The sequence below is a fragment of the Leucoraja erinacea genome, chromosome 22 (assembly GCF_028641065.1).
Source record: "Leucoraja erinacea ecotype New England chromosome 22, Leri_hhj_1, whole genome shotgun sequence".
NCBI classification, from domain to species: domain Eukaryota; kingdom Metazoa; phylum Chordata; class Chondrichthyes; order Rajiformes; family Rajidae; genus Leucoraja; species Leucoraja erinaceus.
In genome coordinates, this window is record NC_073398.1 from 2,410,322 (window position 1) to 2,698,679 (window position 288,358).

Below are 288,358 nucleotides of genomic sequence, written 5' to 3' on the forward strand. Positions count from 1 at the left end.
GACAAAACGAAAAAAAACAACACAAAAAAAGTAAAAACAAACGGACTGCAGGCGAGCCGCAGCCGTTCACCAGCGCCGCCACTTCCGGATCTATCTCTCTATCTAACTCTCTTTTAAATTCATCCAGCGAATTGGCCTCTACTGCCTTCTGTGGCAGAGAATTCCACAAATTCACAACACTCTGGGTGAAAATGTTTTTTCTCATCTCAGTTTTAAATGGCCTCCCCTATATTCTTAGTCTGTAGCCTCTGGTTCTGGACTCCCCCAACATTGGGAAAATGTTTCCTGCATCTAGCTTGTCCAGTCCTTTTATAATGTTATACGTTTCTATAAGATTCCCTCTCATCCTTCCAAATTCCAGTGAATACAAGCCCAGTCTTTCCAATCTTTCCTCAATTGACAGTCCCGCCATCCCGGGGATTAAACTTGTGAACCTATGCTGCACTGCCTCAATAGCAAAGATGTCCTTCCGCAAGTTAGGAGACCAAAACGGCACACAATACTCCAGATGTGGTCTCACCAGGGCCCTGTACAACTGCACAAGGACCTATTAACTCAAATACTCTCGTTATGAAGGCCAACATGTCATTAACCTTCTTCACTGCCTGCTGTACCTGCATGTTTACTTTCAGTGATGGGTACAAGGCCACCCAGGTCTCGTTGCACATCCTTTATTCTTAATCTGACCTCATTGAGATAATAATCTGCCTCCTTTTTCTTGCCGCCAAAGTGGGTAACCTCACATTTATCTACATTATACTGCATTTAACATGCATCTGCCCACTCACCCAACCGGTCCAAGTCACCCTGTAACCTACTAGTACCCTCTTTACACTGCCACCCAGCATTGTGTCATCTGCAAATTTGCTAATATTACTTTTAACACCATCATCTAAATCATTAATATATATTGTAAATAGTTGCGGCCCCAGCACCGAGCCTTGTGGCACTCCACTCATCACCACCTGCCATTCTGACAGGGACCCGTTTATTCCTACTCTTTGTTTTCTGTCTGCCAACCAATTCTCTATCCATGTTAATACCCTACCCCCCAATACCACGTGCTCTAATTTTGCCCATTAATCTCCTGTGTGGGACCTAACCAAGGGCTTTCTGAAAATCCAGATACACTACATCCACTGGCTCTCCTTCATCCATTTTACTTGTCACATCCTCAAAAAATTCCAGAAGATTAGTCAAGCAGGATTTCCCCTTCATAAATCCATGCTGTCTTGGACCAATCCTTTTACTGCTATCCAAATGCGCTGTTATTACTTCTTTAATAATTGACTCCAGCATCTTCCCCACCACCGATGTCAGGATAACTGGTCTATAATTCCACGTTTCCTCTCTCGCTCCTTTCATGAAAAGTGGGATAACATTAGCTACCCTCCAATCCACCGGAACTGATCCTGAATCGAAAGAACATTGGAGAATAGTCACCAATGCATCCACGATTTCTAGAGCCACATCCTTGAGTACCCTGGGATGCAGACCATCAGTCCCTGGGGATTTATCAGCCTTCAGTCCCATCAGTCCACCCAACACCATTTCCTGACTAATGAGAATTTCCTTCAGCTTCTCCGTCACCCTAGGTCCTCTGTCCCCTAGTACATCTGGGAGATTGTTTGTGTCTTCCTTAGAATCAGGACCAGAATTGTAGGGTTCTGTTGCCATGGTTCCCCTCAGGAATGATGCAGGGTTTGTTGTTGAGTGTTACTTTGGCCAGCTCCCCTCTCATGCCTTCATAGTCCCCTTTGTTCAACTGCAACACTGAAACTTCTGAATTAACCTTCTGCCTCTCAAATTGCAGATTAAAACATCATATTATGGTCACTGCCTCCTTTACCTTGAGTTCCCTTATTAAATCTGGTTCATTAGACAATACTAAATCCAGAATTGACTTCTCTCTGGTAGACTCCAGTACAAGCTGGTCGAGATCCCTCTGCTCTACAACACTCCCCAGAGGTCTACCATTCACTGTGTAGATCCTGCTCTTGTTAGACGTCCGAAAATGCAACACCTCATACTTCTCTGTATTAAATTCCATCAACCATTCCTCAGCCCACCTGGCCAATCGATCCAGATCCTGCTGCAATCGTTCACAACCATCTTCACTGTCTGCAAAATCACCCACTTTTGTATCATCAGCAAATTTGCTAATCTTGCCCTGTATGTTCTCATCCATATCATTGATATAGATGACAAACAGTAACAGGCCCAGTACCGAATCCTGAGGCCCACCACTGGTCACAGGCCTCCAGTCCGAGAAGCAACCTTCCACCATCACCCTCTGCTTCCTTCCATGGAGCCAATTTGCTATCCATTCAGCTATCTCTCCTTGGAGCCCATGGAATCTAACCTTACAGAGCAGCCTATCATGCGGAATCTTGTCGAAAATCTTACTGAAATCAGAGGGTGAGGCAGCATCTATGGAGAGAAGGAATGGGCGAAGATTCGAGTTACAACTTTTTTTCACACTAGTGTGTGTAAGATGGTGCTAGTGTGCGGTGATCGCTGGTCGGCGCGGATACAGTGGGTCGAAGGGCCTGTTTCCGCGCTGTATCGTAAAGCTAAACTGAAATGAGCGAATTCCCACATCGCCTGACAGAACCATGCAACATTATTGGGGAAAGGAACCTTGCATCGGAACAGTGGAACTGTGCATGATATGGTGCAGGAAGCCCGTATCAGTCCCCAGGAAATATGCATCGACTGCCAGGGGAACTCTACAAGAATCAGCTAAGGAGATCTGGAACACTTGGCAGTGGAACATGCACAACGTTACCTGCACTGGATGGCAGTGCAAGCTTCCAACACCCTGAAAGCTATGGAGCATTTACCTCACAAACTAATTGTGCACCAATTAGCAAAGGATACTTGCATTACCCTGGCCACATGCAACTAGGAGGAACAGCCCGTCACAGTTCACTTGGGTAGCTTACAATCCAGTGGTATGAATATTGATTTCTCTAATTTCAAGTAGCCCTTGCATTGCCTATCTCACCACCCCTCCCCCACCCTGGTCAGCCTGCTAGTTTCACTGTTTGTATCCCTTCGTTATCACCTCTTCCGCAGTCAACAATGGACCATTGTGTGCTCCACCTTTCTTTTGAGCCATTGGGGTGCCAGCTCTGATTTGTTCTGCACCTATATCATACCTCTAGTTTTCCTCTCCCCTGAATGTCAGTCTGAAGAAGAGTCTCGACCGAAAACATCACCTTTCCTTTGGTCCAATGACGCTGCCTGACCCGTTGATTTACACCAGCATTTTGTGTTTATCGTTGGTGGAAAAGAAACCTGGCGTCACCTCGTGGCAGAAATCTTGCAGCATTAGATACAGAAACCTAGTGTCCACTGGCAGAGGGCCCTGGCAGGGCTCCCAGTGCCACTGGCCAGTGAAACTGTGCATCATTTAGCAAAGGAATTGTGCAACACTCCACAGAGGAACTATGCAACATTCAGTAGAAGAATCGCATATCACGCGATGCAGGGAACATCTGGATTAAACAAATCCTCTGCGCAATTAAACAGAGGACCACTGCATCACTTAGTCTTTAGAGATACAGCGTGGAAACAGACCCTTCAGCCCACCGAGTCCATGCCACCCTGCGATCCCTGTACACCTGCACTATCCCACACACTAGCGATAATCTACAATTTTTTAACCGAAGCTCATTAGCCTACAATCTTTACGTCTTTGGAATGTGGGAGAAAACCGGAGCACCGGAGAAAACCCCCGCCGGTCGCGGGGAGAACGTACATACTCCTTACAGACGAGCACCCGTAGTCAGGATCAAACCCGGGTCTCTGGCGCTGTAAGGCTGCAAATCTCCTGCTGCACCACCATGCATGTTATGTGATACAGGCTATTGCTGAGTGAGTGGTGCAGTCTCTTCTGGAGTCATGCATGCTACTTCTGTGGGTAATGCAGGTGATGCACCTCTAATGGATGCTGGGTCCATCCGTCAACTGGTGCATGCACGCAAGGGATGGTTGCATGAGTGATGCATATTTCTTCTTGTCTGTCGCAGAGCTCTGCTGCAATGAGATGCAAAGTTCTCGCGGCGGCAGGCAGTGGATAGGGCAGTTTGGTGAACGTTTGTAACTGTCAGCGAAATGATTTTACCGTGTTGTATGTATTTTGCTGTACCTAGGTACACGTGACAATAAAGTATCATTGAATCATTGAACGATGCATGTTTCCTCCTGTGAGTGTTATATGGTTCCCTGCCTAATAATTCACACTTCAATTGTATCCTCTGTCAATTTATGTAGGATTCATCCAGAGAGTTGGGTAATTCCTCTATGAAGTGATACGCTTTCCTTCCTCCTTGAGTCATAGAAACATAGCATAGACAATAGGTGCAGGAGTAGGCCATTCGGTCCTTCGAGCCAGCACCACCATTCAATGTGACCATGGCTGATCATCCACAATCAGTACCCCGTTCCTGCCTTCTCCCCATACAACCTTGATTCCGCTAGCCCTTAGAACTCTATCTAACTCTTTGAATGCATCCAATGAATCAACCTCCAGTGCCGTCTGAGGCAGAGAATTCCACAAATTCACAATTCTCTGTGTGGAAAAGTTTTTCCTCATCTCAGTTCTAAATTGCCTACCCCTTATTCTTAAACTGTGGCTTCTGGTTCTGGACTCCCCCAACATCGGGAACATGCTTCCAGCACCTAGCGTGTTCAATCCCTTGATAATTGTATATGTTTCTATAAGATCCTCTCTCATCCTTCTAAATTCCATTGAATACAATCTCAGTCGCTCCATTCTTTCAACATATGACAGTCCCGCCATCCCGGGAATTAATCTCGTGAACCTACGCTGCACTCCCTCAATAGCAAGAATGTCCTTCCTCAAATTAGGAGACCAAAACTGCACACAATATTCCAGGTGTAGTCTCACCAGGGACCTGTACAACTGCAGAAGGACCTCTTTGCTCCTATACTCAACTTCTCTCATAATGAAGGCCAACATGCCATTAGCTTTCTTCACTGCCTGTTGTACCTGCATGCTTACGTTCAATGACTGATGAATAAGGACACCCAGGTCTCGTTGTACTTCCCCTTTTCCCAACCTGACACCATTCAGATAATAATCGGCCTTCCTGTTCTTGCCACCAAAGTGGATAACCTCACATTTTTCCACATTATACTGCATCTGCCCAACCTGTCCAAGTCACCCTGCATCCTCATAGCATCCTCCTCACAGTTCACACTGCCACCAGCTTTGTGTCATCTGCAAATTTGTTAATGTTACTTTGAATTCCTTCATCTAAATCATTAATGTATATTGTAAATAGCTGCGGTCCCAGCACCGATCCTTGCGGTACCCCACTAGTCACTGCCTGCCATTCTGATAGGGACCTGTTAATCCCTACTCTTTGTTTCCTGTCTGCCAACCAATTTTCGATCCATGTCAATATCCTACCCCCAATACCATGTGCTCTAATTTTGCCCACTATTCTCTTATTTGGGACCTTATCAAATGCTTTCTGAAAGTCCAGGTACACTACAACCACTGGCTCTCCTTTGTCATTTTCCTAGTTACATCCTCAAAAAATTCCAGAAGATTAGTTAAGCACGATTTCCCCTTCGTAAATCCATGCTGACTCGGACCGTTCCTGTTACTGCTATTCAAATGCGCCACTGTTACATCTATAATAATCAACTCCAGCATCTTCCCCACCACCAATGTCAGGCTAACTGGTCTGTAATTCCCTGCTTTCTCTCCCTCTTTTCTTAAAACATGGGATAACATTAGCTACCCTCCATATAACCATATAACCATATAACAATTACAGCACGGAAACAGGCCATCTCGGCCCTACAAGTCCGTGCCGAACAAATGTTTTTTCCCCTTAGTCCCACCTGCCTGCACTCATACCATAACCCTCCATTCCCTTCTCATCCATATGCCTATCCAATTTATTTTTAAATGATACCAATGAACCTGCCTCCACCACTTCCACTGGAAGCTCATTCCACACCGCTACCACTCTCTGAGTAAAGAAGTTCCCCCTCATATTACCCCTAAACTTCTGTCCCTTAATTCTGAAATCATGTCCTCTTGTTTGAATCTTCCCTATTCTCAAAGGGAAAAGCTTGTCCATATCAACTCTGTCTATCCCTCTCATCATTTTAAAGACCTCTATCAGGTCCCCCCTTAACCTTCTGCGCTCCAGAGAATAAAGACCTAACTTATTCAACCTATCTCTGTAACTTAGTTGTTGAAACCCAGGCAACATTCTAGTAAAAATCCACAGGAACTGATCCTGAATCTATAGAACATTGGAAAATGATCACCAATGCGTCCACAATTTCTAGAACCACCTCCTTGTGTATCCTGGGATGCAGACCATCCGTCCCTGGGAATTTATCAGCCTTCAGTCCCATCAGTCCACCCAACACTATTTCCTGACTAATGAGAATTTACTTCAGTTCCTCCATCACCCTAGGTCCTCTGTCCCCTAGTACATCTGGGAGATTGTTTGCGATTTCCTTAGAATCAGGACCAGAATTGTAGGGTTCTGTTGTCATGGTTCCCCTCAGGAATGATGCAGGGTTTGTTGTCGAGTGTTACACAACTCCTGTGGAACATATAACCATATAACCACATAACAATTACAGCACGGAAACAGGCCATCTCGGCCCTACAAGTCCGTGCCGAACAAGTCCTCTTGTTTGAATCTTCCCTATTCTTAAAGGGAAAAGCTTGTCCACATCAACTCTGTCTATCCCTCTCATCATTTTAAAGACCTCTATCAAGTCCCCCCTTAACCTTCTGCGCTCCAGAGAATAAAGACCTAACTTATTCAACCTATCTCTGTAACTTAGTTGTTGAAACCCAGGCAACATTCTAGTAAATCTCCTCTGTACTCTCTCTATTTTGTTGACATCCTTCCTATAATTGGGCGACCAAAATTGTACACCATACTCCAGATTTGGTCTCACGAATGCCTTGTACAATTTTAACATTACATCCCAGCTTCTATATAACATAGAACAGGTCAGCACAGGAAAAGGGTCAATGTCCCAAAGTCTGTGCCGAACATGATGCCAGTTTAAGCTAATCTCTTCCACCAGCATATGGAGCCACATGCCTCAATTTGCTGCATATTTAATTTAGTTCAGAGATATAGTACAGAAACAGGCCCTTTGGCCCACTGTGTCTGCGCCGACAAGCGATCCTCGCATATTATTATTTTTTTTAAATGTTTATTTTATTAGAAGCAATTGTACAAAAATAAAGCAATCGGCATAACAATTATACAATTTTCGTACAGCTTTATTTTTAACAATTTATAAATTGATAAATGAATCGGGGGAAAAACAAGTAAAATGAAAAGAATGAAGAAAAAGAAGAAAGAAAAAAAGAGAAAGACCCCTGAAGTGAGAGAGAAAAAAAGAGAAAAGGAAAAAAAAGTGATATGTCCCACTATCCTTCCCTTCCCCCCCTCCGCTCACCCATCCCAAGCATCGGTTTTAAATTTGTGTTCAACCGTTCTATTGTTGAAGAAATTCAGTGAAAGGAGACCAAGTTTTGGAGAATTGGTCTAATTTATCAAGTCAAGTCAAGTTTATTCGTCACATACACATACGAGATGTGCAGTGAAATTAAAAGTGGCAATGCTCGTGGACTTTGTGCAAAAAGACAAACAGACAAACAAACAAACAACCAAACAAACTACAAACAGAATGGAACAGAATCACATATTCTTTTACATATTAAATATTGTGGGCGGAAGGAAAAAGGGAAAAAACAGCATTTAAAAAAAAATAATAATAAGCAGTAGTGTGGTACAGTAGAGTTAGTTCCTGGTGAGATAGGAGTTTACACTCCTAATGGCCTCTAGGAAGAAACTCCTTGTCAACCTCTCCGTTCTCACAGCATGGCAACGGAGGCATTTGCCTGAACGTAGCAGCTGGAGCAGTTCGTTGCAGAGGTGGAAGGGGTCTCCCATGATCTTATTGGCTCTGGAGTTGCACCTCCTGATGTATAGTTCCTGCAGAGGGGGCTGGTGAAGTTATCATATGAGCCAAAACAAGCCTTATTTTATCTAAATGTAGTGTCTTGGTCATTTCTGCGATCCACATCTTCACTGTGGGGACTGTTATCTTTTTCCAGAATTTGAGTATAAGTTTTTTCACGGTTATTAAACCGTAAGTCTCCGCATATTAAAACTATCCTACAAACACTAAGGACAATTTTTACATTTACCAAGCCAATTTACCTACAAACCAGTAGGTCTCTGGAGTGTGGGGTGTAATCGAAGATTTCAGAGAAAACCCACGCAGTCACGGGGAGAATAGATGGCACCTGTAGTTGGGATCAAACCCGGGTCTCCAGCGCTGCAAGCGCTGTAAGGCAACAATTCTACCGCTGCGCCATCGTGCCGTCCACCTGAGATAATCTGCCTGCTTCCATTCCCTGCATATCCATGTGCCTATCTCAAAACCTCTTACTCTAAATGCCATTATCATGTCTGCTCTCACCACCATCCCCGACAGCACGTTCCAGCAGCCCACCACCCTCTGTGTTAAAAACGGGTCCTCCACTTCTCCATTAGACTTCCCCCTCTCATAACCATATAATAACCATATAACAATTACAGCACGGAAACAGGCCATCTCGACCCTTCTAGTCCGTGCCGAACACATATTCTCCCCTAGTTCCATATACCTGCGCTCAGACCATAACCTTCCATTCCCTTCCCGTCCATATAACTATCCAATTTATTTTTAAATGATAAAAACGAACCTGCCTCCACCACCTTCACTGGAAGCTCATTGCACACAGCCACCACTCTCTGAGTAAAGAAGTTCCCCCTCATGTTACCCCTAAACTTCAGTCCCTTAATTCTCAAGTCATGTCCCCTTGTTTGAATCTTCCCTACTCTCAGTGGGAAAAGCTTGTCCACGTCAACTCTGTCTATCCCTCTCATCATTTTAAAAACCTCTATCAAGTCCCCCCTTAACCTTCTGCGCTCCAAAGAATAAAGCCCTAACTTGTTCAACCTTTCTCTGTAACAACCTTTCTCTGTCATCTTGAACCTGTGCTCTGAAAAATGATTTGGCATTTGCACCGTTGCTGTAGAAGGCTCTGTCTGTCTACCATGTGTAGGCCTCTCAAAATTTATCCAGGTTTTTTTCGGTCTTCCCTCAGCCTCCGATGCTTAGTTTTTTAGTTTTAGTTTTGGAGATACAGGCCCTCGGAGAAGGTGCCGACCAGCTATCCCCCCACATTCTCTTCCTCGTGTCCAGCCATCTTCCATTTTACGTCTTTCCGGTCGGTCAGTGACGGTGGTTGCAGAATTGGCACCTTCAGTCAGTCACCGTGGTACAGTTTCTGTCGTCAGCATTGCCCGTGATGCGCCACGTCGAGGCTTCTGCCTGCACCCCTCCCTTCACATTAACACTATCCTACACACACTAGGGTCAATTTACGCGTACACCAAGCTAATTCACTTACATTCCTGTATGTCTTTGGAGTGCAGGTGGATACCAAAGTTCTCGGAGACAAACTCACGGGGAGAAGGTACAAACTCCGTACAGTCAGCACCCGAGGTCGGGATGGAACCCGGGTCTCCAGCGCTGCAAGCACTGTGAGGCAGCAACTCTACCGCTGCATCACCGTGCTCGGCAGAAAACAATCCAGATCAAAACAAAGCCACATGCAAATTGGAGGGACAGCGCCTCATATTTTCTTGGGCAGCTTACACCCATACAGTATCAACATTGATTTCATACGTTCTAGCAGCAGAATGTTGCTCATCAAGTCTATTCCGCCATTCAATCATGGCTGATCTGTCTCTCAACCTCATTCTCCAGCCTTCTCCCCATAACCCCTGACACCCTTACTGATCCAAATTGATTTCAATTAACCCCTGCATTCTCCCGCTCTCTCCTCCATCCTCGTCACTCTACTAGTTCCACTGTCCACATCCCTGTATTCCTTTGTTGTCACCTCTTCCAGATCAAAACAAAGCCACATGCAAATTGGGCCAACCATGGGCCATTATGGGCACCACCGTTCCTTGGTCATGTATTGGCAGTCCTGATTTGTTCTGGCCTTTTCTTATCTCCAGTTACCCAGACCCCCCCACCCCACAACCTCTACTTTCAGTCTGAAGAAGGGTTCCAACCCAAAACATCACCCATCCATTTTTCCAGAGATGCTGCCTGTCCCACTGAGTTACTCCGGTACGTTGTGTCTATCTTTGGTATAAACCAGCATCTGTAGTTCCTTCTTGCACCAAAGTTCTCCAACTTCTCTTGTTATTGATAGTGGGAGCATTCAGTGATAGCATTGGCATTGAATATCAGGGGATAATAGCTGGAATTTCCATTGAAGATAGACTCAAAGTGCCGGACTAACTCATCGGGTCTGGCAGCATCTCTGGAGAAAAGGAATAGGTGAGGTTTGGGGTCGAGACCCTTCTTCAGACACGACCCGATACATCACCTATTTATTTTCTCCAGAGACGCTGCCTGACCCGCTGAGTTACTCCAGCATTTTGTGTCTATCTTCGGTGTAAACCAGCATCTGCAGTTCCTTCCTACACCAAATTTCTCCAACTTGTCTTTATTGCTATTATTCGTCAATTCAGGCAGCATCCTGGTAAAGCTCTTCTATGTAGGAACAAACTACAGATGCTGGTTTACACTGAAGATAGACACAAAATGCTGGAGTAACTCTGCGGGACAGGCAGCATTTCTGGATGGAAGGAATGGATGACGTTTCGGGTAGAGAGCCTTTGTAAAACGTCCACATTCTACATGTAACTGGGGTAACGCACCATAATCTAGACACACCATAATGTAGACGCACCATAATCTAGACACACCATAATCTAGACACACCATAATCAAAGTTTTATATAGTTGTGCTTGACTTCCTGACTCTTATACTCAATACCACCCTATCTATTATCTACTTTCACAAAGCAATGTACTTGGATATCAGGATCCCTCTATACATTCCTGGTGTTGCAGGAACTGCCATTAACTTTATACTTTCCCTTCACATTTGGCCTCCCAAAGTGCAACATCTCAAATTTGCCCTGACTAAACTCCATCTGCCACGTCTCTGCCCATGTCTGTAGCTCATCAATATCCTGCTCCATCCTTTGTTAGCCATTTTCACTGTCCACAACACAACCAATTTGTGTGTGTCATCAGCAAACTTACTGACAAACCCATCTTACATTTTTGTCCAAGTCATTTATATATCTATCACAAACAACAGGGGGCCCAGCACAGATGCCTACAGTACTCCACTGGTCACAGACCAGAAGCCAGAATAATACCTTCCAATACTATGCTCTGTCTATAATGGATGTCAATTTTAAATCCAAATAGCATAGTCACCATGGATCCCATGCATCTTTGGGGCGGCACGGTGGTGCAGCGGTAGAGTTACTGCCTTACAGAGACCCGGTTTCAATCCTGACTACGGGTGCTGTCTGTACGGAGTTTGTACGTTCTCCCCATGAACACGTGGGCTTTCTCTGGGTGCGCGGTTTCTTCCCACACTCCAAAGACGTACAGGTTTGTAGGTTGATCGCCTTTGGTAAAAAATGTGAATTGTCCATTGTGTGTAGGTTAGCGCTAGTGTACAGCGAGCGCGGACCAGCGTGGACTCGGTGGGGCCTGTCTCCCAACTGTATCTCTGTATCTGTACTCTTCTGGATCAGCCTATAGTTCACGTAGTCAACATCCACCACTCTACCCTCATCAATCACCTCTGTCACCTCCCCTAAAAACACAATCAAGACTTATCCTGGCCTAGACAAGCCCATGTTGACTCCCTAACTGCTGCATTCTCTTCCATAGGCGAGTTAATAGTACGGATGGTTCCGACAGCTCCCTTACTACTGATGTGAGGCTCGTCAGCACTATGGCTTCCTGGATTATCCCTATTTCCCTTCTCAAACAAAGGAACAATATTGGCTCCTATCCAGTCCTCTGGGACCTTGCCTGTAGCTATGTTGTCACTGTGCTCACGTTCTTTGCCAAGAAGTGCAAAGTTCTTCTGCGATGTGCGGCAGGCTTCCGCTGTTAGATAATACCGTGGTCCTTTGGTTTAATTTAGAGACACAGCGTTGAAACAGGCTCTTCGGCCCGTCGAGTCCGCACCAACCAGCAATCCCCGCAGACTAATACTATCCTACACACGCAAGAGACAATTTACTATTATTACCGAAGCCAAGTAACCTACAAACCTGTACGTTTTTGGAGTGTTGGAGGGAACCGGAGCACCCAGAGAAAACCCACGCAGGTCACGGGGAGAACGTACAAACACCCGTAGTCAGGATCTAAACTGGGTCTCTGGCGCTGTAAAGCATCAACTCTACCGCTGCGCCTCTGTGCCATCGTGCCACCTGTGCCCTGCCTTCTGCTAAATGATGTCCGATTCCTCTGTCAAATATTGCCAAAGCACTTTTGGGATGATGCAGGATGATAGAAGGATGACAGAAGGATGGAGGGTTGGGTGTGCATGCGTGCTTTGTTCGTGATATTTATTTAGTTGTTTATCTTTTAATATTTTACCTTGTATGTATCGTTAGCTTTTAGAAATGTTTGAATGCTGCACTGACTGGCTGACATTTTAAATTTCGTTGTACATGGTTCATGTTACAATGACAATAAAGAAACTATTCTATTCTATTCTATACAGCGTTGAATGATGCAGAGTTTCTTAATCCTGTGGTGCAAGGATTCTCTGGAGAAATGCGTGGTCCCTGAACTCGTGTCCCTCTGCTGAATGGTTCAGGATACCTTGTTGAGTTAGGCATGCAGGTTTGTGCAGGGAGGAACTGCAGATGCTGGTTTATACCGAAGATAGACACAAAATGCTCCGGGAACTCAGCGGGTCAGGCAACATCTCTGGAGAAAAAGCAATAGGTGATGTTTCGGGTCGGAACCCTTATTCAGACAGCGAGATTGCAAGACTGCAGACTGCAGGTTTCCTTGGCTGGGTGACAGCGCCCCTCTGCATGGGTCATAGATCCTTTGGCCCCACTCGTTCATGCTGACCTTTCACATAATGCATGGCTCGCTCAGAGTAATAGCTGGTCTTCCACTGAGTATTGGTCATTCAGTCAGTTGCAGGGGCTAATGTCAAGTGATGTCGGGTTACATCAGCAATCACTGCGGGGTTTCTGCAGTGAGGTGAGCATTCTTTCCGCATGTTCCAGGCACTCACAGTCCTCCGTGTAAAAAAGTTGCCCCACATATCTCCTTTAAACTTTACCACTCACCATTGACCTTTGCCCTCTAGTATTTTTTTTAATCCTGGGAAAGAGGTTTTGACTGTCTACCCTATCTATGCCTCTCATAATTTTATATACTATTATCACAACTTCCAGCGTTCCAGAGAAAACAATCTATGTCTGTCCAACCTCGCCCTGCAGCTAACACCCCATAATCTCTTGATCGTATTGGATCATATCGTAATGCAAATATCTTGACTCTTATATTCATTGCCCCAAGCAATGAAGGCAAGCATATCATATGCCTTCATTACCAGACCATCTAAATGTGCTGCCTATCTGATTGTCTAAAAAGCTGTATTCTTGACTTATACCCAAAGCCCCCAGTGATGGGGATTTTCTGGGGGTGGATTGCATTGTGAAGCTGGTTTGCTTGTATGAATGTGCCAGCTGAAAGCATTTCGGGTCTTCTAGTTGCTGGCTGTTCCCACCTCCTTCAGCTGCTGAGTTTCATACGCTCTGGGGAGTATATGCTGGGGATGTAACATGTTTAACCATGCTCTGGGGGATTTATTATAACTGCTGCAATAATTGTCCACTCGTCCAGCTTCAGCGAGTAAACAAACTACAGCATCCAATATCCACCCCACCCTCACCTTCACTCCCCAAACCTCCGCCCATCCACCATCCCTCCTCCCCCCTTGCCAGTCAAACACTAAAATCATCAGAGCAATAGATCGGGTCGAGTCTCTCGCCCAGAGAAGGAGAATAGAGAACCAGAGGTCAACGTTTAGTTTAAAGATACAGAATGGTGTCAGATTAGGAAATGGGGAGGTGCAACGAGACCTGGGTGTCCTTGTACATCAGTCACTGAAAGTTAGCATGTAAGTACAGCAGGCAGTAATGGCATATCGGCCTTCATTGCAAGAGGATTTGAGTTTCGGATCAAGGAGGTCCAACTGCAGTTGTACAGGGCCCTGGTGAGACCGCACCTGGAGTATTGTGTGCAATTTTGGTCTCCTAATTTGAGGAAGGACATTATTGCTATTGAGGGAGTGCAGCGTAGGTTCACCAGATTAATTCCCGGGATGGCGGGACTGACATATGATGAAAGAATGTGTCGACTGGGCTTGTATTCACTGGATTTTAGTAGGATGAGAGGGGATTTTATAAAAATATGTAAAATTCTTAAAGGATTGGACAGGCTAGATGCAGAAAAATCAGGAATGAGGTATTGATTTAGATGAACAGTCATGATCATATTGAATGGTGATGCTGGCTCGAAGGGTCGAATGGCCTACTCCTGAACCTATTTTTCTGTGTTCTATGCTTCTAATGTGATGATAGATTTGAGCAGAGAAAACAAGTGTGTGGGAATTAAGTTTGGTCATAAACTGAGTGCAAAACAGGCACAGATTTGAGGAGGAAGCGGATGTATTCCTGATTAAGGAAGGAGAGGAAGGATGCTGGGCTGGTGCATGGGTGGGGAACAGATAGGACCGGAAACTCAGGTCCACAATAGGGAAACATGGGCGGGCTGCAAATTCCCCCCATTCCTCCCTCGCTCTCCAGTCAAAATGGTAAATAACATAGCAGCCAGAATTCAGGGAGAATATCTTTCAACGCCATCTCAGGTAACAATGCTTCTGCAGGGAGGAGTAAAAATGCCCAAATACTTTAGTATAGTTGAGTTTAGTTGCTAGATACAGTGCGGAAAAAGGCCCTATGGCCCACCGTATCCACACCGACCAGCGATCCACGCACACTAACGCTCTCCTACACACACTAGGGACAATTTTACATTCATACCAGGCCAATTAACCTACAAACCTATTCGTTTTTGGAGTGTGGGAAGAAACAAACGATCACGGAGAAAACCCACGTAGGTCACGGGGAGAACGTGTAAACTCCATACAGACAGCACCCGTAGTCAGGATCGAACCCGGGTCTCTGGCGCTGTAAGGCAGCAACTCTACCACTGCACCACTCTGCCTATTACTATTCAAAAACTTTTGAATAGTTTTAACGGCTGATAATTGAAAAGGGACCATGTCACATGCCTAATTGGAGAACACTATCAAAGAGCTGGCACAGACTTGATGGGCTGAATGGCATCCTTCTAACCATATAACAACCATATAACAATTACAGCACGGAAACAGGCCATCTCGGCCCTTCTAGTCCGTGCCGAACACATACTCTCATCTAGTCCCATCTACCTCCACTCAGACCATAACCCTCCATTCCTTTCCCGTCCATATACTTATCCAATATATTTTTAAATGGTAAAATCGAACCTGCCTCCACCACGTCCACTGGAAGCTCATTCCACACAGCTACCACTCTCTGAGTAAAGAAGTTTCCCCTCATGTTGCCCCTAAACTTCCGTCCCTTAATTAGAAACATAGAAACATAGAAATTAGGTGCAGGAGTAGGCCATTCGGCCCTTCGAGCCTGCACCGCCATTCAATATGATCATGGCTGATCATCCAACTCAGTATCCTGTACCTGCCTTCTCTCCATACCCCCTGATCCCCTTAGCCACAAAGGCCACATCTAACTCCCTCTGAAATATAGCCAATGAACTGGCCTCAACTACCCTCTGTGACAGAGAGTTCCAGAGATTCACCACTCTCTGTGTGAAAAAAGTTCTTCTCATCTCGGTTTTAAAGGGTTTTAAAATTCTGAAGTCATGTCCTCTTGTTTGAATCTTCCCTACTCTCAATGGAAAAAGCTTATCCACGTCAACTCTGTCTATCCCTCTCATCATTTTAAAGACCTCTATCAAGTCCCCCCTTAACCTTCTGCGCTCCAAAGAATAAAGACCTAACTTGTTCAACCTTTCTCTGTAACTTAGTTGCTGAAACCCAGGCAACATTCTAGTAAATCTCCTCTGTACTCTCTATATTTTGTTGACATCCTTCCTATAATTTGGCGACCACATTTGTACACCATACTCCAGAATTGGCCTCACCAATGCCTTGTACAATTACATCCCAACTTCTACACTCAATGCTCTGATTTATAAAGGCTTGCATACCAAAAGCTTTCTTTACCACCCTATCTACATGAGATTCCACCTTCAGGGAACTTTGCACAGTTATTCCTAGATCCCTCTGTTCAACTGCATTCCTCAATTCGCTACCATTTACCATGTCCATCCTATTTTGATTTGTCCTGCCAAGATGTAGCACCTCACACTTATCAGCATTAAACTCCATAACTGTGTTACTGGGAACAATTCTGTTCCCCAGTATTTGTTTATTCTATTCCTGGAACTAAATTGTATTTGAAGTACCGGAGCCCAATAGGCTATTTAACAGTATGGATTGAGTACATCATTATCATAAACCTTGCACAGTTTAATACTCTACCTCAGGCAAACTGTCTGGCCCTAGTTCACGTTTGACTGATATTTCAGATTTAATCATTCAACTCAATTCAAAGATACTTTATTGTCACATGTATCAAGGTACAATTATACTCTTTGTTTTGCATACAACCCAGTAAAACTATACAGCAAACTTCACAAACGCAGTAATCATAGAGTCTCCACGTTTCTGGCACCGACAAAGTTATATTAAGTTAATGGAGCAGTTAATCCTCGCAGAAGTGAACCAGAACTGCCATTGCATGTGGCAGCCAGGTCCCCCATTCAATCTCAGTAACCCCCCCCCGGTCGGGTCACGCCTTCGTTCTTGGCGCCCCCTTGTCGGGTCCCCAGTTTGATCTTGGCGCCCCCCCATCACCTAATCCTGGCTTCATTCTCGGCAGCCCCTCTGCTGGCCCCCCTACATTTTCGGCAGCCCTCCTCCCTCTCAGTGGCACGGGTCTCCCGTGGCCCTTGTTAAGGTATTTATGAAAACACCAAATATTTCCCTTTGCGAATCACAATGAATTTTCTTCTCCTCATATTATTCTCCAAACTATTTTGCGTGATTGCAACTTTCAGGCAAGGGAATCAGTTGCCAATTGAACCTATATTATTGTCCCTGAGTCTACTCCCCCCTCTTGCATCTTAACAAGATCCTGTCTTCATTTGCAGCTCAGCTCCGAGCTTCCTTTTCCACCACGCCACAATGTAGCAATAACAAAGGAATGGTGCTGGGGATTCAATCAGCCATCCTCTTCCTGTTGGACATCCTTGGGCTGAATTGAAATTGGCATGTGCAACTTTCTGCTACATCCGTTCTGTCCTCTAACTCATTGTGCTGAAGTTTTTACGTATTAGACTTCAGGTTAAAATCCCTTTTAATCTTTTCTGGCAGTACCTAAATATTTGTTCTACAAAATGTTATAGAAAGACCTGGATATTGCCTCCAATATAAAATTCAACAGCAATTTGAAAGAAAGCTTGCTGTTAATGAATTATTATTAATTATTAGGTTGGCACTGCATACGCAGCGGTAGAGTTGCTGCCTTACAACGCCAGATATCCGGGTTCAATCCGGACCATGGGTGCTGTCTGTACAGAGTTTGTACATTGTACAGTTGGGATGTAATGTTAAAATTGTACAAGGCATTGGTGAGGCCAATTCTGCAGTATGGTGTACAATTTTGGTCACCTAATTATAGGAAGGATGTCAACAAAATAGAGAGAGTACAGAGGAGATTTACTAGAATGTTGCCTGGGTTTCAACAACTAAGTTACAGAGAAAGGTTGAACAAGTTAGGGCTTTATTCTTTGGAGCGCAGAAGGTTAAGGGGGGACTTGATGGAGGTTTTTAAAATGATGAGAGGGATAGACAGAGTTGACGTGGATAAGCTTTTCCCACTGAGAGTAGGGAAGATTCAAACAAGGGGACATGACTTGAGAATTAAGGGACTGAAGTTTAGGGGTAACATGAGGGGGAACTTCTTTACTCAGAGAGTGGTGGCTGTGTGGAATGAGCTTCCAGTGAAGGTGGTGGAGGCAGGTTCGTTTTTATCATTTAAAAATAAATTGGATAGTTATATGGACGGGAAGGGAATGGAAGATTATGGTCTGAACGCAGGTATATGGGACTAGGGGAGAATATGTGTTCGGCACGGACTAGAAGGGTCGAGATGGCCTGTTTCCGTGCTGTAAATTGTTATATGTTATATGTTATATTCCCTCTGTGACCATGTGGGTATATTCTCTTGGTGCTCCTGTTTCCTTCCAAACTCCAAAGACAGATAGGTTTGTAGGTTAATTGGCTTTGGTAAAATTGTAAATTGTCCCTAGTGTGTAGGATAGTATTAGTATGCAGGGGAATCACTGGTCGGCTGAAGGCCGAAGGCCCTGTTTCCACTCTGTATCTCTGAATAAAATGAATAATAAAGCAGGATTGTAGTTCCAGGGGAAAGACACAAAATGCTGGAGTAACTCAGTGCGACAGGCACCATCTCTGGAGATAAGGAATGGGTGATGTTTCGGGTCGAGACCCTTCTTGTGGATTCATAAGACGCCACAGAAATCATAAGAATTCCCAAGATGCCCCAGCTAATTAAACAGGGAACATGAGACATCTTTGTGAAAATATTAAGTTTAAATATTGGAGACGTTAGCTTTCATATTGTTACCCAACAAAAACCCAACAAGTTCCCTTTAGGAAAGGACATCTGCTGTCTGCATTCATTACGTGGCTCCAATCTCTCACCTCACTATAGTTAGGGTGGCACAATGGCGCAGCAGTAGAGTTTTAGTTTTAGCGGAGAAGTTGCTTTGTTAATGAGGGAGAGTGTCAGGGGGGTAATCGGAGAAGACATACTGGAGGGTACATTATAGGTTGAGCTCAAAAATAAGAAAGGAGCAATCACTCCAATGGGATTATATTATAGGCCATCCAATTGTCAGCGGGAGCTATGCAGACAGATATGTAAACAGATAGATGTGTATGGACCACAGGGTTGTTGTCGTGCGTGACTTTAACTTCCCCAATATTGACTGGGACTTACTCAGGGCATGAGGATTAGATGGGGCAGAATATGTGAGGTATATTCAAGAAGGTTTCCTTAAACAGTGTGTGGAGGAGTGATCATACTGGACCTTGCATTGGGAAACATGCCTGGGCAGGTGACTAGTGTTGCAGTGTCTAAGCTTTTAGATGGGCAGGGAATAGAGGGATATGGATAATGTGCAGGCAGATGAGATCAGTTCAGATGGGCATCATGTTGGGCACAAATATTGTGGGGCAAGGGGTCCGTTCCTGTGCTGCACTGTTCTATGTTCTATTGAGAACTGTCTGGGTTTCTCGATGGTGGAAGGAGAATATATAAAGGGACATGTATGGCGTCTGGTGTCGTTGTGTGAGGCAGTGCAACAAGCAGCTTAATTGGTGGGGATGGAATAGCAGATCTGGGACTGACGGGGCAGTACTCAATACTTGATGGATCAGGCAGATGTGGTGCAGGGTGATCCAGTGAATGAGAGCTCATGTGATGAACATTGAGGAGCAGGAAAGAGAGGGGGTGAGAGTAGAGAGTGAGAAATAGATGAGACAAAAACAAACAAATAATGGAGTCACTCAGCAGGTCCGGCAGCATCCCTGGAGAACGGATAGGAATGTTTTGTGACGGAACCCTTCTGCAGAATGATGAGACGTTTGATAAAGGGAAAGCTATACATTAGCGAGAAGAAAGATCTCACAGATACCTTGACTTCAAAATAGATATGACATAGATTGAGGAACTCAGAATGGAAGGAGACCCTGCAGTAGATGGTGGGAGGATCTGCACTGTTCCAACGAGTTCAAACGTGGCTCGAGGAACCTCACCTGCAGCCTACAGCATGTTCCCAGCATATTCTGTATTTTTATGTACAATTAATCTACAAACATCCACATGTTTGGAATACAGGAGGAAATCAAAGCACCTGGAGGAAGCCATCACAGTCTCGGGGAGAGCTTGTAAACTCTACACAGAAGAGTTCAGGATGGAACCCGGGTCTCTAGTGCTGTAAGGCAGCAACTCTACCGCTGCGCCACTGTATACCTCAAGTGTCAGTGGGCGAGTACGTTGGCACCAATAACAACAGTCCTATTATGGAAAAGGAGAGGATTGGTGCACAAGTTAAAGTTGTATATTGGGTCAAGGCCACCTTGGATGGTATTAGACAGGAATTTGTAAACGTTGATTGAAATGCAGGCAAATGCAGACAATATCTAGGAAGTGGGAAACTTTTTTAAAGTGTGGTATTGAGGATTTGAGGTATGCATGTTTCTGTTAGAGTGAAGGGCAAGACATGATAGAGCAAGGAACCCTGGAGAGAAGCTGAGCCCCTGATCAGCATAAAGGTAGGGCCTGGTGTAGGCAGCTGGGATCAACTGCATTCCTGTAGGAATTCAGGAGATTGATGAGCAAACATTAGGAGGACATCAGTAGTGTAAAAAAAAGGGGGCATGAGAGCTTTGAGAGATAAGATTAAGGAGAATCAAAAGCGATTCTATAAGGATATTAAGAAAAAAGATAACCTGAGAAAGATTACAGCCCTTCAGAAACTAATGTGGTCCTCTCTGTGTGGAGTCACAGGAGTGAGGTCCTCAATGAATATTTCTCCTATGTTTATGATGGAGAAAGACACAAAGACAAGGAAACCTGGGAAAGTTAACGTGTATGTCTTGAGAATATTTACATTTAAGGAGATGCTGGATGTCCTAAAATGTGTGAAGGTAGACAAATCTCTGAGGCTTGATCAGGCATATCGGAGGACACTGTTAGGTAAGCAAGAAAGGAGCAGAAGTCCTGGATGATATGAATTATTATTAAGGCACAGATGAGGAGGGAGATACTGGAAGCAGGTTGATGTGGCCTCTACTTCAAAAGGGCTGCAAAGAATTATAGACCAGACGAAAGCCTTACAACTGTGATAAGCAAGTTACAGGTGAGGATGCTGAGAGATAAAATGTACATGTATTTGGAAAGATAGCGATTGATAAGGATAGTCAGCGTGGGTTTGGGAGATTGGAGATGTGTCTTACAAATTTGATTGGGTTTGTTGAAGAAATAACCGAGGTTGATACGAGGAACTGGAGATGCTGGTTTAGAAAAAAAATGACACAAAGTGCTGGAGTAACTAACTGTGAGCAGTCAGGAGCAGAAGTGTGTTATGTTTTGACCCCAGGATCAACGCAGTGAAGGTGTGTAAAGACTACACCCGTTTCTTGCTGTAACTGCATGGGGAGATTTCCTGTGCACAACAGAGAAAATGTGTCTCTCTAACATTCTCCTGGTGATCCACATTCTCTTCTTCTCGAAGGAGGAGGATGGATGAAGAACGAGGATGAGGGGAGATCTTATAGAGGTGGATAAAATCATGAGAGGAATAGATCGGGTAGATGCACAGAGTCTCTTGCCCATAATAGAGGAATCGAGGACCAGAGGACATAGGTTCAAGGTGAAGGGGAAAAGATTTAATAGGAACTTTTTACACAAAAGGTGGTGGGTGTTTGGAACAAGCTGCCAGATGAGGTAGTTGAGGCTTGGACTATCTAAACATTTAAGAAACAGTTAGACAGGTACATGGATAGGACAGGTTTGGAGGGATATGGACCAAACGGAGGCAGGTGGGACTGGTGTGGCTGGGACATGTTGGCTGGTGTGGGCAGGTTGGGCCGAAGGGCCTGTTTCCATGCTGTATCACTCTATGACTTTAACTATGATGAGTGAAGAGAAATGCATGAATGTGAAGACACAGGTGCTCCTCTCCCCTGGTTTTAGTTTTGCTCAGTTCAGTGATACAACAGGGAAACGCTGTATGAATCTATGACACTCTGTGTTTCAGAGGAGTTTTACCCAGTACATGATCAGCATTGGTATGGGAAGGTTTTCGTTTTCTTCTCCATGTTGAACTTTGTGCAAAGTGGGAGCTGAATTGATTCTGGGTGGAATTGAAGTGAGCTCCTCTCCATCTGAGATCTCTCCATGTGAGAATCAAACTCATTATTCTGACTGGCCAGATCTGATCCCAGGTCCAGACACTGCAGGTGGGGAGTGAGCGTGATCTCAGCACAACTGAATGCATAGGGAACTTGGCACAGCACACTATATACATAGCATGTTTGTTCGAAATTTTAAACCAAGAGCAATCCAAGTCAAACTAACTGCAGAATGAATTCATTTGATTCAATTACGTTCTCCCTTCCCCCACAATATCAGTTCTAAATTAAAGTTAAGCAAGAAGATCTGCTTTAATGTGCAGGAAGGAAATGCAGATGTTGGTTTACAACGAAGATAGGCACAAGAAGCTGGAGTAACTCAGTGGGTCAGGCAGCATCTCTGGAGGGAAGGGATGGGTGATGTTTTGGGTTGGAACCCTTCATTGTTCACTCAAACAAATACGAACTTGGTTAAGGTTGAGATGCCTCGCCTGTGGTACTTGTAAACAATGTTCTTAGTCTAATCTGTTTTAAATTCTAAAGTTGTAAGTTGCCGTTTATTATCCTTTTGCACCACTGCACATCTGCATCAGTCCAATCTGTGTCAGCAATATTATCGCCATATGTGTGCGTGATATTTGCGAAGAGTTGTTCAAAAGGCGGATTCAATTGAGAAGCTGAACATTAGAAATCATATCTCAGGCATAGATGTACCAAGCAGCAGGCATCTGCTACTCATTAACCTTTGCTGATCTTTAAGTCTGATTTCAGGAATGTTCACTTCCTGTTGTTGGTGAAGGATGGTGAATGGATCACATGCCACGATAGTCAGTCTTTGCTCCGTTAAGGCTGACTTTTTGCTTTTCTTTACATTCACCAGCCACGGGGAAGGAGGCAGAGTTCACTACCTCCAGCCCGAGTCCAACCCCCAGGGCCAGACATACACCAAGGGTGGGCAACCCACTGATGTAAGAAAAATAACATAGCTATGGGGCAGCACAGTGGCACACGTGCAGAACGGCTGCCTCAGTGCCCCGGCAACGCAGGTTCAATCCTGGCCTCGGCTGGTGCATGTGTGCGGGGCTTTATATGATCACGTGGATTTACCCTCGTTACTCCAGAGTTCTTTCACATTCCAAAGACGTGCGGGTTGGTAAGATAAGTGGCTGCAGCAAATTACCAGTGGTGTATAGGTCAAGGTAGAATCTGCACAGTTTTTTTTAAATTTACTTTTATTAGAAGCGATTGTACAAGGATAAGACGATCGGCATAACAATAACAATTATTGTAAATTTTAACCAAAAAAAAGAAGAAGAAAAAAAGGGAAAACAAAGAAAGAAGAAGGAAAATAATGAAGAAAAAAGAAATAAAATACAAAAGAGCAGGAAAAATACCCCTTAGCTACCAAAGCAGTGCTGAAGAAAAGAAAAGATGGAGATGTACCTTCCCCCCTCCCTCCTCACCCATCCCTGGCGTCAGATTTGAATTTAAATTTGTGTTTAGAAACATTGAAACATAGAAAATAGGTGCAGGAATAGGCCATTCGGCCCTTCGAGCCTGCACCGCCATTCAATATGATCATGGCTGATCATCCAACTCAGTATCCTGTACCTGCCTTCTCTCCATACCCCCTGATCCCTTTAGCCACAAGGGTCATGTTTAACCATGAATCTGCACAGAGTTGATGGGAATGTGAGGAAGTGGGAAAGAGGAGAGAACATGGGATAGGTGTAGGATTAGTGTAGGGTAGCATGGACACAGCGGGCCAAAGTCCGTAATTTCATGCTGCGTTGATTCAGTCTGTGACCCCTTTCTGTATAGGAATAGAACACTGATACTTGAAATCCTCGCTCCATCTGTCATTGTGTTCCCCAGATCGTCTGAACTCAAAGGGCTGGGGTTAATATTCTGGGCATCCCCCCCCCAACCCCCCCCGATCTTGTCTTAAAACTTCTAAAACAGTATTGCCAGATTTCCCCCAAGAGCACAGTGCTATTTCATTTTTAACTAGTGTTAACATGGAGCATACAGCAATTACTCTGGAACCGACACAAGGAACTCGAGATGCTGGTTTGCAAAAATAGACACACGGTGCAGGAGTAAATCAGCAGGTCAGACAGCATCTCTGCAGAACATGGATAGGTGATGTTTTGGGTTGGGACTCTTTTTCATGTTGCAGTGGGGCTGGGAGAAAAGGGCATCAAGGTGGTGCAGCGGTAGAGGCGCACCATTACAGCGGCTTCGATCCTGACTAAGGGTGCAGTCTGTATGGAGTTTGTACGTTCTCCCTGTGACCTCCTGATTTTTCACTGTTATCTCCAGTCTCCTCCCACATTGCCAAGACGTACAGGTTTGTAGGTTAATTGTAAATTGTCCCTGGTGTGTAGGATAATGCTCGTGTAGGATTGTTGGTCGGCGCGGACACAGTGGGCCGAAAGGCCTGATTCCGCACTATATCATTCAATGTAAATAAAGCTAGAAGAGAAGTGGGGGTCGCACCCAGTTCTCTCCTTCCCCCTGTCCCCGTCCACCTTCATCTGCCTTCACAAGACACAGCTTCACATATTTCGTCACTTCATCTCCAGCCAGCCATCTACCTATCCAAAAACCCTTATCCACCTATCAGTTGCCTGCCCCCATGTCTCTTCCAGATTTTGCACCCCCACCCCTCTCAACCCCCACCACCACTTGATTGAGAAGATGGGACATAGAGACAGACAGGCATCCGTTTAGCTGAGCAAGAGGCAGAGTGGTGAATGAAAAGAAAACCATGTAGACAGGAGCGTTGTATTGGGAGCTGCCACGTTGAGGTGCTATGTTGAGGAAAAGTGCAACTTGATGCTTTGGCTCGAGAGGCTTCGGCAAGAAGAGCTGAGGAAAGGAGAGTCGAGCTGTCAACGCCAGAGCAGAGCAGCGGCAAGTTTAGTTTTAGTATAGTTTACCGTGGAGAAACAGTGCGGAAACACGCCCTTCGGCCTGCCAGGTCCGCACTGACCAGCGATCACTAACACAATTCAACATACATAGAAACATAGAAAATAGGTGCAGGAGTAGGCCGTTCGGTCCTTCGAACCAGCACCGCCATTCAATATGATCATGGCTGATCATCTAAAATCAGTACCCCATTCCTGCTTTTTCCCTATATCCCTTGGTTCCATTAGCCCGAAGAGATAAATCTAATTCTCTCTTGAAAACGTCCAGTGAATCGGCCTCCAATGCCTTCTGTGGCAGAGGGTTCCACAGATTCACAACTCTCTGGGTGAAAATGTTTTTCCTCATCTCAGCGCTAAATGGCCGACCTCTTATTCTTAAACTGTGATCCCTGGTTCTAGACTCCCCTAACATGGGGAACATTTTTCCTGCATCTAGCCTGTAAAATCCCTTAAGAATTTTATATGTTTCTATAAGATCACCTCTCTTCTTTATAAATTCCAGTGAATACAAGCCCAGTCGACCCATTCTTTCATCATATGACAGTCGCGCCATCCCGGGAACTAACCTGGTGAACCTACGTTGCACTCCGTCAATACCAAGAATGCCCTTCCTCAAATCAGGAGACAAAAACTGCACACAATATTCCAGGTGTGGTCTCACCAGGGCCCTGTACAATTGTAGTAGAACCTCCTTGCTTCTATACTCAAATCCTCTCGCTATGAAGGCCAACGTACCATTTGCTTTCTTCACTGCCTGCTGTACCTGCATGCTTGCTTTCAATTATGGCTGTACAAGCACACCCAAGTCTCATTGCACCTCCCCTTTTCCTAATCTGACGCCATTCAGATAATAACCTGCCTTCCTGTTCTTGCCACCAAAGTGGATAACCTCACATTTATCCACAATATACTGCATCTGCCATGCATCTGCCCACTCACCCAACCTATCCAAGTCACCCTGCAGCCTTATAGCATCCTCCTCACAGCTCACACTGCCACCCAGCTTTGTGTCATCTGCAAACTTGGAGATGTTACATTTAATTCCCTCGTCTATATCGTTAATATATATTGTAACTAACTGGAGTCCCAGGACTGAGCCTTGCGGTACCCCGCTAGTCACTGCCTGCCATTCTGAAAGGACCCGTTAATTCCGACTTTTTGTTTCCTGTCTGCCAACGAGTTCTCTATCCATGTCAATGCCCTACCCCCCAATACCATGTGCTCTAATTCTGCACACTAATCTCTTGTGTGGAACCTTGTCAAAGGCTTTTTGAAAGTCTCGATACATCACATCCACTGGCTCTCCCTTATCCATTCTTCTCAAAAAACTCCAGAAAATAATCTCAAGAATGATTTCCTCTTCATAAATCCATGCTGATTTTGACCGATCCTGTCGCTGCTTTCCAAATGCGCTGCTATAACATCTTTAATAATCGACTCAAGCATCTTCCCCACTACCGATGTAAGGCTCAAGAAGGAACTGCAGATGCTGGAAGATCGAAGGTACACTGGAGAGTCTGAAGAAGGGTTTCGGCCCGAAACGTCACCTATTTTCTTCGCTCCATAGATGCTGCTGCACCCGCTGAGTTTCTCCAGCAATTTTGTGTACTACCGATGTAAGGCTAACTGGTCCATAATTCCCCATTTCCTCTCTCCCTCCTTTCTTAATAAGTGAGGTTACATTAGCTACCCTCCAGTCCACAGGAACTGATCCAGAGTCGATAGAACATTGGAAAATGATCACCAATGCATCCACGATTTCTAGGGCCACCTCGAGTACTCTGGGATGCAGACCATCAGGCCCTGGGGATTTATCTGCCTTCAGTCCCAACAGTTTACCTTAAACCATTTCCTGACTAATGTTGATTCCCTTCAGTTCCTCCCTCCCACTGGATCCTTGGTCCACTAGTATTTCTGTGAGATTGTTTGTGTCTTCCTTAGTGAAGACAGAACCAAAGTACTTGTTTAACTGTTCCTCCATTTCCTTGTTTCCTATTATAAATTCACCTGCCTCTGACTGTAAGGGACCTACATTTGTCTTCATTAATCTTTTCCTTTTTACATATCTAAAGAAGCTTTTACAGTCCGTTTTTATATTCCCCGCAAGCTTTCTTTCATGCTCTTTTTTTCCTCCCTCTTAATTAACCCCTTTGTCCTCCTCTGTTGAATTCTAAATTTCTCCCAGTCCTCTGGTTTGCTGCTTTTTTGGTAGGGGAGGATGAGTACCCACAATCCTGTTCATATCAATTGGACGATGGTGGAGAGGGTCAATAACTTCCTGGGCGTACATTTTTCCGAAGATCTTTCCTGGACCCAGCACACTGATACAATTTTACTTCGGAGTCACTTGAGTGACTACGTGAAGAGCCCGCTCAGCACGCATGTGCGACATTGCGTTCACGCAGGCAACAGCGACGCAGCGGGAGTCAGGCGCTCCCGATTCAAGCCTGAAGGAAAGGACCGTTAGGTAAGTACTTACCTTCAGTTTAAACTAACGACTTTGCGTTTGTTTTTGCTCCCGGGGGAGCAAAGCAGCAGAGGGAAGCGGCCCCCGTTCGACTCCAGGGAAGGAGCCGACAGTGGAGGGGGGAGAGGCGGCAACGGGACCCCACACGCTGCGGTCCACAGACACGGGTGCTGCGCTGATGCCCGGTCCGCTAAACAGCTGTCTGACCAACAGCAGCGGACTGGAGGGAAATTCAAAAACCGGCCGGCACCCCTGCAGACTCCCGACAAGGAGACTTGCCGCCCGAGAACAGCTGAAATGCCGCCCAAAAACGGCAGACAGCCTCTAACAGCAAAGGTCAGGACCAACCTCAGGCTGGAGACAGACATGGAAGATGGAATCAGCACTTCCAACAAGAAAAAAGAGTGTCTGTTTTTCCAAACCAGAGGAAGGTCATGGAGCTAAAAACTCCAGCGAGACTTGCCTCAGGAGCAGGGGCAAGTCCGCCAAGGGAGCTAACACTCCCACTCCAGTGCCTAACAGCATTGGCCATCTCCCTTGTCGAGGGATTGATGGGGACCAGACTGGACTGGTCAAGAAGAGGGGTCACTGGCTGAAGTTTATCGGGAGTATGCTTGAGGTACAGGATCAGGAAGAGCTGCTGGGTGTGGCCGCTATGTGGCTCCACCACTAGCGAGATGACTTTTCAGTCTCAACTGATGGCCAGCTTACTACCTGTTCTTTTCAAAAAACCTCTCCAAGATAGGTAGTCATGAGGTGTTGGATTCATCACGCCTCCCCTAAATTGCATTTACTCAAAGTGCCCACCGTTATTGGGGGGGTACATTGAGCATAGCTTTAAAACCCAAATATCTTAAAATGCGTTTGATATCCCTGACGTCGGTTATCATTTCGCATGCTCATTTCAGACGGACAGGGTAGTATGGCAAAACACCTGACCCTACTGCTTGCAGTGCTCCTCAACTTCTTAGGAAGTTATAAAACCTTCCCTCAACTTAAAACATTACAGGACTGTGAGAATGCCGACCTCTCAAACATAGATCCTGCTAGCTGGCTAAGTTATCAAACCAAGCCTAAAAAACTGGAGAAGTATCCAAAATTCGGCATCTCGAGGGCAGGGTCTGGAATGAGCACCACACGAAACCAGCAGCAGTGCCTCTACGCGTCCACCAGTAGGCGTCCAGCTAATAGTACTGGTGTAAGCTCGGTGTGCTAATGTGCCACCCCCAACAACACCATCCCTATGGACAAGGAACCGGAAACCGAAGAGATGAACACACCACGGAACAACAGTGAAATAAGATAAGTATGGTTCCTGCCATCACACAAAAGATGAAGGGTTTGTACTAATAAAGCATTCAAAGATAAAATTAAATTAGATCCCATCCTGCTCGGCCTTTTGGCTAAGATTAGTAGTAACTGCCTTATCAGTTTATATCTGATATGTCCCTTCCCAGGGACCATACAATACCAGTACAGCATGCACCCTAGGGGTCTACCCTCCCACTAATAAGAACATGAGGGACTAGCAACTGGGGGTAATAATTATACAGGGGTCATATAGAAGCCTAGATGAACCTTTGGTACCAACTAACCAAGATGGTAATGTCGCCATCATTGATATCAAGGGGTCATAATAAACCCAGTATGAACCTTTGGCTCTAAAAATCTCAACATGGTATATGTCGCACCATCATTGACTTGCCACTTGAGTATCGCCAATATTGGAAGTTATAAAACCTGCCCTCAACTTAAAAAATTACAGGACTGTGAGAATGCCTTGGAATATTGAAACTGCCAACCTTTCATTCCAAGCATACTTAATGGTAGACATCAACTTAAAAGATGAATACTATTCAGTACCCATTCAAAAAACTTGGAGATAACTTGGCAGTATTAATTATCGACTATGGCTATTACAGCCAAACTGGTTCCAGATATTCTAACCAGCCCCGGCTATATTAAGGAACTATCGTCATGGCAACTTCCAATGATATTAACGACATCTAATCCATGGGTATAGCTATCACAGCTTTAGCTATTATTCTTTTAGCCGAGCTTGTCATGCAATCCAGCTAGATCTACGATTGAAACCATCGCTCTCAGCCTTGACTAAGATCAAGCAGAGTATCTGTTGTTGTTAGTTCTATTTTGACTCGTCCCTTATCAAGGGACCATATATCAATTGATTTGGAACAGGGAGATGGGGAGGGGCTTGCTCCGTCCACTCCACACTTCAACCAGTATTGCAGTACCTTGAAATATAAATCCTCTACTGTTGACTATTTGGTATTCAACACTCTACCCACTTATCTTTAACTTGGCATAGGAGAGTCAGTATGACACAACCTGTAACAATTAATGGTATCACCTACATTCAACAGTGGCAGTATGGGAGCCACGTTCCAACTACTTAACTGAACCTTCCATTGCAGGTGCTAATTTAAAAACTGCTCTCACCCAAAACATGGTGGCATATGGACTACTCTGGAGTCGTCATCACTATAGACACTAGGCGTAAAACCTAGTTTGGAAATTTTGAGTACGCTCTATTGGCAAAGCATATTATCCTGCAGTTCACCATTTTGCATGTCCGTTTATAATTAACAACATCACAGTAGTGACATACACAAACCACTTGGACAGAATAAATCGATATCATGTGACATTTATTTAACAATTGGAAACTACAGGTCGTCAAAAATATACGTCCATCAGCAAACTTACGTACTAGGTGAGCTAAATACTGCAAACAGACATATTAAACCCAAGTATTGCTGGAATTACAAAGCAATATGGAACACCCGATATCGATTTCACTGTATTCAATCGAATTCTCCACGTACCGATGTATGTCGCAAGAAACCAAATTTGAGGCAGGGGCAATGAATTCATTCCCACTGAATTAGGAAGCGTGAGGGGGGAATCTAATCTATGTTTTTTCCCCTTTTTTCCTACCTCATCAGGTACTACGGCCTCATCAGTCGGGTACTACGCACATGCCATGATAAATGAAACTACTGGATTGCAGATTTGAAAAGACCATCACTGGGCCTGGATTGCAGAATTGGGAAGACCTCTGCTGGGCCTGGATTGTCAATACCGCTATCAACACAAGGATAGCATCCCATCGCATATCCACCAGGGAACATACTTGGCGAACATCAAGAAGTGGGAAGATACCATTCAAATACAGGAACTACATATTCAACTACAACAAACCTGTACTGGAGTTCTGGCAGGTCTTCACCACAATGAAGGATTCAGCCAGAAGTCAGCCTACTTAACACGGGCACCAGGACCACAGGCCATAGGGTACCTCCCGCTGGTGATCAAATTTAGGAGAGGTTAATCCCCCAGACCTAGGTACACCCAAATCTGGGATATCAGTATGGACCTGACGTACCTTAGGGGATGGTCACCAACCAGGTCCCTCACCCTGTAATAGCCCACCCTGAAGGGACATGCTGATGGCCTTGTCTCAGCACAAAGAGTCCAGTTCCTCCTTCCACTATGATTGGACAATATGGTCCACTACACCATGTTACATTACCATTAGGGACTGGGCAAACAGTTATGGAATTCCAGGCATACCCACCTGAATCACGGTTATGTGTCATGACCCACTTATTGAACTACATCGACACAATAAGTAATCCTCGAGGGAGAGAAAAGGCCTTATGGGTCAGCCACAAGAAACGTTATGGTTGGGTGATGAGCCAAACTATCTCAAGTGGCTCAAGCAGGTACTGGGAGTTGCTGGAGTACATATTAACGTGTATAAATCTTACTCCACCAGGACAGCATCCACATCAGTGACTAAGAGGATGGACGTGCCAATGGACCACATCCTGGCTACAGCAGGGTGGTCTAGGGAGTATACGTTCCAAACTTTTATAACAAACCACTGGCAGAACCTGTATCGTTTGCAGAAAAAGAATCTGCAAAAAATATATAATTTAAGCCCGTGGAAGCATTTGGTCTTGTTGTTGTTCATAATACCATTATTGTTTTACAAACAGATTCATGGTTGATTACGATAATATACTTCCTCCCTCGAAAGACTTCTTCAGCGAGTGAAGTATGAACGGTTACACGGTTTGAAATCACAGAGCTTTAAAATCTTCACGTAGTCACTCACGTGACTCCAAAGTAAAATAGTAAGATTAAATGAGAACTTACCAGTTTGAAGTTTGATCTGTATTTTATGAGGAGTTACGATGAGGGATTACGTGCCCTCCGCTCCCACCCTCAATAATATGGGTCAAACTGATAACTAAGGTCTCCTTTTCTTTACTATGTTTATTTCAATAACTGTGTCTGTCTGTGATTCCACACCGCTGCTTTGAAGTATGCAGCGCATGCGTGCTGAGCGGGCTCTTCACGTAATCCCTCATCGTAACTCCTCGTAAAATACAGATCAAACTTCAAACTGGTAAGTTCTCATTTAATCTTACTATTATAAAGAAGGCACATCAGCGCCTCTACTTCCTGAGAAGATTACGGAGATTTGGCATGTCGAAGAGGATTCTCCTAAATTTCTACAGGTGCACGATAGAGAGCTTTCTGACTGGTTGCATCGAGGCCTGGATTGGCAACTTGAACGTCCAGGAGCAAAAAAGACTACAAAAAGTTGTGACCACTGCCCAGTCCATCACCGGCTTTGATCTCCCCACCGTCAAAGGGATCTATCGTAGTCGCTGTGTACAAATAGGCAGCCAAAATCATCAAGGACCCACACCATCCTGGCCACACACTCATCTCACCATTGCCATCGGGAAGAAGGTACAGGAGCCTGAAAATTGTAACATCCAGGTTCAGGAACAGCTTCTTCCCTACAGCCATCAGGATATTAAACACAACAACAAATAAGCTCTGAGCTCTGAACTGCAAAAGACTCTATTATTACTGCACTATATTTGTTATTTATTGAACTTTTTATTTTTTCTCTTCCCCCGTTACATACAATGTTTACATATTCACATATTCTGTTGTGCTGCAGCAAGTAAGAATTTCATTGTCCCATCTGGGACATATGACAATAAAACACTCTTGACACTTGATCGAGGAAGATATGGCTCAAAGTTGATGGCCTGGAGTCTGAGTTTCAAACACGGCGGCACATCAGGGACGGGGAGGATTACCTGGATGCTGTGTTTCTGGCAGTCACTCCCTTCAGATAAACTGCTTGTCACAGTCTGCCCTCTCCTCATTCTCATCCACTTCACCTCCCAGTACTTTTCCACCGGTCCCTCCTTCTCCTCACCTGGCACTCCCCTCTCATCAGCCCAACTCTCCTCACCTGTTGCACTCAGTTGCCTCTGATCACCTATTAACCCGGTATATAGACTCTCCTCACCGTTCACACAGTGCCAGATTGTTCTCAGCATTCATGCAAGACTCTCCAGCGATTTCCCGACTGCCTACATGGATTCGAACCTGCCTGCCCTAACCATTCCGTCCTGTTGTCTTCCTGGATATCACCTCAGCCTTCTGTCCCGTACCTCCTGGTTTCTGTCTGCCTCTCTCCTGGGCTGTTTGGTGTATCCCTGCAACGGCTCCTCGACTTCCTGCCTGGCTTCGACTCTCCTTTCGTCTGTCCCTCGCTGGTTTGTTTGCATCGTGTGTTGGATCTCCTGGTTACCGGACCTTCCGCTACCCTGACTACGTCTCCTGCCTGCCCCTCTTCGGAACCCTCGCTCAATCCTGAGCCTCTGTGTGAGTACAGTGTACCCATTCCTGTGTTACTACTCTGTGTAACAGTATCGTAATAAGGTTCATTACCAATTACACCTGCCTGATGCTGTGCTGCTATTGGGTCCAAGCTATACCCGTTACACTGCTTCCAATTTGGTCCATGGTCAGGAGGAGGGTGTGACTGCAAGAAGCAGGTGAGGGATCCAAGAGGCAGTTTAAAGAGCCTGTCCCACGAGCATGCGACCGCAGGCGGCGAGCGCGACCAAACCAGAACCGGGGGCTGCGCGGAGGTCAAGTGATTCCGTACGAGTTGACGTGAAGTTCAAGCAAAGTCCGCGGGAAGTTCGCGCTTGGCGGTGTGTACGGCCTCAATGTGGCTGCGGGCAGGCAGGCCGTTGCCACGCTGAATTTTTGGACAGTGTCAGTTTTTCGGAGCCCTGTGCGATGTCGGGACCAGCCCCGCACAACTCCATACGGCTCCGGCGAAGTTAGACCGTACGGCTCAAGTGACCACATTAGGTCGTACTGGCCGCATGCAGTCGCTGGTGGGACTGGCCCTTTAGAGGAGCCTCGACCCTTTAGCGTGTCTATCAGGTCTGGGATTCATGCTCCATGTGCAGATGAGTGTGGGACTGCAGGAAGGATGAGCAACCTATGCATGACACCATGGATCAGGGAGCAGTTCAAGATGGGGGGAGTGGGGGTAGAGAGAAGAGACATACAGTTGTAATTGGGGATAGTATTACCATGGGAATAGACATTATTCTCTGTCACGAGGATCGATTTTCCCGATGACTACATTGCCTGCCTGGGTTGTGCCCAGGTTCAGGACATCTCGTCAGACGTGCAGAGGAACTTGGAGTGGGAGGGGAAAGATCCATTTGTGGTGGTCCATGTGGGCACCATTGACATTGTTAGAACAAGGAAAGAGGTTCTGCTGAGGGAATTTGAACAGTTAAGTTCTACATTAAAGCAGAGGTAATAATCTCTGGATTGCTACTTGAGCCACAAGAAAATTGGCATAGGGTCAAGAAGATTAAAGAGTTGAAAGCGTGGCTTAAAAATGGGTGTGGGAGAAGGTGGTTTCAATTTGTGGGACATTGGCATCAGTATTGGGGAAGGAGGGAGCAGTTCCGATGAGGCGGACTCCACCTGAACCCTGCTGGGACCAAGGTCCTGGCAAATTACATAACTAGGGCTGTAGAGAGGGCTTTACACTAAATAATGGGTGGGGAGTTCAACAAATTGGAAATGTATGGATGAAGTTAAAGGGAAGGAGAGTGCAGGAGAGGTTACTGAAGTCTCCAGAGCAAAATAATAGGACAGAAAGTTTAAGAGGGATAAGAGTGCAAGGCCAGGCAAAATGGGGACCAATTTGAGAAGAGGGGTGGTGAATACTGAACTAAAGGTGATATATTTGAATGCACGCAATAGACGGAACAAAGTGGATCAGCTTACAGTTAGAAATTGGTAGGTTTGACGTTTTGGGCATCACAGAGATGCAGCTGAAAGAGGATCTGGGAGCTGGGCATCCAAGCACACACATACTATTGTAAAGACAGGCAGGGGGAAGAGAAGGTAGGGTGGCTCTACTGATTATGAATGAAATTCAATCATCAGCCAAGGACAACATAAGATCAGAAGTTGTAGAATCCTTGTGGGTAGAGTTAAGAAAATAGGGTAAAAAGATCCTGAAGGGAGATATGTACAGGCCTCCAAACAGTAGCCAGGAGGTAGGGTACAAATTGCATGCGACCAAAGCACCTAACCGCAGGGTTCGATTACTTGCAGGCACCAGCAGATGCCGCTCCAGGCCCCCCCCCCCCCAGAACCCGTGGTACGGAATCGAGCAGGGACCCGGATGAGATGACCGGACCGCGTGGTTCACGAAAGCAGGGCAGGCGTAACACGAGGGGCCAGCAAAACAAGGCCGGGTGGACGTGAGGACCACAAAAGTGGAATGGGCGCAACATGGAGGGGGGGGCGGTGAAAGAAAACCGGGAGCATGGTTGGTGTAAAAGGCGCACTCAGTACGTGCGAAACCGCTGGCGGTGACCCCCACGTCGAGGTGTAGCAATGACAATCGGGCCGTCCACATCCACGTGGATGGGCTTAAAAACAGCCAACGGAGACAAATTCCTCGCGGCCACCCACGTCCAACGTCAACGTGGCGATTTTCGGATTGTCATCGGGGTGAACGGGTATTTGGTTGTAACGCTGGACGAGGTCCACCTTCGAGAAGAACGTGCTGCCCTCGAGGTGGATGGAGAAATCCTGTGCTTGGGTAACCCGTTCAGAAGCCGGTAATCCCCGCACGGTCTCCACCCCCCAGATACTTTCTGGACAATGTGCAGCGGGGAGGCCCACGGGCTGTCGGACCGCCGGACAATGCCCATGTCCTCCATGAGCTGGAATTCATCCCGGGAGTTGCGCAGTTTGTCCAGCGGGAGGCGATGTGCTCGGGCAGGCACTGGGGGCCCTTTTTTTTAAATCAAAAAATGTATTAAATTATTTTTAAAATAATAATTCCACTACAATAAAGCAAGCCAGAACCCACCGCCATAAACCAATACAAACATATATCCATAATTACCCACTATACAACTGTGTTACAATCCTTGTCCAGGATACATTCAACACCCTGCGGAGCCCAGCGGTCCCGGAACTCCCTCACGGTGCCCGTGGACAGGGCGTATTCCCTTTCTAACCGCACCCAGGCACGGACGTAACCCCGGGATATGGGGCAGGCAGCTGGCTCGGATAGAACCCTCCACTGCCTGCTGCCTTGACTCGCGGATGGCCAGCTTCGCCAGGCCCAGCAGCAACCCAACCAGGACATCTACAGCCCTACCCTCTCCCCTACGCACTGGGAGTCCAAAGATGAGGATGGTGGGTGAAAAATGCAGCCAGAAGGCAAGGAGCAGCCGCTTTAGGTATTCAAACAGTGGCTGCAGCCTCACTCACTCCATGTACACGTGGTACACAGACTCTTCCAGCCCGCAACAGTGGCAGGCGGCTGGCGAGTCTGTGAACCGTGAGAGAAAGGTTGCAGGGAACACCTCGGTACAATACCCTCCACCCCATGTCCCCAATGTAGAAGGTGGGAATCCCTGCGTACTGGGGGGGGCCCCTCACGACTCTGGGGGCCCTCGGTATGGATGCGATGCATGACCCCATGTTCGGGGCTGCCCCACTGAAACGGGGCATAAAGAGCTCGGGAAAATCGGAGAGTAAGGCGGTGTACGGGCCCTCGACCTCAGCGACGGCGCTGGGCTGTGGGATGGGCGGGGTGTAGTGGCAGTGGAGACAACGGCCGACTGCGGAGTCATGCAACTGCCCCGTAAATCGACGAGTAGGGAGAAAGCGGGGAGAAAATCGGCCCCCTAGATGGGCTGGGCAACGTACGCGACGATAAACGTCCACTTGTACGGGCGGGAGTTGGAAGTGAGCGTAAGGGTCGTGTACCATATGTTCGGATGTCGCTTCCGTTCATGGCCGAGAGAACGGGGCCTCGGTTACCAGCACGAGTGTCATGGCTGGTTGGGGGAAGGATGCTGATGATCGCACTGGAGTCTACCAGGAAACGGCAGCCAGAATGGCGGTCGCGGACGTAGAGGCGGTCGTTTGGGCCGATCACGGTCGCCTGTACAGACGATCAGCCGAGGCATTTCCCTGAAGCGTGCAGGGTGGGCGGCAGCGTTAAGCATCCGCACCGTAGCGGAGGTGATAGTAACACCAACGCTGCTGTGGTTCTTCACTGGAAAATGTGCGCGGACCCGCCTCGCGGACCGCCGAAGCAAAAGAAGAGCTGGTGCGAGCAAGCGGTTAATGGTGCAGATATCTTGGTGCATGGTCATCCAGAGCACGTTGGCCCGTTCCACGAACTGCTGAGTATCGGAGAAATCTGCAACGGCGAGCATTGGGCGGACATCGTCGGGCATTTGCTCCAGAAAAGCCTGTTCAAACAACAGGCACGGGCGATGGTATCCATGAGTGTGAGCATCTTGGCCATGAGGACGGATGGCCTGCGATACCCCAAACCGTCCTTGAAATGAAATGAAATGATTGATTGAAATGATTCAATTTATTGTCATTGTCAGTGTACAGTACAGAGACAACGAAATGCATTTTTAGCATCTCCCTTGAAAGGGAGACACAGGGCGTCGCGGTGTGCCCGCGCCTGCCGCCGTAACATTCCATTACAGGCAAAGGTGGGTGAAGTGTCTTGCCCAAGGACACAACGACAGTATGCACTCCAAGCGGGATTTGAACCGGCTACCCTCCGGTCGCCAGCCGAACTCTTAGCCCATTGTGCTATCTGTCATCATCTGTGTAGGATACGGGCAGCACAGGCGGCTGAGCCCAAAAGTGTGTAACAGGAGGGCCTTGGGGCCGTCGTATATATCTGGCGATCGCGGGAGGATCCCTCAGATAAGGCAGCAGATGGCAGGCGGACTCTTGCGACAGAGCTCCCACCACATGGGAGTATTTTGTTTCGCCTGCGACGATACTGCGCAGATGGAACTGTGCCTCAATATGTGCGAACTACACTTGCAGCTGATCGGGTCAAAACAAGGCAGTTTTAGGCTGACGGGGTTCTGATGGGCCTTGGTGTTGGCAGCAGGAGCATAATTATCTTGCATGCTGGTGTCCAATTATCGATTGGGTGCTTCGGGGTCACCAATTTGGCGGGTTTAGACGAGAGTCGATTTCCAAAATCAGTTTTATTAACAAAATGACAACTTCAACGGAGTAACACAACACAGCCAATACAAAGGTCAAACCACAACGGTGGTCAAGAACGACGGAAGGGGCATCGCCCAGAAAGCGCGTGAACACAAACCCCTCCCATTAGTCACTCGACCGAAGCACCTGACCTCAGGGTTCGATTACTTGCGGGCACCAGCAGGTGCCACTACATTGGTACTGAATCCCAAGGGAAGGAATTTGTAGAGTGCCTAGAAGATGGCTTCTGAGAGCAGCTTGTGGTTGAGCCTACTGGGGAAAAGGCAATTCTGGATTTGGTGTTGTGTAATGAACCATGTTTGATTTGGGAGCTGAAAGTCCAAGAATTCCTAGCAGGTAGGTGTCTGTCTGTCTGTCTGTCTGTCCTCTTCCCCCTCCCTCCCCTGCCCCATCTCCCTCTGCCCCCTTCCCCACAGCTCTCCCCCCCCCTCCCCCCTCTCCTCCCCTTCTCAATCTCTCTCTCCTCACCCCTCTCCCTCTCCTCACCCCTCTCTCTCTCTCCCCCCCCTCCTCCTCCCACCCCACCTCCCTCCCCTTCCGTCCCCCACCCTCTCCCCACTCCTCCCCCTCCATCCACACTCTTCGCCCTCTACCCCCAACCCCATCTCCCTCCTCGCCTCCCCACATCTCTCTCCCTTCCTCCCACCCCTCTCTCCTCCCCCTCCATCTCCCTCTCCTCACCCCTCCCTCTCCTCCCCCCCCCCCATCCCTCCCCACCTCTATCCTCTCTAACGCACCCCCTTCCCTCTCTCTCTCCCCCCTTCCCCTACCCCCTCTGCCCCTCTTTCCACCACCCCTCCTACACCTCTCCCCCTCCCTCCCCACTCTTCCACTTCTCTCCCCCACTACCCCACCCCACTCTTTCCCCTCTCTCCCCCACCCCCTCCCTCCACAATCTTCCCCTTCCTTCCCCTACCCCAATCTCCCTCCTCCCCTATCCCTCCCCCATACCTCTCTCTCCCCTCCCCCCATTGCTCTCTCCTCCCCTCCCCCTCTCCATCTCCTCAGCCCTCTACCTCTCCTCCCCTCCACCCCCCACCCCATTTCTCCCTCCCCACTCTACCCCCCCTCCCACACTCTTCCCACTATCTCCTCCCCGACCCCATCTCCCTCCTCCCCTCCCTCCCCCCTACCTCTCTCCCCTCCCATCTCTCTTCCCTTCTCCCACCCCTCTCTCCTCCCCCCTCTCCATCTCCCTTGCCAAAGACATTCTTGCCATAGAGGGAGTACAGAGAAGGTTCACCAGACTGATTCCTGGGATGTCACGACTTTCATATGAAGAAAGACTGGATAGACTCGGCTTGTACTCGCTAGAATTTAGAAGATTGAGGGGGGATCTTATAGAAACTTACAACATTCTTAAGGGGTTGGACAGGCTAGATGCAGGAAGATTGTTCCCGATGTTGGAGAAGTACAGAACAAAGGGGTCACAGTTTAAGGATAAGGGGGAAATCTTCTAGGACCGAGATGAGAAAAACATTTTTCACAAGGAGAGTGGTGAATCTGTGGAATTCTCTGCCACAGAAGGTATTTGAGGCCAGTTCATTGGCTATATTTAAGAGGGAGTTAGATGTGGCCCTTGTGGCTAAAGGGATCGGGGGGTATGGAGAGAAGGCAGGTACTGGATACTGAGTTGGATGATCAGCCATGATCATATTGAATGGCGGTGCAGGCTCGAAGGGCCGAATGGCCTACTCCTGCAACTAATTTCTATGTTTCCCTCTCCTCACCCCTCTCCCCTCTCCCTCTCCCACCCATCCCTCTCTCCTCCACCCCCTTCACTCTCTATCCCACCCCTTCACTCTCTTCTCCCGCCCCCTTCACCCTATCCCTCTGTCCCTCTTCCACCACCCTCCCGTCTCTCCCCTCCCTCACAACTCTTCCACTTCTCTCCTCCCCCTCCCCCACCCACTCTTTTCCCCTCTCCCCCCACCTCTCTCCCCCTCTCCACACACTCTTTCCCCCTCCCTCCACACTCCTACCCCTCCCCCCTACCCCATCTCCCTCCTCCCCTCTTTCCCCCAACCCTCTCTCCCCCTCCCCATCCCTCTCCTCCCCCTCTCCCTCTCTTCACCCCCTCTCCCTCTCCTACCCCTCCCATCCCTCTCTCTCCCACTCACCTTCCCTCTCCCCCACCCCTCTACCCCCCCTCCTCCCCTCCTCTCTGCCCATGCCCCACACCTCTCTCCCCCTCCCCATCCCTCTCTCCTCCTCCCCCTCCCCTGTCCCTCTTCTCACCCCTCTCCTCCCCCTCCTCCTCCCACCCCATCCCTTTCTTCCCCCACCTCCCTTCCCCTCTCTCTCCCACCCCCTTCCCTCTCCCCACCCCATCCCACTCTTCCCCTTCCATCCACACTCTTCCTCCTCTCTCCCCTACCCCCACACATATCTCCCCCTCCCCTCTCTCTATCTCCCTGTCCTCAACCTTCTCCTCCTCCTCCTCCCACCCCAAACTTCTCTCCCCCCCTTCCCTCCCCCTCTCTACCCCAACTCCTTCATCCTACCCCTCTGTTCATCTTCCACCACTTCCCCCTTCTCCGTCTCCCTCCCCCACACCACACTCCCCCTCCCTCCCCCCCCCACCCCTTCCCACTACCCCTCTTCCATCACTGCCCCTACCCATCACCCCCCTCCCTTCACTTCCACTTCTCTCTTCTCCCCCCCCCTCCACTATCCCTCCCCTCTTACCCCTCTCATCCCACACCCTCTCCCCCTCCCTCCCTCCCTCCCCTCCCCATCCCCCCCACTCCCCCACACCTCTCTCCCCATCCCCCCCTCTCTCACCCCATACCCCGGTTTGTGCAGTATTTCTATTTGCGCTAAAACGATACATGATAGCGCAACAATTTTTCGCCAGGTTACTCACTGTTCTCCTGTGCTGCGAGTACAACAAGTTTTGTTCCGATCGGTGGTATATTGTAAAAGTTATCGAGCTTTTTAATCTTAAAATCTTAAAAACCGCGTGTGGGCAGATTCCTTCAGTCTGCGCCACGCAGATTGGTCTCTTCTCCTGTCAGTCAATGCCATGGCCGGGATGGCAACGCCCCTTCATGCCCCACCGGTGGCGGCCTGTCCCGCCACACTCACAAACTTCTCTCTCCCCTCCTCAAAGTAACGTCTATCGTGGGGGAGGGTTCAGGAGGCCCAGTGGAGGCCCTGGTCCCGTCTCTCTCTCCCTCATCACTCACCCCTCTCCCCTGCCTGCCCTCTGCGGCAATGGCGGTCCCGTCTAACCGGGTCCGTCTCCTCCGCTGCCGCCGTTGGGGTAACTCACCCTCACGACCTTCACGGAGGAAATCTTCTCCACCAGCTCATCGAAAGACATGGTGCCCACCCTGACGAACACCGACTACATCCCGCATCCCCCCCCCCCCCCCCCCCCCCCCCCCGCCCCGCGACCTGGCCCGGCCCAGCACGGCGGCGGCGGTGAGAAGGGCGGGGACGGGCCGAGAGGCAGCTGAACTCGACATCCGAGTGGGCAGAGGGAGGGAGTATCTGGCTGTAGAGTGGCCGAGCATTTTGTTACTCAAACTCACACACACACACGATGCAAACTGGTCCAATCGTCAAGTCAACGGGATCTAAACCACAGCTAACAATGAAGAACCGGGGGAGGAAGGAACTGCAGATGCTGCTTTTTATGGTTGGAGGGAGGGCGTGACTGAGGGTAGGGGAAAGGAGAGGGAGGAAAAGGTGACGGAGGGATTGGGGAAAGGAGGGGGAGGGGGAGGTGAGGAGGGAAAGGGGGGGGATTGAGGGAGAGGAAGGGGTAGGGAGGTAGAGGGGGGAAGTGGCAGAGGTGAGTGGAGAGGTGAGGGGAGGGGGAGGAGGGAATAGAGGGAGAGGAGGGGGGAGTGGGGGATAGAGGAGGGAGAGGAGGGGGGAGTGGGGGGAAGTAGGGAGGGGATAGAGGGATAGGAGGGGGGTAGGGAGGGGAGAGGAGTTAGGGAGGGAGGGAGTGACTGAGGGTAGGGGAAAGGAGAGGGAGAGGAGAGGAAGGCGGGAGTGGGGAGGGGCGGAGGAGAGGAGAAAGAGGAGTGAGGGTGAAGAGGAGGAGGAGGGAGTGCTGGGGGAAGAGGGGAAATGAGCCGCACCGGCGCAGTTGGGGGCTATGCGTGAGTGGTGCAATATTCCGTTGGGGGGACGAGTTGCGTTGGGGGGACGGGTTGCGTTGGGGGAACGGGTTGCATTGGGGGACCAGGCCTCCCGTGTGACAGGGACCCAACGGGTACAAATGAGTCTAGTAATGTGATAACATTCAATCTGCACTTTGAGAGAGAAAAGATGAAATCAGATGTGTTGGTATAAACAGTTGAGTAAAGGCAACTCCAGTGTTATGAGGGCGGAACTGGCTAAAGTTGTTTGGAAAGAGACCCCAACAGGAATGACGGTGGAGCAGCAATGGAAGTAATTTCTGGGAGTAATTCGGGAGATGCGGGACCTTTTCATCCCAAAGGGGAAGAAAGATTCTAGGGGAAGAATGAGGTGACCGTGGCTGACAAAGGAATTCAAGGACAGAATAAAAGTAGAAGTGCAGAAGAAATAATTAAATGAAAATAAGCTAGCCACTAATATAAAATAGGTATCAAAAGTTTCTTCTGATATATAAAGAGTAAAAGTGAGGCTTGAGTGGACGCTGGACCTCTGAAAAATGATGCTGGAGAAGTGATAATGTGGAATAAAGAAATGACAGAGGAATTGAATCATTTGTTTGCATCAGTCTTCATAAATTGTAAATTGTCCCTCGGGTGTGTAGGATAGTGTTAATGTGCAGGGTATCGCTGGTTGGCATGGACTCGGTGGGCCAAAGGGCCTGTTTCCATGCTGTGTCTCTAAACTAAACGAAAAGACAACGGGTTGATGCATCTGGCGGGGCTATTTGGTGAGCGCTGATGCAGGCAAACCCTCAGCAGCAGAAGATGAATATATCTGTGCTGCAAGATGAAATTCATTGCATCTTAGCACAACCTCAGTCATTGGTACCGTTGTCTATCTGCACAGAGTGTACCAGTATCCAAGAGAGTTCATTTGCACTCACTAAATGGAGCCTTCTGCCATCTATAGGAACACTAACCAAATGCAATTAGTAGCCTGCAGCAGAATATAACTGAGATGCACCAAGGGTTATCCAAACACAGACAAAAGTCTCTGTAGTGCGACAAGTCTACATAGAAACATAGAAAATAGGTGCAGGAGGAGGCCATTCGGCCCTTCGAGCCAGCAGCGCCATTCATTGTGATCATGGCTGATCATCCCCTATCAATAACCCGTGCCTGCCTTCTCCCCATATCCCTTGACTTCACTAGCCCCTAGAGCTCTATCTAACTCTCTCTGTGGCAGGGAATTCCATAAATTCACAACTCTCTGGGTGAAAAAGTTTTTTCTCACCTCAGTCCTAAATGACCTCCCCTTTATTCTAAGACTGTGGCCCCTGGTTCTGGACTCGCCCAACATTGGGAACATTTTTCCTGCATCTAGCTTGTCCAGTCCTTTTATAATTTTATATGTTTCTATAAGATACCCTCTCATCCTTCTAAACTCTAGTGAATACAAGCCTAGTCTTTTCAATCTTTCCTCATATGACAGTCTGTATATATCTGTACTTTATTCACACTGTTGCCTCACACCACCAGGGTCGACCCTGACTACAGGTACTTTCTGTGTGGAGTTTCCACGTTCTCCCTGTGACTGCGTGGCATTAAGTAGCTTTGTGCCACAGCACCCTAGTTTAGCCCCATGACTAGGATCACTGCGTTGGTTTTCTCTGGGTGCTCCAGTTTCCTCCTACATCCTAATGACATGTCGTTAATTGGCTTCTGTAAATTGCCCCCAGTGTGTAGGATGGGATAGCATAGAACAGGTGATTGATGGTCATCATGGACTCGATGGGCCAAATAGCTACTATCCACACTGTATCTCTGAACTAAACTGGGAGCATTTTGATGAAAATGTGGTATTTTTATGGCCATCATTATCAATACTAACATTGATTGATTATCAATATAGTAGATTTATTTAATTACTTTGATGTGAATTCTTCAGCTGCTGGGGTTAGATTTGAATTCATACTGTATCTTCAGAGCAAATGTTTCGGCCTCGCTTTACCCATCCAATAACACAATTTCAATGCACTTCAATTATAATGGGCAAGTTGTTTCTAAACTGCTAAGACTGGAGATGTTGAAGAACGCTGGTCACTTCAGTGTTGGAATAGAAGAGGGTAGACTTGCAGATTGGTATCTGCTCTTGGAGAAGGTTGGTATCTGCACCTGGAGAAACTTACTGGAGAACAGTGAACTGCAGCGGAAATCTAAAGCTAAATGAGCAGTAGCCTCTGGCGAAAGGATGGAAACCTCTCATCTTCTTAAACTGGAATAAATGCATAGGATTCAGTGCAAATTCTAGTAAAGCCATTTAGGAGTAGTTAGTGATCAGTTATTCCAACATAGTTTTAAAATCATTCTCACACTCCAGAACCACAAACCTATTTGCAAAACAGCTACATTTAATTTTTGCTCTAAATTGTGTTTTAACATTGTGATTCTTTTGTTATTTTCAAATGAACTTTTGATTTTCTGAAGTTGCATGTCACAGAGATGAATATTTCATTACTTTACCAGGGTTTTGTACGGAAGAACACTTTAGTGCAACTCCCTGGTTAAAGATCACTTTGGTCTGATGCCTGTGCAAAGTACTCATGTCCATGTAAGTTGAAGAGATGAAAAGTACAATGCTATCACATAACTAGAAACGGAAGAAACGCCATTTCATTAACGGAGCAGAAAGGAAAGAAGCTTAGACAAGGAAATGGAAATGGAAAGCGAAATCGACAGTGACATTTTGAGTCAGAATCTTTCTTCTCCAAGTTCCACTTTTGTTCCTCACGTGTTTTTGAGAGGGGCTACTAAAGTTCTCCTCAACGCCATTGAAACGCAGTGGGTTTTTAAAAAATATAGAACAATTAGAACAGCTTAGGCAAGCAAAGACCTGCAAACAATCATGATTTAAACATATATTCTATATTAATTCTGATTTTTTTTCCAGGGATAAATGTTGGATAGGACATGAAAAATAATTCTCCTATTCTCTGAACAACGTAAGGGATATTTTCTAGAGGTCTCCTCTGAACAGCAGCACATTCAGAAGTGCTTTTCTCCTTCAAGTCCTAAAGAATTTGAATGCATAACATTGCAAAGAGAGGAGAGAGTTTCACCACTGAGCAACAATGATGCTGGCAAGCTGAGGATACAAGTAGTTTCTCAACATTCTCCTAATATTCAGTGTTGTACAGAGAAGAATATTTAAGATTATAAAGACATGATGAAGGGAAACACATTGCACTGAAATAAATTGATAACTGATCATTTAATCCAGAATCACAGACACATCCCCGAGCAAATGTATCTTGTACTTTACAGAATAGAAACTGCCCTAAACTTGTTATTTGACAGTAAAGGAGCCGTTTACATGACGATATCATGTGGGTATGCCCTCTATTGGCCATTCGGTGTATTAGCAACTGATGGAATTCAAATCCAAAGCAACAAGGGGGGGAGGGGAGGGGAGGGGGTCAATCCTATTGGTCCCATTTACCTCACCTTTTATTCTTTCTGAATTAATCTTGACACTTGAACAAATTCATAGACAGGAAAGCTTTGGAGGCAAAATGCGTAGTCAGCAACGGCAGATGCTGGTTTACACAGAAGAGAGATACAAAATGCTGCAGTAACTCAGGGGGGCAGGCAGCATCTCTGGAGGAAAGGAGTAGGTGACACTTCAGGTCTAGACCGTTCTTCGGTCTGAAGAAGGGTATCAATCCGAAATGTCATCTATCCTCACCTGAAAGGCTGTCAGGTCTCCTTAAAACCTATTGCATTCCAGAGAAAACAATCCAAGGCTGTCCAAGCTCACCATTTAGCAAATACCCACCAAATTCAAGCATTATTCTGATCAACCTCTTCTGCACCCTTTCCAAAGCCTCCACATCCTTCCTGTAATGGGGAAACCAGAACCGCACACAAAACTCCAAATGTGGCCTGATCAAAGTTCTATAAAGCTGCATCATGACATCCGGACTCTTATACTCAATGCCCCAATCTATGAAAGCAAGCATATCATATGCCTTCTTTCTCCTTGTGTTGCCACTTACGGGGAGTTATGGACTTGGACCCCAAAATCACTAGGATTTGAGTATAGGAGCAGGAAGGTTCTAATGCAGTTGGACAGGGCCTTGGTGAGACCACACCTGGAATATTGTGTACAGTTTTGGTCTCCTAATCTGAGGAAAGACATTCTTGCCATAGAGGGAGTACAGCGAAGGTTCACCAGACTGATTCCTGGGATGTCAGGACTTTCATATGAAGTACGACTGGATAGACTCAGCTTGTACTCGCTAGAATTTAGAAGATTGAGGGGGGATCTTATAGAAACTTACAAAATTCTTAAGGGGTTGGACAGGCTAGATGCAGGAAGATTGTTCCCGATGTTGGAGAAGTCCAGAACACGGGCTCACAGTTTAAGAATAAGGGGGAAGTCTTTAGGACCGAGATGAGAAAAAACATTTTTCACAGAGAGTGGTGAATCTGTGGAATTCTCTGCCACAGAAGGTAGTTGAGGCCAGTTCATTGGCTATATTTAAGAGGGAGTTAGATGTGGCCCTTGTGGCTAAAGGGATCAGGGGGTATGGAGAAAAGGCAGGTACAGGATACTGAGTTGGATGATCAGCCATGATCATATTGAATGGCGGGGACGCGACTATTCTCTCAGTCGCGTCCTCGCCCCCCTTCTACCAGCTGGATTGGAGCGGCCTTCCTGCAGGGGAACGGGAACCGAACCAGAGGTACATCAGCGGCGGCGCAGTGCTGAAGTCATTGCAGAGCGGGCGATGCCTACCTGGATTGCCTTTTGGAGCTCCGGAGCGTTGGGCCGCTGCTCCAACATCGCTGAGCTGTGGTTGGAGAGCTCCCACCGCAGCCGGCGCTAAACAACATCGCAGAGTCCTGGGGTCCCTTTGCCCAACGTCGGACTTCCATCACCCCGGCGAGCGGACCTGAACATCGGGCCGCCCGTAGTGGCGACAGAGGAGGGCTCGGGGAGGCCCTGACCACGGGTGAACATCAGGAACATTAGAGGAGGATGACTGACTTTTGTTGCCTTCCCTCACAGTGGGAAACGTTTGATTCTGCTGTGTGGGGATGTTTTATGTTGAGCTCTATCGTGTGTTGTGTTCTTTATTTTTATTGTATGGCTGTATGGTGATCACATTTTACTGTGCCAACTGGCACACGTGACAAATAAATGTATCTTGTAGAGCAGGAATCACAGAGTGGGGGGCAGCGAGAGAGGATGTTGCTGAGCTCTAGTCGGAGGGAGAACTTCCTCAAAGTAGACCTCTAAGACTACGCTTTTATATCTTTCATTCATTTGTTCTATATCTCCCTACATAACCGTCTATATCTCTCGTTTCCATTTCCCCTTCTCTCAGTCTGACGAAGAGCCTCGACCCGAAACATCATCTATTCCGTTTCTCCAGAGATGCCGTCTGACCTACTACCGCTTTTTCTCTCTTTTGGTTTAATCCAGCATCTGCAGTTCCTTCCTACATGGATTAGTAATTGTGATGGACTAGGCGATGCCCACCACACTCTGTAATTATCTTCGTTCCTGGGCGTTTGAGTTGCCGTAGAAGGCTATGCCCAAAGGTCAGGGTGTGAGCCGACCTGCAGTCAGCACCTGAGGCACCAGCTACTGAGGCCACGTCTACCATACCTGTTCATTGATGCTACCCATCATTGATATCACATTCGACCAGGGCACCTGCCTCAGGGGATACACCATCTATGCCATTCCTCACCAGGAAACCCACAATTAATGCCAACTTAACTTTGCCCCCACCCACACCAGCACACCCACCATTTCCCCCTCCTAGACCATTGTCCCCACCTACACCATTACCCCACCCACACCAGCATACCCACCATTGCCTTCACCCCTACTGGACACCCACACCATTACACCCGCCCATACTGGGTCATCCATCATTGATGCCACCTACGCCTTTAGATTGCCTCCACCTACAACCAGGACACCCACCATTGCTCCCATCCACACCATTGCTCCCACAATACCAAATAACTTTATTTATCCCAGGAGGGAAATTGGTCTGCCGACAGTCATAAAACATACCAAGAAACATGAAATTAAAGCGATGAGTGGAAAGTACAGAATTGGGGATGTGCAAAGATTGGGGAGGGAGGGAGGGGACAGGGGGATGTGGAGTCAGTCTACCCCATGACAGAAGGGAGAGGAGTTGTACAGTTTGATAGACACAGGGAAAAAGGATCTCCTGTGGCGTTCGGTGCTGCATCTTGCTCAAGATACTCCTCAGGTTGACCAGTGTGTCATGGAGGGGGTGAGCTGCATTGTCCAAGATTCTCCACAGTTTGAGGAGCATCCTCCCCTCCAAGACCACCTCCAATGAATCCAACTCCACCTTCAGGACGGAGCCAGCCTTCCTGATGAGCTTGTTAATTCTGTAGGCGTCCGCGGCCTTCATAAGGTTCATTTATTGTCACATACACCAATTGGTGTAGTGAAATTTCACTGGCCAGGTCAGTCAAACAATTTAAAAAAAAGTAACAGACTCAAAAACACATTTTAACATAAAACATCCATCACAGTGACTCCTACACATTCCTCACTGTGATGGAAGGCGAAATAAAATTCAAGTCCTTCCCCTTTTGTTCTTCCTGGTGGGGGGCCTCAAGCCTCCCGGTGACAGGATGGTCTTGACTCCCGTAGCTGGTGGCGTTCGGGCACTCCGCGTCGAGGTGTTCAGCTCCTGCATTGGGGGGGTGGGGGATATCAGCTCCCCCGCGCAAGGCAATCGACCCTCGCGTCGGGGCTGGATGAACCTTTCTGTGGCATTGGAGCTCCCAACTAGCCTCTCCCGAGACTATGAGCCATGATGGTATGTCCGCAGGCCGCGGTGGGAGCGATCCCAGGCAAGGGATCCGCTCCGATGTTAAGTCTGTGCCCCGCGGTAGGGCTCATGACAGTCTGAGGCGGCTCCCAGCTCCAGTGATGCTAGGACGCAGAGCCCGGAGAATGTGATCGGAAAAATGATCACATCTCCGAGAAGGTAAGAACCTGAAAAAAAAAGTTTCCCCCGACCCCCTCCCCCCCCACATAAAACAAACTGAAGAACATTAAAACCAACTTTAAACAAATCCTAAAAATAACAAAAAGGATGAAAAAACGAAGACTGCCGGCAGGGCTGCCATCTCCCTCCTCTGGCGCCCCCGTGCAATTCGTCCTTCGTCCTGCTACCCCAGTACACGACAACGAAGAAGATGGCACTGGGCACCACCAATTGATAGAACATCTGCAGCATCTTACTGCAGGCGTTGAAAGAGCAGAGCCTCCTCAGAAAGTACAGATGGCTCTGTTCCTTCTTATCCAATGCCTCAGCGTTCCTGGACCAGTCCAGTTTACTGTCCATGTAAACTCCAAGGTACTTATACTCCTTGGTAAATTGCACATTCACACCTTTGATGGAGACAGGGGTGTTCGTCTCCTCCGAAAGACCACCATTCATTTCTTAGTCTTGTCAGTGTTGAGCAGCGGATGATTCAGCCCACACCACTCAACAAAGTCGTTGACTAAACCTAATTCAGCTTCCCGCTCCTCACCGATGCAGCCTACAATTGCAGTCATCCAAAAACTACAGGTCGTAGGAGTCTGAGTTGTATCTGAAGTCCGAGCAGTAGATGGTGAACAGGAAGGTAGAGAGGACTGTCCCCTGTGGGGCCCGTGTTGCTCACTACTATGTCCGAGACACAGTTCTATAGCCTGACATATTGTGGTCTTCGTCAATTTGCTCCCGAGCAGAGCATGCCGGATGGTGTTAATAGCACAGAAGTCAAAACACATGACTCTCACAGTGGTCCCTGGCTTATCCAGGTGAGCAAATGAACGATGGAGCAGGTGGATGATGGCGTCCTCCACCCCCATCTTTATTTGGTAAGCGAACTGCAGGGGGTCCAAGTAGGGTTTAAACAGGGGTCACTGAGTGAAAGCCAGCCCCTCCAGGGATTTCATGTGTGAGGTCAGCGCCACCTGTCTGTAGTCATTGGAGGAGCCAGGATGCGTCCTCTTTGGTACAGGAATCAAGCAGGATGTCTTCCACATCACAGGAACCTTCTCCTGGCTCAGGTTCAAGATATGCTGGAGTACTCTGCACAAATGGCTGGCACACTCCTTGAGCACCATAGGGCCGACACCATCGGGACCTGTGGCTTTGCCTGGGCGGAGTCTGCTCAGCTCTTTCCTCACCTGCTCAGCCTTGATGGTCAGGCATGGCCAGAAATCCTGGGGGGTACGAGGGAGAGGGGCATGGTCCCCCCCCCCCCCCCATGCTTTGAGAGGTGGGGGGCAATCCCCCTCATGTTTTGTAATCCGGACTTTATCAGACGCTTTCTAAGGGCTGAAAAATTAAACTGCTGCATCAAGGCAATCGTGGCTCCCGATGTTGAAGCCCCCGCCGGCCGATGAAAGGCCCCACGATTCGGGGCGGTGAAGCTGCTGTTGCTAGAGTTCGGAGTTGGTCACCAACCAGGTCAGCTCCCGATGTTACCGTCCACACGGCCCACGGCCGAAGCCTCACGTGTGAGCGCATGCGCACGCGTGTGTGTACGCATGCGGATGCTCGCCCACGCCCGCCAAGGAATTGTATTGTATTGTATATCTTTATTGTCATTTCCTGAGTATTCGCATACCCAGAGGAAACAAAAAAACGTTACTCAACCAGTGTCCATTCAGTGTGCATGAAAAATAAATAGAAATAAAAAAAAAATACATGTATCATGAACAAATTTAACACTCTACTAAACATTCAACAGGCGTTCCGACCGGCAGCGGCACAACAGTGGCTCTGCTGCAGTGTGGGGGTTTGTGCGCGATACTTGGCAGGGGGCAAAGTCCATTTAGCAGTCTTATAGCCTGTGGGAAGAAGCTGAGGAGCATCCTGCTGGTTTTGCAGCTAATGCTCCTGTACCTCTTCCCAGATGGCAGGATGGAGAAAATGTCATGCGATGGGTGGTAAGGGTCTTTGATGATGGAGATGGCTCTGCTGATACATCTCTTCCTGTATATGTCCAGCAGGAAGGGGAGTGGAGCACCAATAATCCTGCTGGCGGTCTTCACTATCCTGTCTAGTTGGTGCCGTTCGTACGCCTTGCAGCTCCCGAACCAGGAAGTGATGCCGTAGGTCAATGTGCTCTCGACAGTCCCCCTATAAAAAGTCCGTAGGTGTGTAGTGGGGAGGCCTGCTTTACGTAGTCTTTGGAGAGGGTGAAGTCGCTGCTGGGCTCTTTTGACCAGAGCTGTGGTGTTGGCCGTGGACGTCTGGTCATCAGACAGATGTAGTCCTAGGAACTTCATGCTGCTGACCCTTTCCACATCAGATCCGTCGATGTGCAGAGGTGTATGGTGTTGTTTCCCCGCCCTCCTGAAGTCAACCACCATCTCCTTAGTTTTTCCCACGTTAAGAATGAGGTTGTGGGATTTGCACCAACCTGTGAGCAGCTCCACCTCCATCCTGTACGCCGATTCATCATTGTCACTGATGAGACCCACCACTGTTGTGTCATCAGCGAACTTGTTGATGAAGTTGTTATCGAGTCTGGCAGTACAGTCGTGTGTCAGCAGACTAAACAGAAGACTAAATTGTGTCCCCCCCATGTTTTGTTAGCGATTTCCGTGCCTGTGGTCAGGTGCGACAAAGAAATGGCAGAGGAAGTGGACCAGGATGATTGAGGGGGGGGGGTGTTGGGGGGGGGGGGGTGTCTGTCGGGGAGCAAATGGGAGGGTGGGCTGAGGCCCCACCATCAAATCTATTAAAAAAACAGGTTTAGCTCAGTGGCCCAGTCCTGATTGCTTGCCCTCCCTAGGCTACTGGTCAGCTTGCATCCTGTAATGCTCCTCATACCGCTCCACACATCCCTCATGTTGTTCTGCTGACGTTTCTGCTCCAGTGGTTGTCCTCGACCTGTCTTAGTCTCACCTTCAGATCTTTTTGTATCACCTACACCATTGCCCCCAGCCACACCACTACCCCACCCACACCAGGACCAACACCATTACCTACATCAAGATGCCCGTCATTTTTCCACCTACACCATTGCCTCTTCTTACACCAATACATTCACCATTGCCCCCATCTACACCAGGACAAATTGATCGACTGGGCTTATATCCACTGGAATTATTAACCTTATAGAAACATATCAAATTTTTAAGGGATTGGGCAGGCTGGATGAAGGAAAAATGTTCCCCATGTTGGGGGAAGTCCAGAACCAGGGGTCACAGTTTAAGAATAAGGGGCAGGCCATTTAGGATGGAGATGAGGAAAAACATTTTCAGCCAGAGAGTTTTGAATCTGTGGAATTCTCTGCCACAGATGGCAGTGGAGGCAAATTCACTAGATGTATTCAAGAGAGAGTTAGATGTAGCTCTTAGGGCTAACGGTATCAAGGAATATGGGGGGAAAGCAGAAATAGGGTACTGATGCTGGATGATCAGCCATTGATCATATTGAATAGCAGTGCTGGCTCAAAGGGCCGAATGGCTACTCCTGCACCTATTTTCTATGCTTCTATGACACCCACCATTGATGCCACTGCTCATCAAGACGCCCATCATTAATGCCACCGCTCACTAGTACACCCACCATTGCCCCCACATATCAGGACACCCACCATTGATACCATCCCTCACCAGGATACCCACCATTGATATCACCTATACCTGGGCACCCATGATTGATGCCACCTGTACCTGGGCACCCACCATTGATGCCACCTGTACCTGGACACCCACCATTGATGCCACCTGTACCTGGGCACCCACCATTGATGCCACCTATACCAGGACATACACCATTAATGCCACCTGTACCAGGACACCCACCATTGATGCCACCTATACCAGGACATACACCATTAATGCCACCTGTACCTGGACATCCACCATTGATGCCACCTGTACCAGGACACCCACCATTGATGCCACCTGTACCTGGACATCCACCATTGATGCCACCTGTACCTTGATATCCACCTGTACCAGGACACCCACCATTGATGCCACCTGTACCAGGACACCCACCATTGATGCCACCTATACCAGGACATCCACCATTGATGCCACCTATACCAGGACATCCACCATTGATGCCACCCTATACCAGGGCACCCACCATTGATGCCACCTGTACCAGGACACCCACCATTGATGCCACCTGTACCTGGACATCCACCATTGATGCCACCTGTACCTGGACATCCACCATTGATGCCACCCCTCACCAGGACACCCACCATTGATGCCACCTGTACCTGGACATACACCATTAATGCCACCTGTACCAGGACACCCACCATTGATGCCACCTATACCAGTACATCCACCATTGATACCACCTGTACCTGGACATCCACCATTGATGCCACATACACCAGGACACCTACCATTGATGCCACCTGTACCAGGGCATCCCCCATTGATGCCACCTATAGCAGTACATCCCCCATTGATGCCACCTGTACCTGGACATCCCCCATTGATGCCACCTGTACCAGTACATCCCCCATTGATACCACCTGTACCGGCACCGCCACCATTGCTCCCCCCCGCTCTGTGACGTAAAGGAGGCGTTCCACGGCCGCTCTGGCCCCGCCCCCGGTGCTGGAGTCGGGCGGCGGTGGCGGCGGCGCTGTCTGTTCACCGGCTGCTGAGGGCGGGATGGCGGAGCGGGCGGACAGCAGCAACAGTAGTAGCAACTGCTCCATGGGGGAGGTGGGCGGTGCGGCGGCGGCGGCGGCAGCAGCAGCTGGCGGTGGGATGGACGACTGCTCGTTTGCGGAGACGGACGACTGCACGACCCGCCACCTGGCGCTGACACTGCGCGTGGACTTCCCGGGCCGGCGGTTGGAGGCGCGCGCCGCGCTGACGGTTGAAGCCCAGCGGGACGGGCTGACGCGTGTGGTAGGCGCGGGGCCACAGGGGGGGAGGTGGGCGGCGGCGCGGCGGAGCTCTGCCCTGGGGACCCTGGGGACGGACAGTGCGGCGGAGCTCTGGGGACCGACAGTGCGGCGGAGCTCTGCCCTGGGGACCGACCGTGCGGCGGAGCTCTGCCCTGGGGACCGACAGTGCCTTGTGAGACCGACCGTGCGGCGGAGCTCAACCGTTTAGTTGGAGCTCTTCCCCGGGGCGGGTTAACGGAGCTCTTCCCCAGAACCGCCGGCGGGTTAACGGAGCTCCTCCCCGGGGCCGTGACCGTTTAGCGGAGCTCTTCACCCGAGCCCGGCGGCGGCATAGTACATAATGAATTTCATCCCCTGTGATTTAGGATTATTTACCAGAGGTCTTCCCGTGGTTTGTTACCGTTTAGCGGAGCTCTTCCCCGGAATCACTGCACCCCACTCTCACGGCTCCTCTCGGCTGCTGACCCCGGTTCCTTGCAGCCGAGGGAGCATTGAGCGGGGTTGATGCTGGCTGGCACCTTGAATGTGGGGAGAGTTGTTCTTGTCTGTTGGTCTACTCATCACGCTTAGATCAGCCTTGTTGTCATTTTTGCAGCCATTGTTATTTATTTGAAAACAAATCAAGTTTACTGTCCTATGCACTAGTAGATGAGGTACAGAGTCGTCAACACTTTAAATCCCCCCTCCCATTCCCAACCTGACCTTTATGTCCTGGGCCTCCTCCATTGTCGGAGTGAAGCCCAGCGCAAGCTTGCACCCCAGCATTGACCTCTAATTTCAAATAGCCCTTGCTTTTCCTCTCTCTCCATCCCCTTCCCCTTCCCAGTTCTCCCACCAGTCTTTGACTACATTTTATCTCAATCCCACCCACTCCCCAGACATCAATCTGAAGAAGGGTCTCAACCCAAAACCACCCATTCCGTCTCTCCAGAGGTGCTGCCTATCCCGCTTAGTTACTCTGGCATTTTGTGCCGATCTTAGGTGAGGTACAGTTACCTTGCTTTGAAATATTTAATAAATATGTAGGCCGACCATTGTCAAAAAGAACACACGATGACTGAATGAGAGTTAAGTTATTTTGATCACTAAATCCTAATCACTAAACACCCCTACACTAGCACTAACCTACACTAAGGACAACTTACAATTTTTACTGAACCCAATTAACCTACAATCCTGTCCATCTTTGGAATGTGGGGGGAAACTGGAGTACCTAGAGAAAACTCACGCTGTCACAGGGAGAACATACAAACTTCGTACAGACAGCACCTGTGGCCAGGTCGAAACGGGGTCACTGGCACTATCAGGCAGCAACTCTACCACTGCTCCACCATCTCGCCCATCTTTTCCAGATTTGCTCCTGGAAACAGTATAACTCGGGCCTCCTGTCAGTCGGATAGCACACTGGTGTTCCGGTTGCCTCCCGCATCCCAAAGATTTGTGGGTTAATTGGGTTGGTTTATTAGCCTTTAAAATGTCCCTTAGCGTTGATACAACAGTGGAGTAACATACAAAAAGTATGAAGAAGTGATTGATTATCGTTGTGGACGGGGGGGCTTCAGGACGTGTTTCTACGCTATATCTTTCAATCACTCAATCGGACAGTGCTCCCACTTAATTGTCTCAATCCTGGGTTGATCCTGACCTCTGCCACTTTGTGTAGAATTTGCATATTCTCCTTGTGACCAAAAACGCAGATTGCCCATTTCTTTTGGGTGGTACAGTGGAGCAGCTGGTAGAGCTGCTGCCTCATTGCCATGCATTTGGGTTTGATCTTGACGTCTGGTGTTGACTGTGTGAAGGTTTCACGCACTCCATGTGACCACATGGGTTTCCTCCAGGTGCTCTGGTTTTCTCGCTCATCCCAAAGACATGTGGGTTTGTAGGTTAATTGGCTTCAAAAGGAAAAATGCCCTGAGTGTGTAGGGAGTAGATGAGAAAGTGGGATAACATAGAACTAATGTGAATGGGTAATCAGTGCACATGGACGGCCAAATAACTCGTTTCCATGTTGCATCTCTAAACAAAAATAACTTAGATTCTTGATTAGTACAGGTGTCCGAGGTTATAGTGAAAAGGCAGGAGAATGGGATTAGTAGGGAGAGATAGTTCAGCCATGATTGAATGGCGGAGTAGACCAAATGGCCTATTCCTATCACTTATGAGATGAGAGGTAGTGGTAATGGAGTCGCATGAAACTGCAGATACTGGAATCTTGAGCATAAAACAAGTGCTGGCAGAACTCGGTGGGTCAGGCAGAATCTGTGGAAGGAATGGATAGACAATATTTTGGGTCAGGATCCTTCAGACTAAAATTTCAGAGTGAAATGTATAGATCCTGTCCCCATTCACCCATATCCCTTCAAGTTTACATTTCACTTCCCTCCTCTCCTTATGCGACATCCTTTTGTCTCCATTTCACCTATCGCATTTGTAATTTTACTCCACTCATCAGCCAATTCACCACCTGTATCCACCTATCACATGTTCGGCTCCCATCTGATCTCTCTCCTCTAGCTTTCTCACCAATTCCAGTCAGTCTGAAAAAGGGTCCCAACCCGAAATGTCATCTGGTCATTTATCCACAGAAACTGCCTTCTGAGTTTCTTCAGCACTGTATCTTTTGCTCAGTGAGTTAATAGACATCTGAGAGCAAATGGCTTTCAAGGTGGAGGGATGGAATTGATGAGGCTCAATGGCTGAGTAACCACCAAATATTATAAAAGCATAAAATATAATCAATTACCTTTTTTACATTAAGATTCCCCTGCGAGTGGGAGAGTCGAGGATCAGAGCCTCAGAATTAAAGGACATTCCTTTAGGAAGGCGATGAGGAGGAATTTCTTTAGTCCGAGCGTGGTGAATCTGGAATTCATAGCCAGAGAAGAATGTGGCGGCCAAGTCAATTAATATTTTTACAGCAGAGATAGATAGATTCTTGTATGGGTGTCAAGGGTTATGGGGGAAGGCGGGAGATTGGGGTTAAGAGGGATAGATCAGCCATGATTGAATGGCAGGATAGACTTGATGGGCTGAATGGCCTAATTCTGCTATCACTTTCTCTCATTTCAAACTTTAAGGTTCGGAGGGGCAGGGATAATTTTAGTAAATAAATAATTTCTCAAGATGGTTAAAACCTGGAACTCTGCAAGAGGGAATGCTAGAAGCAGGGCTTTGCAACTTTCTTTAGATGAGCACTTGATATGCTATGACCTTTCAGTGCATTGGCTGGCTTTGGGGAAATTGTATTTATGTAGACAGGTACTTGATCTGGCACAGGTTTGTGTTTTTATATGCTATGTGACTCATCTCGTGTATGCATAGGAGGACTTGATAGTATGAATAGCAAGCGAAATTAAGAAGCAGTTATCGAACAGGTAGTTTTACTTTCATCGATGGTGCCTATATGCTGCACCTACTGTTTTGTTTCAGTAAATTCATTCTCCCTGAGGCTTTCCCTCCTATACAATCTCCTGTCAGATATAATCTTCAGCAAAACTGAAAGTGTTGTGCTAACTCAGCAGGTCAGGCAGCATCCCTGTATGACATGGCAAATGTTTCCTGGTACTCAAACTTAGCATTATCTCTTATACCGTGAAATGCACATATAGCTCCAGCAGTTACTGAAGAAACTGTCTTCATTTAAGTATGCTCAAACAATTGGCTATGCTAAAATTTGAGAGTTATGGCAAAATGTTCCCTTTTAAACTTCAATTTATGTATTGTCAATGGAATATTATTTGCTCCTTTTTTGATAACTGCATGACCAAAATCATTGATAAACAATAGAATTAATTGGAAAGATTTTTGTTAATTCAACCACAAGCAAATGTCTCTAGTTCTTCTCATCGGCCAGTCCTATGGATGGGAGTTTTGCCAAAGTTATATCAGAATCTCCGTGATAAGTCTCTGTGAAATAGCATTTTCTGCAAAGTAAGCAGTGGGGGTAATTTTGACAAAACCTTCTGCTGGATTGACCCTTGAGTCAAGAACTTTGATTTATTATCTTTCTGAATTGCGCTAATGTGCAAAAAAGGGTAATAAATCGTAGACTTTTTACAATGTAATAAAGTATGCATTTCAACAGTTTATTATCTCTTATCTTTCCAAATGCTAAAGTTTGGATAAATAAATCTCTCTGTCAAAATGGTGCAACAGGTCTCCCCTGGGTAATACACAGATAACATTCCCAAATCTTGGTAATACACAGGTAACATTCCCAATCTTGGTTATTCCTTAATTCATGTAGCAGTAGGCAGCTTTCTATCATTTCTTGGAGAAAAACAATCAGAAATGAGCTAACTACTAAGGCCTTTAGTAACCGGAAGGCAAGTTTCTGAATCTGGTGGTATGCAACTTCAGACTGGTGGTATGAACTTCAGGCTTCTGCACCAATGAGAAAAAACTCCTTACCCTGATGGTGGGAGATCTTTGATGATGGATGCCGTTACCTTGAAAGAACATATATGGGTGTTTCTGTTAATAAGGGTACCAACCTGTAATATGGGTGGCCAAATTTGAAATTTATTAAATCATAATGAAATACCACAGGATTAAAAATGGGCCTATCTATGATCCTTTTGAGCTAATTTGAGATCAATATCAATCTAAATTTGACCAAAATGTAATACTTTCAACATTTGAAGGAAAAAAACAAGAATTTTTATTTTAATAAAACATATAAGACATATGGGACACTTACTGATTTCAAAGCTCCCTGGCGAAATGTCGGAACCTAACCATCACGTGGCCTGTAGTTCACTCCAGGGTCATTATAATCGCGTTGTTTGAATTTTTTTTAAACGAGTGCAAAAAAAAGTTATAACGCTATAAATAGCATTGACAACGGGAGGGACAACAGAACGAGACATTGTGAAAATAGGTGAGCAAACCCAGATTTTAAGTTCTATTCATTATTAAGTATTTCAATGGAAAGCTTAAACACAAGACATAAACAATTAAAAAAAGACAATAAATATAAAAACGGTTCACAGGTGACCCATTTCACACATGACGACAGGGGCACCTACTACTACTTCTGCTGCAAAAACTTGGGACATCAGAAAACCATCTAATTGGGTGTTAATGATAAAAATCATAAGCATAATCAGAATTTGACTTTCATAGAGTTATTTAATTGCAAAATTAATATAATCTTTCTGGTATAAATTAGCCTAAGGATTTGATGAAATCCTGCTTGAAAAATATCACAAAAAAATGCAAGAAAACACAGTTACATATCTGATATTTCTTCATAAAAACAGATTTATTTATTTTTGCTTCAACTCATTATTTGGTTATACACCATGATCTATACTACCTAAAAAACAGGATATGAAACAAAGGGAATATTACATTAAAAAAAAACAGGAAAATAATCTGGATGTTTCACTACAGAGTGCTGTATTTACGGAAGCACCCATATATAGATGCTTTTGATGGTGTGGAGGTCTGTGTCCGTGACGGACTGGGCTGAGTCTATCACTCACTGCGACCTCTTGCATTACTGTATATTGGCATTGCCGTACCAGACCACAAGTTAGTACTTTCTCCGTGGATTGTCACCTTGTCGTGGTGGAGAGGCTTGTGTGGTCCACTGAAAGTTAGCTACTGGTTCTCCGTGGATTGTCACCTTGAAAGCGAATGGTATGTTAGCTTTCATTGCAAAAGGATTTGAGTATAGGAGCAGAGAGGTTCTACTGCAAAGGGTCTTGGCCATCGTGGGTGGAGATTGGAGAGGCTTGTGTGGTCCTGAGATCCTGAATGTGATGCAGTCTGGAGCTATGCTCCTGGTAGGATCACCCATGGCGGTAAGGTCGAGGATTCCTGGGAGGTCCAGGACTGGAGGACTGGATAGACTTGGTTTATACTCTCTGAATTTAGAAGAAGAGGGGCGATCCAACCTAATGCAGGAAGACCTCCCGAATGGTGGAGGACAGGGGGCTTAAGGATAAAGGATGATGGAGATGACTTTTTTTAGTGGTGAATCTCTGCCACAGAGGGTAGTTGAGGCCAGTCACAACGGCTAAGGGGAAGGCGGATGAAGGCAGGCGGCAGCATGAAAAGGAGGCTCGAAGGGCCGAATCCACGGTCTTCTTGGTTTCCAGGCCACTGGATTCTGACCCAGATCTGTCAAGGACCATGTGGTGGCTGTCTGTGCTGTCTGTGCACCAGTCTCCCCACGTTAAATAAAGGCACGCACAGGCGTGAGAGGACAGTCCTACTCGTTTCGAGTGACTGCCAATGATGATTTTCTACAGTACATCTGTAGAAGTATGTTATGGTATTTGGTGACTTGTTGACTCTCTTTAAACATAAGAATTAGTCTAACATATCTCCTCATGTAATTGTAACATGTGCTGACTATACACAAAATTCTGTAGTAACTCAGCGGGTGAGGCAGCATCTCTAGAAAGAAGGAATAGGCGACATTTCGGGTCGAGACCCTTCTTCAGACCTGACCCGAAACATCGCCCATTCCTTCTCTCTAGAGATGCTGCCTCACCCGCTGAGTTACCCCAAGCATTTGGTGTCCATCTTCGATTTAAACCAGTATTTGCAGTTCTTTCTTACATATGCTGGCAATAATTTGTCTTACTGTTAGACTTGTAGTAAATTGGCAATGCTATCTTTAAGGGCAGCATTGGTTTTCCATGTGTTCAACAAGGAGCTTAAACTTGAAATCTTTACTTCCAAACCTCTAGGAAACGAGGATCAAACAGTCCTTAACCTCTCCAAATCCTAGGCTAGAGATCTCAGTGTTGAGATATGAAGCTTTGTTTTGGTATTCTCTTCCAATTCAGTATTATCTCATTGAAATTAAATGCCTGATTGGGCGCAAAGCTGTCTTTATAATCTTCTGTGGAACAAAATCTGAAACTAATTCCATCTAAATGGGTTTATAGTTTCATTATGCCAAGCAAACAAAACAAAATATTTGCTATGTTAGTTTTGAGAGTTTTTGTTTATATAAAATGACACACCCAATAACAGGCAGTTTCATAAGTGAGGAGCAGAATTAGTTAATTCGGCCCATCAAGTCAATTCTGCCATTCAATCATGGCTGATCTATCTTTCCCTCTTAACCCCATTCTCCCACCTTCTCCCCATAACCCCGGACACCCGTACTAATCAAGAGAATCTGTCGATATCTGCCTTAAAAATATCTATTGACGTGGCCTCCGCGGTCGTCTGTGGCATTTAATTCCACAGATTCATCTAGTTTGATGAGCTAGATCCAGTTACTCACAGGTACCTATAGTCTGAAAATTAGGCCTACTTGCACATTAATGATCCTCCATTGCCAATGTGTTATGTCTTAATTACTTTTGCCTTCTCATTGAAGGACAGGCAAGCAGTGATACAGAATAAAAGCATATGGAGGTCAATTCACAAGTTCTTTAAGATTATCCTTTTGTGTACCACCTGTAGGAAGGAAGGTAATGGTGAATTTGTAGATATCGGGAGTGTGTGTGTTTTCCATATTTTACCCAGAGTGTGTAGGTTGGATTCATTTTTGAAAGAAAATCAAATGGACAATATTAAAAGCATAATGCTCTGTGGCTAAATTATCTTTAGAAGCAAGGATGCACCAGCAGAGAGTTATTTTATTTATTTAATGGGTTGTACAATATTGAACTGGCTAGCTAGATTGTTTCATGTCTTTTAAGATTCATCAGTGTTGGAATGGCAAATTCCCTTTCCTAGAGGACAAATATGAACCTGTTTAAATGTCTGTGTTCATGTATTATCTGCCACACTTTGTCCTGCCCATCCTCTCTTACAAGTTTCTTCACTCCCCACTTCCCTCACCCTACAGTCTGAAGAAGGGTCCCGACTAAATGTCTCCTTTCCATGTTCTTCAGGGATGCTACCTGACCTGCTGAGTTACTCCAGTGCTTCATTTTTTTAAAAATAAAGCAGCATCTACAGACCCTTGTTTCTACAGTATTTTTACATTATATGTGCCAAGTCATCATGTGGCAAAGTTGACAATGGGTTTCTTGAAGCCATTATTATTGTATGGATGAAAATGTTTGTAAGAATGCTACTTGGGTGTAGAAGGTGAGAACTGATAACCTGATGGTCTAAAATTATGTTGAGCAGTGAGATGTGATGAGAAATGGTAGGTGTTGCAAAAGCAGGTGCTGTGCAAGATGTGAAATGTTGCAGCAAATGAAACTTTAAGCCCTCATTGTCATGAAAAAACATGAAGTGATTGCTTACTAACTAGGGGTGGACCTGGATGGTATTGCTCTTGTTGATTTGGTAATAGCACCTTGTTGTTCGACCTTTTTATGAAATGCTTAAATCCCAGAGAGCTGATGTATACAGTTTGGATTGGGTGTAGCTCTGTTAAGAGCAAAAATGAAACCAATTCCTTCTAAATGGGTTGAAAGTTTCATAATGAGAAGCAAACAAAATATTTGCCATGTTATTTTTGCGAGTTTTTGTTTATATAAAGTGGCACACCCCGTAACAAAGTGGCAGCCTGATGGGTTAAGATCCTGTAACTCATAGCGTTACATGTAGTCTGAAGTGTGGGTATACTTGCATGCACATGATTTTGTCCCCCAGTGTTAAAGCAAGGCAGTTTTGAAAATGTGCTTGGGATACAATTTTACCTGAGTCACCCTGAACACTCAGTCGTCATAATTCGTGTGATGGTGAAATATTCTTTTAAAAGGTAATGTGTAACATTTTTACACAAGACAAGGCATTTTTTAAATCCAGCATAAAAATATCGCTGCTAGATAAAAATATCGCTGCTAGATGAAGGGAGAGGCTTCAGAGGGTAACCAGGACAGCGCAGAGGATCATTGGCTGCCCTCTCCCCTCCCTGATGGACATCTACACCTCCCGCTGCCTTAGCAGGGCAAAGAAGATCATCAAAGACAGCTCCCATCCTGCGTTTGGACTGTTCGACCTGCTGCCCTCTGGAAGGCGCTATAGGTGCATCAAATCCAGGACAAACAGACTCAGGAATAGTTGCTTTCCGAGAATTATATCTACCATAAATTCAAATTCACACATGCACTGACTACACCGCCCAACACGGACTTCCATCTGTATATATGTATATATGATATATGTATATATGTCCCCCCCCCCCCATCTCCCTTCTGTTTTTTTTTTTTTTTTTTTTTTTTTTTTTTTTTTTTTTTTTTTTTTTTTTTTTTCTGTTTCTGTTTTTGTTTTTTGTGCTAAATTGTATGTATGCACTGAGTACGAGCAGCTTTCAGTTTCACTGTACATGTATAGTGACAATAAATGGCATATCTATATCTATATCTAGATCACTTGCTCCAATTATTTTTTGACAACATATTTTTGCTTTGCGAGGTACATGAACATTCAATGTTTCAATTGGGTGAAATGTCTTAATTACCTCGGCTTTCGCATTGAAGGACAGGCAAGTAGTAATACAGAATAAAAGCACAAAGAGGCCCATTCACAAGTTCTTTAAAATTATATTGTGTACCTTTAGTATGGAAAGTCATTTTGAATTTGTAGATAATGGGAGGAGAATTGTTTTTATTTTAAAGTGTGGTGTTTTCTATAATTTATCCACAGTGTGTAGGCTGAGCATTTTTTTTAAATAAAATGAAATATTATAAGCGTAATACTTTATAGCTAAATTGTAATTAGAAGCAAGGGTGCTCCAGCAGAAAGAGCAGCAATGGGATGTACAATATTCAACAGGCTAGCTCAGTTATTTCAGATGCCGTTTCAGATTCATCAGTGTTGGAATGGCAGATATGCTTTCCAGTACGAGCCAGTTGTATGATGAGAACAATTTGGTTGTTTTATTGGTTACCATTACTGTTAACAGCTTTTCTCTAGACTTGTATAATTTCTTGAATTCGATTTTCCCATTCAATTTTAAAAATTCTGAAATTCGAATCCTTTGCTGGATCTTTAGGCTTTTGTATACTTATCCACTAACATAATTGCTATGCAGCTGAGCTCTTGGGTTGTTCAGAAGTAAGACGAGTGGAATATAGCGTTGAAAACTTCAGAACAGGATTTCTGTCTTTTCCCAATGTATTCATAAATTATGTTATTGTATTTTGCCCTTCCGGAAAGGCTGTAGTAGTATTGGAATTCATGGATGTAGGGGCCCTGCTATGGTTACTCAGATTGGCAAATCCTGTTAAGATCAGCCACGTTATTTTAATATATTTCGAAAAGCTGAAATGACGTTACAGGCACCTCGCATTTTACGTGGGGGTTACGTTCCTGAAAAGCAGCAGGTAATTTAAAAATGTGTAAATTAAGCATATGCATTTAAACATGCATAAATTTGCGCGCGTTATTTAAAAAATAACATGCACGTAAGTTACATTTTGGTATTAATTAAAAAAGCAAGTGATTTCAAAATACACAAAGCAATCACACGTAGAACACAACTACATCACTCCAATCATAGTGCATTCCATTCATCCTTTTTTTTGTTCCTTCTCTAGAATTGATGCTAAACTTAGTCCACTAACTTTCTGTTATTTCGTTATCCTCTTATGGGAGACATTCATGATGTTTTATTCAAAGGAAAAAATCCTTTTTCTGGAGTCAGAGGAAAAATGACCACAATTCTTGCATTTTTCTCCATCCTCATATACTTTGTTCAAATTAAATATCTGCTTGTATATTATTTAAAATGTTGCTCTGTTCACAGTCATGCATCTGTCAATTTATGTTCATAATAGGTTTAATGTTGTACCAAGTAAGATGGAAGTAAGCTTGGTAAATTCATTGTGGAAAGCCACCATTTTTGTTAAATGAAAAACTGGAAGTTTCAAAATGGGATGCTTTGTTAACACAGAAGGTGGTTTTGTTTGTATAAAAACTTTTCTTACATTCTAAAAAGTGAGTAGGAAGGTATTGCAGATGCTGGTTTACACCGAAGATAGACACAAGATGCTGGAGTAACTCAACGTGAAGAAGGGTCTTGACCCGAAACGTCACCCATTCCCTCTCTCTCTCGAGATGCTGCCTGTTCCACTGAGTTACTCCAGCTTTTTGTGTCTATCTAAAAAGTGAGGTTAGATGGCTCGTCAAATATGGTTTTATGAAATTTAATCATGTTTGGCAAACTGAGGCCAGCATAGATTAGCAATGATTACATTAAATGGTGAGACGGGTTTGAAGGGTTTGAGGGCCTACTTCAGCTCCTACATTCTTGTGTTCTGATGCCATAGTTGATGAGCAGTTAAAGGGTTGCTTGTATGCAGTAAAGACTATTTAATGCGGCTTATTTTTGCATGTTAACTAATGCATCCATTGAGATAATTTAAGCAACACAATGTAAAACTGAAAATAATGACAAGTGTAACTTGCTATTCTATGTACGGATTCAGCATTTGCATTTTATTCACAGATTTTGGATACGAAGGACCTTAAAATAATCAAAGTGATTGCCAATGGAGTTGAAGCAGGATTTTCGCTTGGAGATGCTCAGGGTTTTAAAGGAAGTGCCTTGACGATTACCCTTCCTTTTGAATTGCTTCGGTATGGATGTTAAATTTAAGAAAGTGATCTCTAATTTGATTCATCTCCATCTTGTCATGCTGGGTTATTTCATGTGGGGTTGCATCTGGGAGTGAAGACTATGGGGTTAATAGAAATAGATTAAAGAGATTTGATTTTGCTTTACAAGCCTTCATTAGCTTCTTTACTTTATATATTCTACTTTGTGTTTTTCTCCAGGTTTATAGAAACATAGAAAATAGGCGCAGGAGTAGGCCATTTGGCCCTTCGAGCCTGCACCGCCATTCAATATGATCATGGCTGATCATCCAACTCAGTGTCCTGTACCTGCCTTCTCTCCATACCCCCTGATCCCTTTAGCCACAAGGGCCACATCTAACTCCCTCTTAAATATAGCCAACGAACTGGCCTCAACTACCTTCTGTGGCAGAGAATTCCAGAGATTCACCACTCTCTTGTGTGAAAAATGTTTTCCTCATCTCGGTCCTAAAAGATTTCCCCCTTATCCTTAAACTGTGGCCCCTTGTTCTGGACTTCCCCAACATTGGGAACAATCTACCTGCATCTAGCCTGTCCAACCCCTTAAGATTTTGTACGTTTCTATAAGATCCCCCCTCAATCTTCTAAATTCTAACGAGTACAAACCGAGTCTATCCAGTCTTTCTTCATATGAAAGTCCTGACATCCCAGGAATCAGTCTGGTGAACCTTCTCTGTACTCCCTCTATGGCAAGAATGTCTTTCCTCAGATTAGGAGACCAAAACTGTAAGCAATACTCCAGGTGTGGTCTCACCAAGACCCTGTACAACTGCAGTAGAACCTCCCTGCTCCTATACTCAAATCCTTTTGCTATGAATGCTAACATACCATTCGCCTTCTTCACTGCCTGCTGCACCTGCATGCCTACTTTTAATGACTGGTGTACCATGACACCCAGGTCTCGTTGCATCTCCCCTTTTCCTAATCGGCCACCATTCAGATAATAGTCTACTTTCCTGTTTTTGCCACCAAAGTGGATAACCTCACATTTATCCACATTATACTGCATCTGCCATGCATTTGCACACTCACCCAGCCTATCCAAGTCACCTTGCAGCCTCCTAGCATCCTCCACACAGCTAACACTGCCCCCCAGCTTGGTGTCATCCGCAAACTTGGAGATGTTGCATTCAATTCCCTCGTCCAAATCATTAATATATATTGTAAATAGCTGGGGTCCCAGCACCGAGCCTTGCGGTATCCCACTAGTCACTGCCTGCCATTGTGAAAAGGACCCGTTTACTCCTACTCTTTGTTTCCTGTCTGCCAGCCAGTTCTCTATCCACTGAACCCCCCAATACCATGTGCTTTAAGTTTGTATACTAATCTCTTATGTGGGACCTTGTCGAAAGCCTTCTGAAAGTCCAGATATAACACATCCACTGGTTCTCCCTTATCCTCTCTACTAGTTACATCCTCGAAAAATTCTATAAGATTCTTCAGACATGATTTAGCTTTCATAAATCCATGCTGACTTTGTCCAATGATTTCACCACTTTCCAAATGTGCTGCTATCCCATCTTTAATAACTGATTCTAGCAGTTTCCCCACTACCGACGTTAGACTAACTGGTCTGTAATTCCCCGTTTTCTCTCTCCCCCCCTTTTTAAAAAGTGGGGTTATATTAGCTACCCTTCAATCCTCAGGAACTACTCCAGAATCTAAAGAGTTTTGAAAAATTATAATGGAAAATATGTGCTTAATACTCGAGTTACATTCTCTTGCTGATGATCCAGTTATACTGCCTTCATGTGGATTTTGTAATTGTAAAGTGGAAAACAGCAGATGTAGATTCTATGAAACATTCTGGGCAGTGGGATATTTATTTTTTCTTTTAACTTTTAGGTTGTTAGATTCCATTTATATTTTACTTCCTATTCAGATCTGCAATTCATACAGAGAAACAACTTAAATGTATACACATTTAATTTTTATTGTTATTTCTGCAGTCAAAAGCTTATAAACATATGAAAATACCAGCTGGTCCATCAAGGTTATTCCTATTTGTGATTGCTGGATTATTGTCAGCACTCTAGTAGCAAAACAAGGGGTTGTAAGGGAGGAAACTGGGAATGTTCTTGTGTTCAAGCAAATTATCCTGATTAACATGCAGAGGGTAAAGGAATATTTGCAAGGCTAAAGAAAAATGGGCAAAGTGTGGAACTAGTGAGTTATTCTGGGGAGAGACTTCGTTGACACAAAAGACTTGACTGGCTCCTTTAGTTTTGCTTTGTGAACCACTGCCACAAATCCTGGGAAAGACAGAGCCGTTAGGCTGGGAATGGCTACGTAATCAAAAATATCAAAGCTAGATAAAATTAGGGTGGAACCATTACCCTATCACTTTGAGTAATTAGGCTATAGATAGAAAAATGATCCAAAGATAATGGAGGTTAGTTATGTAAAGAGAAGTTTAGAAATCCAAGGCAAAAGGGCAATCTAGTATAATAAGGAAAAGCAAAGTGTGTACAGAATAGAGATTAATAATAACTGTGTCAGCAAAAAAGGCTTTAAGATAGGAACAATAAACGGTCAAGGCTAAAGTTATTTTATCTTGAATGAAATTAATAAATTGGTGTTTTGGATACATAACCACGAGACGTATTAGGGATTAAGTTTGAAAACCAAATATTCTGGCGTATGTGAAACACCAATGACAGGAAGAATTTAGGGGGGAGTTTGAATGAGAGAGCTCCAATAATAAAGGACGGTATAAAGGTAGTTATAGGGTATAAGAAAGAACTGCAGATGCTGGTTTAAATTGAAGGAATGGGCGACGTTTCGAGTCGAGATCCTTCTTCAGTCTGAAGAAGGGCCTCGACCCGAAACTTCGCCCATTCCTTCTCTCCAGAGATGCTGCCTCACCCGCTGGGTTACTCCAGCATTTTGTGTCTACCTTTAGTTATAGGGTATAGAAACATAGAAAATAGGTGCAGGAGTAGGCCATTCGGCACTTCGAGTCTGCACCGCCATTCAATATGATCATGGCTGATCATCCAACTCAGTATCCTGTACCTGCTTTCTCTCCATACCACCTTATCCCTTTAGCCGCAAGTGCCACATCTAACTCCCTCTTAAATATAGCCAATGAACTGGCCTCAACTACATTCTGTGGCAGAGAATCCCAGAGATTCACCACTCTCTGTATGTCTTGCACTGAGAGGATGAGGAGTTAGAATCAGTATGAATAGAATTGTGAAATATAAAGGGGCAAATAACACTTATGGTCGTAGCACATAGACCGCCTGTGCTATTACACCTTCAGACAGTTAATCAAGAAATACCAATCTTGTAAAATGGATAATGCACATGGTACAGTAAACTGTCTCAAATGCAATTACCCAAGCAATAGTTTATTTGATTTTGATGGTTGATCTTGTGGCTCAAGATCCTCTGAAGGAAAGCAATCATTGTAACAATGTCACAAACCAATGAGGAAATTCTAATTTAAAAATTGTAAAACCATTACAAAAATGTGAGGGGAGAAGTGTATTTGGAAATTTGAATGATGAATGGTGAATGTGAACAGATGAGCAATGGTGCACTTTGAAAGAAGTTTGAATAAGGATCAAGTAATATCTGTAAATCTTCCACATCTGATGGCAAATATTTTAGGGTTTTGAAGAGGTATCTACAAAAGATCATGGGTACCTTGGTTATAACCCATAACCGGATGGAATGATTGGAGTCTGTTATTTAATATGGTCAATGATGGGATAGCTTCTTGGAAATGCAGGTTAATTGGAATTTGTGGATCAGGAAGATAGTGGAGTTGCTGGAGGTCTTGATGAATGATGGGGCTGATTTTAGGTGTTTTATTATTATGTGGGCTGGTCCTTTCTCCTTTCTAATCTCCTGAACCTGATTGCCTTAGAATGAACCAAGTTCTGTTTAGTATTGACTTCTATAAACTTCTAATGTTACAGAGGCCAGCAGGCTGTGGTGGAGGTTTCATATGAGACATCACCGGTAGCATCAGCTTTGCAGTGGCTTACTGCTGAACAAACAGCTGGGAAGAAACATCCGTACTTGTTCAGCCAATGTCAGGTACGACCAATATCGAGCACCCTTTTACTTCTTCTATCTGCATTTGAATAGACATGACATTTCATTAGTTTGACCATGTTTTAATCACAATTAGAACACAATTGAGCGTCTTAATGGATCGATAACTATGGAAAATGAATAATGCATCTGGGTGTTTGTTTGCTCTTGAGATTTCATTGATATTTGTTAATACAAACAATGGAAACCATAAATCAAGGTGCTGAGTTTCTCTTGTGTTTCAGTTATGTATTAAGGCAAAAAAAAAAAATGTTTTAAGTTTAGAATCATGCAGTGTGGAAACCGGCTCCTTGGCCTAACTTGCCATTACCAACCAACATGTATACACTACTCCCACTTGCCTGTGTTTGCTGCATATCCCTCTAAATCTGTCCTATCAATGTACCTATCTTAATGTTTTTTAAACATTGCAATAGTACCTGCCAAAACTAGCTCCTCCGGCAGCTCGTTCCATACCCCACCACCCTTTGTGTGAAAAAGTAACCCCTCGTGTTCCTATTAAATCTTGCCTCTCTCACCTTAAACCTATGTCCTATAGCTCTTGATTCCCCTACTCTGGGCAAGAGACTCTGTGTCCATTCCCCTCATTATTTTGTACATCTCTCTAAGATCACCCCTCATCCTCCTGAGCTCCAAGGAATAGAGTACCAGTTTGCTCAACTTCTCTCTATAACTCAGACCCTCGAGTCCTAACCTGCGCACCATCTTCCGATCGCTTAGGTCCCCGAGTCCTATAAACATCCTTGTAAATCTTCCCTGCACTTTCCAGATTGACAACATCTTATCTTATAACTATTAAAGGTCTGATCTTGGGTGTGTGTGTGCATATGACCAACCTCGGTGAGATCAAGTGCAGGCTTGGCGATCGCTTCGTACAACACCTCCACTCAGTTCATAATAACCAACCTGATCTCCCGGTGGCTCAGCACTTCAACTCCCTCTCCCATTCCGAATCCGACCTTTCTGTCCTGGGCTTCCTCCATGGCCAGAGTGAGGCCCACAGCAAATTGGAGGAACAGCACCTCATATTTTGCTTGGGTAGTTTACACCCCAGCGGTATGAACATTGGCTTCTCCAGATTCAGGTAGTCCTTGCTTTCTTCCTCCTTCCCCTCCCATTCCCAGCTCTCCCACAGCCTTCTGTCTCCGCTTCTTCCTTTCTTTTTCCCGCCCCTCACCCCTCCCGACATCAGTCTGAAGAAGGGTCTCGACCCGAAACGTCTCCTATTCCTTCGCCCCATAGATACTGCCTCACCCGCTGATTTTCTCCAGCTTTGTCTACCAACGGGATCCCACCACTGGCCACATCTTCCCATCTCCTCCCCTGTCGGCTTTCTGCAGAGACCGCTCCCTCCGTAACTCCCTGGTCAATTCGTCCCTTCCCACCCAAACCACCCCCTCTCCTGGCACTTTCCCTTGCAACTGCAGGAAATGCTACATTTGTCCCATTACCTCCCCCCTTGACTCCATTCAAGGAACCAAGCAGTCTTTCCAGGTGCGGCAGAGATTCACCTGCACCTCCTCCAACCTCATTTATTGCATCCGCTGCTCTAGGTGTCAGCTGCCCTACATCAGTGAGACCAAGCGTAGGCTTGGCGATTGCTTCGCCCAACACCTCCGCTCGGTTTGCAATAACCAACCTGATCTCTCGGTGAATCAGCACTTCAACTCCCCCTCCCATTCCGAATCCGATCTTTCTGTCCCGAGCCGCCTCCATGGCCAGAGTGAGGCCCACTGTTAATTGGAGGAGCAGCACCTCATACTTTGCTTGGGTAATTTACACCCCAGCGGTATGAACATTGACCTCCAATTTCAGGTAGTCCCTGCTTTCTCCTCTGCTTCCCAGGTCTCCCTCAGCCCACTGTCTCTGCCTTTTCCTTTTTTCTTCCCCCCCGCACCCTCACATCAGTCTGAAGAAGGGTCTCGACCCGAAACGTCGCCTATTTCCCTCGCTCCATAGATGCTGCCTCACCTACTGAGTTTCTCCAGCATTTTTGTCTACCCATTCTCACAAGTTCTGTTATCCCACTTAACTCACCCACTTCCTACACATTAGGGGCAATTTTACAGAGACAAGTTAACCTACAAAGCCAATGCGTCTTTGGGATGTGGGAGGAAATCCACACGCTTGCAGGGAGAATGTGCAAATTCAACACAGACAGTGCCCGAGGACAGGATCGAACACAAATCTGGCGTGTGAGGGTCCACCAGCTGTGCCACTATATTTTATTTTCCAACACACAAAAAATTATACGTTGATAACTAAAAAAAAGAAACTATCCATTTTCAGTCTTAAATCTCTAAGTGACGCTATGTCCCCCTTTATAGCTACTGTAGTTTTAATTCAGTTCAAGACTATGGGGCAGTACATTGACCATAAAGTTGCGGCCTAAAATTGTCAGAGACCCGGAATTGATCCTGAATATGGGTGCTGTCTGTATGGGGTTTTGTTTTCTCGTTTATATAGGCGTAAAATATAGGTGCAGCAGGCAGTGAAGAAAGCGAATGGTATGTGAGCATTCATAGCAAAATGATTTTGAGTATATGAGCAGGGAGGTTCTACTGCAGTTGTACAGGGTCTTGGTGAGATCACACCTGGAGTATTGCGTACAGTTTTGGTCTCCTAATCTGAGGAAGGACATTCTTGCCATAGAGGGAGTACACAGAAGGTTCACCAGACTGATTCCTGGGATGTCAGGACTTTCATAAAAGACTGGATAGACTCGGCTTGTACTCGCTAGAATTTAGAAGATTGAGAGTTTCTTATAGAAACTTACAACATTTTTAAGGGGTTGGACAGGCTAGATGCAGGAAGATTGTTTCCAATGTTGGGGAAGTCCAGAGTAAGGGGTCACAGTTTAAGGATAAAGGGGAAATCTTTTAGGACTGATATGAGAAAAACATTTTTTACACAGAGAGTGGTGAATCTCTGGAATTCTCTGCCACAGAGGGTAGTTGAGGCCAGTTCATTGGCTATATTTAAGAGCGAGTTAGATGTGGCCCTTGTGGCTAAAGGGATCAGGGGGTATGGAGAGAAGACAGGTACAGGATACTGAGTTGGATGATCAGCCATGATCATATTGAATGGCGGTGCAGGCTCGAAGGGCCGAATGGCACCTATTTTCTATGTCTATTTTTCTAGAACATTGTTTACAGAGTACTATGCTTACATATTCTGTTGTGCTGCTGCAAGTAAGGATTTCATTGTTCTAACTGGGACGTGAGAGAATAACACACTCTTGACTCTTGACTTACGTCGCTAATGTGTGGGATAGAACCAGTGTATGGGTGGTCAGCGTGGACTGTGGGCCGAAGGGCCTGTTTCCACGCTGTATCTTTAAATTAAACTAAAAACACTAAAACCAGAGGAAATCTAAAGAAGGGTCTCTACCCGAAACGTCACCAAATTTCCTCTATCCTGAGTTGCTGGCTGCTCCACGGAGTTCCCCCGCACAATTAAAGCATGGAATAGTCTTCACCCTACCCAACCAGACGCAACTAAATTTAAGGTGGCTCTTTTTTCCCCCAAGAACCCTTTTTTGCTTAAGTCCAAGTCAAGAGAGTTTTATTGTCATGTGTCCCAGATAGGACAATGAAATTCTTGCTTGCTGCAGCACAACAGAATATGTAAACATAATACAGAACAGGAGATAAAAGTTCAGTGTGTCTATATACCATAGATCATATATATACACAATAAATGAACAGATAAAGTGCAATGGGTTGTTACTTTTCAGAGTTTGGTTTGGTGGTGGTGTGTCTACCAGTTTAAATTCCATTTGGAGTATTTTTGGAGGACCAGGAAACCAAGAAGCAAGAGTTACTTCAGGCTCTCTTCCCCCCAACATTCCTGTTACTGAAAAAGTTAATGTTCTTGAACATGGCTTGCAATTGAACCTGCTGCATGTGTATTCTGTGACGTCTATTTGAATGATTTTCTTATTGTACGATCTGTCACGTCGCAGCGGCCTCTGCAGTCCGTCTGTCTTTTTGTTATTTTTTGTCCCGTTTTAATGTAGTTTTTATTTTTTTTTGATGGTGTGTGTGTGTGGGGAAACTTTTAAAATCTTTCCCCTTCACGGAGAACCCGACCTTTTCTCTGTCGGGTCTCCGTTGTGATTGGGGCTGCAACGTGGAGCGGCCTCCAGCAGGAACGACCTGGGGCTCCAGTCGCGGAGCTGCGGACCTACTCACCATCACGGAGCTGGCCGAGTTCGGAGCGGGTGGAGCTGTGGTGGCGCGCTGCTGCGACCCGACCCTTGTAGGCTGTGGGCCGAGGAGCTTTATTCTGCAGTTTCGTGACCCAAGTCACCAAACTACATGAAATTTTCACATATTGTGTAAAAAAATCTATATAAATCACCCCTGAAACTCGATATGAAGAAGACTTGCACATTTTTATTAAATTAGAGGAAAACCGGAAAAATGTTGGGAATTTTTTAATCCAATCAAAGCACATTTAACATCGAGTTGTCTGCCAGTTGGCCAATCATGTGCTTTGTTTCAGGCTAGCACACAAAATGGCTGAGGGGGCTTCACAGATGCCTGTTTTACTGGAGGTTACGATGTGTTGTTCTGTGGAATAAATGTTGTGGAAATTTGCAGCAGGTTAATTGTATTTAGTGGGAAAAGCATTAAAACGGCTGAAGAAAGTGCTGCGAAGTGGATTAAAGTGCAAGAAAGCCTTCAAAGTCCCTGCTGATGTGCTGGAACACAAAGAAGGCCCCCATGAATCAACTAACTGAAAGGTAAGACTAAAGTCTGAGTTTATGAAAATCTATCTGTATGGACTTTAATTAATTTAATTGCACCATTTATAACGTGAATAAATTCATTCATTCATTATTCATTCCTTATTAATTAAAGTCCATACAGATAGATTTTCATAAATTCAGACTTTAGTCTTACCTTTCAGTTAGTTGATTCATGGGGGCCTTCTTTGTGTTCCCAGCACATCAGCAGGGACTTTGAAGGCTTTCTTGCACTTTAATCCACTTCGCAGCACTTTCTTCAGCCGTTTTAATGCTTTTCCCACTAAATACAATTAACCTGCTGCAAATTTCCACAACATTTATTCCACAGAACAACACATCGTAACCTCCAGTAAAACAGGCATCTGTGAAGCCCCCTCAGCCATTTTGTGTGCTAGCCTGAAACAAAGCGCATGATTGGCCAACTGGCAGACAACTCAATGTTAAATGTGCTTTGATTGGACTAAAAAATTATCAACATTTTTTCGTTTTTTCTCTAATTTAATAAAAAAAATGTGCAAGTCTTCTTCATATCGAGTTTCAGGGGTGATTTATTTAGATTTTTTTACACAATATGTGAAAATTTCATGTAGTTTGGTGACTTGGGTCACGAAATCCTATTTCTAGACACATTTTTGATGCTCGGCCCACAGCCTATTGGAGATTTGGAGGCTCCAACCGCAGGACCGGTGGACAGTAATATCGGAAGCCCGCGGGTCCCTGCTGGGAGACCGCTTTTCAGGGCTTCCGCAACGGCGACTTCTCCCGCCCAAGTCACGGGGTCGAGGAGTACCTGGAGCGGGGCCTGACATTGCCCGACGCGGCTTCAAAGGTTGCGGGATTTTGCTAGCGCCCGCCGGGGGCTCCAACAAAAAGACCCGGAGCGAGGCCCGCGTTAATGGCCGCGGGACAATTGCCATCGCCCGCCGGGGGCTTTGACTCTGATATCGGGAGGGGAATGGGGGGTGCAGGGGAGAGATAAGTTTTTTTGCCTTCCATCACAGCGAGGAGATGCGCTGTGATGGATGTCTGTGTAAATTGTGTTGTGTCTTGGGTCTTTTTTTCTTGTGTGTATGACTGCAGAAACAACATTTCATTTGAGCCTCTATGAGGTTCAAGTGACAAATAAATTGTATTGTATTGTATTGTTAATCTTGTAGAAGCCACCGTTCAGCATGTCACTGTTGGGACTGTATATTCAATTGCAAATATATAATCTAAGAATTTGGAATTCTATCTTGTTTTGTGTGAACTTGGATCTGTTAAATCTCATTTTTTTTTAAATAGGCAATACATTGCAGAAGTATGGTTCCTTGCCAGGACACGCCATCTGTGAAAAACACTTACTCTGCACGGGTATGTAAATAAAATACTAGAGATGTATTGGTCAATATTTTATTTTACATTTAATTTGGCTCGGGTTTTGGGATAGTTGCAAGTATATAAAAGTATGGGAACTGGCAGAAAAATGTTTTCTCAATTGCTTATTGGATTGCTTAGACCATTTCTTAAGGATGGTCCCTAGTTATGATCTTCCTAGGTGGAACTATTCTCTGTTTGAAATACTCCCATCAAAAAACTTCCAGAATTTTAAATGCACCTAAGCAAACCCCTCAGCAACTTTTACTTGAGAAATTGGTCTCATTGTTTTTTTTCTAGGAGTAATATGCTTATCATATTTTTGGTGCATTCATTTTTTTTTTACTACATGCTCCCTGATGCATTCATAAAGTGGCAATCAAGCACTTGCTGGGCGAGTCCTGAACCAGGGGCCACAGTCTTAGAATAAAGGGGAGGCCATTTAAGACTGAGGTACGAAAAAACTTTTTCACCCAGGAAGTTGTGAATTTGTGGAATTCCCTGCCACAGAGGGCAGTGGAGGCCAAATCACTGGATGGATTTAAGAGAGAGTTAGATAGAGCTCTAGAGGCTAGTGGAATCAAGGGATATGGGGAGAAGGCAGGCACGGGTTATTGATTGGGGACGATCAGCCATGATCACAATGAATGGCAGTGCTGGCTCGAAGGGCCGAATGGCCTCATCCTTGACCTATTTTCTATGTTTTCTATGTTTTTCTATGTAACATTGCTAGCCTTGGTAAATTCTTAGTTAAATTGGTGTCCAATTCTGAGCCACGTGAAAGATAACAGCCATAGAAGAGAGTGTATATGAGATTTGCCAGAATTATACAGAGATACAGGTTTTCAGTTTGTTTTGCGAGACCACAAAAGACAAATATATGGAAAATGTAACGAATTGCTCAAAGAAAATGGTGGCAAAATGTTCAGTATTCAATGGATGTAGTTTAAGATAATTGGTAGAATAACCAGAAAGTTGTAGAAACATGATTTGGAATATGGCTCAGAAAAATTGTGCTCTGCAAGTAAGTGTTATAGCAGCCTAGTGAGAAAACAAATTACAGATCTGTAGAATATGTTTTCATGTTGTTGCATTTGAAGCTACTGACGCAAGTTGGCACTTACTTTACCAATTAGGTATCTGTTCCAAAAGAACTAGTGGCTCTTATGAGTGCTAATCGAGATGGAGAATTGCCTGATGACCTCGATGCGAGCAGGAAGATATATTGTTTTCAGCAAACAGTAAGTATGCTATATTTAATATTTCACTGCAAGCTCATTGACATACGAAGGACATTAAAATGACCTATCTGCGTGATCTCTTACAATTAGACTTTTGAAATCCAGAACCTCACTGTTTTTCTTGAAACCTTCACCATATAGAAGAAACTCATCCCTGTGCTTGGTTGCTGAATTAATAACATTTGAAGGGAACTTTGGGGATAAGAGTGGCTGAACAAAACTAGAAGATGGAAGCCAGGAGTTTTGGATATATGAATTCTGTCATTGGGATAGTTCTGCTAGTAGTCTTGATGGCGTATCTGAGTACCAACAAGGTTCTGCAAGATTGGTAAAAGACAAACATAAAAATATAACAATACTGACTGGATTGCGTTTGGTTTACAGCCAAATCCAACCAGTCAGTGCTGATTTATACACTTAAGCTCTTGCATTCTTTCCTTGTCAGCAATCTGACAGTGTAGCCCTCAATTTCCTTCTCCCTCATTTTCTTGCTCAGTATTCTCTTTAATGTATCTATGTTATTTATTTGAACCATCTGTAATTTTATATTCTCCTCCCTTTTGAGTAAAATGTTTTCTCAATTGCTTATTGGATTGCTTCGACCATTTCTTAAGGATGGTCCATAGTTATGATCTTCCTAGGTGGAACTATTCTCTCTTTGAAATATTCCTGTCAAAAAACTTCCAGAATTTGAAATGCACCTAACCAACCCCCTCAGCAACTTTTACTTGAGAGATTCAGTCTCCTTGTTCTTTTTCCAGGATTAATATGCTGATCATATTTTTGGTACATTCATTTATTTTGACTACATGCTCTCTGAATCCTTCATAATGTGGCAATCAAGCACTTGTCCAAGTCCAATCCAATCTTGGCTTCAATACAGATTTAGCATTACTTTTCATTTCAGTCGCCAAGATTTAAATCATGGTACTGATTACCTCTTGTGGCCTTGCTAACCTGTCATTCTTATTTTACAGTTAATGTACTGTACAATTCCTTTGTTCTCTGTCCCATTTAGCCATGCAAATAAAAAGTAACTTCTCTCCTTAACCCCTAAACTCTAAACTCCTTAAATATAAATGTTACATTAGCTATCAATCTGTCATCTGACACAACACCCTTTGAACAAATTATTGTAGATGCATTGTTGCGCCTGCTGCGTTGGTGCTAAAATGAAAAAGAGCATCTGCACCTGCTTGATGTAATATCAAATAAAGATAAAATTTGATTTATTGAATAGTTTAATTACATTTTTGAGACTTTGTAAATTATATTTAAAAGAAGTTCCTTCAAACCTTGTTCTCTGGGCAAAATGATGATTCATTCAAAACTTAATGTTAGGGATAAAAATAAGGTCAATGGAGAAGTGAAAGTTTTTAAAAAGATTTGCGAAATACCAATTAGGTCATGGAAGAGAATAGTGGACTGATGATATCAGTAAGACTCAAACAAGAGTTTTCATTTGTGTGTATGCTTGAGCTGAAAATCGAGCCAGGATAGATTTTAGTCTCAGACGCAGTTATAGAAACTTAACAGCTCAGCAACAGGATCTCTACTTTTGCGGCCTTTCTTTAAGCAGGCCATTTAAGTAAAATGTTTATTTTATCTCACTACCTTTACCTGAAGTTTAACATTGAGATAGCACTTAACATAGCAATGTTACAAAATTTTGAGATTTAAAAAATCAAGTCTGTAATTTATCCCATCAGATAAAGCATAAAAATAAGTTTAATTTGACACCTAATTCACTTTCATATCTCAAGTATTTAAAAAGCTATGGCCATTTTCATACTCGGAAATTAGCATCTTGTTCCCTATTGATTTTCTATGGACATAACAAAAAAGCTGTGATCATGGACAGTCAAAAGGCCATAACCTTCTTAAAAATTAAGAGAACTGAATGAAAATTTCAGTTATCGTAGATTGAACCATTCTGAAACAAACATAAAGTAATCTAACTTGGATGACCTGAAATTAAAGCATATAATTAGTTAGTTACCCAAGTGTAGCAAATTTCAAACTTCAATTACTAGATCTAAACATCTATCCATTCCTTAATAAATGATTAACGTTTTTAAATAGCCCAAGTGTCCAAATAATATTCATAAATAATTCACAATAAAACATGATTTTAAAATCTCATTTACATTAATTTATAGGCCAAATGGAAGGAATTTAGTGTTCAATTGCTGTAAATTAAAGTCAATTTTAAATCGGCTTTCTAGTGGGTTCCTGTGAACGCGCTGGTTTAGAACGTTCACATTGCGCTGGATTTGTGCCCTCAAATGCCCAGAAAAATACTGCGGGATATAAAGAGCCCAAAATTAGCTACTCGCTATAGAAAACTTTATATACAGGGTTCTTAAGAAGCCCCTTTTAATGTAAAAATAAGGTACATACCTTTAATTGTTTGCTTTATAAAACCCTGGGGCTGCGAGAGGTTGCGGGTTGAGAGAGTGATTTTTAAACTACTATAACTATTATACAAGGCCATAAAAACTAATAATACCTTTTGCGACGGGGTCTTTCAGCGATTTTTCGTTAATGATTTACTAGGCTGAACATTTTCGATTGCAACAGCCTAGTAAAAATCGCGTTTTAAACCCGCCCCCTCTAAACAGCGCCAAAATCGCGCACACGGGGTGGGGCAGATTCTCAGACACGATTCAGGTAAGTTATGTAACATACCTACTTAACACACTAAAACACAATCCCGATTTTCAGATTATAGAGTCTCAGTCATGCAGCATAGAAATTGGTCCCAAATTGTCAATGCTGACCAAGATGTCCATCTGAGCTTGTCCCATTTGCCAGTTTGATCCATATCCTGCTAATTATTTTCTAGTTATGTACCTCTTCGACTGGTCTTAAACATTGTAATTGTATCTGTCTCTGCAGTTTCCTCAGGCAGCTTGGTCCCTATATTCACCACCCTTGGGTCCCTTTTAAATCTTTCCCCTCTGACCTTAAATTTACACCTCTAGTTTTAAATTCCCCTACCTTGGGAAGAAGTGTGATCATCCACCTTATCTATGCCCCTCACGAGTTTGTATGCTTCTATATGGTCACCCATGAACCTCCGACACTCCAGGGAAAAAAAAGTCCCAGCCTATCCAGCATCTCCTGAAGCTCTCCGTTCATGATAACATCTTCATGAATCTCTTCTGCATCCCTTCTAGCGTAATGACATCCTTCCTACAGGAAGTATGACCAGAATTGCACGCAATATTCCAAGTGTGATCTCACCAACATCTTATGGAGTTGAAATATGACGAACGACCCAACGTATGTACTCAATGCCTTGACCAATGAAGGAAAATGCGCCCTGTCTACCTGTGTCGCCTCCTTTTGGGAATTATGTACTGATAATTCCCTTGATCTCTCAGTTCTACCAGGGCCTTGCCACTTTCAGTGTAAGTCCTGCTTTAGCCAAAATGCATCACCTTGCACGTGTCCGAGTTTAATTCCATCTGTCATCTCTGGGCCCATTTCTCTCGTTCTAGACCCTGCTGTAATCTTAGGTAACCACCTTCACTGTCCTCTGTACCACCAGGTTTGATGCCATCTTCAAACTTACTAAGCGTATTAACATTGTCATCTAAATCATTAATGCAGATGACAAACAACAGTGGATCTAGCACCAATCCCAGTGGCACACCATTGTAAGGTGAAGTTTGTGTTGGATTTTGTGATCATAATGACATTGCTTGTTCTAAGTAACAAATTGCCAATTTGTGACACTAGCACAATAAATATAATTTCTAATATAATTGCATTTCTCTGTAGGTTCCAATACCAAGCTACCTGATTGCTCTGGTGGTAGGATGTTTGGAATGCAGGTAATTTCTTAAATTGATCATTGTTCTCATAGTTCTTAAGTAGCATATGCAGTGAACAAGACCCAAGTGCGGACCCGTTGGGCCCGGTCCCTCAAGGCAATATTCCACCACAGACGGTGTAGAATTAGAAGCAAATGGCACCTGTTGCATTGTATGAAAATCACTCCATGATGGCCACTTTAAAATAAAGTAGCCAGTGCTTCATTCCAAATTTATTCATCTGTCTAGGAAAACCCTCTAGCTGCTCCATCGTGGCATCTAATTAGCCCTTCTGCTATCTTATGGGTTTAGTTTTGTGCTGATACATGGATCTCTACTTAATGTAACTTGCTGCTCAAGCAGTGTGACTGGGATGGGAAAAGCTAGGTCAGATTACCATTTTCTGAGCTACATATGCCTAAAAACCATGTACAAATTCCCTGTACATTTTCCTTTCTCGTGTGGGGAGATGGGAGGTGGAAAACACGACTCCATGTGGTATTGATGGATGCACAATATTTTCTTGATCAAACCAACAATCCCAATGAGAGCAGTAGTGAAGTCGCTTCTTTTACTGGACATTGCCACATGAGAAAGTATCGATAACTTGATTGGCTTTAATTTCACAAAACATCTCAAGTACGTCACAAACATAATTAAAACATGACGCCAAATAATGAAGAAAATATTAAAATAGATGGCTAAGTCTTGGTCAAACTATAGTTAACAACTTTCTACAACAAGGAGACAGTGGTACATGCATCTAGGGAGGAAGTTATAGCGCTTGGGCCCGAGGAATCGGAAAACATGAATACTAATGGTGGAAGGATTGCATACGTGCAAGGATCTCAAAGGTTTGTAGACTAGAGATGGAAAGGGCGAAGCTATGGAACAATTTTAAGATTTTGCCTTCCACCACAGTGAGGAGGTGTTTGGTGAACTCACTGTGGTGGATGTTAAATTTGTGTTGATTGTGTGTTTTTGTCATTTTTTAAATTATATGTATGACTGCAGGGAAACAAAATGTCGTTTAGACCGAAAGGTCTGAATGACAATAAACAAATCTAATCTAATCTAACTTTAAAACGGGATTCAAAATGTAAAATAAAAGCCTGTTAAGCAGATAGCTATATCACCAATTGTTTTAGATTCTAACGGTTAGAGAAGGGATTTTGTATTACTTTTAAATGTAGTAATTTATCTATCATTTTTTGTCACGTCCTGAAGATTAATAAAAGTGTTAAATTCTATAGACGTATGCTTGTCTTCCATGTTAATTATTTATATAACACTGAATTTACTTTGCAGAGTGATTGGTCCAAGGTCTCGCGTCTGGTCAGAGAAAGAGATGGTGGATGCTGCTGCATGTGAATTTACAGAGGTTTGTTTCTTGTGCTATTGGATACGCACCTGGAATGTAATTATAGTGCTGCTCTGCTGGTTTTTTGCAAACTTTGATATGTGGATGCATTATTCGGTTGGACTCATCTGCAGTTGGTTACACTTTCTACTATTAGGTCATATCCTTAGTACTTGCGTTAAGCTTTACCTCTGGTGTCTATGATTTCCTTGCCCCTGCCTCAACCAGATGTGCTGATGGTCCCTTGGTAACATCCAAAGACATGGTGGCAGTTTCCATGTGTATTCCAATAGTACCCATTTCTACCGACATCAACTAATTCAGGTCTACTTTAATGAATTGCTTAAGCCTTCAGTTCCAAATATGTGCAATTTGTTCTCTAAATATCTTTGTATTTGGAGAACTGCTTCCTTCAAGACCCTGTTTTTGATTGTCCTCCTCCCCGGGGTGGATCAGTTCCTTTCTAGTCAGCCCTCCAGGTCTATTTTTTCCCGTGTAGAAAAGCAAGGAAAATTGGAGGGAGAGTTGTTGAACCGCACACCAGAACTCTGAGCATTGAGAATAAGCCATGCACATTGAATAGTATAATAAACTGAACAGGCTTTGTACTCATATCTTTGATTTTCTGCTCTCTCTTGAGTAGCTTTGGAGCAGGGCCTGGATCTGGGCCAACAGCTATTGGAATATGGTGGGGAGAACTGGGAGATTGTCACCAATTTAAAATGGTGTGCTGTCTCCTCTTAGACTTGCGGGGATACATTTGTTGCATAAGGGTTGTTATTGAAGCGATGCTCCCAGTATATATAACTGACGACGCAGACTACCTTCCTGCGACTTTATGTATCCTAAATACATTTTATGTTGTAACAGACGGAAACCATGCTGAAAACTGCTGAAAACCTCGTCGGAGCTTATGTGTGGGGACAATATGATCTTCTCGTCCTTCCTCCCTCATTTCCATATGGTGGAATGGAGAACCCATGCCTCACCTTCGTAACACCAACTCTGCTGGTAAGATATGAAAAGATATACTAGACTGTGGGACCCATTGGGTCCCAGTCACACAGGAGGCCTGGTCCCCCAACGTAATCCATTCCCCAACGCAATATTCCACTACTCACCCGTTCCCCCAATGTAATATTCCACCACTCACCCATAGCCCCTAACTGCGCAGGTGCGGCTGATGGTTTCCCGTTGTGACACCCCTGACCCCCCCCCCCCCCCCCCCATCCACTCTTAGCGGCTCTCCAGCGGCGCAGCCATTCCCGCCCATTGGGTTCTCATTGTGACGTAGAACACGCAAGTATTACTGTGCAGGTGCAACTGACAGGCACGGCAAGTGGAAAAGGGATTTATGTAAATCTTAAAATGTGAATAACTTAAAATATAACAACAATTTAAACGTTGAAGATGGGGTTTATTCAGTCCATTCTTACTTGTTGCGTCTCTTGTTGCGTTCTGCAGCCGGGGAACGGCTTCAGTTGGGGGCTGTCGGGAGCCGGTGGGGGGAGCGTCCTGCAGCTGGGGAAGGGCAAGGCTTCAAGCAGGGCCTTTGGGGGGGGGGGGGGGGGGGGGGAGTGTGCACCATGGCCTACTAGACTGTGTGCAGCCGTAACCTACTGCTGCCTACCCCTGCTGCAACCTACCCCTGCCGCTCCCCACTGGCTTCAGTTGGGACCGGTGAGGAGCATCCTACAGCTGGGGACGGGAAGGCTTCAGTCGGGATGGGGGGGTTGGGGGGGGGGGGCCAGAGCTTCCTGCAGCCGGGGAAGGGGGACAGCTTCAGAGATTGGGGGGGGGGGGGGGGGGGGGGGGTAGGGGGGTAGGAGCCTCCTGCAGCCCGGGCAGATGGGACGGTTTCAGGAGGGGGCTGTTGGGTGCCGGTAGGGTGGGGGGGGGAGTGCCCTGCAGCCGGGGGAGGGGGATGGCTTCAGACGGGGGCTACCGTGGCCTATCGATGTTGTGGCCTATGACTGCCGTGGCCTACCGCTGCCTCTCCCCACCGGCTTCAGGTGGGGACCGGTGGGGAGCATCCTGCAGCTGGGGACGGGGACGGCTTCAGGCGGGGGCTGGTGGGGGGTGCGGGAGCATCCTGAATCTGGGGACTGGACAGCATCAGGGGGGGGGGGGAGTGCTGCCGTGGCATACCGCTGTGAGGCGGGGTGGTTGTGGGAGGGTGATGGTGGGGTGGGCGGTGTTGGGTTGTGGGGGGGGGGTGCTTGTGAGGGGGGGGGTGTGCGTGGGCGTGGGGAGAGAGCTCGGTGAAAAGATGGGGGTTGTTGGGGAGAGGGTGGTATCACGGGGTAGGGGCAGGAGCCAGCGAGGGGGACCAGAGGGGTTGGGGAAGGGGCTGGAACACACGGTGCGATGGGGACTCACAGTGGTCGCTGGTCGTTCTCCTCCGCCGGGATCAGATTCTCCGCTCTCTGTTTGGCCGGGCCGGGCTGGGCAGTTTCCGGTCCCTCCGAAAATTGTGTCCAGTTGGAAACGTCCGCCGGCCATCCTCAACTCCAGAAAAGACGCAATGGTGCATGAAAGGGTGGGCCGTTCTGTGGAGTGACAGGAGAAAAGACCAATCGTGTGGTGCTGAACGGCGGGAGAGGAAATCAATCTGCGCTCGCGCGTTTTTTAACATTTTTATACCTCCCTAACTTTTACATTAGACCACCGATCGGAACGAAAGTTAGTGCAATCGCAGAACATGAGAACGGCGAGTAAGCTGGCAAAAAATCGTAGCGCTATCCCATGCTCTTTTTGCGCAAATAAAATGACCGCGCAAACCGGAAGATAACAAGATCAGACCTTTACTTATGTATAGATTTTTGGAACGTTTCTGTGCTTTTCGCTCAAAATGCTTGTGTCCCTGTGAATAGAACTGAATCTTGGAGTTGATCATTTTTTTGGTGTGACAGAATTTAAGGCAGCATCACAGTGCCATCATGAATTTTTATTTCCAGTTTTTCTTGCTGAAGTTTGCAGAATGTATAATATGTTTTTGTCTTCTCCTAGGCTGGTGATAAAAGTCTTTCTAATGTAAGTACACATTTACTGTGTCTTCACGATGTGTGATTATTTTCAAATGAATTTTACTAAGGGAACTTTGGTGGTACCATTGTTGGCCTATGCCATGACTTGAATAAAAATATCAAAGTAAGGATCTCTTGCAAATTGAGCAAAGTTAACATTTATTTCTGATGCTTCTGATGAACTTTAGAACTTTGACTGAGCTACTCATGAGAGGATGTAATATTGAATTTTTGAAAGATTGATACAGGTTGAACCGATTTTCTGGCACCCTCTGTTCCAGAGCCCTTCTGGCTTACGGTTTATCGTGATTAACAGAGATCATGATATAATAAAATGATAATACACCCCTTGTTCGCTAATGACACCCCTCCCGTGTCTCTAAAACACCATGGAGTGCCAGAAACTGAAATAAAATACATATAAAATGTAAATTGAGTGTGAATAGAATGGCCAGCCGACCAATCCCTGGCTCATACCATTTCCATGGCCACTCCCAACTTGCAGAGTGCACCAGCGAGCTCTTTAAACACCGAAAGGATGATGTCTAAATGAAATGAAGATAGCCACTGATTATAGGCTAATTGTGGGGAATGAAATACCTCTTCAGCTCAGCTAGGGCAGCTGCTTTCACTCACTGCACAAATGTTACATGTTGAATGTCAAAGTATTAATTGAATAAACAAAACTTTTATTCATAGGTAATTGCACATGAAATCTCCCACAGCTGGACAGGAAATCTGGTCACCAACAAAACTTGGGAGCATTTTTGGTAAGTATGTATGTGAATCATGTCTGGAATTTGACTTCATCTTGTATGGTTGCTAATCATGAAGAGTCATAGCTTCATAAAAGAGGCCCTGCGGCTCAACTTGTCCACGCAGAACAAAGTTTTTTATACCTATATTAAACACAAGAGGATAGCCAGGGATAAGGTAGGATCTGCCAGATGGACTGCACCCTAGGGTTTTGAAGAGGTGGCTTTCGAGATTGAGGAGGCATTGATAGTGATATTTCAGAAATCCGTAGTCAGGAGTGGTCCCAGATGATTGGAAAAGTGCCAATATTCCTAAGCAGCCTAAACTGAATGCTGGCATTTATTTCAAGAGGGTTTGTATACAAAAACAGGGATATAATGATGAGGCTCTATAAGGGACTTGTAAGCAAAGATACTAGAGGAGGCCGCATTTGGAGTACTGTGAGCAATTTTGGGCACCGTATCTGAGGAAGGATGTGCTGGCTCTGGAGAGGGCCCAGAGGAGGTTTACAAGAATGAACCCAGGAATGAGTAGGTTAGCCTCTGATGAGCGTTTGTCGGCACTGGGCCTGTGCTCGCTGAAGCTCAGAAGAATGAGGGGTGACCTCATTGAAACATACAGAATATTGAAAGGTGAGGATAGAGTGGATGTGGAAAGGATGTTTCCACTTGTGGGAGAGTCTAGAACTAGAGGTCATAGCCACAGAATTAAAGGACGCTATTTTAGGAAAAAGATGAGGACAAATGTCTTTAGTCAGAAGGCTGTGGAGGCCAAGTCAGTGGATATTTTAAAGGCAAAGATGGATAGATTCTTGATGATTACACGTGTCGGAGGTTATGGGGAGAAGGCAGGAGAATGGGGTTCGGAGGGAGAGATAGATCAGCCATGATTGATTGGTGGGGTAGCCTTGATGGTCCGAATGGCCTAATTCTACTATTCCTTACGACCTTATGATCTTTCAAGGAAAAAGGAGGAAATTTGTGCTTGGAGTTCTGGATGGTGGCGAAGTACTAAATTAGTACTTTGCATCTATTTTCATGAAAGAGCAAGACAGAGAGATCAGTGTGGAGAATACTAATATGCAAAGGCAGTTAGTGATTAAGAAAGAGATGTTCAAGAAGAAACTGCAGATGCTGGAGAATCGAAGGTAGACAAAATTGCTGTAGAAACTCAGCGGGTGCGGCAGCATCTACAGATCGAAGGAAATAGGCCTTCGCTCCATAGATGCTGCCGCACCCGCTGAGTTTCTCCAGCAATTTTGTCTACCATTAAGAAAGAGATGTTGGGGCACTTGAAGAACATGAAGATGGATAAATGAACAAACGATTGTGGGGGCCTTGATGATGATCTTTGTGTCTTCTCTAGCTGCATGCTAGTTCCCAGAGGACTGGAGAGTAGCCATAGAGTCTTGCAGTGTGGGGAAAGGCTTAGCTTCCCAATTTTTTATTTGAAACCCTTCTTAAATAGAAGCACAACATTAGCCACCCTCCAGTCTGCAGTGCACCTCACCCATATCTAATGATGGCGGCGCTGTAATGGCAGCGGCCCCTGCAGTTCGTCTGTCCTTTAAAAAAAAAAAGATTGTCGCGTTCACTGTGTAGTTTGCTGTGGTTTTTATATTGTTTTTAACTGTATATATGTGGGGGGGGGGGGGAAACATTTAAATCTCTTCTCTGCACGGGAGACCCGACCATTTCCCTGTCGGGTCTCCGTTGTCATTGGGGCCTAGCACCGTGGAACGGCCTCCAACCGGAACGACCTGGGGGCTATAGACGGAGAACCTGCGGACTTACCATCGTGGGGCTGGCCGGCCTCGGAGCGGGGAGTGCTGCGGTGGCACGTGGCTGCGACCAGACTTCAGAGGCTCTAGCTGCAGGCCTGTGGATGGTAACATCGGGAGCTCTTGGGTCCCTGGTGGGAGACCGTTTTCGGAGCTCCCGGAGTGACCGCTTCTCCCGCCCGAGTTGCGGGGCTGAAAACGGCTCAGAGCGGGGCCTGACATTGCCCGGCGCGGCTTTAACGGCCGCCAAACTTGCCATGGCCCACCGGGGACTCCAACGTCAAGAACCGGAGCAGGGCCTTACGTCGCCGGCGTGGCGTTAACGGCCGCGGGACTTACCATTGCCCGCTGGGGGCTTTAACAATGGGAGAGGATGGAGAGCAGGGGAGAGACAAGACCTTGCCTTCCATCACAGTGAGGAGGAGATTCACTGTGATGGATGTCTGTGTGTATTGAGTTGGTTGTGTGTCTTGTGAAATTGTTTCTTTTTGTTGTATGGCTGCAGAAACCAAAGCTCCTAACGGAAAAATAAAGTTAATTGTATTGTATTGCATTCATATATGTAATCCAGGACCTACGATTTCTAGCTTAGGGCGGCATTGTCACTTTACGGTAGAACTGCAGACTTACAGTGCCAGAGACCCATGTTCAATACTGTCCATGGGTGCCGTCTGTATGGAGTTTGTACGTTCTACCTATGACCACGTGTGTCTTCTCCGGGTGCTCTAGCTTTCTCCCACACTCCAAAGATATACAGTCTTGTAGGTTAACTGGTTTCTGTAAAATTGTAAACTGTCCCTAGTGTGTCGGATAGTGTTTGTACAGGGCGATTGTTGGTCAGCGGACTCGGTGGGCCGAAGGGCCTGTTTATTATGCCCCTGTCCCACTTGGGAAACCTGAACAGAAACCTCTGGAGACTTTGCGCCCTACCCAAGGTTTCCGTGCGGTTCCCGGAGGTTGCAGGTGGTTGCCAGAGGTTGCAGGTAGTGGAAGCAGGTAGGGAGACTGACAAAAACCTCCAGGAACCGCACGGAAACCTTGGGTGGGGCGCAAAGTCTCCAGAGGTTTCCGTTCAGGTTTCCTAAGTGGGAGGGGCATTACTTGCCTTCAGGGAAGATTTTGGTTGTGGTAAAAACTGATCCAAAATATTCTTAATATTCCAGCTATCCCTTCTGCCCTCATGCAGTTAAATCTTTGATCTAGCGGATAACTAGATAGAGTTTCTCTGGTTGAGTCTTTTTAATTCCTCTCCTACAATTCTTGATTTTGGTTTACATGGTGACCTTTATTATGTTGAAGCTTTATAACTAAAATTCACAGAGTATGCTCTCCTTCGGGCCATTTACTTTGTCTCTTTTTCAAAGTAGGCAGCAGAATTTATTAGGTGAGGTTGTTCCATTCTGGTGCAGCATTCAATACTGGTAAATGGGTTCTTGTATTTAAGGATCAAATGATTCCGTTTGTTCCCGATGGAAAAGATGCAACACTGTTGGGTCTCTGCCTGTTTGGCATCCCTTTTTCAAGCAGCGTTGGTTTTTAGCCAAACGATTATCTCTCCATGTTCTAGTCGCTTCTCATTAGTTGTCAATGCCTCCCAAATTGGAATCGTTTAAGGAAAAAAAAATGCTGCATTACAGATAATTGGTGTCCTGAAAGGAAGGCTTAAGGAGGAATCTTAATTTGTCATTAAATTATGTTGGATATTTCAAAGATACAGTTAATGTTGTTAATATCACAGCAGCAGATTTATGCAGGTATGGCATATCTGTATTCACATTAACAGTGACTGTATTTGCTTGTTTTCAAGAGCTGACTTGGCTGTATCTGTTACATTGGTAGCTTCCATAAAGACAGGCCATGTGGAAAATGTTGCTTGGATTTATTTCAGAGACTTGCCTGATTCTGTCTTCTAACATGTACCAATTTTATTGTAACCAGCAATTTAAAGTCGTTCAATGTTATACTTCAATTTTTTAATATTATATTACTATAGAGTATACCTGCACGATCTAATACGATTGCCATAGAAACCTTGCTGCACCAATTAGATGTGTTGTTTCTAAATTATGCTCCATGTGCTGGTGTTAGCCACTCTTCCTGTCCGACCTTTCATGTAGAATATCAGAAAGTATTCCAATGTATTGGTCTGACAACTTTCAATAAGTATAGTGAGTTCTTGGGTCACATTTGATGGCAATGAATCATTTTGTTTCTATTGACATTAGGTTAAATGAAGGCCATACAGTGTACCTGGAACGCATGATATGTCGGTGCATGTTTGAGGAGCAAAGCAGGCAGTTTGTAGCGCTTGGAGGTTGGAAGGATCTACTGGAAGCAGTGAGTACATTATTTGTTATAGTAATCCTAGTAGATGCACGATGTTGTACACTGTATCAAGTTATATTCCTTTGCTTTAGTGTGTTTTGTATCGTTCAGATGTAGGAGCAAAATAAACACCATGAGCCTGCTCCATCACTCAGTGAGTTCAAAGCAAATGCAACCTTGGCCTCAAGCTTGCTTTCTTTCCTGCTTCCCACATCTGTTGTTCCAAACTGGATGTGGATGACACTGTCTCCATTGCCTTATTGGGAATTCCAGAGATTTACGATCTTGCCAAGATCTTATGCATTATAGCAGAACTTCTATTTATGCTTTGAAGCTTCATTCCCTTTGCAGTAAAGGCTAACATTTAATTTGCCTTCTAATTACTTGCTATGCCTGTTGTTAGCTTTGTTGTTTGTACATTGATACATAATTCATTCTCAACCGCAGCATTCTGTAGTTTCTTTACATTTAAATTATATTCTGTCTTTGTTTTCCCTGTTGGAGATAAAAACATCACATCATACTGCCAAGCTTTGTCTCACTCACTTGGTATCCCTTTGCAGACTCTTTGTATCCTACTCACAGCTTGCTTTCCCGTCTATCTTTGCCTCATCAACAAATATGGCTACTTTACTCATAGTTCCCTTAAATCCTCAAACAAATGGTAAATATATGAGACCCAACATTAAGCACTGGGGCACCTCACTACTTACAGCTCGCCAACCTGAAAATTGCTCATTTATCTCACTTCTGTTCATTAGTTAATACTCTATCCACAATGACACATTACCTCCTATGATGCAAACTCTTGAGCAGTAACATAGTAGTACTTTATAATCATAATAATCATAATTGTAATTTATTGGCCAAATATGTTTTGCAACAAATGAGGAATTTGGTTTGCTGTACAGTCATACCAAAAAAACAACAAGACACCCAATTACATAGAAAATTTGACATAAACATCCACCACAGCGGCTCCTCCACATTCCCCTCTATGATGGAAGGCAATAAAGACTTATCTTTTTTCCTCCCGCGGTCGGGGGAGTCGAACCATCCGCAGCCGCAAATCGAGCTCCCACAATCTATGCTCCTTCATCAGGGCGGTCGAACTCCTGCAGTTCTGAAGTCGGTCGCTAACCAGGGGACCGTGAGCTCCGTGATGCTAAAGTCCATAGCTCTCGCAGGTTGGAGCACCAAAGGCCGACCTCTGGCAAAGGGATCGCCCACTCTGGGATGCTAAAGTCCGCAGGCTCCACGGTTTAGGAGCTCTAGAAGTCCCAGCAAGAGGCCGCCAGCTCCATTGATGTCTATTCAGAATCCAGACGCACTCATAGACTGGTTTGCTTTTTATCTGTTGCCTTGTTACTTTTTCAAAACTCACTTGTAAATTTGTCAAGCGTTATTCCCATTTCATTAAACATTTGATTGTTCTTAATTGGAATATGATTTGGTTAAAAATGAATCACAGCACATTTCCCATATCAGATATTGTGATCAGCATCCTGATGGATTTTTGTTTCCTTTCTTTCTTGAGTACGTTTATTACAATTGGAGCTATATATTCACCGAGGACAATAATTCTTCTCCCCCCCCCCGCAGGGTCAAGTGCTATCGTTGATTTACACGTAATTGTAAGTGTTTTTGCCCCCACACACTTAATGCAGGGTGAAACTCTAGCTTAGGATAGATAGACAAAGCATGAAGTTACTTTGTCGGTAGCACCAGCTGATTGGGAGAGTATCGGACATTCCTGATGGCAGTGGTAAAATCAACAACTGACGTTTATGCAGCACTTGCATGCAGGCTCTGTATTTTATCCCCACTGATCCAACAAATTGTTGCAGTTGAAGAAGGGCACTAGGCCAGGAAATGTGTCTTGGGGGGTCTTATTGGAGAGAATGACAAAGGGGTTTCGAGAATTCTAGACGTTGGCTCTCAGATGCTTAAAGATAAATTGAACAAGTAAGCGAGTCAAAAACTAATTACCAGATGGTCCAAAAAAAGAAGCTATCAAAGCAGTTTAGCAAGGTCTTTGTGGGTATAGAAAACATAGAAGCTTAGAAAATAGGTGGCCATTCGGCCCTTCCAGCCAGCCATTCATTGTGATCATGGCTGATCGTCCCCGATCAATAACCCGTGCCTGCCTTCTCTCCCCATATCCCTTGATTCCACTAGCCCCTAGAGCTGTGTAGGTATGTGATGGTAACTTTGTGAAGACATATCACTAGTTCGTACAAGTAGCATTTTTCAGACAGCGGAGGGTGCTATTGTCTTCTTTAAGTTAAATATGAACTTTATTGCAATCTTTGTGGGTTTTTCTCCTCATTCTGTTTGAAACAAAGGCGAGTCATTAATTCCCTTTTCGCGAGAGTACAAGATTATTTATAAATTCTCACTTAAAATCTGTATGTTTGTAATGATATGGACATATGGAACTGAACAAATCTAGTGAATAGAACTATGGTTGCATGTTTTTGACAGCAGGGCATTGATCCTTTCATTGAATCATATGTTTGTGGCTTAACATTCAGTTATTCTAACTATTCATTAAAGAAATATCATCTTTTCATAACTGTTTTTAAATCTTTCAATTGCCAAATGCATGTACTTTAGAATCAGAAATACAGCATAGAAACAGGCCCTTCAGCCCACAAGGTCCACTCTGACCATCAACCACTATTTTACGCTAATCGTACATTAAATCCTAATTAATGTTTTTATTTTTCCCACTGCCACCAAATCCCCCAGGAACTACCATTCGCTGGCACACTAGGGGCAATTTACAATGGTCAGTTAACCTACCACCTGAATATCTTTGGGATATGTAAGAGAAACAGAGCACCCAGAGGAAACCTATGTAGTCGCCGAGAGAACAGGCAAATACCATGCCTATAGCATCCAAGGTCAAGGTTTGAACCTAGGTCTCGGGAACGGTGTTGCAGCATTCCCACTAGCTGCTCCCTATTGCCTCCTTGGTCATAAATTACTTTTACAGAAAATATGCTGGAATTTTAAAAACAAATCAAGCACATTGCAGGCAGCACTAATGCTGTAAGGATGTACGGTGTCATAATGGGAGAAGGAAATGAGAGTGCTCAGCAGAGGACTTGTGGGATACAGGGATATAATAATGGTATTCAGAAGGACCTTAACAGACTGACGAAGAGCATTATCTGCTGGAGCAATTTATTTTTGCAAAGAAAGCTACGAGCGGGGCTTGTACTCTTGCAGAAGCATACTCGTGGGGTTAACACTGGTTCAATACAGTCAATGAATGTGCAGTCAATGAGGTGCTCTACTTAAGGATTTGCCAGCAATGCAGGTTTCCCCTGTGCCACCTGTCGATGGAAGGAAAGTAGACAAAATTATCTATTCTTGATTGCAAACCTTAGTTGACTGTTATCATGGAGTAGTGGGGTCTTTCCTGAGACTAGGAAGCTGTGAGTAGCCATGACTGTTAACTCCACATACAACACAGTCCACAAATGTGTTGCCCTGTTTTTGAGCACGCAGAATATTTTAGATCTCAGTGAGAAAGAAATGCGGCTAAAGTAAACTGCTGCAGGAACTCAGCAGGTCAGGCAACATCTGTGGAGAGAAATGGACAGTTGACATTTCAGGTTGAGACCCCTCATCTGGAAAGAGAATGGAGGGGAGATAACCAGCATAACCAGCATAAGGAGGTGAGGGGCAGGGATAGGGGGGGAGCTGGCAAATGATATGTGGATCCAAGTGAGGACAGCGGCCCAAGTAGAATGTGGGTGATGGTGGATGGATCAGGTGTGGATGATGGATAGTTGGAGAACACAAGGAAGGAGAAAGAAACTGGGTGATAGGGTCCTGGGTGGTGGTGTGTGGATGGATCAGGTAGGTCAGAAGGAGAGAGAAAGGAACAAGGGATCGGACCACTTGAAATAGGAGAATTCAATGTTCATACCATTGAGTTGTAGACTATCTAGTTGGAAAACAAGGTTTTTAAAAAAAGACATTGCTGTAGTAACTTAGTGGGCCAGGCAGCATCTCAAGGGAACTTGGATGGGCGACATTTTAGTTCTCCTTCAGACTGATCATGGGCGTTAGGGCGCAGTGGGGAGGAAGATGGAAGAGAGATGGGGATGGGACAAAGTCTGGCGAGTGAGGGGTCATTGCAGATGAGGGAGGTTTTTGATTTGCAGATGGTTATACAAAGGCCAGAGGTGAAAAGACATATTATGAGATAAGGAGATATACTGTAAGGATAGAAGAGGCACAAAGTGTGAAGCCAGAGGAGGGAATATAGGTGGAAGGATTCGGGGGACTGGAAAGGGCAAAATGGGCAATGGAGGTGAATTGTTTGTAGGTTAGTTGACTAAAATTGGAGTATTCAATGTTCATTCCACTGGTTAGAAAGCTACACAAGCAATCTATGAGGTACTGATCCTCAAGTTTGCATGTGGCCTCACTCTGGAATGGATGAAGGCTGGGCCAGAAAGGTGAATGTGGGAGTGGGAAGGGGAGTTAAAACAGCTATCAACTAGGAGATCCAGCAGGTCTTGACAAACGGAGCACGTGTTCGGCAAAATGGTCGCCTAATCTATGCTTTGTTTCGCCGATGTAAAGGAGGCCACAGCGGAAGCACCAAATGCGGTGGATGAGGATAGAGGACATAGACGTGATCCTCTGTCTATCCTGGAAGGACTGTTACATGGGTGGATGAGAGGGAAAAGTATAAAGAGAGGTGTTCCATCTCCTGCAGTTGCAGGCGAATGTACCTGGGCGTGGCTGGTTTGGATGGAAAGGGATGAATGAACTAAGGAGATGAGATGGGTATAGTCTCAGCAGTAAGTGGAAAGTGGTGTGAATGGGAACATGTGACTGGGGGTTGGTCACAGTGAAGGTGGTGGAAATATTGGACAATGATATGTTGAATACGGAGGCTGGTGGAGTGAAAGGTAAGGACCAGGGGAATACTATCCTTGTTCTGTCGGGTGTGAGGGATCAAAAACAGAACCACAGGACACAAAGGAAATGCGGGTGAGGAATCCATGTATGACAGTAGTGGGGTAAACTATGTTTCCTAAAGAAACGGGACATCTCGGATGTCCTAGAATGGAAAGCCTCATCTTGGGAGCTGATGTGGCAGAGACAGAGAAATTGATGGTAGAGGATGGTGTCTTCGTAAGAGGCAGGGTGGGAGGAGGTGTAGTCCAGATAACTAGGAGTCAATGGGTTTATAGTAGATATAAGGTGTTATTCTTCTAGTTAACATTTGTCTGCATCCTGGTGGAGGAGGAGGCTGAGAACAGGCAGGTCGGTGTTGTAATGGTAAGGCAATGGTTTGCATTTGGGAGCTCCAGATGGCCACTGCAGATATAGTGCAGTTGCTTGGCAAAGCAGGGCAAAATGCAGATTGATTGTTATCCCTTAACTGGAATGGTTTCAGGGGAAATTACTTAGTAAAAAGTATTTGATCTGAAAGGAGAGGAGTTATTTTTATGATTGCGACAGACTGGAGATGAATGTCGTATACTCTATTACAGTTTGCATTAGTCATTTTGGGGAGCTTTGTGCACGTGTGTGTGTGTGTGTGTGGTGGGGGGGGGGGGTTATTTCAAGGTTAAGCTGAGGGTTTATTGAATCAGCATCCAAGTGATATGTAGATCTATAAAATATTATTCCATCCAAAACTCCTTGGAGTTAATTTTCAAGTTAACTCCAACTGAGTGCTTTACTTCAAATTATTTTTTAGAAAAGCACTCAGTTGCTGTGTTTCAAAAACCTTTGTATATTTAATAATAATTATCAATAGGTATCTAGTGTGTCAGATTCTATTTCCTGGGCATCCCTTGGGATATGCAGCAATGGTGTTTTTATAAATTATTGTCTTGAGCTCAAGAGAGTCCACCCTAAGAATTGTATCCTGGAAAAAAAGTTGCACCTGGAATAGGTGCTTGGATATAATGCTCTTCTGTAGTATTATATTATGTACCACAATAATGAACACAGCTTTTTACAAGGTTTTTCCACCAGTAAAATTGATTCCGAAGATTAACACCAGTTAGGTGAAAGTAACTTAATCTTAAATTATTTTACTTAGGTAAATCTACATGTTAAACAGATTCCAAATGGTAACTGTACGAATCTGAGGCATTTACTTGATACTTTATCCTGTGACATCCCTGATGCATTGAGACATATATAATTTATTTTGGTTTTCTGGGTAAAGAATAAATAAGATCTGTTTTGTTTCATTACAGAGTAAATACCAAGTTCAGAAATGTAATTAAAATCTATGCTTTGTACTAGGTTAAGACTTTTGGTCCGACTAATCCTTTGACCAGTCTAATTCCTGAACTCCGTAACATTGACCCTGATGATGCATTTTCATCAGTACCTTATGAAAAGGGATTTGCTTTGCTTTATCATTTGGAGGAGCTACTTGGAGGGCCAGGTAAATACTCCATGTTAAAAACTATTCATCTGCTTAAATGGGTATTTTAAGTGAAGTTGAAAACAATTTGTTCCACTTATATTTCTAGAAATCTTCATGGGGTTCCTCAAGTACTACATTCAGACTTTCGCCTACCGCAGCATAACCACGGAAGACTGGAAGAATTGCCTGTGTTCATATTTTTGTCATAAGGTGAATGTCTTTAGAATGGTTTGTGATCATTTTTATTTTCACATTTTATCAATGTGAAATTGCAATGATCCCTTAAAATAGAAATCTGAAAGTTAGCTGCTTACTGACTCATGAATGTTGTTTTTATTTCCGTCACTTCACCGCATTTTAACACTGAAGGAACTTTTGGAATCTCACAGCACCTCTCCATGTTTCACGATGTCTCTAGAATAGCCTTAGAATAGGCTAGTTGTTATAGCCGTTTGCTGTGCAACACTATAGAATTATAATACGCAGCTTGCATTAGTTCCAAAAATATCTGCATTGTTGTTGTACAACAATATTACAGCAGTTATTTTGTTGTCACAGAAGTGCTTAGTGCTCCCTCCACTTAAAAAATGTCTGGGAAATTAAGTTTTATTATTCTACACATTGATTTTCTAAACAAAACATTAGCCTGCTATGAAAATTGACTCCTGAACTGGAAGTTTGGCGGCATCTTTAGCAACTACTAGAACACAAAACAGTACAGCGCATGAACACACCCTTTGACACACAATGTCCATCCTAAACGTAATGCCAAGTTAAACTAATCTCTGCCTGCAACTGATCCGTATCCCACCATTCCATGCACATCCCTGTACCTACCGAAAAGCCTCTTAAATACTGCAATCGTATCTGCCTCCACCATCGCTCCTGGCAGCACATTCCAGGCAGCTATGTGTGTGTTTGTGTGCGAAGATCATCTTCAATCTTTGCCCCTATCACACTAAACCAAAGACTGTCAGTCTTTCACGTTTCTACCCTGGGGGAAAAGGTCTACAAATTCTGTGCCACTGTCTACCCTGTCTCTGCTGTGGGTTTTGCTGCCTCCACAATGGGAGTCGGGATGAATAAGGACTTGTTAGAATAATGTCCAGGAAAAGCAAAGCCATGCTGCTTTGTTACATTGAGGCTGCTGTCAAAAAGCTTTTTTATCCTGACTCCATATTACAGCATGACCCAGCTGTACTGAGACAAGCCAGTTATAATTAAAGTGAAACATGCTGAGGAAATGTGACCCAGAATGATTTTAATTCTCTCTTTCTCGCTTCCTTCCACCTAAAGACAACTGGGCAAAGCTTGAATGTAGATTCATATGTTAAGTCCAACAGGAAACCAATTTATCTCTAGGTGGTTTCAAGCAGTGAAATGAGAGTTAGTTCAACAGAGAAAGTTGGGTTGGGTGACTTGTAGAATGTTTTTCAAGTGCTGGTGTCCATGTTTTTTTTTAGAAAGTTAGTACAGGTGCACAACCTTTTATCTGAAAGCCTTGGGACCAGACACTTCTCGGATTTCGGAATTTTTCGGATTTAGCGTAGATTAGGTAGGTAGTGCGGGCGGCTTGAAAAGTCTGGAGCGGCTGCCTCCTCCCCGGAGACCGGGGAATCATTGTAAATCATTGCTTAAATGTTACTCAGTTAGTTTGGAGGGATTTTATGTGGTGGAGGGGGGGGGTGAAGGGGGAACCTTTAATTCTTAGTCCCCTACCTGGTCGGAGAGGCGGGGAACGGGCAATGCCTTACCGGGTCGCCGTGCAGTAAGCTCCGGAGCGCTGTTGCCGCCGACTCCCAACATCGCGGAGCTGGGGGCTGCAGGTGTCCGGCCGCGGGCGCCGCCGGTTGGAGCTCCGACCCCGGCAACACTACCCCTGGCTGCGCGGCGCTCCAAATCCTGCGCCGCCCGTGGCCGGACGCCCGCAGCCCCAGCTCCATGATGTTGGGAGTCGGCGGCGTCGTAGCGCTGAGGATACCAGCGGGGAGCGGGCAATGCCCCCGATGGGCCCCGGGTCGCCGTGCTGTAAGCTCCGGAGCGCTGTGGGCCGCCGACACACAACATCGCGGAGCTGGGGCTGCGGGCGTCCGGCCACGGGCCGCGGGCCGCGCTGGATTTGGAGCAGCCGCGCAGCCAGGGGTAGAGTTGCCAGGGTCGGAGCTACAACCGGCGCCGCCCGCGTCGGACGCCCGCAGCCCCCAGCTCCGCGATGTTGGGAGTCGGCGGCCACAGCGCTCTGGAGCTTACTGCACGGCGACCCGGTAAGGCATTGACCGCTCCCCGCCTCTCCGACCAGGTAAGGGACTAAGAATTAAAGTTTCCCCCTTCACCCCCCCCCTCTCTCTCTCACATAAAAGCCCTCCAAACTAACTGACTAACATTTAAGCAATGATTTACAGATGTGTCTCCCCGGTCTCCGGGGAGGAGGCAGCCGCTACAGTAGTACAGACCCAAGTTGACCGTGGATCGTTTCAGACCAAGTTTGTCGCCAAACGCGAGCTTTGGTGTGCAGACGACATCCTGGAAAAAATGTCCGGTTTTCGGAGCTTTTCGGTTTCCGGAACTCCGGATAAAAGGTTGTGCACCTGTATCAGTTAAGATACATGTAACATGATCTAAGTCTAGGTAGGAGCTATATTTAAGAGGGAGTTGGATGTGGCCCTTGTGGCTAAGGGAATCAGGGGATATGGAGAGAAGGCAGGTACGGGATACTGAGTTGGATGATCAGCCATGATCATATTGAATGGCGGTGCAGGCTCGAAGGGCGGAATGGCCTACTCCTGCACCTAATTTCTATGTTTCTATGTTTTTATCAACAAATGTTGACCAGGTTTTGTTAACTTGGAAGATGAAAGATGGTGTGAAGACATGAATCCTTGAGAAAGTTTTCTTGTGGACCAGGAAAGCCAACAGTGTTTCCTACAAATCCAAAATAATCCTGTAATCTAATCTCACACTCTTCAACCTTTAATCCTGTCTAGTCTGTCCGCTGACTAGATAGCACTAATTAATTTAATTCTTGAACATATTTTTCTATATTAGAAGTTGAGGCATTGGTTGAAGTAGCACTTGAGAGAAGTTGAGGCATTATTTGTGGTGTGCCACTAATAATTTCACTATTCACCAGACTGATGTGTTGAATCAAGTTGACTGGAATGCATGGTTCCATTCTCCTGGGATACCGCCATTCACACCGCAGTGAGTAGCCTTTCATCGTAATTAATTAAACCAAGGCATCTTTTTTTTAAATGAACATTATCTGTGATTTAAAACAATTACTTCAATAATTCATTCACTTCAGGAAAACCAGCAGTTCATTTTAAATTATTGTAATCTCAATTGAAATATTTCTGGAACTGTGATATTTTGAGCAGCCTTTAATCTTTTTAGAAGGATGCATTCAGCCAACAATGATAATTAATAGCCATGAATAAAGTTTATTGTATCGTGTTCCTTTTAGCTTTTGAAATATATCATTACATTACACAAAATTGTATGCTATTGATGTCGAAGGGATCTTCAAAGGCTTTGAAATGACCTATTCATTCAATTTCCATTCAGTTTCCAGTAGAAATGTGCATGGATGGGTTTTTTTAAATGGAGGCAGGAAAAAACTAAAACTTCCCTAAAACTAGGGGAAATATTCATTTCAATATGTAAATGAAACTTGTAAATAAAGAACAAAGCAAAATGTCTAGATGCAGCATGAGCGTTTACAAATGTGCATCAGGCCAGAGATGGATTTTGAGACTGAGAAGAGTTTGCCAGGGAATTCTAGTGTTTAGTCCAAGGGCAATTGAAACATGACTGACAAAGGTGGAACAGTGAAAATCAGGGATCCACAATTAACTGCAGAGAAGTTGAAGACTTCTGGAGGAGGCTAAGATAGAAGGAGAAAGTGCATGAAATGATTTTAAAACTAAGATGAAGATTTTAAGATTAAGATATTATTGTGAGTGAAGACTGATGATGGTGAGGTAGGTAGTGTTTCAGTTAATATACATGTAACATGATCTAAGTCTAGGTAGGAGTTTGGCAATGTTAGGGTAGAACAGTCTTGCTGATTAGAGCAGAAATGTGAATAGATGGTCATCTAGGAGTTAAATCCAACACTTAAATTGAGAACCATTTTGGGGTCGGCAGACAGCTCTGGTAGAGGAAGTACTCCAATTTTGGAACCAATCTACCAGATTTCTCCAATTACTTGCACGTGGAAAATATGTAAGCATGCTGGATGAAGCAATTTGTTAAGCATTACATTGATATAGATCTTTCTATTAGTCAGACAAGGTTTCTGTTAACTTCAACAGGTGTAGTCAGCGAAGGGTTGCTGGAGTCAATAGAATAAAAAAATGAGGCTACCTGATTTTGATATCTGCTTCTGTCAAATCAACATGGAAGTGAATTCTTGTCTTTTTAGCGTTCAAAGTAAAATTTAAGCTCTTTAACAATTAACCTAACATTTATCGATTGGTTGTAGTGCAAAATCTTCAACTGAAAGTCCATGTACAGTCTGAAGAAGGGTTTCGGCCCGAAACGTTGCCTATTTCCTTCGCTCCATAGATGCTGCCTCACCCACTGAGTTTCTCCAGCATTTTTGTCTATCTTCCATGTACAGGAGCTCAGGCACAACAATAATTTTTCAATTCTCTATTTAAGAAAATATCCCACCGTGTACTTTCTCCGTGTATTATTATTTTTTCCTGAACTGCCTTTCACCAGAGTATATATGGTTGTGCTTGTTTTGCAGTTACGACACCACTTTGGCTGACTCTTGCAGATCCCTCTGTAAACGGTGGATCGCAGTGAGTAAAATCGATCTGTCAAATAAAAATAAACCAGTCATCCCCCCCCCCCCATATGTTAACTTTGTGAAATGTTTAGTTAATGATTAAGCAAGTGCCTAGACTGTCTGAAAACTGAAAGTTTAAAAAAAAACTCTAGACACTGCGAACCTGAAACAAAAACAGAAAATGCTGACAACACTGTTCATAGGAACATGCAGCATGGCCTCAGGCCATGTCTGAAGAAGGGTCTCAACCCGAAATTTCACCTATTCCCTTTCTCCAGAGATCCAGCTGTTTAATCCGCTGAGTTACTCCAGCTTTTTGTGTCTATCTTCGGTTTTAACCAGCATCTGCAGTTCCTTCCTACACATGACATCCGGCCCTTTGGCGAACCACGTGTGTGTGTGCCAATCTATTTACTTTAATCCTACATAAGACCCTTTTTTTTTTCTTTTTAAATCTCCGTGTACTTTCTCCGTGTATTTATCAACTCCCCAGAGATTCCACCATTAACTTGCACACTAGAGCAACTTACAGTGGCAAATTAACCTCCCAACCCACATGTCTTTGAGATATGTGGGGTAATGAGAGCACCTGGAGGAAGCCATGCGGACACTGGGAGTACGTGCAATCTCCACACGGGACCTCTAGTCAGGATTGAGCTGGGATCTCTTGTCCTGGGAGGCAACGCGTCTCCTAGCTTTTGACACTGTATCATGCCACTATGATGATCACAGTTTCTCAGTTTCAGTTTTTTTATAGTTTCAGTTTAGTTTACTGTCACGTGACCAGGGTCCACTGAAAAGTTTCCGTTGCGTGCTAACCCGCCAGCGGAAAGTTAATACAAGATAACAAACGAGCCATTCACAGTGTAGAGATACGATAAGGTAATACATTAGTTTAGTGCAAGGTAAAGCCAGTAAAGACCGATCAAAGACAGTCCGAGGGTCCCCAATGAGGTAGATAGTACTGCTCTCTGGTTGTGGTAGGATGGTTCTGTTGCCTGATAACAGCTGAGAAGAAACTGTCCCTGAATCTGGAGGTGTGCATTTTCACATTTCTATAACTTTTGGCCAATGGGAGAGGGGAACGGAGGGAGTGGCCAGGGTGCGACTCAGCCTTGACTATGTTGCTGGCCTTTCCAAGGCATGTGAGGTATAAATGGAGTCAATGGAAGGGAGGTTGGTTGGTGTGATGGTCGAGTTTGCATCTAGAATTCACTGCAATTTCTTGCAGTCTTGGATGGAGCTGTTTCCAAACCAAGCTGCGATGCATCCCGATAATGGTGCATCGGTTGAAGTTGGTGAGGATTGTTGGGGACATGCCGACCTTCCTAAGCCTTCTTAGGATGTCGAGACGTTGGTGTGCTTTCTTGGTCGTTGCTTCAATATGGATGGTCCAGGAGAAGTCGTTGGTGATATTCACTCCTAGGAATTTGAAGTTTTTAACAATAGACAAAAGGTGCAGGAGTAGGCCATTCGGCCCTTCGAGCCAGCACCGCCATTCAATGTGATCATGGCTGATCATCCCCAATCAGTACCCCGTTCCTGCCTTCTGCCCACATCCCCTGACTCCGCTCTCCATCTCTACTTTGGCGCTGCCAATGTAAGTTGGGGTATGTGTACCGCTTTGCTTCCTGAAGTCGATCACTCTCTTCTTGCTGACATTGAGAGAAAGGTTGTTGTCTCGACACCAGGACACAAGGTTCTCAATCTCCTTCCTGCACTCCGACTCATCATTATTTGATATCCGGTCCACAATGGTGGTGTTGTCTGTGAATTTGTAAATGTAATCAGATTTGTACAAGGCTGCACAGTTGTGGGTGTACAAGGAGCAAAGAAGGGGGCCGAGAACACATCGTTGCGGAGCACCAGTGTTGAGGATTATCATAGAGGGTGACTTGTTACCTATGTGCCATGATTGGCGTCTGTTGGTCAGGAAGTCGACGATCCAGTTGCAGAGATAAGTGTTGACTCCAAGTCCCGTCAGTTTGGTGTTGAGCTTGGATGGTATAATGTCGTCAATGAAAGAGTAGGTGTCTCTCTTATCCAGGTGTTCCAGGGAAGAAGGGTCTCGGCCCGGAACATCACCCATTCCTTCTCTCCAGAGATGTCGCCTGTCCCTCTGAGTTACTCCAGCATTTTTGTCTATCTTCGATTTAAACCAGCATCTGCAGTTCTTTGCTACATATTAAATCTACCATGATTGGTCTCAAAGATCAAGAGTGTTATAGAGTTATAGAGCCATAGATTCATACAACATGGAAACAGGCCCTTCTGCCCAACTTGCCCACATTGACCAACATGTCCCATCTACACCTGTCCCACTTGCCTGCGTTTAACCCTAAATCCCTCTAAACCTGTCCTATCCATGTACCTATGTTCTGAATCTCATTTTTGTTATATGGTTGGAACCTTTTTTAAAAATGGCAGTACAGGTGCACAACCTTTTATCCGGTGTTCCGGAAACCGAAAAACTCCGAAAACCGGCCATTTTTTCCAGGACACACTCGCGTTTGGCGCCAAACTTGACCCGAAACGACCCACGGTCAACCCAGGTCTGTACTACTGTAGCGGTTGCCTCCTCCCCAGAGACCGGGGAGACACTTAAACATCTGTAAATCATTGCTTAAATGTTAGTCAGTTAGTTTGGAGGACTTTTATGTGAAGGGGGGGTTGAAGGGGTAATCTTTAATTCTTAGTCCCCCACCTGGTCGGAGAGACGGGGAGCGGTCAATGCCTTACCGGGTCGCCGTGCAGTAATCTCCGCAGCGCTGTGGCCGCCAACTTCACAGCCAGGTTGTAGCTCCGACCCCGGCAACTCTACCCCTGGCTGTGAAGCGCTCCAAATCCAGTGCAGCCCGCGGCCGGACGCCCCCCACCCCAGCTCCGCAAATGTTGGGAGTCGGCGGCGTCGCAGCGCTGGGATACCAGCGGGAAGCGGGCAATGCCTTACCGGGTCGCTGTGCGGTAAGCTCCAGGGCGCGGAGGCCGCCTTCTCCCAACATTCGCGGAGCTGGGGCTGCGGGCGTCCGACCGCGGGCGGCGCTGGACTTGGAGCGCCTCGCAGCCAGTGGTAGAGTTGCCGGGGTCGGAGCTCCAACCGGCACCGCCCGCGGCCGGACGGAGCCCCCAGCTCCGCGATGTTGGGAGTCGCCGACCAGGAAGGGGACTAAGAATTAAAGTTTCCCCCTTCACCCACCCACCCCACCACCACCACATAAAATCCCTCCAAACTAACTGACTAACATTTATGCAATGATTTACAATGATTCTCCGGGGAGGAGGCAGTCGCTCCAGACTTTTCAAGCCGCCCGCGCTACCTACCTAATCTACGCTAAAAATCTTCCATTCGGAAATCCGAAAATGTCCGAAATCCGACAAGTGTCTGGTCCCAAGGCTTTCGGATAAAAGGTTGTGCACCTGTACTTGGTAATTTACTGGTGAACTTTGAGATCATTCTTTGGTAATTAAAAAAAAAATTAAATTATTGTTGCAGGCATCTGATTCTGAACTGAACTGCTTTAGTGACAAGGATCTGATTAATATGTCATCTCAACAAAAGATTGAATTTCTTGCTCTTTTACTGTTGGAGGTAAGGAAACGATTTGGGGGAATTAATGTGCATTTGTCCAGAATGTCAGAAAACTAGCTCCTCGAGTTGAGTTACTGAATTAGAGATGACAAATAATTTTTCATTTCCTCACAACATGGAAGAGACTATTTGGCCTTGCAGTTCCATCATTTCGTGCCCCCATTTATTCTTGGCGACCTGTACTGCAGATGCTTTAGACTTTAGAGATCCAGAGTGGAAACAGGCCTACCGAGTCCGTGCCAACCAGTGATCCCCAAACAGCAAAGCTACTGTTGCACCACATTGCCGCCCTAAAGCTTTTACAGCTATTGTACCCGTGAGCTATTACAGCACCCCCCCCCCCCCCCCAACAATTCTTCTACTATAATCCAATATAAAAAAGAAAGGGTTCACAAATTTGAACATTTTCTAAATCGTGAAAATTATTTTCAAGAATATGAGTGTTTTGATGTCTTCAATGTAGGGAAACATCCTCAGATGTTTTACATGGGTGCTCTTAATCATTTGATGTTCAGCTACCTAATATGATATTTAGAAGAGGCCTGATAGTTTGATCAAAAGTAGATTTAAAAGTGGAAAGGGAAGTATAGTGTTTCATGGTGACATTGACAGTGCCTTTCCTATTGACTGTTACAAAATCCATAAAAATACTATTAAAACTAAATTGTTTTCCTAAATATAGTGACCATAAGAATGGTTTGCCATTGACCGTTAGAGTTTATAAAAATAATATTAAAACTTGTGCTTTTAAAATTTGCACATTAATGAATGTAGCCCTTTGTTCGACAGCAGTTTTAAATTCAACCCAGCATTTAGTTTTCTGGATTACAAAATTGTATAAATAATTACACCCAGGCAGAGTTCAAAGTTCTGTCTTCCAATGAAATATCGATTGCTCAATATTTTAAATTATTTTTAAAATGCAGCAAATATGACAGAATTCAAATATTTTAGTTTGGAGCAATTATTCTGTTTCAATATTGAGGAAAAATCCCATATGATGTAAAATGTTCTTAAAATAGCTGCTTAGAAGAGAATGTTTATGTAATATGTTGCAACGAGGTGAAATTGTATTAAAAATGGTGAGTTGGTGTTTAGTTAATGATAATACAATTTATTTTCCAGTAACAACATTTCTCTTTGGATTTTAGCCTCCACTGCGACTCAACAGTGTGAAAAGAATGCAAGACCTTTACAAATTTAACAACGTCAAAAATGCGGAGATAAAATTCAGGTAGAATTTGTGTTTGTGGGGTGAAAATGTGAATTTGAATGGCTTTTCAGAAATGAAGAAACCTGGGAAAAGCATACTTTTTCCAGTCTTCTCATGTCCACCTTGATTGCGTAGCTTCATATGAGTGATCGGTTAAATAATGTCCCCACAAATTATAATTGCCATAAAAAAAGTAATGCCTGCACGAGTCAATTCTTTCCCAATAAAGGCCCTTGGTAAATGAGCTGGGAAAAGACAAATAGAGCAAGGAAGTAAAGCATAAGCAGGTCGTGACAATGGCCGAATGCAGCAAAATGTTTAAAATCAATATCATTTTGGTCTAACGGGTAAATCCAGTATTGAATACCCATTCGTATTTCCCCTTAAAAATGCTGTGAGTTGCCATTTGAACCCCTGCTGTCTTTATGCTACAGCTAATTACATGGTGTTGGGAAGGGGTTCTAACGGGGATTTTGACCCGGGAGTATGAGCTAATAGTAATGTATTTCTAAGGTAGTAGAATGTAAGATTTGGAGATGAACTTGCAGATTATGTAGGACAAGGGTAGCAGACACGGGCAGACAAGGTCGTGGGAGATCTTGTGATGAAACTTTGAGTTGCTGCATTGCTCCTTATATTGTACAAGTGTCTTGTCGCCTGTCCAATATTGTTAGAGCTACAATCATTCCAGCAAGATTCATTTGCACTCCTCGCCTGTGTCTTGTCATTAGAGAATCACTTACCACAAGAGCCTCAGTGTCCAACTCGCGTTGCTACAGTATTGGTACAGGAACTATAAATTGACATCTTGAGCAAAGCAAAATGACAGACTCCAATATGTTAAAATTTATTTCAATTTAAACATGCCGATCATAGAACAGTAGATAGACATAAACGTATTCCAATGCTTAAAATTGAATTGTTTATCAATTAAATTATGCAAATTTAATATGAATAATTTTAATATTTTAATGGGTTCATTAACATTAGGACCTTTTACATCACAAGATCTGAACTGTCTAAAACTGTGCTAAATTGTCCAGAGCTTGCATCAGTCATGGCATCGCCCTATATATAGCCTCAAGTCACTTTGCCGTTTGAACCGAGTGATATTGTTAGTAATTGTTTCAACACTTTTTGAAAACTTTTTTTACAAGATGGCTGAGATTATGCCTCCGAAGTCATTGGGAGAAAGCCATTCCTCTTGCTCTGGAAATGGTTACTGTGCAAGGCAGAATGAAGTTCACTCGACCACTTTACAGGTACCTTTCTAACTTGACGATGACATAGTTGCTCTGTAATCTTTGCTTTAATGTATGCTTTAATTAGTAGGGGTGTGCACGTGTGGTTATATTACTGCATTTAATGTTTCGGAGGCAGGACGGATGAGAGTAGGTTCAGGAAGTAGAGGAAATGTGAACCACATGGAAATTCTAACCACATTAGCAGGAAGTCAAATTTCCTGAAAAGGGAACCTTCTCAGTTGTTCTGGAATGGAAAGTTTCGTCTTGAGAACAAATCAGTTGGAGAAGGAAAAATTGGATCATCAAAACACATAGGAGAAGAATTAGGCCTTTTGGCCCATCCTGTCCATTCGATCACAGCTGGTCTATTTTTCCCTCTCAACCCCATTCTCCTGCCTTCTCCACGTAACATTTGACGTCCTTCCGAATCTAAAACCTATCAATCTCCTCTTTAAAAATACCCAATGGCCTCCACAGCCAACTATGATAATGAATTCACCAATCTGTCTAAATAAATTGCCCCGACAAATTCCTCTTCACCTTTCTTCTAAAAGTGCACCCTTTTATTCTGAGGCTGTGATCCTTACAAGAGATTGGGTTGGAAGTGATGCAGTCGAGATAGCTGTGGGAAGTCTGGGCGTTTATGGTAAACGTCAGCGTAAAGTTGAATCTTGAATTGGAAAGGGGGGAATCCAGCAGTGTCAAAATGTCCATGAATTTGACCACATATTGGATTGGACGAGCTGCTCCGATATTGTGTTGGATGCAGATTGGAACGATGGCAATGTAAAGTAGAAGACTGCATGAAAACCATGATTGTGCAGCAATTGGAAATTGCTAAATGGCCAACATTATCAATTTAGCTGTATCTCTTGTGTAACATTGAAAAGTACTTAATTTCATGATTTTTTTGTCAATTTAAAGAATTGTATTCTATCAAAATAAACCCAAGATCTTTAATGCAAGTGTCTCCCTTGTGTAAATTAGAATGTATTAAATTATAGCCACTGGAGTGGTAATCTGCATCTATATGTGATTGGTAATTTCGACGCTGAACTGAATTCTTTACTTGTACAATGGACATGATATTTTAATTAAAATAATTAATAAAAGTGCCCAGTAAACCTACAGTTGTAAAACCTTATTTGTATTTTATTTTCTGAGGACCACATGCACTCTCAAATATAATCAGTATTAATTACATTTGGTTGTTTGTATAAAAATGTGCCAAAACTGGGATCTGTCTGAACCCCAAAGTTAGAACGACGTTACATTTTCTGCATTTTAGATAGTTCCTTAATGTTGTTCACTGAATGTTACAGGGAACTATACAACTTTGAAAAGGCTCGTCAGCAAGCAATTGATACCTTTAAGACCAACAAGCCCACCATGCATCCGATCACAGCTGCTCTTGTGGCCAAGGACCTCCACCTCGTCTGATCATTGACTACTACCACATTTGCAGCTTTTTGGATTAAAATTCAAAATAAAGCACCTTGATTATCTAGATACTTCTAATCACAAAATTATGATCAAATCATTTGTTGATTCCAATCCGTTTCCACTTAGTTTAAAGTGGAATAGAATTGTTCTGAAAGCAGTCTTGAAATCTATTGTTTTACGAAATAAGTTTGAAATAAAATTCTTCATTGTTTACCCTGTTTGTCTGTCTTTTAATATTCAATGTAAGTCTGCTAATATTCAACCTGAATGGTTACCCTTTGCCGTTGCTATCCTTGCATGAGGGATTCCCATATTTCTAATTCAGGATTCAAACTTTGCACTGATATTTCCTATAAACTCTGACTGCCGCAGCTACCTCGACTGCAACTCATCCCACCCTATCTCTTGTAAGGATCCCTTCATTAGTAGTGGGAGAGTCTAGGACCAGAGGGTACATCCTTTAGAATGGAGGTGCAGAGGAATGTCTTTAGACAGCTTGGTGAATCTGTGGCCATTTTGGTTCATCTGGAATCGGAAATCACATCATTAGGGAAGGGCATTAAATAAAGCATAACCAGTGTCAACTATAATCATATGAATTTAAAATTTCTTTCAATTTAAACATGCCGATCATAGAACAGTAGATGGACACAATATGCTGGAGTAATTCAGGAGACCAGGTCTGAAGAAGGGACTCGACCACAAATGTCACCTATTCCTTTTCTCCAGAGAATGCTGCCTGACCCGCTGAGTTACTCCAGCATTTTGTGTCTACGGTGTAAACCAGCATCTGCAATTCCCTCCTACACAATGATGGAATTGTATTGTGGAGGATCTATCCACATTTTGCATTTTCCAGACGCTCTCACTGTCTTCAAAGTTGTACACCAATTTTATCAAAGTAATCAAAAGTAGAACCCAAAAGCTTATTTAAGGGGCTTCCATTTTGATATTATGTTTGGTTCTTTGTTATCAAAAGTTACGGTCCATCTCTGGAACACTGCCTCAGTTTTGGGGTGACTCATGGGAATTCCTGGTCGATGCCACTTAAAGTGGAAGAGGAGAATTGAGAATGGGTTTGTGTGGTGGTTGCAGAAGCCTAGTGTAAACAGAAGGTGATTATGTTCCAGAACAAGGGGTCACAGTTTAAGGATAAAGGGGAAATCTTTGAGGACTGAGATGAGAAAAACATTTTTCACATAGAGAGTGGTGAATCTGTGGAATTCTCTGCCACAGAAGGTAGTTGAGGCTAGTTCATTGGCTATATTTAAGAGGGAGTTAGATGTGGCCCTTGTGGCTAAAGAGATCAGGGGGTATGGAGAGAAGGCAGGTACAGGATACTGAAGTTGGATGATCAGCCATGATCGTATTCGGTGCAGGCTCGAAGGGCCGAATAGCCTACTCCTGCACCTATTTTCTATGTTAAAGAAAACAAATACAGCACGGTGGCACAGCACTAGAGTTGCTGCCCTGCAGTACCTGAAACCTGGATTTGTTCTTGACTGTGTGCGTTTAGGGCCTGTCCCACTTGCCGATTTTTTTGGTGACTGCCGGCGTCATTGACTGATGTATCAGGTTCGCCGAAAGATTTTGAGCATTTTAAAATCCAGCAGCGACAAAAAAAATGTTGCGACACTTGAGGGGACACCGCACGTCAATACGTCATCACGCCACGTCACCGCCGCATCACGCCACAACTTTAGCGGTGACCTGATACGTCAGTCAATTATGCCGGCAGTTGCCGAAAAACTCGCCAAGTGGGACAGGCCCTTTTGTCTGTATGGAGTTTGTGCGTCCTTCCTGCGACCTACGTGGGTTTTCTCCGGGAGCTCCGGTTTCCTCCCACACTCCAAAGAAGTACAGCTGTAAATTATGCACCTCTGACAGACACAGAACAACAAACACAGCATAATCCAGCCCCAATGGCAGCTGTCAACCTCATTTTGCTTATGTTAATTTTGCAATTGCTATTTGCTCCTCTATAGTTCCCACCTCACAAACTATTACCCGTTCTGCCAAGTAACTCCCAATTCATCTTATTTCGGATTAGGCCAGTGTAACAAACTAGGATTGAAAGAGATCTTGTGGTTAAGGATCGTCTGGAAAGTCGCAATCACAGCTTGTGTTGAACTGCAGCCACAGTTTCAGGCAAATACCCACGATTCAAAACCAGTGATCTCAAATAAGGTGTGAAAGTACAGTGGACTATAAAAATAGGCTGAAAGAATGGTGTACAAGGAATCACAGCTATTTTGCAATATATTCAGCAGTGGGATATCCCAATCAGAATGAGTCAATGAAAAAGACGTACAAACTATGGTTAACAAAGGAGGTCAAAGAATATATTTTTTTAAACTGGATCACACAGTAGCAAAAGTATTATTAAGAATTATTCAGAATGCAGCAGCAGGGACTAAAGATAGAGAAAAATTGAGAGGGAACTGGCAAGTAACGTCAAAATAAATACAGAAGAGGGTAGAAACAAGGATCTAAACATGCCAAGGAAGCACGTGACTTGTGTGTGGAAAATGTGTCCACATTTTGTACTTTCCAGATGATTATAGTTTGAGAAATTTTTCAGTTGCACAGCAATTTTAGAAGGGTCCCGACCCAAAACATCACCTATCCACGTTCTCCAGAGATGTTGGCTGAGTTACTCCAACACTTTGTGTTTTTTTTTTTAACCAAAGATAGTTGCTAGGCTCAGAGAAACTTTGATACAACTACATCGATAGATGCTCCTGAACACACCATCAGTGAGTGATGTAACCTGGGGTCATTGGGTGTTTCGGGTCTTTCAACATCAGACACCCTCACCCAGGCGACCCAGCCGTGGTTGATCAGACCATGACTTGTGTTCAGGTGGCATTCGCTCCTCCCCATGGACCTCCTCTCCTGATCCAGAGCCATCTCGAGGCCTTCTCCGCTGCCTCTATGGTGTTCTTGATTGCCCTTCTCCTTGCCACTCCGTTGATGCCCAGGGCACTCAAGGCTTTGTAGAGCGATTGCCCTGCAAAACCTCTGCAGCCAACCTCGATGGGCATACACCTTGCCTTCCAGCCCTGCTTGCGGCAGTCTATGGTGAGTTCTTCATATTTGGCCATCTTCCTCTCATGGGCCTCCTCCAGACGGTCCTCCCACGGCACTGTCAATTCCAACAAGACGATGTTTTTGGTCGCCTCTGAGACCAGTAGGGTATCTGGCCTCAGGGTGGTCGTGGCAATGTGCTGTGGGAACTTCAGCTGTTTCACCAGGTCTATGGAAAGCTGCCAGTCCTGCGCAGTCGCCAGGATTCCTGACTGATTCCTGGCTGCTGTGGTTCTTGGCAGCTGCACTCCGGCCTTCACGAAGGTGATCATCTGGGTGGTGGGGCGTTCTCGTCTACAGCTGCTGATTCCCATGCTGATGGCTTCTGCAATGGGTTTGAGAACCTGGTCGTGACGCCATGTGTACCGGCCCTGCCCAAAAGCCTTTGGGCAGCAACTCAGGATGTGTTCCAAAATCCCCTTGCCTGAGCATTGCGGGCAATCTGGAGATTCCGCTTTGCCCCAGATGAAGAGGTTCGATGGGCTGGGCAGGACATCATACACTGCCTGGACCAGGAACTTGATGCGCTGTGGTTCAGCCTGCCAGAGCTCAGTCCATGTGACTTTTCGGTCCATGGCCTGCTCCCACCTTGTCCAGGCTCCCTGCTGCCTCAATCCCACTGCTCTGGTACACCTCTCCTCCTCCATCACTGCCCTCACTTCCTCCTGGACCAGCCTGCGCCTCTCCTTCCCCTTGGCCTTGTCAAACTGGGGAGATGGGAAGATTCCCAGGCCTGCTCTTCCCCGAGTCACTGCTCCCACCAGGACTCTGTGGCGTATCCGGGACTCCGCTTGCAGCACGGCTTCGCCGGCTCTCCACTTCCTCCCAGTTTTCACCTCCACCCCTGCTTGAGCCACCTTGGGGTCGCTGGAGTCCCTGTACAGCATCACCTCTCTGGCCCGAGTCACCTTGAACTCCTCCTCCAGGGACTTCAGGGGCAGCTGGAGCTTGGTGTTATTTCCGTAAAGGGCGATGCTGCTAAGGCTCCTGGGCAGTCCCAGCCACCTTCTGAGAAAGCTGCTGACTTTCCTCTCCAATCTCTCTACGATGGATATTGGGACTTCGTAGACAAGCAGTGGCCAGAGTATCCTTGGCAGGATACCATGCTGGTAAATCCATGCCTTGAACTTGCTCTCAACCAACTCTCCAGCTCCTGACAGGTTGCCTGGACAGATGCTGTATCCTTCAGGCTGCTGTTAAACACCTTCCCAAGATTCTTCACTGGCCTTTCGGAGACAGTTGGGATTGGTGACCCTTCGATGCGGAAGCGGAACCTGTCCGTGACTTTGCCTTTCTTCAGCACCAGTGACCTTGATTTTCCTGGCTTAAACCTCATCCTTGCCCATCCAATCAGTTTCTCCAACCCCTGCAGGATCCACCTGCTTCCTGGCACTGACTCAGTGGTGACAGTCAGGTCGTCCATGAAGGCTCTGATTGGTGGTTGGCTCATTCCTGACTTGGTCCGAGGGCCCCGGCACTCTGGCTCAGCAGACTTGATGATCATGTTCATCGCCAAGGCAACAAGGATCACAGAGATGGTTGTGATGATCCCAACCTCCAGTCTGTGCCACTCTGATGTTACTGACCCTGCTGAGACTCTCATGCTGAACTGGTTGTAATAGTCCAGGATGAGATCTGCCACTTGGCCCCACGGGGCACATGATGCTTGGCCATGACTGTCTGGATCAGCTTGTGTGGGATGGAGCCGTAGGCGTTGGCCAGGTCAAGCCAGAGCACTGTCAGGTCTCCCTTGTTCTCCCTGGCTTCTCTGATGAGCTGGGTCACCACTCCCGTGTGCTCTAGACACCCCGGCACTCCAGATAAGCCTCCCTTTTGCACTGAGCTGTCGATGTAGCCATTGCTGGAGAGGAAGTTGGTCAGCCGCCTCGCCACTATGCTGAAGAAGATCTTGCCTTCAACACTTACAGGGAGATGATTCTGAACTGATCAATCTTCTTGGAATCTTCCTCCTTTGGGATCCAGACTCCTTCAGCGAATCGCCACTGCTGCGCCACTTTTCCTCTCCTCCAGATGACTTTCAGGATCTTCCACAGCCGTTTCAGTAACAAGGGGCAGTTCTTGTAGACCCTGTAGGGGACTCCGCTCGGGCCAGGGGCTGAGCCAGCTCTTGCTCTCTTCACAACGTCCTGGACCTCTTTCAGGAGTGGCTCTCTACTATCAAACTCCTTGATGGGTGGAGGTGGTTTTATCAGGATGTTGCACTGGCCCAGCTCCTGCTGCCTGACGGGGTCACTGTAGGTCGTCTGGATGTGCCGGTCGATCTCCTCCTTAGAGCAAGCCAAACTCCCACTGCGCTTCTGCCCGAGTAGTTGTTTGGTGAAGCCGAAGGGGTTGGCTATGAAGGATGCTCCTCGCTTCCTGGCTCTTTCCTTCCGGCGTCTTTGGTGCCACTCAGCTCTACGGAGGGTCATCAGCTTCTTCCTCAGGATGGTTGGCAGCTCAGCCAAGGGGGGGACGTTGCTCTTCCCTGGTCTCTTTATTCTGCTTCTTGAGGGACTTCAGCTCCTGCCGGATCTTGTGGATCTTTGTTGTTCGTTGGTTCATGGTGAAAGGTGTTCTGGCCGGCTTCTTCTCCACTTCTCCAAACCTTTCCACAACTAGGCTGATGATGATTGTCGTCATCGACCGCAGCCTTCCGTCCACGTCTCCCTTCGCAGTTGCTTCTAGCACCTTGTCGACGTCCTCGTCGAACTGATGCCAGACTGCCATCTTGCAGGCCTGAGGCCATTTGACTCGAACCTTCTCTGGAGAACTGTTCCGAGGGACTAGTTGCGCCACTTGGAGGCTTCGGGCTCTATGGGGTGATTCCGGGCCCGGCTCCTCCTGCGTCTCACCAGGTAAAATACCTGTGCGTTGTGACACTCCCTGTCCCTCCAAACACTTCATCCGGGTCTGGTGAATCTTCAGGCCTCAGCTGTTCTTGCAAACCTTACCACATCTGCATTTGATACGCAAACATCAGTGTGCTGGGGTCTACTATTACGAAAGGTGAGATAAAGATATTGGAGCTATCTCAACCTTTTAGCTGTTTAAATGCCTAAATATAACACATGAGAAAACCTGGTGGACTTTATGTGTAGGAATGACCTGCAGATGCTGGTTTACACCAGCAAATTACTCCAGCATTTTGTGTCTATCTGCTGGACTTTAATTGGATCCACTAATCGGCACACACAGCTCTATCTACAGCTTTGGCGGCATGTTAGTGCAACGGTAGAGTTGCTGCCATATAGCAGACCCGGGTTCGATCCTGACTACGGATGTTGTCTGTGCGAAGTTTGTACGTTCTCCCCGTGACTGCGTGGGTTTTCTCCGGGAGCTCCACACTCCAAAGACGTACATGTTTGTAGGTTAATTGGCTAGGTGTAAATGTAAAAATTGTCCCTAGTGTATAGGACAGTGCGAGTGTACGGGGTGATCGCTGGTCAGTGCAGACTCATTGGGCCGAAGGGCCTGTTTACGCGTTGCATCACTAAACTAAAACTAAACTACAGCATCTTTTTACCAATGTAATTTTGGTCTTAGTTAACCAATTTAATTATATCACACTCTAACTTAGATCCTTTTTGGGAAGTGGCCTTGTGGTATAATGTGGCTTGACCATAAGCACCAGGTGCTGGGCAAGATTTGCAAAGCTGTTTCAGATTGGTTTACCTCAGTCATTGAGAAATATACACATGGACATGGGTCATTTCGTGCACCAAGTCTTGGCCAACCCTCAATGTTTACCCCACATTCTCATCAACTACAACACACCGGGGTCAATTTAAAGTAGCCACGCCAGCACCATACCTGCACATTTATGAGATGTACGAGGGAACCTGTGTGGTCACGGAAAATGTGCACCTCTACACAGGCAACACCAGGGGGCAGGATTGTACCCAATCTGGAGCTTGAGGCATCGGCTCTATATCTGTGCCACTGTGCAGGTCTTCCTGACTTACTCAACCCAACACTCGAGAACTGCACCAAGTAACCTGTCACCAGAGTCAGCCATGCTGACGTTTTTTAGCTTGTGTCAGCGGGTCCAAATTAATTATATACCCAGAATGAAAGAAATCGGGTATAATATTTAATTTAGAATTTTAAAGAAATTGGTTTCTTTACTTATTCAATGCACTGATTGTTAGCAGGTCAAGTGAGAATGCTTGATGAGGTTTAGCAAATTATGCAAGAAATGCTGGTGATTTTTAATGTACGTTGACTATAAATTGACAACGTTCCTTGCACATTCTATTTGCAGGAGGAGTGTGTTTGCAGATGCTGCTACCTGTTGATCCTGACTGCTGACTAATTAATGATGCTTTCTTTCACTGTGCGTGTGAAGGATGAATGGCTGACAGTTCCCTGTAAAGATTTATCTTATAACATCCAGTGGTTGGGACGGGAAGCTCTGAGGCGCTACACAAAAGCAAAGGCGGATGATGGTGGCCTGGGCTGTGTGGAAGATATGACGTTCCTGGTGAAACGCTGTCAGGGGCCGAGTCTGTTAGATCCTAATGATGCCATCGGCGATGTCTTGCAAGATAAAGACTTCATCCAGATTGGTAGGTCAATGCAGAAACTGATGTTCTCCTTGCATCAACCGCAGGAGATGCAACACCTGCCCCTATACCTCCTCCTTCGGCTCCATCCAGGGACCGCAACAGTCCTGTTATGTGAGGCAGAGGTTTCTTTGCACTTCCTCCAGCCTCATCTACTGTGTCTGTTGCTCCCGGTGTGGACTATATATCAGCAAGACCAAGCGCAGACTGGTCGATAGTTGCGCTGAACACCTTCACTCAGTCCACCTTGGCCGACGCGATCTCCCGGTTGCCAAACATTTTACCTCCCCTCCCATTCCCACACTGTCCTTCCTGTCCTGGGCCACCTCCACAGTCAGAGTGATGCCACACACAAATTGGAGGAACAGCACCTTATATTTCCTTTGGGCAGCTTACAACCCAACAATATGATATTTTGATTTCTCTAACTTCAAGCAACCCTTATTTTTCCCTCTCTCTCCGTCCCTCCCCCACCCTAGTCGGTGTACTAGCTTCACTGTTTGTTTCCCTTCATTATCGCCTCTTCCACAGCCAACAATAGACCATTGTGGGCTCCATCTTTCCTGGGTTATCAATGCCAGCTCTGGGGTGGGAGATTGCAACCTTCACGTGGCCCAACCTGTTTCGATGAATGCGTGCACAAACAAATGATCAAACAGAACAAGTTGTCTTACAACTTTAGACTGCACGCCATAAGCAACAAGAAGAAGACGCCGGCTCTAATTTGTTCTGTACCTTTTCATACCTCCAGTTTCCCTCTACCTTAATTCTCAGTGCGAAGAAGGGTCTCGAACTAAACCACCGCCTATTCCTTTTCTCTGGAGATGCTGCCTGTCCCGCTGAGTTACTCCAGCATTTTGTGTTCTGTTAATCATCACGTCAGGAAAAATGATCAGCTTTTTTTCCCCTCTCAGAAAAATTCATCAAGGTCATAGAACATACATCACAGGAACAGGCCCTTTGGCCCACGATATCTGTGTTGACAGGATGCCAAATTAACCTAATCCCTTCTGCCTGAAGATCTATATCCCTCCAATCCATGCATGTTTGCGTATGAACACCAATATCTCACCTGTTTCCGCCACCACCCCTGGCAGCATGATCTAGACATCTACTAACCTGTGCACAAAAATCTTGACCCATGCATCCCCTTTAAACGTCCTCACTCTGACCTTGTGGCTGTGCTTTCTTGTACTTGGCATTGCCACTCTGAGGAAAAGATTGCCACTGTACCCGATCCAGGACTCCAATAATTTTTTTTAAATTTCTATTCCGTTTCCCCTCAGTTCCAACTCTCCAGGGAAAACAATCCAAGTTTGACCAACCTCTCTATATAGCTAATGCCCTCTGATCCAGGCAGCATCTTGGTAAAAATCTTCTGCACCCTCTCCCAAGCCTCCACATCTTTCCTGTACTGTTGTGACCAGAACAGCACACAACACTCCAAATGCAGCTTAACCAAAATTCTATTCTATAAAGCTGCATCTTGGCTTCCGGACTCTTATATTCAATGCCCCAATCGATGAAGGTATACACACCACATGACTTTATTACCATTTTATCTTCTTGCGTTGTTACTTTGACTTGGATCCCAAGATCCCTCTAAACATTAATGTTATTAAGGGTCCTGCCATTAACTGCACACTTTCACTTATATTTGACCTGCTAAAGCGCAACACTTCACAATTGCTCGGATTCAACTCAATATGCCATTTCTCCGCGCATGTCTAAGCGATCTATATCCTGCCATATCCTTTGCTAGCCTTCTTTGCTGTCCACAGTTCCACCAAGTTTTGTGTCGTCTGCATACATATTAACAAACCCATCTACATTTCTGTCCATTTATATATATCACAAAACGCCAAGGTCTCTGCAGGAACACTACTGGTCACAGACCTGCAGCTAGGATAATACTATTCCACTGTTACCCCCTGTCTGCTATGGATGAGCCAGTTCTGAATCCAAACTACCAAGTCACGGTAGATTCATGCACCGTAATCTTTTGTCTCAGCCAAAGATGAGAGACCATGTCAAGTCCTTTATTAAAGTCCATGTAGACGTCATCCACTGCCTTACTCTCATTAATCATCTTTGTTACTACCTCAAACAACTGAATCAAGTTTGGAAGACATGACCTGCCATATACAAAGTCACTCTTCCAAATGTGCGTAAATACTATATATAAGAATTCTCTCCACAGCTTCCCTGCCATTGATGGGAGGCTCGTTGGCCTAGAACTTCCTGGATTATCCCTATTTTCTTCTTAAATTAAGGAACAACATTGGCTGCACTTCAGTCCTTTGTCAAGGCTCCAGCTATCTCCTGCCATTCCTCCACGCATTTCTGTAGCTGATCTATATCCTGCTGAATACTTTGCCGGCCTTCCTCACTGTCCGCAACTCCAGCATTCTTGGTGTCATCTGAAAACATACTAACAACCCATCTACATTTATGTCCTGGTCATTGCTATACAACACGAGCAACAGAGTTCTCAGCACAGATCCCTGCCGTGTATTAAACTGCACTATCTTTTTTATTTCTGGCCTCAATAGCACATGGCCTGGGTAGTAATCCTAAACTCTGGAGGTCCTGCATTTTAAGTCTGACTGCGGCGAGCGATCTTCGGTCTGTGTTCGGTGGGTCCTCCATCATTGGTCGGTGGGCCTACTTGCCGTGAAGCTTGCCAGCAAGCCGGGCCTACTTGCTGCTTGCTGCTTGCTTAGACCGATGAGAGTCATTATCGTACATTCAAATACATTAACTGTGCTATCCTGAGCCTAACAAGCCTTTTGGTTTCTCCATTTCAGTTATCCAAGGGCAAGAAGCTGAACTGGATCCTTTGAACACAAACTTTGCCTCTCTGTATCCTTTCTTTTGGATTTACTTAATCCAGATAGTTAACAATTGTGTTCATGTTGCTCTCGTTCTCACCCCTTTCTCCAAAGTCAACTTCCAGGTTGAAATGTCTAAAATTCTGCCTCGGTAAATCTTAAGGAGTTCATCATTCCATTGCTAATTCCTTGCATAAGTCACAAGATCACAAAATGATTCGGAGAACTTGTATTTGGTCCATTCTAGATCCTGTCCATAGAGCCTCGCCGATTCTCCCTCTTTAATATCTTATTGTTTCTTAAAATAATCCAGAATGTCAACTACACCATGTTATCTCCAAATCTATTCTACCCTTGGTCAAGTGTTATCTAATGCATGGGGGTTCCAGGATTTAGACCCAGTGAACTGCAATATGTAAATGTGGATTCACACAAAGGGTGGTGGCTGTGTGGAACGAGCTGCCGGAGGAGGTCGTTGAGGCAGGGACTACCATGACATTCGAGAAATATTTAGACAAGGCAGATATGGGCCACATGCAGGCAGGTGGGACTAGTGTAGATAATACATGTTGGCCGGTGTGGGCAAGTTGAGCTGAAGGGCCCGTTTCCACGCTGTCAGACTTTTATGGAATCAAAATCAGACTCTTAAAGGTGTACAAAAATGCTGGAGAAACTCAGCGGGTGCAGCAGCATCTTTGGTGCGAAGGAGATAGGTAACGTTTCGGGCCAGAACCCTTCTTAAGTCTTAACAGAGGAGATTTACTAGAATGTTGCCTGGGTTTCAGCAACTAAGTTACAGAGAAAGGTTGAACAAGTTAGGGCTTTATTCTTTGGAGCGCAGAAGGTTAAGGGGGGACTTGATAGAGGTTTTTAAAATGATGAGAGGGATAGACAGAGTTGACGTGGAAAAGCTTTTCCCACTGAGAGTAGGGAAGATTCAAACAAGGGGACATGACTTGAGAATTAAGGGACTGAAGTTTAGGGGTAACATGAGGGGGAACTTCTTTACTCAGAGAGTGGTAGCTGTGTGGAATGAGCTTCCAGTGAAGGTGGTGGAGGCAGGTTCGTTTTTATCATTTAATAATAAATTGGATAGTTATATGGATGGGAAGGGAATGGAGGGTTATGGTCTGAGCGCAGGTATATGGGACTAGGGGAGATGATGTGTTCGGCACGGACTAGAAGGGTTGAGATGGCCTGTTTCCGTGCTGTAATTGTTATATGGTTATATGGCTAAAGGTGTGTCAGTTTTGTTGTTTAGCTGGAGGGAATTACAGCTCCTCAAATGGACTGGATAGAGAGCCGGTCAAAGCAGAGGTGGTAAAAGGTTCTAGAGAGCTGTCAATGACATTGGTCTGAGGTGGTTGTAATGTTAGTGGGGCAGGTATTAAATAATGATGAGACAGAGTACTGGAAGGAGATCGAGAACCTTGTGATCTGTTATCAAGACAACAACCTTTCTCTCAATGTCAGCAAGACAAAGGAGAAGGTGATTGGCTTCAGGAATCGAAGCGGTACACATAATCCTGTATGCATTGACGGTGCCAAAGTAGACATTTTCAGTGACTTATAAAACTACTTTTTTTAAACGTTATCTCTGTTATATAGAGCTCTGTTATACTTCAACAGCCTTCTCAGCTTCACTGCCACTTTCAAGAAACAAAAGTGTTTTATTGTCGTGTGTCCCAGATAGAACAATGAAATCCTTACTTGCTGCAGCACAACACAATATGTAAACATAGTACTCTGTAAACAATATGATAAACGAGAGAGAAAATCAATGTTCTCTGCATATATACACACATACTCACACACACACACACACACACACACACACACACACACACACACACACACACACACACACACACACACACACACACACACACAAACACACACACACACACACACAAATACACACACACACACACACACACACACACACACACACACACACACACACACACACACATCACATTGAATGGTGGTGCAGGCTCGAAGGGCCGAATGGCCTACTCCTGCACCTAATTTCTATGTTTCTATGTTTCTACACACATACTCAAAAAACAAACAATAATAGTGCAATAATAATAATAATAATAATAGTCTGTTGCAGTTCAGAGCTTATTTGAGGTTGTGGCGTTTAGTCGCTTGATGGCTGTAGGGAAGAAGCTGTTCCTGAACCTGGACGTTACAGTTTTGAGGCTCCTGTACCTTCTTCCCGATGGCAGTGGTGACATGAGAGTGTGGCCAGGATGGTGTGGGTCTGATGATGCTGGCTGCCTTTTTGAGGCAGCAACTTCGATAGATCCCTTTGATGGTGGAGAGCCGGTGATGGACTGGGCAGTGGTCACACCATTTTGCAGTCTTTTCCGCTCTTGGACGTTCAAGTTGCCGAACCAGGCCACGATGCAACCGGTCAGCATGCTCTCTACTGTACACCTGCAGAAGTTCAAGAGAATCCTCTTCGACATGCTGAATCTCCGTAATCTTCTCAGGGAGTAGAGGCTGTTTTCTTTATAATTGCATCGATGTGCTGGGACCAGGACAGATCTTTGGAAATATGTATGCCCAGGAATTTGAAGTTTTTGACACCCCAGGATTGTGGGTCCTCATCCTTCCTCTTCCAAAGTCCACAATCAGTCCGTTGGTTTTACTGCTATTGAGAGCCAGGTTATTGTGCTGGCACCATTTGGTCAATCGGTCGATCTCACTTCTATACTCTGACTCATCGCACCTGTAGTTCTTCCTACAACAGTGGTGTTATCGGCAAACTTGGTGATGGAGTTGGCACTATGTCCAGCGACACAGTCATGGGTACAGAGTGAGTGGAGCAGGGGGCTGAGCTCGCAGTTCATTTATCATTCAAGCTGAATGATAAATGAAAGCTCACACTTCAGTACCATGTCCCTGCTACAACATAGCTTGAAGTCACCTGGGAAAATTCTTGACTCATTTCCCATGGCAGCTGATTGATACTCTTCCTAAATGTGATATCACTAACAGGATCGGTCCGAGTCAGCATGGATTTACGGAGGGAAAATCATGCGTAACTAATCTTCTAGAATTTTCTGAGGATGTAACCAGGATAAAGGACACGGGAGAGCCAGTGGATGTCGTGGGTGCCTGGACAGAAAGCATTTGATGTCCCACATCGGAGATTAGTGGGCAAAATTAGAGCACATGGTATTGGGGCTAGGATACTGACGGATAGGAAATTGGTCGACAGACAGGAAAGAAAGAGAAGGGATTAACGGGTCCCTTTCAGAATGGCAGGTGGTGACTAGTGGGGTATCGCAAGGCTCGGTGCTGGGATTGCAGCTATTTACAATATACACCAATGATTTAAATGACGAGATTAAAAGTATCATCTCAAATTTGCAGATGTCACAAAGCTGGGTGGCAGTGTGAACTGTGAGAAGGATGCTATGAGGATGCAGGGTGACTTGGACAGGTTGGGTGAGCGGGCAGATGCGTGGCAGATGCAGTTTAATGTGGATAAAGCATACAGGCGCAGCAGGCAGTGAAGAAAGCGAATGGTATGTTAGCATTCATAGCAAAAGGATTTGAGTATAGGAGCAGGGAGGTTCTACTGCAGTTGTACAGGGTCTTGGTGAGACCACACCTGGAGTATTCGTACAGTTTTGGTCTCCAAATCTGAGGAAAAACATTATTGCCATAGAGGGAGTGCAGAGAATGTTCACCAGACTGATTCCTGGGATGTCAGGACTTTCATATGAAGAAATACTGGATAGACTCGGCTTGTACTCGCTGGAATTTAGGAGATTGAGGGGGGATCTTAAAGAAACTTACAAAATTCTTAAGGGGTTGTACAGGCTAGACGCAGGAAGATTGTTCCCGATGTTGCGGAAGTCCAGGACAAGGGGTCACAGCTTAAGGATAGAGGGGAAATCCTTTAGGACCGAAATGAGAAAAACATTTTTCACACAGAGAGTGGTGAATCTCTGGAACTCTCTGCCACAGAAGGTAGTTGAGGCCAGTCCATTGGCTATATTTAAGAGGGAGTTAGATGTGGCCCTTGTGGCTAAAGGGATCAGGGGGTATGGAGAGAAGGCAGGCACGGATACTGAGTTGGATGATCAGCCATGATCATATTGAATGGCGGTGCAGGCTTGAAGGGCCGAATGGCCTACTCCTGCACCTATTTTCTATGTTGCTATGTTTCTATGACCACACCTGGAGTATTGTGTGCAGCTTTGGTCTCCAAATTTTAAGAAGGACATTCTTGCTATTGAGGTAGGTTCACCAGATTAATTCCTGGGATGGCGGGACTGTCATATGCTGAGCGAATGGAGCGGCTGGCTTGTATACTCTGGAATTTAGAAGGATGAGAGTCCAGAAGGGAGTCCAGAACCAGGGGACACAATTTAAGAATAAGGGGCAAGCCATTTAGAACAGAGATAAGGAAAAACTTTTTCACACAGAGGGTTGTGAATCTGTGGAATTCTCTGCCGCAGAAGGCAGCGGAGGCCAATTCTCTGGATGCTTTCAAGAGAGAGTTGGATAGAGCTCTTAAAGATAGCGGAGTCAGGGGATATGGTGAAATGGTAGGAAAATTGTGGATGATCAGCCATGATCATATTGAATGGCGGTGCTGGCTCGAAGGGCCGAATGGCCTACTTCTGCCCTTATTGTCTATTGTCTATCATGTACTTTGGCATAAAAGCATTTGTTGATTTCTGTCCAGTTTCACAAATTGATTGACTTTTTCCCACCTCTCAACCGATGAACTGTCATTTTAATCTTACAACTCCTTAATAAGTAAATGCAGAATGCATTCAAATACTCAGCAGGTAAGTGTGCAGAATGGGCTTGTGCATTGACATAAAACTGCTCCAAAGTAGATGGCAGATGCACGATGGCGCAGCGGTAGAGTTGCTGCCTTCCAGCACCAGAGATCTGTGTTCCATCCTACCGACCTGTGCTGTCTGTATGTAGTTTGTACGTTCTCCCAGTGACCTGTGAGGGTTTTCCCTGGGAGCTCCGGTTTCCTCCCACTCACCAAAGACGTACAGGTTTGTAGTCTAATTGGCTTCGGTAAAAATTGTAAATTGACCCTGGTGTGTAGGATAGTACTAATGTATGGGAATCGCTGGTCGGCGCAGACTCGGTTGGCATTCTGCATTGTGTCTCTAAACTAAACTAAATTAAATCTGCGGTGGTCTACAGGTTTTTTTTGAGTGATTTTGCTTATTCCTCCCTATTCAGTCCATTTACTTGGATGGAAGTAGTTTAACGACACAACAACTTGTCCAGCTTGGCAAGGGGACCTACAAAATCAAGGTGAGATATTGACTGTCACTTCAAGTGACACTTAAATGTGTTACACAAAATAGACACAACGTGCTGGAGTAACTCAATGGGTCAGGCAGCATCTCTGGAGAAAAGAAAATAGGTGACGTTTTGAGTCTGAACCCTACTATAGCCTGGTTGGTGGGGGGGGAGGGGAGCTGGGGGTGGGGGACGAGGGGAGCTGGGGGGGTGAGGGGGAGGGGAGCTGGGGATGGTGGGGGGAGGGGAGCGGGGTTGGTGGGGGGGAGGGGGTTGGGGGTGGGGGGGAGGGGAGCTGGGTGGGGGGGGGGGAGGGGGAGCTGGGGGGGGGGGGTGTTTGGGGGGGGGGGGGGAGCTAGGGGTTGGGGGGGGGGGGAGGGGGCTGGGGGTGGGGGGAGGGGGAGCTGGGGGGGGGGGGGGGGGAGGGGGAGCTAGGGTTGGGGGGGGGGGGGAGCTGGGATGGGGGGGGGGGGGGGCTGGGGGGGGGGGGGGGAGGGGAGCTGGGGATGGGGGGGGAGGGGGCGCTGGGGGTGGGGGGGAGGGGGAGCTGGGGGTGGGGGGGGAGGGGGAGCTGGGGGTGGGGGGGGGGGGAGCTGGGGGGGTGGGGGGGAGGGGAGCTGGGGGGGGGGGGGGGGGGGGATGGGGGGGGGGGGGGAGCTGGTTGGGGGTGGGGGTGGGGGGGGAGGGGGAGCTGGGGATGGGGGGGGAGGGGAGCTGGGGGTGGGGGGGGGGGGGGGGGGGAGCTGGGGGAGGGGGGGGAGGGGAGCTGGGGGGGGGGGGGGAGGGGAGCTGGGGGTGGGGGGGAGGGGGAGCTGGGGGGGGGGGGAGGGGGGAGCTGGGGAGTGGGGGGGGGGGGGGGGGGAGCTGGGGATGGGGGGGAGGGGGGAGCTGGGGGGGGGGGGGGGAGGGGGAGCTGGGGATGGGGGGGAGGGGGAGCTGGGGATGGGGGGGAGGGGGAGGGGAGCTGGGGTGGTGGGGGGGAGGGGAGGGGAGCTGGGGATGGGGGGGGGAGGGGAGCTGGGGATGGGGGGGAGGTGGAACAAGGCGGCGAGGAAAGGCCAGAACAAATCAGGGCTGGCGACAGATGACCTCAGGAAGGGTAGAGCCCACAATGGCCCATTGTTGGCTGGGGAAGAGGTGATAACAAGACGGATACAAGGATGCGAACAATGGAACTAGCAGGACGACTAGGGTGGGGGAGGGACCGGAGAGAGAGGGAATGCAAGGGTTACTTGAAGTTAGAGAAATCAATGTTCATACCGCTGGGTTGTCAGCTGCCCGGGCTGGCGGAATAATGCACCGTGGGTTTTTCTTTCAGCTTGCCACTGATGTTGAAAGAAGGGTCAACAAATCACGGGACCTGGTGGAAAGAATCGTCATGGAAGGGCAAGGTCATATCTTATTTGATCTCAAAGTCTGTTTGAAATTAATTTAAATAATATCAAGTAAATTATGTAACTTTGAAATGCATGTGTCTATCCCATAAATAACACCTTGCAATTGCAAATATTTTTGCCTTCTAGTTGTTTACGGAATAAACACGGGCTTTGGGAGGTTTGCCCGGACAGTTATTGCCCCAGATAAACTCGTGTGAGTATAATCTAACGTGACACTGTGCTGTGAGACTATCTGTCACACTCGTGTGTGTGTGTGTGTGTGTGTGTGTGTGTGTGTGTGTGTGTGTGTGTGTGTGTGTGTGTGTGTGTGTGTGTGTGTGTGTGTGTGTGTGTGTGTGTGTGTGTGTGTGTGTTCTACTGTGACACTGTACTGTGAGACTATAGGGCCCGTCCCACTTGGGCGTCATTTGCACGTCACGCAGATGGCGTGCGAGGATTTTGTACATCCCAAAATCCTGGGGCGCCGCGCGTGACCGCACATCACTGCCTATGTCACCACGCCCCATGGGCTTGTAATGGATGCCGTGCGCGCATCCCGTGCGTCGTGCGTTGTGACGCGTAAATGATGTTGTGTAAATGACGTGCAAATGACGCCCAAGAGGGACAGGCCCTTATCAGTCACACTCGTGTATGTGTGTGTGTGTGTATTGTAACATGGCAGTGCACTGTGAGACTAACTGTCACACGTGTGTGTGTGTGTATTCTAATGTGACATTGTACTATGAGACTGTCACCCTTTTTTTTAACCAAACATAATTGTCATCAATTATTTACAAAAATGATATGTACAATAGGAAACAATACAAACAAACCCACCACCATAATACAACGTAAAACAGATATTCTTAAATACTGAATATTAAATAACTATTTCACACTCCTTGTTAAGGATACATTCCACCCCCCGCGGTGCCCAGCGGTCCCGGAAATCCCCCGTGATCACCGCAAAGTCCCTCTCTAGTACCACCCGGGCACAGACGTAACCCCGGAAAAGGGGCTGGGCAGCTCGCTTGGGTAGAGCCCTCCACCGCCTGGCGCCATGACTCGCGGATGGCCAGCTTGGCCAGGCCCAGGAGCAACCCGACCAGGACATCTTCACCCCCTACCCTCTCCCCTACGCACAGGGTGTCCAAAGATGAGGATGGTGGGTGTGAAGTGCAGCCAGAAGGCAAGGAGCAACCCCTTTAGTAATTGGAACATGAGCAAACTGTGTCACACTTGTCTGAGTATATTGTACTGTGACACTACACTGTGGCTATCTGTCGCACTCTTCCTGACTTGCTGCTTTCTTTATACAGGGAGCTCCAGGAGAATATTATACACTCCACTGCTGTAGGTATGTGAAAGAATGCCTTTTGCTATTTTATGTTCATAGGTCATAGGAGCAGAATTAGGCCATTTCTCCCTTTTACCCCCTTTCCCCATTTCCCCCTTTCTCTTCGAATCCTCCGCCCTTCTCCCCTCCGAATTACAAACTTGCTTCCAAGATGGCGCCCGACCCGTGCGACTGTTTGCGCGCTAGCCACAGTAGCAGGTCTACAATCACGTATTACAATCGCTCCACACTCTTAAATCGCTACTCCTATAGACACTGTAAATGGATCGATAGTAATTATCAAATCTACTCTGCCATTCAATCATGGCTGATCTATCTTTCCCTCTCAACCCCACTCCTGCCTTCTCCCCATAAACCCTGACACCGATAGATGGGACATGTTGGGCAAGTTGGGCTGAAGGGCCTGTTTCCATGTTGAATGTCTCTATGACTATTAAGGGCCTGTCCCACTGTATGAGGAAATTCAAGAGCTCTCCTGAGTTTAAGAAAAAAATCAAACTCATGGTAAGCACGTAGAATGTACATAGCGGGTACGTCGGAGCTCGGGACGCCTCTTAGTGGCTCGTAACGCTAACGGCAGGTACTCGGGAAACGCGGTAAGCTCGTGAAGACTCAAGAAGATTTTTCAACATGTTGAAAAATGTCCACGAGAGCCCCGAGTACCTACGAGCGGCTATTACCGTAATTCTCCGAGTTTGAATCAGGGGAAACTCAGGAGAACTCTTGAATTGGCTCCTACAGTGGGACAGGCCCTTAACCGAAAGTGTACACCTCCCTGAACACAGTAGGTCTGACATGAGAAAAATCTCTGCTGGAATGCCTGATCATACATCCTGCCTCAAATTGCTGTGTACTCTATCCCAAAGTTTACTTTGCAATAGAGCAACTCCTCCCATCTCCCTGGGCCACCTCCTTTCAGATTTGCTCACTGATTATATATTATTTCTAAGGATTAGCTTTCAATTTATCCCCTCCGCAAAAGCCAACCTCAACCCTCTAAAACCCGGGCCTTTTTCTCCAAAACCACCTGTTCCACCCCTCTGTATCCACAGGCTTTCTCCTCCAATGCCACATGGCCCACCGCTACATAACCATTGAGTGGTTATCATATTGGATAGAGTGGCTGTGGAGAGGATGTTTCCACTAGTGAGAAAGTCTAGTACTAGAGGTCATAGCCTCAGAATTTAAGGAAGGAGATGAGGAGGAATTTCTTTAGTCAGATGGAGATGAATCTGGAATTCTTTCCCACAGAAGGCAGTGGAGGCCAAGTCAATGGATATTTTTAGGACAGATATGGATTCTTGATTAGTGCGGGTGTAAGGGGTTACGGGGAGAATGGGGTGAGGAGGGAGAGATAGATCAGCCATGATTGAATGGCGGAGCGGACTTGATGGGCCGAATGGCCTAATTTTTCTCCTATCACTTACGTCCCCTCTGAACATATCCTCACTCACTCACCGAGAAACCTGGCCCTTCCCCACCAAACCCCTGGCCTCTTCCCTTCAAACGCCCCACCTCCCAGATCCTCCCTCACGAAACCCCCACCTCTCCCATCTGAAGCCGCCAGCCTCTCTCCTCCTGTCCCCACTCCTCCAAACCACCAGACCACCCATCTGTGACCACGAACTGATTCCTCGGCCCCAATCCATCAAACACTCCTGGTCCGTCTCCAGAACCCATGGTCCCCTCCCCAAATGCCCAGATGCACCTCTTTGGGCATGAACCCCCAGCCTCTCCCTTCTGAGCTCCCCATCCCCCCCACTCTGAAATTCCGAGCCTATCTCCTGCTCCCCCCCACCCATCTGAACCATGGGCCCCTCCCCTTTGAACCTCGACCTCTCCCCTCTGAACTCTCTCTCCCTACCTTGCATAACCTTGCCCTTTGCTCCGGACTCCCCTATCCTTCCTCTCCACCTCCTTGCGGCAAAACACCGACCCCCCCTCCCCGATGAACTGCTCCAACAGGGACACCCCTGTCCTCTTTGAATCCTCCGCCCCACTCCCCTCCGAAACACAAACATGCTTCCAAGATGGTGCCCAACACAGGCGACTATCTGCGTGAATTCACAGAAGCAGATGTACAATCGTGTATTACAATCGCTCCACACATTCTTAAATCTCTGCTCCTACAGACACTGTAAACGGATCTACTGTAATTTTGTTTTGTCTTTCCGCTGACTAGTTAGCACGCCACAAAAGCCTTTCACCGTGCCTAGGTACATGTGAGAACAAACCAAACTAAATTAAACCCACTCCTCCGCACCCCCGGTTCCTTGCCTCTGTAGCTCCCAACACCCACCCCATTCCTGTAAACCCCGGCATCTCTGGCAAACAGTAGATAAGTGGCCGAGTGCTTCTTCTACAGGTGTGGGCAAACCCCTCTCACCGCAGAGGTGCCGGATGCTGCTGGCTCTCAGGATCAATGTCCTCGCCAAGGGTTACAGTGGAATCTCCTTGGAAACCCTCAACCAAATGATCCAGGCCTTCAATGGTAACGTTGCCTTTTATACTTTGCTTTGAAACTTTTCTTTAGACTCCAGAGATGGGAGGAGGAAACCAGAGAACGTCTCTGGCGCTGTAAGGCAGCATCTCTATCGCAGAGCCACTATTCCGCCACATTGTCTTCATATTTATATAACATAGTAGATTATGTTTTGCTGGGCTGTAATCTTAAGGACCTGTCCCACTTGCGTGTCATTTGCGCGCCATTTACGTGTCACGATGCACGACGTGGGCGTTGTGACACGCACGTGATGCGCGCATGGTGCGCATTACGCTCGCATGGTGCGCGGTGACGTAGGCAGTGACGCGCGGTCGCGAGCGGCGCCCCTGGATTTTGGAATTCACGAAACCTTCGCGCGCGACCTGCGTGAAACGCAAATGACGCCCAAGTGGGACAGGCCCTTTACTCTCTTTTATTGTGCTTTCTGCAGCTTCCTGCCTGTCCTTCGTGCCAGAGAAGGGAACTGTTGGGGCCAGTGGAGATCTCGCTCCTCTGGCTCACCTTGCCCTCGGACTGATGGGTGAAGGGAAAATGTGGTCGCCAAAAAGCGGCTGGGCTGACGCTAAGGATGTGAGTTCTCTTGGTTTTCTATAACGTCTAGTTACTGTATTGTGGGTACACTTTGATTAGCAACTGTATTTTAAACCATAAGCCAAATGTACAGTGTTGGACCACACGCAGTGTTCTATAACTCCGAGTATCTGCGCAATGGTTCAACGATACAACCCTGATATGTGGATGGCACGGTGGTGCAGCGGTAGAGTTGCTGCTTCACAGCGCCATAGACCCAGGTTCAATCCTGACTATGGGTGCTGTCTGAGTTTTTGCATTCTCCCCGTGACCTGCATGGGTTTTGTTTCCGGGTGCTCCGGTTTCCTCCCACACTCCAAAGACGAACAGGTTTACAGGCTCATTGGCTTCAGTAAAATTGTAAATTGTCCCTCGTGTGTAGAATAGTGCTCGTGTACGATTCTGCGCTGTATCTCTAAAATAGATGCAAATACGGCTGAGTATGATACTATTGAATATATCGACATTATGAATGTATGAAGAGTTTTTTTTTGCACTGTTATTGTTTTATATATATATTTTTTAATCCTGAATTAAGTTTATTTTGGAAAAAAATGGTGCTCAGAGAATCCAATGAGATTTGGTGATACCTTGTGTTTAAGAAGGAACTGCAGATGCTGGAAAATCGAAGGTAGACAAAAATGCTGGAGAAACTCAGCGGGTGCAGCAGCATTTATGGAGCGAAGGAAATAGGCAATGTTTCGGGCCGAAACCCTTGCGTTCTGAAACGTTGCCTATCTCCTTCGCTCCATAGATGCTGCTGCACCCGCTGAGTTTCTCCAGCATTTTTGTGTACCTTTGGTGATACCTTGTTGTTTTGTGATCCGGCGATATTAGGTGATACCATGAGATTCAGTAATCTCTGAGGTTTGAAGTTTGATTATATACATTTAGTTTACCCTCCAAGACTGTGATTCAGTACATGTGGATGATGGAACAGACTGCCTGCCGTTAATATGATTCTTTCTTGTACCATCAGGTTTTACAAGCTCATGGGCTCCATCCGATTTCACTGAAACCTAAAGAGGTAATAAAGCAGGCTTCAACCGATAATTTGTGTAATAACCGTCACAGAAGGTTGTGGAGGCTGTCAATAAATATTTTTCAGATGGAAATTGATAGATTCTTGATTAAGTACGGGTGTCAGGGGTTATGGGGAGAAGGCAGGAGACTGGGGTTGAAGGGGAAAGATAGATCAGCCATGATTGAATGGCGGAGTAGACTTATAACCATATAACCATATAACAATTACAGCACGGAAACAGGCCATCTCGGCCCTTCTAGTCCGTGCCGAATACTTATTCTCCTCTCGTCCCATCTACCTGCACTCAGACCATAACCCTCCATTCCTTTCCCGTCCATATACCTATCCAATTTATTTTTAAATTATAAAATCGAACCTGCCTCCACCACTTCCACTGGAAGTTCATTCCACACAGCTACCACTCTCTGAGTAAAGAAATTCCCCCTCATGTTACCCCTAAACGTCTGTCCCTTAATTCTCAAATCATGTCCTCTTGTTTGAATCTTCCCTACTATCAATGGAAAAAGCTTATCCACGTCAATTCTGTCTATCCCTCTCATCATTTTAAAGACCTCTATCAAGTCCCCCCTTAACCTTCTGCGCTCCAAAGAATAAAGACCTAACTTGGTCAACCTTTCTCTGTAACTTAGTTGCTGAAACCCAGGCAACATTCTAGTAAATCTCCTCTGTACTCTCTCTATTTTGATGGGTCAAATGTCCTAATTCTGCTCCTATAGCATATGAACCTTTGATTTTATGAACTAATCAACACACATTTTTTTTAAACATTGCCAGTACATAGTATTACAATTGGTTATTATATCTATAAAAAAATCTATATTTTCAGTGACTTTTCTTTGAAAGTCTGTTTACTCAATGATACAACTTGAGAGACATCCATGTAAAGGGCAGCACAGTGGCTCAGCTTGGTCGAGCTGCTGCCTCACAGCTCCTGGGACCTGGGTTCGGAACTGACCTCAGTGGAGGTCAGCGTGGAATTTGCACGTTCTCCCTGTGACTGCGTGGGTTTCCTCCGGGTGCTCTGGTTTCCTGCAACATCCCAAAGATGTGCAGGTTTGTAGCTTAATTGGCCTCTGTAAATTGTCCCTAGCGTCTAGGTAGTGGATGAGGAAGTGGGATAGCAACAAAACTGTGTGAACGGGTGATCAATGGTCAGCATGGACTCTGTGGGACAAAGGTGCAGGAACGAACTGCAGATGCTGGTTTAAATCGAAGGTAGACACAAAATGCTGGAGTAATCTCTGCAGAGAAGGAATAGGTGACGTTTCGGGTCGAGTCCCTTCTTAAGTCTCGACCTGAAATGTCACCCATTCCTTCCCTCCAGAAATGCTGCCTGTCCCACTGAGTTACTCCTGCATTTTGTGTCTACCTGTAGGAGGAACAGCCTGTTCTCAAGCTGTATCTCTAAACTAAAAGTTGGATTACTAATGTGGACGGGCGATCGATGGTTAATGTGGACTCTGCCGTCGAAGGGCCTGTTTACAAGCTGTATCTCGCATCAAAAAGAAACAAAACTCAACTAAACCATTATTTACATCTTGTATTTTACAACATTGTTTAATGATTGAAGCAAATTGAAAGAATAAAGATCTACAAAAGGTAGACAAAGGTGCTGGAGAAACTTAGCGGGTGCAGCAGCATCTATGGACTCGGACTCGGACACCTCCTCCTACTTACCCCTGGACCATGACCCCACAGACCAGCACCAGGCCACTATCTCTAGCACCATCACTGACTTCATCAACTCCTGCTCCCTGCCCTCCCTGCCCTCCCAAAACGTTGCCTATTTCCTTTGCTCCATAGATGCTGCTGCACCCGCTGAGTTTCTCCAGCACTTTTGTCTACCTTTTACTTTATTGTCATATGTGACAAGTCACAGTGAAATTCTTTGCTTGAGTATCTAAGGTATGCAAATAGTCGCTACATAAAGGGCACGGACAAAGTTACAACATGCACTCCTTTGTTCTCCCCCCCCCCCCCCTCCCCCTCTCACCTGCATGTCCAATGCATGTTGTTATGATTTTACATCAAACTCTTCGGTGCCCAGGGGCTGTCGTTGATCAACGGGACACAGATGATCACGTCGCTGGGCGCTGAGGCAGTGGAGCGAGCCGTGGCCATCGCCCGCCAGGCGGACATCATCGCCGCACTCACGCTGGAGGTTCTCAAAGGCACCACCAGAGCCTTCGACAGCGGTGAGTGACCAGCGCGGAGCCCACACAGACTGTCCTGCAGAAACCGAGCCTCCTTCTCCCACTGACCGCCCAACCTCTGTAACGCCTTCTTTACACGTAGACCCGATTGCGTAGGCCCCAACCCGAACGAGGAGAGTTAACGGCTCTAATTACCAAAAGGGCATGAAATGTGAAATGGCCCTCAATGCACTGACAGGCATTAAATACTGTATGATCTTGAAACATTGTGAGTGAAAGTGGTGCGGCAGTAGATTTGCCACCATACAACGCCAGAGTCTCGGGTTCAATCCTGACTACGGGTGCTGTCTGTACGGTGTTTGTTTGTTCTCCCCGTGACCTACATGGGTTTTTTGTTTCACCTTCTGCTTTTACTTTTGATGGGGCAACAGAGAGCAATACGATCAACATAGAACATATAAAGAACATAGAACTGTACAGCACAGGAACATGCCCTACAGCCCAACATGTATGTGCAGAACATGATGCCAAGACCAACTCCTATCTGCCTGCACAAATCCATAAGCCTCCATTCCCTGCACATCCATCCATGCGCCTATCCAGGTCTCTTCTGTCACACACAAGGATGCGGAGGCCGAGTTAATGGATATTTTTTAAAGGGCCTGTCCCACTTGGCCGTCATTTGCGACAGATGGCGCCCCAAGATTTTGTACGTCACAAAAACCTGCGACGCGGCACGCAGCCGCGCGTCACTGCCTATGTCATCGGGCACCATGCGGCCGTAATGCGCACCATGCGCTCATCACGTGTGTGTCACATCGCGCGCCCTGCGTCGTGACACGTAAATTATGTTGCGTAATTTACACGCAAATGACCGCCAAGTGGGACAGGCCCTTAAGGCAGAGATAGATAGTTTCTTGATTAGTACTGGTGTCGGGGGCTATGGGTAGAAGGCAGGAGAATGTGGAAAGATAGATCAGCCATGATTGAATGGCAGAGTGGACTTGATGGGTCGAAATGCCTCATTCTGACCCTGTCACTTATGAACTCTTAAATGCCACGATTGTATCTGCCTCCACCACAACTTCCAGCAGTGCATTCCAGCCACCCACCGCACTCTGTGTAAAAATCTTGCCCTGACAATCCAATAGGACATAGAACAGTACAGCTCAGGAACGGGCCCTTTGGCCCACAATGTTGGTGCTGAACGTGATGTCAAGTTAAACTGACCGCATCTGCCTACACATGATCCACATCCCTCTAAAAGCCTCTTAAACACCACTGTACCAACCTTCACCACCAGCCTTGGCAACACATGCCAAGCCTGCACCGCTCCCTGTAAAAAACTTCCCCTAACATCTCCATTAAATATTCCCCCTCTCACCTAATAGCTACGCCCTCTAGTGTTAGACATTTCCAAGTCGTTCCATGATGTCCCAGAGAAAGCAATTCAAGTCTATCCAACCTCCCCCTGTAGCTAAAACCTTCTAATCCAGGCATCATTCTGGTAAACCTCCTCTGCACCCTCTCCAAAGCCTCCACATCTTTCCTGTAATGGGACCACCAGAACTGCAAGCATTACTCCAATTCATCTTCATCTCCTTTAATCTTTGCCCATCTATCTTAAAGCTATGCTCTCTCTGAGAAAATGGTTCCGACTGTCTTCCCTCTCAATGCTTCTCATAATTCGGTATACTTCTATCAGCTCTTCCCTCGACCTCCAGTATTGCAGAGGAAACAATCCAAGTCTGGCCAACCTCACTTTCGAGCAGAAACAGTCTAATCCAGGCATCATTCTGTACCCTCTCCACAGTTTTCACTGTACTGGGGCGACTAAGAACTGCACGCTATGCTCCAAATGTATCCAAAGCAATGTCTTATAAAGCTGCATTACGACTTGTGTGTGTGTATATATACCGTGACTTGCAAACGTTTTCATACCCCTTGAACTTTTCCACATTTTGTCACGTTACAACCACAAACGTAAATGTATTTTATTGGGATTTTATGTGATAGACCAACACAAAGTGGTGCATAATTGTGAAGTGGAAGGAAAATGATACATGGTTTTCAGATTTTTTTTACAAATAAAAAACTGAAAAGTGTGGCATGCAAAAGTATTCAGCCCCCCTGAGTCAATACTTTGTAGAACCACCTTTCGCTGCAATTACAGCTGCAAGTCTTTTGGGGCATGTCTCTACCAGCTTTACACATCGAGAGACTGAAATTTTTGCCCATTCTTCTTTGCAAAATAGCTCAAGCTCAGTCAGATTGGATGGAGAGCGTCTGTGAACAGCAATTTTCAAGTCTTGCCAGAGATTCTCAATTGGATTTAGGTCTGACTGGGCCATTCTAACACATGAATATGCTTTGATCTAAACCATTTCATTGTAGCTCTGGCTGTATGTTCAGGGTCGTTGTCCTGCTTGAAGGTGAACCTCCGCCCGAGTCTCAAGTCTTTTGCAGACTCCAACAGGTTTTCTTCCAAGATTGTCCTGTATTTGGCTCCATCCATCTTCCCATCAACTCTGACCAACTTCCTTGTCCCTGCTGAAGAAAAGCATCCCCACAGCATGATGCTGCCACCAACATGTTTCACAGTGGGGATGGTGTGTTCAGGGTGATGTGCAGTGTTAGTTTTCCGCCACACATAGCGTTTTGCATTTAGGCCAAAAACTTCAATTTTGGTCTCATCTGACCAGAGCACCTTCCTCCACATGTTTGCTGTGTCCCCCACATGGCTTGTGGCAAACTGCAAACGGGACTTCTTATGGCTTTTTTTCAACAATGGCTTTCTTCTTGCCACTCTTCCATAAAGGCCCGATTTGTGGAGTGCACAACTAATAGTTGTCCTGTGGACAGATTCTCCCACCTGAGCTGTGGATCTCTGCAGCTCCTCCAGAGTTACCATGGGCCTCTTGGCTGCTTCTCTGATCAATGCTCTCCTTGCCCGGCCTGTCAGTTTAGGTGGACGGCCATGTCTTGGTAGGTTTGCAGTTGTGCCATACTCTTTCCATTTTCGGATGATGGATTGAACAGTGCTCTGTGAGATGTTCAAAGCTTGGGATATTTTTTTATAACCTAACCCTGCTTTAAACTTCTCCACAACTTTATCCCTGACCTGTCTGGTATGTTCCTTGGGCTTCATGATGCTGTTTGTTCACTAATTTTCTCTAACAAACCTCTGAGGCCTTCACAGAACAGCTGTATTTATACTGAGATTAGATTACACACAAGTGGACTCTATTTACTAATTAGGTGACTTCTGAAGGCAATTGTTTGCACTGGATTTTATTTAGGGGTATCAGAGTAAAGGGGGCTGAATACTTTTGCACGCCACACTTTTCAGTTTTTTATTTGTAAAAAAATTTGAAAACCATGTATCATTTTCCTTCCACTTCACAATTATGCGCCACTTTGTGTTGGTCTATCACATAAAATCCCAATAAAATACATTTACGTTTGTGGTTGTAACGTGACAAAATGTGGAAAAGTTCAAGGGGTATGAAAACTTTTGCAAGCCACTGGAGATGTATATACACACACATAAAGACAAACAAACAAACAAAATCAGTGCAAAGAAATAAAACCAATACTCCCAAGTCTATGGTAGACAAAAATGCTGGAGAAACTCAGCGGGTGGAGCAGCATCTATGGAGTGAAGGAAATAGGCAACGTTTCGTCCCGAAACGTTGCACCCACTGAGTTTCCCAAGAAATTTTGTCTACCTTCGATTTTCCGGCATCTGCAGTTCCTTCTTAAACAACTCCCAAATCTATGTAGTTTAGAGTTTATTGGAGGATGTAGCGTTTAATAGTCTGATGGCTGTTGGACGTTACTGTTTCCAGGCTCTTCTTCCCGAGGGCAGGAATGAAATGAGAGTGTGGCCAGGATGGTGTGGGTCTCTGATGATGCTGCCTGTCTTTTTGGGGCAGCGACTCCGGTAAATCCATTCGATGGTGGGGAGGTCAGAACCTGTGATGGACTGGGCAGTGGTCACCACAAGGAATCTATACTGAATATGTTAAACATAATTATAAGCCTCAGCAAATTACAAGAGATTATTTATTAATTATAGAGTATTATAATTCTAGGGTATAATAGGGTATACCCTAATTATAGGGTAGAGGGTCAGAACCTTTCTCCCAGGATGGAGAAGGTTATAGGATGTATCATTAAGCCCAAAGGGGCAGGAAGGAGGGGTGGGGGGGTTTAAAGGAGATTTGTTTTTAAAGGGGCAATTTGTTTTTACACAGAGTGGTGCGTACGTGGAACGTGGTGGTGGAGGTCGATAAGCTTGTGGCGTTTAAGAAGCTTTTTAGATTAGGCACATGTATATGCAGGGAATAGAGGGATATGGATCACTAGAGAGGAGATTTAGACTTTGGAGAAACAGGCCCTTCGGCGCTGACCAGCAATCACCCCGCACACTACACACTTGGGGGACAATTCACATCAGTGTGGGAGGAAACAGGAGAGCCCAGAGAAAACCCACACAGTCAGAAGCGAGAACATACAAACTCCAGACAAACAAGCACCTGTAGTCAGGATCGAACCCGGGTCTCTGGTGCTCCGAGGCGGCATCTCTACTGCTGCGCCACAGTGCCGCCACTCCAGTTGGCCGGGGTGGTTGAGCCAGATATGCCAGCATCCGACACCAGTTCTCCCCAGGCTGCTGAATTTCACAGAGCACTTGTGGAATCGGACACGGACTGATCCTCGTCGCTGTTCCCCAGGCTGCTGGTCGACTCGACTCGACTCAACACGGTACATCAGGCCTATGGAGTCATAGTCAAACAGCATAGAAACAGGCCCTTCAGCCCAACTTGCCCATGCTGGCCAACATGTCCCATCTACACTAGTCCCACCTGCCTGAGTTTGACCCATTTACCTCTAAACCTGTTCTGTCCATGTACCTGTCTAATTGCTTCTTAAATGTTGTGATAGTCAATGCCTCAACTACCTCCTCTGGTACTTGTTCCATACACCCACCATCATTTGTGTAAAAAAGTTACCCCTCATGCTCTTTTCCCCTTCACCTTAAACCTATGTCCTCTGGTCCTCGATTCCCCTCCTCTGGGCAAGAGACTATTGTGTGTCTACCCGATCTATTCCTCTCATACACCTCTATAAGATCACCCCAAATCCTTATGCGCTCCAGGGAATAGAGACCCAGCCTACTCATCTCTCCCTATAGCTCAGACCCTTGAGTCCTGGCAACAACTTTATAAATCTTCTCTGCACCCTTTCCAGCTTGACAACATCTTTCCTGTAACATGGTGCCCAGAACTGAATACAATATTCTAAATGTGGCCTCACCAATGTCTTATACAACTGCAACATGACCTCCCAACTTGTATACTTGTAAACTCAATAGTCTGACTGATGAAGGCCAATGTGCCAAAAGCCTTTTTGACCACCCTACCTACCTGCACCACCACTGGCAAGGGACGATATACCTGCACTCCTAGATCCCTCTGCTCTACAACACTCCCCAGCGCCCTACCATTCACTTTGGAAAGAAAGGTTGGTCTAGTTTAAGACTTGTCTGTGGCCCTGTATGTTAAACAGATGTCCACAAGCTGAGACCACACCAAGGACAGATGGACGTAGCTGCTCGATTGAGGTCGCTCTTGGACTCCGACGTTCATGCATCTGAGATAGCAGGTGAGTCACCTTCTGATTGGCAGTAATTAGTTTAGTTTATTGTCACGTGGACCGAGGTACAGTGAAAAGCTTTTGTTGCGTGCTAACCTGTCAGTGGAAAGACTATACATGATTACAATGGAGCCATTTACAGTGTATAGATACATGATAAGGGAATAACGTTTAGTGCATGGTAAAGCCAGCAAAGTCTGATCAAGGATAGTGTGAGGGTCACCAATGAGGTTGATAGTAGTTCAGGACCGCTCTCTAGTTGTAGTAGGATGGTGCTGTAGCCTGATAACAGCTGGGATGAAACTGCTACTGATTGTGGAGGTGTGTGTTTTCACACTTCTATACCTTTTTCTAAAGCTGTATCAATTGCTCTGCACCCTGGACCCAATCCAAAAACCAGAAAATATTTATGTTAAAAAAAACGTACAGGTAACAGATTCCCTTTGATTTGTATCTCTGTGGATCTTTCACAGGGAGCCACAGATTGTGTGATCGCGTTCAGGATGCCTACACCCTCCGGTGCTGTCCGCAGGTGAGTGTCACCGAGTGCCATGTACCACAGGTCCATTTATGAGTCCATTGACTCATAAGTTCATACGTTTATTTGTTTTTAATTTAGTTTAGAGATACAGCGTGGAAACAGGCCCTTCGGCCCACCGAGTCCTCACCGATCCTAGTATATTCACACCATCCGACACACACACACTAGGGTCAATTTACATTGATACCGAGCCAATTAACCTTTGGAGTGTGGGAGGAAACCGGAGATCCCGGAGAAAACCCACGCGGTCACGGGGAGAACGTACAAAATCCGTACAGACAGTTCCCGTAGTCGGGATCAAACCTGGGTCTCTGTCGCTGTGAGGCAGCAACTCTACCGCTATGTCGCTGTTAGAGGAGAACTATTAAGCCATTCGGCCCATCAACGGGCAAAGTTTGTACATTCTCTCTTTGGCCACGTGGGTTTTCTCTGGGTGCTCCGGTTTCCTCCCACACTACAAAGGTGTACAGGATTGTAGGTTATTTGGCTTCGGTAAGTTGATAAATTGTCCCGTGTGTGTGTGTGTAGGATAGTGTTAGTGTACGGGGTGATCACTGGTCGGCATTGGCTCGGTGGGGGGGAAGTGCATGTTTCCACCCTGTGTCTCTAAAGTCTAAAGTAAGGTCTCAAGTCTACTCCGCCATTCAATCAAGGCTGGTCTGTCTTTCTCTCTCAACCCCATTCTCCTGCCTTCTTCTGAAACACTATACTAATCAAAAATCTGTCAATCCCCGCCTAAAAAAGATCCATTGACTTGGCCTCCACAGCCATCTGTGGACTATTATTGCAGTGATCTTGTCACCACTTATTCCTGTTTAAAACTATTCTCACAGATTTGTTACAGGGGCACGGTGGAGTCTGTACTCACGTACTGCATGAACACGTGGTACTCCAACTGTAACTGCTCAGACAGGAAGTCTCTGCAGAGGGTAGTGAGGGGGAGCAGAGAGGGTCATTGACATCTCTCTACCCTCGGTACAAGAACTGTTCCAGAGCCACTGCCTGAAAAAAGCACTGAGCATAGCAAAGGACAAACTGCACCCCCTCCACACACACCTGGATCTCCTGCCATCAGGCAAGAGATACCGTAGCATCAAAGCCCGGACAACCAGACTGCTAAACAGCTTCATGCCACAGGCTGTGAGGCTGCTAAACAGTCACTGCATCTGATTCTGCCGCTTTGCACTGACAATTTAATAACTCTGGCACTGGCCACTTATATCAGCTGCCCTGGACAATTTATGACTGTTTTTACTGTATTTTAATGTTGCTGTTTTACCTGCTTTTTAACTATTTGTATTGTTTTATCAGGAACTGGATTGTTTTTATTATGTGTGAACTGTTTAAGTTTCATGTGCGATGCTCCGGTATTCCCTGGGAAACGTCTTCTCATTTTGCACTGTACAATTGTTGCTTTGCAAGATGACAATAAAGGTTGATTGATTGATTGATTGTTGCTGGGACTGGCAGGCTCGAGTTGTGAGGAGAAACTGGATGTTGGGCTTGTTTCCCTGCAGGGAATAGAGGGATATGGATCATGTGCAGGCAGGGAAGATGCGTTTAGCTTGTCATCATGTTCGGCATGGACATTAAGGGCCGAAGGGCCTGTTCCTGTGCTGCACTTCCTATCTTCTATATTCTATGCTGTGAAAGAGGGTGAGGGATGTTTATATGAACATGAGAGGCAAGGGTAAGATGGATGGCCACAGTATTTTTGTCAGGGTAGAGCTGTCTAAAAATGGGGAGAACAGGGAACAGGGGCAGCACGGTGGTGCAGCGGTAGAGTTGCTGCCTTACAGCCCCAAAGACCTGGGTTCAATCCTGACTAATGGTGCTGTCTGTACAGAGTTTGTACGTTCTCCCCATGACCATGTGGGTTTTCTCCGGGTGCTCCGGTTTCCTCCCGCACTCCAGAGATGTACAGGTTTATAAGTTAATTGTTTAGTTATTTGCCTTTGATAAGATTTTAAATTATCCCGTGAAAAGCATAGTGCTAGTGTACGAGGTGATCGCTGGTCACAAGGACTCGGTGGGCAAAGGGCCTGTTTCCGCGCTGTATCTCCAAAGACAAAAGTTTAAGGTGAGGTGGGAAAGATTGTAAGGGGTTCCGAGGGTCAGGTTTTTCACACAGGTGGGTACATGGAACGAGCTGCCAGAGGATGTGGCAGCAGGGGGTACATTTACAACATTTGGCAATGTGGTCAGCATGGAGGAGTTGGGCCGAAGGGCCTGTTTCCACAGTGTGTTACACTATGACTCCGTGTTACACACCTCCTAACCTGCCGATGCTCTCTTGCAGGTGCATGGGGTGGTAAACGACACGATTGCTTTTGTGAAGAATATTCTGGTGACTGAAATGAACAGTGTTACCGATAACCCTGTATCCTTCTGTGAATCAGCAGTACAGAAGATAGACACATAATGCTGGAGTGACTCAGCGGGACAGGCAGCATCTCTGGAGAGAAGGAATGGGTGACGTTTCGGGTCGAGACCCTTCTTCAGACTGATGTCAGGGGAGAGGGAGTTTCGGGTTGAGACGCTGTCCCTGACATCAGTCTGAAGAAGGGTCTCGACTCCAAAACGCTGATCTTGTGCTCTTCCGGTTTGCGCGGTCTTTCTATCTGCGCGATAGCCCACTCACCGTTCTCCCGTGTCGCGAGTGCACCAAGTTGCGTTCCGATCGGTGGTCTATTATAAAAGTTAGCGATGTTTAAAAATCTTAAAAACCGCGCGTGGGCAGATCGATACTCCTCTCCATCCAGTCAGCGCTGCGCGGATTAGTCTCACCTGTCACTCCGCGGGACGGTCCGCCCCTTCCTGCGCCATCGCATCTTTACTGGAGCTGAGGGAGGCTCTGGATAGCTGGCGGAGGTCTCCAACCGGACACAATTTCAGAGGGAGCGGAAGTGACCCGGCCCAGCCCGGCCCAGCCCGGCCCAGCCTGGCGCGGAGTCGGTGAGGGGAATGGAAAGCGGAGAGTCTGATCCCAGCGGAGGAGAACGACCAGTGACCAGCGCCCGCTGTGAGTCCCCATCGCACACACAGCTCCAGCCACTACTCATCTGCTCCCCCTCACTGGCTCCTGCCCCCCACCCACGTGGTACCAGCTCTCTCCCCACAACCCCCCCCCCCCCCACACACACACCCACACACACATCCACACACACACACCACACACACACCCCCACACACACACACACACACACCCACACACACACACACACACACACCCACACACACACACCCACCCCACACCCCCCCCCCCACACACACACACCCCACACACCCCCCCCCACACACACACACACACTCCCACACACACCCCCACACACACACACCCACACACACCCACACACACACACACACACACACACACACACACACACACACACCACACACACACACACACACACACACACACACACACACACACACACATCCACACACACACACACCCACACACACACACACACACACACACACACACCACACACACACCCCCACACACACACACCACACACACACACACCCACACCCACACACACACACACCCACACACACACACCCACACCCCCCCCCACCCCACACCCCCCCCCACACACCCCCCCCCACACACCCCCCGCTCACACCCCCCCCCCACCCCCCCCCCGCCCACACACCCCCTCCCCCTCACATCACACTTCCCTTCCCCCCCTCCTCCCCTCCCACACATGATGAGGAGGGGAAGGGAGTGCTGGGGGATGAGGGGAAATGAGCCACGCCTGCACAAGTTAGGGGCTATGGGTGAGTGGTGGAATATTACGTTGGGGAATAGGTTGCGTTGGGGGACCAGGCCTCCCGTGTGACCGGAACCCACAAGAGTCCCACCTAGTCTCGTGTCTCTTAAACGTTGCAATAGTCCCTGCTTCATCTAATTCCTCCCGTAGTTCATTCCATACACTCACCATCCTTTGTGTAAAAAAGGTTACCCCTCAGGTTCCTCTTACATCTTTCACCCCTCACCTTAAACCTACCCGCTCTAATTCTCGATCCCCCTAATCTGGGCAAGAGACTCTGTGCTTTAACCCAATCTATTCCCACCAACTCATTTGTAATCTACCACGTTTGAATAAAAGTCAGTGCTCCAGATTTGTTGAATGTTGGCGTGTTCTTCCAGCTTTAGTTTCAATGAGGATCTGTTTGCATCCTTTAAAATACGAACAATTTTATTTCTTAATCAGTTTCCAGATTGTATTTGCAGAGAGAGGGGAGATTATTTCAGGTGGAAACTTCCATGGCGAATATCCTGCTAAAGTAAGTGATCAGTTTGCTAATCATCTGTTTCAGGGTTTGTTTCTAAGAAATTCCAAGTAAAATCACCAATAGGATAATGCAAGGGTCTAGATGTGGTGGTGAGATGCCGTTTGAAATATTCTGTACAGGTATGGACTCCCTACTTCATGAGGAACCTACTTATCATAAGATCATAAGTGATAGGAGTAGAATTAGGCCATTCAGCCCATCAAGTCTACACCACCATTCAATCATGGTTGATCTATCTTTCAATCCTAACCCCAGTCTTCTGCCTTCTCCCCATAACCAAGGAATTTGTTGTGAAATAACAGAGATTCGTGGTCTGAAGAAGGGTCCTGTCCCAAAATGTCACGTATTCCTTTTCTCCCGAGATGTTGCCTGATGTGTCTATCTTCAGCATAAAACAGAATCTGTAGTTCCTTCCTACACAGCAGGTGGGTGGCACGGTGGCGCAGTGGTAGAGTCGCTGCCTTACAGCGTCAGAGACATCAGTGTAATTTCTAACTTGCCGTTTTGGGGGGTTTGATCTAATCGTCTGAAGAGGTTGCCTCAGACATTGCTGTAGAATAATTATGTGCAGGGCAGACTGACTCCTGCAGCTTGTCGCCTTGAATTACCTGCAGGCTCTGGACTACCTGGCCATCGCGGTTCACGAGCTGGCTTCCATCAGCGAGAGGCGCATCGAGAGGCTGTGTAACCCGTCCCTGAGCGAACTGCCCGCCTTCCTGGTCAAAGAGGGCGGCCTGAACTGTGGCTTCATGGTGGCGCACTGCACTGCTGCTGCATTAGGTGCCAACACTTCTTCACTGTAGACATGTCACCATTATACATGTCATCAGTTCATGCTCATAAGTGATAGGAGCAGAATTAGGCCATTCAGCCCATCAAGTCAACTCCGACATTTAATCATGGCTGATCCATCTTTCCCTCGTAACCCCATTCTGCCCATTACTCCTGACACTTATACTAATCAAGAATCTATCAATCTCTGCCTTAAAAATATACATTGATATTTAGTATCAACATTAAATGCGGGGGCTCCAGTTTCCTCCCACACTCCAAAGACATACAGGTTTGTGGGTTAATTGCCTTGGTAAGCTGTATAAAGTTGTCCCAAGTGTGTGTAGGTTTGTGTATAACCCCAGTCAATAACCCTGTGTATAACCCCAGTCAATAACCCTGTGTATAACCCCAGTCAATAACCCTGTGTATAACCCCAGTCAATAACCCTGTGTATAACCCCAGTCCAGGGCCGGATTTACGTATAAGATAGACAAGCTTAAGGTTAGGTCCTCTAGATCTAGGGGGGCCTACTCACCTCGATACCTCACCGGACCCGTCGTACCTCGCCGCCCCACCGACCATCCGCCCACCAGGACCTCCTACTCTTTGCCCGCTGACCCTGGCCACTCCACCGCCCTCCGGCAGCCCGCAGCCCTCGCCTTACTTGCAGCCTGGACTCAGCACCGGGCCTGAAGTTTCCACGCTGCAGACTCCAACTCCCCCGGGTTTGACTGCGCTGGGTCCTAGTGCTAGTCCCCTATCCCAGGTAACCTCAGCGGCTGTTCCATTGGGTCTTCCCCATTCCCCTCAAACCATGTGACCCCAGTTATTCCCCACCCACACTACAGTCCTCATACCCCCCTACCCCCCTGACCACCCACCACCCCTCCAGGTAAAGCATCGCCCGCTCTGCCGTGAATCCAAAATGTATTTTAAAACCAACTGTTTAATGACAACATACCATAGGATTTAAAAGTGTCACACTGTCACTGTTGGGTAGTCATGGTCCTCTAGTCGTGGGGGGGGGGGGGGGGGGGGGGGAGGGGCTCGCAAGTGAAATAGCTTCATCTAAATCCGGCCCTGCCCCAGTGGGTCCATTCGTTCATTATACGTCAGTCCCGCCATCCCGGGAATTAACCTGATGAACCTACGCTGCACTCCCTCAATAGCAAGAATGCCCTTCCTCACACAAATACACGTGAAATAAAGCGATGAGAATTCCAGTAACGGAGTGACAACACATTGTATCTCCAGTGTCGGAGAACAAGGTTCTGTGCCACCCGTCATCAGTGGACTCGCTGTCCACCAGCGCTGCCACAGAGGACCACGTCTCCATGGGCGGATGGGCTGCCAGGAAAGCACTGAGGGTCATCGAGCACGTCGAACAAGGTACGGAGAGATCGCCCGCTGCAGGAGAGAGGACGATCCCACTGAGACAATTAATGCACCGCCTCTTCTCAACTTAGACTCGGTTCAAGTTACTTGCTGTAATTCTGATGAGATCCAAATTCTTAATTTAACCTTACCCCACACTATTTGGTGGACGTACGTATGAACGGCAGAAATAAAAACAGAATATGATTTAAAAAACTCAACAGGTCATGCAGCGTCGACGGTGAGAGAAACTGTCTCAGATGTGAAACGTTAACAGTTTCTCTTCACACCAAGGCCACCGGAACTTTTCCACCATTTACTTCATACTTTATATTTCATATTTCCAGCGTCTGCATTTTTGATTGATTTTTATCGTAATGTCAGGTTATGTTGATGGTTAGTCATTTGGCATCAGATCAGGCGAGACACAAAATGCTAGAGTAAAGGGCCTGTCCCACGAGCATGCGACTCCATGCGGCGAGCGCGACCTAACACGGTCGCTTGAGCAGTATGGCCTCGCGGGGCCGGTCCCACTTCGATTGCTGGAGCTGTATGGAGTTGTGCGGGGCTGGTCCCGACACCGCGCGGGCTCTGAAAAACTGACACGGTCCAAAAATTCCACGCGCAATGGCCTGTCGGCCCACAGCCGCATTGAGGCCGTACACACCGCCTCGACGGGCGTATGGAGCGTCTCAACGCCGTGCGCAGCGTCTCAACGCCGTACGCAGTGTCTTGACGGCATACGCCTAGCACGTGGCATTGCGCGATGACGTCACCGCCCGGCGTGCCTTTGCGTGATGACGTAACCGCCCGACGCCGTGCGACGTCCAAATTCAGTCGGCCCGCCTCCTGCCCAGCTGATTGGTGAGTATGATGTCGGGACCAGCTCCACACAACTCCAGACGGCTCCGCGGTTGGAAGCGTGACCGGCCCCGCAAGGCCGTACGCCTCAAGCCACCACGTTTGGTCGCGCTAGACGCATGCAATCGCATGCTGGTGGGACAGGCCCTTAACTTAACGGGACAGGCAGCAGCTCTGGGGAGAAGGAATGGGTCAAGATCCTTCCTTCTTCAGTCTGAAGAGTTACTCTAGCGTTTTGTGTCTATCTTCGGTGTAAACCAGCATCTGCAGTTCAATTCCTATATGTCAGATCAGGTTCATGTGGGAAATCTTTTCGCAGTGCTTGCTATCGAACTCCTCGCCGCCTGCCAAGGTCTTGAGTTTGTCCGGCCCCTACGTACAACACAACCTTTGGAGAGAGTCCACCAACTGGTCCGCTCACTGGTGAAGTAAGTTAGAACATAGAAAAATCAGGGCTAAGCCATTTAGAACGGAGATGAGGAAAAACATTTTCACACAGAGAGTTGTGAGCCTGAGGAATTCTCTAGAGGGCCGTGGAGGCCGGTTCTCTGGATGTTTTCAAGAGAGAGTTAGATAGGGCTCTTAAAGATAGCAGAGTCAGGGGATATGGGGAGAAGGCAGGAACGGGGTACTGATTGGGGTTCAATGTGATCATGGCTGATCATCCCCAATCAGTACCCTGTTCCTGCCTTCTCCCCATATCCTCTGACTGTGCTATTTTTAAGAGCCATTTAGATAGTAATCTGCCTTACTGTTTTTGCTACCAAAGTGGATAACCTCACATTTATCTGCATTAAACTTCATCTGCCATGCATCTGCCCACTCCCCCAACCTGTCCAAGTCACCCTGCATTCTCATTGCATCCTCCTCACAGTTCACACTGCCACCCAGCTTTGTGTCGTCTGCAAATTTGCATCGAATGGCAAAATCACATTGATTGGCGATACTGGCTCGAAGGGCCGAATGGCCTACTACTGCACCTATTGTCTATTGTCATTCGGCTCAAGTTGTAATGACGAACATCAATGCTTCAGTCACGTTAATCTTCATTAAGGAGAGCATCCCTCCACACTACCTCCCAAAGCACCTCCCTCTGAGAAGCTTAGACTCTGTCTACCTCCATAGCTGTGAGCGCCATTCCCATCTCTGCTCCATTTGAATCCATCACCTCAAAAGCAACTAATGCTGATGTTTTTAATGATATGGTTGATTGATCCAATCCCCTTTTGTACATCTATTCCTTAAATTAAATCAACTGGTGGTTCACGGTATAGGAGCAGCATTAGGCCATTCGGCCCATCAAGCCTACCCCGCCATTCAATCATGGCTGATCTATCTTTCCTTCTCAACCCCATTCTCCTTCCTTCCCCCAATAACCCCGGTCACCCGTACTAAACAAGATTCTGTCAACCTGCGCCTTAAAAATATCCATAGACGGCCTCCACAGCCTTATGTGGCAAATAATTCCACAGATTCACCACCCTCTGTGTAAAGAGATTCCTCCTCATCTCCTTTCTAAAGGAACATCCTTTAATGCTGAGGATATGACCTCTGGTCCTAGACTCTCCCACTAGTGGAAACATCCTCTCCACATCCACTCTATGCAGGCCTTGACTATTCTGTAAGTTTCATCACGTCTCCTAAATTGAGGAAGGACATTCTTGTTATTGACGGAGTAGGTTCACTGGGTTAATTCCCAGGATGGCGGGACTGATGTATGATGAAAGAATGGATCAACTGGGCTCATATTCACTGGAATTTAGGAAGAGAGGAGATCTTATGAAAACATAGAGGATTTGAACGGGGTAGATGCAGAAAAAACATTCTTGATGTTGGGGGAGTCCAGGACCAGGAGCCACAGTTTAAGAGTAAGGGGAAGGCCTTTTAGGACTGAGATAAGGAAAAGCTTTTTCACCCAGAGAGTTGTGAATCTGTGGAATTCTTTGCACAGAAGGCAGTGGAGGCCAATTCACTGGTTGTTTTCAAGAGAGTTAGATTAGCTCCTGGGGCTAAAGGATTCAAGGGATATGGGGGAAAAAGCCGGAACGGGGTACTGATTTTGGATGATCATCAATGATCATATTGAATGGCGGTGCTGGCTCGAAGGGCTGAATGGCCTACTCCTACACCTGTTTCCAATGTTTTTATGTTTGAGAGAGAGAGAGAGAGAGAGAGAGAGAGGAGAGACGAGACGGAGAGAGAGAGAGAGATTAGAGCTTTGGATTTAATAATATTATGGCAGCTCGATGGAATGTACATTGGTCTATAAGTCAGCTGTTCATAGGGTTGGGACAGTCTATAATGAGTGGCTACACTTCCACTGGTGTGTTGCCATCTTTCCTACTTTGACGCTTTCCCTTTTGCAGGCCCTTGGTTAAAGATCGATTCATGGCTCCAGACATTGCGATCGTCCAGAAGCTGCTGAGCGAAGAGCAGGCAAGTTATCACCCCTCCAGGCAGCTCGGGGTTCTGCAGATCTCTCAGCTGCTTTGTTTAAATGTAGAGGGACATTTCCAATTGCTGCCCAGATCTAAACTCAATGAAGTTGGTGGTGGGTGTATGGAACGAGCTGCCTGAGGAGGTCGTTGCTTTTGAGGCAGGGACTATTGCAACGTTTAAGAAACAATTAGACAAGTACATGGATAGGACAGGTTTTGAGGAATATGGGTCAAATGCAGGCAGGTGGGACTAGTGTAGCTGGGACATGTTGGTTGGTGTGGGCAAGTTGAGCTAAAGTGTTTGTGTCCACGCTGTGTGGCAAATGATTCATAAGTTAATATGTCCCAGGAGCAGAATTAGGCCATTTTGCCCAATCAATCCGTCATTCAATGATGGCTGATCTATCTTTCCCGCTCAACCTCATTCTCCTGTCTTCGATCCATAACCCCTGACACTCTGAGAAGGAGGGTGAGTTTTGTATCCAACTGTGCAATTGCAATGTACCCTTGCATCTGAGCAGCAACTTTGAAACCAACGATAACGGAAGATCAGTTCAGTTCAGTTTAGTTTATTGTTACGTGTACCGAGGTACAGTGAAAAGCTTTTGTTGCGTGTGATCCAGTCAGTAGAAAGACAATACATGATTACATTCGAGCCATTTACAGTGTACAGCTGCTGTACATCAGGGGTCGGCAACCTACCGCCCCCGGGCTGAATGCTGCCCGTGACCTAAAATCATCCAGCCCGCAGGCGTATTTTTTTCCCCGTAATTCCGCCATCTCCGCTACCTCCCGTGCCCGAGGCCGCGGCGCCCAGGCGTGGCAATGGAAGGACGCAAGGAGGCTAGCGCTGGCGGCAACAATGGCGGAGCCACCGACCAACGGCGAACGCAGCTGAGCGCTGAGTGCCGAGCATCCTGCGCAAAGGGATCGTATCAAAACTTAGAGGATTGGGCAGGGTAGATGCAGGAAAAACATTCTCGATGTTGGGGGAGTCCAGAACAAGGGGCCACAGTTTAAGAATAAGGGGTAGGCCATTCAGGACTGAGATGAGGAAAAACTTCTTCACCCAGAGAGTTGTGAATCTGGGTTGTCAATAGACCGGGGTCGAGTGAGTGTGAGTATTTGGGCCACCTCCTTCAGGACAGAGCCAAGGCAATGGTCCGTAGGTGCGCCATGTTCGTGAGTGCCCGTAACTAGGGTGGTGTCCTCGAAGGGGCGGGATCCATGTGTACACCTGATAGATGTGGCCCGCCATCCACTCACAAACATGCTGCATGGCCCCTATGCAGAACAAGGTTGCCCACCCCTGCTGCACATGATGAGGGAATAACGTTCAGTGCAAGGTAAAGCCAGCAAAGTCTGACGTAGGATGGTCTGGGGGTCACCAACGGTTCAGCACTGTTCTCTGGTTGTGGTGGGATGATTCAGTTGCCTGATAACAGCTGGGAAGAAACTGTCCCTGAATCTGGAGGTGTACGTTTTCACACTTCTATACCTTTTGCCTGATAGGAGAGGGGAGAAGAGGGAGTGGCCAGGATGTGACACATCCATTTTAGAGTTCTTTCTGTGCATTTGAGTGGTCAGTGTGGTATCTCACTGCAATATGTGGTTATGGCCTAAAGCGTCCATTTTAGCATCTGAGCCACAACCCGCCTTCTTCCCATCATATTTGATCCTGAGTCTTGTTCCACTGACGATAGACACAAAGTGCTGGAGTAACTCTGCGGGACAGGTAGCATCACTGGAGAAAAGGAATAGGTGACATTTTGGGTCGCGACCCTTCATCAGACTGGAGAAGGGTCTGAAGAAGGGTCTCAACCTGAAACGTCGCCTATTCCTTTTCTCCAGAGATGCTGCCTGACCCACTGAGTTACTCCAGCACCTTGTGTCTATCGTCAGTGTAAATCAGCATCTGCAGACTTTACTTCCTGCAGTGTAGTTCCACAAGCTAGGCTGGCCTTCCATGTGGTACTGAGATCATGCTGCTCTGTTGGGATCGTGCCTTCAGGGAAAGATGTGAAGTGGTGACTCTCCTTGATCGCTTGGTGGACATTAATGACCTTGTGTCCAAACTAAGGACAACGAGTGGAGTTCTCCCTCGGGCTATGGTCAGCGATTTTTCCTCCGTCAATATTAGCAAAATGGATTCTCTGCTCATTAATAATCAACATATATTATATGCTGTAAATGATCAAATGATCGGTCATTGACCTGAAATATACATTCTGCTGCCTTCTATGTGGATGCCGTGTGATCTGTCGAGTATTTTCAGCATTCTTTAGTTTTATTTCTGATTTCCATCCACATACATATATACACACAGTACATACAGTTTCTATACTGATATACATATGCACACACACATATGTATACATATGCATACACACATACAAATAAAACAGTAAATGTACCTATAAAGCTGCAGTAACTTAGAATGTTATTGTTCAATTCCTAGTGTATTTGCCAATTCAACACCCATGACTCTTGATTAGTGCGAGTGTTAGGGGTTATGGGGAAAAGGCAGGATAATGGGGTTGAGAGTGAAAGATAGATCAGCCATGATTGAATGGTGGGGTCCACTCGATTGGCCGAATGGTCTAATTCTACTACTAAGACTTATGAACTTATGGGTGCGGCGTATACCAATGTTTTACTCCATCAGCTCTGTCCCAGAGTCAGATAGTGAACACTGTTGTTTAAACTATGATCCACTGTGCTTTCTGTTTGCAGGTGTGGCAAACTGTCCAGCCGTACATGCAACTCTACAAACTAGCTCACGCCCCACAATAATCATCCGCCTTGTTAATCCTCATTCAACAAGAAATAGGTGCGTGGGAGATAAATGTGATCAAAACCTTTTCAAAATGATGGTGGAATGCAGACCTTCCACCCAGAGCACGAAAGAAGAATTAGTTTAGTTTAGCATAGAGATACAGCATGAAAACAGGCCATTCGGCCCACCGAGTCCGTGCCGACCAGTGATCCCCGCTCACTAACTCTATCCTACACACACTAAGGACAATTTACAATTTTTACCGGCCAATTGGCCTGCAAACCTGTACGCCTTTGGAATGTGGGAGCAAACCGATGCACCCAGAGAAAACCCACGCAGGTCACGGAGAGAATGTACAACCTCCGTACAGACAACCCCGTAGTCAGGATGGAACCCGACTGCGTCACTGTGCCGCCCACTTTATCCAAGACTTTGTGGAGATCCAGGTGTGCAACAACACGTTACAGCCAGCACTTCATTTGGAGTCTCACTACCTTGGAACACCTGGGTGGAAGGAATCTTTAGACCTGGTGAAGATGCTCTCCTCATTTGATTCCCTATTCGCTGATTCTGCCATTGTCCTTTTATTCCCTAAAGGGCGTTGTGAGCAGAGGCCTGTTTATTTGTGCACTGGTGTTCTATTTGAGCTAATCCTTAATAAAACATGAATCTTTACACATTTCAGTCAATGTTACAGGTGGAAATGTACCGTGGAATCAATGTTGCAAACCACTGATCATTTTTAATGTGATTGGAACAAATTGAATCCTAAATCTAAAATCCCAGCATTATCTATAAATTTATTGATTTTGAATTTTTGGGCGAGCAGTAATGCAGATTTGAGAAGCAGCCACAATCAGACAGTCCTGCAAGGTCCAGCGGCTGGGCTTTTGCTTGTGTGGGCAAAGCAAGCTCTTGGGTGATAGAAAGTAGATCCTTTACAAGGATGTTGCCAGGAATCGAGGGTCTGAGCTATGGGCGGAGGTTGAACAGGCTGGGACTCTATTCCCTGGAGTGCAGGGGATGAGGGGTGATCTTATAGAAGTATATAAAATCATGAGAGGAATATACCGGGTGGATGCACAGAGTCCCTTGCCCAGAGTAAGGGAATCAAGAACCAGAGGACACGGGTTTAAGGTGAACGGGGAAAGATTTATTCGGAACCTTAGGGATAACTTTTCACACAAAGGGTGGTGGGTGTATGGAATGAACTGCCAGAGGAGGTAGTTGAGGCTGGTACTATTGAAATATTTAGACAGGTATATGAAGGACAGGTTTAGAGTGATATGGGCCAGGTAGATGGGACCAGTGTAGATGGGACATGTTGGGCAAGTTGGGCCGAAGAGTCTGTTTCTGTGCTGTAAGGCTCTAAGACTCTATAATATAAAAATAGGGATGTAATGCTGAAGCTTCATCAGGCACTGGTCAGAACGCATTTGGAGTATTGTGAGCAGTTTTGGGCCCCATATCTGAGGAAGGATGTGCTGACATTGGTGAGGGTCGAGAGGAGGTTTACGAGAATGATCCCGGGAATGATCATCTTAACATGATGAGTATTTGATGACGCTGGGCCTGTACTCGCTGGAGTTTAGAAGGATGAAGGGAGGACCACATTGAAACTTACCGAACAGTGAAAGGCCTGGATAGATTGAATGTGGATAGGATGTTTCCACTCGTGGGAGAGTCTAGAACCAGAGGCCACAGCCTCAGAATTAAAGGACATACCTTTAGAAAGGAGATGAGGAAGAATTTCTCTAGTCAGAGGGTGGTGAATCTGTGGAATTCATTGCCACAGAAGGCTGTGGAGGCCGCCAATGGATATCTTTATCGAGATTGGCAGATTCTTGATTAGTATGGGTGCTGGGGGTTATAGAGAAAGGCAGGAGAATGGGGTTGAGAGGGAAAGATAGATCAGCCATGATTGAATGGCGGAGTAGACTTGATGGGTCGAATGGCCTAATTCAGCTCGTATCACTTATAAACTATGGGGAGGGGCAAGTGGTGAACGCGGGGCAGTTGATATTGAGGTGTGTAAGATGGAGTGGGATGAAAGGGTGAAGTAGATGTTTGGGTGGTGGGAGGTAGAGAGGTGGGAGAGGTGAAGAGGTTGGGGAGTTAGTTGAAGGGATGGGGAGTGTTGGGTTACAGTTGCGCTGGGGGAGTTGAGGCCGCGGGGGACGGGGGATGTGGGGGGTGGGGGGGAGGGGGAGTGGTACATTGTACCATCAGATTCTCCCTTACCACTGCTTTAAATCCATGCAGGGGAGGTCCATGCGGATGCAGTTGCGTGGTGGAGATCGTGCGGAGGTGGTTATGTCACTAGGTCATAAAACATAGTGGTAGAATTAGGCCATTCGGCCCATCAAGTCTACTCCGCCCATGCGTTATGTGGTGAATGATGAATGGAGAAAGAGTGTGGATATGGTTGGGTGGGTGGGAATGTGGGGAGGTGACCACACAACCTCCCCATCTTCCCCTTTCTGCAAGGACCACTTCTTAGATCGATCGCACATCCTTCACCTTCTTCCCGCCACCAGTCCCCGTTCACTTCCCCTGCAAACACGGTGGCGCTGTGGTAGAGCTGCTGCCTTACAGCGCCAGAGACCCGGTTTGATCCTGACCACGGGTGCTGTCTGTACGGAGTTTGTACATTTTCCCTGTGACCAGAAGGGTTTTCTCCGTTTTCTTCCCACACTCGCGAGATGTAAGAGTTTGGCGGTTAATTGGCTTTGGTAAAAATTGTAAATTGTCCCTAGTGTGTAGGTTAGCGCTAGTGTGTGGGGATCGCTGGTTGGCGTGGGGCCAAGGGCCTGTTTCCGCGCTGTATTTCTATAATAAACTAAACCAGGGGAGGTACAACACCTGCCCCAACACTTCCTCTCTCACCGTTCAGGGGCCTAACGGCGAGAGTAGTTCTCCTGCACCTCCTCCAACCTTGTCTACTGTATCCTATGGTCCCGATACATCCTCCTCTCCATCAACATAGGTTTAAGGTGAAGAGGAAACGATTTAATAGGAATCTGACGGTAACTCTTTTACACAAAGAGTGGTGGGTGTATGGAACAAGCTGCTGGAGGAGGTAGTTGAGGCTGGGACTATCCCAACATTTAAGAAACAGTTAGCCAGGCACATGACTAGGACAGGTTTGGAGGGATATGGGCCAAACGTGGGCAGGTGGGACTAGTGTAGCTGGGACATGTTGGCTGGTGTGGGCAAGTTGGGCAGAAGGGCCTGTTTGCACTGTATGACTAACATTGGACCCACTTATAGTGACTAAATCTTTTTGAGATTTAGTCACTATAACTCTGACACTTCCCCACATGAAACTCCATTTTCCAGATTTGCACCCAGGGGTCAAGAGAATCGGACAAGATCAGGGCAAAGGACGAGAGATTGGCTGGGTTGTCCCACCGCGAGCCACCATGGGGTGAGCCAAGGAGCGGGAGGGCGTGTGGGGGGAGGATGTGGGAGGGGAGGGTCTGTGGGGGAGGACGGAGGGGGAGGCGGGATTGGGGACGGAGTGGAGCTGGGTAGGGGAGGTTGGGGATGAGTCTGCATTGGGGCGTTGTTGGGGGATGGGCGATGTTTCAGGATGGAGAGTGGCTGAGGGCGGACACTATTTGGGGGGAGGGTCTTCAGTTTGGGGGTGAGCCGTGGTTGCGGGTGAGCAGAGGTGGGTGGGTGGGTCTGGTAGGGGACACAGTTGGAAGGTGGACAGTATTTGATGGGACGGGTCTATGGTTGGACATTACTGGGGGAGTGGAACAGGATTTGGGGGGTGGGTCTGGCTGGGAACAGTGGTCTGGGGATGGACTAGTGTTTGCGAGTGGGCAGTGATGGGAGAGGGGGGGTGGGGGGTAGTCAGTATTTAGGGATGGCTTTATGAGTGAGCGGGGGTGGGTGGCTCGGTCTGAGGTTGGACATTATTCAGGGCAGGGCATTATTTGTGGGTGGGTCTGGGGTGGGACATGGTTGGGGGTCGGGACGTATTTGGGGAGTGGGCAGTATTGGCGGGTGGGTCTGGGAGGGTAGGCACTGGGCAGTGATGGGGGTGGGTGGGATGGGGGCAGGACAGTGGATGGACATCGCTGGGGGGTGGATAGTAGTTGTGTGTGCGTGGGGGGGAGGTGGGGTGTGGACATTGTACGCTGTGGGCTGTGGGCTGTGGGCTGGGTCTGTGGACGGGGCCGCTGTGGACTCGGGGCCAGAGGTACGAGCGGCCGAGGGCTGGCGGGCGGCGGCACAATGTCCCGCTACACGGTGCATGTCCGCGACGAGTGGTTGCTGGTGCCGAGCAAGGACGGCGCGGCCAGCGTGGACTGGCTGGGTCGGGAGGCGCTGCGCCGCTACGCCAAGAACAAGCCGGGCTGCGGCTGCCTGAGCGAGGAAGCCGCCTTCACCGTACGTCGGTGCCAGGGGCTGGCGCTGCTCGACCCTCACGACGCCCTGGCAGAGGTCCTGGACAATAACGACTTCGTGGAAGTGGGTGAGTAAGGAGGGACACGCTAGCTCACCCCATCCTCGCCCGCAGCCACCCCCCACTGGCCTTTATACATCAGAGCAATGAATACAACAGTTGGGATGTAATGTTAAAATTGTACAAGGCATTGGTGAGACCAAATCTGGAGTATGGTGTACAATTGTGGTCGCCAAATTATAGGAAAGTTGTCAACAAAATAGAGAGAGTACAGAGGAGATTTACTAGAATGTTGCCTGGGTTTCAGCACCTAAAAGTTACAGAGAAAGGTTGAACAAGTTAGGTCTTTATTCTTTGGAGCGCAGAAGGTTAAGGGGGGACTTGATAGAGGTTTTTAAAATGATGAGAGGGATAGACAGAGTTGACGTGGATAAGCTTTTTCCATTGAGAGTTGGAAAGATTCAAACAAGAGGACATGACTTGAGAATGAAGGGACAAAAGTTTAGGGGTAACATGAGGGGGGAACTTCTTTACTCGGAGAGTGGTAGCTGTGTGGAATGAGCTTCCAGAGGAAGTGGTGGAGGCAGGTTCGATTTTATCATTTGAAAATAAATTGGATAGGTATATGGACGGGAAAGGAATGGAGGGTTATGGTCTGAGTGAAGGTAGATGGGACTAGGGGAGAATAAGTGTTTGGCACGGACTAGAAGGGCTGAGATGGCCCGTTTCCGTGCTGTAATTGTTATATGGTTATAAACTGTACCTTGTCTCCCCCCAGTGCTGGCGGACGATGCCGTGTCTCCGGACTTCAACCAGTGGACGCCCGAGCACCGGTATCCTTGTGCAGCAGGGGGCCAGGGGCACACTCCGGCTATGGATGGGCACTAACTAGCCCGGGGTCCGGGGACTGGGCTCCGTGACACGGGGAGGGTCGGTGGGAGGTCGCGGTGTGAGATGTGGGCGGAAGGGCAGGGCAGGGACTGTCTGACTGGCTTTACTGGGCTAAAGTCCATCGCCGAAGATAGACTCCTAGAAATGCTGGAGTAACCCAGCGGGTCAGGCAGCATCTCTGGAGAGAAGGCATGGGTGACGTTTCTTTAGACTGAGAGTCAGGGGAGAGGGAGACACAGAGATATGGAAGGGTAAGGTGTGAAAACGAGAGATCAAAGGGGGCAGAGCTCGAGGGAAATGTAGAATGGTTGATTGTTAACGCAATGAGGAGACTTACGAAGTAACATTCAATGAGGAGGACAGTCAAACTAGTCAGAGAACATGGATGGGGAGAGTGGGAAGGCAAGGATTACCTAAAGATAGAGAGGCCAATATTCATACCACATGGGATGTGAGTTGCCCAAAGCCCCATTGTGTCGAGACCCTTCATCTGCCAGAGGGAGGGGAGAGGAAGACTAGAGGTGTGATGAGGTCCAGGGCAATCACTGTCCCTGTGTGTGTGGGAGAGAGGGCATGGGGCAGAAGCGTGGGTGGGTACAAGTCTGGCTTTGGGGGGCGGTGGGGTTTGGGATGCGGGGGAATGGAGGAGCTTGGTGGTTGTGGCTGAGAATGGGGAAACACAGGCCGGGCTCATATGCTCTAGGAGCAGAATTAAGCCATTCGGCCCATCTACATTCATTCATGGCTGATCTACCTTTCACTCTCAGCCCCGTTCTCCTGGATTCTGAACGGAGATTGAGTGAGTTCAACTTTGGAGCAAAGTCTCAGATCATTCATGCTTTAACCATATAACCATATAACAATTACAGCACGGAAACAGGCCATCTTGACCCTTCTAGTCCGTGCCGAACACAATCTCCCCTAGTCCCATATACCTGCGCTCAGACCATAACCCTCCATTCCCTTCCCATCCATATAACTATCCAATTTATTTTTAAATGATAAAAACGAACCTGCCTCCACCACCTTCACTGGAAGCTCATTCCACACAGCTACCACTCTCTGAGTAAAGAAGTTCCCCCTCATGTTACCCCTAAACTTCAGTCCCTTAATTCTCATGTCATGTCCCCTTGTTTGAATTTTCCCTACTCTCAGTGGGAAAAGCTTTTCCACGTCAACTCTGTCTATCCCTCTCATCATTTAAAAAAACCTCTATCAAGTCCCCCCTTAACCTTCTGCGCTCCAAAGAATAAAACCCTAACTTGTTCAACCTTTCTCTGTAACTTAGTTGCTGAAACCCAGGCAACATTCTAGTAAATCTCCTCTGTACTCTCTCTATTTTGTTGACATCCTTCCTATAATTAGGCGACCAGAATTGTACACCATACTCCAGAATTGGCCTCACCAATGCCTTGTACAATTTTAACATTACGTCCCAACTTCTATGCTCAAAACTTTTAGACTTTACTTTTAAACTTTACTTTTAGACTTTGGAGATATAGCACCGAAACAGGCCCTTTGGCCCATCGAGTCCACGCCCAGCATTGATCACCCCGTACACTAGCACTCTCCTGCACACTAGGGATAATTTACCAATTTTACGAAAACCAATTAAGGCAGCAACTCAACTACTGTGCCACTATGCCGCATACAAACACTATTTATAGATACGTGAAGGCCACTGGTCAGTTCAACAGAATACATTGTTTCCACCCAGCAAAGTTGAAAGTTCATAAGTCATAGAAGTAGAGTTAGGCCATTCGGCCCATCAAGTCTACTCCACCATTCAATCATGGCTAATCTATCTTTCCCGCTCAACCCCATTCTCCTGCCTTTTCCCCCCATAACCTTTGAGACCCTAAATCTGCCAATCTCAGATTTATAAATGTAGTTGGTCGTCAGTGCGATTAGTTTCGTTTTTTAAACACAGCGCGGCAACAGGCCCTTCAGCCCATCAAGTCCATGCCTAACAGTGATCCCCGCACACTAACACTATCCTAACACACACTATAGGGACGATTTGTAATGATACCAAGCCACCCAACATACAAACTTGTACGCCTTTGGACTGTGGGAGTAAACAGGAGCACCCTGGGGAAACCCAGGCAGGTCACGGGGCGAACATATAAACGCCACACAGACAGCACCCGTACCTGGGTCTCAAGGCAGCAATTCTACCGCTGCCCTCACGTCGCTGCATTCAAGTGCTCACATTCACGTTGCCACATGGAGCAGTGTGATTTACGGTTGGGGTACCACCCTCCCCCAAGGCTCCCCAGTAGGGGCGGGCGGGCCACATCTGAAAGATGCTCACTCAGATTTTGTACCGTTCAATACTGGAGTCAATATTTGCAGATCTCTGGACTGTAAACAAAAATCTTCAACAGAACGAAAATACCTTAACCAGATGCACACCCAGGTCTTCCATCTACCGGGAGCCCGATGAGGTAAATGCTCCGTAGCTGTGATTTACTTTATCTGTACCTTCCTGCTTCAGTGCTCTTTTCAAAACACACTGGGTTTAGTTTAGTTTATTGTCACGTGTACCGAGGTACAGTGAAACGTTTTGTGGCATGCTAACCAGTCAGCGGAAAGACAATACATTATTACAATCGAGCCATTTACAATGTACAGATACATGATAAAGGGAATAATGTGAAAAACATTTAGTGCAAGGTAAAGTCCGATCAAAGGTAGTCCAAGGTAGATAGCAGTTCAGGTCTGCTCTCCGTTTATTGATGGGATGGTTCAGTTGCCTGATAACAGCTGGGAAGAAACTGTCTCTGAACGTGGAGGTGTGCGTTTTCACACTTCTCTGCGCAGTTCACAAGCAGTTTCCATCAGTGATGTAGCGGCTATGTTTGGGTGCGAGTGGTCTAGTGAAGTGGAGTTTCTTGGCAAATCAGAGTCCAACACGCAACCTCTGGCAGACACAAAATGCTGGGGTAACTCAGTGGGACAGGCAGAGAAGGAATGGCTGATTCAACATAGAAATATAGAAAAAGGTGCAGGAGTAGGCCATTCAGCCCTTCGAGCCTGCATTTCCATTCAATATGATCATGGCTGATCATCCAACTCAGTATCCTGTACCTGCCTTCTCTCCATACCCCCTGATCCCTTTAGCCACAAGGGCTGCATCTAACTCCCTCTTAAATATAGCCAATGAACTGGCCTCAGCTACCTTCTGTGGCAGAGAATTCCAGAGATTCACCACTCTCTGTGTGAAAAATGTTTTTCTCATCTCGGTCCTAAAAGACTTCCCCCTTATCCTCAAACTGTGACCCTTTGTTCTGGACTTCCCCAACATCGGGAACAATCTTCCTGCATCTAGCCTGTCCAACCCCTTAAGAATGTTGTAAGTTTCTATAAGATCCGCCCTCAATCTTCGAAAATTCTAGCGAGTACGAGCCGAGTCTATCCAGTCTTTCTTCATATGAAAGTCCTGACATCCCAGGAATCAGTCTGGTGAACCTTCTCTGTACTCCCTCTATGGCAATTCCACCTAGTCATTCTCTCCAGAGATGCTGTCTGTCCCGCTGAGTTACCCCAGCATTTTGTGTCTATCTTTGGTGTAAACCAGTATCTGAAGTTTGCTCCGACGCAACCTAGGGCACACACTACTCCTATCACCAAGAAAAGTTTTCACATGGGAATTCCAGGGAGATTAGTTGTGGAGGTGGGGGGGGGAGATGGATTTAAGGAATAAAAATGAATGGGAGGAATTCATGGTTGGGGTTAAGGAGAGATGGCCAAGTTGCTCAAAGCATTGGATCTTGAGAAGGTTCCTTAAGGCAGTGAGACGTCAGGAAAAGGAACTCTAAAAAGGTGAAAAAAAGGTTTAAAAAAGGGTGATTTGAAGGGTAGCCAGAAAAAACCTAACTGGCGAGTCTCAGTATGGGTTGTGAGGTTTGGAGGTGGTGTCTTCAGAGAATGGCTTGAGGTTCAATGCATTGGGGACCAGGAGCCAAGACTTGGTCAGGTAGCATGTGTGATCTCAGTGAGGCTTGGAGTGGGACCAGTACTGGGAAGCAGAAGACAGATGCAAAGTGCTGGAATAACTCAGTGGGTCAGGCAGCATCTCTGGAGGAAAAAAGTGATGGGTGACGTTTCGGGTTGGCACCCTTCTTCCGAAATAGAAACATAGAAAACAGGTGCAGGAGTAGGCCATTCTCAGACAGCCACCCATCCTTTTTCTCCAGTGATCCTACAGAGCTGCTGAGTTACTCCAGCACTTTGTGTCTACCTTTGGTATATACCAGCACTTGCAGTTCCTATCTACCCAACAGGAAGCAGGGTTTTGTACAAATTTATGAAGGATATTGGATGACTTGAGAATGGTCGAAACATGGGTCTGACTGTTTAATTTAGTTTTAGTTTAGAGAAAACGTGGAAACAGGCCCTTTGGCCCACCGAGACCGCTCCGACCAGTGTCCACCTGTACACTAGCTATATAACCATATAACCATATAACAATTACAGCACAGAAACAGGCCATCTCGACCCTTCTAGTCCGTGCTGAACACATAATCTCCCCTAGTCCCATATACCTGCGCTCAGACCATAACCCTCCATTCCCTTCCCATCCATATAACTATCCAATTTATTTTTAAATGATAAAAACGAACCTGCCTCCACCACCTTCACCGGAAGCTCATTCCACACAGCTACCACTCTCTGAGTAAAGAAGTTCCCCCTCATGTTACCCCTAAACTTCAGTCCCTTAATTCTCATGTCATGTCCCCTTGTTTGAATCTTCCCTACTCTCAGTGGGAAAAGCTTTTCCACGTCAACTCTGTCTATCCCTCTCATCATTTTAAAAACCTCTATCAAGTCCCCCCTTAACCTTCTGCGCTCCAAAGAATAAAGCCCTAACTTGTTCAACCTTTCTCTGTAACTTAGTTGCTGAAACCCAGGCAACATTCTAGTAAATCTCCTCTGTACTCTCTCTATTTTGTTGACCTAGTTCTATCCGACACACTAGGGGCAATTTACAGAAGGACATTCACCTAGAAACCTGTGCGTCTTTGGAGTGTGGGAGGAAACTGGAGCACCTGGAGAAAACCCACGCGGTCACAGGGAGAAGGTACAAACTCCGTATAGGCAGCACCCATAGTCAGGATTGAACCCGGGTCTCTGGCGCTGTAAGGCAGCAACTCTACCGCTGCGCCACCATGCCGACAGCTTCATAAATGTGGGTCTGAGAGTGAGCTGGGAGGTTATGAAATGGATGAAGATAACTTTTGAGGTTTGAACTTCACACAGTTTTAGTGGGAGCAGCTGGGCAGAGAAGGTTGGCTTTATTGGGCTAAAGTCCATCCCTTCCAAACACATCCGTCATGTGCTGGGAACAGGCACTGTCTTGCTCTTCAAGGACAAATATTGTTGGAAACTGTAAGATCACAGAGACGAGCAAAACAGAAACGGGTGCTTTTGACCCAAGTTGCCCAAACCATCCATCCATCCAACAAACTACCTCCGTCCCTCCCCCACCCTAGTCATCGTATTCATTTCACTGTCGCCCTGTTGAGTTTCACTGTCTGTATCACTCGTTATCATCTAGCCCACAGCCAACACTGGACCATTGTGGGCTCTACCTGTCTTGGTCATCGTTGCTTTTTGCATATCTCTCGTTCATTTGTTCAGGTGCCTTCTATATCTCTTGTTTCCCCCCCCCCCCATCCTGACTCTGAGTGTGAAGAAGGGGCTCCACATCACCTGGTCCTTTTCTCCAGAGATTCCGACTGACCCGCTGAGTTACTCTGGCTTTTTGTGCCTCTACAAGGTTCTGGCACGTTTGTGTACTGGATCAACAATTCAGACCTATCTTCAGACTGAGAGTGAGGGGAGAGGGAAACTATAGGCATGAAAAGGTACAAACAACAAATGAAGGAAAGACATCAAAAGGACAAGAGAAAGCCTGCAACAATGATCCAGGAACGGTGGTCCGCAACTTTGTGCCTTAACCTCCTGGACCACCTTGGACCTTTGCAAAGCCATACCAAAGTCCATAGACAACAGACATGGGTGCAGGAGTAGGCCATTTGGCCCATCGAGCCTGCACCGTCATTCAATGTCATCATGGCTGATCATCCCCAATCAGTACCCCGTTCCTGCCTTCTCCCCATATCCCCTGACTCTGCTATTTTCAAGAGCCCTATCTAGCTCTCTCTTGAAAGCATCCAGAGAACCCGCCTCCACTGCCCTCTGAGGCAGAGAATTCCACACACTCACAACTCTCTGTGAGAAAAAGTGTTTCCTCGTCTCCATTCTAAATGGCTTACTCCTTATTCTTAAACTGTGGCCCCTGGTTCTGGACTCCCCCAACATTGGGAACATGTTTCCTGCCTCTAGCGTGTCCAAGCCCTTAACAATCTTATATGTTTCAATGAGATACCCTCTCATCCTTCTAAACTCCAGAGTGTACAAGCCCAGCCGCTCCATTCTCTCAGCATATGACAGTCCTGCCATCCCGGGAATTAACCTTGTAAACCTTCTAAGTCCATGCAAACCATTGCACCACTCTGCCTTCATCAATTGTTTTGGTTGCCTCCTCAATAAACTCAAACCTCAGTTTGTAAGATAGTATCTCCCCTGCATGATCCATTGCTGATAAATCAGTCCCTGTCTTTCCAGGTGAACACAAATTGTATCCTTCCCCTAGAACTTGCCCACTTATGTAAGACTTACTGGCCTGTTGTTTCCATGCTCGTAGGTTTCAATGCATCGTAGGTTTAAGGTGATGGGGGGGAGGGGGGGAGATATTTAATAGGAACCTGAGCAGCTACTTTATTTACACAAAGGGTGGTGGGTGTACGGAACAAGCTGCCAGAGGAGGTAGTTGAAGATAGACAGAAAAAGCTGGAGTAACTCAGCGGGACCGCCAGCATATCTGGACAGATGGAACGGATGACGTTTCTGGTCGAGACCCTTCTTCAGGCTGAAAGTCACTGGAAAGGAAAACGAGAGATATATACAAAAAGCTGCTGGAGAAGGTAGTTGAGGCAGGTACTATCACAACATTCAAAAAAACATTTGGGCCCTACATGGATAGGATAGGTTAAGAGGGATATGGGCCAAATGCAGGCAGGTGGCACTAGTGTAGATTGGGCATGCGAGTTGGCACGGGCAAGATGGGCTGAAGGGCCTGTTTCCACACTGTATGACTCTTTGACTGTCTTATCCCTGCTGCCTTTTTTGAACAAAGGGACTAAATTAGATATTCTCTAATCTCTGGTACCTCACCCGTGGCCAATGGAGGCGCAGAAATCTCCATCAGAGTCCCTGTGATTTCCTCCATTGCTTTCCTTGGCGTCCTGGGATAGATCCCATTAGACTGGAGATTCATCCATCGTAATGTGCACCAATATATCTAATAGTTACTCTATCCTGATACAGACCTGCGGGTGAATATTATATGTCCCTCCCTTAAACCTGAAACAGAAACAGTGACGGCTGGAGCTTTAGTTTTAGTTTTAGAGATACAGCACGGCAACAGGCCTTTTGGCCCACTGAGTCCATGCCGACCAGCGATCCCCGCATACTGCCACTGTCCTACACACTAGAGACAGTTTACAATCTTTACCGAAGACCGGAGTCATTGCTTTAAATGTGTTATTACAGCCTTTCCACATTTTAATAGAAGGTTGAAAACACCTCCAGATTCAGGGACAGTTTCTTCCCAGCAACTGAATCTCATCCTACTACAGCCAGAGACTAGTCCCAAACTACCATCTACCTCATTGGTGACCCTCGGATTATCCTTGATCGGACTAAATGTTCCCTTATCATTTATCTGCACACTGTAAATGGCTCGATTGTATTACGATTTGGAAAGTTCACTGAAGGGCGTACGTCAACCCGATATGAAAGTTAGCCGCTGATGTACTTCGTGCTAACCCAACAATCTAAAAGAAAATGCAATCTTTCAGTGTATTTATTTAGATGGAAATCATTTGACGATAGAAGAACTAGTTCGTTTGGGAAAAGGACTTTACAAGATCAAGGTGAGTGAGTTCACAATATCTCCCTGTTGCTTTTCTATAACCACACAGTCACTGTTAACCTGCGATGTGCGTTTGTCGGCACTGCGCCTGTATTTGCTGGAGTTTACAAGAATCGGGGGGTACTGCATTGAAACGAACAGGAAAGCAAAAGTCTTCGATAGAGTGGATGTGGAGAGGATGTTTCCACTACTGGGAGAGTCTGGGACTAGATGTCGTAGCCTCAAAATTTAAATTCCTTTTAGGAAGGAGATGAGGAGAAGTGTCTTTAGTCAGAGGGTGGTGAATCTGTGGAATTCATTGCCACAGAAGTCTGTGGAGGCCAAGTCAGTGGATATATTTAAGGCAGAGATAGATAGAAAGCAAGAGAATCAGCCATGATTGAATAGCGGAGTAGACTTAATGGGCCCAATGGCCTAATTCTACTTCTATCACCTATGACCCATGATCTTATGAAGACTGACAGCATTTGATGTGTCCTCTACCACAGATCTCTGCAGAAGCTGAAGATAAAATCATACAGTCAAGAATACTTCTGGACAATATTGTGAAAGAAAATAAAGGTGGGTTGAATGGAAAAGAATGACAAGTGAAGAAACTGTATGTCAGTACTGTACTTCCTCATACTGTCGGATTATAAGCAGTATCCGACTTAGTTTAGTTTAATTAGGGGATGCAGTGTGGAAATAGGCCCATCTGCCCACCAAGTCTGCACAGACCAGTAACACTAACACAAACCTACAACCTGTATGTCTTTGGAATCTGGTAGGAATCTGGAGCACCCGGGGAAAATGCCCGCGGTCACAAGGAGAACGTGCAAACTCCGTACAGACAACATCCGTGGTCAGGATCGAATCGGGTCTCTGGAGCTGTAAGGCAGCAACTCTACCGCTGCACCACCGTGCCACCCGCAATGATGATGGTAGTAGACCCATCATTATAATATGAGTCCCCCCGGAAGTTCGGAACGTGTATCTCACTCTTTACATTCCCGACCAACTGGCATTCCCGTAAGCTGGCATTTCCTCCTCACCGCCCTCGTCCCCCCCCACAAGTCCGTGATCGCAGGGCACAGCCAACAATATAAAGAGGGGAAAATATCTTTGCACTTTTCTCTCTTTCAGTTGTGTACGGAATAACAACTGGCTTTGGGAAATTTGCCCGGACTGTTATCCCGCATAATAAGCTCAAGTAAGTTATTGCTGAAAAATCGGAGACTTTTCTCATTAATTCCCCGTAGTTTGTTAAGATCTACTTCATGTCTGAACATTCTTTTGATTGATTGATTGATTGATACTTTATTATCGCATGTGACATATCGCCATTTATTTCTTTGTTTTAGATAACATACACAAGGTATGCAAAGAGTCGCCACCTATAGGGCACCGACACAGTTGCAAAGTGTTGATTATGGTCCCCAATGGTCCCTCGTTGTTTTCTGCCCCCCCCCCCCCCCCCCCCCCCCCCCCCATCCCCCCCATTCCCCACTGCAGCCAGTGTAACGTATATCTGTCAACAGACTATTGGGGTTGGTGCAGTGTGAATTTTACCCCCAATCTCTGCTGTGATGAGGGTTTGGTAGTAAGTTGGCAGGGCTCACCACTGACGTTGGAGACAGCTATCCACAAGATTAAACACCTTTACATTTGGGTTCTCAGCCTCATTACGCACTTCCATAACCTAACGTTCCAAGCCCAACCTCGTGTGGAACGTTTCTCCCTCCACCACTCTGCCTATTCCTTTGTTGGCAGTTCTCACCTCAGACCATGAACCCATTCCGGCAACTCCAGAATCCACAGCCTTCAGACTTTAGAGATACAACATGGAAACAGGCCCTTTCTGCCCAGCGATCCACCATACACTAGCACACTAGGAACAATTTACAATCTTTAACAAAGCCAATTAACCTACAAACCTGTAAGTATTTGGAATGTGGGAGGAAACTGGATAAAACCCACTCAGGTCATAGGGAGAATGTACAAACTCCGTACAGACAGCACCCGTGGTCAGGATCGAACCTGGGTCTCTGGCGCTGCAGTTACTCCACTGCTGCTCCACCGTGCCACCTATTTTTGCTTCAATTGAGGCTGATCGGCCTTGGGGGCATTTGCTGCTCAATCTATTTATTCTCCCTGGTATCATAGAGTCATACAGCATGGAAACAGACCCTTCAGCCCAACTTGCTCACGTCGATCAACATGCCCCACCCACACTAGCCCCACCCATCTGGCTGCTGTTGTCCACATCCCTCTAAACCTACCCTGTCCATGTACCAGTATAAATGTTACTTAAATGTTGTGATAGTCCCAGCCTCAACTACCTCCTCTGGCAGCTCGTTCCATACACCCACCTCCCTTTGTGTGTAAATGTTACCGCTCAGGTTCCCAATAAATCTTTCGCCCCTCTCCTTAAACCCATGTCCACTGGTCCTCGATTTCCTTTCTCTGGCTATAAGACTCTGTGCATCTACCCAATCTATTCCTCTCATGATTTTCCACACATCTTTAAGATCACCCCTCAGTCTCCTGCGCTCCAAGGAATAGAGTCCCAGCCTCCTCAACCTCTCCCTATAGATCAGTCCCTTGAATGGCGGAGTAGACTTGATGGGCCGAATGGCCTAATTCTGCTGCTTTCACTTAAGAACATTGATCAAATTGTACAAAAAACTTACCGGTGCATTAAATTGCAACGTTCTCCAACATGTAATTATTTTTCTCTTTTCCCCATTCAGGGAGCTCCAAGAAAATCTAGTCCGTTCCCATTCAGCTGGTATGTCCACTCCGTCAACGTTCTGCAGACTCTCCCACCGTTTAGCATGCTGTCACATTGCCTCAGTTATTTGCTGCTCTCTGTCCCCCAGGTGTGGGCAAACCCCTCTCACCGCAGAGATGCCGGATGCTGCTGGCTCTCAGGATCAATGTCCTCGCCAAGGGTTACAGTGGAATCTCCTTGGAGACCCTCAACCAAATGATCCAGGCCTTCAATGGTAAGGCATGTTTTTACTTTCCTAGGCTAGAGTACATCAATTAACATAGAAACATAGAAAATAGGTGCAGGAGTAGGCTATTTGGCCCTTTGAGCCAGCACCACTATTCATGGCTGATCATCCAAAATCAGTATCCCGTTCCTGCTTTTTCCCCATATCCCTTGATTCCATAAGCCCGAAGAGCTATGTCTAACTCGCTAGAAAACCTATACTGGTTATGTATCTATGTTTGAGAAGGAACTGCAGATGCTGGAAAATCGAAGGTAGACATAAATGCTGGAGAAACTCAGCAGGTGAGGCGGCATCTATGGAGCGAAGGAAATAGCAACATTTCGAGTCGAAACCCTTCCTCAGACTTGAAATGGGCAACGTTTTGGGTCGAAATACAGATGAAAGACTATGGATTTACTTGATCTATTCCCCTCTTGGTCTTATACACCTCTATGAGATCACCTCGCATCCTTCTGCACTACAAGGAATAGAGTCCTTGCCTGCTCAACCGCTCCCTATAGCTCAGGCACTCTGAGTTCTGGCAACATCCTCGCAAATCCTCTCTGCGCTCATTCAAGCTTAACAACATCTTTTGTATACCAGGGTGACTAAAACTGAGCACAATACTCCAAATGTATTGGAGCCTCGCCAATATACAGTAACCCAGACTCCAGGGTTAGTTTCCAGCATACGGGATGAAGTTGTTCCTATGGGGGTATTTCAGCTCCGAGTAACTGGTGTTGATAGTACACAATGTTAGCACAGCCTCACTGACACTGCATGCACCCTGTGTCTCAGCGATGGCTCAAAGCCCAGCAATGGACTGCATTCACGTGTGTAAATCTGAAAATAGCAACAGCCACTCGATTGAATTTACTTTAATGTAACGTTTAGTATTGGATAGACACAAAGAGCTGGAGTAACTCAGCAGGACAGGCAGCATTTCTGGAGAGACAGAATGGGTGACGTTTCGGGCTGAGACCCTCCCTCAGCATTCCTCTCCAGAAATGCTGCCTGTCCCACTGAGCAAACCAGCATCTGCAGTTCAATAGACAATAGACCATATGTGCAGGAGTAGGCCATTTGGCCCTTCGAGCCAGCACCACCATTTAATGTGATCATGGCTGATCATCTCCAATCAGTACGCCGTTCCTGCCTTCTCCCCGTATCCCCTGATTCCGCTATGTTTAAGAGCCCTATCTAGCTCTCTCTTGAAAGCATCCAGGGAACCAGCCTCCACCGCCCTCCGAGGCAGAGAATTCCCTCCTACACGTTTAGTATTGGATGTTTGCTTTAGTTTAGTTTGGAGATACAGTGCGTAAACAGGCCCTACGGTCCACGCGGACCAGCGACCCCCGTACACTAGCACTATCCTACACACCAGGGACAATTTACAATTATGCCAAGCCAATTAGCCGACAAACCTGTACATCTTTGGAGCGTGGGAAGAAAATGGGGCTCCTGGAGAAAACCCACAAGGTCACGGGGAGAACGTACAAACTCTGTACAGACAGCACCTGTCGTCAGGATTGAACCTGGGTCTCTGGCGCTGTGAGGCAGCGAGTCTACCGCTGTGCCACCATGCTGGTGTTGCGTAATAGAGCTATGTGCATCGTGTTGATGTTGGGGCTGCAGCACCCTCAATGTATTTTAGTTTAGTTTATTGTCAGGTGTACCGAGGTACAATGAAAATCTATTTGTAGTGTGCTATCCAGTCAGCGGAAAGACAATACATGATTGCAATCGAGCCATCCACAGTGTACAGATACATGATAAAGGGAATAACGTTTGGTGCGAGATAAAGTCCAGTAAAGTCCAATTACTGATAGTCCAAGAGTCTCCAATGAGGTAGATAGTAGCTCAGGACCATCTAGTTGTTGACAGGGTGTTCAATTGTTTAATAACAGCTGGGAAGAGACTGTCCCAGGATCTGGATGTGTGCATTTCACATTTCTGTACCTCTTGCCTGATGGGAGAGGGGAGAAGAGGGAGAAGAGGGCGAGACTCATCCTTGATTATGCTACTGGCCTTGCCGAGGCAGCGTGAGGTGTGAATGGAATCAATGGAGGTTGGTTTGTGTGATGGTCTGGGCTGCGTCCACAATTCTCTGCAATTTCTTGCAGTCTTGGCTGGAGCTGTTCCCAGACCATGCAGTGATGCATCCCGATAAAATGCTTTCCACGGCGCATCTGTAGAAGTTGGTGAGAGTTGTTCGGGACATGTCGAACTTCCTAAACCTTCCAAGGAAGTAGAGGTGTTGTGTTGTTGGTGTGCTTTCTTGGCCATTACTTTGAGCCCTGGACAGGTTGCTATAGACAATAGACAATAGGTGCAGGAGTAGGCCATTCGGCCCTTCGAGCCAGCACCGCCATTCAACGTGATCATGGCTGATCACCCATAATCAGTACCCATTGGTGGAAGTAGAAGCATTGGTATGCTTGCTTAGCCATTGCTTCAATATGGGTGGCCCTGGACAGGTTGCTGGTGGAACTAGTGCTAGTTGGTGTATTTCCTTGACCAATGCATCTATATGGGGAGTCCAGGAGCCAGGGTCGATGTTGCCTCGGGCAGGAGGCCAGCTGCCTAGCTGTGTATGAAGTACTTGCTCCCTCTACATTGGGCTAAGTGCCAATGTAGCCCAATGCACAGGGGCCCTCTCAATGCAGGCAGCCTGCTGCCTTCACACAACGGAGGGTTGATGCTGGGACATTAGAGCAAAACTCCCACTCGTTGGGTTAGCCAGAGACAGTAGTTGAGGTAGGTGCAACAACAACATTCATAAGGCACTTGGACAGCTACACGGATAGGAAAGGTTGGGAAAGATTTGCAGGGATGTGAGCAAAACACAGGCAAATGCAACTAGCTTAGATGGGTGATCTGGGTCGGCACGGATGAGTTGGGCCGAAGGGCCTGTTTCTGTTCCCTGTGGCTCTATAATGGCTATCAGCCACTGAGGCCCCACCACAGTGTGCTCGGCACGGACTCGATGGGCTGAAGGGCCTGTTTCTGCACTGTGTCTCTAAACTCAACTCAACTAATCACAGACTCTCCGGGCTGTCTTTGTGATTGAATGAGAATGCTTTTAACATGTCAACCGTAATGTTAAGGAAATATCAATAAAGTAACAAATATTGTTAAAGGAATTAAAAGCAATAAAAAAAGCTAAATGCACATCACACTCAAAAACCATCGCAGACATTTAAATAATTGAAGAAAGCACCAGTCCCGTTTTTATCAGCAGCCCTTGTTCCAGTTGGGAAGATGGAGCACCTGGAGGAAGCCCATGCAGCCACAGGGAGAACATGCAAACTCCACACCGGCAGGATTGAACCCCTATAGAGCAACAGGGATGTGATGCTGAGACTCTATAAGGCACTGGTCAGGCCACATTTGCAGTACTATGAGTCATTTTGGGCCCTGTATCTGAGGAAGGATGTGCTGGCTCTGGAGAGGGTCCAGAGCAGGTTTACAAGAATGATCCCAGCAATTAGTGGGTTAGCATATGATGAGCTTTTGACAGCACTGGGCCTCTATTCGCTGGAGTTTAGAAGAATGAGGGGGGGGACCTCATTGAAAATGGCAGAATAATCAACTTTAGGCTGTGCACGCCGTACGCAAGAAGTCAGAATAATGAAAGGCAGAGATAGAGTGGATGTGGAAAGGATGTTTCCACTGGTGGAAGAGTCTAGGACTGAGGTCATGGCCTCAGAAATAAAGGGCACTCTTTTAGAAAGGGGGTGAGGGGGAATGTTTTTAGTCAGAGGGTAGTTAATCTGTGGAGCATTGCCACAGAAGGCTGTGGAGGCCTAGTCAGTGGATATTTTTAAGGCAGAGATGGACAAATTCTTGATTAGAACGGGTGTCAAGGGTTATGGGGACAAGGCAGGAAAATGGGATTAGGAGGCAGAGATCAGCCATGATTGAATGACGGAGTAGACGCGATGGGCCAAATGGTCTAATTCAACTTCTATAACTTGTGAATTTGCAAAAAATATCATGCTGCTGTTTGACTATCTCTGATTGGACTTTATCTTAAGGGGTTGGACAGGCTAGATGCAGGAAGATTGCTCCCGATGTTGGGGAAGTCCAGGACAAGGGGTCACAGCTTAAGGATAAGGGGGAAATCCTTTAAAACTGAGATGAGAAGAACGTTTTTCACACAGAGAGTGGTGAATCTCTGGAACTCTCTGCCACAGAGGGTAGTCGAGGCCAGTTCATTGGCTATATTTAAGACGGAGTTAGATGTGGCCCTTGTGGCTAAGGGGATCAGGGGGTATGGAGGGAAGGCAGGTACGGGATACTGAGTTGGATGATCAGCCATGATCATATTGAATGGCGGTGCAGGCTCGAAGGGCCGAATGGCCTACTCCTGCACCTAATTTTCTATGTTTCTATGTCTATCTTGCACTCAGCATTATTCATGTTATTTCCCTGTATCATGTATCTGCACACTGTGGATGGTTCGATAGTAACCATGTATTGTCTTTCTGCTGACTCGGCAGCACGCAACAAACTGCTTCTCACTGTACCTCGGCACACGTGACAATAAACTAAACTCGAACTCAAAACATAAGAAAAATATGGTATTGAAATAGACACAATCTTTAAAAGTAATTGGATAAATGTGTCCAGTCTAACTGTATACAGCTGGCAGATACACAATGCAGGAGTTGCTCAGCGGCACAGGCAGCATCTTTGGAAAGAAGGAATGGGTGACGTTTCTTCAGACTAATTGTACGTCCTTTTATTCTGAGACTATGGCCTCTGGTCCTAGACTTTCCCACTAGAAACATAGAAACATAGAAAATAGGTGCAGGAGTAGGCCATTCGGCCCTTCGAGCCTGCACCGCCATTCAATATGATCATGGCTGATCATCCAATCAATATTCCATACATGCCTTCTCTCCATACCCCCTGATCCCTTTAGCCACAAGGGCCACATCTAACTCCCTCGTAGATCCAGCCAATGAACTGGCCAATGAACCTTCCCTTCTGTGGCAGGGAATTCCACAAATTCACCACTCTCTGTGTGAAAAATGATTTTCCCATCTCGGTCCTAAAAGACTTCCTTCTTATCCTTAAACTGTGACCCCTTGTTCTGGACTTCCCCAACATCGGGAACAATCTTCCTGCATCTAGTCCGTCCAACCCCTTAAGAATTTTGTAAGTTTCTCAATCTTCTAAATTCTAGCGTGTACAAGCCGAACTTGTGGAAACATCCTCTCCACATCCACTGTGAAGAAGGGCCTCAACCTGAAACGTCACCTTTTCCTTCTCTCCAGAGATGCTGCCTGTCCCGCTGAGTTACTCTAGCATTTTGTGTCTATCTTCGGTTTAAACCAGCATCTGCAGTTCCTGTATGCACATTGTGTACTCTCTTGTTAACAAGAGATTTTGTGCTTTCTGCAGCTTCCTGCCTGTCCTTCGTGCCAGAGAAGGGAACTGTTGGGGCCAGTGGAGATCTCGCTCCTCTGGCTCACCTTGCCCTCGGACTGATGGGTGAAGGGAAAATGTGGTCGCCAAAAAGCGGCTGGGCTGACGCTAAGTATGTGAGTTCTTCAGTTTTGTTTTAATCCCAAGTTGCCAAGTAAGTTTGGGAAAGGCTGGATGCATGGCCAGATCGGGTAGACTATATTTTACAAGGGGTGCCTTCGAAGCAACCTTCATCGGCCAGCTTTCCTCTGCATCCTTTCCATCCCTTACAATACCGTATCTCCTCCTTCATTCTAGGAAACTCAGCTGTTGGTTTCATGACACGCCCGCTCTCCTGTCACCCGTTCTTCCAAGATGGTCGCACACACCTTGTAATGGATACAAAAAGCTGGAGTAACTCAGCGGGTCAGGCAGCATGGGGAGAAGGCAGGAGAATGGAGTGAGGAGGGAGAGATAGACCAGCCATGATTCATGCTAGCATGTATTTCAAGATGGCTTGTATACAAAAACAGGGATGTAATGCTGAGGCACTGGTCAGGCCGCATTTGGAATATTGTGAGCAATTTTGGGCACCATATCTGAGGAAGGATGTGCTGGCTCTGGAGAGGGTCCATAGGAGGTTTACGGGAACGATCCCAGTCAGGAATGAGTAGGTTAAACCAGTTGGCGGGCGCTAAATTTTTAGGGGCGCAAAAAAATTGTTGGAATTAAAAAAAAAAAAAATTAAGAGGCCCGGGGAGCCGTTGGAGCGAGGAGGAGTTACCTGGAGCTGTGAGTATAAAAACAGCGCGGGGCTTGCTTCTACAGAGGCCCGACCAGCTCCGAGTTCTGGTCGACATTGTCCCAACTCCGAGGCCAGCTCGCCGCTGCCGCTGCTCCAGCTCTGATGCCGTGTGGCCGCTGTCGCTGTCCCCGCTCCGAGGCCAGGCTGCCGCTGTCACTGCTGCTGCCATCGTCCCAACCGCTGCCGCCGCCGTCCCAGCTCCGTGGCCAGGCCGCCGCCGTCGCAGCCGCTGCCGCCGTCCCAGCTCTGATGCCAGGCGGCCGCTGCCGCTGTCCCAGCTTCGAGGCCAGGCCTGCCAGTGTCGCTGTCCCCGCTCCGAGTTCTGGTTGCCGCTGCCGCTGTCCCAGCCGCCGCTGCCTCTGCCCCAGCTCTGAGGCCGCCAGCTCCGCCATTAGGCCTCGACAAAAGAAGTCGCATCCCCGAAGGAAGAGACCACCAAAAACGTGTTCCTTCCCCTTCCCTTCCCCTTTCCCTTCTCCCCTTCTTCCCTTCTTCCCTTCTCCCCTTCTCCCCTTCTCCCCTTCTCCCCTTCTCCCCCTTTACCCCCCCCCCTCCCCTTCTCCCCTTCCCCCCCCCCCCCCCCCCCCCCCCCCCGCTAATGAGGAGGCGCAAAACTTTAAACTGCCCCGGGCGCTCAAACCCACCCTACGCCACTGGGTTAACCTATGATGAGCGTTTGACAGCACTGGGCCTGTACTCGCTGGAATTTAGAAGAATAAGTGGGGACCACATTGAAACGTACAGATGAGTGAAAGACTTGGATATAGTGGATGCGATGTTTCCACTAGTGGGAGAGTCTGGGACTAGAAGTCATAACCTCATAATTAATTGAATATATTCTATTAGCCAAGTATGTATATTTGTTTAAGAAAGAACTGCAGATGCTGGTAAAATGGAAAGTAGACACAAAATGCTGGAGAAACACAGCGGGTGAGGCAGCATCTATGGAGAGAAAGAATCATAGATTCTTAGTCTCAACCTGAAATGTCGTTAATTCCTTCTCTCCATAGATGCTGCCTCACCCGCTGAGTTTCTCCAGCATTGTGTGTCTATCTGCAGTCGCTTTGTACACTGAGCTAATGTTTCAGGTTGAGGACTCTTCACCTATTCTGGCCCATCAGGTTGGTCAGAGCAGATCGGGCATCTTTGACCTCTGCTTCCTCCTCTATCTGTGCTGCCTGACCTACTGAGGAGTGTTTCCAGCATTTTCTGTTTTCATTTAAGAGCAGGGATCTTGCAGTCAGTTTCTCGTTGTCGGGAGTGTTGATTGTGTCTAATGATAGGAGAATTTTGTCATTGAAAAAAAATGATTTTTCTTCTAGGTCTTGCAGGCACATGGGCTGAAACCCGTTTCATTGAAGCCGAAAGAGGTAAGAGTGGACTTTATGTTTTGTGGCGTTCTCTCACGCTCCAATCTGCACCATTATTACCAACATCCACTTTGTATATCTCTGTGTGTGTGTGTGTGTAGCATCAACCTGACTGATTAGCTGATGCTTGATTGATGAAGCTGTTGCAATTGTGTAGAACCTTTTTAGTTGTTAGTTTGGAGGCACAGCGCGGGAACAGGCCCTTCGGCCCATCGATTCTGCAAAACAACCAGCGGTCCCCACACAAGAACTGTATCCTACACACACTAGGGACAATTTACATTACGTCTGAAGAAGGGTTTCGGCCCGAAACGTCGCCTATTTCCTTCGCTCTATAGATGCTGCTGCACCCGCTGAGTTTCTCCAGCAATTTTGTGTACCTTACATTTATACCAAGCCGATTAACCTACAAACCTGTACGTCCATGGAGTGTGGGAGGAAACCGAATATAAGATCTTGGAGAAAACCACACGGGTCATGGGGAGAACATACAAATGCTATACAGACAGCTCCGTAGTCAGGGTCATAAGACTGGATGGGTGAGGTGAAAAACATGGCAACCTATATATACAATGCAAACAACTGTGTTGTAACAACTGTATAGTTTGGCTTCGTTCTATATAAAGGGTAAACTTGACCAAGGCTGCATGAAGGCTGTACTCAGTATAGAAGTTGGGAGGTCATGTTGCAGTTGTATAACACGTAGGTGGGGCCACATTTAGAGAATTGTGTTCAGTTCTGGGCACCATGTTTAGGGAAGATTTTGTCAAGTTGGAAAGGGTGCAGAGAAGACTTTTGAGGATGTTGCCAGGACTTGAGGGTCTGAGCTATCGGGAGAGGTTGAGTAGGCTGGGTCTCTACTCCTTGGAGCGCAGGAGGATGAGGGAGTGATCTTATAGCCGTGTACAAAACACATTGGAGGAATAGATCGGGTAGATGCACAGACTCTCTTACACAGAGTCGGTGCATCGAGGACCAGAGGACATAGTTTTCAGGTGAAGGGGAAAAGATGTTATAAGAATCTGAGGGGTAACCTTTTCACACAAAGGGTGGCGGGTGCATGGAGCAAACAGCCAGAGGAGGTCGTTGAAGCTGGTACTATCACAATCTTTAATGAACAGTTGGTTAGGTACATGGATGGGACAGGTTTAGAGGGATATGGGCCAAACATAGGCAGGTAGGACTAATGGGGAAGTGACATGTTGGTTGGTGTGGGCAAGTTGGGCTGAAGGGCCTGTATGACTCTGTGACTCTATGCGGGAAGATGTGACCGCAGTGTCTGAAAGTGCAGTTCTCTATCACTGCTAAGATGCCAGCATGCCTGTGATGCGTAGACGCATGATTTTCTACATTTATGGTAAAAAGTGTTACCATGACCCATGCATAACTGGCATTGCTTCACTGAGTCAGAGTCATACAGTGTGAAACAGGCCCTTTGACTCACCGTCTACTCCGACTAGTGATCCCTGCACTCTTGCAATTTTACCAAAGCCAATTAACCTAGAAACCTGCAAGTCTTTGGTGTGAGTGATGAAACCGGAGCAACCGGAGAAAACCCAGGCAGTCACGGGGAGAACGTTCAAACTCCGTACAGACAGCACCCGTGGTCAGGATCGAACCTGGGCCTCTGTCACTGTAAAGCCCAGGTTCTCTACCGTTGAGCCATGATGCCACCCAAGACAGAGCAGGTGGACTGCACATTGGGCAGTGAATGAGAAGTGTATTTGAAGTGAAAAATATAGAGAGAATCATAGAGGCCTTTCTGCCCACCACATCCGTGCCAACCATGTTCCCACTTGCCCGCGCCTGACCCGTATCCCTCCAAACCTTTCCTAAGCATGTACTTGCCCAAGTGTCTCTCTTATAAGATGGCCTCATGTTACCCACCATTGCATCCACTAGATAGACACATAATGCTGGAGTAACTCAGCGGGTCAGGCAGCATCTCTGGAGAAAAAGAGTAGGTGACATTTCGGGTCAAGACCCTTCATCAGACTGAGAGTGGTCTGAAGAAGGGTCTCGACCCGAAACATCATCTATTCCTTTTCTCCAGAGATGCTGCCTGACCCGCTGAGTTACTCCAGCATTTTGTGTCCACATTATCTTCAGTGTAAACCAGCATCCGCAGTTCCTTCCCACACATTTCATCCGGTAGTTTGTACCACATACGCGCCACCCGCTATGTGAAAAATATCGCCCCTCGGTACCCAAAGGGTATAAAAATATCTCTTCCCTCTCATCCTAAACCTATGCCCTCTGGCTTTGAACTCCCCTAGACAAGGGAATAGAATGGACCCATTCACCTTATCCATGCCCCTCACGATTTTCTATATCTCCATAAGGTCAACAGATATATTAGATAAATGAATGAAATCCAGAGGATAAGACTCTTGGTCCAGATTGCTTGTGGCTAGAGAGATGATAGCAGGAACATTACAACACATTGTTGTAATAATTCATTTGGAAGAATGCAGGACCACAGGCCTGGAAGATGATTTTTGTAAGACCAATGTTTAATAATGATAATATATAAAATGTTCAGGGAATTAGACACTAGTCATACTAACACAGATGGTTGGGAAATGATTGGAATCTGTATGAAAGAGAGAACATCTAGAGATTAGCAGTACAGAATGAAATGTCAGCATTGATTTATGAATGGAAAATCTTGCTTAACCACCGTTACCAAGTATTTTGTGTGGAGGCTCCAAAGTGCAATCAGTGGCGATGTAAACATTATTGATCCAGATTTTCAACAGACCTGCCATTAACCCACAATGGACAAATTAATAAGGCCAGAGAATTTAGGGCGCAGTGGTAGAGTTATTGCCTTACAGCGCCAGAGTCCCGGGTTCGATCCTGACTACGGGTGCTCTCTGTATGGAGTTTGTACGTTCTCCCTGTAAGCTGCGTGTGTTTTCTCTGGGAACGGTTTCCTCCCACACTCCACAGACACACACGTTTAGTGGCTAATTGATTTGGTGTAAATGTAAAATTGTCCCAAGTGTAGCATATTTTAAGCGTGCAGGGATCGTCGGTCTGTGCGGACTCGACCCGAAACATTGTCTATTCCTTTTCTTCAGAGATGCTACCTGAACCGCTGAGTTACTCCAGCACTTTGTGTCCACAGTATCTTCAGTGTAAACCAGCATCTGCAGTTCCCACCCGCTATGTGAAAAATATTGCCCCAAAGAGTCTCTTTCCGCGCTGTATCTCTAAATTAAACTAAACTAAATTGGAGTCATGAGTCAAGGAGCAGAAAGGATGGCTGCTTGGTGTCTGCACTGAAGGCAGGCAGAGAGAGGGAAGGACATCCAACTTATTACAGTGGAAGGAGATGTGAGGTGATATCTCAGTTTAGTTTAAGTTTAGTTCATTGTCACTTGTACCGAGGAACAGTGAAAAGCTTTTGTTTAATGCTAACCACTACAAAGGCAATACATGCAATTAGATGGAGAAGACTGAATAAGGATAGTCAGCATGGTTTTGTATGTGGGAGGTCATGTCTTATAAAATTGATTTAGTTCTTTGGAGACGTCTTTGATGAGCGCAGGGCTGTAGATGTAGATCTGGCAAAGCATTTGACAAGGTTCCACATAGTAGGCTACTCTGGAAGGTTAGATCGCATGGGATCCGAGGAGAGATAGCTGAATGGATAGAAAATTGGCTTGATGGAAGGATGGTGAAAGGTTGCTTCTTGGACTGGAGGCCTGTGACTAGCGGTGTACCTCAGGGTTTGGTGCTGGGCCCATTACTGCTTGTCATCTACATCAATGATTTGGATGAGAACATACAGGGCAAGATTAGCAAGTTTGCTGATTATACAAAAGTGGGTGATTTTGCAGATAGTGACCATGTTATAGGAAAGATGTTGTCAAGCTGGAAAGGGTACAGAGAAGATTTACGAGGATGTTGCCAGGACTAGAGGGTCTGAGCTTCAGGGAGATGTTGGGTAGCCCATGACTATTCCTTGGAGAGCAAGAAGATGAGGGGTAATCTTATAGAGGTGTATAAAATCATGAGAGGAATAGATTGGGTAGAAACACGGAATCTCTTGCCCAGAGTAAGTGAATCGAGGACTAGAGGACATATGTTTAAGATGAAGGGGAATAGATTTAATAGGAATGTGAGGTGTGAAGGGCCTGTCCCACTTACGTGTCCTTGGCATGCAAATTACACGACCATGGTCACGTTGAGGCGCACGTGCATCATATGGCCACGCGGGGCCGGTCCCACTGAGGAGCGCGGAGGGGTATGTAGTTGTGCACTACATTGCGCGTGTCATGACAAGGGTCCAGAGACACTAGAGAGGATGCGGGTAACTTAAGGACAAGCACTTAGAGGGGGAATAGCTGACCAGCAGGCAGAGGAAGGGAGGCAGGTAGTCAGAGAAGTCTAAGAGTGCAGTTCACTCCGTATTTCCACGTCAAGGCGATGGGGGCCAATTAACCGACGAACCTGTACGTCTTTGGAGTGTGGGAGGAAACCGGAGCACCCGGAGAAAAACCCACACAGGTCACGGGGTGAACGTACAAACTCCGTACAGTCAGCACCCGTAGTCAGGATGGAACCCGGCGCTGTAAGGCAGCAACTCTACCGCTGCTCCATCGTGCCGCCTTTGTATTGAAGACATGTTTATAATTTTTTATGGATAGGACAGGTTTAGAGGGAGTTCGCCGGTGTGGGCAGGTTGGGCTGAAGGGCCTGTTTCCACGCTGTAAGACTCGATGATTCTTCAACTGATAGACAGACCCGTGGTGGTCAAACTGCAGACACTCCCAGCTGGTGCTGGTTCTTCTATCTTCAGTGAGGTTGATCTGTGGGCTGTGTAAATACTGGGTGCAGGTGAAGGCTGCTGCTGTAAACCATTGACCAGTCGCAGTGTGTGTGCCTTGTATTGCACGCAGGGTCACTCTTCAAACGCTACCTGGCAGTGAGTAGCGTCAGTCGGGGTTATTTTAACTGTGCCGCTGTTTAGTTTAGTTTGGTTTAGAGATACAGCACGGAAACATGTCCTTCGGCACACCGAGTCCGCACCGACCAGCGATCCCCACACATTAACACCATCCTACACACACTGATCATGGACTTTAGGAGGGCACATCATCCGAGGATAAATGGGGATCCTGTGGATAGGGTGAACTGTTTTAAATATCTGGGAGTCCACATCTCCGAGGATATGACATGGGACATCACACGCCTCAGCACTCGTGAGTAAGGCAAGGCAGTGCCTTTACCACCTCAGGCAATTGAGGAAATTCAGAGTGTCTCCGAGGATCCTCCAGTGCTTCTACGCAGCGGCGGTGGAAAGCATCTTGTCTGGGAACATTACCATTGGTTTGGGAATTGCTCTGCCAAGGACAAGAAGGCTCTGCAGAGAGTAGTGCGTTCGGCCGAACGCACTATGGGAACTTCACTCACCCCCCTGCAGGAACTATACAACAGGAGGTGCAACTCCAGAGCAAATAAAATCATGGGAGACCCCTTCCACCCCTGCAATGGACTGTTCCAGCTGCTACGGTCAGGCAAACGCCTCCGTTGCCATGCGGTGAGAACGGAGAGGTTGAGAAGGAGTTTCTTCCCAGAGGCCATTCAGACTGTAAACGCCTATCTCACCAGGGACTAACTCTACTGAACGTTTTTCCTTCCATTATTTATTATGTAAAAGAATATGTGTGTTATGATTGTGTTTATAATTTGTTTGGTTGTTTTGTTGTTTGTCTTTTGCACAAAAGTCCGCGAGCATTGCCGCTTTCATTTCACTGCACATCTCGTATGTGTATGTGACAAATAAACTTGACTTGACTTGACTTGACACTGGGGACAATTTACAATTTGACCAAGACAATTAACCTACAAAACCTGTACGTCTTTGGAGTGTGGGATGAAACCGAAGTGGTCACGGGGAGAACGTACAAACTCCGGACAGACAGCACCCGTAGTCGGGATCGAACCCGGGGCTCTGGCGCTGTAAAGCAGCGACTCTACCACTGCGCCACCGTGCCACCCACCTGTATAATTGGTGATTATGAATCACCTTCACAGTTGGTGACACCTTCACATCTTTCATCACTCTTTCTCCAGACTGAATGTTCACAGAAGAGGAGGACATTCTTCCCCTCCAGCCTATTCTATTCCTCAACTAACCAAGCATTTAGCGGCACGGTGGCGCAGCGGCAGAGTTGCTGCCTTACAGTACCAGAGACCCAGGTTTGATCCTAACCACAGATGCTGTCCGTACAGAGTTTGTACGTGACCTGTGTGGGTTTTCTCCTGGTGCTCCGGTTTCCTCCCACACTCCAAATACGTACAGGTTTGTAGGTTAATTGGCTTTGGTAAAATTGTAAATTGTTTTGGCGTGTGTTAGTGTGTGGAGATCGCTGGTTGGTGCGGACTTGGTGGGCCAAAGAGCCTGTTTCCGTGCTGTATCTCTAAACTGTTCCTGATGTTGGGGGAGTCCAGAACCAGGGGCCACAGTTTAAGAATAAGCGGTAATCCATTTAGAAGAGAGACGAGGAACCACTTTTTCACACAGAGAATTATGAGTCTGTGGAATTCTCTGCCTCAGAGGGCAGTGGAAGCCGTTTCTCTGGAAACTTTCAAGAAAGAGCTAGATAGGGCTCTTGACGATAGTGTAATCAGGGTGTATGGGGAGAAGGCAGGAATGGGGGTACTGATTGTGGACGATCAGCCATGATCACATTGAATGACGGTCCAGGCTTGAAGGGCCATATGGCCTACTCCTGCACCTATTGTCCCCCAAGCACAGCCCCTGGAGAGGTTAGTTACAGATTTGCCTGATTTCACGAGGAAGTTTTGACCAGCCTGGCTCTGCTCATTAATAGTTCAATAGTGTTGTATTTGTCACAAATGCAACTGCACATTGACACTGCGTTTGCATATTTACACACGCGGGCACCACCATTTTTGGCGAGGTTATCCAAAGTCCAAAGTCCGGTCGGCCCGCACGTTTGATGCACTGGAGCAGTTCCCACAATCCGACTTCCATCTCCTCTCCTCTCCCGGCCATCTTTGTGTCCCGGGGGCACCTCCTGCATCTTGAAGGTGCTGGAGGCATTACCCCGGTTCACCCTCCCACTGGCCTTTGCCCCTTGTGCCTGACGTCTACAGCTCCCTCCTGGTCCCGCTGACCAACGAGCCATGGCAGCTTTATTGTCCATGACCACAAGATGATGTGTGAGGTTGTGCATTTAGCCTTTGGTGCTGGATGACTGTAGGGTTGTTGTCCCCAGCTGACCTTCTAGGGCATGTCCTTTCATGGAATATTTATCCAGGCCCTGGTCACCCTGTCAAACCACTCATCGTTCCATCGTGAAGCCAGAATCTTCTCGTCAGTACCTGGGATTCTGTGTCGTCCAATAATTCCAAACCATTTGGAATATTGTGAGGAGCTTTGGGCCCCCATATCTAAGGAAGGTTCTGCTGGTGTTGGAGAGGGTGCAGAGGGAGTTAATGAGAATGATCCCAGGAATGAGTGGGTTAACTTGTGATGAGCGTTTGACGTCACTGGGCCTCAGAATGAAAGGACGTTTCTTTGGAAAGAAGTGGATGAATTACGTAAGTGAGATTTGGTGAATCTGTGGAATTCATTGCCACCGGTGGTTGTGCACAGTGTGCCAGTGGGTCAGTAACACTGGGGACAGCGCTGGGTCTGGAGTCTCAACACTGGAGCCCGTGCCAGTGTGATATCACTGGGGCCAGTGTTAGTGGGACAACATTGGGGCCAGTGCCAGTGTGATATCACTGGGGCCAATGTCAGTGGGACAACATTGGGGCCAGTGCCAGTGGGACAACACTGGGGCCAGTGTCAGTGGGACACCACTGGGGCCAGTGCAAAAGGGACAACACTGGGGCCAGTGTCAGTGGGACAACACTGGGGCCAGTGCAAAAGGGACAACACTGGGGCCAGTGTCAGTGGGACAACACTGGGGCCAGTGCAAAAGGGACAACACTGGGGCCAGTGTCAATGGGACAACACTAGGGCCAGTGCCAATGAGACAACACTGGGGCCAGTGTCAGTGAGACAATACTGGGGCCAGTGCCAGTGGGTCTGTGACACTGGGGTCAGTGTCAGTGGGACAACACTGGGACCAGTGCCAGTGGAACATCACTGGGACCAGTGCCAGTGGGACATCCCTGGGGCCAGTGCCAGTGAGACAACACTGGGGCCAGTGCCAGTGGAACACCACTGGGGGCAGTGCCAGTGGAACATCACTGGGGGCAGTGCCAGTGGAACATCACTGGGGCCAGTGCCAGTGAGACAACACTGGGGCCAGTGCCAGTGGGTCTGTGACACTGGGACCAGTGCCAGTGGGACAGCACTGGGACCAGTGCCAGTTGGGACATCCCTGGGGCCAGTGCCAGTGGGACAACACTGGGACCAGTGCCAGTGGGCCAACACTGGGGCCAGTGCCAGTGGGACAACACTGTGGCCAGCGTTGGGCTGTCATCGATAGCTGGACCATTTATTCCTCATCGTCCGTTTCACTGCAGCTGCTGAGCTCCACTGCCCTCACACTGCGACTGACTGTATTACTCCCCAAGGGGCCAGCATAGACTCGATGGGTGAATGTCCTCCCACCCTGTCCTGGCACTTCTAACTCACTGCTCCGTGTCTCTGGGTTTGAATGGTGTGGGGGCTGTTTCAGCGGCGATGGTGTTAACGACATCCCGTGCTTTGTGTTCACACCCAGGGGCTGGCGCTGATCAACGGGACACAGATGATCACGTCTCTGGGCGCTGAGGCAGTGGAGCGAGCCGTGGCCATCGCCCGGCAGGCGGACATTATCGCCGCACTCACGCTGGAGGTTCTCAAAGGCACCACCAGAGCCTTCGACAGCGGTGAGTGACCAGCGCGGAGCCTGCACAGACTCTCCTGCAGAAACCGAGCATCCTTCTCCCACTGACCGCCCGCCCTCTGTAACGCCTTCACAGTGAGTGAACGCTGACTGTCAACAATGCCGGCCTTACGTACCTTCACAAGTCCACAAGTTATGGGAGCAAAATTAGGACATTTGGCCCATCGAGTCCACTCCGCCATTCAATCTCCGCTGATCTCTGCCTCCTAATCCCATTTTCCTGCCATCTCCCCATAACCCTTGACACCCGATCAAATCAAGAATTTGTCTATCTGAATTTATCTATCATTAAAAACATCCACTGACTTGGCCTCCACAGCCCTCTGTGTCAATGAGTTCCACAGATTAACTACCCTCTGACTAAAGAAGTTCCTCCTCACCTCTTTTCTAAAAGAGCGTCCTTTAATTCTATGACCTCTAGATTTCTAGATTCTCCCACCAGTGGAAACATCCTTTCCACATCCACTCTATCTATGCCTTTCATTATTCTGTAAGTGTCAATGAGGTCCACCCTCAACCTTCTGAGCTCCAGCGAGTACAGGCCCAGTGCCGACAAACACTCATCATGTGCTAACCCACTCATTCCTGGAATCATTCTTGTAAACCTTCCCGCGACCACAGATCGCAGCGTGCCCACCCATAGCCAACGCTGGTAAATAAACCGTGGTGGCACAGTGCTGCACATGGTAGAACAGCTGCCTCACAGCGCCAGAGACCCAGGTTCGATCCACACCTCCGGTGCTGTCTGTGAGAAGTTTGAATGAATGAATGATATTTTATTGTCGCATATCTTTTGTTTTGCATACACAAGGTATGCAAAGTATCGCCACCTAAAGGGCACCGACAAAGTATCGCACACCAGGTCCTCCTTTGTCACGCACGTTCTCCATGTGACTGCGTGGGTTTTCTACGGGTGTCCCCGTTTCCTCCCACATCCCAAACGTGGGCGGGGTTTGCAGGTATCTTGGCCTCTGTAAAATTGCTGCTAGTGGGTGAGAATGTGGGACAACACAGAACAGTTGATGGATGCCCAGCACGGGCTAAGTGGGCCGAAGGACCTGTTTCAGCGCTGCATCTCTACACTCAACTAAACATTAGTTTGCAAGGGATGCAGGTGCAAGACTGAACTACAGTGTGGATGATGCTTCAAGCCCGTCCTTCACACAGTACATAACTATTCCAGTAAAGAAATCCCAAATGACTCAGTTAAGAGAACCTTCACCACGCAAGCAGCAGTAGAGTTGCTGCCTCACGGCGCCAGAGACCCGGCTTCGATCCTGACTACGGGTTCCGTCTGTACGGAGTTTGTACGTTCTCCCCGTGCCCGTGGGTCAACAATGTGGAAGCGTACACATGGAGTTAACGGGAAAGGGCGTGCAGGAAAGGTCATGGAAGTCTCCAGAAATAACAGACAGAAAATTGAAAAAGGGAGCAGAGTGTAAGGTTGGGTAAAATCGGGATGGTTGTGACAGGAGCGGTGATCAACACTGACTTGAAGGTGTTATATTTGAATCAGGCACGTAGCATAAGGAACAGAGTGGATGAGCTTGTAGCACAGTTGGAAATTGGTAGCTTTAATGTTGTAGGCATTACAGAGACGTGGCTACAAGAGGATCGGAGCTGGGAGCTGAATATTCAGGGTTGTACATTGTATCGGAAAGACAAAAAGCTAGGCAGGGGGGGCGGGGTAGTTCTGTTGGTAAAGAATGAAATTCAGAGGGTGACATAGGATCAGAAGATGTAGAGTCATTGTGGATAGAGCTGTGAAATTAAAAGGGCAAAAGGACCCTACAGGGAGTTATTTACAGGCCCCCAAACAATAGCCAGGATAGAGGATGCAAGTTACATCAGGGGGATACAATTGGCATGTAAGAAAGGCAATGCTACTATGGTGGTCGTGGGAGATTTCAAAATGCAGGTGGACTGGGAAAACCAGGTTGGTACTGGACATCAAGAAAGGAAATTATATAGTGCCTGAGAGTAAATAGCAGGACAGACAAAGGAGAGTCTGTGGATGTTGTTTACTTAGATTGTCAGAAAGCCTTTGATAAAGTGCCATACGTGAGGCCGCTAAGGAAGATGAGAGCCCGCGGTATCAAAGGATAGATACCAGCATGGACAGCAGGTTGGCTGGGTAGCAGAAGGCAAAGCAATAAAGGGGGCTTTTTCTGGTTGGCTGCCAGTGACTAGCGGAGTTCCTCAGGGTTCGGTGCTGGGACCACTAGTCTTCACGTTGTATATTAATGATTTGGACGAGGGGAATTAAGGCTTTGTGGCCAAGTTTGCAGATGATACGAAAATAGGTGGAAGTGCAGGTGGTGTAGTGAAAGCAGGGACTCTGCAGAAGGACTTGGACAGGTTGGGAGAGTGGGCAGAGAAGTGGCAGATGGAATATAGTGTAGCAAAGTGTGGAGTCATGCATTTTGCAAGTAGGAATAAAGGCGTGAACTATTTTCTAAATGGGGAGAGAATCCAGAAATCGGAGGTGCAAAGGAGATGGTGGGTCAGGCAGCAGCTCTGGAGAATGGAATAGATGATCATCTGGTGCAGATGTGGAAAGGTACAGAATAAAGCGGAGTCGGCATCGATGACTCAGGAAAGGTGGAGCCCACAATGGTCCATTGTTGGCTGGGGATGAGGTGATAGCGAAGGAATACAAATGGTGACATTAGCAGGAGGTCTAGGGTGGGGGAGGGGCAGAGACAGAGAGAGGGGATGCAAGGGTTACTTGAAGTTAGATAACTCAATATTCATGCATCAGGGCTGTAAACTGTCCGAACTAATCTCATCTGCCTGGACATGACGCATATCCTTCCATTCCCTCAATAACTACGTCATTATATAAATCTTTGAATCACTATGTTACAACGAGATGATGCAGCCTTTCTGAGAATAATTGCTGCCTCATGGTTACTGCTGGTGTTCAATTTATTAGTTCAGTTTAGTTTAGAGATACAGAGCGGAAACAGGTCGTTCAGCCCTCTGAATCTACGCCGACCAGCGATCCCCGCACACTAACACTAGCCTACACACTAGGGACTATTACACCAAGCCAATTAACCAACAAACTTGTACGTCTTTGGAGTGTGGGAAGAAACCGGAGATCCTGGAGAAAACCCACGCAGTACAGACAGCAGCCGTAGTCAGGATGGAACCCGGGTCTCTGGCGCTGTAAGCTCTAGCACTGCGCCACCGTGCCGCCCTTAAACTCTCCTTTCTCCCGCGTGTGTAGACATTCACGAACTGCGGCCGCACCCTGGGCAGATCGAGGTGGCCTTCCGATTCCGCTCGCTGCTGGGCTCCGACCATCATCCCTCCGAGATAGCAGGTAAGCCCTCCCTCCCTCCCTCCCTCCCGCCACCACCACTGCCAGGAGGTTCGCTCCAATTCCTCAATGGTCCGATGCTTCAATGGATATTTATCGTCACATACTGTATGCAATTAAACATTACACAGCAAAATAAATTTTGCATATAATGCTGGTGCCGCCAAGTTTGCCGCCATTTCATCAAGATCCAAGTCCCGGCTTGGCCAAGCGTAGCCATGGTGTCTTCCGCCGCTGCTCCACCGCTGTAGACCGCGTGCGCTCAGCCTCTTGGACCAGCCGAGCCCCAGGCTGCTGCAGAGCCTCCAGCGGCCCACTCCCCCCACAGTCGGTCTGCTTACCGGTCCTCCCACCCACCCCTTCCACTCTTTTTTTATTAACAAACAGCTTTTATTCAATTAAAGACAAATACAGAGTAATAACAAAATGGAGACTGCGGAAATCGAAAATCAGGACAGTTTACAAACACCAATCAAACAGTTATCAGATTACATTGTTGTTAACATTTTCTACCATACACTCGACCCCCCGCGGCGACCAGCGTTCACGGAGGGCTACAGAGTCCCCGTGGACACCACGTGCTCCCTCTCCAGGGACACATGGGCACGGACATAGGCCCGGAAGAGGGGCAGAGAGTCGACTCTGGTGTGACCATCGACTGCCCGCTGTCTGGACCCGGGGGTGGCCATCTTGGTCAGGTCACAAAAGCAAAGCAGTCCCCCCTCTCCCCCTTCCTCCCGACCCTCCCCTCTCCGTAAGATCAGGAGCCTGGGGCTAAAGTGCAGCCAAAACTTGAGGAGCAGCCCCTTCAGACTCCTTGCACTCTGGGTGGGAGAGCCGGGTCTACACGTGCGTTCAGTTCACTTTAGTTCAGTTTAATTTATTGTCACATACACTGAGGTACAGTGTAAAGCTTTTGTTGCGTGCTAACCAGTCAGCGGAAAGACAACACATGATTACAATCAAGCCATCCGCAATGTACAGATACATGATAAGGGCATGACGTTTAGTGCAAGGTAAAGGCAGTAAAGTCCGATCAAATATAGTTTGAGGATCACCAAGTTAGTTATTCAGGACCACTCTCTAGTTGTTGGTAGGATAACAGCTGGGAAGAAACTGTCCCTGAATTTGGAGGTGTGCGTTTTCACACTTCTGCAGCTTTTGCCCGATGGGAGAGGGGAGAAGAGGTAGAGGCCAGGGTGCGACTCAGCCTTGATTATGCAGCAGCATAAGGTGTAAATGGAGTCAGTGGAAGGGAGGTTGGTTTGTGTGATGGTCTGGGCTGCGTCTACAATTCTCTGCAATTTTTTGTGGTCTTGGATGGAGCTGTTTCCAAGCCAAGCTGTGATGCATCCGAATAAAACGCTTTCTACGCGGATTCTCCGTCTGCGGTGGGTAAGCCCGGCCTAGCGTGCGGGTAAGCCTGGCCTAGCGGGCGGGTAAGCCTGGCCTAGCAGGCAGGTGAGCCTGGCCAAACGTGTGGGTAAGCCTGGGTTACACAGAAAAGCTGGAGAAACTCAGCGGGTGCAGCAGCATCTATGGAGCGAAGGAAATAGGCAACGTTTCGGGCCGAAACCCTTCTTCAGACTGATCAGGGGTGGGGGTGGGTGGGGACAAGAAAGGGAAAAGGAGGAGTAGCCGGAAGGCTGGAGGGTGGGAGGAGACAGCAGGGGAGCTGAGGAAGGGGAGGAGACAGCAAGGACTAACAGAATTGGGAGAAGTCGATGTTCATGCCCCCGGGGTGCAGACTCCCCAAACGGAATATGAGGTGCTGTTCCTCCAATTTCCGGTGCTGCTCGCTGTGGCCATGGAGGAGACCCAGGACAGAGAGGTCGGAGGCGGAGTGGGAGGGGGAGTTGAAGTGCTGAGCCACCGGGAGGTCAGCTTGGTTATTGCGGACCGAGCGGAGGTGTTCGGCGAAACGATCGCCCAACCTCCCCGCTTGGTCTCACCGATATAGATCTGCTGACATCTAGAGCAGCGGACGCAATAGATGAGGTTGGAAGAGATGCAGGTAAACCTCTGTCGCACCTGGAACGATTGCTTGGGTCCTTGAACGGAGTCGAGGGGGGAGGTAAAGGGACAAGTGTTGCATCTCTTGCGGGTGCAAGGGAAAGTGCCCGGGGAGGGGGTGGACCGAGAGGGAAGGGAAGAATTGACAAGGGAGTTATGGAGGGAGCGGTCTTTGCGGAAGGCAGATATGGGGGGAGATGGGAAGATGTGGCGAGTAGTGGGGTCACGTTGGAGGTGGCGAAACTGACGGAGGATTATTGGGTAAGCCTGGCCTAGTGGGCAGGTGAGCCTGGCCTAGCAGGCAGGTGGGCCTGGCCCAGCGGGAGGGTGAACCTGGTCAAGTGTGTGGGTAAGCCTGGCCTAGCGTGTGGGTAAGCCTGGCCTAGCGGGCGGGTAAGCTTGGCCTAGCGGGCGGGTAAGCCTGGCCTAGCGTGTGGGGGAGCCTGGCCCAGCGTGCGGGTAAGCCTGGCCTAGCGGGCAGGTAAGCCTGGCCTAGCAGGCGGGTAAGCCTGGCCTAGCGTGTGGGTAAGCCTGGCCTAGCGGGTGGGGGAGCCTGGCCTAGCGGGTGGGTAAGCCTGGCCTAGCGTGTGGGTAAGCCTGGCCTAGCGGGTGGGGGAGCCTGGCCTAGCGTGTGGGTAAGCCTGGCCTAGCGTGTGGGGGAGCCTGGCCTAGCGGGTGGGGGAGCCTGGCCTAGCGTGTGGGTAAGCCTGGCCTAGCGTGTGGGTAAGCCTGGCCTAGCGTGTGGGTGAGCCTGGCCTTGCGTGTGGGTAAGCCTGGCCTAGCGTGCGGGTGAGCCTGGCCTAGTGGGCGGGTGAGCCTGGCCCAGCATGTGGGTGAGCCTGGCCTAGCGTGTTGGTAAGCCTGGCCTAGCGGGTGGGGGAGCCTGGCCTAACCAGCGGGCCCTCGGTCTCGGGGCTCCAGCTCCACGGGGTCTTCCCCTTCCTCCCGCTTCTTCCTCGTAACGTTGTGCTTTCCTTCACAGAGAGCCACCGGTTCTGCAACCGGGTGCAGGACGCCTACACTCTGCGATGCTGCCCACAGGTAGGCACTGCTCACCATTTGCCAGCGGGCATGGCATATGTCTCGTCTGTCAAGGTGTGCAGCAATGTTGCTCCTGGGCCTGGTCAAGCTGACCATCCACGAGTCACGGTGCCAGGCGGAAGAGGGCTCTGCCCGAACCGGGGTTACATCCACGCCCGGGCAGTGTTAGAGAGGGGCTACACGCTGTCCACGGGCACCCTGGGCGATTTCCGGCACCGCTGGGCACCGCTGGGGGTGGAATGCATCCTTGACAAAGATCATAATATCGGTGTATAATATTATATTTAGTTATGAGTATATTGTATATTATTGCAATAATTCATGTATATTATTGCAATAATTCATTAAATTTTTGTTATGTAGCCACCACTAGCCACCCATCCACCCACCCACCCACTGTCAAACTGCGATGGCCGTTCCTTTCCTGATGCTGCAGCTTCATTGTTTCATATATCGGTGCTGTTGACGGAGCGCTGCGCTGTTTTTTTTTGCTTCGTTTTTTTTAACACAAATAAATGTAATCAATTATTGCAATAATATATACAATAGAAAACAATGCCAGCCAAACCCACCACCATAGTACAAAATCACCCGACTATCTAAACAAACATTTTTAAATGCTTCACTATTACACTCCTTGTCAAGAATGCATTCCACACGCAGCGGTCCCGGAAATCCCCCAGGGTGCCCGTGGACAGTGCGTAGTCCATCTCTAACCCCACTCGGACTCGGAATAGGGTAACCCCGGAATAGGGGCGGGCAGCCGGCTCTTCCACCATGACTTGCGGATGGCCAGCTTGGCCAGGCCTAGGAGCAACCCAACCAGGGCTTCTTCAGCCCCACCCTCTCCCCTACGCACAGGGCGTCCAAAGATGGGGACACCCTATTTATTTCCATTGGGGAGAGAAGGCAGGCACGGGTTATTGATTGGGGACGATTAGCCATGATCACAATGAATGGCGGTGCTGGCTCGAAGGGCCGAATTGCCTCCTCCTGCACCTATTTTCTATGTTTCTATGAGGATGGTGGGTGTGAAGTGCAGCCAGAAGGCAAGGAGCAGCCCCTTTAGACACTGGAACAAGTACTGCAGCCTCATATACTCCATATACACGTGGTACACAGAATCTTCCAGCCCACAATCATGGCAGGACTAGATCTTCATTGTAGATAGAGCTGCCTGATGCCAAGTTTGAAAGCGCACCTCTGTCTGTGTGGAGTTTGTATGTTCTCCCTGTGACCACATATGTTTCCCCCGGGTTGATCCAGTGTCTGGTGGATGAGAAAGTTGGATGACATAGATTTAGTGTGAATGAGTGATCGATAGTTGGTGTGGACTTGGTGAGTTCAAGCTCTCTTTTTCAATCAATCAATCAATCAAATGAATACTCTTCATTGAAATTGGAGATTTCAGTAGGGACAGTGAAAGTCTAGATTAAGAAGTAGGTGTTAAATGTTTTAGACTTTAGAGATACATCGCGTAAACAGGCCGTTTGGCCCACTGAGTCCGTGCCGACCAGCGATCCTCATACATTAGCATTATCCTACACACACTAGGGACAATTTACAGATTTACCAAAGCCAATTAACCTACATACTATAACCATATAACCATATAACCATATAACAATTACAGCACGGAAATAGGCCATCTCGACCCTTCTAGTCCGTGCCGAACACGTATTCTCCCCTAGTCCCATATACCTGCGCTCAGACCATAACCCTCCATTCCTTTCTCGTCCATATAACTATCCAATTTATTTTTAATTGATAAAAACGAACCTGCCTCCACCACCTTCACTGGAAGCTCATTCTACACAGCCACCACTCTCTGAGTAAAGAAGTTCCCCCTCATACTTGTACGTCTTTGGAGCGTGGGAGGCAACCGGAGCACCCGGAGAAAACCCACGCAGGTCACGGGGAGAACGTACAAACTCCGTACAGACAGCACCTGTAATCAGGATCGAACCCGGGTCTCTGGCGCTGTAAGGCAGCAACTCTACTGCTGCGCCACCGTGCCGCCCCAGAAACTATTTATTTCTATGTACTTCATCCGTTCCTCTCTCAGACCCCTCAAAGCCCAGCACCAGGTCCCCCCAGCTTCTCACAGCCATCAACGTCACTGTCACATCCATGATATTTGATCGGCTAAAAATGAATAAAATGGGGAATGAAAGGCTGCACTTAGAATTGTTATGTCATTTGAAATGGAATCAGGCAGTCAGGGACATGTTGGTCGGTCTCGGCAAGTGGTGCCGAAGGGCCTGTTTCCACACTCTACGACTCCTGGACTCTGTGAAACCTGACGCTAACATTAAATGTGTACGTTTACATTTTGAAAGGGGAAGTTAACTTTGTGTTTCATGCCCTGGTGTGGCCTCCCACAGGTACATGGGGTGGTGAACGATACCATTGCCTTTGTCAAAAACATCATCGAGACTGAAATCAACAGCGCCACCGACAATCCAGTATCCTTTGTCAGCTTCCCCTGAGACCACGGCATTCCTCACCTCCCCGTGACCAAGTGATCGTAACTTGGACAAGAAATGCAGAGGAGAGAGTCAATACTGCACAGAGTGTGCGTGGACATAAAGGATAGAAATGGCTACAGTGGCACTTAATATCGGCCACTCAAACAGTTATTTACCTGGCCACTGAACTAAGTAAAGGAGTCATAAGGTCATAAAGGGCCTGTCCAACTTGGGCGACATTTTCGGCGACAGCTTGAAAAGAGGTTGGCGCGGCGCGGCGTGGTCGCGGCGTGATGCGGAGTGACGTAGGGTGGTGCGTGTAATGACGCACGGTATCTCCTTGCCGCCGCTGGATTTTGGAATGTTCAAAATCTTTCCGCGACACCTGCGTGTCTTAAGTCGTGCGCCCTGTCGCACGCTGATGTAGGCTGTCCTGCGGGTGATGCCCAGTGACGCATGGTGACGCAAGGTCATGACCTCGGCTAATTCATTATGCGTCATCATGCGTCATCATGCGCCAATCTGTTGTCCTCAGATGTCGTAGGCAGTGACGCAGCCGGTCGCATCTTGCCGTGTCGTGTCGCGGGATGACGTATGTTGACTTCAGCTGTCGCAGTTTGACGTCTGTGCGGTCGCAGGATGGCGTAGGCGCTGTCATTCGCTGTCGCATGTTGTCGCTGTTGGGATCCTGGAAGTTGTGACGCAGATTGCCGCAGCTTGAGTCATCTGTGTCGTAGCCTGGCGTAGATTGTCGTACAACTTGACTGTTTATCGGCGACTGTGGCCTCAGTCACTGACGCCCGCAGTCGCCGAAAAAATCATGAAGTGGGACAGGCCCTTAAGTGATAGGAGTAGAATTAGGTCATTCGGCCCATCAAATCTACTCTGCCATTCAATGATGGCTGATCTATCTCTCTCTCCTATCTTCTCCCCATAACCCCTGACGCCCGTACTAATCAATAATCTATTTATCTCAGCCTTTAAAATATCCACTGACTTGGCCTCCACAGTCTTCTGTGGCAATGAATTCCACAGATTCACCACCCTCTGACTAAATAAATGTCTCCTCGTCTCCTTCCTTAAAGAACGTCCTTTAATTCTGTAGCTATGACCTCTAGTTCTAGACTCTCCCTCTAGGGAGAGACTCTGCCTCCAAGGTGTTGGACACGGAGCTAGTGATGTTGCCATCCATCTGATGCCATGGTGAACAGTGGAGGTTCTGCACTTGATGTTACAGAAACACTGTAAACCGTGGAGATGTTGCCCATGCAGCCACACTGGTGAGTAGGGATCTAGGGTGACGGGCTGCAATCACTGAAACCTCTGGAACAAGTTTTATTCAGGGCAATATTAAATCAGCATTTCATTCTGGTGCAGACCGCAACTACCTGACTAGTTTGGGTTCCAGTTTGTTAACCTCTGTAGATGTCACCATCTCTGGTCATAGACCTTAACTCAGAGTTGAGATGGTGTTTGCAGAACGAGGAGAGACCATTTCTGGAGGAAACTTTCATGGAGAATATCCTGCAAAAGTAAGTGTTCTTTTTCGTTAAAATATTTACAGTTCAGATGAGAGGTGACAAGATAAGTTCATAAGTTCTAGTAGACATAGGCCACTCGGCCCATCAAGTCTACTCTCTCCTACTCTCCCTCTCAACCCCATTCTCCTGCCTTCTCCCCATAAACCCTGACACCCGTACTAATCAATCTCCACCTTAAAAATATCCATTGACTTGTCCTCCTCAGCCATCAGTGGCAATGAATTCCACAGATTCACCACCCTCTGTCTAAAGAAATTCCTCCTAAACGTTCCAAAGGAGACGAGCTGTTGGAAGCTGGGTTATTTGGGTGAAATAATGGGGAGGTAGATACAGGCAGCATCTCTGGACTGACGGACTGAGTGACTTATTGGGTTGAGATTCTTCTTCAGACTGAGAATCAAGGGAGAGTTATAATGGGTGACTTCAATCTACATATAGATTGGGTGAATCAAATTGGCAGGGGTGCTGAGGAAGAGGATTTCTTGGAATGTATGCGGGATAGTTATCTAAATCAACATGTAGAGGAACCAACGAGAGAGCAGGCTATTTTAGACTGGGTATTGAGTAATGAGGAAGGGTTAGTTAGCAATCTTGTTGTACGTGCCCCCTTGGGCAAGAGTGACCATAATATGGTTGAGTTCTTCATTAGGATGGAGAGTGACATTGTTAATTCAGAAACAATGGTTCTGAACTTAAAGAAAGGTAACTTTGAGGGTATGAGACGTGAATTGGCCAAGATTGACTGGCAATTAATTCTAAAAGGGTTGACGGTGGATATGCAATGGAAGACATTTAAAGACTGCATGGATGAACTACAAAAATTGTTCATCCCAGTTTGGCAAAATAATAAATCAGGGAAGGTAGTACATCCGTGGATAACAAGGGAAATCAGGGATAGTATCAAAGCGAAGGATGATGCGTACAAATTAGCCAGAAAAAGCAGCATACCGGAGGACTGGGAGAAATTCAGACCAGCAGAGGAGGACGAAGGGCTTAATTAGGAAAGGAAAAATGGATTATGAAAGAAAACTGGCAGGGAACATAAAAACTGACTGCAAAAGCTTTTATAGATATGTGACGAGAAAAAGATTAGTTAAAACAAATATAGGTCCCTTGCAGTCAGAAACAGGTGAGTTGATCATGGGGAACAAGGATATGGCGGACCAATTGAATAACTACTTTGGTTCCGTCTTCACTAAGGAAGACATAAATAATTTGCCAGAAATAGCAGAGGACCGCGGGTCAAAGGAGTTGGAGGAATTGAGTGAAATCCAGGTTAGCCGGGAAGTGGTGTTGGGTAAATTATATGGATTAAAGGCCGATAAATCCCCAGGGCCAGATAGGCTGCATCCCAGAGTACTTAAGGAAGTAGCTCCAGAAATATTGGATGCATTAGTAATAATCTTTCAAAACTCTATAGATTCTGGAGTAATTCCTGAGGATTGGCGGGTAGCAAACGTAACCCCACTTTTTAAGAAGGGAGGGAGAGAGAAAACGGGGAATTACAGACCAGTTAGTCTAACATCGGTAGTGGGGAAACTGCTAGAGTCAGTTATTAAAGATGGGATAGCAGCACATTTGGAAAGTGGTGAAATCATTGGACAAAGTCAGCATGGATTTACGAAAGGTAAATCATGTCTGACGAATCTTATAGAATTTTTCGAGGATGTAACTAGTAGCGTGGATAGGGGAGAACCAGTGGATGTGGTGTATCTGGACTTCCAGAAGGCTTTCGACAAGGTCCCACATAAGAGATTAGTATACAAACTTAAAGTACACGGCATTTGGGGTTCAGCATTGATGTGGATAGAGAACTGGCTGGCAAACAGGAAGCAAAGAGTAGGAGTAAACGGGTCCTTTTCACAATGGCAGGCAGTGACTAGTGGGGTACCGCAAGGCTCAGTGCTGGGACCCCAGCTATTTACAATATATATTAATGATCTGGATGAGGGAATTGAAGGCAATATCTCCAAGTTTGCAGATGACTCTAAGCTGGGGGGCAGTGTTAGCTGTGAGGAGGATGCTAGGAGACTGCAAGGTGACTTGGATAGGCTGGGTGAGTGGGCAATTGTTTGGCAGATGCAGTATAATGTGGATAAATGTGAGGTTATCCATTTTGGTGACAAAAACAGGAAAGCAGACTATTATCTAAATGGTGGCCGACTAGGAAAAGGGGAGATGCAGCGAGACCTGGGTGTCATGGTACACCAGTCATTGAAAGTAGGCATGCAGGTGCAGCAGGCAGTGAAGAAAGCGAATGGTATGTTAGCTTTCATAGCAAAAGGATTTGAGTATAGGAGCAGGGAGGTTCTACTGCAGTTGTACAGAGTCTTGGTGAGACCACACCTGGAGTATTGCGTACAGTTTTGGTCTCCAAATCTGTGGAAGGACATTATTGCCATAGAGGGAGTGCAGAGAAGGTTCACCAGACTGATTCCTGGGATGTCAGGACTGTCTTATGAAGAAAGACTGGATAGACTTGGTTTATACTCTCTAGAATTTAGGAGACAGAGAGGGGATCTTATAGAAACTTACAAAATTCTTAAGGGGTTGGACAGGCTAGATGCAGGAAGATTGTTCCCGATGTTGGGGAAGTCCAGGACAAGGGGTCACAGCTTAAGGATAAGGGGGAAATCCTTTAAAACCGAGATGAGAAGAACTTTTTTCACACAGAGAGTGGTGAATCTCTGGAACACTCTGCCGCAGAGGGTAGTCGAGGGCAGTTCATTGGCTATATTTAAGAGGGACTTAGATGTGGCCCTTGTGGCTAAGGGGATCAGAGGGTATGGAGAGAAGGCAGGTACGGGGTACTGAGTTGGATGATCAGCCATCGTATTGATCATATTGAATGGCGGTGCAGGCTCGAAGGGCCGAATGGCCTACTCCTGCACCTAATTTTTATGTTTCTATGAGAGGGAAACGAGAGATATGAAAGGGGGATGTATAGAGAGTAAAATTTAATCCGGAGGTTGGTCAGACTGTTCAGAGAACTAAGATTGGGAGGGATGAAGAGAGAGAGGAAGCAAAGGTTACTTGAAGTTAGAGAAGTAAATATTCATACCGTTGGGTTGCAAGCTGTACAAGCATAATATGATGTGCTGGTCCTCCAATTTGAGTTGGGCCTCACATTTCTATGTGGAATGTTTACATGGCATCACTAGTTCAGTGATGTAGAGGCACAGGGAACAGGCTCAGTGGGCTGAAGGGCCTGTTTCCATGCTGTATCTCTAAAAGTTTAAAGTCTAAAAAGATGCTGCCTGACCCGCTGTGTTCCCCCAGTATTTTGTGTTCTGACCAGTGTGGTGATAACCAGGACTGGCTGGTGTGTTTTGTGTTTACGCAGGCCCTTGACTATCTGGCCATCGCTGTCCATGAATTGGCTGCTATCAGTGAGAGGCGCATCGAGAGGCTGTGTAACCCATCCCTGAGTGAACTGCCCGCCTTCCTGGTCAACGAAGGCGGCCTCAACTCCGGCTTCATGATTGCTCACTGCTCAGCAGCTGCCCTGGGTGAGTCCCAACCTGACCTTCAATAAGCCTAGCACTGCCTGCCACCACCATGGAGAAAGGAGCATGGTGTGTGTGTGTATATATATGTGTGTGTACACACCCACACACACCCACCCACACACACACATATATATATATATATTCATATGTGAGTACATATAGATATTTAAATATATAAATATATATACATGTGTGTGTATGTTTATATATCAATATAGATATATATATGTGTGTTTGTATATCTTATATTACTAAAACTCTGATCTTGACCACTTACTGTTTTCTGTTTCATGATTTTAGAAAAAAAACGCTGCCACTTTTGGCTGTGATTTTTAGCCATCTTACTCAGAGTCCCCCTCCGCTGCGCAGGACAAGAGGATTTTTTCCCATCGATGAAAAATAACAGAGTTATTAATGTTTAAAAAATGTTGAGATTCTCTCTGCTGCCCTTGTTGGTGGGAGGGGGGAGGGACTATAAAACCCGGAAGTATTGTACCTCAGTCAGTCTCTGCAAGATGGAGGAAGCGGAGGGATACGTCTCTCTGAGCTGTGAATAACACTGAACACATGTTTACTCAACTGTGAGTGCCCTTAATGTGGTTTGAAAATGAAAATGTGGTTGATTTGAAATGCTGCACTGCAAATGGTTGTTGTTGGTGGTTGCTTTGAAATGCCGCAATGCAAATGCTTGAAAGTCAAAACTTGGCCACTTCCTGTTTGCACTGCCTATTGATTTTAGATAAAATAAATTACGGCTGTGATTTTAGGCAATCTTACTCAGTCCCCCTCCGCTCATCAGGTGCCAAGAATTCTTCACATCAATGAAAAATAAGTGTTATTAGTGTTTAAAAAAATGATGAGAATCTCTCTCATGTCAATCACGCCATGAAGGCCACGCCCCTTCCGGTGGGATGGGGGAGGGATTATAAAACCCGGAAGTGTGGGTGTGGCTCAGTCTCTGCAAGATGGGGGAGGGAGAGGTCACGACTCTGTCTGAGCTGTGAATCAACTGAACACACTGAATGTCTACTGAACTGTGAGTGTAGTGTATATATGGTGTTTTGTGTGGTTTTATGGTGGTTTCACCCTGCTTGAAATGGCATGAAACAGCACTAGCATTTGGTGGCCTTGCACCCTGCTTGACGTGGCATGAAATTGCACTTTGGTGGCCTTGCACCCTGCTTGAAGTGGTATGAAACTGCACTTGAATTTGGTGGCCTTGCACCCCGCTTGAGATGGAATTTCAAGGAATAGCCATGAGTCAACTGCTAGCCCACCAGCCGTGAGTGAGCTGCCAGCACATCAGGCTTGAGTGACTGAGCTGCCACCCTAAGAATCTATTTGGCCCACATACTAGCCCTCTGGATGCCAGTCCCTTCAGCCCACAACACCCGTACTAGTGCTCCATAAAGCCCCCTCCCCCTCCCCCCACTGGTCACCAATATTGGAATTGGTGGAGAGGTGGAATATTGCATTGGGGTCCAGCCCTCCCGTGTGAACATAGGACCCAACGGGTCCCACTTAGTCTAGTATATATATATATTTGTATATACACACACACACATATATATATAGATATATGTAGTGTGTATGTGTGTGTGTATATATATATATATATATATATGTATGTGTATATGTGTATATATATATATATATGGGTGTGTGTGTGTTTATATAGATATACTGTATATATGTATATATATCTCAGCAGGTGAGCCAGCATCTCTGGAGAGAAGAAATTGGTGACTTTTCAGGTCAAGACCCTTCTTACACATATATGTAAATATACATATGTGTGTGTGTGTGTGTGTGTGCGCATGTGTGTCTTTTTATGTAGGGTGGCACAGTGGCACAGCTGGTAGAGCTGTTGTCTTATATCGCCAAAGACTCAGGTTCGATCCTGGCCGGGGAGCTATCAGTGTGGAGTTTGCATGTTCTCCCCATGACCGCATAGGTTTCTCCCGGGTGCTCCCACATCCCAATGACGTACAGGTCTCTGGGTTAATAGGCCTCTCTAAATTGCCCCAGTGTGTAGGGAGTGGAGGCGACAGTGGGATAACAGTGAGATAGTGTGAAAGGGTGATCGACGGTCGGCATGTGATAAAGGGCCTGATTATATGCTGTATCTTTTAAAACTTCAATAAATAACTAAAGGGTCATGATTACTTGACCATCAGCAGGAAGTAGAGGCTTTAGAGCTGGCTCGACCCGACAAGTATGACATGATGCATTTTGGGAAGGCAAACCAGGGTGGTTGGTCAGTGAAAGGGAGTGCTGCTGTCCAGCAGCATGGTACATGGTACATGGTACGTGACACATGATACGTGGCACATGGTACATGGTACATGCCACTTGGTACGTGGCACATGGTACGTGGCACGTGGTACATGGTACGTGGTACGTGGCACATGGTACGTGGTACATGGCACATGGCACATGGTACATGGTACATGGCACATGGTACGTGGTACATGGTACATGGCACATGGCACATGGTACGTGGTACATGGTACATGGCACATGGCACGTGGTACGTGGTACATGGTACATGGCACATGGCACGTGGTACGTGGTACATGGCACATGGCACATGGTACATGGTACATGGTACATGGCACCTGGCACATGGTACATGGCACATGGTACATGGTACATGGTACGTGGTACATGGCACCTGGCACATGGTACATGGTACATGGCACCTGGCACATGGCACATGGCACATGGCACATGGTACCAGCCCATAAGTCCCTGGATGTGTCAGTACAGGTGGACACAGTGATGAAGAAGACAAATGGATGGTTGCCCACATCAGAGCTGCCACATCATCATACTTTATTAGAGATCGGCACGATGGGGCCGCACGGTGGCACAGCGGTATACTTGCTGCCGTACAGCGCCAGAGACCCGGGTTCAATCCTGAGTACGGGTGCTGTCTGTACAGAGTTTGTACGATCTCCCCGTGACCTGCGTGGGGTTTCTCCATGAGCTGTGGTTTCCTTCCACACTCCAAAGACGTACAAATTGTAAATTGTGTAGGATAGTGTTAGTGTGCACGATATAGTGGGACGGTGGTGGGGCAAGGTGGTGGGGCACGGTGGTGGGGCACGGTGGTGGGGCATGGTGGTGGTGGGCACGGTGGTGGTGGGCACGGTGGTGGTGGGACACGGTGGTGGTGGGCACGGTGGTGGTGGGCACGGTGGTGGGGCACGGTGGTGGAGCATGGTGGTGGGGCATGGTGGTGGTGGGGCATGGTGGTGGTGGGACAAGGTGGTGGTGGGGCACGGTGGTGGTGGTGGGACAAGGTGGTGGTGGGGCACGGTGGATGTGCGGTGGTGGGGCATGGTGGTGGGGCACGGTGGATGTGCGGTGGTGGGGCATGGTGGTGGGGGGCATGGTGGTGGTGGGGCATGGTGGTGGGGCATGGTGGTGGTGGGGCATGGTGGTGGGGCACGGCGGTGGGGCATGGTGGATGTGCGGTGGTGGGGCATGGTGGATGTGCGGTGGTGGGGCATGGTGGATGTGCGGTGGTGGGGCATGGTGGATGTGCGGTGGTGGGGCATGGTGGTGGGGCATGGTGGATGTGTGGTGGTGGGGCATGGTGGTGGGGCATGGTGGTGGGGCATGGTGGTGGGGCATGGTGGGGGGCCATGGTGGTGGTGGGACACGGTGGTGGGGCACGGTGGTGGGGCACGGTGGTGGGGCATGGTGGTGGGGCACGGTGGTGGGGCATGGTGGTGGGGCATGGTGGTGGGGCACGGTGGTGGGGCACGGTGGTGGGGCATGGTGGTGGGGCATGGTGGGGGGCCATGGTGGTGGTGGGACACGGTGGTGGGGCATGGTGGTGTGGGGCACGGTGGTGGGGCACGGTGGTGGTGGGGCAAGGTGGTGGTGGGGCATGGTGGTGGTGGGGCACGGTGGTGGGGCACGGTGGTGGGGCATGGTGGTGGTGGGGCATGGTGGTGGTGGGGCATGGTGGTGGTGGGGCACGGTGGTGGTGGGGCACGGTGGTGGTGGGGCATGGTGGTGGTGGGGCACGGTGGTGGTGGGGCATGGTGGGTGGGGCATGGTGGTGGTGGGGCATGGTGGTGGTGGGGGCATGGTGGTGGTGGGGTGGGGTGGTGGGGCACGGGGTGGTGGTGGGGCATGGTGGTGGTGGGGCATGGTGGTGGTGGGGCATGGTGGTGGGGCATGGTGGTGGGGCATGGTGGTGGGGCATGGTGGTGGGGCATGGTGGTGGTGGTGGTGGGGTGGGGTGGTGGTGGTGGGGCAGGGTGGTGGTGGGGCACATGTGGTGGTGGGTGGTGGGGCACGGTGGTGGTGGGGCACGGTGGTGGTGGGGCACGGTGGTGGTGGGGCACGGTGGTGGTGGGGCACGGTGGTGGTGGGGCACGGTGGTGGTGGGGCACGGTGGTGGTGGGGCACGGTGGTGGTGGGGCACGGTGGTGGGGGCACGGTGGTGGTGGGGCACGTGGTGGTGGGGCACGGTGGTGGTGGGGCACGGTGGTGGTGGGGCACGGTGGTGGTGGGGCACGGTGGTGGTGGGGCATGGTGGTGGTGGGTGGTGGTGGTGGTGGTGGGGCATGGTGGTGGTGGTGGGGCACGGTGGTGGTGGGGCAATGGTGGTGGTGGGGCATGGTGGTGGGGTGGTGGGGCATGGTGTGTGGTGGGGCATGGTGGTGGTGGGGCATGGTGGTGGTGGGGTGGTGGTGGTGGGGCATGGTGGTGGGGCATGGAGGTGGTGGGGCATGGTGGTGGTGGGGCATGGTGGTGGTGGGGCATGGTGGTGGTGGGGCATGGTGGTGGTGGGGCATGGTGGTGGTGGGGCATGGTGGTGGGGCATGGGGTGGTGGGGCATGGTGGTGGTGGGGCATGGTGGTGGTGGGGCATGGTGGTGGTGGGGCATGGTGGTGGTGGGGCATGGTGGTGGGGCACGGTGGTGGTGGGCACGGTGGTGGTGGGGCCATGGTGGTGGTGGTGGGGCATGGTGTGGTGGGGCACGGTGGTGGTGGGGCACGGTGGTGGGGCATGGTGGTGGGGGGGGCATGGTGGTGGTGGGGCACGGTGGTGGGGCATGGTGGTGGGGCATGGTGGTGGTGGGGCATGGTGGTGGGGCATGGTGGTGGGGCATGGTGGTGGTGGGGCATGGTGGTGGGGTGGTGGGGCACGGTGGTGGTGGTGGGGCACATGGTGGTGGTGGTGGGGCACGGTGGGGGGCATGGTGGGGCATGGTGGTGGGGGCATGTGGGGGTGGTGGTGGGGCATGGGTGGGGGTGTGGGGGGGGTGGTGGATGTGGGGGCATGGTGGTGGGGCATGGTGGTGGGGGCATGGTGGTGGTGGGGCATGGTGGTGGGGCACGGTGGTGGGGGGCCGGTGGGGGGGCACGGTGGTGGTGGGGCATGGTGGGGGGCATGGTGGTGGTGGGGCACGGTGGTGGGGCATGGTGGTGGGGCATGGTGGGGGGCATGGTGGGGGGCCATGGTGGTGGTGGGGCATGGTGGTGGGGCATGGTGGTGGGGCACGGTGGTGGGGCACGGTGGTGGGGCATGGTGGGGGGCCATGGTGGTGGTGGGGCACGGTGGTGGGGCATGGTGGTGGGGCATGGTGGTGGGGCATGGTGGGGGGCCATGGTGGTGGTGGGGGCATGGTGGGGGGGCATGGTGGATGTGCGGTGGGGGGGTATGGTGGTGGGCCATGGTGGTGGGGCATGGAGGTGGTGGGGCATGGTGGGTGTGCGGTGGGGGGGCACGGTGGTGGGGCATGGTGGGGGGCCATGGTGGTGGTGGGGCACGGTGGTGGGGCATGGTGGTGGGGCATGGTGGTGGTGGGGCATGGTGGGTGGTGTGGGGCAAGGTGGTGGTGGGGCATGGTGGTGGTGGGGCAAGGTGGTGGTGGGGCATGGTGGGTGGTGGGGCACGGTGGATGTGCGGTGGTGGGGCACGGTGGGTGTGCGGTGGGGGGGCATGGTGGGTGCAAGGGAAGAACCTCAGGGAAATTGCTGGATTGGAGCACGTCAGTCGTCACAACAGATTGGATGGACCTGGGCGACTACACACCCGCTCCACACAGACACCTCACAAGGGATAACTGCGGCCAGCACAGAAACATGGGAAAAATAGGGCCAATTTTGTAAAGAGTAAGTGCACATTGTTTGCGATGAGATCAGAATAATTTATTTGTAATAAACTAATGGAACTCCAGTGTGTGACCACCTATCTGAAATAGCTGACAGTACCGAGTATGTTGGAGATTGTTCGTTTTCTGTGTGAACTGTTGATGGACTCGGAGCTGAAAATGGGGGCTAGAGTGCTTCCTTGCTGTGAAACATGCTCATCGCATTTAGTTTAGTTTAGTTTAGTTCCGTTTAGTTTAGAGATCCCTGCACACTAACACTATCCTACACAATTTACAATTATACCAAGCCAATTAACCTACAAACTTGTACATCTTTGGAGTGTGGGAGGAAACTAAAGCTCATGGAAAAATCCTACGTAGGTAGCAGGGAGAACATACAAACTCCGCACAGACAGCACCCATAGTCAGGATTGAACCCGGGTCTCTGCCGCTGTACGGCAGCAACTCTACCGCTGCGCCACCATGCCGCCCCCATCATGTTATGGAATGTGTTGTTCCCATTGCAACAAAGTGTTTCACTGTGCCTTGGCACATGTGACAATAAAGTATCATTGTAAAAATGTGACAAAGTACAGCAAAGGGGTCCGTGGTTTCCAGACAAGAAGGGAATTATTTTATTTAGTTCATTGCTACACCATCCAAGAATTATTTCTGATCATGTTCATAAGTTGTAGGAGCAGAATTGGGCCACTCGGCCCATCAAGTCTATGCTGCCATTCAATCATGGCTGATCTATCTTTCTTTCTCAACCCCATTCTCCTGCTTTCTCCTCATAGCCCCTGACACCCGTACTAATCAAGAATCTGTTGATCTCTGCCGTAAAAAATATCCATTGACGGCCTCCACTGCCCTCTGCGGCAATGAATTCCACAGATTCACCACTCTACGGAAGGTTAGAAAGAATTGGTGCTGTTTCTCTTCCATGAACTGTGATCATAAAGTCATAAGGTCATGAGGAATAGGAGGAGAATTAGGCCATTCGGCCCATCAAGCCATTCAATCGTGGCTGATCTATCTCTCCCTCCTAACCCCATTCTCCTGCCTTCTCCCGATAATGGTCGTGTAGATTACTGTTCCAGTTTGCCGAGTAAGTTGGAAATATTTTATTGTTAAATCTCCAGTGTCTGAGAACAAGGTTCTGTGCCACCCGTCATCAGTGGACTCGCTGTCCACCAGCGCTGCCACAGAGGACCACGTCTCCATGGGCGGATGGGCTGCCAGGAAAGCACTGAGGGTCATCGAGCACGTCGAACAAGGTCAGACTATGCCCCGGCGACTGAGAGACTCTGATAGTTACCAGGGACAACGTGGAACCTGATTGCAACTGAGGTATGGTGGCACGGTGGCGCAGCGGTAGAGCTACTGCCTCACAGCGGCAGAGACCCGGGGGTCAATCCCGACTACGGCTGCTTGTCGTACGGAGTTTGTACATTCTCCCCGTGACCTGCGGGGGTTTTCTCTGATATCTGTGGTTTCCTCCCACACTCCAAAGATGTACAGGTTTGTAGGTTAATTGGCTTGGCGTATGTGTAAATTGTCCCTAGTGTGTGTTGGGTAGTGTTAATGTGTGGGGATCACTGGTCAGTGTAGACTCGGTGGGTTGAAGGGCTTGTTTCCACGCTGTCTCTCTAAAACTAAAACTAATTCACGTCACTGAAGATACACCATGAGTCTTTCAGCTTGCCCAGATAGATATAAGAGATCCACTCGCATTGCCTCTAAAGATTAATGGGCCTCTCCCAGTTGGGCGATTATTTTAGGTGACTACAGGCGAATAGGCTGTCGTCACATGGTCGTGAGTAGTTGCCCAAAGAGGCGTGGCGCCTTTCTGGTCGCCGCTGGATTTTCATTTTCGGAGACAGTCGGCGACAATGGGTTCTCCTGATGTAGGTGCTGTTGGAGTTGTCGCCAGGTTAACGTAGGTTGCAGCCGGTGCTGACTTCGTTATGTTTTGTTGTTAAGTTAAAATGTTCTATTTCAAACTTGATGTCGAGGGGGGTTCAGTCGCCGGTTTTTTGGCGACTTGCTACGACTATGACGGTCGCTGGCAGTCGCCTGAAAATAGCCTAAGTGGGACAGGCCCATAAGGAGTTCACCTGATGCCCTAGCCACTATTTATCTCTCAATTGACATCACTGGGATTAGATTAAACACTCATTCTCAACACATCTTGAGAACTGGAAGTACAAATTCAAAAATTGGAAGCAACATCCAATTAGGAGCATTGCTGGTATTATAGGAATAGAGGTATCTGAAGATTGTTCTGCTATTCAATGAGATCTTGGTATAATTTGCTGTGCTTCAGGTACATGGATAGGACAGGTTTGGAGGGATGCGGACCAAACGCAGGCAGATGGGACTAGTGTAGATGGGACATGTTGGGTGGTGTGGGCAAGTTGGGCTGAAGGGCCTGTTTCCTTGCTGTATCACTCTAGGACTCTATATGGCCAGAGTGAGGACTACCGTATATTGTAGGAGCAGCACCTCATATTTTGTTTCAGCAGTCTGCACCCCAGCGGTATGAACATTGACTTCCCTAATTTCAGATAGTTCTTACTTTCTCCTTCCCTTCCCAGCTCTCCCTCAGCCCTCTGGCTCCACCTCTTCCTTTCTTCTTCCCCCCACCCTCACATCAGTCTGAAGAAGGGTTTCAGCCCGAAACGTTGCCTATTTCCTTCGCTCCATAGATGCTGCCTCACCCGCTGAGTTTCTCCAGCATTTTTGTCTACCTAGGACTCTATAACCCAGCTTTCTCACGCGAGCTCTTCATACCTGTGATTCTTAAACAATTCTCAATTTTAGTATTAGCGAATGTTCTGGCATTAAGAGTCAAGGTAGTCAAGAGTGTTTAATTTTCATTTGCACCAGGGCCCGAACAATGAAATGATTTCCCCCTGTAGCTTTACAAGCACATAGAAACATAGAAACATAGAAAATAGGTGCAGTAGTAGGCCAATCGGCCCCTCGAGCCAGTATATTAACATAGAACAACTAACTATACATTAGACTATCACACAATCAATTACCAGTCATGTGCAGGAAGGAACTGCAGATGCTGGTTTACACCAAAGATAGACACAAAATGTTGGAGTAACTCAGCGGGACAGGCATTATCTCAGGAGAACATGGATAGATGATGTTTTGGGTCAGAGTTATGAAAAGAACAAATCAAAGCCAGCAAGGATGATCAAGGAAAGGTGGAGCCCACAATGGTTCATTGTTGGAAGGTGACACAAACAGAAACTAATATGACATCTAGGGTGGGGGAGGGATGGAGAGAGAGGGGATGCAAGGGTTACTTGAAATTAGAGAGATCAATATTCACACCGCGGGGGTGTAAGCTGCCCAAGCAAAATATGCGGTGCAGTTCCTCCAATTTGTGTGTGGCCTCACTTAACAGTGGAGGAGGCCCAGGACAGAAATGTCAGTGTGGGAATGGGAAGGGGAGTCAAAGTGTTTGGCAACTGGGAGATCACTTAGGCCAAGGTAGACTGAGCACCAATAATGGTTCTATATGAAGTATTTATTCTTTGTTCTCCTTGACGAAAGTTTAGCATGGAGGGAGGACAAGGCATTCCATGGTTTAGTTTGGTTTAGAGATGCAGCATTGAAACAGGCCCTTCTGCCCACCCAGTCTGCTTTGACCAGCGATCCCCGCACACTAACACTATCCGACACACAATTTACCAAAGCCAATTAACCTATAAACGTGCACGCCTTTGGAGTGTGGGAGGAAACTCGAGCACCTGGAGAAAACCCACGCAGGTCCCGGGGAAAACGTACAAACTTCAAACAGACAGCACCCGTAGTCAGGATTGAACCTGGGTCTCTGGCGCTGTGAGGCAGCGACTCTACCGCTGCGCCACCTTGTTGCCCGTGGGAGATTTCGATGGGATGCCGCGGGAGAGGTTATATTGTATCGAGACCATGCTGTGCCGTTAGGAAGTTGCTTGACAGTGATCTACAGTTTACCAACATGCTCATTTATTTTGTTGATGATATGAATGGGTGTCAGGGATTATGGGGAGAAGGCAGGAGAATGGGGTTGAGAGGGAAAGATAGATCAGCCATGGTTGAATGACGGCGTAGACTTGATGGGCCGAATGGCCTAATTCTGCTGTGATCGCTTATGAACATGAGTTCACCACAAATTGTGTACTTTGGACATGTACCGCTCTTGCTTGTTATTCTCCATTTTGATTGAGTGCTTCTGTTGCATTCAGTGCTCAGCATAGAACTGCTGGCCGCTTGTCAAGGCATTGAGTTTTTACGCCCACTCCGGACAACAACACCTCTGGAGAAGGTCTACGATCTGGTTCGCACGATAGTGAGGTACGTTCGATGTCCTTGGCTCGCGTTTGAGCGCGGACTGCCCAACATGCTTCCACTCAAGTTAGCCACAAAGTGCTGGAGTAACTCAGAGGGTCAGGCAGCATCTGTGGAGAAAAGGAATGGGTGATGTTTCGGTTCGAGACCCTTCATCAGACTGAGAGTTGTCTATCCCAATGTTTAAGAAACAGTTAGACACGTACATGGATGGGACGGTTTGGAGGGATGCGGACCAAACGCGGCAGGTGGGACTGGTGTAGATGGGACATGTTGGGCGGTGTGGGCAAGTTGGGCCAAAGGGCCTGTTTCCACGCTGTATCACTATGACTATAATGAAAGCAGTCACTGAATACATCAGTAATAGGGCTGCATGGTCGCACAGCAATAAAGTTACTGCCCTACAGCTCCAGAGACCCGGGTCGATCCTGACTATTCTCTCCAGAGATGCTGCCTGACCCGCTGAGTTACTCCAGCATTTCATGTCTATCTTCGGTGTAAACTGGCATCTGCAGTCCCTTCCTACTGCAGGAATGGTTCCACTCAAGTTGGTTCAAGTTTTGTTACTCTTGTGTTTTCCAGGCCTTGGATTAAAGACCGATTCATGGCACCGGACATCGATGGTGTCCATCAGTTGTTGATGGAGCAGAAGGCAAGTTGGTGCTTCCCAGGGTTTATGCAGGATACAGACATTAACAACGCACTTTGTGTCAGGCATGAAGCCTCTTGGATTACCTGAGCTGCTGACTTACTCCAGCACTCTGTGCTTGTTATAGTCATAGTGAAACAATGTGGAAATAGACCCATTGGCCTAACTTGCCCCACACAACACATCCCATCTACATTAGTCCCATCTGCCTACGTTTGGTCCACATCCCTCTAAACCTATCCTATCCATGTACCTGTCTAAATCTTTCTTAAACATATAGTACCTGCCTCAACTACCTCCTCTGGTGGCTCGTTCCGTACACCCACCATTCCTCTCAGGTTTCTAATAAATCTTCCCCCCTTCGCCTTTGTCCTATGTCCTCTGGTTCTCGATTCCCCTACTCTGGGCAAGAGACTCAGTGTGTTTACCCGATTTATTCCTCTCACAATTTTGTACACTTCTATAAGATCGCCCCTCATCCACCTGCGCTCCAAGGAATAGAGTCCCAGTCGACTCAACCTCTCCCTATAGCTCAGACCCTCTAGTCCTGGCAACATCTTCGTAAATCTTCTCTGCGCCCTTTCCAGCTTGACATCTTTCCTATAACATGGTGCCCAAAACTGAACACAATACTGTAAATGCAGTCTCACCAACGTCTTGTATAACTGCAACATGACCTCCCAACTTCTATACTCAATACTCTGATTGATGAAGGCCAAGCTGCCAAAGGCCTTTCTGACCGCGGTGCATACTGGACAGTATTGCAATTACTTAGCAATTTTTTAATTTAATAATTGTGAATGAAGCATTTTTTAATTAATTTTAACCATCCGAGTTGGTTTTAATCCCATTTTGAACGTAACCAAGTTATTGCAGCATTTGGCCCATTCAGTCTATACGGATTCCCAATCCAGTTAGTCCCAATCCTCCCTCCATCCACACTGCCACATGTGGAACCAGTCACCCTCATAAATTCACCCACTTCTCCGGGACCACCCATATTTGAAACAACAACCAAGAAAGTACACCAATGTCTCGACTCCAGTAAAATGCTTAGGAAGTTCGGCAGAAGTCTCACCAACTTCTACAGATGCGCCGTGGAAAGCATCTTATCGGGATGCATTACAGCTTGGTTTGGGAACAGCACCATCCAAGACCGCCAGAAATTGCAGAGAATTGTGGACGCAGCCCAGACCGTCACACGCACCAACCTCCCTTCCATTGATTCCATTTACACCGCATGCAAGGCCAGCAGCATAATCAAGGATGGGTTGCACCCTGGCCACTCCCTCTCCTCCCCTCTTCCTTCGGGCAAAAGGTATAAAAGTGTGAAAACGCACACCCCCAGATTCGGGGACAGTTTCTTCCCAGCTGTTATCAGGCAACTGAACCATCTACCACATCTAAAGAGCAGCCCTGAACCACTATCTACCTCACTGGTGACCCTCGGACTATCTTTGATCGGACTTTACTGGTGTTATCTTGCACTAAACATTATTCCCTTTATCATGTATCTGTGCACTGTGGACGGCTCGATTGTAATCATTTCTGCTTCTGGTTAGCGCACAACAAAAGCTTTTCACTATACCTCGGTACACGTGACAATAAACTTAATTAGGGTTCAGACCGGGACGGCAAATAAAGAAAATCTCACACAGCAGGGATGAGTTCCTCCAACAAGTCGGTTTATTTCAGTATAAACTGGAGAACATTCCTAAAAAAAACTCAGAAATGCAGTGGCATCCCAGAGATCTTACAGCATTATATAGTGTTCAGGTTACAATAGTTACAGATTAGACAATAGACAATAGATAATAGGTGCAGGAGTAGGCCATTCAGCCCTTCGAGCCAGCACCGCCAATCAATGTGATCATGGCTGATCATCCCCAATCAGTACCCCGTTCCTGCCTTCTCCCCATATCCCCTGATTCCAGAACAAGGGGTCACAGTTTAAGAATAAGGGGGAAATCTTTTAGGACCAAGATGAGGAAAACCTTTTTCACACAGAGAGTGGTGATTCTCTGGAGTTCTCTGCCGCAGAAGGTAGTTGAGGCCAGTTCATTGGCTATATTTAAGAGGGAGTTAGATGGGGCCCTTGTGGCTAAAGGTATCAGGGGGTATGGAGAGAAGGCAGGAACAGGATACTGAGTTGGATGATCAGCCATGATCACATTGAATGGCGGTGCAGGCTCGAAGGGCCGAATGGCCTACTCCTGCACCTATTTTCTATGTTTCTATGACTGCTATTTTCAAGAGCCCTATCTAGCTCTCTCTTGAAAGCATCCAGAGAACCTGCTTCCACCGCCCTCTGAAGCAGAGAATTCCACAGACTCACCACTCTCTGTGAGAAAAAGTGTTTCCTCGTCTCCGTTCTAAATGGCTTACTCCTCATTCTTAAACTGTGGCCCCTGGTTCTGGACTCCCCCAACATCGGGAACATGTTTCCTGCCTCTAGCGTGTCCAAGCCCTTAACAATCTTATATGTTTCATTGAGATATCCTCTCATCCCTCTAAACTCAAGAGTATACAACCCTAGCTGCTCCATTCTCTCAGCATATGGCGTTACAGATTCTACGGTGTCACAACAAATCATCAAGATCCTGTTCCTAATTGGGGATTGTGACTATTATTTATTGATTTATACCGGACTAATCTGACTACAGTTACCCCAATCCTTGTAGAAAACAACCCCTACTTTGCAAAAACCCTCGCAGGTCACGGGGAGATTGTACCAACTCCGTACAGACAGCACCTGTAGTCAGGATCGAACCTGGGTCTCTGGCGCTGTACGGCACCGCTGCGCCACCGTGCCGCCCAATATTGTGGAAACAGGCCCTTCGGCCACCGAGTGCACGATGATTTACTTATCCTGTGAATATTCCCATAGTATCACTCACATATATTGCTATCATTGTTTTAATGAACTGCCTGCTGCTGTCTCATCTACTCTAATCACGGCACTTTTATCCTAACGACCTTTATGCTGCCTTTAATAAGTTAGCCTAATTGCTGTACAATTGTACGGTCCAGGGGTATGGAAAAATGTCACTGTCACTTGTTGGACTATGACTCCAAGCTGAATCCATGGCTCGTGGCACTCGGGTCAAGATACCCGCCTGATATAGGAGTGATATATCTCGGACTTGCTGCTGAATTGCTGCCCTTGGTGACCGGTGAGTGGTGAACCTGTGGTCATCTACATGTGTAGGAAGGGACTGAAGATGCTGGCTTAACCCAAAGATAAACACAAAATGCTGGAGTAACTCAGCTGGACATGCAGCATCTCTGGAGAGAAAGAATGGTCTGAAGAAGGGTCTCGACCTAAAACACATCCATTCCTTCTCTCTGGTGTGATAGTCTGGGCTGCGTCCACAATTCGCCTGTCCAGCTGAGTTATGCCGCTGTCCTACTTAGGAAACCTGAACGGAAACCTCTGGAGACTTTGCGCCCCACCAAGGTTTCCGTGCGGTTCCCGGAGGTTGCAGGTGGTTGCCGGAGGTTGCAGGTAGTGGAAGCAGGTAGGGAGACTGACAAAAACCTCCGGGAACCGCACGGAAACCTTGGGTGGGGCGCAAAGTCTCCAGAGGTTTCCGTTCAGGTTTCCTAAGTGGGACAGGGGCATTACTCCATCATTTATGTCTATCTTCTGTGGAATTCTTTGCCACAGAAGGCTGTGGAGGCCAAGTCAATTGTTTTTTTTAAGGCAGCGATAGGCCGATTCTTGATTAGTACGGGTGTCAGGGGTTACAGAGAGAAGGCAGGAGAACGTGATTAGGAGGGAGAGATAGATCAGCCATGGTTGAATGGCAGAAGAGGCACAATGGGCCAAATGGCCTAATTCTGTTCACTTGTGACCTTTTGACCGGCCTCCTTCTCTCCACAGGTCTGGGAGGTGGCCAACCCTTACATCGAGAAGTACCGGCAGGCAAACCTGCCCGAAGAACGGCCCGGCTCTCCGACCGCTTTCACCATGCCCTCTGGTTCGTCCAGCAAGCGATCCCGGAAAGAATAGCACAACAGATTGGCAAACCATCCACAACCCTGGCACCTTCACACAGTTCTGCCACATGTTTTTTTAAACAAACTGTGCAGTTCCAAGTTTAAAGAAAATAGTCACACAGGTTGATTGATGGACACTTTAATTCTTACGTACGGTTAAATTGCCAGAATTGCATTATCATTACGTAACGAAACGCTTAAATGACTAAAATGATCAATAATCCTTCTCAGTAACTCTAGTATATTGTCGCAGTTTTGGCAGCTGCAATATAACCCATTACATAACTCAGTATTTTTAATAATAAATATTTTAATCCTTACTCCTCTGTCTCTTACTCTGAATTACTTTGTCTTATTATTATGCAGTTCTTACTTGCTTGAAAACTAAGAACTACAGATGCTGGAAGTAGATCCTACAAATGGGTGGCGCAGCAGTAGAGTTGCTGCCTTACAGCGCCGGAGACCCGGGTTCCATCATAACTTCGGGTGCTGTCTGTACAGAGTTTGTACGTTCTCCCCGTGATCTGCGTGGGTTTTCTAGGGGATTTCTAGTTTCCTCTCACACTCCAAAGACGTACATGTTTGTTGTTTGATTGGCATCAGTAAAATTGTAAATTGTCCCTGGTGTGTGTAGGATAGTGTTAATGTGCGGGGATCGCTGGTCGGCACGGACTTGGTCGGCCGAAGGGCCTGTATATCTCAAACTAAACTAAACTAAAAGTAAATAGTACAGCACATGGATAGGACCTTTGGCTCACATCTCTTTGCCAAACATGATGCCAAGTTAAACTCATCACATCTGCCTGCACATGATTCATATCCATCCACTTCCTGGACTTCCATGTGTCTGTCTAAAAGTCTCTTAACCATTATTTTATCTGGCTCCTCCACCACCCCTGGCAGCCCGTTCCAGGCACTCACTGTGTGAAAAACACAACTTGCCCTTGCCCTGTAGGTCGCTTTCAAACTTTGCCCCTCTCACCCTAACTTTGTGTAACGCTGTTGGTGCCAAAACCTAGCGACGCTTGTGTACTGCCATTCTGCCAAGGTGAGGTCTGCTACATACATGATTTTACCCGTGCTGTATGCAAAAACAAAGCGTTTCACTGTACCTGGGTACATGTGACAACAAACTTTCCACCCTGGCTCGATGGCTCAAATCGGAAACAAAACCAGAAAATACTGGATCACCGGGTCCGCGGCGACCAACGTTCCCCGCACACTAACACTGTCCGCACACTAACACTATCCGCACACTAACACTGTCCGCACACTAACACTATCCGCACACTAACACTATCCGCACACTAACACTATCCGCACACACACTAGGGACAATTTGTACATTTACCAAGCTAATTTACCTACATACCTGTACGTCTTTGGAGTGTGGGAGGAAACCGGAGCACCCGGGGAAAACCCACGCTGGTCAAGGGGAGGACGTGCAAACTCCGTATAGACAGCACCCGTAGTCAGGATTGGAACCCGGGGCTCTAGCGCTGTGGGGCAGAAACTCTACCGCTGCGCCACCGCGCCTGTCCCCCACAGCGGCTCCAACAGGCCTATCCCCTCCCCTCCCCCCTCCCCTCCCAACCACAACCGGTTCCTTCTTTGTTGGTCTCCATTACACCGGAGAAATCAAATGCCAGTTGGATCACTGGATCGGGAGCCCATGTATTGATCCATGGGGCAACCTTGAGCTGTGTGTCGCTTGCTGTCTCAATCCTCCATCCAGTCCCAAATCTGACACATGTGTCTGTAGCTTCCTGCATTACAGTAACAAGTCCTGGCCTGATCCATAGTTGCACGGCAAAGAAACAGATCCCTCAGCCCACCATGTCCACAATGATCTTCCAGTAACCATCTGCACTAATCTAATATATCTTTCCCTTTCTCCCATTCCCATGAAGTCACCGCCACATCCTAGCCACGCACAGCTAAACACGGAGGAACACCACATTGTTAGTTGATGGAGGAATAAAAGATTACCATTGATGGAATATTTTCATGTTCATGTTCTAGGAGAAAAATTAGGCCATTCGGCCCATTAAATCTACTCTGACATTCTGTCATGGCTGATCTATCTTTCCCTTTCAACCCCATTCTCCTGCCTTCTCCCCATTACCTCTGACACCCACACTAATCAAGAATCTGTCAATCTCCAACTTTAATATATCCATTGACTTGGCCTCCACAGCCGTCTGTAGCAATGAATTCCACAGATTCACCACCCACTGACTAAAGAAATTTGTCCTCATCTCCTTTCTAAAAGTACACCCTTGTAAGTTGAAGCTGTGGCCTCAGGTCCTGGACTCTCCCACTAGTGGAAACATCTTCTCCACATCCTCTCCTTCCAGGCCTTTCACTATTCGGCAAGTTTCAATGAGGTCCCCCCCCCACCTCATCCTTCTAAATTCAATGTTCATTAATTTGCACATCTTAATCTGCAGAATATTAATAGGAGCAGGTTCTGAATTTGGATTTTTAAATGAACAGGATTGCAAACTTAATTTCAGCAAATACAGTTTGCAGACAAAGCTGGTGGAGCTGCTGCCTCACAGCGCCAGAGACTTGATTCGATCCTGATCTCAGATGCTGTCAATGTGGAGTTTGCATGTTCTCCCTGTGTTCTCTCTCCACGTTTGCACTGGTTCCCTCCTAATCCTCTGGTTTCCTCCCACATCCCAAACAGTTGGATTTTATAGGTCAATAATTGGCCTCTGTAAAATTACACAAGGAGTGGATGCGAAAGTGGCATAACATCAGCCGGCACGGTGGCGCAGCGGTAGAGTTGCTGCCTTACAGCGCCCGAGACCCGGGTTCCATCCTGACTATGGGTGCTGGAGGTACGGAGTTTGTACGTGCTCACTACGACCTGCGTGGGTTTTCTCCGGGTGCTCCAGTTTCCTCCCACATCCCAAAGATGTACAGGTTTGTAGGTTCATTGGCTTGGGACTAAATGTAAATTGTCCCTAGTGTGTGTAGGACAGCGTTAATGTGCGGGGGTCGCTGGTCTGTACGTACTCGGTGGGCTGAAGCGCCTGTTTCCATGCTGTCCTTCAAAAAATATTAAAACCAATAGAGTTAAGAATCATATTAAGAACTAATGGAATGGCTCAATATTGAGCATCTCTGTTGATGCCTGGTTGCAGAAAATGGTATTCCTTCATATTTTCTTTCCTTATGACCCAGCATGTTCCACATTCAATGCTGGGGGATGTTTGACTCAATGCTGAGAACATTACCTTATAGATTTGATCTGAGGTTCCAACATTGTGAAGCTATTCTGAAGAACGTCAAAAGTAATTTGGTATAGAGAGGAAAAGTGAATTCCTTGGCCGTTCCTGTCTTCAGCAATGATAGATCGGATGTTCTATACGTTCTCAACATGGCTGCGTGCGTTTTCTCCGAGATCTTCAGTTTCCTCCCATGCTCCAAAGATGTACAGGTTAGTATGTTAATTGGCTTGGTATAAGTATAAATTGTCCCTAGTGTGTGTAGGGTCGTGTTAATGTGCGGGGATCGCTGGTCGGTGCGGCCTCGGTGGGCCTGCTTCTGCACTGTATCTGTAAACTAAACTAAACTAAACTAAACCCAGCATCAACCAACTCATTTGGTGCAGACAGCTGCCATGGTTTGTATGCCAGAGTCTTTCACTCTAGCAGAGGTCATTAAGATAGACAATAGACAATAGGTGCAGGAGCAGGCCATTTGGCCCTTCGAGCCAGCACCGCCATTCAATGTGATCATGGCTGATCATCCCCAATCAGTACCCCGTTCCTGCCTTCTCCCCATATCCCCTGACTCCGCTATTTTTAAGAGCCCTATCTAGCTCTCTCTTGAAAGCACCCAGAGAACCTGCCTCCTCCGCCCTCTGAGGCAGAGATTCCACACACTCAACACTCTCTGTGAGAAAAAGTGTTTCCTCGTCTCCGTTCTAAATGGCTTACTCCTTATTCTTAAACTGTGGCCCCTGGTTCTGGACTCCCACAACATCGGGAACATGTTTCCTGCCTCTAGTGTGTCCAAGCCCTTAACAATCTTACTGACAGGCAACAGATGATCAACAAGAGCAAATGTAGACCTGTCCACTAGACAAATGCCACCTTCATGTAGAATCACATCGCAAACCACCAGATAATTTATTCATTTCAGAGAGCATTTATTTCTGGGTTTTTTTGAAATTATTATCAGGCCTATAAAGATATGGCAAAATCTGAATCAATGAATCAATCATTAAGATATTTTTCACATGATATCTGATTATCCTAGAAGCCATCAATCTTCATCGCCTTCTCTTTTCCATGTTTGTATGAGGGCCATTTGAACCGTGACACATGGCTGTCAATAACACGGGTGTTCAAATTCATAATCAGTCCTTCAGAATGGTGCAGAGTTCAGGCAAGGATCTGAATATTAATAACCGAGACTACTTAATTTTTGTGTGCAATTTTTCCTTTGGTGATGACATACTTGATTATGTCCCGATGATTTCCAAACTGATAAATCAAATGCTCCCACCTTTAAAAAAGAGAAAAGCATTTGTTGAAGCATTTGCAAGCGGCTTCGAACAGGAAAGGATTTTATTGAGATCGTCAATTTCGGAATGTTAAGTTATCTTGAGGATCTTGTAACAAAGAGGAATATAATTCAGCTCGATAATAACAGTATATAAATAATAATAATAATAATATAATAATAATAATAATAATAATAATAATAAAGAATGAAATAAATCATCTAGACAAGAAAAACAACGACAATAAAAATCCACTGATTTATCATATCATCAGTAACATTTAAAGAAGCAGATAGATAGGTTTAACACTGGGATATGATGAACAGTTATAATAAGCTACGACCAGCCTCCAGGAGAGTTTTTGCAATGGCCATTTCCCCAAAGAATATCGGGCCAAGCTTTGGAAAGGAATAACACTTCACTTAAAGACGGCACGGTGGTTCATATAACGTGCCTCTACAACTTCACAATTCAATGGTGCTTTATCTGTCACATATGCAACCGCATGGTGAAATTCTTTCTACATATACTACACATGTCTACAGCACAGAAACTGGCCATTCGGTCCAACTAGTCCCTACTGCCTTACAGCGCCAGAGACCTGGGTTTGATCCCAACTACGGGTGTTTGTCTGTACGGAGTTTGTACGTTTCCCACCATGACCTGCCTGTGTTTTCTCCAAGATAGAAACATAGAAAATAGGTGCAGGATGAGGCCATTCGGCCATTCGAGCCAGCACCGCCATTCATTGTGATCATGGCTGATCGTCCCCAATCAATAACCCGTGCCTGCCTTCTCCCCATATCCCCTGATTCCACTAGCCCCTAGAGCTCTATCTAACTCTCACTTACATCCATCCAGTGTTTTTGCCTTGGACTGCCCTCTGAGGCAGGCAATTCCACAAATTCACAACTCTCTGGGTGAAAACGTTTTTTTTCACCTCAGTCCTAAATGGCCTCCCCTTTATTTTAAGACTGGGGTCCCTGGTTCTGGATCTTCGGTTTCCTCCCACACTCCAAAGACGTACAGGTTTGTAGGTTAATTGGCTTGGTATGAATGTAAATTGACCCGTATGTGTGTGCGTGTGCGTGTGTGTGCGTGTGTGTGTGTGTGTGTGTGTGCGCGTGCGTGCATGTGCGTGCGTGGAATTTTTTTATGTGCAGGGATCGCTGGTCAGTGCAGACTTGGTGGGCCGAAGGACTTGCTTCCGCACAATATCTCTAAATTAAACTAAACTAAAGTAAGCTTTAATGAAATGTTTAATTGATGTAGCTGGAGAGGCCGTCTTTCGTTCAACCCTGTGAGTGTTCCCTGCATTAATCACATCCTTCAAATAACGTGCCTCTACAACTTCATAATTCAATGGTGCTTTATCTGTCACATATGCAACCGCACGGTGAAATTCTTTCTGCATATACTACACATGTCTACAGCACAGAAACTGGCCATTCGGTCAAACTAGTCCCTACTGACCAATTTGCCTAATCGAGCCAGTCCCATTAGCCTGTGCCTGGCCCTTGTACCTCCAAACCTGGCCTATCCAGTCCCTGCCTCCCCTTCCCATTCCCATTTCTGTCCTGGGCCTCCTCTATTGCCAGAGTGAGCCTTATATGCAATTTGGAGGAACAGTGCCTCATATTCCCCTTGGGTAGGTTACAGCATAATGGTATGAACATTGAATTCTCCAATTTTAGGAAACTACAACCACCCCCCCCCCCCCCCCCCCCCCCCCCCCCCCCCCTTCTGTCCACCCCTCCCCTTCTGCCCCCCCCCCCCCCCATTGTCTCCCCAGTGGGCCCACCTGGACCTATCTTTTTTCTCCCTCCCCCTCCCCTTTGTCCTACATTCCTCCTGGATTCACATTTCACAACACTTCAATCTCTTCCATCTCCCCTCCCCCCCCCAGCAAACCTTAACGATAGAAGATAGACACAAAATAGTGGAGTAACTCAGCGGGTCTGGCAGCATCTCTGGGGAAAAAGAATAGGTGACGTTTCCGATCAAGACCCTTCCTTCTTCAGACCGATGAAGCCTCTAAATTCTCTAGTTTCCCCCTCCCCTGACGGTCTGAAGAAGGGTCTCGACCCAAAACGTCACCTATTCCATTTCTCCTGAGACGCTGAGTTACTGCAGCATTTTTTGTGTCTATCTTCAGTGTAAACCAGCAGCTGCAATTCCTTCCTACACATTAACCTCAGCAGTTCGGTCTTATATGGACTGTCTTAGGTTGCAATACAGAGTATGGTTTGTGCACTATTCTGGTTATTAGTTATTCATTTATTGTACTTATGATTATTACAGTTTCAGTTTAGTTTATTGTCACCGAGGTTCAGCTTTTGTCGTGTGCTAACCAGTCAGCAGAAAGACAGCACATGATTACTATCAAGTCATTTACTGTGTGCCCCACTGGCTCCCTGTGCGGTTCCGAATAAATTTGAAGATCCTCCTTCATGTCTACAAAGCCCTCAATGGGCTTGCCCCCACCTACATTAAAAGTCTGCTCACCTACCACACCACCTCCAGGTCCCTCAGATCGGCCAACTTGGGGTTGCTAAATATCCCGCGGTCTAGGCATAAGCTCAGGGGCGACCGCGCCTTTGCGGTTGCAGCTCCTAGACTGTGGAACAGTATCCCTCTTCCCATCAGATCTTCCCCCTCCATCGACTCCTTTAAGTCGAGACTTAAAACTCATCTGTATTCCCAAGCCTTTCTTGACGTCCTCTGAGCGAGGGCTACATGTATGTAGTTTGTTTGTTATACTATTCTTATACCAATGTAAAGCACTTTGGCCAACGAGAGTTGTTTTTTAAATGTGCTATATAAATAAATGTGACGACTTGACTTGACTTGCCATGATAAGGGAATAATGTCTAGTGTAAGGTAAGGCCAGTTGTCCGTTCATAGATAGTCCGAGGGACATCAATGAGGTAATTAGCTGTTCAGGACTGCTCTCTAGTTGCATTACGGTACTCTGTGGCAGCCGTTTACCTTCCTCTTCATCGCGCAGACAGCGCTCCGCTGTCCCTGGCGATGTGTGTGTGTGTGTGTGTGTGTGTGTGTGTGTGTGTGTGTGTGTGTGTGTGTGTGTGTGTGTGCGGTTCGGGTCGATCCAGCTCATGGTAACAACGTGGATGGTCGACCCAGCTCGAGGCTTTCCAGGCGAGTGCCCTCGAGCTTGAAGGGCGAAGGCACTCTTCTGGACCCGCGGATTAGGTCACCCAAGTGGGACACGCCCTTTAGGATGACTCAGTTGCCGGATAACATATATATGTATTACAGTTTTACAGTATAACAATATATACGTATAACAATAACTGTATAACAATATATATAAAGCAGAGATAGATAGATTCTTGATCAGTACGGGTGTCAGGGGTTATGGGGAGAAGGCAGGAGAATGGGGTTAGGAGGGAGGGATAGATCAGCTATGATTGAATGGAGTAGGCTTGATGGGCCGAATGGCCTAATTCTGCTCCTATCAATTATGGCCTTATGCCCTTATATAACCCCGGAAAAGGGGCAGGCAGCTGGCAGTGTAACAATTATATATTCAATGTTTAAGAGGGAACTGCAGATGCTGGAGAATCGAAGGTTACACAAAAAAGCTGGAGAAACTCAGCGGGTGCAGCAGCATCTATGGAGCGTGTGTGTTATTGCACTGGCAGGTTTGTAAAGTGGCAGCAATATGAATTTCATGGTGGACACAAATTGCTAGAGTAACTCAGCGGGACAGGCAGCATCTCTGGAGAGAAGGATTGGGTGGGTGCTGTTTCCCATTCCTTCTCTCCAGAGATGCTGCCTGTCTCGTAGAGTTACTCCAGCATTTTGTGTCTATCTTCTATACGTCAGTTGTCGGTATATATGCCAATTGAATGGTCTTGTTCTCTTGGCCCTTGGCTCTTGCCATACCTGGGTGCATTAATGATGATGATGTTGCCTTCCTTGCCCACCTCCAGGGAGCCGTGAGACGTGGACCTTCCGAGAGCGTGGGCGGCATTAATGGTGGCGGCGATGAGGCTCTCAGCCATGCTCATCCTCATGGTGACACACGCCATGTGCATCACCATCGGCTGTGGGCAAAGAGCAGTGCACCAGGCACAGGTTAGAGATACAGCGCGGAAACAGGCCCTTCGGCGCCAACCAGCGATCTCCGCACACTAGCACTACCCTACACACACCAGGGACAAATTTTACATTTATACCCAGCCAATTCACTCACAAATCTGTACGTCTTTGGAACGTGGGAAGAAACCAAAGTTCCCGGAGAAAACCCACGCAGGTCACGCGGAGAACATACAAACTCAGTACAGACAGCGCCCGTAGTCAGTATCGAACCTGGGTCTCTAGCGCTGTAAGTTAGCCATATGGGACTCTGGAGGCCTTCCGTGATCGCTGGTCGCCGCGGGGGTTGGGTGTAGTGTTGATAAAGTTGACAACATTGCAATCTGATAACTGTTTGATTGATATTTGTAAACTGGCTTGATTTTCAATTTGTTTGAGAAGGAACTGCAGATGCTGGAAAATCGAAGGTAGACAAAAATGCTGGAGAAACTCAGCGGGTGAGGCAGCATCTATGGAACAAAGGAAATAGGCAACATTTCGGGTCGAAACCCTTCTTCAGACAGATTTTTAATTTCCACAGTTTCGATTTTGTTATTACTCTTGTATTTGCATTTAATTGAATAGAAGCTCTTTGTATTAAAGAAAAAGAATGGGACTGTTGAACCTTAAGTTCATAGTTTTTCTCCCCCAATGAACCACATACAAAAGATGAAAACATTTGTTCATCTTCTATCTATTCTCTATCTATCTATCTATCTATCTATCTATCTATCTATCTATCTATCTATCTATCTATCTATCTATCTATCTATCTATCTATCTATCTATCTATCTATCTATCTATCTATCATTACATAAAAGTCTGTGGCTGCCGCCTGCCGTCCGTTCGTCTGCCTGTCTGCCTTTTGATTCGCTGCTCCTTCCTATCAGCTTCCAACACACTTCAAAACAAAGTTGCAAGACAGGAACACTCTGAACTTTTCACCTCAATGGGATCTCACAGCAAGTGCTTCAACAGGAGGGGGAGGGCCAATTGGTATTGCAATTGGAACTGCTGCAGCAGGCAGGGGAGGTGAAATTGGAATTTTTTTTAATCCACTGCTGAGGGAGGCAGGGGAGTGCTGGAATCTTACATTTGGGAACGGCTTCAGTTCCGTTGGAGGAGACGGGTGCATGGTGGAATATTGGGTTGGGGGATCACACCATTGGGGGAGCAGAACCCAACGGGTCTGCAATTGGTCTAGTATGTTACTAAAACTCTCATCTTGACCACATCATGTCTGCATTGCAATTAAATTTGCATAAAAACGATCTCCCACAGCGCTATGATTTTTCGCCACCTTACTCACCATTCCCCTCTGCTGCAAGTCAACTAAGTTTTGTTCCGATCAGTGAAATAGGATAAAGATTATGAAGGTTTTGAAGGTTCTGCCTCCCCCCACAGCCCCCCCCCCCCCCCCCTCCCCCCACCCCCCCCTCCCCAGGTGAGGGAGGGATTAGGGGACTGCTGGGGTATGAGGGGAAATGAGCCACACCTGCGCAGTTAGGCCTTCTGTGTGACTGGGACCCACAGGGTCCCACTTAGTCTAGTATTTATTAAATTCATCGTTCTATTAATCCTGTAAAATCAATGCAGATCATTCCTTTCTTACTCATCCCAGTTTGAATACACACATGACACTGACCATTTGAGGTCGGAGAAGAAAATGTCAGTGTTTTATTCGCTTATTTGATTATTTTTACATTAGTTTAGTTTAATTTTGAGACACAATGAGGAAACAGGCCCATCAGCCCACCGAGTGTGCACAAACCAGCGACCCCCCACACACTAAATCTATCCTGCACACACTAGGGACAATTTATAATTGTCATCTTCCAGAACAGGAGCGGAAATAAATGTTATATACGATGTGCTGGCATTCAAGATTCAAGAGGATTTATTGTCATGAGTCCCAGATAGGACAATGAAATTCTTGCTTTGCTTCAGCACAACAGAATATAGTAGGCATGAATACAGAACAGAACAGATCAGTGTGTCCATATACCAATGAGTATATATATACACACACATAAATAAGCAGATAAAGAGCAATGGGCCATTAATGATCAGAGTTTTGTTTGAGGAGTTTAATAGCCTGATGGCTGTGGGGAAGTAGCTATTCCTGAATCTGGACATTGCAGATTTCAGGCTCCTGTACCTTCTACCTGAAGGCAGCGGAGAGATGAGTGAGTGGCCAAGATGATGTGGATCCTTGATGATGCTGGCAGCCTTTTTGAGGTGTGATGTGTAGGATGCATGGTGGGTTAGCTGGGCTGGTCCTGCCTTTTAACTTTGTGTAGGAAGGAACTGCAAATGCTGGTTTACACTGAAGATAGACACAAAATGCTGGAGTAACTCAGTGGGATAGACAGCATCTCTGGAGAAAAGGAATGGGTGACGTTTCGGGTCGAGACCCTTCTTCAGACTGAGACAACACTTTGTATTTGGGTCAATGGTGCAAGATGGCTTCTGGACTTTAATACCAGCTCTAATGTTTTACCCAAGGAATGATTAAATAGTTATTGAATGATCAATCTTCCTTCCCTCTCTCATCCAAACTGAAGCGACATGGATGAATCAGGCCAGTGGATGAACCGTGACATGCTGACTAAATTGGGCGGCACGGTGGTGCAGCAGTAGAGTTGCTGCCTCACAGCACTTGTGGTGCCAGAGACCCGGGTTCGATCCCGACTACGGGTCCTGTCTGGACGGAGTTTGTACGTTCTCTCCATGATCGCGTGGGTTTTCTCCGAGATCTTCAGTTTCCTCCCACACTCCAAAGGCGTACAGGTATGTAGGTAAATTGGCTTGGTAAATGTAAAAATTATCCCTAGTGTATGTAGGATAGTGTTAGTGTGCGGGGATCGCTGGTCGGCACGGACCCGGTGGGCCGAAGGGCCTGTTTCCGCGCTTTATCTCTAAACTAAATTAGCGTTGGTCATTGACGTTGGTGGGTTCGTTGAGATCTGTCCTCCGTACATTATCTTCTATAGCATATATATAAAACTGAATCTTTTACATAAAATAAACATTTATTCAGTCATTATTTGAGTGTAGTAATTGCCTCAAATTTATTGCTGTCAGGTATTGCTATAATGATAATCTACTGAGTATATTATTTAAACTCTTTCCAAAGTTACATGGATAGGACAGGTTTAGAGGGATAAGGGCCAAACCCAGGCAGGTGGAACCTAGTGTAGATGGGGCATGTTGGCTGGTGTGGGCAAATTAGGCTGAAGAGCCTGTTGCCATGCTGTAAGATTCTATGATTCTATATGTATTGTTAAAGGTTTGTTGAGGCATTTATTTCCCCTTTAATCAATCAATCAATCAATCAATCAACCTTTATTGTCATCTTGCAAGCAACAAGTACAGTGCAAAATGAAAAGACGTTTCCCAGTGAATAGCGGAGCCTCGCACATGAAATTTAAAACACTTCTCACATAATAACACTAAAAAAAAAAACAATCCAGTCCCTGATGGAACAGAATAAATAGTTAAAATCAGGTAAAAAAACACAATGTTAAAAACAGTAAACCAATCATAAAAAAATGTCCGGGGCCGCTGATTTGAGTGGCCAGTGCCAAATTGCCCCCTAGATGTGTCCGTGATTTCACCGCATATTTAAGTGTATTTGACTCCCTGAGTGCAGAGGCACTGATATCAGCGAGACCTCAGCAGCAGGCTGGGGTTCATTTGTAGGAACACCTCCGCTCAGTCCGCCTTGACCTACGTGATGTCCTGGTTGTTAAATATTTTAACTCCCCCTCCCATTCCCACATTGACCTTTCTATCCTGGGCCTCCACAGTCAGTGTGAGGCCCAGCGCAAATTGGAGAAATAGCACCTCGTATTTTGCTGGGGCAACTTACAAACCAGGGGTATGAATATTGATTTCTCTAATTTCAAGTAACAACTGCATTCCCCCTCTCTCTACCTCTCCACATTCATTCTCTCCAGGCTTTTCATTATCTGGTGATTTTCATTGAGGCAGTACCTGATCCAGACTCCACACGTGCCCCTGTAGAAAGTCCAGAGCCCAGTGAGGCCTGTTTAAATTCCTCAGGAAGTGCAGTCGCTGATGGGCCCGTTTGACGGTACCAGTAGTTCCTGAGGGTGAGTGTCAGGCTATCTGCACACCGAGGAACTTATGTTACTCTCTGAGCAGTGGACGGGCTATGGTCACGGCTTTTAGTTTCTTTAATCCGCAAAAAATAATGTGTCAAAATATAAAATAGCTTCACTTACCATTGAGAAACAGTGTGCATTCGGGTTGAAGTCACTGCCCAGGGCAACAATCACTCCAGCATCAAGCATATCTCGAGCCCGTGGGGTTTTAAGCCTGAAAATGTATTAAAAATGATTGGCATGTTTGCAGTGTTGGTAGTTTCAAATCATTTATCGGCAAAGGTTCCTGTGACCTTGGTGAAGAGTCACTGTATCCATTGAACCCATCATAGACGGCATTCCATTCACTGGTCACTATCTGGGCCTGTGGAATTAATCTCCTTAAACCTCTGGTCTCACTGCATCTCATTTGTGGTCCTCTGCAACTTCAGTCTGTGGAATTCTCTGCCTCAGAGGGCGGTGGAGGCGGGTTCTCTGAATGCTTTCAAGAGGGAGCTAGATAGGGCTCTTACAAATAGCAGAGTCAGGGGATATGGGGAGAAGGCAGGAACGGGGTACTGATTGGGGATGATCAGCCATGATCACATTGAATGGCGGTGCTGGCTCGAAGGGCCGAATGGCCTACTCCTGCACCTATTGTCTATTGTATATTCACTTCTACAAATACTTCTGGTTCCTAGACTGAATGTCCATTTGTGTCTCATTACCTTTTTCTGTCAATTGTGTTGCACATGTCATACATTATATTATATAACTAAATATATAAAAATATAACTACATAACTAAGCTTTGGTTAGTTTAGTTTATTGTTACATGTACCGAGGTACAGTGAAAAGCTTATGCTCTGTGCTAACCAGTCAGAGGAAAGACAGAGAGTTACAGAGATAGGTTGAATAAGTTAGGTCTTTATTCTCTGGAGCGCAGAAGGTTAAGGGGGGACCTGATAGAGGTCTTTAAAATGATGAGAGGGATAGACAGAGTTGATGTGGACAAGCTTTTCCCTTTGAGAATAGGGAGGATTCAAACAAGAGGACAGTTAGATAGGGCTCTTATAATTAGCAGAGGACAGAATATTTAGGGGTAATATGATGGGGGAACTGATCTTTACGCAGAGAGTGGTGGCGGTGTGGCTCGAAGCTCCCTACTCCTGGAAGTATTGTCTATTGTGGAGGCAGGTTCATTGGTATCTGGTTCCTAAAAATGTCCATTGGTGTCTCATTATGGATTTCTGTCAATTGTGTTGACATGTCAGGGTTATGGTACGAGTGCAGGCAGGTATAACTAACATAACTAAACTTTGGTTTGTTTCGGCATTGACTTGTACCGGGTACGAGAAAGGCCTGTTTCCGTGCTGTAAACCAGTCAGCGGTTATATGGACAATACATGATTACAATCGAGCCATCCACAGGGTACAAATACACAGTCACACAGCGTTGAATCAGGCCCCTTTGGCCAAATGTGCCCCACATTGAACAACATGTCCCATCAACACTGGTCCCACCTGCCTACAATTGGCCCGTATCCCTGTAAACCTGTCCTATCCATGTACCTGTCTAATTGTTTTAGATGATAAAGGGAATAATCTGAATAACATTTAGTGCAAGATAAAGTCCAGTAAAGTCCAATCAAAGATAGTCTGACAGTCTCCGACGAGGTAGACAGTAGCTCAGGACTGCTCTCTACTTGTTGAGAGGATGGTTTAGTTGTCTGATAACGGCTGGGAAGAAACTGTCCCTGAATCTGGAGATGTGCGTTTTCACACTTCTATACATCTTTGGTACACATGACAATAAACTAAACTGAACTAAAACATAATTTTCATTCATAAGGTAAAGTAAGGTCAGATAACTTCACATAGCCTGGAGAACTGGACTTTAATTCCTTGCTGAGTCCTCTGGTTAGAGCTGTGATAATCCCAGCCTCATAAACGGCCTACGCTCGCAAAACATGTTTGCCGTTATAACTAATATCGACTGAATGGTTCACCTATAATTCTCTTGGCCTTTATAAAAAGTGGAACTGAGACCTCTGTGGTGAATCATTACCTCATGTAAACAGAGCCAGATTAAAGGGGATGAACTTCACTGAACCAGAACTGCTCGTTCGTTCATCAGTGAGAAGGCTTGTCTCGTGAGAGGAGCAAAACATTCACTAAACTTTTCCACAGTTGAAGAATATTTTCGTTCTTCTCATTCCATCAAATTGAAATATAAGTGCATGTTCGTAAGTGATATGAGCAGAATTCGGCCATTCGGCCCATCTAGTCTACTCCGCCATTCAATCATGGCTGATCTATCTCTCCCTCCTAACCCCATTCTCCTGCCTCCTCCCCATAACCCCTGATACCTGTTCTAATCAAGAATCTATCTATCTCTGCCTTTAAAATACCCAGTGACTTGGCCTCCACAGCTGTCTGTGGCAATGAATTCCACAGATTCACCACCCTCTGACTAAAGAAATTCCTCCTCCTCTCCTTCCAAAAGAAACATCCTGTAATTCTGAAGCTATGGCCTCTGGTCCTAGACTATCCCACTATTGAAAACATCCTCTCCACATCCACTCTATCCGGGCCTTTCACTATTCGGTAAGTCTGTACGGAGTTTGTACCTTCTCCCCGTGACCTGCGGGGGTTTTCTCCGGGTGCTCTGGTTTCCTCCCACACTCCAAAGACACACATGTTTGTAGGTTAATTGGCTTTAGTAAAATTGTAAATTATCCCTAATGTGTGTCGGATAGAGTTAATGTGCGGGGACCACTGGTTGGCACAGACTCAGTGGGCCGAAGGGCCTGTTTTCATGCTGTATCTCTAATCTAAACTAAACTAAATAAAAGTGTCCGACGTAAAACACAATACCTCAGAATATACGCAGTGGTTGGGAGGAGCACAGCACATGATTTAGCGGTTGCCATGGCTGCAATTCCAGCATCACTCACTTCCTCCAGGTGGCTTATGGCAGCAGCACCAAGTTCAGCGCCGAGCTGTAGAGTAAAAGAGATTTATCGTCAGAGGCACTGACAGGTAACCCTTGCACTGGAATGCCCACGTCCTGTCCACAGTGCTATGACTCACTCCAAGATACAAGATGCACTTATTGGTCCTCAAAAAAGTGGATATCTTTGCATTTATCAAAATTAAATTCCACCTGCCCAGTTGGCACAGTGAAACTGTGATCATCCATACAGTCATCCTCCTCATCAAACTATATATTGAACACAACACATGACATTAGAGTTCAACATAAATGGCTGATCATCCAACTCAGTATCCCGTACCTGCCTTCTCTCCAACCCCTTGATCCCCTTAGCCACAAGGGCCACATCTAAATATGGCAGAGAGTTCCAGAGATTCACCACTCTCTGGGTCCACACAGCAGAATCCAAAGTTTCCCACTGTGAGGGAAGGCACCAAAAGTCAGTCATCTTCCTCCGTTGTTCACCCGTGGTCGGGGCCTCCGGAGCCCTCCGCAGTCGCCGCTACGGGCTTCCCGTTTGCTCGCAACTCCAGGTGTGGTCCCGCTCAACTGCTGTAGAACCTCCCTGATACTCAAATCCTTTTGCAATGAAACTCTGACTTTACTGTCAGAACGGAGGCCAACTGCATCTCCCCCTTTCCCAATCGGGGATAATTGCTGCTTCCTGTTTTTCCGAATCGGTGCCAAACTGCCCACTCCCTATCACCTTGGTCCACCTCATTGTAACTTGCAATAGTAAATAAATAGTAATAGTACCGATAATTGTAGGCGCATAGTGGCGCAGCGGTAGACTTGCTGCCTTACAGCGCTTACAGTTCTCCCAAACACCCTTATATATGCACTTATTGGTCCTCAAAAAAGTGGATATCTTTGCATTTATCAAAATTAAATTCCACCTGCCATAGTTCTGCCCATATTACCAACTGATCACTATCATCCTGTAGCCCACACCTATCCTCCTCACCACCAACTATTTATTTGTCTTGATATTTGTTGTTAGACTTCTGACATTCACAAATTTCCTGATCCAACCAGCTGAAACAATGTCAAACGGAAGACAAGTCTACACAGTTGCACAGCGGTAGAGTTGCTCCCTTGCAGCGCTTACCATGCCAGAGACCCCGGTTCGATCCCGACAATGGGTGCTTGTCTGTGCGGAGTTTGTAGTGTCTCCCCCGCATGTGATCTCCGGTTTCCTCCACACTCCAAAGACAAGGTTTGAAGGGTAATTGGCTTGGTATAAATGTAGGAATGTGTTAATGTGCGGGGATCGCTAGACAGTGTGGACTAGGTGGGCCGAAGGGCCTGTTTCCGCTCTGTATCTCAAAACTAATAGTTGCAGTATCACAAGGTCAAATGAACATTTGGGCAAACAAGAGACCTCGCCAAGAATGGTGTTCCAGTTCATCATGCTCATCTATACCTTTACGCTGCTGACATTATATGTTCTCTGCATTATTTACCATTGAAGGGGAACTTTTTTCATCTGTATGTTTTACGTCACACTATACAGATACAAGAAGTGTTCCATTTTATACCTGGGTAACATAAATACAGTGGTGTTGAAGGAAGATCATTACTTGGTTAAAATCCTACTCACAGCTGGCAGAAAGGCCATTACAAGAAACTGGCTTGCAGCAGACACACCCAGACAATGGTTAGACATAGTACAGGAAATATTTGTCATGGAGAAAATGACATATTCTCTAAGAGTGAAAGGAGACTAGTTTAACAGAAAATGGGAAAAATGGATTAGGTATAGAAATAAAGATATCAACTGTATAATATTATTGACAATAATGTAAGTTATTGGAAAATGTTTTAATAAGAAAATAGTTCTGTATACTGCATCATTAGTTGTAAACTGAACTGCAGTGTTGTACGTTTCACTGCAGTGTTGTGTGTTTCGTTGTTATTTTTGTGTTTTATTTGTGTATGCATAAAAGCAATAAAGACTAAAGTGAAATAAAAGAGAGATACAGTGTGAAACAGGCCCTTTGGCCCATCGAGTCCGTGCTGACCAGTGCGGTGTATCTCTAAACTAAACTAAAATGCAAGACATTCACAAAACGCTGGAGCAACTCGGCGGGACAGGCAGCATCTCTGGAGAGAAGGAATGACATTTCGAGTTGAGACCCTTCTTCAGACAAACGAAAATACAATTAATATTGTAACATGGAGATCAATGCACAGCTCTGCGTTCACCTGCGCTCTCAATATATCCCACTTTACCTCTGCCGCCTGCATTGGATGAAGTTCATCACCATGAAAATTAAGCTGGAGATTTAACTCTTTCCCAGCCTGTAAAATAGTCTTGGTGGCCTCCAGGTCAAAGACTCCTTTCTCACAGAAAACATCGATATTGTCGATGTGAAATTCACCATTCGCCATCATCTCCTTCAGTTTGGGCAGCTGATCATTAACGATTGCATCCACTGCTTCCGCCATCGTCTTTCCTCTAAAGTAAGAGAATAACATTTTCAGCAACTTTATTCTGAGTGCTATATTCTAATATTCATTCAAAGGCATAGACTGTAAAATATTTCAATGTGTGTAGTTTTCAATCATTTTAAAATTCGGTCTTAGAAATAAGATATTTATAAAAATGACTCAAATTGCTTTTTGATGCATGTCAATGATCTGAACTTGAGTATACAGGGGATATTTTTTCATTATCCTATGGCACAGAAGAACAATATCCCAGAAATATGTAAGTAATAACATTGATAACAGGCTTCAGAAAGACATAGACTGGTGAAATGGATAGGCACATCAATTACTATCTGAGCTACTATCTGCTTCAGATTCAGATTCAGATTCAGATTCAATTCCAACCGTCATTGTCAGTGTACAGTACAGAGACAACGAAATGCATCCAGCATCTCCCCTGAAGAGCGACATAGCAAAAACGACCAAACAAAAAATAATAATAAATCGGGGGGGGGGGGGGGGGGGGGGGGGGGACTGGCAGTCACCGATTGTTTTTTTCGATGCTGGTTCGGTCGGAGAGACCTGTAGCGCCTGATGGTAGGAGGGTAAACAGTGTGGGGTGAGAGCAACCTTGGCGATGCTGAGCGCCCTCCGCAGACAGCGCTTGCTTTTTGGAGGGGAGCGTGGAACCGGTGATTTTGGGCAATTTTACCCTCTGCAGTGCCATCCGGTCGGAGACAGAGCAGTTGCCATAACCCAGTAAGGAATAGCGGTAGAAGTCACCAATCTGAGGAACAGATGGACCTTCTTGATAACAGGTTTCAGAAGACATAGACTCGGAGATGTTGAATGGACCTGAAGGCACATCCACCTCCGTACTATGTGGAGCTACTATCTACTTCCTGAAGTCTACAATGAGCTCCTTGGTCTTCATTGGGTTGGAATTCATTGGAAACCCTCGGGATTGAACCAGTGTCTCAGGTGTTGTGAGGCTGTGGATATTATGTTGCTGTTGGACTATCTTTGATCGGAGTTTACTGGCTTTATCTTGCACTAAACGTTACTCACATTATTCCCTTTATCATGTATCTGTACACTGTGGGCGGCTCGATTGTAATCATGTGTTGTCTTCCCGCTGACTGGTTAGCACGCAACATAAGCTTCCCACTGTACCTCGACACACGTGACAATAAACTAAACTCAACTCAATTATGCAATGTAAGATGAGGAACAATGGGAGACAATGGAATTTGTTTAAGAGGGAACTGCAGATGCTGGAAAATCGAAGGTACACAAAAATGCTGGAGAAACTCAGCGGGTGCAGCAGCATCTATGGAGCGAAGGAAATAGGCAACGTTTCGGGCCAAAACCCTTCTTCAGACCGATGGGGGGTGGGGAGGGGCGGGGAGAAGAAATTAAAAAGGAGGAGGAGGAGGAGCCCGAGGGCTGAGGGAGAGACAGGAAGGGGAGGAGACAGCAAAGGCTAACAAAATTGGGAGAATTCAATGTTGATGCTGCTAGGGTGCAGACTCCCCAAGCGGAATATGAGGTGCTGTCCCTCCAATTTCCGGTGGTGCTCGCTCTGGCCATGGAGGAGACTCAGGACAGAGGTCGGATATGGAATGGGAGGTGAATGGGAGTTGAAGTGCTGAGCCACCGGGAGGTCAGGTTGGTTGATGTGGACCGAGCTGAGGTGTTGGGGGAAATGATCGCCAAGCCTATCCTTGGTCTCACCGATGTAGATCTGCTGACATCTAGAGCAGTGGATGCAATAGATGAGGTTGGAGGAGATGCAGATGAACCTCTGTCGCACCTGGAACAACTGCTTGGGTCCTCGAATGGGAGACAATGTAAGTTTAGTTTAGATTATTGATACAGTGTGGAAACAGGCCCTTTGGCCCACCGAGTCCGAGCCAACCAGTGGTCCCCGCACGTCAACACTATCCTACACTAGGGATGATTTTTCCATTTATACCAAGCCAATTAACCTACAAACCTGTACGTCTTTGGAGTGTGGGGGGAACCCAAAGTTCACAGAGAAAACCCATGCAGAGGAGAACACAAACTCTGCACCCGTAGCCATGATCGAACCCGGGTCTCTGGCACAGTAAGCGGTGTAAGGCAGCAACTCTACCGCTGCGCCACCGTACCATCCAAAGGTGAAGGATAGAATCATAACTGCAGCTCAGGACCAAAATGATCTGGAAGGAAGAAGAGATTCTACCCAAAACGTCACCCATTCCTTCTCTCCAGAGATGCTACCTGTCCCGCTGAGTTACTCCAGCATTTTGTGTCTACCTTTGATTTAAACCAGCATCTGCAGTTCTTTCTTACGCATGATCTGGGAGGATATATGAACTCAAATCTAATGATGGTAGCAGGATAAATTGAGAAGGCCGGTAAAAAGTAGGGTTAGAGAGTATAGAGTTAGAGAGTACAGAAGCAAAGAGGTCATACTTGGCTTTAAGGGAGTTCTGGGATACTGCACCCAACTCTACAGATAACACGATATAATGGATATCAAGGCTGTACAAAAGGTGCAGGTGAGATCTAACAGAACGTTGCCTTAGATGAGAAATTATGCGGAGTGCATAGGATATGTTCTCAAAATCATCAGAGGTTTTGGGCAGAGCGGAAGAGGAAAGGTTTGCTCCTGGGCCTGTTCAAGATGGCCGTTCACGGGTCCATGCTGCCAGTCGAGTGCTCTGTCTAGGCCAACTGCCTGTCCCTCTTCTGGGCCTACGTCCGTGCCCGTGTGTCCATGGAGAGGGAGCACACACACGGTGTCCATGAGGGCTCAGGAGGTCTTCCGTGAACGCTGGTCGCCGCAGAGGGTCGAGTATTTGTAGATAAAGTAGACAATATTTTAAATGGATTCCTAGAGCAGCTTGTACTGGTGCCTACCTGGGAGAAGGCAATTCTGGATTTAGTGTTGTGTAATGAACCGGATTTGATAAAGGATCTTAATTTAAAGGAGACATTAGAAGGTAGTGACCATAACATGATAAGTTTTAATCTGCAATTTGAGAGGGAGAAGGTAAAATCGGAATTGTCAGTATTGCAGTTGTACAAACGGGACTATGTTGGCGTGCGGGAGGAGCTGGCCAAAGTTGACTGGAAAGGGACCCCAGCAGAGATGACAGTGGAACAACAATGGCAGGTATTTCTGGGAATAATACAGAAGGTGCAGGATCATTTCATTCCAAAGAGGAAGAACGATTCTAAGGGGAGTAAGAGACGACCGTGGCTGACAAGAGAAGTGAAGCACAGTATCAAAATAAAAGAGAAGAAGTATAACATGGCAAAGATGAGCGGGAAGCTAGAGGATTGGGCAACTTTTAAAGAGCAACAGAAGGTAACTAATAAGGCAATACGGGGAGAAAAGATGAGGTATGAAGGTAAGCTAGCCAAGAATATAAAGGAGGATAGTAAAAGCTTCTTTGGGTATTTGAAGAGAAAAAAATAAGTGGGTCCCTTGAAGACAGAAACAGGTGAATTTATTACGGGAAACAAGGAAATGGCAGATGAGTTGAACAGGTACTTTGGTTCTGTCTTCACTAAGGAAGACACAAACAATCTCCCAGATGTACTAGGGGACAGAGGACCTAGGGCGATGGAGGAACTGAGGGAAATTCTCATTAGGCAGGAAATGGTGTTGGGTAGACTGATGGGACTGAAGGCTGATAAATCCCCAGGTCCTGATGGTCTGCATCCCAGGGTACTCAAGGAGGTGACTCGAGAAATCGTGGACGCATTGGTGATCATTTTCCAATGTTCTATAGATTCAGGATCAGTTCCTGTGGATTGGAGGGTAGCTAATGTTATCCCATTTTTCAAGAAAGGAGGGATAGAGAAAGCAGTGAATTGTAGACCAGTTAGCCTGACTTTGGTGGTGGGGAAGGTGCTGGAGGCGATTAGTGGGCAAAATTAGGGCACATGGTATTGGGGGTAGAGTGTTGACATGGATAGAGAAGTGGTTGGCAGACAGGAAACAAAGGCTCGCTTTCAGAATGGCAGGCAGTGACTCGGGGTCTCGTGAGGCTCGGTGCTGGGACTGCATCTATTTATAATATACATTAATGATTTAGATGAAGGAATTAAATGTAACATTCGCAAATTTGCAGATGACACAAAGCTGGGTTCTAGTGTGAACTGTGAAGAGGATGCTATGAGGATGCAGAGTGACGTGGACGTTGGGTGAGTGGGCGGATGCATGGCAGATGCAGTATAATATGGATAAATGTGAGGTTATCCACTTTGGAAGCAAGAACGGGAAGGCAGATTATTATCTGAATGGTGTCAGGTTAGGAAAAGGGGAAGTACAACAAGATCTGGGGATCCTTGTACATCAGTCACTGAAAGAAAGCATGCAGGTACAGCAGGCAGTGAAGAAAGCTAATAGCATGTTGCCCTTCATAACGATAGGAGTTGAGTATAGGAACAAAGAGGTCCTTCTGCAGTTGTACAGGGCCCATGTGGGCCCACACCTGGAGTATTGTGTGCTGTTTTGGTCTCCTAATTTGAGGAAGGACATTCTTACTATTGAGGGAGTGCAGCGTAGGTTCACGAGGTTAATTCCCGGGATGGCGGGACTGTCATATGATGAAAGAATGGAGCAGCTGGGCTTGTATTCATTAGAATTTAGAAGGATGAGAGGATATCTTATAGAAACATATACAATTATTAAGGGATTGAACACTCTAGATGCAGGAAACATGTTCCCGATGTTGGGGGAGTCCAGAACCAGGGGCCACAGTTTAAGAATAAGGGGTAGGCCATTTTGGACTGAGATGATGAAAAACTTTTTCACACAGAGTTGTGAGTCTGTGGAATTCTCTGCCTCAGACGGCGGTGGAGGCTGATTGACTGCATGCATTGGGGGGATTCACTGGACCACCGGGTGGGGGGGGGGGGCGCTGCCGAGGGGTGGGGAGAGTGGGGGCTGTCCCGAGGGATGCACTCCTTCAGCCGCTTACACCTTGGTGCTCGGGTTCAGAGCAAAGATACTGGAGCATTTGCTTCAGAGCACTCAGTCACCCTCCACAATTATTTACAGCGCAAAAATTGACCATTTCGGCGGTTTTTAACAGGGTAGAAAGTACGCGTTTCGTGTGTTAACAGTGTATGCCAGTGGCTGCCATGTCCTCCAGAAGGATTGAGATGCTCCGAGCATCACATCCTTTGACCCGATGACCTTATGTGCAACCACCCCTATAGGTGACGTTTTGGGTTGAGACCCTTCTTCACGCTGGGAATCAGGAACTAGAGGACTTGGGTTTAAGGTAATCTCTGCACTTTTTCCACCTTAAAAACACATAGGAAATGAAACTTATTGAACAGTAAATGGTACCTGGGGACAGAATGAGCACCACAGTACGTGGACGAAATGCTGATGCTGAGATCCCTTCGAGCTTGTTCGATCACGCGGAGCATTTTGGCTTCAGTGTCCAGATTCAGACCGTATCCACTCTTACACTCGGCCAGTGTGGTCCCTGACTTCAGCATGGAGAGCAGCCGCTGCTTCAAGCTGGCCAGCAGCTCTTCCTCTGTAGCCTTCCTGGTGTGTTCCACGGTGAAGTGTATCCCTCCTCCGGCATTGTGGACCTCCATGTACGATGCCCCCGCCAGCTGTAAAAATAAACCCAGACATTCTGCAACGTTGAGTCCGCACCGCCCCTGATCAAAGCCAGGCCCAGTTGAGTTTATTCTCACGTGCAGCGAGGTATAGTGAAAGACTTTTGTTGTGTGCTAACCAGTCAGTTCATCCAAGTGTAAGTTAGAATTAGAAAATAGACACAAAGTGCTGGAGTAATTCAGCGGATCAGGCAGCATCTCTGGAGAAAAATGATGGGTGATGTTTCGGGTCCCATTCCCATTCCCAACACGAATTCATAAGTAGACTTATTTAGTTTGGTTTAGTTTAGTTTAGTTTAAAGATGCATTGTGTTCTATGTTATCACAATACATTATGGGTCATTTAAAGAGGCCAAATAACCTATACGCCCGAGTGTCTTTGGGATGGGGAGGAAACTGGTGCAGGAACATTGAAATTCTTACTCCCTGCAGTTTTACGGGCCAATTAAATACAACAGCACAACAGATAATGGATGATAAGCAAGGGGTGAAAGGTTGCCATGGGGAGGTGAGAGGGTGGAGATGAGATCACACGTTCTTCCCCAGAGGAAGCAATTGTGTTCTTTGGTGTCCAGTTGAGAGAGTCAGCTGACCCATGGTTTAACCCCTGACCTAGTCTTCTCTCCGAGACCCTCCTCTTCATCCAAAGTCCGTCCCTGTCGATACCTCTATCCCTCCGCTTGGGCGACTGAGGCTCCAAGAGGCCACGTGCGTGGGCCGGACACGGCCTACAATGGTAGGGCAGCGACGGAGGACACCATGGGCACGCTAGGCCAGGCCGACCCTGCAACACCTAGACTACACTTCTTCCCACCCTGCTTCCTGTAAGGACTCCATCCCCTACTCCTAATTCCTCCGTCTTCGCCGCATCTGCTCACAGGGTACACCAGGGCATCGGAGATGTCCTCATTCTTCAGGGAACGGGGGTTCCCCTCCCCTACTATAGATGAGGCTCTCACCAGTAATACCCCGTAATACCCCTTCAATACCCCGTAACACTGCTCGCTCTCCCCATCCTTCCACTCGCAACAAGGGTAGTCCCCCTGGTCCTCACCTTTCACCCCACCAGCCGTCACATAGTCCTCCATCATTTTCGCCACCTCCAACGTGACCCCACCACTCGCCACATCTTCCCATCTCCCCCCCCCCCCCCGTCTGCTTTCCGCAAAGACTGCCCTCTCCGTAACTCCCTGGTCAATTCTTCCCTTCCCTCCTGCACCACCCCCTCCCCGGGCACTTTCTCTTGCAAACGCAAGAGAAGCTACACTTGTCGCTTTACCTCCCCCCTCGACTCCATTCAAGGACCCAAGCAGTCGTTCCAGGTGCGACAGAGGTTCACCTGCATCTCCTCCAACCTCATCTATTGCATCCGCTGCTCTAGATGTCAGCTGATCTACATCGGTGAGACCAAGCGGAGGCTTGGCAATCATTTGGCCGAACACCTCAGCTCGGTCCGCAATAACCATCCCGATCTCCCTGTGGTTCAGCACTTCAACCCCCCCTCCCATTCCGAATCCGACCTTTCTGTCCTGGGCCTCCTCCATGGCCAGAGTCAGTACCACCGGAAATTGAAGGAGCAGCACCTCATATTCCGCTTGAGCAGTCTGCACCCTAGCGGCATAAACATTGACTGCTCCAATTTCCGGTAGCCCTTGCTGTCTCCTCCTCTCCTCCTCCCCTTCTCAGCTCTCCCTCAGCCCTCTGGCTCCTCCTCTTCCTTTCTCCTTTCTTCTCCCCCACCCCCCACCCTACATCAGTCTGAAGAAGGGTTTCGGCCCGAAACGTGGTCTATTTCCTTCGCTCCATAGATGCTGCTGCACCCGCTGAGTTTCTCCAGAACTTCTGTCTACCTTTGTCAGACCTGCATGGTCAGATTCCGGCACTTACAGCAACTGGGACTTGAAAATGGCGTCAAACTGGCGACTCTGTACACTGTCCCAGTGTACGACTGCTATACATTCATTGTACTGTATCTGAGATGCTTATCTAAGATGTATCTAAGTGCTTATGTATCATGATGCTTGTACTGAACTGTATACAGAAATGAATCCCACTGTTCCTCAGTACATGTGACAAATAAATACTAGACCACACCTCCCCCTCCCTACCCCACCCCCGCTCACTGGCTTGGGTTACCTTCATGGCAAATTCATGGACTCGGTCTCCAGCCCAGACCGGGTGTGTGTGTGCGTCCACCAGTCCTGGAACAATAAGTTTGAGGCAGAAGAGAAAGAAAGCTATCAGACTGGGATGCTGTCCGCAATGTAAAGGGAAGCACTGGATCGGGGCGTTCATTGAGATACCAACCGGGCAGGACGCACATTCCACTCGCGTCTATTTCTTGGTCAAACTCCACTCCTCGGTACCGGGACCGGATATCATCCGCAGGCCCCACAGCCTCAATCAACCCATCTCTGTAAGACAGGGACAGAGAGCCACCTTAGTCCTCAGGAGCAGCGTGTGGCTCTGTGGGTGCTGCCTCCTATGCAGCTGTACAGACAGCAGGACACATCACAGATGGCCACAGGGAGATAACCACAGAATGATCGCACATACAGCCATGTTTAGTGTAGTTTAGTCTAGAGACACAGCGCGGAAACAGGCCCTTCAGCCCGCCGAGTGCACGTCGACCTGTGATCCCCGCACACTAACACTATCACACACGCTAGGGAGAATTTACAACTGTACCAAAGCAAATTAACCTACACACTTGTACGTCTTTGGAGTGTGGGAGGAAACCGGAGGTCCCGGGGAAAACCCACGAGGGTCGCGGGGAGAACGTACAAACTCCGTACAGACAGCGCCCGTAGTCGGGATCGAACCCGGGTCTTCGGCGCTGTAGCTCTACCGCTGTTTACGAGAATGATCTCAGGAGTTAGTGGCTTCACATATGATGAGCGTTTGACGGCACTGGGCCTGTACTGGCTGGAGTTTAGAAGGATGAGGGGGATTTTACCAAATAGTGAAAGGCCTGGATAGAGTGGATGTGGAGAGGATGTTTCCACTAGTGGAGGAGTCTAGGACCAGAGGGCACACCCTCTGAATAAAAGGACATACCTTTAGGAAGATGAGGAGGAATGTCTTTAGTCAGAGGGTGGTGAATCTGTGGAATACATTGCCACCGAAGGCTGTGGAGGCCAAGTCAATGGATATTTTTAAGGCCGAGATAGACAGATTCTTGATTATTCTGGGTGTCAGGGGTTATGGGGAGAATGCAGGAGAATGGGGTTGAGAGTGAAAGATAGATGAGCCATGATGGAATGGCGGAGTAGACTTGATGGGCCGAATGGCCGAATTCTGCTCCGAGAACTGGTGAACGGCTCGGAGAATCTGCCGAGGGGGAGATGGCGGGCAGGATAGCCTTTCAGTTGCAAAGATCTTTATCCTCCACTGTGGGACAGGGAGGGGTGGAGCGGCGCCGGGGGGCGGTCAGGGCTCCGTAGGACAGCGGGAGAGGGGCGGGGAGAGGCTGAGCTCACAGACCCCCAACCCCGGACACTGCTCCAACACTTCGCTCCAGTCCGAGGAATGGTCTTCTTTTTGTTTTACCTTCCGATCACAAGGCTACCGCCAGCAATGAGCGCCACGTCCCGCATGTCACCTCTGGTCAGGTACTGTTCTCCATCCACACAAATCAGGACGAGCTGGGCAGCGTCTCGAACCAGCAGCCCGCTCCGTGTCGGCATCGTCAATGTGTGCCCGCGGGCGGAAACTCACACACCCACACACACACAGTCCCCGCCACACAACACACACACACTGAGCTGCCTGGCACCTCTGGGAACGCCTCTCACACACTCAACACACAGACCTGGCTGGCACTCTCTCTCTTTCTGTCTGTCTGTCTGTCTGTCATTCACTCATACCTGGCTGGTGGTGTCTCTCTCACACACACACACACACACCACAACACACACACACACACACACACACACACACACTCACACACTCACCACACACACACACACTCACAACACACACACACACAACACACACACTCACACAACACATTCACACATAAACACACACACACTCACAAAACACATACACACTCACACAACATATACACACACTCACACACACAAACACAATACACACACAAACACAATACACACACACATTCACACACAAACGCAACACACACTCACAACACACTCTCACACACACACCTCACTGGCAGCGTCTCACACATGGACACACACCACACACTCACACCTCCCTCTCACACACACAAACCTCAGTTGTAGCACCTAAGACTCGCAGATAGCTCCTGACACACACGCCACAGCATTGGCTAAGCCACACACACACAGTTCTGGCATTAAGGCATTTCACCAGATAAGCTGTACAGTCTGCTCAGGGAAACGTGCCACAGGATTCATGGAGTCCTTGTCTTGCAGTGCCTGCAGGCTGTTCCATGCTGACAACTGCCCGATGGACGTGTGGCCAAACATGTTGGTCTGGAAGAACTTTTCCACAAAGGACAGATGGTGCGGCAATACCCAGCTGACCAGCACACTGTGCCAGGCCCATCCTTCGCAACACACGAGGACAGGTAGAACCTCAGCAGGTAGGTACACACTCTCTGGAGCGCAGAAGGTTAACACACAAACCTGATAGAGGTCTCACACACAAATGACTGGCAGAGGGATAGACAGAGTTGATGTGGACAAGCTTTTCCCTTTGAGAATAGGGAAGACAAAACTCAGGGGACATGACCTCAGAATTAAGGGACAGATAGTTTAGGGGCCACGGCATTATGAGCCACACAACTTCTTTACGCAGAGAGGCATTGGCGGTGATAATACAGCTCCCAGTGGAAATGGTGGAGGCAGGTTCATTGGTATCATTTAAAAATAAAGTGGATAGGCATATGGATGAGAAGGGAATGGAGGGTTATGGTATGAGTGCAGGCAGGTGGGACTAATGGGGAAAAAAATTTGTTCGGCATGGACTTGTAGGGCCGAGATGGCCTGTTTCCGTGCTGTAATTGTTATATGGTTATATGGTTATATGGTAGTGACACTTGGTGCCCATGTCCTTTGATTCTACCCACACACAGCCTGATGCAGCCACACATAAAGATGGCCGCCAGAGTGAGGGTGACGTTGGGCACGCTTTTGCCCCCGGTGTCTGCCAACTTGTGCATGGTGACCCATCAATCCCCGTTCATCTTTGATCTTCAGATGAACTGGAAGACAGCCCGGATGATCCCAGCGCGTAGATGGGAGGGATGAGCCACATTTAGAAACATACAAAATAGGTGCAGGAGTAGGCCATTCAGCCCTTCGAACCAGCACCACCATTCAACATGATCATGGCCGATCATATGTCAGTCCCGCCTTCCCGGGAATTAACCTGGTGAACCTACGCTGCACTCCCTCCATAGCACGAATGTCCTTTCCCTAATTAGGATACCAAAACTGCACACAATACTCCAGGTATGGTCTCACCAGGGCCCAGTACAACTGCAGTAGAACCTCCTTGCTCCTTTACTCCAATCCTCTCGCAATGAAGGCCAACATTCGCTTTCTTCACTGCCTGCTGTACCTGCATGTTTACTTTCAGTGACTGATGAACAAGGACACCCAGGTCTCGTTGCATTTCCCCTTTTTCCTAATCTGACACCATTCACATAATAATCTGCCTTCTTGTTCTTGCCACCAAAGTGGATAACCTCACATTTATCCACTTTATACCATGCATCTGCCCACTCACCCAACCAATCCAAGTCATCCTGTAGCCTCATAACATCTTCATCGCAGCTCACACTGCCACCCAGCTTTGTGTCATCTGCAAACTTGGAGATGTTGCGTTTAATTCTCTCGTCTAAATTGTTAAAGTACTGCGCCTCACATCTGATGACCACATTTTTTGCCGTTATTGAGAGGAAACGCTGCTTCCACATATCCAATTTTTTCCTGACTTTGGCTGATCATTCCAGCCAACTCTTGTCATGTGCCTTGCCCTGCCCCATCTCAAACCAGATCCCCAGCACCTCCAAGTCAGACCACATGGTGAAGAGGACAGAAGATCTGATGGGCCAGTTGCTGAAGAGTATGGCCTCGCTCTTCCTGCGGTGAGCCTGGCTCCCAATGCCAACTCAAACTGGTTGCAGATGCTGATCAATCTGCGGACAGGTTGTCGATCTGAGCAAAAGACAGCGACATTATCCTATGCTGCTCCCAATGCAGCATCTTGAGGTTGTCATTACCCTTGTCCCCCATTACTGTCACACTCAGGGGACACTCATCCTTGTATTCCTCTCGTCATCACCTCTTCCCCCGCCAACAACGGGCCATTATGGACTCCACCCTTGCTTGGTCATCTGTTGCTGGCACTGATTTTCTTGCCCCCAGTACTCCAGTCTGCCCCCCTCCACCACCTCTACCTGTCAGTCTGAAGAAGGGTTCTGACCCGAAACATCACCTATTCCTTTTTTCTAGAGATGCTGCCTGACCCTCCGAGTTACTCCAGCATTTTGTGTCTAACATTGAAAGAACTGTTCTCCAATACATTGGCCATGTGAGGCTCAGTGAGAATCCAAAAGTGGCAAATGAGATTTTTGTATTAAAGTGCACAGTCGAGATGTGATCTGCATTCTCAGAGTGAGTGCATTATTCCTGGAGTGTTTAGTCTGATTGAATCCTCACTCTGCAATCACTCCAGAAGGAACCTACAGAAATGTTGATAGACACCAAAAGCTGGAGTAACTCAGCGATACTGGAGAGAAGGGTCTCGAGCCGAAACGTCACCCATTCTTCTCCAGAGATACTGCCTGTCCCACTGAGTTACATAAGTGTCTATCAACATTTCTGTAGGTTCCTTCTGGTGGTTCCTTCGGTTTAAAGCAGTAACTGCAGTTCCTTCTTGCACATACGGAAATGTCAATTCACCCAATGTCAAAACACATACATTTGTGGTATGAATTTACTTGATGACTACATATCTCAGCCTACAACCCAGGAGAAGATCAAAAATCCTAAGCCTTTTCTGTCCTTAACAATTATACAATCTAAGCTCTAGACTACAGCTGAAATCAGTGCAGTGAACTTTGGATGCATGTGCCTTTGGAGTGCAACCTTTGCTCAGGAAAGCAAAACTGTACATATCACGCCACCTGCAGGCTCAGTAAGGCTCTACATAATTACAAAGGAAAGTCTGACAGATGCTATAAATATCAGCCTAGACAGTAGCCCTGGAGAGAGAAAAATTATTAATATTTCAGGTCAATGACCTTCCTTCGGAATGCACCTGACCTTCTTTAGACATTACTTCAGACTTGAGATACAGAACAGAAACAGGCCCTACTGCACATCCCCGTGCCGACCGTGATGTTTCCACGAGTAGTAGCTCTACTCAATAACCAAACGTCTGTAGCCCCCTTTTGCTCTGGTATTTTGTTTAATCGATAATGTTTTATAATTAATGTTTAATGTTTTATGCGTCATTGCTAACTCACTGTATGTCATGTTATCACTTGCGAGTGGAGCACCAAGGTAAATTCCTTGTATGTGAATACTTGACCAATAAACTTATTCATTCATTCATCTTTGGAATGTGGAAGGAAGCCAGAGCTCCTGGAGAAAACCCAAGCGGGCAAAGGAGGAACCTACAAACTCCGTACAGACAGCACCCGTGGTCGGGATCAAACCGGCCTCTGGCACTGTAAGGCAACAACTCTATCGCTGCGCCACCGTGCCGCCCACAGATACTACCTGGCAGTGATTATTCCTTTTCCTAACAATTTCCTTAACTATTTAATACTTCAACCTTTTTCATTATAAAGGGTAAAATATCCCACATATAATCTCTGCCCTTCATTACCAGGATGGCCAAGTCCCTTTTGAAATAGTACATCCATTTTTCCCCACCACATTTCCAAGCATTCCATCCACCAGTCACGTAGGGCAGCTGTGTCCAAGACCTTTATTTATTTGAAGATAAAGCTTTGCTGGCAAACAAATTATTTTGCACAGAACCAGACTCTGAATGTCCCACGTCTTCCAGTTTTCCTGTTGATCTAGAATGATAAATGGACAAGAGCTTGAACCCAGATGGTAAGCCATAGAAATATCCACATTACAGGTCCCATTTGGAAGGGTTCTAATGTTAGTTGCGGGTGACTCCAAGAACGGCGGGATGTGGACTGGGAAAGGAACCCAATGCTCTTTCATCTACAATGTTTAACAAACGTTTAGGCAGGTACATAGATGTGAAATGTTTAGAAGGCTACAGGCTAAACAGAACTGGTTCAGATAGACATCTTGCTCGGTATGGACAAGCCATTCTTCTTGCCGTTTTTGACTCATTTTAATGAATAGCCATTACAGTTTGATTTTGTTTTTTCTCTATAAAACGTATCCTGGAATAATTACATTCACAAATGTGGATGCAAAATGATGAAGGTTATGTCATGGCCAACAAACACGTTTATTTCTATTTGAGCCTTTGATTAACATGTTCATAAGTGATAGCAGCAGAACTAGGCCATTCGGCCCATCCAGTCTACTCCGTCGTTCAATCATGGCTGATCTATCTTTCCCTATTCTGCTGCCTTCTCCCCATAAACGCTGACACCCATACTGTACTGTAAGTATCTATCTATCTATCTATCTATCTATCTATCTATCTATCTATCTATCTATCTATCTATCTATCTATCTATCTATCTATCTATCTAATCTCGGCCTTAAAAGTATCGTGACGGGGTTGCGGTCTTCCAGTGACGGGGTCTTCCAGCGATTTTCCGTTAATGATTTACTAGGCTGAACATTTTCGATTGCAACAGCCTAGTAAAAATCGCGTTTTAAACCCGCCCCCTCTAAACAGCGCCAAAATCACACACACGGGGCTGGGACAGATTCTCAGACACGATTCAGGTAGGTTTTGTAACATACCTACAACCAAAGTACTGATGTTGTAGAGTTGGCGGCAGCTCAATGGCTGCTCCCTGGCAACGCCGGTACCCACTGTTAATGTTATGTAGCATCTTGACAAGTTGAATGTGGCACAAATCAACTCCTGCCTCAGAGATGACCTGGATCTGCTTCAACAACAAGGCCATCCGTAGACACTATCTCACTGGCTCTCCACTCTGCCGAGGACTGTCTGGATAACAGGAACAAAGACATCAGGTTAGACACAAAATGCTGGGGTACCTTAACAGGTGAGGCAGCATCTCTGGAGAAAAGGAATGGGTGATGTTTTGGGTCGAGACCTTTCTTCAGACTGAGAGTAAGAAGCGTCTCAACCCAAAATGTCACTATTCCTTTTCACCAGAGGTGCTGCCTGACCCGCTGAGTTACTCCAGCTTTTTGTAGGAAAAGTAGCTTACCTTCGTCATCAGTCCTTTATCTGTTTCCTGTCTTGCTGAATTTTATACATAATAAATGAATAACTTATTGTGTAGGAAGGAATTGCAGATAGATACAAAATGCTGGAGTAACTCAGAGGGTCAGGCAACATCTCTGGTGAAAAGAAATAGGTGATGCTTTGGGATGAGACCCTTCTTCAGACCCTCATTCTACATATGCATAACATGTATATTTATGTTTCTGTGCTTGTCTGAGACTACCTGCCTGTGATAGTTCTACAAGCACAATTTTCATTTTACCTGTACCTCACCATATTTGTGTATATGACGAATTTGCTCACAGTACTCCAAATGCAGCCTGACAAAACAATAAAAAAGATAAAATTGTGAGCAATTTTGGGCACAATATCTGAGGAAGGATGTGCTGGCTGGAGAGGGTCCAGGGGAGGTTTATAAGAATGATCTTAGGAATGAGTAATTACTCTGTTGAACCTATGATGATCATTTGTCAGTACTGGGCCTGTACTCGCTGGGGTTTAGAAGAATGAGGGGGGACCTAATTGAAACTTAAAGAATAGTGAAAGGTTTGGATAGAGTGGATGTGGAGATGATGTTTCCACTAGAGGGAGATCTAGGACCAGATGTCATAGCCTCAGAATTAAATGATGTTTTTTTAGGAAGGAGATGAGGAGAAATGTATTTAGTCAGAGGGTGGTGAATCTGTGGAATTATTGGCCACAGGAGGCTGTGGAGACCGTAAGTGGATATTTTTAAGACAGAGATAGATAAATTCTTGACAGGTACAGGTGTCAGAGGTTATGGGGAGAAGGCAAGAGAACGGGGTTAGGAGGGAGAGATAGATGAGCCATGATTGAATGGCGGTGTGGACTTGAAGAGCCGAATGGCCTAATTCTACTCCTATTCCTTTTGACCTTATGATCATATGACAATAAACTCATTTTTTCTTGCTGTATGAATTTAGATTGTGCAGGCACAGACAAACACAGTACCAGAAAATGTAGGGTCTTTTGGGTCAATTCTCCTCTACCACAGCATGCAACTGAAGGTAAATTTTGCCTCATTTATCATTTATGTGTGAACGAGGGGGTTTCTGCTAAAGTTAGGGCAGCTGAACAAGAGACACTGAGGAATTTCAATCTATTTTTATTGGGCTTTGAAAGCAAGGAGAACAGTTTCAAGGTTAAAAACGTACTTAAAAGGAGCTCCCATGAGCAGGTGAGTATTGACTGAAAACATCCCTGAAACAGTTGGTAAAGACGACTCCAGAAATATTGATGGACAAAATCAACAGAAGTATTGATATTTGTTTGAAAAATGTGCGAGAGGAAGGAGTTGAGATTTGAAGGTTTGTTTTAATATTCAGAACAGTAACACTACTAATGAAGGGTTCTGCATGTGGAGGCCTCTTGAATAAAACATGCAGTGGAATTGACTGGGGGCTAAATTCAGAAATTACTGATGAGGTGAATCCCAGATGGAATTTATTGTGCATGTCAGAAGTAAATTCAGTGGTGCTGGCAGATCTTGAATCACCACAGGGTCATGAGCATGAATACCCTTTTAACTTTATTAATTGCTTTTGCTCCACATCTACACCAACCAATTTACAAAATTCTTAAGGGGTTGGACAGGCTATGCTCAATATTTCGAAGTAAATTGGAAAATATTTAAGCTTAAGGATTAGGTCGCGAGTTTGGGGGAAATCCTTTCAGATGAGAAGAACTTTTTTCACACAAAGTACTGGTGAAAACTCTCTTTTATAAGTTATTGGCTAATCCAGGTCAGTTGGAGAAACAGGTACCTCACACAAACTCATTTTTATGGCGTTCAATGGCCTACTTTCCACTCTAATTTCTATGGGCCTTTCTATGTTTCGGCCGATGGAATATTCGAAAGGAAAATGAGACAATCATTTAATCTCCTCAGTTTAAACCCTCTTTCTCTTTTTATCTATTCTACTCCCACCTTTCTTTATTCCGTGGCTTTTTTCCCAATATCTTCATTTTGTGCGATGCAAGGGCCGCTGACATCTCACAGCCTGTTGTTTAACATTAATTACCTTTGGGAATGTGGTGGTGCTGGTGAGGCATGTTCTTCAACCTCTACGGTCCATTAATGTGGTGCTTATGTTACAAGTGAGTAGTTTGCCAGACCACGTCAGAGGATAGTTAAAAGTCTATCACATTGGCAAGGACAATCTGCCAGAGGAGGTAGTTGAGGCAGGGACTATCCCAACATTTAAGAAACAGTTAGACAGGTACATTGATAGGACAGGTTTGTAGGGATATGGACCAAACGTGGGCAGGCGGGACTAGTGTAGCTGGGACATTTTGGCCGGTGTGGGCAAGTTGGGCTTAAGGGCCTGATTCCACACGGTGTCTCTCCAGGACTATGACTTGACAAATATTACTCTGTTGAAGAACATTATTGAACTAGATGAGTTTTCACAACAATCTAATAATTTGTGCTCATCGATAAAAACTTAATTCTTCTTCCTTAAATTCTATTTTTTTTCCATTGAATTTAAATTCTGCAACTCCCGTGGTGACATTTGAACTTACTTACCCATGGATAGTTACTTCTGATCTGTGGGTTACATTTATTTAGCTACAGTGCGGAAACAGGCCCTTCGGCCCACCGTGTCCGCACTGACCAGCGATCCCCGCACATTAACTGTCCAGTCCACACACTAGGGACAATTTTACATTTGCCAAGCCAATTAGCCTACAAACCTGTACATGCTTGGATTGTGGAGGAAACCAAAGATCTCAGAGAAAACCCACGCAGGTCATGGGGAGAACGTACAAATTCCGTACGGACGAGCACCCATGGTCGTGATCAAACCCGGGTCTTTGGCACTATAAGGCAGCGACTCTATGCCACCATAATCCACCGTGTGCCACTATGCCACCGTAATCATCACAGTACTGTAATCTGCTATTTCAATAGACCGGCATACTGTTTAATAATTGTTTACTTTTAAATTCTATATTGCTTTATAAAAAAGATGTTGATCTTTAAAAAAAGGTTGAAAATAAACAGTTTATGCACAACATCTGTTGGCAGAAAGTTACTAGAGAGTATCCTGAGGGAGATGCTTGTATTGTACATATGGCTCCATTGTATATAAGGATTTCAGCAAGGCATTCGACAAGGTTCTGCATGGTAGGGTGCTCTGGAAGGTTAGATCGAGAACCAGACATAGGTTTAAGGTGAGGGAAGAAAGATTGAATAGGATCCTGAAGGGAAACCATAGGGTGATGGGTGTATGGAATGAGCTGCCAGAGGAGGTACTTGAGGCAGGTACTATTGCAATGTTTAAGAAACATTTAGACAGGTACATGGATAGGTCAGGTTTAGGGCCAAACGTAGGCAAGTGGGATTAGTGTCGATGGGCCATGTTGGTTGATATGGGCTAGTTGGGCTGAAGGACTTGTTTCCACATTGTTCCACTATGCTCAATTTTGGTCAATGCTATTAGATTAGAAGATCGTCCAATTGATCCAACTAATTGGAAAACAGTGTAGGAAGGAACTAGTTTAAACCGATGATAGATTCAAAAAGCTGGAGTGACTCAGCGGGTTGGGCGACATATCTGGAGAAAAGGAAAAGGCCACGTTTTGGTTTGAGACCCATCTGCAGGAGAAGTCTGATGAAGGGTCTCAACCTGAAACGTCACCTATTCTTAATTGGAAAACGGTTTGGTTCCAGTGCACAAATTTAAAGGAATGACAGAATAATTTTATGATCCTTTCAGGAAAATGTTGCTGATCAGACCTTGAAATCAAATGCACGTATTTTACAATTGATACTTGGCAGTAAAAGTAAATAACCAAATTATTAGAAGATAGGAGTGTTTGAATATACGAGTCAATGATTGACTCATTTCTTTAAAATGTTTTTGTTGCAGACTGGGGCAAGTTTTACTTGTTTTATGAGATTTCTCAGCAGCAAAAAACAATGATTAAACTTTTTTGAAATCGCATTATAGAGAAATAAATGCATTTTTGGGGGCTGGGAATCTGGTTCTGAACATGCTGTCTTGCAAGTAGGAAATGCTGAGCAAAGGCAAATTGAGTGGCGTAAACAGACTGGCAGATTGCAACAGGAAAACACAATTATATTTTTGGACTGAAGTATTGAAGGCCAGACTCAGCAGGGGTATCCTACATAGTTCTGGTTATTTAATCATTGGAAGGATATTATTAAATCTTGCTGGACTTGATCTTCCCCCTTATGCTCACAACTCACTATGACCAGGTGTGGGGTACTGATTCTATTGGCTCTCCATGGAGTTGGCAAGTGTGGTCTGAGTGGTGATCAGGCCTTGAGCAACATAGTCCACAGGCCGTGCCCTGGGGAAGGTGTCCGACAAGCGATGACTGATGACAGAGGCACCTTCCCTTCTATCAAAGCAATTGGAAATGTTGACTGTGTTTAAATGCCTCTGCTGTGCAACTATTATAATCCTAATAAACAATTAAAAAAATCATTTAACAAAAAGATAATTAAAAAACATATGGATACATAGGAATTATTACAAATATTAAACAAAAGGAAATGTTTAAAATAGATACCTTACAAAAGTTCATGTTATAGGAGTAGAAATAAGCCATTCGGCCCATCAAATCTACTCCACCATTCAATCATGGCTGATCTAACTTTCCCTCTCAACCCCTTGCTCCTGCCTTCTCCCTATAACTCCCGATACCCTTACAAACCAAGAATCTACCTTCAAAATACCCAATGATTTGGCCTTTGCAGCCTTCTGTGGCAATGAATTCCACAGATTCACCAAGATCTCGCAATATAATTTGTCCTCCTTTCTAAAGGTAGGTCCTTTTATTCTGAGGCGATGGTTTCTGTCCTGGACTCTACCACTAGTATTTATCCTTTGCCACTGAATCAACAAGCCTAGAATACCACAGAAACATAGGGAGTGTCAGATCCTGTGTAACAACTGACCTGGATTAGGGTCTGAGAAACATTTTTGCAGCATTTTGCCGGGCTCTCCCAGCAGAGCTGGGTCCCACATGATATTCAGCAATGAAATAATCCAGTGAATCTGCCGAGACTGGCCTTCAATGCTTCAGAGTGCAAAAATATAATTGTTTTTCATTTGTAATCCGTCAGTCTTTTCACACAACCCAATTTGCTGTTGCTAAGCATTTACCATTTTCAGAACAGCATACCATGTGTAGGCATTAGTTTCTGCTGCTGGAACATAAGGCAAGCAACCAAGTCTGTAATTCCCCAGCAATTCATCAGGATCTCCCTGCAAGGCTGGGCCCCCGCATTGCACCCAGTAATGAAGAATAGTAAGATTAAACGAGAACTTACCAGTTTGAAGTTTGATCTGTATTTTATGAGGAGTTACGATGAGGGATTACGTGAAGAAGCCCGCTCAGGGCGCAGGTGCGGCATGCTTCCAAGCAGCGGTGTGGAATCACAGACAGACACGTATTTGAAGTAACATAGTAAAGAACAAAGAGACATCAGTTTATCGGTTTGATCCATGTAATGAGGGTGGGAGCGGAGGGCACGTAATCCCTCATCGTAACTCCTCATAAAATACAGATCAAACTTCAAACTGGTAAGTTCTCGTTTAATCTTACTATTTTACTTCGGAGTCACGTGAGTGACTTCGTGAAGATTTCAAAGCTCTGTGATTTCAAACCGTGTAACAGTTTTATACACTCACTACCGAAAGCTCTTGAGGAAGGAAGTGTTATTGTAATCAACCAATGAATCTGTTTTGAAAAACAAAACGGTATTTATTAACAATAACAAAAGAAAAATAGCTCCCCCGGGCTTTAAATTAAACATTTGCAGTTTCTAAAATGCTGACTGCAAATATATCAGGTTCCACGAACGGCTTATTATAAAATGTTCGGAATGTGGCTTCCCGTGACCATCCTGCTTTCTTGAGGATTAAGTCCACAGGCACATCCATTCTGGCCGCCGATGATGTGGATGCTGCCCTGGTGGAATGAGATTTAAATAGATTAATGTTAATTCCAGCAGCTTCCAAAACCTGTTTCAACCACCTTGAAATGGTTTGACTTGTTACCCTGCCATGTGGTTTCCTGTGGCTGACCCATAAGGCTCTCTCACTTCCTCTGATGTTATGGGTAGTGTCTATGTAAATATTTATGTGGGTCACCACACACAATCGTGGCTCTAGTGGGTATGCCCGGAATGCCACTAGCGTGTTGGATGTTCCTGGCCTGGACTGTTTTATCAGACCTTGAATAGTGAATGTGATCTGATCCGATGTAGTGTCCATGTTGTCCAGTCGAAGTTTATGTAAGGACTGGACCCTCTGTGCAGATACTAGCGCCATGAGCATGAGTGTTTTTAAAGTCAACTGCTCTAAGCTGAGAGATCTGGCTGGTGGTCTGTCCCGAAGGTATGTTAGTACAATACTGACATCCCAGATTTTTGTATATCTAGGGGTGGGGGGGCTTGCTGTTAAATATGCCCCTCATCAGTTTTACCACCAGCGGATGGGCTCCCATGGCCTGATGTCCCGCAGGTTTGAGGTAATTTGAAAGAGCACTACGTGCCGTGTTGATGGCACTGTAGCTCAAATCTTCACGATGATGTAAGTCTGCCAGGAATTCCAGAACATCCGCTACTGTGGCCGTTTTATAAGCAATCCCGGTTTTCTGGCAGTACGTTTCCCATTTTCTGATGCAGGTTAGGTACTGCCTCTTCGTGGATATCCGTAGGGATGCTGACATGGTGGCGATGGTTTGTTCCGATAGCCCCAGATCCAGGTAAGGTCGGTTTAAAATCTGCAACCCAGGAGATTCATATCTTTGTGGCATGGGTGGCTGATGCCTGATACTGGGTGAGTCAGTAACCCTGGATGACTGGGGAATACCATAGGTGTTTCCACCACCATGTCCTGGAGAATTGGGAACCATGGCTGTGTAGGCCAGTCGGGCACCACCACAACTCCAGACGCTGAATCCGTCTGGATTTTTCGAAGCACCCGACTAATGAGGCAGAAGGGGGGAAAAGCATAAAACACAAACTTTCCCCAATCTAACGTAAAAGCGTCTACCGCTGCTGCCTCCGGATCTGGTTCCCACGCGACATAGACTGGTAGTTGGTGATTCAGTCTTGATGCAAATAAATCTATATCTGGCTTCCCATATTGCTTTACAATTTTAGCAAATGTTTTAGGATTTAACATCCATTCGATGTTATCATTGAATTTTCCGTGACCGTGACCTGGTGTCCGCCACTATGTTTAGCTTACCTGGTAGATAGGTAGCTGAAAGCCAAATATGTCTTTCGACACACCATTGCCAAATCATATTAACCAATTTGTCGCATGATAAAGATTTGATGCCGCCCATATGGTTAATATAAGCCACCACCGTTGTATTATCTATTTCTAATCTAACATGCAAGTGACGCATATCAGACGCATATGCTTTCAAACCATAAAAGGCGCCCAACATTTCCAAAGTGTTAATGCCCAGTGTAGATAGTAATGAGGATTCTGAGTTAGTCCATCTACCACCTGTGCTGGATATGGAGTTAGTTGCTCCCCAGCCTTGAGCACTAGCATCGGTTTGGATTACTAACGTAGGATTAGTGATAACTATAGGACTATAACCGTGCCAAATATATTGAATCCACCACTGTAGCTCTGCTATTGCTTCAGGGGGTATAGTCATGATCCGATCATAATGACCTCTGTGCCATTTTAATGCTATTATCTTTGCTCTTTGCAAATTTTGATAGTGCAAAGGTCCAAATTGGATAGCTGGAAATGCTGCTACCATTTTGCCAATTACTGCTGCCACTTGTCGAATAGTTGGCTTTCTCTTTACTTTTAAGTTTTCACATGATTGTGTTAATGCAATCATTTTTTCCCTTGGCATGGTAATCGTCATTTGGACTGAGTTAATTGTGAACCCCAAGTAGTCCATAATTGTGGATGGATTTAACTTGGATTTATCTGGATGTAAGACAAACCCTAGAGTTTCTAGGAGCTGTTTTGTAGCTGATACTGCTGCTACAGCCAATTCCATAGTTTTCCCAACTATGAGGATGTCGTCCAAATATGCCATGACTATATGGTTTTGTTTCCTTAACATAGCCATGGCTGGCTTCAATATTTTAGTGAATAGTCTTGGAGCTGAAGTAAGCCCATTAGGCAGTGCTTTATACTGCCAAAGCTCCCCCATCCAGATAAATTTAAGATATCTGCTATAATCTTTATGTATCAGTACTAGATAGTAAGCATCTTTGAGATCGATGCTGGCCATATAGTATCCTTTGAAAATCAATTGTCTAGCAGTCGCAAATGTTTCCATTTTGAAATGTATATACTTAACAAACACATTCAAGGATGTTAAGTCAATGATGATGCGACATCCACCATCCTTTTTACATTTAGTAAATATGTTGGAAACAAATTCCAAGGGCTCATGAATAGTTTTTCCTATGACCCCTTTGTTTATAAGCCTTACCAGTTCAGCTTGTCCCTCCAGTTGTTGTTTGTTGGAGAGTACAAATGTCCTCTTAGGCATGTGTTGAACTGGCGGTATACTCGAAATAAACTCTATTTTATAACCTTGAATACTATTAAGTATATATTTATCATCTGTGATCCTCCCCCATGCTTCTTTAAATAAGTGTAACCTTCCCCCTGTTAGTAATTCACCCTTATTCTCAATATGCGGGTAGGAACCAGATCCACCTACCTCCATGGTTATTGGCGGGGTTGAGGTTTTCTCTTTTTGGATGTTTTCTGTCGACGAGCTGGCGATGTTGGGGGGAGGCGCATTTTCCAGGGGGTCCGCTGCAGGCCCTGACCTAAAAAAGGTTTCTGGGGATAGTGCGGCCCCAAGCTTTGACCAGTCGCATATGGATGATGCCGACTGGTGGATGCAGCGGTGTGCTGCCGCCTTGGTGTTATGAAGAGCTTCGGTATAGGTGCTGGCGGTGTTGCCCTCATGAGGCTAAAGGTTTTTGAAGCCCCCTCCATTTCTTTCAGTTGTTTATTTAAGTCTTTTCCAAAAAGAAATGAGTCGGTCTCTACAGTGGGAGCTTTGCACAATCCTGCAAATTTAGGATTCAGTGCCGGCCTAATGTTATCTCTCCTGAGATTGTTCAGCTCGTATTGCGTGGTGCACATGAGCGCCAAGACATCTTGTTGATGAGCTGTCATTTCTGTGGTCTCGACTCCCCGTGCGTATGCTGTTATCGCCGCCGTCAGGAGGCGCAGTACCCGCTGGAGTTTGACCTCCTGTGTGCGAATAGGTCCACCCACGTTACCCCATATCTGAGGGTTGAGGCTCTTGACCTTCAGGGCTTCACAGTTATCCGGGGCGATGTGCTCGTCCAGCACTTGGGCGAGCACCTTTTCCTGCAATGGCTTGTTTGATAGATGATTTATACTTGCAGCCATTCTAGGCTGCAGTGGTGCTCCAACCCGTGGGGTAGCAACGAATCGGGTTACTACCCCTAGCAGCTCTTCCTGCACACCCTGCTCTTTGTCCGTACCTTCCGCCTGCCCCATATTCAGACCAGCCTGCTCCTGGTCACCGATGCTGACCTCCCAGTCCTGGTCCGAGGTCGCAAAGGGGGGTGCCGGACTCAGCACCATGGAGGGGGCGCCTGTCCTGTCTGACCGAGAGCGCTGCTGCTCCCGGTAGACCATCCCCTCCAGCAGCTGCATGATGCAGCTTAAGCGGCTGTCTCTCCCCTGCTTGGGGGTGGACACGTCCTCCTCCGACGAATCGGAATCGACCGGCCGGTTAGTTTTACGGGTGGCTTTCCCAGCCCGCCGTGTAGGCTCTGGCGTGACTGGGCCCGGCTCGGTCTGAGGAATCTCAAACCGCTGTTCCAGCGGTAGTGCCGCTGGCTGCTGCCCCGCTGGAATAGACTCCTCTGGCGGAGTTAAAGCTCGGGCAGCTCTAGTCGCGAGTTTCTTACGTTGGGACATGTTTTCCTGAAACAAAACCAACTCCTACTCGCTCCGTTCCCAACGCACCCTTCACTTACCTGAAAGTGCGCTTTTAAAGTGCAGCTGGAGAGCCTGACTCCAGCTGCCGCCGCTGTTGCACTTGCTGGCGTAATGCCGCACCTGCGCCCTGAGCGGGCTTCTTCACGAAGTCACTCACGTGACTCCGAAGTAAAATAGTGTAGGAAGGAGCTGCAGAAGCTGGTTTACACTGACAATAGACACAACATGCTGGAGTAACTCAGCAGGACAGGCAGCATCTCTGGAGAGAAGACATGGGTGACGTTTCGAGACCCTTCTTCAGGCTGAGAATCCTGCGCCATATATCTAGAAGGAGTCCAGATATATGGCGCAGAGGAGGAGCAGTGAGAGAGGATGTTGCAGAATTGGCAGAGAGAGGAGGAGAACCTCTTCAAAGTAGGAAGTGGCAGGTGCAACATCATCTGATACAGAACGTCCAAAATATCAGCATTGCGCACCCATATATCGGATGTCTGCCACTTATCATTTAGTAAATGATTAAAACTCAACAATTCGACGAGGGTAAAGCAGTGGATGTTGTCTATATGGACTTTAGTAAGGCCTTTGACAAGGTTCCTCATGGAATGTTGGTTAAGAAGGTTCAACTGTTGGGTATAAATGCAGGAGTAGCAAGATGGATTCAACAGTGGCTGAATGGGAGAAGCCAGAGGGTAATGGTGGACGATTGTTTGTCGGGTTGGAGGCAGGTTACTAGTGGGGTGCCTCAGGGATCGGTGTTGGGTCCTTTGTTGTTTGTCATGTACATCAATGATCTGGATGAAGGTGTGGTAAATTGGATTAGTAAGTATGCAGATGATACCATGATAGGGGGTGTTGTGGATAATGAAGAGGATTTCCAAAGTCTACAGAGTGTTTTAGGCCATTTGGAAGAATGGGCTGAAAAAGGGCAGATGGAGTTTAATGCTGATAAATGTGAGGTGCTACGCCTTGGCAGGACAAATCAAAATAGGATGTACATGGTAAATGGTAGGGAATTGAAGATTACAGTTGAACAGAGGGATCTGGGAATAACCGTGCATTGTTCCTTGAAGGTGGAATCTCATATAGATAGGGTGGTAAAGAAAGCTTTTGGTACGCTAGCCTTTATAAATCAGAGCATTGAGTATAGAAGCTGGGATGTAATGTTAGAATTGTACAAGGCATTGGTGAGACCAAATCTGGAGTATGGTGTACAATTTTGGTCGCCCAATTATAGGAAGGATGTCAACAAAATAGAGAGAGTACAGAGGAGATTTACTAGAATGTTGCCTGGGTTTAAACAATTAAGTTACAGAGAAAGGTTGAATAAGTTAGGTCTTTATTCTCTGGAGCGCAGAAGGTTAAGGGGGGACTTGATAGAGGTCTTTAAAATGATGAGAGGGATAGAGTTGATGTGGATCAGCTTTACCCTTTGAGAATAGGGACGATTCAAACAAGAGGACATGACTTCAGAATTAAGGGACAGAAGTTTAGGGGTAATATGAGGGGGAACTTCTTTACTCAGAGAGTGGTAGCGGTGTGGAATGAGCTTCCAGTGGAAGTGGTGGAGGCAGGTTCGTTGGTATCATTTAAAAATAAATTGGATAGGCATATGGATGAGAAGGGAATGGAGGGTTATGGTGTGAGTGCAGGCAGGTGGGACTAAGGGACGGCACGGACTTGTAGCACCGAGATGGCCTGTTTCCGTGCTGTAATTGTTATATGGTTATATGGTTAATTCCAATTAGAGTAGAAACATAGAAAATAGGTGCAGGAGTAGGCCATTCGGCCCTTCGAGCCTGCACCGCCATTCAATATGATCATGGCTGATCATAAGTGATATGCATAAGTTTATATAGTGATAAGAGTGATGGGCAGAGATTGACACAAAATACTGGAGTAAATTCCCAATGGGTCAGACAGAATCCCTGGAGAACATAGATAGATGATGGTTCGGGTCTGAACTCTTCTTCAGGCCTGAAAAGGCGCGTATCCATGTTCTTTCTGGATGCTACCTGACCACCCGAGTTGCTCCAGCATTTTGTTGTCAATCCTTGGTAAAAAACAGATATGGTTTAAAGATTTGGTCCAGATTTTGTATAAATCAGTTCTTTGTTACCACGGAGTGATGCACAGCTTGGATGCTCCATGTTTTAATGTTCTTCATAAGATCTGTGGTCAGTGTGAAAAAGAAGAGTAAGAATTAAGAATTAAGAATGAATATCAATAGACAGGAGTGAGTTACTCTGTGGGATGAGAAAGAGAGAGAACAGTGTTCAAGAGAGAACAGAGTCATTTACAAAACAGATGAGGAAACTCTGCTCCTATTTCTTGTCGTAGAGTATGTGCAACTTCCTTGGCTATGCTCAATAGCCCCATTTATCAGGCAGCTGGAGATTTTTTTTTTCATATTTATTTTCAACATTCGTTTAAAGGAGATAAGAGCCATAAAACAGTGGAATCCATCAAAAAGTGACTCTTGCAGGTTGCTACAGACATTTCATTGTATCATCTAAAGGTAAATGTTGCAAAGAGCAATAGGACCGAGTCCCTGGTTGGCAAAAAATGCAAGTATTAACTATGCCGTGTGAGTCAGGGAAACTTTGTTCATATTCCAAAATAAGATGGCGGCACAATATAATTTGGCCCCACAGTGACACAGCCGGTTGAGTTGCTGCGTCACAGCGCCAGATACACGGTTTCCATCCTGATCTCGGCTGCTATCTGTGTTGAATTTACACGTTCTCGCTGTGACACTAAGGGTTTCCTCCGGGTACCCTGGTTTCCTCCCACATTCTAAAGATGTGCGAGTTTGTTGGTCAACTGGCCTCTGTAAATTACCTCTAGTGTGTAGGGAGAGGTTGTGGAAATGGGATAACACCGAACTAGTGTGATTGGGTGATTGATGGTCGGCATGCACTCGATGGGCCAAAGGGCCTGTTTCCATGCTGCATCTTTCAATCAATCAATGAATCGAAATATTGAGTTCTCAACATCAAAGTAGATGTCTTTCATTTGCTTAATGCGTATGTAGGCAACCGTTTGTATGATCTGGCATGAACTACTAGAAGTGACTTAGGAAGGTTGTTATGGTTAATGCATTAGAAGAGGCATTCCTGCAGTACTAATTATTTTTGAATTCCAAGGCCAAAATTGATCAGCAGAAAGGTAAAACATCTCTGGCATGCTAAATGTTTGCAGGCCTGAGGGATGTTTGGGAGAAGCCTGAGTTAAGGATGGTTGTGAACTGTAGATCATAAGGATGTATGTGGCACAAGCAATTGCAGATACTGATTGACAAAAAAAGACATGAAATATTGGAAGTAACTCAGTGGGTCAGGCAGTATCTCCAGAGAGAACATAGATAAACAACATTTTGGGTTGGGACACTTCTACAGACTGGATAGAAAGATCGCCTATTTATGTTCTTCAGAGATGTTGCTTGACCTGCTGAGTATACTTCAGCACTTTCTGTCTTTTGTAGACATTATTACCTCTTTCACCATCAAAATTGCAGTTAAATGAATTTGGGGAATTCATTGTCACAGATGGTTGTGGAGGTTAAGTCTATGGTTATTTTTGAAATGAAGATTTAAATAGTAAAGGGGGTCAGGGGTTATGGGGAGCAGGCAGTTGAATGGGGTTGAGAGGGAATGATAGATCAGCTGTGATTGAATGGCAGAGTAGACTCAATGGGACAATTCTGCTCCAATGACGTATGAACTTATGACAATCATACATATTATTCAGTTTCCATTTTCTGAAGGGGATTATGTCTCTTCAATTTCAGGTTACTGTCTCTTTTACTGTGAAAAGAAGGAAGGGGTGAAGGAACAACAGCAGAACAATAGCACACTAGTCACGGACAGTAACATGTAAATATTTAAGAGCAGGCAAGCTATGAGGGAAAGTCAAGCGCTCCCTTAAGTCCCTGGTTCTCAACATGGCCAACGTTGACCACTCACAAACTCCTTCATCTCAATCTCCTCCATCTCATATTCTCTCACTCGCACTCTCACACTGGGGTTACTCTCAGCTTCGGAGTAGGAAAAACTTCAGACTCTTTTATTTGGGAAGAGTTAGCGAGAACATGCCAAGAAATTGGGGATGGTTCAATGGTATTTTATTGTCACATACGTAGGTACAGTGAAATTATTTTTGCGTTACAGTTCAGTAACAATCTCACGATACATTAGACTCAATCATACTTACAGTGCATTCAGAAAGTATTCAGACCCCTTCACTCTTTCCACATTTTGTTACGTTACAGCCTTATTCTAAAATGGATTAAATTCTTTTTTTTAATCAGCAATCTACACACAATAGCCCACAATAAAAAAGTGAAAACAGGTGTTTAGAAATTTTTGCAAAATAATTAAAAATATATAACTGAAATATCACATTTACACAAGTATTCAGACCCTTTACTCAGTACTTTATTGAGGAACCTTTGGCAATGATTACAGCCTCAAGTCTTCTTGGGTATCATGCTACAAGCTTGGCACACCTGTATTTGGGTAATTTATCCCATTCTTCTCTGCAGATCCTCTCAAGCTCTGTCAGGTTGGATGGGGAGTGTCGATGCACAGCTATTTTCAGATCCCTCCAGAAATGTTCGATCGGGTTCAAGTCCGGGCTCTGGCCGGGCCACTTACGGACAATCACAGACTTGTCACAAAGCCACTCTTGCATTGTCTTGGCTGTGTGCTTAGAGTCGTTGTCCTGTTGGAAGGTGAACGTCTGCCCCAGTCCGAGGTCCTGAACGTTCTGGAGCAGGTTTCCATCAAGGATCTCTCTATACTTTGCTCCATTCATCTTTACCTCAATCCTGACTGGTCTCCCAGTTCCTACCGCTGAAAAACATCCCTACAGCATGATGCTGCCACCACAATGCTTCACCTTAGATATGCTATTGGCCAGGTGATGAGCGGTGCCTGGTTTCCTCCAGATGTGACACTTGGCATTCAGGCCAAAGAGTTCAATCTTGGTTTCATCAGGCCAGGGAATCTTGTTTAGGTGCCTTTTTGCAAACTCCAAGCAGGCTGTCATGTGCCTTTAACCGAGGAGTGGCTTCTGTCTGGCCACTCTACAATAAAGGCCTGATTGGTGGAGTGCTGCAGATATAGTTGTCCTTTTGGAAGTTTCTCCCATCTCCACAGAGGAACTCTGGAGCTCTGTCAGAGTGACCATCGGGTTCTTGGTCACCTCCCTGAATATGTTAGTAAGTCTCTATCCTAAGGCCCTTCTCCCCCGATTGCTCAGATAAAAGAGTAAGGTCAGGGCTAATTGTGAGCGGTGCGAGGGGGGACGTGAATACGTAAAAATACCCTAGTGGGACTTATCTACAGGCCCCCAAACAGTAGCCTGGACATAGGGTGCAAATTGAATCAAGAGTTAAAATTGGCATGTAGCAAAGGTAATGCTGTGGTCGTTATGGGAGATTTCAACATGCAGGTAGACTGGGAAAATCAGGTTGGTACTGGACCCCAAGAAAGGGACTTTGTAGAGTGCCTTTGTGATAGATTCTTAGAACAGCTTGTATTGGAGCCTACCAGGGAGAAGACAATTCAGGATTTAGTGTCATGTAATGAACCGGATTTGATAAAGGAACTTGAGGTTAATGAGCCATTAGGAGGTAGCGACCATTAGGAGAAGCATGCCGGTACAGCAGGCAGTGAAGAAAGCGAATGACATGTCGCCTTTATAACAAGTGGAGTTGAGTATAGGAGTAAAGAGACCCTTCTGCAGTTGTACAGAGCCCTAGTGAGACCACACCTAAGTATTGTGTGTGGTTTTGGTCCCCTAATTTGAGGAAGGATATTCTTGCTATTGAGGAAGTGCAACGTAGGTTTACAAGGTTAATTCCCGGGATGGCGGGACTGCCATATGCTGAGAGAATGGAGCAGCTGTGTTTGTACACTCTGGAGTTTAGAAGGATGAGCGGGCATCTTATTGAAACATGGAAGATTGTTAAGGGTTTGGACATGCTAGAGGCAGGAAACATGTTCCTGATGTTGGGGGAGTCCAGAACCAGAGGCCACAGTTTAAGAATAAGGGGTAAGCCATTTAGAACGGAGACTTTTTCTGTCCTCTGAGGCAGAGAGTTGTGAGACTGAGGAATTCTCTGCCTCAGAGGACAGTGGAGGCCGGGTCGCTGGATACTTTCAAGAGAGCTAGATCTGCCCGGATTAGAGCGCATTTGCTACAGAGAAAGGTTGGACAGACTTAGATTGTTTTCTCTGGAAAGTCAGAGGATGAGGAGTGACTGGTTAGAAGTAAATAAAATAATGTGAGAGACATAGATGAGATAGACAACCTACTTCCCAGGGTGAAAATATTAAATAAGAGAATTTTTAGCTTTAAGGTCATAAGCGATAAGAATAGAATTAGGCCATTCAGCCCATCTAGTCTACTCCACCATTCAATCATGGCAGATCTATCTCTCCCATCTTTAAGGTGATAGGGGTAAAGTTTTTTTTTTTTTTTTTTTTAATTTTATTTTTATTAGCAGTACAGTAAATCACATTAATACATTGCATATATCTTATTACATTATGTTGTACCACTTCATTTTTTGAGCTTTAAAAAAGATAGAAATAAAAGAAGTAAGGAAAGTAAGCAAAAATCGTGAAGGTGCAGGAAAGTGTTGGGAGAGGAGAACCCCTTAGGGAAGGAATTAGAGAAGGAAGTAAAGAAAAGAAATAAGACCCTAGAAAGAAAAGAAAAAAAAAAGAAAGGAAAATCAATCGCTCTATTGTAACACAAAACTCTGCAAAAAAGGAGATACCAACCGTGTTTTTATTAAAAAAATATTTTATACCCCCCATTACCAGGTCCTGGTAGCCTTTATGTTTTAACTTATTATTGCACCTTATGCTTGTAATAGTTCCATAAATGCAGACCACGTCTTTTGGAAGTGATCTGCTTTGCCTGCTAGGAGGAGTCTCATCTCTTCCAAGTGTAGTGTTTCGAACATGTTTGAAATCCACATTTTTGTTGTTGGTATTGGAGCATTTTTCCAAAATTTAAGTATAAGCTTTTTTCCCATTATTAGCCCATAATTAAGTAAGTTCTTTTGAAACATATTTAATTCTGGGTTACCTTCCGATATTCCAAAAATGATCCATTCTACTTTGGGTAGTAGTTTTGTTTTAAATAATTTTGTAAAGATTTCAAATATTTTGTTCCAGAATTTTTGAATTTTTATACAGAAAACAAAAGAGTGCGCTATGTTAGCTTCTTGTGACTGACATTTATCACAAATGGGTGAGACATTGGGGAAAAGTTTATTTATTTTAGTTTTTGAATAATATAGTCTATGTAATGTTTTATATTGGATTAGAGTATGTCGTACATTGATCGAGCATTTATGCACATATAATAAGTGTTTATCCCAGCTCTCTTTTGAAATTTTTATAGCTAGTTCTTGTTCCCAGTCTATTCTAATATTATCTGTTGTAGGTATTTCTATATTCAATATCTTTATATATATAAAACTCAAATCAGTCCGCCTGCCGCCGTACGGCGTCCGCCGCGCGTTTCTTCCTTTGACGCTCCGCAACTCCGAAACCGGACGCAGGATCGCCGACATCTTTTCCATTTCGGTAGAGATTTCGCTTTTCTTTCTAAGTATCCGCTCCTCGTTACATTTCGTCGTGTTTAAGTACGCTTTTTTAATCAAATCCTACACCCCCCCCCCCCCCACCCACCTCAATATTTCAAAAAGACACTGGATTCTAACCCACACAAGCAGCTCCCTGTGAACGTTCCATCGTGTGATGTCACAATGCCCGATGCTCACAGATGGCCAATCGGAATGGATTCATTTACATATGCCTTTGCAGGAGCCACAGCCCATGGTGAACATTCCATCGTGTGATGTCACAATGCCCAAGGCTCAAATACATTGTTGCCATATTGGGACTACAGAGAATAGGCTGTGGGCCGAGGAGCTTTATTCAGCAGTTTCGTGACCCAAGTCACCAAACTACATGAAATTGTCACATATTGTGTAAAAATATTTATATAAATCACCGCTGAAACTCGATATGAATAAGACTTGCACATTTTTATTAAATTAGAGAAAACCGGAAAAATGTCGGGAGTACAGAGAAGGTTCTCCAGACTGATTCCTGGGATGTCAGGACTTTCATATGAAGAAAGACTGGATAGACTCGGCTTGTACACGCTAGAATTTAGAAGATTGAGGGGGGATCTTATAGAAAATTCTTAAGGGTTGTACAGGCTAGATGCAGGAAGATTGTTCCCGATGTTGGAGAAGTCCAGAACAAGGGATCACAGTTTAAGGATAAGGGGGAAATCTTTTAGGACCGAGATGAGGAAATCATTTTTAACACAGAGAATGGTGAATCCCTGGAATTCTGTGCCATGGAAGGTAGTTGAGGCCAGTTCATTGGCTATATTTAACAGGGAGTTAGATGTGGCCCGTGTGGCTAAAGGGATCAGGGGGTATGGAGAGAAGGCAGGTACAGGATACTGAGTTGGATGATCAGCCATGATCATATTGAATGGTGGTGCGGGCTCAAAGGTCCGAATGGCCTACTCCTGCACTTAATTTCTATGTTTCCCTCTCCCCACCCCTCTCCCTCTCCCACCCATCTCTCTCTCCCCCGCCCCCCTTCCCGCGCTTCCCTCGCCACCGCCACCCCCTTCCCCCTACCCCTCTGCCCCTCTGTCACCACGCCCCCTTCCCCCCCCTCCCCTCTCTTCCACTTCCATCCCCTTACCCCACGCCTCTCCCCCCCCCCCCCCTCTCTCTCCCCCCCCCTTCCCCCCTCCCCCCCACCCCCTCCCCTACCCCTCTGTCCCTCTTCCACCACTCCCCGTCCCTCTTCTACCACTCCCGCTACCCCTCTACCCCTCCCTCCCTCCCCACTCTTTCACTTCTCTCCCACTCTTCCCCTTCTCTCCCACTCTCTCCTCCCCCCCTCTCCTCACCCCTCTCCATCCTCTCTCTCTCCCCCCCCGTTCCCTGTCTACCCCCCCCCCCCCCCCTCTCCCCCCCCCCCCCCCCTCTCCCTCCTCTCCCTCTCGCCCTCTCTCCCATCAGCCTCTTTCCCACTCTCTCTCTCCCCCTCTCTTCTTCCTCCCTCCGCATCTCGCTCCCACACGTCTCCTCATCTCTCCGTCTATCACTCCCCGTCACTCTCGCCCCATCTCTCTCCCCATCTCTGCGCTCTCCCCCTACTGCGCTCTCCTTCCCCCTCCCAAATCTATCCCGTTTCCTCCTCCTCCCTCCCCTCTTCACACCTCACGCCCCCCCCGCGAACGCTGTTGGGGAAACAGACATTTCGTCGTGTTTGAGTACGCTTTTTTAATCAAATCCTACACCCCCCCCCACCACCTCAATATTTCAAAAAGAAACTGGATTCTAACCCACACAAGCAGCTCCCTGTGAACGTTCCATCGTGTGATGTCACAATGCCCGATGCTCACAGATGGCCAATCGGAATGGATTCATTTACATATGCCTTTGCAGGAGCCCAGCCCATGGTGAACATTCCATCGTGTGATGTCACAATGCCCAATGTTCAAATACATTGTTGCCATAGAGAACGCTCAGCGATTATTCAAATTCTTCACTAACTGTCATTTCTGATTTTGCTTGTGAAGTGAAAAGTCCTGAATTGCATTTGTCTGATGCAGGAAGATTGTTCCAGATGTTGGGGAAGTCCAGGACACGCGGGACACAGTTTAAGGATAAAGGTGAAATCCTTTAGTACTGAGATGAGGGAAACATTTTTCACACAGATAGTGGTGAGTCTCTGGAACTCTCTGCCACAGAAGGTAGTTGAGGCCAGTTCATTGGCTATATTTAAGAGGGAGTTAGATGTGGCCCTTGTGGCTAAAGGGATCAGGGGGTATGGAGAGAAGGCAGGTACGGGATACTGAGTTGGATGATCAGCCATGATCATATTGAATGGTGGTGCGGGCTCAAAGGTCCGAATGGCCTACTCCTGCACTTAATTTCTATGTTTCCCTCTCCCCACCCCCTCTCTCCCCCCTCTCTCTCTCCCCTCTATCTCTCCCCCCCCCCCCCCCTTCCCCCCTACCCCGGGGAGATTCCCGAGACCCCTCCCTGTCCCTCTTCCACCAGTCCCTGACCCCTCCTCCCCCCTCCCCCTCTCTTCCCCTCCCTTCCTCTGGTATGTTTCCCCCCCCTCTGTCCCCCTTCCCCCTCCCCCGTCCCTCTTCTACCCCCCCACCCCTCTCTCCCCCCCTCCCTCCCCCCCACTCTCCCTCTCTCCCCCACTTCTCCCCCCTCCCCTCCCCCCCCTCTCCCTCCCCCACTCCCCCCCCTCCCCCTCCCTACCCCCCTTCTTCTCCCCTACCCCCACCCCCTTCCCTCTCTCCCCCACCACCCCTCCTCTCCCCCCCTCTCCAGTGCAGAGACTCCCTCCCCACTTCCACTTTCTCCCCCTTCCCCTCTCCCTCCCTCCCCCGTCTCTCCCCCCCCCCACACCTCTCCCTCCCCCTCCCTCCCTCCCCATCCCCATCCCCCACTCCGCCACATCTCTCTCTCCCCATCTCTCCCCCCCTACTGCGCTCTCCTTTCCCTCCCAAATCTATCCCGTTTCCTCCTCCCTCTCCCTCCCCTCTTCACACCTCCCCCCCCCCCCCCCCCCCCCCCCCCCCCGCAAACGCTGTTGGGGAAACAGACATTTCGTCGTGTTTAAGTACGCTTTTTTAATCAAATCCTACACCCCCCCCCACCACCTCAATATTTCAAAAAGAAACTGGAGTCTCACCCACACAAGCAGCTCCCTGTGAACGTTCCATCGTGTGATGTCACAATGCCCGATGCTCACAGATGGCCAATCGGAATGGATTCATTTACATATGCCTTTGCAGGAGCCCAGCCCATGGTGAACATTCCATCGTGTGATGTCACAATGCCCAATGCTCAAATAGATTGTTGCCATAGAGAACGCTCAGCGATTATTCAAATTCTTCACTAACTGTCATTTCTGATTTTGCTTGTGAAGTGAAAAGTCCTGAATTGCATTTGTCTGATGCAGGAAGATTGTTCCAGATGTTGGGGAAGTCCAGGACACGCGGGACACAGTTTAAGGATAAAGGTGAAATCCTTTAGTACTGAGATGAGGGAAACATTTTTCACACAGATAGTGGTGAGTCTCTGGAACTCTCTGCCACAGAAGGTAGTTGAGGCCAGTTCATTGGCTATATTTAAGAGGGAGTTAGATGTGGCCCTTGTGGCTAAAGGGATCAGGGGGTATGGAGAGGGGGGGAGCTGTGAGGAGGATGCTAGGAGACTGCAAGGTGACTTGGATAGGCTGGGTGAGTGGGCAAATGTTTGGCAGATGCAGTATAATGTGGATAAATGTGATGTTATCCATTTTGGTGACAAAAACGGGAAAGCAGACTATTATCTAAATGGTGGCCGATTGGGAAAGGGGGAGATGCAGCGAGACCTGGGTGTCATGGTACACCAGTCATTGAAGGTAGGCATGCAGGTGCAGCAGGCAGTAAAGAAAGCGAATGGTATGTTAGCTTTCATTGCAAAAGGATTTGAGTATAGGAGCAGGGAGGTTCTACTGCAGTTGTACAGGGTCTTGGTGAGACCGCACCTGGAGTATTGCGTACAGTTTTGGTCTCCAAATCTGAGGAAGGACATTATTGCCATAGAGGGAGTGCAGAGAAGGTTCACCAGATTGATTCCTGGGATGTCAGCACTGTCTTATGAAGAAAGACTGGATAGACTTGGTTTATACTCTCTAGAATTTAAGAGACTGAGAGGGGATCTTATAGAAACTTACAAAATTCTTAAGGGGTTGGACAGGCTAGATGTAGGAAGATTGTTCCCGATGTTGGGGAAGTCCAGAACAAGGGGTCATAGTTTAAGGATAAGGGGGAAATCTTTAGTGACCGAGATGAGAAGAACTTTTTTCACACAGAGAATGGTGAATCTCTGGAACTCTCTGCCACAGAAGGTAGTTGAGGCCAGTTCATTGGCTATATTTAAGAGGGAGTTAGATGTGGCCCTTGTGGCTAAGGGGATCAGGGGGTATGGAGAGAAGGCAGGTACGGGATACTGAGTTGGATGATCAGCCATGATCATATTGAATGGCGGTGCAGGCTCGAAGGGCCGAATGGCCTACTCCTGCACCTAATTTCTATGTTTCTATATTTCTATCAGCCGTGATCATATTGAATGGAGAATGGTGCAGGCTCGAAGGGCCGAATGGCCTACTACTGCACTTAATTTCTATGTTTCTATGTGTCCCTCTCCTCACCCCTCTCCCTCTGCCACCCATCTCTCTCTCCCCCACCCCCCTTCCCTCTCTACCACCCCCCCTTCCCTCCCTCTCTACCACCACCCCCCTCCCCCTACCCCTCTCCCCCCTCCCTACCACTCCCCCCCACCCCCCCCCCCCCCCTCCCCCTCTCCCCCTCTACCCCTCCCTCCCTACCCACTCTCCCACTCCCTCCCCACTCCCCTCTCTCCCTCCCCTCTCTACCCCCCTCCCTCTCCTCCCCTCTCCCCCCCCCCCCCGTTCCCTCTCTACTCTCATCCATCTCTCCCCTCTTCCCCCCCCCCCCCTCCCCTCCCCCCCCCCCCCCCCCCCCCCCCCCCCCCCCCCTCCCCCCCCCCCCCTCCCCTCTCCCCCCCCCTCTTCCCCTCCCGCTCTGTCCCCTTCCTCCTCCCGCTACCCCTCCTCCTCCCTCCCCCCTTTTCCCCTCTTCCCCCCCCCCCTCTCCCCCCCCCCCCTCCCCCAAAGCTCTCTCCCCATCCCTCCCCCCCAACCCCGCTCTCCTTTCCCTCCAAATCTATCCCGTTTCCTCCTCCTCCCTCCCCTCTTCTCTTCCCCCCCCCCCGCAAACGCCGTTGGGGAAACAGACCATAGAGGGAGTACAGAGAAGGTTCAACAGACTGATTCCTGGGATGTCAGGACTTTCAAATGAAGAAAGACTGGATAGACTTGGCTTGTACTCGCTAGATTTTAGAAGATTGAGGGGGGATCTTATAGAAACTTACAAAATTCTTAAGGGGTTGTATCTCTGGAATTCTCTGCCACAGAAGGTAGTTGAGGCAAGTTCATTGGCTATATTTAAGAGGGAGTTAGATGTGGCACTTGTGGCTAAAGGGATCAGGGGGTATGGAGAGAAGGCAGGTACAGGATACTGAGTTGGATGATCATCCTTGATCATATTGAATGGTGGTGCAGGCTCGAAGGGCCGAATGGCCTACTACTGCACTTAATTTCTATGTTTCCCTCTCTTCACCCCTCTCCCTCTCCTCACCCCTCTCCCTCACCCCTCTCCCTATCTCCCTCACCCCCCTTCCCTCTCTACCCCACCACCTTCCCTCTCTCCACCCGCCCCCTTCCCCCTACCCCTCTCCTCCTCCCTCGCACTCCCCACTCTTTCCCGTCTCTCCCTCCCTCCCCTCCCTCCCCATCCCACCCCCCCCCACATCTCTCTCCCCATCCCCCTACTCACCCCCTACCCCGCTCTCCTTTCCCTCCCAAATCTGTCATGTTTCCTCCTCCTCCTCTCCCCTCCCTCCCTCTCTCACCCACCCCCCCCCCCCCCTCCCCCCACCTGTGAGTTTTGGGGGGTGGTTAATTTGAGTGTGATGCCGCAGCCCTACCCCCCCCCCCCCCCCCCCCCCCCCCCCCCCCCGCAAACGCTGTTGGGGAAACAGACCCAACGGGTCTGCACTTGGTCTAGTAGTACATAAAGTTAGGGAGCGCTAGACCACCCATCCATTTTGGTTTACTAAGGTGTGCTCTTTGTATTCTGTGGGATTTATAATCCCATATAAAGTTTGTGATGTCTGAGTAATTTTTTGAAAAAAAATTTTGGAAGATATATTGGAATTGATTGAAATAAATATAGGATTTGTGGTAAAAAGATCATTGTTATAGCATTTGTTCGACCTATTAAAGACATCGGCAGCGTTTTCCAGAATTTAATTAGATTGTTTAATTTCTTAAGTAAGGGACTATAATTAGCATTAAACATACCGTGATAATTTCTGTTGATTTCAATTCCTAAGTATTTAAATTTTTCTGTAGCTATTTTAAAGGGGAATTTCAAAAGATGTGTTGAGTCTTTCGGTTTTATCGACATAATTTCACTTTTGGTCCAGTTTATTCTGTATCCTGAGAAAGATCCGAAATCCTCGATTAGGTTTAATATGTTTGGTATACTGATTTGGGGTTTTGTGATATACAGTAGTACATCGTCTGCGTATAAGGATATTTTGTTATTTGAATGTTTTGTATTATAACCATAGATGTCAGGATGTGTTCTAATTTTTTCAGCTAAAGGTTCAATTACCAGAGCGAATAATAGCGGTGATAATGAACACCCTTGTCTATTGCCCCTTGTTAATTGGAATTTCGTAGATAGTATATTATTAGTTAATATTCTAGCCGTGGGTTTGTTATATAATAATTTTATCCATGCGATGAAGCTCTCTCCCATTTGAAATTTTTGCAATACTTTAAATATATAATCCCATTCTACTTGATCAAAACGCTTTTTCTGCGTCCAATGAAATGATAGATAACTCTTGTTCTTGAGATTTGTGAGAGTGCATTATGTTAAGCAGACATCTCAGGTTATTAAATGGGTGTCTCTTAGGTATAATTCCCGTCTGATCCTTATTTATTAATTTACTGACATATTGACTTAGTCTTCTAGCTAGTATTTTCGCTAATATTTTTTGATCCGTATTTAACAATGCAATAGCTCTGTATGATCCTGGTTCTTCTATATCTTTATCTTTTTTAAGTATTAGTGTGATCGTTGATTCTGCTAGTGTTTCAGGTAAGGTTTGTTCTTTAAAAGCAAATGTATACATTTTATGTAGATGTGGGGTCACTGTATCGTAAAAACATTTATAAAATTCATTACTGAATCCGTCTGGTCCTGGAGTTTTTCCGTTCTTAAGTGTGTTTATTGTGTCTTCTATTTCCTTAGCTGTAATTTGTGCTCCCAGTTCCTCTTGTTCCTTCAATTCTAGTTTTGGGAGGTTACAATCGTTCAAAAATTCTAAAGCTTTATTATTGTCTATTAGCGTTTTCGATGTGTATAAATTCTTATAATATTGAGCAAATCTTTTATTGATATCATTAGGTAGTGTTAATAATTCCCCTCTATCTGATTTAATCTTTAGAATTCCATGATCTTTTTCCAGTTTTTTCAGTTGGCGTGCGAAAAGTTTATGGGGTTTATCCCCAAATTCAAAACGTTCTTGTTTAGTAATTTAGAATAATCTTATAATCTTCTCTGATAATAATTTATTTAGTTTGAATTTCAGAATTAAAATTTTATTATGTTTATCCATAGTTGGATCTTTAGCATTATCTATGTCTAGTTGTCTGATTTGTTCTTCTAATTGTCTTTGTTCATTTTTATTCTTTTTGTTTTGAAAAGCTTGATACGAGATAATGACTCCTCTAATAAATGCTTTGAAGGATTCCCATAATAAAGTAGGCGAAATATCTGGTGTATCATTTATCTCAAAAAATAGATCCATTTGTTTTTTTAGATATATACTCCCTTGTGGGTCTTTCAAAATTTGCGAGTTAAACCTCCAGAACGATTTGTTCGTAGAGATTCCTTCCAGTTTTAAAACAAAAGATAGCGGGGAATGATCTGAAATCGTATTGGTGTGGTATTTAGGGTTAAGAGTATAAGGAATTAGTTTTGAATCCACTAGGAAATAGTCTATACGTGAGTATGTTTTATGCACCATTGAATAAAACGAGTATTCCCTTCCAGTCGGGTTCGCGATCCTCCAAACGTCTGCTATATTTGTATTTTTTATATATGTATTTAAGAGTTCACTAGTTTTAGATTTCATATTACCTCTTTGTTTTTGCGTCGATTTATCTAAGTACGGATCTAAAGCACAGTTGAAGTCTCCTCCAATTATAACATTTTGGTAGTTAGATTCTGCGATTTTATTCAGAATTTTATTAAAAAATTGAGGATTATCAAAATTGGGCGCATATATGTTTACCAAGGTGATTGGCGTAGCATAAATCTCTCCTGTGACTATAAGGTATCTCCCTTCCTTATCTGATATAATATTCTTTGATTTGAATGGTATTCCTTTGCGAATAATAATTGCGGTGCCTCTGGATTTCGATGTGTATGAGGAGTGAAATGTTTGGCCTATCCATTTTAAAGTTTAAAGGGGATTTGTGGAAGCACCTGGAACTTGCTGGGGATGCAGGCCGGAACAATTGTGCAAGTAAGAGACTTGTAGATGAGCATTTGGTTATACAGTGATTGGAGGAATATGAATTAATGCAGGTAGATAAGGATGTCTTGGCATCATGTTCGGCACAGACGATGGGTTGAAGAGACAGGTCCTGTGCTGTAGTGTTCTTTGTTCTATGTAATCAATGCCTTGCCAGCAAAACCATATATTTAATAACTCAGCGGGACAATAATTAAAAGACTGACATAGTGCAGCACCCACAACTTGCTTGAAACGTATCTGTACCAAGATTACATCCATTGTGGAGAGTCAAGTTCCAACTGAATACCAGTTAGTTAGTTTAGTTTATTGTCATGTGTAAAGCTTTTGTTTGGTGCAAACTTGTCAGCGGAAAGACAAAAGAATGATTACAATCGAACCACCCACAGTGTACAGATGTTAAAGGGAATAATGTGAATAATCTTTAGTGCAAGATTAACTCCGATTAAAGATAGTCAGAGTCTCCCATGAGGTAGAAAGTATCTCAGGACTGCTCTCTAATTATTGGTGGGATGGTTCAGTTGCCTGATAACAGCGGGATAACAGTCTCTCAATCTGGAGGTGTGTGTTTACAAACTTCAATACCTCGTGCCTGATGGTAGAGGGGCGGAGTGGCTGGGGTGTGACATCCTTAATGCTGGTGGCCAGCATACTTGTGTTACCATAGAAGTGCAGCGAGTCATGGTGCAACTAAATACCCCTGGTAGCCACTATACTAGAGACATTATGGCAGTGGCGTTATGGCACAATTAAACATGTAACACAATTTCAGGCCATCTTTTGGTCGCGATTTTCACTCAAATATACATACAGGTGATAAAACAGTCAAAACGAATTGTAACTTTTAATAAAAACTTTGTCAAACAAAATAATTAACAAAAGTGCATTTCTAAATTGTACCCTAATGGCAACATAACGAACATGAGAGTAGTTTAATAGATAAATTATATTTATAATGTACTCAATGCTTTCCTCAAATCTGCAGCACCACTTTAAATGTACAAATGCATTTCGAAGCAGAAATATAATCTCTCAATATAATCTCTCTCTGATATCCTAACTCCCAAGGAGCAGAGTTAAATAACATTTCCTAACACCTCAAAAATATCTGTAATTTTGCATTTAGAGCTTTATAACCAAGCGGCCTACACCAAGAGTGACACCCACAGGATTACCACTTTCGTAAGGAACACAGCAAAATGGAAAGAGATTGCAGTGTCTCCTCCTGACTCCGACGTGGAATGGGCAACAAGGCAAGTCGAAGGTGTCACGGTCTTCAATGTTTCCAAGCCAAATTCTACCAAGCTCCACCTTTGGTTCGCCATGCATCTACACCGGAGAATTTAACTGCCACAGCACCACCTGGGGCTACCGTTCAACTAACTCAGATGCCGCTGCACTAGCAGACTGGGGCTCAGCTACTTCCGTTCAACTCCTGTACGACCCAAAACAACCGGACAGCTTCCACTCTGGCAGGTGGAACATCACTACCAACATTGACTTGCCTTTTGCAAACCTGAATGGACCATCCTCGCACCGTATCATCCTGGATCACTTCCCGAAATCACAACATCCCCATCTATGATTATCCCGGACAACCTCATCGAGCCGGTCGCAACCAAACCTGCGAAGAGTTGGAAATTCCGCAAGACCAGGTGGGACCAGTTCACAAGTCTGGTGGACTTCTGGATCGACAGCTTTCCCACCCCCACCTCTCTGGACAAAGCCTACTTGGCCTTCTGTAAACACATTAGGGCAGCAAAGAGTTCCATTCCTCGTAGCTATCATTGCCGGTACATCCCCACATGGGACGAAGAGTGTGACGCATGCTACGACGCACTCCTGGACGCTGAACTTGGCAAAGAGGCTGTCTCCAAGGCTACGGACCTAACAATCCGCCTTGACAAGAAGCGCAGAGTGGTGGGAAGAGACAGTCCAAGGAATCAACTTCACACACTCCAGTAGGGTGGCTTGGAAGACCTTCAATCGCCTCACAGGTCTAAGTACCCGCCCAAAGCATTGCCCTGTCACGGCCAACTCCGTCGCTCACCAGCTCCTGGCCAACGGCCACTTCAAAGAGACAGACAAGAATCATACTCGTTCTGTCAAACAGGAAACCACTAATCTTTGGAAAGCTCCAGGCGCTGATGGGTTCCTGTCAGCAGCCTTTTCCTCTGCAGAATTCTCTCCTGTCATCACTCAATGCTGGAGAAACTCAGCGGGTGCAGCAGCATCTATGGAGCGAAGGAAATAGGCAACGTTTCGGGCCGAAACCCTTCTTCAGACTAGTGCGGGTTGGGGGTGGGGGGGGGAGAGAGCAGGAAGGAAAAGGGGAGGAGGAGGAGGAGCTCGAGGGCTGGGGGATGGGAGGAGACAGCTCGAGGGTTAAGGAAGGGGAGGAGACAGCAAGGGCTAGCAAAACTGGGAGAATTCAATGTTCATGCCCCCAGGGTGCAAGCTCCCCAGGCGGAATATGAGGTGCTGTTCCTCCAGTTTCCGGTGTTGATCACTCTGGCAATGGAGGAGACCCAGGACAGAGAGGTCGGATTGGGAATTGGAGGGGGAGTTGAAGTGCTGAGCCACCGGGAGTTCAGGTACGTTATTGCGGACTGAGCGGAGGTGTTCGGCGAAACGATCGTCCAACCTCCGCTTGGTCTCCCCGATGTAAATTAGCTGACATCTAGAGCAGCGGATGCAGTAGATGAGGGTGGAGGAGATACAGGTGAACCTTTGTCGCACCTGGAATGACTGCTTGGCTCCTTGAATGGAGTCAAGGGGGGAGGTGAAGGGACAGGTGTTGCATTTCTTGCGGTTGCAACGGAAAGTGCCTGGGGAGGAGGTGGTACGGCAGAGAAGGGAAGAATTGACAAGGGAGTTGCGGACGGAGTGGTCTTTGTGGAAGGCAGACAAAGGGGAGGGATGGGAAGATGTGGCGAGTGGTGGGGTCACGTTGGAGGTGGCGGAAGTGGCGGAGGATTATGACCCACTGAGTTTCTCCAGCATTTTGTGTACTTCGGACCGACATACACTATAAACCAACTGACTCACATGGCTATCTGGACTACACGTCTTCCCACCCTGACCCTGTAAGGACTCCATCCCCTACTCTCAATTCTTCCGCCTACGCCGCATCAGTTCCCAGGATGAGACATTCCATACCAGGGCATCGGAAATGTCCTAGTTCTTCAGGGAACGGACACCAAACATCCTTTGCACCACCTCGCCCACGACGCACAGCAACTGGGACCTCAACGCCTGTCATCTGATCGCCCCATCTACCGTCACGCAGCCACCCTCTGTGGCTCTGGTTTCAACACACTAGGAGCTTGGAGAACCAGCTGGGAACAGACTTCCCGACCTCCTCAATTCACTGTTGCACCAAACACCACAGCCACACCTGGCTCGGACATGCCCTGGAACGAGTGGGTCGCCCTGAACTGGCTCCGTACAGGGGTCGGCCGGTTCAACACCAACATGCATCGTGAAGTCTTCATTTTCGAGAGGTGAATATACGTTTGAAAAAATTCACTCGCCTCTTCGCCTGCAAAACAGAAACTGATGTCAATAGCTAATTAACATCAACCTAATACAGGTGTCAGAGTTTATGCGGAGAAGGTAGGAGAATGGGGTTACAAAGGAGAGATAGATCAGCCATGATTCAATCAAGGAGTTGACTTGATTGGCCACACGACCTAATTCTTATCCCATCACTTATGAACCTCAACTAATTAGTTCTTTCAGAATTAAACTAATTAGTAAAATGCCAAGGTACAGATGTGAAGATTTGTTTTTACTTATCATGTTATAAAGATCCGCATTATAATGTATGAATGGGTGGCAGCGGCTTCAATACTATGGTCCAAATGAATGCACTATTCTATGAGCAAACGAGCAATGTAGATTCCTTGGTGAACTATTGGACAGGAAGTCTAGATTCTAAACAATCCTCTGTCACAGTCAATCAGAAAATGACAGTACTTCCATGGTTAGTCTTGGATTCCTTGGTGATGGGTGACGTATCCATTCTTACACTATACAGCAAGCTGAAGGTGGGGAAAGATAAACCTTCATCAGCTGTTTTTTCCTGCTCTCTGTATTCCTAGAAAGGTGTCTCTACATTTAAGAATTTCTGTTGGTTAAGATGAGATAACTAAATTTATTGCATGCATTTCGAGATTTGGCTTACACCTTGGCCTGTATTCACTGCACTGTTTCATACCGAAACAGGGAGATTAGAGATATGCATTTGAAAACCGATTCGCGCGAGTGCGACATGAGAGTAACTCAAAACACCTCATGTCTCGCAGGAGAGGAGTTGTTGCTGGGTGAGGGGAGGGGCACCACGTGCAGACCTCGAGGCTGGACAATGAAACCAGGCCAGGTTTTCTGTGTTGATGCCTGAATCACCCAATCCAAACCGATGTACTATGTATCCTATATATTAGTTAGTATGTACATGGAAGCAGGTTTTCCAGAGTTGCCCTGGTCACTGGGGTGGGGTGTTAGGGGCACGATGCAGTGTAAAACATCAGAAAATTAGACTACAACTAGAAAACGATGAATTGATTGGCAATACACACCTTCCGTGCCACCACCACCTTTTCAATTGAGTCATTCTCAAAAGCCTCCTCATATTCCTCGTATGTTTCGTTTTCTATGGTTTGCTTCCTGGGCGCTGGTCTGACATGTCTGGAAAGAAAACAGCAGTATAAACAGTAACACAGTAACCCCACCTTCTCAAAGAAATGTCATCGATACCAAGGGCTGGGAAGAACACAGGGCTTTCAAGGAATCTTCTCCAAGGACTTTGAAGCAGCTGCTTTCGACAGTCAGTGGATTCCTCTACAAGCGGTTTGATGGCGCCGAACAGGAAAGACCATTTCTTGAATTGGAGGAAGCAAGGGTATAGAAACTAGCAAAAATGCCAGGGGAAGAGAAGGAGAGATTCAAGTTGTGAGATTCAAAAATCACAAATGCTCTTGAGACAAATTCAGGCAAAGAAGTGTTTTTATTAATTTCATATTCTGCAGAATAGGTGCCTCTCCTCCGATGTCCCCTAGAGGCACAACGAAGATGGAGATGCTTTCTATCTTTATACATTTCATTCACACTATTGTCACACCCTCATCTCTCCCCATTGAGCTTCTTCCAATCAGAACACTAAGGTTTATATTCCCACGAGAACGTCTCGGAACGTCTCCTGACGTCAAAGACTCCTAAGGCTTCTGCTGAAGTTTCTATCTGTTCACTCTGCAAATTATGACCTAGGTTATATTCCCTTAAAAAGTGGTAAAAAAAACTCAATGATAATATATATTTTTTAAAACAATTACAAGGCGCATGTCAAAGAGGAAAGGGGGGAGCATTGTGGATAAATCGTTCAGAGCTAGTACAAGCAGAATTCTGTAATTCCACATGGTTCTTCAGATTCTATCAAGTAACAGTGGGGGCAGAATTGCTGCCTTACAGCGCCAGAGACCCAGGTTCAATCCTGACTGTAGGTGCTGTTTGTGTGTAGTTTGCAATTTCTCCCTGTTACTGCGTAGGTTTTCTCCAGGTATTCTGGTTTCCTCCCACATCCCAAAGACGTGTGGGTTTGTAGGCTATTTGGATTGGTTAAAATTGTAATTTGTCCCTCGTGTGTAGGATTGCGCTAGTGTACGGGATGATTGCTGGTCGGCGCAGACTCAGTAGGACGAAGGGCCTGTTTCCACGCTGTATCTCTAAAGTCTAAAGTAACTAACGTGTTTCTTTTAACAACCTTGGAAGAATAAGATGTCATTAGTGCGTCCAAAGACTAATGACATCTTATTTTTCCAAGGTTGCTAAAAGTGATGGGCGAAATGGATGTGCCATCCTAAAAAGGATGGTATCTCAGATATGTTTCTGGGAGTGGGCGCGTTCTTGATCGCATCAACTTCACCCTTGATGGGGTGTAGACTGTCCTTGTACATCTTATGACCCAAGTACTCTACCTAGTTCTAAAAGAACTCACACTTTTGTGCCTTCACTCTTACACTGTGTGTCTCAAGGCGTGTGAGTACCACTTCCAACCTTTCATCATGTGTCTGCCTGCCAGGGGCTGAGATGAGGATGTCATCCAAGTAACACACCACACCTTCAATTCCGTCTAGAATTTGTGTCATAAACCCTTGAAAAATCCCAGGGACTGATGATATGCCAAATGGGAGCCTATTGAACTGAAACAATCCCAAATGCGTGTTGATAGTCAGCTTGGATTTAGATTCTCCCTAAACTAATCTAATCTAAAACAAAGCAAATGAAAGCCGTTGAGCCATTGGCAACAGAATGTCCTCCTTTAACCAGACGGATTCTCCTTCGTCAAGGAGTTGAATAATTTGTGGCTCTACGACACCACCCTACGGAAATTGACTGCCGTGTTTGCTACCATCATCGACACTTCAAACGTTGTTTGCTGGCCAAAGCATCAAGGGATAATCCCATTTGATCGTATGGCACAATAGAAATGCAACTGATATCCCAGTTCAAGTAGAACCAAACCTTAGCTCAGCCAATTCATTCTTGCAGGACGGATCTTGCTCTCTGCGCTCCTGCTGTGTTGATTGTTGCATGCTTTCCAGTTCTTCCTTTTCCTGCAAAATGAAAATAGTGCTCAATCTTTATATACACATGAATGCAAAACAAGATTACAACATATCTTTGCTGTGTTCATCTTGGAATCTTTTAAATTAAAAAATAAATAAATACACAGATATTTAGTCATCATATGCATCCTGAGGAACAAGTCTCACCAATGAGCAATGTCATGGCTTCATCTTTAGTACCTTGAGATTTAGTATCCTGCTCAATTTATTAATTGTTGCAAGGGCTTGTTTCCGTGAATGTCATTAGTACTCTGAAAGTGTTCTTTTAAAAAGTCCCTTTGTTTAAGGGTTCTTTAAGGGACTTTGTTTAAGCTGTCCTTGTGCAACTATCCATTGCTCTTTAAAGATGGATTTCTCATTCTCAAGGTTTAATTTGCTGTTGCTTTTGCAACAACTCCTTCAACTGATTATCCTTCAAAGACAGGATCTGGTTTAGCTCCTCCCTGTACTGAACCAACTGTGCTTTTAGCAGCGCGTTGTCAGAATTAAGGTCATCCATCTGAAGCTGTTGGGAGATATGCTGCCAATGTGATCATCGGTGCACTGGCGGCAGGTCAACCATCAATGGCGTAGTTGTTGACATCAGAAGCATTGGAGAAGTCTAACAGCTTAACTATTGCTCAGTTTACATCTTCACTTGCTGTACTTTGGCCAGAAGGTATAAAACACGCGAATGTTCTTCTGTTTGTGACAAAAGTTTTTTCCCCTCATAAATAATAGTATCCTAAATATTAATAGAAACGTTTACTTCCTTGCACATGAATTCACAATATATTTGTACCAAGGAACAACAAAGTTGCTGTATTAACAACCCTTTAAATTTCCCAAATGTAGTTACTTGGTATCAAGCTAAAATGAATTCACCAATGCTCTACTAATTAACGCTCTACTAAGCGTAAAATGTTGAGTGAACTCAAGCATTAAATTTCCACTGATATATAAAATCAAAGTTTAAGTTGAAAGTGTCAGACTGAGCACATACCATAAGCTTTTGGCCAGCTGTGGCCTGCGTTGTCCATCCTTGACCCTGTCCTTGTATCTGAAGATCCCCCACTTCCTCCTCTAGCTCCTGCAGTTCTGAGATCAAATCTGGATCAGAACAGAACCAGTCCTCAATCAGCTTTGTGCCACAGGAAGACACGTCGTTCAGAAAGACAGCATGAACACAGACACAATATGGACTGATTGGACCCTGGTGACCGTCGCTACCTTGTGGCTTCCCCAAGTTAAGATGTTAGTTTCTGACTGGGCTAAAACACCTTGCAGCTGGCTTTAAATTTTAAAAGCTTGCAGTAACAAAGCTAAATTAACATCACTGGTATCACAGAGACAACTGTATAGATATAATTTCAGTATTTTTTCAGGAGAGGCAGATTTGTAATTTAACCTGCAAATCCATTAATAAACTGAGTGAAGCCTGGGTCGTGGCCATTTGGACAAAATCGTAAGTGTTCTACATTTGCAATTACCAATGTAAATATAGGGGAAAAAATAAATCCTTTCGCATTGAAAAATTATAAGGAAGTTTGGTTCATTTTACTTACATCAGATAATGGATGGAATAAACTATGGGTTAAAACAGTGTTCCCTTTCATTACTAAATAGTCCAAAGAGTTGTACAGCACAGAAACATGTCCTTTTCCATCCAATGTGTCTGTGCCGACTATCATGCCATCTAGTTTAACCCCACTTGCCCGTGTTAAATAAACCTCCTAGTCTTTCAGTGAAACTTGCATATTCATAAAAACTCACTCTAAAGTATGTAATAGGAAATTTAACTGCGTGTTTAATGCAGAGCTAAATGTTATAAAATGATTAGATTACTGAATTAACTAAAGAATTCAATGAAAGTATATTTTAGTTGGGGTTTATAACAATTTTGGAAAATGAGCAGTAACTTTAACTGGATTCTACTAATCATTTTAGTCATTACTAGGGCATTCATTTCATCAGGTCCCACATGGTAGGCAAGTGCAGAAGATTTGGGCACATGTAATGCAAGGTGGGCTAGCCAGTTGGATCTAAATAGGAGGCAGTGATGGAAGGATGATTTTTCTGATGGGAAATCTGTGATTATTGTGGTACCACAGGGATCACAGCTGATATTTCCGTTGGCCGAGCGAGGAGCTTTGCCCAAGGTCATAGCAGGATATAGATGAGATGGAAAGTTGGCTGGAGCACAGACAGATAGAATTTGGGAAGTAAAAATGGTTGTAGGACAGGTCAGGGCACTGATGAATGTTGATGAATAGAGACTTAGAGGTCCAAGTCCAAAGTTCTCAAAATTTAGCAGGGCAACAGACTGGTGAAGAAAGCATATGGCATGGTTGCTGTCGTAGGTGTGGGTATGGAATATAATAGCTGGGATGTTTTATTGCAACTTTACAAAACACTAGTTAGGCCACACTTGAAGGGTTGTGTGCAGTTCCTGTCAGCACACTATGTATGAACTGCAGAGGCTGGTTTACAAAAACAGACACAAAGTGCTGGAGTAACGCAGCACCTCCGGTAACATGGGAAGGCGGCGTTTCAGGTTGGGCCTCTTCTACAGTCTGATCAGCGATAGATTTGGAGAAAATGGAGAGAAAATTCACAAGGATGTTGCCTGGATTGGAGAACTTTAGTTATGGGGAGAAACTGGATGGATGGGGCTCTTTTTCCCTGGAGTGAGAAAGTTAAGGAGTGACTGATAGAAGTATGTAAGATTATGTGAGGCAGGGTAGAGAGCCAAAATCTTTTTTCCATGGTAGAGTTCCAAAACAAGAGAACATAAGTTTAAGGTAAGAAGAGGAAGTTGTAAAGGCGATCTGAGGGAAAGTTTATTTCTCTCCCCCGAGAGGGCTTTGGATCTGGAACTTGCTGCCAAAGGAGGCAGAATCAAATGCAATTAAAACATTTTTAAAGTAATTTTAGACAAACACGTAATAGGCAAAGCATAGAAGGAGACATTTATAATGCAGGCAAATGAGATAAGTGTAGATGGGAAACAAAAGTAAGCATGGACATGGTGAGATGAAAGGCCATTCCTGTGCTGCACAACTCAGATTCTAAATACATCATCTTACTAGGCAAAATATTTTGAACCATCTGTTATCATCATAAACTAATTACGGAAACAATTCAGCATTGCTGTCAGTAATTATAAGAGCCATGAGAGGCTTAAGGGTGTAAAAGAACCAAGGACTAAACGATTCACAAATAAAAGAAAGCTTGTCACAGCTAACAAGCAACATTTGTTCTGAACAAATGGATGGAACAAGGGGAGAAAATTCAGCCCAAACAAATTTTCAGGGTACAGAATTCACTACAGGTATTGTGCAATGGTAAAGGTTGCATAGGAAGCTGGGAATGATCAATGGCAAATCATATTCCACAGGAATTGCACATCGACACTTCTGAGCAGGGTATGTTCTAGAGTCACAGCACAATTTAGCTAGTGAAGTGCCTTTGTCTCGACTGAAATATGGACAACAGATCCCAAAATAGAGGTGCACTCAACTTTCAAGTCATCAAGATCAAATCAAGTCATTCACTTCTTAAATATTTTAAGTTAAAACAAAGTAAACGGTATGGTTCGTTTAAGACAGAACCAGAGAGCACCACAATTTACCTTCTTTTTTTTCTTCAACTTGATTCATCTTTAATTCCATCACAGTCCACTCATTGTTGTCATGGCTCGTTGTTGGTTTATAATCCGTTTCTTGCCACTTCACCAGTTCCTCTGCAGATTCAGATTCACTTATCTACAGACACATTACACATAAAGCAACATCATCCACTCACCTAACTGGCCAATTAGATGCTTGATGCCATAAGAAACAGAAACGCTTCGGCATGATACAAGAGTAATGATTCTCTATGTTTGCCTCCGGGACATATTTAATTAACAAAATAGAAAACTGATTTGAAGTTTAGAGTTATTCGGCAAGACGACCAGAGGTGGAATAAGCATTAAAAACGGAACATCATGGTGAAAAATATAGTTTTAAAAAGTTTACCATTTTTTATTCTCTTCTGGAAATGATGATTTCAGTGATTTTCAGATTTAAGTAAAATTATTTTAATTGTCTTTAAGATAAATGGACCTATGGGCAATGAAGCACTGACTTGTTCCTATTAATGTACACCTTCAAGACATATTGTTACGTCATTAGAATTGCAAGTTGTAGATTTGGATAATTGGAAACTTTTATTACGTTAAAAAATCAGCCCTTGAGCCTTATTCATTCTGATTTGATCTGTGATCTAAACATTTACCTAATCCCCATAACCCTCAACTTCCCACAGTGTAAAATTCTAGCTGGCTAACCCTTGAATATACTGAATGGTTTCTCCACCCACAGATCTGGAGGGTAAAGAACTCAAAAGATTCTCAACCATTAGAGGAGAAATGTCAAGTACTTTGGATCCGTCTTCACTGAGGAGGATACAAGCAACCTTCCTGATGTACTAGTGGCCAGAGGATCTCTGGTGACGGAGGAACTGAAGGTAATCCACATTAGGCAGGAAATGGTGTTGGGTAGATTCCCGGGGCCTGATGGTCTGCATCCCAGGGTACTTAAGAAAGTGGCTCTAGAAATCATGACGAATTGGTGATAATTTTCCAATGTTTTATAGATTCAGGATCAGGTCCTGTAGATTGGAGGGTAGCTAATGTTATCCCTCTTTTTGAGAAAGAGAGACAAAACAGGGAATTATATACCAGTTAGCCTGACATCGGTGGTGGGGAAGATGCTGGAGCCAGTTATAAAAGATCAAATAGTGGCACATTTGGATAGCAGTAACAGGATTGGTCCAAGTTAGCATGGATTTACGAAGGGTTTCATGCTAGACTAATCTGTAATTTTTTGAGGCTGTAACTAGGAAAATGAACAAGGGAGAGCCAGTGGATATAGTATACCTGGACTTTCAGAAAACATTTCATATAGGTCCCACATGGGGGATTAGTGGGAAAAATTAGGGTACATGGTATTAGGGCTAGAGTGCTGACATGGATAGAAAATTGGTTGGCAGACAGGTAACAAAGAATAGGGATTAACAGGTCCCTTTCAGAATGGCAGGCAGTGACTAGTTGGGTACTGCAAGACTCTGTGCAGATATTTACAATATACATTAATGATTAAGATGAAGGGAATCAAAGTAACATTAGCAAATTTGTAGATGACACAAAGCTGGGTGGCAGTGTGAACTGTGAGGAGGATGCTTTTCAGGTTGCCGTTATCCACTTTGGTAGCAAAAACAGGAAGGGTGATTACTATCTAAATGATGTCAAGTTGGAAAAAGGAAAAGATCCGGGGGTCCTTGTTCATCAGTCAATGAAAGTAAATATGCAGCCGGCAGTGTAGAAAGCGAATGGCATGTTGGACAACAAGAGGAGTTGAGTACAGGAGCAGAGAGGTCCTTCTGCAGTTGTATAGGGCCCCAGTGAGACCACACCTGGAGTATTATATGCAGGACATTCTTGCTATTGAAGGAGTGCAGCACAGGTTTACAAGGTTAATTCCCAGGATGCCGGGACTGTCATATATTGAGAGAATGGAGCGACTGAGCTTGTTTAGAAGGATAAGAGGGCATCTTATTGAAACAGATAAGATTATTAAAGGCTTGGACACGCTAGAGGCAGGAAACACGTTCCTGATGTTGGGGGATTCCAGAACCAGGTGCCACAGTTTAAGAATAAGGGGTAGGCATTTAGAACGGAGATGAGGAAACACTTTTTCACATAGAGAGTTGTGAATCTGTGGAATTCTCTGCCTCAGAAGCGGTGGTGGCTGGTTCTCTAGATACTTTCAAGAGTGAGCTAGATAGGGCTCTGAAAGATAGCAGAGTCAGGGGATATGGGTAGAAAGCAGGAACGGGCTACTGATTGGGGATGATCAGCCATGATCGCATTGAATGGCGGTGCTGGCTTGAAGGGCCGAATGGCCCACTCCTGCACCTATTGCCTATTGTCTATTGCAGCTTTGAAGCCAATCCTTATCCTGAGGCTATGCCCGTTAGGTCTAGACTAAAGGACGTTCTTTTTGGAAGGAGATGAGGTAACATTTCTTTACCCAGAGGGTGGTGAATCTGTGGAATTCTTTGCCACAGATGGCGGTAGAGGCCAAGTCAGTGGATATTTTTAAGGCACAGATAGATTCTTGATTAGTACAGGGGTCTGAGATTATGAGGGGAAGGTAGGAAAATGGGGTTAGGAGGGAGTAATTGATCAGCCATGATTGAATGGTGGGGTAGACTTGATGGGCCGAATGACCTAATTCTACTATTCCTTATGACTGTATAATATTAATAGGCAAGTCTGGAAATACTCTGTTGCTTCCCCAACCACACCAGCTAATTCAGTAAACTTTCTCCATGTCCAAGGTGTGTGGTAATGCATACAGAAACCATCTGGTGTGGAAGCAAATAGCACCCCTCAGATGCAAGCATCAAGCCAAAAAGTAAGGATGATGATAGAAAAGAGCAAAACAAAAATTTACTTAAATGACCCATTTTAAACAAAAAATCTGAATAAGCAACATAAAATTATTTGTAAAATGCAATGTAATTAATTAATTAGCAGGATACTTGAGACTCTTGAATCTGTGCAGAATGCGCACACTTGGAATTAAGACTGTACGTGGGGGAATTAAATGCATCACAAATTCTCCCAACCGGGGAAGCTGCTCCCTTGGTAACTTGTTCTAAACCTACTTGCATGTTCTGGTATTGCTCTTCATATGTTTCCAATATTTTTTGAAGCTTCTCTGCAAGAAAACACGCATCACCATTTAAATAAAGAGAACGAGGAAGAGTCCCTGACCTGAAACATCACCAATTATTTCTCTACACAGATGCTGCATGTCCCGCTGACTTATTCCAGGTTTATGTGTCTATCTTCAGTTTAAACCAGCAACTGCAGTTCCTTTACACAAGAGAATGAAGGATCTCTAACCAAATAACCCTTCCATTCTCTATCTCCCCATCTCTCCCCCACCCTAGTCCTCTTGCTAATTTCACCATTTATATTCCTTCATGAGCACCTCATCCCCAGCCAACAATGGACCATTGTCAGCTCCACCCCCCCCCCCCCCCCCCCCCCCCCCCATCACCCCGAGCCATCGATGCGGGCACTGCTTTATTCTGTACATCCCCATACCTCTAATTTCCCCCTCCCTGACTCTCGGTCTGATGGAGGGTCTTGATCAGAAACTACACCTATTCGTTTCTTCAGAGATGCTGCCTGACCTGCTGACTCGAGCATTTTGTTCTATCTTCGGTGTAAATCAGCATCCCCAGTTCCTTCTTACCCAATGAAAGTCATACTATACACACACCATTTTGTGCCTCGACGTATTGTGGCCAGTTCACTTTTAGGTATAACTGGTCGTCCTCCTCTTCATAATCAATCTCCGCATCTTTGTGCTCCAGCAGAAGCTTCTGAGCAGAAACAAGCTGGGTAGAAATAAGTTTAGTGCCAATTAAAGCCAAGGGATTTCTAATGGTCTGAAATAGCCACCATTCGAATTCTAGATTAAATATTTTGCTTTATGACTGTAAAGGCAGGTAAGACTAGTGTAGATGGGGCATGTTGGTCAATGTGGGTAAGTTGGGCTGAAGGGCCTGTTTCTGAGCTGTATGGCTCTCGAAATAATTTTAGCATGCATTATACTTTTAATGTGCCACTGCTGACAGCTCCATTCTACCACAACTATTTTATGATTGAATTTTCCTGCAGGCTCGCATCTATCCCATGTCACTTACTCTTCAGAAAGGGGTTCTACACGGAATGGAGTGAGCAGTGAAATGTAGGGAAGCACTCCTTCATACAGTTGAGCCCAGATTAAAAATATACAATGCACATAACTAACTATGTAACCAAAAATGTTTTAAATTGCTTCCTACAATGCTTCAACAACTCACGGTATATCAAACCATCAATTTTCCTTTTTTGAAAAGATGAAGTCATTTCATTCCGGGTAAATGGCAAACAGATCAATATTCAGTTAATCGTCATCAGGTGCAAGGGACTTATATTTGGGGTACCTGTACATTGTCCAGCTCCTCTTGGATCTGGCCGATTTTAGACAGGTATGAGGCTTCCATTGACAAAGAACTTTCCTCTGATCTTGCAGCCTCTTGATACAGAAGCGTCACTTGTTCTTTAAGAAAGAGAAAGGAAAAAACGCCCATAATTATCTGATATTTGGTGTAAATAAAGCAATACCTCCACAATTTGCAATTTTTTCCACTGCAGTTAATGGCAATTAGTGAAAATCATATGTTCTACTAATTACCGGCATTTGAAATCATAAAATATCCTTGAAATGCTACAATTCATTAAGCTTGAAGATTGCTCGGGCACAATGGTAATTCCATGCTAGAATATTTTAGGGCAAACCTACTCCCTACCACGAGACGACAGATGTACAAATCTGCGGTAGGACCATTTATGGCCAAAAATATTAACAGGTCA

The 288,358-nt window shown here is 46.4% G+C and overlaps 5 protein-coding genes and 1 pseudogene across 7 annotated transcripts in view; 4 read left to right on the forward strand and 2 right to left on the reverse strand.

Annotated features, from left to right (window-relative positions):
- The first annotated feature begins 29,555 nt into the window (after window positions 1-29,555).
- Window positions 29,556-29,730, forward strand: LOC129708064 (U2 spliceosomal RNA; annotated as a pseudogene).
- A 23,929-nt stretch (window positions 29,731-53,659) lies between these two features.
- On the forward strand, window positions 53,660-108,862 carry lta4h (leukotriene A4 hydrolase). Its single transcript, XM_055652763.1, has 19 exons — window positions 53,660-53,947; window positions 65,324-65,454; window positions 69,399-69,519; window positions 75,575-75,643; window positions 76,783-76,887; window positions 80,674-80,726; window positions 82,014-82,086; window positions 82,936-83,076; window positions 85,075-85,098; window positions 85,791-85,861; window positions 89,853-89,964; window positions 96,241-96,385; window positions 96,474-96,577; window positions 99,498-99,568; window positions 101,121-101,175; window positions 104,656-104,751; window positions 105,903-105,985; window positions 107,122-107,226; window positions 108,531-108,862. Exons 1-19 carry the CDS (start codon window positions 53,705-53,707, stop codon window positions 108,646-108,648), a joined length of 1,920 nt encoding a protein of 639 aa, XP_055508738.1. The 5' UTR covers window positions 53,660-53,704; the 3' UTR covers window positions 108,649-108,862.
- A 7,141-nt stretch (window positions 108,863-116,003) lies between these two features.
- LOC129707632 (histidine ammonia-lyase-like) lies at window positions 116,004-121,058 on the forward strand. Its single transcript, XM_055652768.1, has 2 exons — window positions 116,004-116,306; window positions 119,111-121,058. Exons 1-2 carry the CDS (start codon window positions 116,057-116,059, stop codon window positions 119,287-119,289), a joined length of 429 nt encoding a protein of 142 aa, XP_055508743.1. The 5' UTR covers window positions 116,004-116,056; the 3' UTR covers window positions 119,290-121,058.
- Window positions 121,059-123,592: 2,534 nt separating this feature from the next.
- Window positions 123,593-214,232, forward strand: hal (histidine ammonia-lyase). Of its 3 annotated transcripts, XM_055652765.1 has the most exons (20): window positions 156,322-156,640; window positions 157,350-157,404; window positions 159,882-159,909; window positions 165,391-165,465; window positions 165,953-166,025; window positions 166,587-166,653; window positions 168,194-168,231; window positions 168,323-168,448; window positions 173,849-173,988; window positions 175,979-176,026; window positions 184,741-184,888; window positions 188,138-188,233; window positions 191,226-191,284; window positions 193,669-193,749; window positions 195,219-195,284; window positions 198,637-198,802; window positions 206,060-206,194; window positions 209,162-209,270; window positions 209,847-209,916; window positions 213,797-214,232. In XM_055652765.1, the coding sequence occupies exons 1-20, from the start codon at window positions 156,400-156,402 to the stop codon at window positions 213,923-213,925; spliced, it is 1,950 nt and encodes a 649-aa protein (XP_055508740.1). In that variant the 5' UTR covers window positions 156,322-156,399; the 3' UTR covers window positions 213,926-214,232. The 3 variants fall into 3 exon arrangements, with proteins under 3 accessions (XP_055508741.1, XP_055508742.1, XP_055508740.1); XM_055652766.1 differs by lacking the exons at window positions 156,322-156,640; window positions 157,350-157,404; window positions 159,882-159,909; ... (2 more) ...; window positions 166,587-166,653; window positions 168,194-168,231 and adding exons at window positions 123,593-123,948; window positions 124,364-124,438; window positions 125,745-125,817; window positions 125,950-126,016; window positions 127,122-127,159; XM_055652767.1 differs by lacking the exons at window positions 156,322-156,640; window positions 157,350-157,404; window positions 159,882-159,909; ... (15 more) ...; window positions 209,847-209,916; window positions 213,797-214,232 and adding exons at window positions 123,594-123,948; window positions 124,364-124,438; window positions 125,745-125,817; ... (13 more) ...; window positions 149,307-149,376; window positions 152,112-152,887.
- Window positions 214,233-218,050: 3,818 nt separating this feature from the next.
- Window positions 218,051-241,542, reverse strand: amdhd1 (amidohydrolase domain containing 1). The gene is made up of 9 exons (XM_055652769.1): window positions 241,247-241,542; window positions 240,005-240,111; window positions 239,834-239,898; window positions 237,414-237,691; window positions 231,866-232,091; window positions 229,516-229,640; window positions 226,781-226,874; window positions 222,341-222,501; window positions 218,051-218,433 (listed from the first exon to the last, which is right to left on the reverse strand). Exons 1-9 carry the CDS (start codon window positions 241,381-241,383, stop codon window positions 218,346-218,348), a joined length of 1,281 nt encoding a protein of 426 aa, XP_055508744.1. The 5' UTR covers window positions 241,384-241,542; the 3' UTR covers window positions 218,051-218,345.
- A 32,112-nt stretch (window positions 241,543-273,654) lies between these two features.
- The window catches only part of LOC129707634 (golgin subfamily A member 6-like protein 6), a 56,122-nt gene continuing 41,418 nt past the window's right edge, over window positions 273,655-288,358 (reverse strand). Inside the window, exons 11-17 of the mRNA XM_055652770.1 lie at window positions 287,220-287,337; window positions 286,597-286,649; window positions 283,514-283,646; window positions 280,886-280,992; window positions 279,800-279,891; window positions 277,858-277,966; window positions 273,655-276,818 (exon numbers count right to left, since the gene is read on the reverse strand). Coding sequence (XP_055508745.1) covers window positions 276,768-276,818; window positions 277,858-277,966; window positions 279,800-279,891; window positions 280,886-280,992; window positions 283,514-283,646; window positions 286,597-286,649; window positions 287,220-287,337 — 663 coding nt within the window. The 3' untranslated portion in view covers window positions 273,655-276,767. The remainder of the gene's footprint in view (window positions 276,819-277,857; window positions 277,967-279,799; window positions 279,892-280,885; window positions 280,993-283,513; window positions 283,647-286,596; window positions 286,650-287,219; window positions 287,338-288,358) is intronic.

Bases quoted from the DNA above. Each gene is read 5' to 3' on its own strand.
- lta4h (XM_055652763.1), top strand. From the start codon at position 53,705: ATGGCGGAGCGGGCGGACAGCAGCAACAGTAGTAGCAACTGCTCCATG. The intron at 85,099-85,790 runs GTAAGTACACAT...TTTTATTCATAG, and splicing joins GTGATAAAAGTCTTTCTAAT to GTAATTGCACATGAAATCTC. The intron at 89,965-96,240 runs GTGAGTACATTA...GCTTTGTACTAG, and splicing joins GGAAGGATCTACTGGAAGCA to GTTAAGACTTTTGGTCCGAC.
- LOC129707632 (XM_055652768.1), top strand. From the start codon at position 116,057: ATGATGCTTTCTTTCACTGTGCGTGTGAAGGATGAATGGCTGACAGTT. The intron at 116,307-119,110 runs GTAGGTCAATGC...TCTCCATTTCAG, and splicing joins TAAAGACTTCATCCAGATTG to TTATCCAAGGGCAAGAAGCT.
- hal (XM_055652765.1), top strand. From the start codon at position 156,400: ATGTCCCGCTACACGGTGCATGTCCGCGACGAGTGGTTGCTGGTGCCG. The intron at 157,405-159,881 runs GTATCCTTGTGC...ATGCACACCCAG, and splicing joins CAGTGGACGCCCGAGCACCG to GTCTTCCATCTACCGGGAGC. The intron at 198,803-206,059 runs GTGAGTCCCAAC...TTAAATCTCCAG, and splicing joins CTGCTCAGCAGCTGCCCTGG to TGTCTGAGAACAAGGTTCTG.
- amdhd1 (XM_055652769.1), bottom strand. From the start codon at position 241,383: ATGCCGACACGGAGCGGGCTGCTGGTTCGAGACGCTGCCCAGCTCGTC. The intron at 232,092-237,413 runs GTACCATTTACT...CTCTTACTTTAG, and splicing joins GGTGCTCATTCTGTCCCCAG to AGGAAAGACGATGGCGGAAG. The intron at 229,641-231,865 runs GTAAAGTGGGAT...TTTACTCTACAG, and splicing joins ATCCAATGCAGGCGGCAGAG to CTCGGCGCTGAACTTGGTGC.